Source organism: Rhinoderma darwinii, chromosome 13 (assembly GCF_050947455.1).
Source record: "Rhinoderma darwinii isolate aRhiDar2 chromosome 13, aRhiDar2.hap1, whole genome shotgun sequence".
In the NCBI taxonomy this organism is placed as follows: domain Eukaryota; kingdom Metazoa; phylum Chordata; class Amphibia; order Anura; family Rhinodermatidae; genus Rhinoderma; species Rhinoderma darwinii.
In genome coordinates, this window is record NC_134699.1 from 31,953,055 (window position 1) to 32,189,266 (window position 236,212).

Sequence of the window (236,212 nt, forward strand, 5' to 3'; positions counted from 1 at the left end):
TCCTCATCCCCCCCATCCCTAGCCCTCCTCCTCCTCATCCCCCCCATCCCTTTCCCTCCTCCCCCCCCCATCCCTATCCCTCCTCCTCCCCCCATCCCTATCCCTCCTCCTCATTCTCCCCCTTCCATCCCCTATCCCTCTTCCTCCCCTATCCTCCAAATGGCGCTGGATGTCAATCGGCCGAAGACCTTCCATTTGGACTGTGTGGGAGCGGCGCATGCGCCGTTCCCAAACAAACAGCGTACACCATAGTGAATGGAACGGCTCCCGTTCGCATTCTCTATGGGGATGTATGTGCCGTATTCCATCTCTGTATGTGTCGTTAATCGACACATACAGAGATGAAAAAAAAAGCGGCAGCCCCCATAGAGAAGAAAAAGTTTGAAAAAAAAAGTAAAACACAAACACACAAATAAATAAAATTAATTTTAATAAAACACTAAAAGCAAATTGATATAAAAAATTTTTTTTTCGCGACACCCTTCCTTTAAAGGTGTGATTTTGAGAGTAGGCTGAAAAGCTTTTCATCAGTAAGGCTGGGTTCACACCTCGCAGTCAAAAGTCTGTTTTTCAGCGCATTTTGACCACGACGTGGGGAAACAGGTTAAATGGAAAGAGCACTAAACAGTTGTGTAGAGTGGTTGCTGGGACTGTAGATTGAAGCACATGTTGTCAGTCTTGTGTTCAAAATATGTTGCAAACTCCTCAGCGGAGATGAGATGTGGCAGGGGGAACAAAGTAGGGAGTCAAAATCATGTATCCGTTAAACAGATGCCATTATAGCATATGTCATGAACTCCCATTAACCTTTATATAACATATCCGTTAAACGTGTTCCATAATAGTATATGGGTGGCGAATGCCACTGTTAGGCAACCGTTTACCCATAGGCGATAATGGCATCTGTTTGACAGAGATTTTATGAAAAGCTCATGTCATATACATTTAGCGGATGCCATACAGTGGCATCTGTCACCCATAGGCTCATGTTAATAAAAAATAAAAGTACACTTTTTTTTTTTTTTTTTACTGGACTTTGTGGGATGGAATAGCATAGTCTACTATGCTATTCCATGATGATATTTTTTTTTTGCGGTTATACTGACTACTGCGTCCATCTCAAGAGACGAGGGGCAGTACTAGGCACAGCTGCTCATAAGGATGTGCCTATCCAAACAATGAAGAGGACGCAGCTCTCACAGGAGCGCCGCAACCCCTTAACTTGTGCTCATCAGGTCGGAATGATATCTTAAGGATAGGTCATCCATGTTATAGTCCTTGAGAACCCCTTTAAGTCGGAATAGGAAATATAAGGCGTGTGTGTACAATGAAAAATTCCTATTTTAGTTTATTATTATTATTGTACCTTCTATAACAAACTAGTCCTATATGACATTCATCGACAAATATAAATGTTCAGATGGAGGATGCCAAATAAAAGGCCAAGAGCTAGCAAGTAGGTCTTCAAGAACCAAGTTCCTCCAGTGTCCAGCATGAGGAGTTAGGCACATTGAGTGTTATAGGTCACATAGGATCCCTGTGTTAAACAAGGTAAGGATTGTCCAGGACTGCAACTCCAGCTGCCACGCCACCATCAGCATGTTCAGTGGCTTTTGTCCTAAGAAGGTGACCCACACATTCATTGAGGACTATCTCTTCACCTTGCCTAAAGTAAAAGCCAACAAGCGAAATTTTACATGGACGTCTTTCAATATTTAATAGCAGAACAAGACCAAAAATAATATACTAGACACAATAATAACAGCACACAAGATATTTCTCCAGCAGAGGTATTATTTCTTTTTCAGATTCCTGGACAGATTATGAAAGTGTTGCTTGGTAATAGGCCAGAACACTTGAGATCTCAGCAGTGCAGGGCCCCAAATAAAAACATCGGGGGTCAAACGAGGGCAACTCTAAGAATAATCAAAATTTTATGTTTTTGCACAGTTGTTATGCTTTACCTATTGCACGCATACACACTGAGTCACAATTTGGAGCAAAGAACACCCAACCCAGAGGAAGCCCAATAATAAACAACGTTTTACCAATAAAGAGTACTTGGTAGGGGTTTTGTAGCTTGGGCCTCAATCTGTTATATGTGTCTGTTTTCAGTAGGAGCCACTGTGCAAGGGGGCCCATTAATTTACTTTAAGTAAGACAACATTTAGCCCCACTGGCAGCACACTGTTGACCTTGAATGCTGCAGCAGTGGTTGCTGCCACCTGGGCTGCAAGAAAAAAAAGGGTACAGCTATCAGGGCATGCTGAGAGTTGTAGTTTTGCAGCAACTGGGGACTATTGCTATATAGAGCATGCTACATATTAAAGAATATGGAATGCGTGTAGAAATATTTGTGTGTGAATAACTCCATACAATAAAATTTGTATTCGGGCTCATTTTATAGCGGGGGCTACACGGTGACTTCGGCTGAAACACGGGTCGCGCGGCCAAAGATCACAGGGCCGCCCTGCCTGCATCACAAGTAATGAAAGTCAACGTGGCGGCGTTGTGACCCATGGGTTGCTGCGTCCTCGACTGTTGCAAGAAATCCGAACCTATTGGATTTTTTGCGACTGTCGGGTCGCAATGCAGCTTCATTGACTCATCACCTGCAATGCAGGCAGGGCGACACCGCAAACTTTGGCCACGCGACCCTTGTCACGGCTAAAGTCGCTGTGTAGTCCTAGCCGAAAGGGTGGTTTACCTTTAAACATCTTCTAACATGTCAGAAGTTGACATGAGTATGGGGAGGCCTTTGCCCTGAGACCCCCACCGATTGCTAGAACAAAAGGGGCTGCAGTTTATACAAGCACTTTACGCCTTCACCTTCAGACTTGGAGATCTAGAAATTGGCAGTTCAAATTCTCAAATATTAAGAATTATGTCAAATTCTGCAAAAATTAGCAGCTGAGTGATGTGCTAACAATAGACAATTCAAGCAAACAATAAAAGTGAAAAGAACTCCGCTCCTGCCATTTAGACATCAAAACTGGTAAAAGCAACAATTGCAATCCCAAAGACCTCTTTAAAAAATGCATTGGAAAAACTAAGTTGCTTGCAGCATACAATTGTCATTATGTCACTTACCTCACATAGACACCAAACATACCCAGCTCACTGATACATTCAGACACTTGCACTTTGCCATTGGCTCTCAGTAGACAGTTCGTTACTGGCTGAGGCTTGATCTTATCCATGAGTATGTAAGAAGTGCGCTCCTTGCTGTTTTTAACCCTTTCCAGCACTTCTTTGATTTCATGACCATAGATATTATTTCCTGATGAAAGAAATTAAAATACATGGTCAGAAACTGCTTAAACAAGAATTCCACTTAACAACTAAAAACTGATCGTCAACTACCGCAGAGTCTTACTAGGCTTGTGGGATGGTTTGGGTATTCCCCCTCCCACTCCTCCTGGCTCTCAGGACATAAAGGGACTATTAAATATTACACGCAGCAGCGACCATCATTGCCAGCAGGCCGTAATATGGAGCAAGCAGATAAGGAAATTTGTCCTCTCCGTAGAATATGTTCTGGGCATGGCTTGGCCTCAAGGACCCTGTGACGGACAGTCTGTATCTGGTGGAGGCTCTCTCATCCCTCACATGAAATAATGGGAAGGAGACACCCATTAATCTCAGAATCCCAACCGTAAAGGTCTCCCTGGAATCAACTAAGTTTTTTCCTCCACACAGTATTGAGGATTTGCAGAGCCCTAATTCTGAACAACCAACTGCTTGCTAGAAGAAAGCGGTAGAGTCCACCTTACTATACAAACTGTTTAGTTGTATACGTTATAATAATCCTACTCTGTGCCATTATATACTTTATGCGTGTTGTTAGATTTCATATCACATAAAACTAATGTGCAATCTGTGATATTCACCTCCGCCTTCTCTTTGTGGTTTTAATACATATTGTTCTGGATTCTCCAGTGCAATTTTCACAGTCTGGTCTCCTTCTTCACCCTGAATAAATAAAAAAGACATACAATTATAATAATCTACAGAAGTTTAAATATTGCAGAAGTCATGATTTACTTATCTATTAATAATACAGCACAAACCCCTAACAGTTTAGTAATATTTTTTGAAAATGCTACTAAAAAAAAAAAAAAAAAAGGGAAAAAGGCATGCAATGATAAACTGTAAGGCCCAATGCACACGACCGTAAAAAACCTCTGTTTTTGCGGACCGCAATTTCAGTCCGCAAAAACGGAGCCATTCACTTTCATTGAACACTGACACCTTTCCGTAGCACTACGGAAGGGTGTCCGTGCCGTGGAAATGTCTCGGGAATTATGGAACATGTCCGTTCTTTCGCATTTTGTGGGCCGTGCTCCCATACTTTGTATGGGAGCACGGCCCGAAAATGCGGCTGTCAGTCAGCGGCCGGCCGTGCCCGCAATCGCGGGCCGTGATTGTGGGCACAGTCGTGTGCATGGGGCCTGAGAGGCAGCATTCAGACGGGATAGTAATATGAAGTGTATTACTATAGGCCAAAATTCAGGGTTTAAAATCAATATACATTTCTCCACACTTCTTTCCTGCCATCTTAAGACCTCATGCACACTACAGTGTGTACTATGGCTCATAATACGGAGCACAAACCAGAAACGGTACTGCGGCCTCTTCATTCTAAATGAAGTTCAGTTTCACAGTTCAAGTTTTCCTCTAGAAGAACTGAATTCAGTGTCTATAGGAGAGAAATTGGATGTAGGGCATGCAATGGCACATGCTACAATTTATTTTATGCAGACTCCATGGAGATATGCAAAGCCCCAATGAAATTAAATGACCGAATAATAATCGCGATTCACGAATACCATATATGCTAGAGGTCTAATTTTGGAAGTGCATTTTAAAAAGAGTGGTGGAGAATTGGTGAGTATTGCTATTTCATACATAATGGATTTGGGTTGGGCACAACGTTTGTGTTTTCACCACTTTATATTTTACCATCTGAACATCCACGTACAATATCCAAAGAGTACAGGCCTGCGAAAGTCTCTCTGATTCGGGAAACAGCCTCTGGTTGGTCAGGCAAGAACTTTTCCAGTACTAGAGGGCGGCTCAACTCTTGTTGCACCTTCTTGGTACCGACCAGTTGGGTTGCTATGTCTGGGCATTTCACTGCTCTGGATCTCTCAATCATAAGACGAGCTTCCCAGGCCTAAACAAGTAGAAAAATTCCATTAGACCACATGTGACGGGCATTATTGTGATTCAATAAGATAATACCAGAGAAGTGCTCGCTTTTTTTCTTAATTTTTATAGACTTCCATGGAGAGGTCAGCGCACAAGCACAACCTATTGTCTATCGATGTGCACAGACAATGCGGTGGCCAGGAATCTATGAACAGGGGTCCCCCGTTTTCCCCAAAACTGAAAGTCCCTCAGATGGGACTCGCACCTATTAGGCATTCTTAGAAAGAGAATGCTCCTTTAATGCTTTATTGTTGAAATAAGGACTAGCTACCAAGAAAAAAAAGTTTTAAATATATGTCTTGTCGAGGTTAAGCAGTAATGGGTGAACTGACTAAGGCCCCATGCACACGACCATATTTTTCATCCATCCGTAAACACAGTCTGTAAATACGGATCTGTAGTCATTTATAGTCACCTGTAAATCATCCGCGTTTACAGAAGTGTCCGCAAATACTGTCCACAGTGCATGCGTAATACATTCGTATTAATGGATCCACAAAATAAAAAAAAAAGGGGAATCTTGGGTAATCCCCTGGCATTGTATAGAAACGCTTCCGTAACTACGGACAACTACGGATGCATATCTTCTATGGGGAGTAAGTGCTGTAATTCCGAAAGAAAAAAAAAGCACATGTTCTATCATTTCTACGGCATGTACACCCATCCGTAAAAATACGGAATGGTGTCCGTAGCCCATAGAAATGAATGGGTCCATAATTACGGTACGTAATTACGGATGAAAAATACGGTCGTGTGCATGGGGCCTCAAGATCACTGGGAGAAAATTCTGGAAGTTCCCACTACTTTATACATTGGATAAGACTAAACCAATGGATAAATAGCGTTAATTCATCCCTTCCCTACAAAAAAATAATTGGATTTACATGGCCCGCTGTGCTCCTGTCCATTCTTAAAGATTTGAGCTCCGCACGCTACTCACTACAGATTGATTGCCCCCCATTTCCAACTAAACTACACCAGTGTAGGAACTAGAGCCCCTTCCTTTTACACCTACACCCAGTCTAACCTCTGCGCTCTTTATCTGCATCGGAGAGTTTTACAGTACAATTTTTTCAGGACTCAACTCATTTTATTGATCTGTTATGTTATCCTGTTTTCAATTTTATCCCATAACTGAGATAACTTTATTACTTCTGTTGTGTCTCAGTCTAACAAACATTGAACTCCACAGGCGCGATGTCACAGCTCGCAACTGGACAGCATACAGAGAACCTCCCGTTTCATCACAGCAATGAAATGTAGTATAAGCCATACTATATGCATATTTAAAACTTTATTCCGATTTCTCAAAAATACTCAGAATTTCAGAAAACCCTTTTAACTTTTACCTGCTTTTTCCACAGTAAATGATTAAAAACACTTTCATCCTCAAACACCCCAATTATTAAAAAAGGAACTCGTGGCAAAAATAAAAATGCAACTTTACTTGCATTGTGGGACACTTCACACACCTCCAGAAGGCCTTATTAATACATGTGTCTGATTTGCGTCCACAAAAAACTGAACGTTTTTCATCCATATGAAGGTCTGCATCTGTGTGGATTCCGTCTCATCAGTTTTTGTCCTCTGCAAGCACATCCTGGTTTATTTTTTTCCTGTTTTTTTTCATTAACTGATCCGTTAAAACTGAACAGCCCACAGATGCCGTCCAAGTGCGGTCCGTTTTTTTTTCCACACACCCATATACTTTGGGAGTATGTGCGCACACAAACTCAAAAACGGCTGAAAATACAGAGCTGCTTTCAAGGGAAAACAGCTCCTGATTTTCAGACTTTAAGCCACTCGCGATTTTCGCAGCTTTAATACGGCCGCTTTTGGAGCGGTTTTTCTATAGAGTCTATGAAAAACGGCTCCAAAAACGGCTGAAGAAGTGACATCCAATTCTTTATCGTGGCCATTTTTTCATGCGGCCGTTTTGAAAAACATCCGCAAAAAACAAACAAACGTTTGTCGGAACAGAACGACGTTTTTCCCATTGAAATCAATGGGCAGATGTTTGGAGGCGCTCTGCTTCCTATTTTTCAGCCATTTTTCGGGACGTTTACGGCCCGAAAAACGTCCGAAAACACTACGTGTCAACATTCCCTAATAGGCAAGTCTAGTCTGCAGAAACGGACTAGAATAGGACATGCTGTAAGTTTCTCTTAATGGACACACACTCCTTTAAAAAAAAAAAATAAGATGGACGTGTGAATAACCCTAATTAAAATTGCATGGGTCAGTCTACGGTCTGTTTAAAAATACAGAACGTGGACGAGAAAAATGTTTGTGTGAATAGGGCCATCAGTCTTTTATTTAGTCAGTTGGACCCAAACTTTCAAAATCTGATGGCATGAGTGGCATGCATCAGGACATTCTGTGCATTGCTGGTAGCAGAGCAAATCATGACACGTCATGTGCTGCCCTTATAACTCTTAACCCCTTACCGACATTTGCCGTGACTTCCCGCAAATTGCCGTATCCATACGCCAAATTTTTGGCACCGGCTCAGAAGCTGAACCGGTGCCATCATCGCCGGATCTCAGCAGTATCTTACAGCTGACATCCGGCTATAATGACGGGGACCAAAATGAGCTTAGATCCCCGCCATTAACCCCTTAAGTGCAGCGCTCAAACGCGAGTTGGAACTTCAAGTCCCCTAGTGTATAAAAAGTATAAAAAAAAAAAAAAAAGAGTGAAAAAAAAAAAAGTTTGAAAACAATAAAAGTTTCAAGTAATAAAATAAAACACAAATCGCACTTTTTCTCTCATCAAGTCCTCTATTATTGAAAATTTTTTATAAACTATACGTATTTGGTATCGCCACGACCTGGTGTATCAAAATCTAATATTATTTATTGCACGTAGTGAACAGCGTAAAAAAAAATATGTAAAAAACTATACCAGAGTTTCTGTTTTTTGGTCACTGCCCTACAAATATTGGAATAAAAAGTGATCAAAAAGTCGCACGTATCCAAAAATGGTAGCTATAAAAGCTATAGCTCGTCTCGCAAAAAACAAGCCCTCATACAGCTCCGTCGACAAAAAAATTAAAAAGTTATGGTTCTCACAACTTGGCGACAGAAAAAATACATTCTTTTTACAAAAGTAATTTTATTGTGCAAAAAGTTGTAAAACATAAAAAAGTGCTATATATAAATTAAGTATCGCCGGAATCGTACCGACCCACAGAATAAAGTTAACATGTAATTTATAACGCATTGTGAACGCTGTATAAAAAAAAACTATGCCAGAATTGCGGTTTTTTGTTTACCTGGCCTCCCAAAAAAATAGGATAAAAGGTGATCAAAAAGTCACATGTACCCGAAAATGGTACCAATAATAACTACAGCTCGTCCGCAAAAAAAAGCCCTTATACCACTACGTCTATGAAAAAATAAAATTAGTTATGGCTCCAATAAGTCAAGAAATAAAAAATAAGCAGTTGTGCCGGCCCGAGGGGAACATTTCGTCTGTTTCAAGGGGCGATTTATCAAGGACCTAAAATTAGGGAACCAGGAAGGGGAGGGCCCAAACATCTCCGCTGGAAGCGATGGTGCCCATATTATACCAGGACAACACTTTTCCAGCAAAATTCCCCAAACTGCAAAGGTGCGGAGTGTTGACCAAAAGGGGCATAAGAAAGGACGCCATATATCAGTGCGACACCGGCCTGTGCAGAAAGGATTGCTTCACAGCGTAACACACATCTATGGATTTTATTGTTTTTTTACCCCATTATTATACCACCTGACTATGCCCCTGATTGTACTCCGCCCAGCCTACATGTACCCTCACATTATAAATGGAAACACCAGCAATACTCAAACAAATCTGCTACCAAACAAAATCCGTTCGTCAAAAGACAAATGGCGCTCCCTCCCATCTGAGCCCTACAGTGTGCCCAAACAGCAGTTTCCTTCCACATATATGGCATCATCATACCCGGGAGAACACTTAACAATTTTTGGGGTGTGTCTCCAGTGGCATAAGCTGGGCATGACAGATTTGCCACTAAAATGGCATATCTAGGGAAAAATATAAATATTTAATTTGCACCATCCGCAGCGTATTCAGTTAAGGAAAAGACCTGTGGGGTGAAAATGCTCACTACACCCCTTAATAAATGCCTTGAGGGGTGCAGTTTCCAAATGGGGTCACTTCTCAGGGGTTTCTTTTTATTATTTCACATCTGAGCCTCTGCAATTGTGAACCAATACTTTGTAAATCGCCAAATTAGGCCTCTATTTTGCATGGTACGCTTTCACTCATGAGCCCTGTCCAATGTCCAGGCAAAAGATTAGTGCCCCATGAAGGGTGTTTCATAAACCGGGAAACACTGCATAATAATTAGAGAGCTGTCTTGTTATGGTGGCACAAGCTGGGCTATTGGCATAGCTATGGAAAAAATCAAATTTTCACTCTGCAACATCAAGTGCACACTAATTTCTACAAAACACCTGCAGGGTTAACAGGCTTACTACACCACTAGGTAAATGCATTGAGGGGTGTCGTTTCCAAAATGGGGACACTTCTGGGGGGTTTCCACTGTTTTGGTCCCACAGGTGCCCAGAAACCAATCCAGCAAAATCTGCACTCCAAATGGCGCTCCTTCCCTTCTGAGCCCTGCCGTGTGCCAAAACAGCAGTTTATGACCACTTATGGGGTATTGCCATACTCGGGAGAAATTGCTTTACAAATGTCGGGTTCTTTTTTTCCTTTATTTAGCGCTAAATCTACGTCTTATTGAAGAAAAAGGATTGTTTTTATTTTCACTGCCCAATTCTAATAAATTCTATGAAACATCTATGGGGTCAAACTGCTTACTAAGACCCCTAGATTAATTCCTCATCGGGTGTAGTTTCCTAAATGGAGTCAAATTTTGGGTGTTTTCATTGTTTTGTCCCCTCAGGGGCTTTGCAAATGCGACATGGCCTCCGCAAACCATTCCTGCTAAATGTGATCTCCAAAAGCCAAATAGCGCTCTTTCCCTTCTAAGCCCTGCCATGTGTCCAAACAGCTGTTTATTACCACATATGGGGTATTGTTTTACTCGGGAGAAATTGCTTTACAAATTTTGCGGTGCTTTTTCTAATTCAGTCCTTGTGGAAATGAGAAAAAAATAGCTAAACCTACATTTTCTTTGAAAAAATTTGGATTTTAATCTTCACGGCCTACTTCCAATAATTTCTGTAAAAAACCTGTGGTCAAAATGCTCACTATACCCCTAGATAACTTCCTCAATGGGTGTAGTTTCCAAAATGGGGTCACTTGTGGGGGGAGGGGGAGTTTCCACTGTTTTGTCCCCTCAGGCTTTGTAAATGTGACATGGCCTCCGCAAACCATTCCTCTTAAATGTGAACTCCAAAAGCCAAATAGCGCTCTTTCCCTTCTAAGCCCTGCCGTGTGTCCAAACAGCCGTTTATTACCACATGTGGGATATTGTTTTACTCGGGAGAAGTTGCTTTACAAATGTTGTGGTGCTTTTTCTCATTTAGTCCTTGTGGAAATGAGAAAAAATTAGCTAAACCTACATTTTCTTTGAAAAAATGTGGATTTTAATTTTCACGGCCTACTTCCAATAATTTCTGTAAAAAACCTGTGCGGTCAAAATGCTCACTATACGCCTAGATAGTTTCCTTGAGGTGTGTAGTTTCCCAAATGGGGTCACTTTTGGGGGATTTCCACTGTTTTGGCACCGCAAGAGCCCTTCAAACCTGACATGGTGCCTAAAATATATAGCAATAAAAATAAGGCCCCAAAATCCACTAAGTGCTCCTTTGCTTCTGAGGCCGGTGCTTCAGTCCAGTAGAACGCTACGGCCACATGTGGGATATTTCCTAAAACTGCAGAACCTGGGCAATAAATATTGAGTTGCATTTCTCTGGTAAAACTTTGTGTTATAAAGAAAATTGGATTAAAAATTTATTTCTGCAAAAATATATGAAATTTGTAAATTTAACCTCTACTTTGCTTTAATTCCTGTGAAAAGTCTAAAGGGTTAAGACATTTTCTAAATGCTGTTTTGAATACTATGAGGGGTCAAGTTTTTAAAATGGGGTGACTTTTTGGGGGGTTTCTAATATATATAAGGCCCTCAAAGCCACTTCACAACTGAACTGGTCCCTGTAAAAATAGCCTTTTGAAATTTTCTTGAAAATGTGAGAAATAGCTGCTAATGTTCAAAGCCTTGTAACGTCCTAGAAAAATAGAAGGATGATCAAAAAACTATGCCAATCTAAAGTAGACATATGGGGGATGTTAGTTAGCAACAATTTTGTATGTTATAACTGTCTGTCTTATAAGCAGATACATTTAAGTTGAGAAAAATGCTAATTTTTGCCATTTTTCGCTAAATTTTGGTGTTTTCACAATTAAATACTGAATGTATCGGGCAAATTTTGGCAGTAACATAAAGTCCAATGTGTCAAGAGAAAACAATCTCAGAATCGCTTGGATAGGTAAAAGCATTCCGACGTTCTTACCACATAAAGTGAAACATGTCAGATTTGAAAAATGAGGCTCAGTAAGGAAGGTCAAAAGTAGCTAAAGAGGGAAGGGGTTAAAGGGCCTTGTTCACACCCTGCAGTTTTGGTGCAATTGAGAGGGTATTTTTTGTTTATTTTTTAAGGCAATACCAGGATTAGATCCAAAAAAAGAGGGGAGAAATATCAGTCTTCCCTTATACTATTTTGCGGATCAACTCATGGTTTAAAATAAAACAAATGCATCCAAAAGTGCAGTAAAACTATACGGTGTGTACAAGGCCTAAGAAATATACTCTCCAAAACAAGGGATCTCTTCCAGTGAACCAAATATTTCCAATTCACCACAAAATTAAATTTTTGCCTTTAGGTGCATTTCATGGAGTCCTCATGAAATTGAGAAAAGTGGAATATTTATAGACTGTGTAAGAAAAAAATCCAACTTTTTTTTCAGCTGAATATACAGACCTGCTCACTGTAATCTTGAGGCATGTATCCAGTTCTGAAATAGGCTACTGCAACTTCATATCCATCCCTAAAATAAATTTTCATGTTAGAATGCCTCAAGTATAAATAATCAATACGGGATAGAAAAAAAAAGCAATAAAGCATTAGGACCAAATGTTTTCACTTGACTTTGAACAAAAACTAGATAATAGAAGATAATAGAAACACTTACACACGTAGACATTTATCTTCATCCAAAGATCCCCTCTCATAGACATCTGTGAGACGTCTCCTAATCACTTTGATATTACTAGAAAAGAAAAATGCAACTGAAGTTGAGAGAACAAATCTAAACTATAAATGTGCAGCACTGCACGTCCCTGCCAGAAGAAGAGGAAGCAACATGTGAGCAGTCAATCACAAGTACTAACGTAGGACAGCAGCGGGGGGCGTGGCCTGACCGGCGAGGTGAGCACACGCACCTAGGCTGGGCTCCGGCTGTCCAGACTCCTTATCGGTATCCTGCTTCATCCTACTCATACAAGTTACGTCCTTACCTGTGCACATACCTTCTACTAGCCTGGACCTTTGCCTCGGCTCCGGAGTATGGTCATAATCAGACCTTCACCAGCCTCTCTAGCTCTGGAGCGGTTTGCACTCCAAAAGGACCAACATGGCGCCGACACCTAGTCTGCTAACCCAGAAACTTGAGCGGCCCGGCAGCCGAACCTGAGCTTACTTTGCAGCAAGTCACAGCACAGCCCCTACATGCCATAACGGCCTGTCAGGACATCCTCACTGGGAAAATCGAGCAGGTGAGGGTTGATCTGGGCCTTCTCAGGCCTGGCTTTCAAGCCCTAAGAGACGGCGCGTGGAGGACCAGTTTCCCCCTTTCTGCGAGGGTCGACTACCTGACTACAGCAGCAGCAGCCTGGCAATCTAAGGCAGTCAACCTGGAGAATCAGTTACGCTGCAACCATGTAGGGATTATCGGCTTACCTGAACATGTGGAGGGCCGACCAGAAAAATTAGCTGAAAGATGGCTTCAAGAGGTATTTGGGACCACGGCCATGTCATTTGCCTTCGTGGACGAAAGAGCTCATCGGGTCCCCACTAGACCCCTACCCCCATGGGCCCCTCCACGCCCTTTCCTTATGCGACTTCTCAACTGCCGTGATCGAGACCAGATCCTCTCGCTGATGTGAGAGAAGGGTCCGATTACAGTAGATGGATCTGGGGTATGCTTCTTTCCCAATTTTTCAGTGGAATTGTAAAAGAAACGAGCTACCTTCATGTCTGTTTGAAACTCCTGCTGCAGCATCGTCCCGGATGGATGGGCTCCGTCGCTCCCCACGTCGTAGAGATCTGGTTGCATAATTGTGGATACACCGTCCATCTTCTCAATTTGTTGATACTGTACATAGTCTGCACCCTCTGCTGATACCTACCCAGCGAACTGACGACATACATCCTGCACTGTTCGGGGGATAGTAATATTCTGCTCCGTGGCTGCTAGTTAGTGTAACCCACTATTCTGGCTTGCTCGGGGACACAAGCCTACCATGTTGGGGACTAGTGTAGGTGGGATGGAAAATTTTTGGCTTCGGTTCCATGAGGCCCATTTGTTTGATGTTTTTTTTTAGCCTACTTTACCTTGATGTACTATGACCTTACTCCTGTGGTTGCTCTATATGATGGTCTTCTCCTGCTTTAATCATTTGCCTCTGAGTGATTATGGCTAATGCATTGTTAAAATGACTAATATGGAACGTAAGGGGTATGAATGATCCGTTGAAAAGAAACCTAGTATTCGCCTTCAAAATTACAGTCCAGATGTGGTTTGCCTCTTGGAAACACATCTTATGCCACAGCACTATGTCGCCCTCCGGCGTAGATGGGTGGGTTGGATGCTCCATTCCTCCCACTCAATTTCCTCCCGGGGGGGTTTCTGTATTAATCCGTAGAGGTCTGCGATTGGTGGTGGGTGAGGTGAAGGCGGACCCTGTGGGCCAGTTCATTTTTTTTAGCCTGCACGATTCACGACTGCAACCTTGTTTTTGTTTATATACAACCCGCCACAGGCAGATTTTAGTATATGGAGACAGGCATTTTTGTTTTCTCTAAATCACCCTAACCATTTAATTATCTGTGCTGGGGATTTCAATTTACTCATCGACCCCTTCATAGACTGCCTCTCTCGATCCCCAGCTCCGGATACCCCTCAGGGTCCTACCGCCTTGAGCCGGTGGATTGAGAGGACTGGCTGGGTTGATGCCTGCCGCTCTCTGAATCCCCCCACCAGAAGTTATACTTGCTATTCTCGCACACACAATTCGCTATCGCGTATTTATAATGCCTTTTTGTCACCCCAAGCCATTTTGCGCCTTTTCCGATATTCGGCTGCTGCCTCTGGGTCTCTCTAATCATACCCCCCCAATTGCTGGCTCTACATGTGGCTCCCCCTATCTCACCCCCACCATGGATTATACATCCTTTCTGGCTCTCGCAGTTTCCGGAGCCGGATAGGATTTCTGACCAGCTGTCCACCTTTTTTTACATCTAACCATGGCTCACCAGTCTCCCCCTCTACCTGGGATGTGGCCAAGGCATACCTTAAATCCTCTGTATAATTTGTTAAGAAATCCACTAATGCTGCGGAGGAAGACCTGTGTGAGTCGGTGCATAGTGCTGAGGAGACATACAGCTCAGACCCCACAGACCCTAATCTGTCATCCTGGCGCTCCCTACAGAGATCTTACGCTCAACTTTTGGCTGTTAAAGCAAAACGCAGATGCAGAAAGAGAGGGGATTTGAATTGGGTAATCAATCAGCTAAGTTGCTTGCCTTTCTTACTAGGGACCAGAGGGCACTCCTGCCGTTATCTCCGTACTGGATACTAGAGGGGAGGTCTATCGTTTGGTTTTGTCTATTGCTCAATCTTTCCATGAGTTTTATTCCTCCCTTTACACCTCCAGGTTGCAAACATCTGATTCCGAAATATGTGCCTATCTTGATGGCGTTGTTTTCCCCAGGATAGATGAGGCACGAGTAGCTCTGCTAGAGAAACCTATAACCAACGGGGAAATCATAACGGCACTTATGGCTCCCCCTTCTGGTAAGGCCCCAGGTCCAGACGGCCTCCCACCAGATATCTATAAAAGTATGCTAAAGAATTGACTCCCCATCTCCTAGCCATGTTCCAAACTAGTTATGAGGGTGGGGTTCTCCCGCAGTCTCTCGACGAGGCTTCTATCATAGTTATTCCCAAACAAAGCAAAGACCCCCAAGATTGTGGATCGTATAGACCAATTTCTCTATTGAACTGTGATTGTATATTACTTGCTAAAGGATTGGCACTTTGCCTGAATACTGTAATACTATCTATCATACACCCGTACCAGACTGGTTTCATGCCAGGAAAATCCACATCCATTAACATGCGCCGAGTTCTCATACAAAATTTTGTAAAACATGATGTGATGGGTGACAGAGTGTTAGTGTCCCTTGGCGCGGCCAAAATCTTTGATTCCTTGGAATGGAGGTTCCTATGGACATGTCTGGAGGCCTTTGGATTCGGGCCCCAATTTATTAGATGGGTTCGCTTACTATATGTATCCCCGGAGGCCAGGATTCTCACCAACGGCCACCTTTCGCTTTCCTTCCGCTTGGGAAGGGGAACTAGGCAGGGGTGCCCCCTATCCCCCACTTTATTTGCTATAGCTATAGAGGCGCTCGCCATTCAGCTCCGAGCCTCCTTGGATATTAAACGTCTGACTAGAAATGGGGTTGAATCCTGACTCGCTCTTTATGCTCACGACCGCATCCTGTTTCTTTGTGAGGGTATGTTCACACGGCCTATTTACGGACGTAAATCGGGCGTTTTTGCCCCGAATTACGCCCGAAAATAGCGCCTCAATAGCGCTGACAAACATCTGCCCATTGAAAGCAATGGGCAGACGTTTGTCTGACAACAAGAGGCGTATATTTACGCGCCGCTGTCAAATAACGGCGCGTAAATAGACGCCCGCGTCAAAGAAGTGACCTGTCACTTCTTTGGCCGTAATTAGAGCCGTTATTCATTGACTCCAATGAATAGCAGCGCTAATTACGGCCGTAATTGACGCGGCGTTCAAGCGCCTGCACATGCCGGTACGGCTGAAATTACGGGGATGTTTTCAGGCTGAAACATCCCCGTAATTTCAGCCGTTACGGACCCCCGCCGTGTGAACATACCCTTATTGGGACCGATCCCTATGGGCTGCGACCCGGCTGATTGAGGAGTTTGGCTCCTATTCCGGCCTGCTCATCAATCGGGATAAGTCAGCCCTTTACCCTATTGATGCGGATCTGATGATCCAACTGTCCTGTAGGTACCTCAACCCTCATTTTCAACTTCACTTCACTCTCGCCTATAGCTAGCACATCCCAAATTTATAATTATAGCACTAGATTCCATGATAGTTGCCCTCCTCCAGCCAAATTACGCTGGTTACAGCACATCCCATCCCTGACAGAGGAGGAATGGGGATAGGCGCTGGGCCCTCACCTTTTGGTTTCCCCTGCAACCACAAACAGTCTCTCCCAGCTAAATATCACCCATCAGATATACTTAACACCAATTCATCTACGTAGAGCGGGACGGACGCCTCCCATCGCCATAGATGTGTGGCTGATGATGCCGATTCTTGGAACCTTATCTGGGAGTGGCCTCAGGTGAATAGGCTCTGGGCTGCGATAGTCCGTATTATCAACTCCTTTTCAATAGCTCCCATTATGTTAGACTCTAAATCCTGTTTGCTGGGATGAAGGAGCATGGTTTCCCCATCAGTGGATATTTCTAAGGGAAGCCTTATTCATGGCACGTAAGGCTATTGCCATAAGGTGGATGGCTCCTGCTGCCCCTGAGACATCCCAATGAACAAGCCTTGATTAACAACATGCTGCCCTTTGGCAGTCATTTTACATAACAGGGGATGTCCGACTAAATTTGACAAAATTTGGGCTGCATGGTGTGCCTTGGCTGATACCTTGAATCTGACTTCCTAGTTGAGAGGTTGCCTTAATTACTGTCTAGTTGCAATGTGGATGTTTTTGTGTTGGATCACTGCTCCGAGCCCTCTGTGTTAAGTGTCTCCAAACCTTATTGGTCCTGTACTGCTGACTATTCATTCTGATGTTTTGATATTCTGTTAGTACATGATATGTCCTTTTGCTGACTGTTCTGATTCATGATCCATGCATGCTTGATTATCTATGTACGATACTTCTAATGCAACTGCTGCATTCTAAAAGTCATAAGCTATGTTTGCCTGATTATGAATACGAATATTATTTCTTGTACCTTGTCATGAATATATTTGAAATAAAGTGAATAAAAATAAAATAAAAAAAAAAGACAGTAGTAATGACAAAGTGTTTTGTTTTTTTAAAGACTATATACAACTTTGTAGGTTTTTTATTATTATATGTATGTTTTAGGTGTTTTAAAACATCTTTTAAATTGACATTAAAAATGTTCATTTATTTTTCAGATGCAGCCGACCCACTCTCAGCCGAGCAGTCAGTTCACTACAGGATACATAGAAGCTTCATCTGAAAAACCGTTGCGGCAATTTCAAAAAATGTTTATAAGCACCGAAAACATACATTTAGTAAACTAAAAAAAAAAAAAAAAAAGCCTACAAAAGGTGTCCATAGACTAAGTTAAAGAGGCTCTGTCACCACATTATAAGTGCCGTATCTCCTACATAAGGAGATGGGCACTATAATATAGGTGACAGCAGTGCTTTTTATTTAATAAAACGATCTATTTTCACCACTTTATTAGAGATTTTAGATTTATGCTAATGAGTTGCTTAATGCCCAAGTGGGCGTATTTTTACTTTAGACCAAGTGGGCGTTGTACAGGAGTGTATGACGCTGACCAAATCAGTGACCAATCAGCGTCATGCACTCCTCTCCATTCATTTAGGCAGCGCATAGCGATCTAACACATTAACGATACTGAAGTGTTTAGACAGTGAATAGACATTCCACGGGATGTCTATTCACAATCTGTGCACTTCGTTACTCTGTCTGTGGTAGTTACAGCAGAGCAAAGCGTAATCTCGTTGCAATCGGTCATTTACCGCGTAATCTCGCGAGATTACGCTTCCTCTGCTGTAACTACCACAGACAGAGTAACGAAGTGCAGAGATTGTGAATAGACATCCCGTGGAATGTCTATTCACTGTCTAAACACTTCAGTATTGTTAATGTGTTAGTATAAGACAGCGCATAGCAATCTAAAAGGATCCCTATGCGCTGCCTAAATGAATGGAGAGGACTGCATGACGCTGATTGGTCACTGATTTGGTCAGCGTCATACACTCCTGTACAACGCCCACTTGGTCTAAAGTAAAAATATGCCCACTTGGGCATTAAGCAACTCATTAGCATAAATCTAAAAAAACACTAATAAAGTGGTGAAAATAGATTGTTTTATTAAATAAAAAGCATTACTGTCACCTACATTATAGCGCCGATCTCCTTATGTAGGAGATACGGCACTTATAATGTGGTGACAGAGTCTAAGTGGCAACTGAGGCAGAGTACTGTATATTAGTCCTAGTTTCTGCAGAACATGTAATATATGTCTCAACTACTGCAAACCATGTTTTAGCAGAGGAAGAGGGTACTTTATTCAACTAACATAAAGCTACCTATTCATCTTCAAAAACAGGTTCTGTGGAAGCAGAAGTGTATTATAAAGAATAATTTAAACTCTACTACACATTACAAGGAATATTAGGAGTCACCTCCGAGTTCTGTAATCTGTGTAATAACATAAGATTTTAGCTAATGCGCTTTTGTCAAATCACTAAACTCTCTACAGTAAGGGATTATCCCATTTATTAATAATTATTATAACATGGAGTTGGCTTACAAAACAGACAACTGTCACAAAACTAGTGACATGCCTGACAGAGAAGCCGGCCCATTGTGAGCATTCAAGGGATAGGAAGTCTGCAAATACTTCCCAGCAAAAATTACCCAGGATGCTGCTAATAATGTAACAAGGGGGTCTAAAGTCACAAATTGGCACTAGGGGATATCCATTTTTTATTTCGCTACGGGACACAAAAGGAAACAAGGAAAATGCTCCCTGTCGGTGCTTATCTTTGAAAAAAAACTAAAAGATCTGACAGATTAAAATTTGACCTGTTGATCTGTCAGGTGACTGGTCTGGTTAGACCCCAAAGACACAAGACATGAAATCCCTTAACAAAAGAGACCATGCATGATGGACTGTAAAAGCGACTACTTCATAATAATCGTTGTCCAGTATGGTTTGCCACACACAAAGATTTACCTCGAATAACATGAGCAGTCGGAGACCGATTTGTGATTCAGCAAATTTTTCATGAATAATTGCTTTCTCATGGTATGAAATATCAACTTTCCCAGTATATACTTCACAGGCAAATGTCTGCCGGTCACTTATAGTATTACAGACGGAACCGTTATTGTTAAATTTATAGCCATCTGTCATCAGATTACACTTATTACCTGCTCCACAACTCATTCTCAATGTAACGGTGATCAAAAATGTTCCTCTGTACATTCTCAACCAAAAACATGACAACAGCCCTGAAAAGAAAAATAATCATATATTAACAGTAGAAACTAGAGGAGCCTAAGTTAGTTAACACATTACACACATAATGGAAACAATATATAAAAACGTACAGGGTACAGTGACAATTGCAACTGCATCTCCCACCAGAAGTTTAAAGAGGCTCTGTCACCACATTATAAGTCTACATAATGTGATTGGTGCTGTAGTGCAGATTACAGCAGTGTTTTTTATTTAGAAAAACGATCAATTTTAATGGAGTTATGACCTATTTTAGATTTATGCTAATTACTTTCTTAATGCCCAACTGGCCGTTCTTTAGCTTTTGACAAAGTGGGCGTTGTAAAGAGAAGTGTATGACGCTGACCAATCAGCGTCATACACTTCTCTCCATTCATTTACTCAGCACATAGTGTTCTTGCTAGATCATGATGTGCAGTCACATACTCACATTAACGTTACTGAAGTGTCTTGAGAGCGAATAGACATTGCTTCCAGCCAGAACGCGATGTCTATTCACAATCGCGACACTTTGGTAATGTTTGTGTGGGACTTAATGACAGCAAGCGTGATCTCGCGTTTAGAAAGTGATTCGCATAAATCTAAATCTTTAAAAAGGGGTTGGCCAGTCACAAGAAATTGATTGCCTATACTCAGGATAGGCCTTCAGTATATGATTGTTGGGGATCCAACTCCCTGCACACCTGCCGATCAGATGTTTTGAAGGGGCCGAGGTGCTCATACGAGCCCCGCTTCCCCTTCATTATGGTCACTGCTCGTACTGTGAATTGCCGATACACATTTAGTGGTGGATCACAGCATTATGGCCTTTTCCTATTCACTTGAATGGAAGAAAACTGTAATACTGTGATCGGTCGCTACAACTTTGAGGTAAGAAATCAAGGGGAAGCAGCGCTCGTACGAGCACTGCGGCCCCTTTAAATCAGCTGATCAACAGGGATGTCGGTAGTCAGACGATAAACCTACAAGATATGGATGGCTTATCCTGAGAATAATCAATCTCATATGACTGGACAAGCCCTTTAAATTAAGTGAATTCCTAGCAATTAAAACACGTCCATAAAAATATATAACAAAATGAAACAAAAACATGAACTTCTCATGACTTGTCTGTAAAATCAGATATAAAATAAATGAATTCATGATGCAACTACTGTAAAAGTCAAAACCAAATCTCTGGGCTTCACAGGCAAGACTTACTTTTCTGAGCCATACAGTTCCCAGGCCTTAGCAATCCCTCGAGATATTCCAAGTGATGGGTTGTTTGACAGGATTTTACAAGCTTCCTCTGGTTTGCCAAGTGCCTTCAGGACATGTCTACAGAAATATGGAAGAACTTCACTTAGAAGATGACCATGTCCACTGATCCAAGAAAAGTTAATTTGAGGACTGTATTTTCTGTACTAGACTATAAGTTTTCAATAGTAAAAAGTTTTTGTCTCATAATTTGTTGGTTGCAACAACAGAAGCAGACAATAAGTCAAGGTATAAATATGCATAAAACGCGGCTGCAGTCTGCACAAGAGTCGAGAGCTGCCTCTTCTTATGAACTACCCGTTTATGGCATCTACTGACCAGAATATTGTGCCTGACGTAATGAGCCTTCCAACTAAATATGGGAACAGAGAAGAGATAAGACTGTAAATTCTAAAGGAGAAAAATAGAGGGACATAGGGCGCCACATCGTGCAGTAAATCAAACAGGTTTATACGTAAGCGTTTAAGGACTATAAGCGGCCGCTCACATTGACTGGTTGTACATGTAACGTGGCTCTAGCAGTACCACAGGTGGCGGATACGCGTCAGAAACGAGGCTCACACAAGGAGTGCAAAAATAGAAATTATTTACTAAGGGTAGGGAAACGGGTTGCAAAATAATAAAAAGCAGTGAATAACAATTTCTGTAAAATAATAATGCTCAATAGAGGGGTGGTAATTACTACCGGGTCTCAAAACCAAGGAGAAGTGATTCCTCAAATGCAAACTAAAAAAGTGTTTCTATCTAGCTCCTAACTACCTATACCCGGGTACAGTGTCGCGTAATCCACATCCCCTGCTAAAGCAGGCTTACGTAAACGTTGGAGGGACATCTCGCCAAGTAAATGTCCGTTGCACCAGTGTATTGACGAGGACTCCTTTAACTTGTCAATCAACAAAGTTCTCCTTTAACTTGTCTCAGTATTCGGGTACGATGAAACACATAGCGAATATACACTGTCTCTTTGTATATGGTATGCAGGCCTCTGCAGCAGCACCACTCCTAGTAGCCCCCACACAGCGTCGACCCTGTCAGACTTTGGCTTCACACTTCCGTCTTTACACACTCCTCTGTCACCGTCTCTCCCGCACACAGGACACAACTCCTCTTAGACTTCTCCTATCTGACTTGCCACAGCTATCTTGTAATGTCTCAACACGATCACTGCTTCTCTTCTCTGCCTCACAGATCGCCGCCTCATCTTCCATTAAACCTCCTGCATCATCAACTGTCATGTCCCAGATGGATCTGTGTCCTGAGCCACGCCTCGAGTGGGCGGAGCCTATCTTGTTTCAGAATATCTTTTCCCTAAGCGGTTTCTAGGCTGCAGTACCAGCGTAGCTGCCAGAGGTGGCAGCAAAGACACAATAACACAAGACTACCCCTTACACACATGCTAGCTACAACACTAGTCGGTGCAGTCTGGACAGTAAGTTGTCAGCTGCTGCTATCCCAGGCCTGTGGGTGAAGGATCACCTCCGTTTAAAGGGAATGTGTTGCCAGCAAAACATGTTTTTTTTTTTAGTTAAACAATTAGTGTGTAGGTGATTAAACATTGTTCTAATTTTTTTTATTTTTTTCACGAGTCAGGAAATATTATAAATTGGATTAAATTTATAATATTTCCCAGCACTGGTCACTAGATGGAGCAATTCCCAAAATTGCAGCATTGCATGTGGTAAAGCAACCACATTGCTTTATGCTGCAAAATTGGGAAAAAATCCCTCGCTCTAGTGAGCTCTCAGAATCCCCCCCTCCTTTATCCTGGCTAGTGCCGGGAGAAACGAGGGGTTTGAACGGTCTAAACTCCTACACTGTGTGTCGCCATTTTTTGAGCTAACACACAGTGTAGAAGGTTTACATACACTAGTAAAACACACTGAAACACGAACATACATAGAAATCACTTACCTGCTCCAGTCGCCGCCGCTCCCTCCGGTCCGTTTGCTCCGTCTGCTGCCGCTGCTCCATCTGCACAAGTCCGGAAGCCGCGACCGGAAGTAGTAATCCTACTGCCCGGCCGCGACTTCCGGTACATAGAAAAATGGCGCCGGACGGCGCGCATTTCAAATCGGACTGTGTGGGAGCGGCGTACACCAAAGTGGATGGAACGGGCCCCGTTCGCAGTCCCTATGGGACTGGAGCTGCCGTATTCCATGTCTGTATGTGTCGTTAATCGACACATACAGAAATGGAAAAAAAAATGGCAGCCCCCATAGGGAAGAAAAAGTGTAAAAATAGAAAAAAGTAACACACAAACACACAAATAAATATAAACGTTTTTAATAAAACTGATATAAAAAAAAAAAATGTTGGTGACACTGTTCCTTTAATATCAAGAATACACTCCAACAAGGAAGCAAAGAAAGATGTGGATTTTCAGAAAGGCGCTGCTGATATCTAGAGGGTTTAAGATCAAAGTCTTTTGATCTTAAACCCTTGTTTCTTTTGTAAACACTCAGGATTGGTGTTATGTTTAAAACAATATACAAGTATATGTATTGCACTTTCCCCTGCTGACAGCCAGTTTGACTATGGGTCCCTCTTAGCTGCCTGTCAAAGTTGAAACCTTGTTTTTTTATGTGTGTATATGTGTAATCATTTCCCAATTTGTATAATGGCCTGATGAAGACACCAGACTGGTGTTAAAACGCGTAGCCACATTTATGGATTTTATTTATTTATTTAATAATAAATAACTCAGATCTTAAACCCTCTTGATATCAGCAGCGCTTTTCTGGAAATCCCCATTTTTCTTTTCTTCCTCGGAGTGTATTCTGCACTGCGTAAATTGGAACAGACTGCAGCCAGGATCTGTACAGAACAAATGGCAAATTGCACCTTAATAAAGTTAAATCCGAATAATCTGGCACTTACTGGTGTATCACCGGAGTCTGAGATGAAAGTCCTCCGAAACTTGCAGCAATAGTGTTAATCTCAATCTGTTTCAGAGCTGTGGTCCCATCCGCTCTGCAATCAAACATGTAGTCTGAGCGATTAATGCCTAAAAATACAGTCTGAAAAATAGCAAAAGAAGGTTTGGTTTAATAAGGAAGCGACAGATCAGCAATAGAAAGCTTCATAGACGAATACTCATAGGTTTCTACCTGAGCCAAGCCTTCATTCAGCATGTGCCTATAAATTCTGAAAAGCTGCTCTATGAAGTCATCCACTTTTATGGTACTGTAAAACAAAACAGAACTGTGAATTGTATTCAGGATATTTATTAGTCACCTTAGAAGAAATTGTGAATGAAATAAAGTGTAAATATATTATATGAGAATGCCTCTCCACCTGCTGAAAACAGGGTCTTGCTATCTTAAGATGGCCATACACATAGGAGAACATGAGATAATGGCATCACCCCTAATCCCCTCCATTAATTAAAATTCAATGTACATTGAGGCTTATCGATTAGGAGGGAAGGAAAGTGATCACGGTGCTGTGTCCCAGTGATGATCAAAGTTGACAAACATAGCACCTGATCAGCTTATTTTCGGCAGACCTACGATAACGTAAAAAGCCTGCATTACAAAAGCCCAGGATAGTCAGGAATATCCTAGGCATGCAGGCTCCATAAGGAGAGTATATTGCACATAGAATTCAAGGAATGGCACAACGAATAAAGAAGAGAGAGTATAAAACCAAAGAATTAAGAACTTTGCACACAGTTCCCGTGCAGTGAGTTGCTAGGACAGTAGTGGTTGATGTTCTCCGGGGCAATCAGATGCACCGAAGATGCAATAAACTTCCTTCAATTACACAACTTTAACCCCTTAATGACCGGGCCATTTTGCACGTTAATGACCAAGGATTATTTTTTGTTTTTCCACGGTCGCATTCCAAGAGTCGTAACTCTTTTTTTATTCCGTCGACATAGCCGTATAAGGGCTTGTTTTTTGCGGGACGAGTTGTATTTTGTAATTGTACCATTTTTAGATGCTTATAACATATTGATTAACTTTTATTAACTTTATTTTAGGAGAGAATTGAAAATAAGCAGCTATTCCAGCATTAATTTTCACGTTATAAATTTACGCCGTTTACTATGCAGCGTAAATAACATGTTAACTTTATTCTATGGGTCGGCACGATTACAGGGATACCAAATGTGTAAAGGTTTTATATGTTTTTTCTACGTTTGCACAATAAAAACCCTTTTAGAAAAAAATTACTTGTTTTTGCATCGCCGCGTTCCAAGAGCCGTAATTTTTTTATTTTTCCATCGATGTGGCCGTACGTGGGATTGATTTTTGCGGGACAATGTGTAGTTTTCATTAGTACTATTTTGGGGTACATAGGACTTATAGATTAACTTTTATTTTATTTTTTATGGGGGGAATGGGAGAAAAGAGAGAATTTTGCCGTTGTTTTTTGCGTTTTCTTTGGACGCCGTTCATCCGGCGGTTTAATTAATGTGTTCATTTTATTGGTCAAGTTGTTACGATCGCGGGGATACCATATATGTGTATGTGTGATTTGTTTTGACCGTTTTATTAAATAAAACCACTTTTTGGGGCAAAAAAGTAGTTTTATTTGACTTTGACTGTAATTTTTTTTATTTTTTTTTTCACAAACTTTATTTAACGGTTTTACTTTTTTTTTTTTAGTCCCACGAGGGGACTTCACTATGCGATATGCCGATCGCATATATAATGCTTTGGTATACTTCGTATACCAAAGCATTATTGCCTGTCAGTGTAAAACTGACAGGCAACCTGTTAGGTCATGCCTCCGGCATCGCCTAACAGGCAGATGCTGAAGACAGACCTGGGGGTCTTTGTTAGACCCCCGGCTGTCATGGAAACCCGACGGCGACCCGCGATTTGTTTGCGGGGGCGCCGATCGGGAGACAGAGGGAGTTCCCCCCTCTGTCAAACACATTAAATGCCGCTGTCACTGTTGACAGCGGCATTTAATGGGTTAAACTGCCGGAATCGGCGCGTGCTTCGATTCCGGCAGTTGCAGCAGGAGCCAGGCTGTGTATAACAGCCGTGCTCCTGCCGCTGATCGCGTGGGTAAACTGTCAGTACCCGCGCGATCACAGGACGGATATATCCGTCCTCCTGCGCGAACTAGCAGCTGCTGAGGACGGATATATCCGTCCTTCGGCGTTAAGGGGTTAAAGAGACATGCAAGCAATTTTTGCTTACGTTTCTTCCCTTACGAGAACCTATATGGTTAGACGCCTTCTTACTACTTCCATTAGAAACTTCTCTCTAAAATCTACAATAGACTAAGGTTGAGAGGCGCTCCTGAGAAACCCAGTTTCCTGCTAGCCTTGGAGAAGCAACTTGGTCATTCTTTAGGCGAAAAAGCAAAAAAATTTTCTCAAAAACGATAGATGTGTTAAAACATAGAAAAACTCCCATAGATTTTGAATGAAGAAGCAGCGCGCATGCTCAACTGACACTATTGAAACTACTCTTTTCCGTGGTTGTGTGGCTGAGGGGGAACCGTGTTCCTCCATTCTAGTGACCATAGGGGTCCCAGTGGTCAAACCCCCACTGATGAAAAAAAATTTTTCCCAATACCAGAGCAACATAATGTCAATATTGCTGCCCCTGAAATAATACTTATGTATTATATGTACCCTACGACATGTAAATAATATTTACTGCATTAGCAAGAATAATTGGGCATAGCCTACTGCATTTTTTAGGGACTTAAATGATCACAGCTTTATTTAACCCCCCAATTTTTTCAAATCTAACATGTGTCACTTTATGTGGTAATAACTCTGGAATGCTTTTATGTATCCAAGCGATTGAGATTTTTTTCTCGTGGCACAATGTATTTTATGTTAGTGGTAAAATTTGGTCGATATATTCAGTGTCTATTTGTGAAAAACAGAGAAAATGGGAATGTATTTGCTTGTAAGAGATAGTAATGCCACACAAAATAGTTACTAGTTAACATCCCCCATATATCTACTTTATGTTGGCATCGTTTTTTTTTTAAAGTCCTTTTATTTTTCTAGGACGCTACAAGGCTTCTAACTTTAGCAGCAATTTCTCACATTTTCAATAAAATTTCAAAAGGCTATTTTTTCATTGACCAGTTCAGTACTGAAGTGGCTTTGAGGGCCTTACATATTAGAAAGTCCCCATAAATCCCCCCATTTTAAAAACTAAACCCCTCAAAGTATTCAAAACAGCATTTAGAAAGTTTCTTAACCCTTTAGGCGTTTCACAGGAATTAAAGCAATGTAGTGGTGAAATTAAAAAATTTCATATTTTTTACCAAAATTCATTGGTAATAAATTTTCTCTTTAACACAGATAGTTTTACCAGAGAAACGCAACTCAATATTAATTTCCCAGATTCTGCAGTTTTTAGCAATATCCGACATGTGGCCCTAGTGTGGTAATGGACTGAAACGCAGGCCCCAGAAGAACCTAGAGGATTTTGGGGCCTCTTTTTATTAGAATATATTTTAGGCAACATGTCAGGTTTGAAGCGGTCTTGTGATGCCAAAACCGTGAAAACCCCCCAAAAGTGACCCCAATTTGGAATCTACACCCCCTCAAGAAATTTATCTAGGAGTATAATTAGCATTTTGACACCATAGTTTTTTTTTACTAAACTTATTGGAATTAGTCTGTAAAAATTAAAACCTACATTTTTCTAAAAAAAACTAAGACATTTTAAATTTTTACAAGGTATAAATGAGAAAAAGCAACCAACATTTGTAAAGCATCTTCTCCCGATTACAGCAATGCCTGATATGTGGTAATAAACTGATGTTTGGACCCACGGCAGGGATCACAAGGGAAGGAGCACCATTTGGATTTTGGAGAGCAGATTTTGCTGGAATAGTTTTCAGTGCCATGTCGTGTTTGCAGCGCCGTGGAGGGACCAAAACGGTGGAAACCCCCCAAAGGTGACCCCATTTTGGAAACTACTATTTCTAGGGGTATAGTTAGCATTTTGACCCCACACTTTTTTTGTTGAATTTATTGGTATTAGGCAGTGAAAATGAAAATCTACATTCTTTCCACTAAAATCTTGCATTTTTTTCATTTTCACAAGGAATTATGGAGGAATAAAGGAGAAAAAGCAACCCAACACTTGTAAAGCAATTTCTCCCGAGTACAGCAATACAGAGTACGGCAGGAGTGCTACTTGGCATGCAGATTTTGTTGATTGTTTTTTAGGCGCCATGTCGCATTTGATGAGCCCCTGAGGTACCAGTACAGTAGAATCCCCTGAGAAGTGACTTCATTTTGGAAACTATACCCCTAAGGGCATTCATCTAGGGGTGGAGTGAGCATTTTGATCCCACAGGTGTTTCATTGATTTTATAAGAATTATGCAGTGAAAATGAAAAAAAAAATTTCGCAAAAATATGTCGTTTTGCACCAATTTTTTTTATTTTTACAAGGGGTAATAGGAGAAAAACCACCACACAATTTGTTACCCAATTTCTCCTGAGTATGGCAATACCCCATAAGTGGCCCTAAATTTGGCTTTTAGAGTGCAGATTTTGCTTTACTGATGTACAGGCGCCATGTCGCATTTATAGAGCTTCCTTAGGTACCAGAGTATAGCGTAAAACCCTGAGAAGTGACCCCATTTTGTAAACTACACCCCTCAAGGCATTTATCATTTCCCTGGACATATGACAGATCTTAGGAGTGATAGAGCAAATGCGCATGAGAGGCCTATTTTTGTGATTTTCGCAGCATTGGCCCACAATTGCAGGGCTCTGGGGTCAAATAGTAAAACAAACCCCCAAGTAGTGAACCACATTTTGGAAACTGCACCGCTCAAGGCATTCATTTTTTAAGGGATGTAGTGAGCATTTTAATCCCAAAGTTTTTTGGTTGTTTTTTTTTTATTAGAAATGAACTTTCAGCGGATGGTGCAAAGTGAAAATTGCAATTTTCCACAGGCATATGCTATTTTAGTGCACAATATGTTGTGCCCAGTCCGTGCCACTGAAGACAAATACCTCAGATTGTTAAACGGGTTCTCCCAGGTATGGCGATGAACGTAAACTGCCGTTTGGGCACGCTGCAGGGTTCAGAAGGGAATGAGCAGTATTTGGCTCTTTGAGCGCATATTTTGCCTGGTCGTTGTTCTGTTTGGGGTTTTAATGTGGGGGGCATCTGTAAGCTGCATGTGGGTACATCAGGGCATAATAAGAGTCTATAATAATATGGTAAATAAATAATCCAGATGTGGGGCCAGTGTTGCACTGATAAATAAAAAAGTCGTATCCGCATTTGGAACCCTCTGCACATTTTGCATCGCCATATTCTGAGAGCCAGAACATGGTTATTTTTTTCGCCACCGGAGCTGTGTGAGGGCTTATTTGTTGCGGGTACAATCTGTAGTTTTCATTGGTACCATTTGGGGTACATGCGATTTTTTTGATCAGTTTTTATTACATTTTTTGGCAAGCAAGGTGACCAAAAACCAGCAATTCTGATAGTTTTTATTCTTTTTTCTACGGCATTCACCATGCGCTATAAATGAAAATTTTACTTTAATACGATTACGGTGATACAAAATATATATAGTTTTTTTATGCTTTGCAGTGTCTGCACAATAAAATCCCTTTTGTTTCAAATAATTAATTTTTTTGTCACCATATTCTGAGGGCCATACCTTTTTTGTTTTTCTGTCAAAAAAAGCTGTGGGTGGGCTTGTTTTTTGCGGGATGGGCTGTAGTTTTTAATGGTATAATTTTGGGGTACATGCAACTTTTAGATCCCTTTTTTTATTCTGTTTTGGGAGGGGTAGTGACTAAAAAAAAAAAACAGCGATTCTGGAATTGTTTTTTATTTTATTTTTTCACGGTGTTCACAGTGCGGGTAAAATAGTTTAGAATTTTTATAGTTCGGGTCGTTATGGACGTGGTGATCCCTTTTTACACGTGTACTTTTTTGTAATGTTTTCTGTTTTTTTACTATAATAAAAGACTTATGGGAATAAAGGCTGTTATTGTTTTTTTAATGTGAAACGTATTTTTTTTACAACTTTTTTCTGAACTTTTTTTTAACTTTTTTTTTTTTGTCCCACTAGGCGACTTCAAGGCATGAATCTCTGATCGCTATTCGAATACACTGCACTATCTACAAAGTGCAGTGTATTAAGATCCTTCAGCTATTCACTGACAGTAATCCCATTAGGCTTTGCCTCCTGGCGGGGCCTAAAAGGCTTCTGTACTAGCAGGCCTTTGTTAGGCCTCCAGTTACCATAGCAACCATTGCCACCCCCACGGGTGCCTATGGTTGCCATTAGCAACTATAGTGTGCGATCTAACCACCCAGATGCAGCGATCTCTTTCGATCGCTGCATCTAAGGGGTTAATCGGCCGGATTGGAGCCTAGCTCTGGTCCTGGCCGTTACAGCTGGGTGTCGGCTGTAATATACAGCCGACACCCAGTGGTGATGGCGCTGGCTCAGCTTCTGAGCTAGCTCCATCACATACACAGCTCAAGGAGCTGTGATTGGTCAGTCACTGCAGTGACTGACCAATCACAGCGATCGCCGGCAGGGCACCGCTTTGATTGGTCCCATGCCGTTTTACTGTGCCGATCAACTGTCAAACAGTTGATGGCAGAGTTCAGTCACCTAGTCCTTTGTTAGCCAGGACGCACCGGTTTGTCCCAGTGCCTTAAAGCACTGCAATACAGGGCGTACCGGTACGTCATGGTGCAGCAAGGGGTTAAAATCCCATGACTACAATGAAAACAATTTTTTTTATACCTTGAAAGTGTATTCTCCAGGAATGAGGGGTTCTGGCTGATGCAATCTACTAGCAGATTGAAATCTCCCTGGACAGACTTTGCTTGTTCAAAGAGGGCTGTCGGTACAGGAGAAGGAAGCAAAGTGAATGGTGCAAAATTCACCACCTAGTACACAAGGGAAAAAAAAGGAGGCATGTATAAGTATCATATGTAACAACAACAACTAATAACCTGATGCTGCTGAATCACCACAATTTGTGAGTATGGCCTTTTTTGTGTTTTGAATCATCACAAGTTTTAACATTGACTGCTTATTCTTAGGACCCCCAATAAATAGCAAAACAAAGGGGCAGTAGTGGAGCACCATGAACTCTTTACGGAAACAATGACGTCTGAATGCACGCAGCGGTCTCTGGAACTGCAGCTCAGCCCATTTAAGAGAATAGTGCTAAGCCGAAGTACCAGGCACCACCACACAAGTATAGACGTCACGGTTAGGTAATGCAGTGTCAGCTAATGCAGTAAAGTTGATGCCGTGCTACTGCAATCCCCGCTGCCCCTTCGTTCTGCTGAATGTTGGGGGGCCGGCCTGTGTAACATCAACGGATCAAACATTAATGGCCTATCCTAGGGATTGATTTGGTCATAAAAGTGATGCCCAAATCACACATTTAAATTGCCGATAGACCAACCAGACCAGTATTCCGCAGTATCTTTGACCAACATTACTTACATCAGAGGAATTTGGGCTCTCCTTCGTTCTCATCACAACTCCTTGCAGGAGGGCTGTATCAATAGCAATGGGTGCTATCTCCTCAAGCAGCTTTGCATTGCTATATACATCCCCCCATAAATCAGACATGTTGGAGCTGTGTAAAAAAAAAAAAAAGATATGTAAACATATTTGAAAAAATACTGTTCCAACTGAAGGACAAGTGATCAGTCATAAAGGGATCAATGTACATGGCGAGTCAGGCATTCGATCCTACTATAGAGAAGTTTTTCCTAATCTTGTTCAAGTCTAGTGGTACAATAAATAGAAAATCCAAAATGATGTGCAGGAGAACTGGCAATAAAATAATTGCAGACTATAAACTTATATACAAATATATGTATTATCTTGTGAAACATCGCTTCCCTTAACCAATGTAAAATGTATTGGCTCGAACATTAAAGGGGTATCCACAGTATAGGTAATTGATCATAGGTCTGATCATTTGGGTTCCGACCACTGGGATCCACTCCGATCGCGTGAACGGGGTTCCCAAACCGCCCATTTCTCCCCACTGCTCAACCGGAGTGAGGGAGAAATTGATTGGAGCGTGTAGGATGGGTTCAGTGGGCAATTATACCCACTAGGATATGACATTACTTTCTGATCCATAGTAGTCCAGCTGCTGGGACCCCCACAATTCTCAGAGTGAAGGGGTTACAGAACTAGTTAAAAGCGTTGTCCAGGTGTTAAAAATAAATAAATCTGGTTTCAGAATACATGTTGAAATAATAAAACAGACAATACTTTGTTTATGTCTTTGTTAATATGGCAGCATCAGCAAATGTTCACCGGCACGTGACCGCTACTACCATGTTAACAGAGATAAGTGGGGGACAACAGCAGCATTGGCGCTGGAGCGGCAGGGGATTTAACAGTTGAGTATAGTACAGTATGTTTGATTAATTTAACATGTTTTCTGCAGCCAGAATTTATTTTTATTATTAACACCTGGACCTCAAATTTTTCATACACATCACAGATACTACCGAAGTGAACAGGGCTTTGTTGCATATCCCTGCTCAGGGGGTGACCAAGTGTGCGCTGTGAAGGAGAAAAGTCGAAAGAACAGAGGTTGCAACCCCACCAATTACAACATTATGGCATACCCTAGCAATATACCTTAATTTCTCATGATCGGAAACCTCTTTAATAAAGAAGAGAATGTAATGCTTTGAGCTCAGCCCTTAACCTCCCAAGACTTTATGTAACACCAAACTTCTGAAAACGGATTAAAGATAATAAATCAAAATGTTTTTATAACCTTTCTACACAGAGCGGCTATTCACATCAGTAACAGAGATCTTGTGTCATTCAAACAGGGCCGGCATGGGACTAAAAGCAGCACCCAAACCCCTTATACAATCTCTTCCACCCCACATCGCAGAAAAGTAGTGGCACACAATGCGGCAAACTTTGCTTTCTTTGGTCACTCGCCTCGCCACTCCCTAAAATAGATAAACCTAAACACCTGATCATACAGTCAAAAACAGACATACACTTGTTATTTTAGTCAGGGACAAGTGTACACTACCACTATACAAGCACCAAAATAACCAATAATACCGCCGTACAGTGACCATATAGTGAGAAATCACAGGACTGACCAAGAAGCCGTCAACAAGCTATATATAGAGAAGCAATAGTTTTCACAGAGAAAACCACCACTTAAAACTTAACCTTAAATATGCAAAAAAAAAAGCATAAAAACACCCCCAGTCCCAAGTGAATATAATTTTGGATATTGACAGGGGAAAGTGGAATATCGATATAGGGAACTATCACTGTTCCACCCTATTCTAACCCCTGCCTAACACCCCAGAATAGATGACTTGATAATGATGACCCAGGACTTGAACCTACCTAATGTGCCCTAAATGCTACTGATTTATATTAAACAAGATGGGGGAATACGGTCCTAACCCAAATACATATGAGCACAAAAGACTAGGAAAAAACTGAGTAGCAACTAGGGCTGGGCGATTAATCGAATGAATGCAATTAATTCGCCCTCAAGGCCTCTGACGATTGTGTTTTTTTAACAGTATAGTGGAATCTATTCTTTAGTGGCGCCATCGCGCCGTACTGCAGGAGGAAGCTCCGCCTAGTCACTGCCTGGTCTGCCCCATCCGACAAGCTACGCCGAGTTGTTTCCCTGATTACCCACAGAACTACTGTTCTGTACTGAAAAAAATAACACAGCACGGAACAGCAGTTCCGTGGGAAAGCAGGGACTCCTAGTATATAGCCACACTGCCGTGTAGATACTACCCCCCCTTGTAGATAGCGCCACCACCCCGCTGTAGATAGCACCCACCCTTGCAGATCGCACCACCACCTTACAGATCGCACCACCACCTTACAGATCGCACCACCACCTTACAGATCGCACCACCACCACCTTACAGATCGCACCACCCCCTTACAGATCGCACAACCACCACCACCTTCTTGCAGATCGCACCACCACCTTCTTGCAGATCGCACCACCACCTTCTTGTTGCAGATCGCACCAGCACCCTCCCTTGCGGATCGCACCCCCTCCCTTGCGGATCGCACCCCCCCCCCCTTGCGGATCGCACCAGCACCCTCCCTTGCGGATCGCACCCCCCCATGCGGATTGCACCAGCACCCTCCCTTGCGGATCGCACCCCCCCCCCCTTGCGGATCGAACCAGCACCCCCCCCCCCCTTGCGGATCGAACCAGCACCCCCCCCTTGCGGATCGCACCAGCACACCGCCACCCCTTGCGGATCGCACCAGCACACCGCCCCCCCCCCCCTTGCGGATCGCACCAGCACCGCCCCCCCTTGCGGATCGCACCAGCACCGCCCCCTCTTGCGGATCGCACCAGCACCGCCCCCCCTTGCGGATCGCACCACCCCCTTACAGATCGCACAACCACCACCACCTTCTTGCAGATCGCACCACCACCTTCTTGCAGATCGCACCACCACCTTCTTGTTGCAGATCGCACCAGCACCCTCCATTGCGGATCGCACCCCCTCCCTTGCGGATCGCACCCCCCCCCTTGCGGATCGCACCAGCACCATCCCTTGCGGATCGCACACCCTCCCTTGCGGACCGCACCCCCCCTTGCGGATCGCACCAGCACCCTCCCTTGCGGATCGCACCCCCCCTTGCGGATCGCACCAGCACCCTCCCTTGCGGATCGCACCCCCTCCCTTGCGGATCGCACCAGCACCCTCCCTTGCGGATCGCACCCCCCCCCCCTTGCGGATCGAACCAGCACCCCCCCCTTGCGGATCGCACCAGCACACCGCCACCCCTTGCGGATCGCACCAGCACACCGCCCCCCCCTTGCGGATCGCACCAGCACCGCCCCCCCTTGCGGATCGCACCAGCACCGCCCCCCCTTGCGGATCGCACCAGCACCGACCCCCCTTGCGGATCGCACCAGCACCGACCCCCCTTGCGGATCGCACCAGCACCGCCCCATTTGCGGATCGCATTAGCACCGCCCCACTTGCGGATCGCACCAGCACCACCCCCCTTGCGGATCGCACCACCACCCCCCCATCCTTCTTGTAGATAGTGCCACTGTAGCTCCCACTAGGAGCCGAATCCCCATTCAGAGCGTCGGCAACCTCTGGCCGGGGATTCAGCTCCTAGTGGCAGTGGTGGGGTGCTGCGATCTACAAAGGAGGGTGATGGTGGTGCTGCGATATACAAGGGGGTTGGGGGTGTGATCTACAATATACAAGGGGGGTGGGGGTGCTAAGATCTACAAGGGTGTGTGGCACGGTCACTGTATGTGGGCACAGTGTCACTATGTGGGCTCTGTGTCATCTACAGGGACATTGCAGCACTAGCTACATGTGAACTGTGGTGTTTTCAGAGGATTGGGACAGAAAAAAAAAACCCTGACAAAACTAAATCCATTTGGAGACACTAATGAAAATTGGACATGAAAAACTGACAATTGATCAGTTTTTAATGCCCATTATTTTTCACGGTCATGTGACAGCAGCCTAAATGTCTATGATGCCAGGAGTCCCATTCACACGTGAAGTGGTCGGGCCTGGGAAATCCAGCTGATACATGGACCGTTTTCCACGGTCTAATCATGGTCGTGTGAATCCGACTTTAATGTAATTTATTTAACACCCCATGGTGGGGCCGGTACTCCAGACACTATAATGTAATAATCGCCCCAGTGTGCCCTCTTGGCGCTATCTCCCCGGCCCTGCTGCAATTTAGACTGTTCTCGTCTGCAATATCGGAGACCGGCTGAGGTGGTGACGGGGGAGAGATGGCATGCGCCGCTCCCACACAGACCAAAACGAAGCTCGTTCGCAGAGTGAAATCCAGCGCCATTTTCATGTGGACCGGAAACTGCTGCCGGACAGTAAGATGACGACTTCCGGCCGCGACTTCCGGCCATATGTTCAAGGAAGCGAAGACGAAAGGAATAGGAGCGTAGGCGGCGGCAGGAGAAGGTAATTTACGTTCGTGTTATACTGTCTGCTGAGCACTGTATCTGATCCTCCTACACTACGCAGTCGCTCAGAAAATGGCGGCACACAGTGTAGGAGGTTTGAAGATTCAAACCCCTCCTTCTCCAGGCACTAGCCAGAATAAGGGAAGGCGGGATTGTGTGAGGACACTAGAGAGAGTGTGTCTACCCCAAATTTGCAGCATAAAGCAATAAGGTTGCTTTACCACATTGACCATGCTGCAATTTTGGGAACTGCTCCCTCTAGTGGCCAGCACATGGAAATGTTATAAGTTAGAATCTAATTTATAATATTTCCTGACTTGTGAAAAAATTAAAACAATGTGTAATCACTTAAATAATAATGGTTTAACTAAAAAAATAATAATAATTCTAGCGACACATTCCCTTTAAAGACTCTGGAAGCGTCTTTTTTGCACGTCCACACCCATATGCTAACTAAGGTATATTTTCATCTTTTCTCATACAACTTTCACTCTGCACCATCCGTTGCCCATTAACCCGTTCATGCACCATGACTTAATAGCATGTCGGTGTGGTGGGGGGTGTATGGAGCGGGCTCATGCACTGAACCCATGCTATACGTTGCGGGTGTCAGCTGTATATTACAGCTGACACCTGGGACTAACGGACAGGAACAGCGATGTCGCAGGAGCCTGTAAAAATTACAATATACTGCAATACATTAGTATTTCAGTGCATTGTAATAACGATCGCTGGTTCAAGTCCCCTAGGGGGACTAATAAAATGTGTAAAAAAAACCAAGCAAATAACACCTCTCAAATCAACAAAAATTTTTTTTAAAAAAAAGTGTGGTGTAACAAAACAATTAATTTTTTAACAAATCGTTTTCACTTTGTAAAAGTAGTAAAATATAAAAAAATGAATATATCAATTTGGTATCACCGTAATGGTATTGAGTCGCGGAAAAAAAGTTTAAGTGGTCGTTTTTACTGCACGGTGAAAGCAGTAAAAAAAAAAAAAAAATGGAGGAATCTCAGTTTTTTCCAGTTTCAGTCTGAAATGAATTTTATTTCAGTTTCCCAGTTCATTAAAAGTTTTTTTTAAATGGTGTCAATAGAAAATACAACTCCTCCCGCAAGAAATAAGCCCTCACCCGACTCTATTGACGGAAAAATAAAAATAAAAAGTTATGGCTCTTGGAAGGTCAGTGAAAAACTAAAATAAAAAAAAGCAAAAAATGGATCAGTCCAGAAAGGGTTAATTATTGTCTAATAAAAAACCATTTGAGCACACGTGGGTTATTGTCGAACTTGGGAGAAATTGCTTTACAAATGTTGGTGTGTTTTTTCCTCCTTTATTCTTTGTAAAAATGTAATAAAAAAAATAATAAACATTTTAGTGGAAATAATACGGATATTCATTTTCACAGCCTAATTCGAATAAATTCTGCAAAAGACCTGTGGGGTTAAAATGCTCACTATGTCCCTAGATAGATCCCTTAAGTGGTGTCGTTTCCCAAATGGGATCACTTTTGGGGTGTTTCCACTGTTGTGGTTTCTCAAGGGCTTTGCAAATGCGACATGATACCCGAAAACCATTCCAGCTAAATTTGAGCTCCAAAAGCCAAATAGCGCTCCTTCCCTTCTAAGCTCTGCCATGGGTCCAAACAGCAGTTTATTACCACATATGGGGTATTGCCGTAATCAGGAGAAATAGCTTTGGGGTTTTTTTTCTCCTTTATTCCTTGTAAAAATTAAAAAAGTATGTTTTTGATTTTTCTAAAAACTGCCGGTTCTGGGCAATAAATATTGAGTTGCATTTCTCTAGTAAAACTTTGTGTTACAGAAAAAAAATGTATTACAAATTTATTTCGGCCAAAAAAATGAAATTTGTAAATTTCCCCTCTGCTTTAATTCCTGTGAAACACCTAAAGGGTTAAAACACTTTCTGAATGCTATTTTGAATACTTTGAGGTGTGCCGTTTTTTAAAATGGGGTGATTTATGGGTTCAATCTAATATATAAGGCCCTCAAAGCCACTTCAGATCTGAACTGGTCCCTAAAAAATAGGCTTTTGAAATTTTCTTGAAAATGCAAAAAATTGCTGCTAAAGTTCTAAGCCTTGTAACGTCCTAGAAAAATAAAAGAATGTTCTACAAAATGATGCAAACATGAAGTAGACTAATGGGAGATGTTAACTAGTAACTATTTTGTGTGGTATTACTATCTGTTTTACAAGCAGATGCATTTAAATTTAGAAAAATGATATTTTTTGCAAATTTTCTCCAAATTTTGGTGTTTTTCACAAATAAATACTGAATCGCTTGGATAGGTAAAAGCATTCCAAAGATTTTATCTCAAAGTAAGGGTGGATTCACACGAACGTGTATTGCGTCCGTGCGGGCCGCACACGCCACGAACAGACCAATACAAGTCTATGGGGCAGTACAGACAGTCCGTGCTTTTTGCGCAGCGTTTGTCCGCTGCGCAAAAAGCGCGACATGGTCAATATCTCCGCGTATTTCGCGCATCACGCACCCATTGAAGTCAATGGGTGCGTGAAAACCACGCAGGTCGCACGGAAGCACTTCCGTGCGAACTGCCTGTTTCGCGCACCAGCTGTCAAAAGGATGAATGTAAACAGAAAAGCACCACATGCTTTTCTGTTTACAAACATCCAAATGGCGTGTCATAATGATGGCGGCTGCGCGAAAAGCACGCAGCCGCGCATATGATGCTGCCTCACGGAGCAGGCAAGTGGCTTTTGCGCAGGCAAAACGCTGCGTGTTTTGCGTGCGCCAAAACGCCACGCACGTCTCAATCAGCCCTAAGACGTCAGATTTGAAAAATTCAGCTTCGTACTCAAGCCAAAACAGGCTCAGTCCTGAAGGGGTTAAATCCAAAGCATTTATAAATCGTATCCAAGTTCCAAAGTGCAAACGTGCCTATTCTCATAGCGAAGGGGGGCACTGTGTGGAGTTGTCAGGAAAGCTATCTGGGAGGAGAGCCAGGAATTAGATTCAAGCTCCAAGAGAACAAGACAAAGAGTGAAATATGTGAGGATTAGTATCACGTGTTCGGCCTCACTTGGGTTGATGTTAAATTATTACTTCTCAAGAATTTCTATTAAGATGTACAGAGAAATACATTATATGTCCATTCCACTGAAGAAATCTAAGGGCAAATACTATCTCCTGATTCTTCTGGCTCTCTCTGCAGCCTTTGACACTGTAGACCAGCAACTCCTACTTAACATGCTCCACTCTATTGGCCTTAAAGACACTGTTCTCTCTTGGTTTTTTTCCTATCACTCGTTCAGTGTGTCATTTGCTGGTTCCAGGGGCATAGCTAAAGGCTCATGGGCCCCGATGCAAATGTTCTTCTTGGGACTCCTAGCGTCGTACATAACTATGATGCAAGGAGCCCGGCTCCCTGCAGTGTGTTCGGTCCTAGACTTGCGGCGAAATACATTCCGTCCATTACGGATGTAACATGCTCGTGTGAATCCAGCCTTAGTGTTTCCCAAGTCTGTCTTACAAATGGTTCCTTAGTGTTTTCCCATTCCAGTTGTTACCCGTGCCCTGTTACCTGTTCCTGTATCCCATGCGGTGTTCCTGTTCCTGTGCCTACTAGTGCTGGGAGTCGTGTACTGCACCTGCTGTCGTTTGCCACGTCCTGTGTCGTTTGCCACGTCCTGTGTCATCCGCCACCTTCTGTGTCATCCGCCACGTCTAGCACAACTTGCGGCACCTGCTGCCATTCGCCACGTCTGGCTTAACCTGCTGTACCCACCTCTATCCGTGCCAGAGTTGCGGCCGCTGTCTGTACTATCCAGGTACCCTAGTGTGGGACTTTGTATTACTGGGGTGCTCTGTTGTTTTGCCAGCTGCCTCCCCGCTACGGCCTAGTGGGTCCACATACCCACAAACCGTGACACTCCATCTCAGTGTGTGGCACTACCATAACTCCTAGGCAGCATGCCCGCTGTCTTGGGGTTATTTTTGACTCAGATCTTTCCTCTACTTCACACATCCAATCACTTACAAGCTCCTGTCACTATCGCCTCAAAAACATCTCCAGAATCCACCCTTTTCTTACTGTGGAAACAGCCAATACTCTCATTGTTGCTCTGATTCACTTTCGTCTTGACTACTGTAAAGGCCCTGTTCACACAGAGTTTTTTGATGTGGAAACCGCTCCGCAAAACTCATCAAAAAACGCCCGAAAATGCCTCCCATTGATTTCAAGGGGAGGCAGACAAGTTTTCTTACCGCGAGTGGAAAAGCCGCTTCGCGGTAAAAAGAAGCGCCATGACCTATCTTGAGGCGGTTTCCGCCTCCAAAACCCCATTTCAATCAGTAAGGAAACGGCAAAAAACGTCTCGACGAGTGTTTTGACGGGTTTTTGTCAAACCACTGTGCAAAAAAACGTCTGGAGTAGTTTTTGCAGGAGGAATTTTCCTCCTGCAAAAAACTCCATGTGAACACAGCCTAAGGGTATGTTCACACAGTGTCTTCAGGCATATTTCGAGGCGTTTACGCCTCGAAAAACGCCTGAAAAAACGGCAGCTGAACACCTAGAAACATCTGTCCATTGAAATCAATGGGAAAAACATAATTTAGTTCATACGGGCGTCTTTTTACGCCTCACTTCTTGAGGCGTTTTTTGGAGCCGATTTTCCATTGAACACTATGAAAAACGCCTCAAAAATCTTAGGCTATGTTCACACGGAGTTTGACGCGGAAACCGCACCGCAAAAATCGTCAAAAACGGCCCGAAAATACCTCCCATTGATTTCAATGGGAGGCGGAGGCGTCTTTTTCCCGCGAGCGGTAAAACCGCCTCGCGGCAGAAAGAAGGGATATGCCCTATCTTCGGGCATTTACGCCTCTGACCTCCCATTGACTTCAATCGGAGGAAGTGAAAGCGTATTTTGCTGCGTTTTATGCCCGCGGTGCTCAATGGCGCGGGCGAAAAACGGCGTGCTGGGAGAGGAAAATCTGCCTCAAACTTCCAAACGGAATTTTGAGGTAGAAACTCCGCTTCAAAAAACTCTGTGTGAACATAGTCAAAAGAAGCTTCATTTTCAGCTTCAAAAACGCCTGAAAAATCAGAGGCTGTTTTCTCTGAAAACAGCTCCGTATTTTCAGACATTTTTGGCTTAGCGTGTGAACATACCCTAACTCATTACTAATCGGTCTTTCACTCACTAAACTCTGCCCTCTCCAATCTATCCTTAAAGGGGATGTGTCGCTAGAATATTTTTTTATTTTTTTTTTAGTTCAACAATTATTATTTAAGTGATTACACATTGTTTTAATTTTTTCACAAGTCCGGAAATATTATAAATTAGATTCTAATTTATAACATTTCCACGTGCTGGCCACTAGAGGGAGCAGTTCCCAAAATTTGCAGCATGGTCAATGTGGTAAAGCAACCTCATTGCTTTATGCTGCAAATTTGGGGTAGACACACTCTCTCTAGTGTCCTCACACAATCCCCCCTCCCTTATTCTGGCTAGTGCCAGGAGAAGGAGGGGTTTGAATCTTCAAACCTCCTACACTGTGTGCCGCCATTTTCTGAGCGACTGCACAGTGTAGGAGGATTAGATACAGGGATCAGCAGACAGTATAACACGAACATAATACATACATCACATACACGAACATAAATTACCTGCTCCTGACACCGCTGCCGCCTCCGCTCCTATTCCTTGCGCCTTCGCTTCCTTGAACATATGGCCGGTAGCCACGGCCAGAATTGTTCATCTTACTGTCCGGCAGCGGCTTCCGGTCCACATGAAAATGGCGCCAAATTTTGCTCTGCAAACTAGCTTCATTTTGGTCTGTGTGGGAGCGGCGCATGCGCCATTCCCACACAGACGGCGTACGCTGCAGTGAATGGAACGGCTCCCGTTCGCATCCTCTATGGGGTTGTATGTGCCGTATTCCATCTCTGTATGTGTCGTTAATCTACATATACAGAGATGAAAAAAAATGGCAACTCCCATAGAGAAGTCAAAATAAGAACAAAGTAAAAAGTAGAACACAAGAATATAAATAAATAAAATTTATGTTAATATCATATTAAAAGCAATATGATAAAAAAATATATATATATTTCATGACAACTTCCCGTTAATTCAGCAGCCAGGCTCATCTTTCTGACCAACTGCTACACCAGCGCCTCTACCCTCTGTCGGTAACTGCACTGGTTGCCCACACCCTTCAGAATTAAATTCAAACTTATTACTCTCACCCACAAAGCACACCTTACATCTTCTCCCTCATCTCTGTCTACCACCCTACCCGTGCTCTACGCTCTGACAACAACCTTAGATTAAAATCCTCCATAATCCAAACCTCCCACTTCAGTCTCCAAGATTTTTCTCGTGCTGCACCAGTCCTCTGGAATGCGCTACCACAGACAATCAGGTCAATTCCCAACTACTAGTGTTTTAAACGTGCCCTGAAAACACATCTTTTTAGACAGGCCTATAACTCGCGAGATCACGCCATAAGTGACAGCAAATGTGATCTCGAGTAAGTGACACACATTAACGTTATCGAAGTGTCGGGAGTGTTTAATAGACATCGCGTCCTGGCTGGAAGCGATGTCTATTTACTCTCAAGACACTTCAGTAACGTTAAAGAGGCTCTGTCACCAGATTTTGCAACCCCTATCTGCTATTGCAGCAGATAGGCGCTGCAATGTAGATTACAGTAACGTTTTTATTTTTAAAAAACGAGCATTTTTGGCCAAGTTATGACCATTTTTGTAGTTATGCAAATGAGGCTTGCAAAAGTCCAAGTGGGTGTGTTTAAAAGTAAAAGTCCAAGTGGGCGTGTATTATGTGCGTACATCGGGGCGTTTTTAATACTTTTACTAGCTGGGCTTTCTGATGAGAAGTATCATCCACTTCTCTTCAGAACGCCCAGCTTCTGGCAGTGCAGACACACAGCCGTGTTCTGCAGCAGCATCGGCGTTAGCAGGTAAGTTGATGTAGCTACTTACCTGCAAACGCTGATGCTGCTGCAGAATCAACTGTAGCCTCTGGTGCCGGTGTCCTCGCTCGTCTGACACGATGCAGGACCTGTGAGTGACGTCACAGCGTGATCTCTCGAGAACACGCTGTCTGCACTGCCAGAAGCTGGGCGTTCTGAAGAGAAGTGGATGATACTTCTCATCAGAGCGCCCAGCTAGTAAAAGTATTAAAAACGCCCCGATGTACGCACATAATACACGCCCACTTGGACTTTTACTTTTAAACACACCCACTTGGACTTTTGCAAGCCTCATTTGCATAACTACAAAAATGGTCATAACTTGGCCAAAAATGCTCGTTTTTAAAAAATAAAAAAGTTACTGTAATCTACATTGCAGCGCCTATCTGCTGCAATAGCAGATAGGGGTTGCAAAATCTGGTGACAGAGTCTCTTTAATGTGGGTGTAAGTGACAGCACACGCTGTGCAGATTACATGAATGGAGAGAAGTATATGACGCTGTTTGGTCACTGATTGGTCAGCGTCATACACCTCTCTCCACAACGCCCACTTGGTCAAAAGTAAAAACACGCCCAGTAAGAAAGTCATTAGAATAAAGCTAAAATAGGTCATAACTTGGTGAAAATGTATCGTTTTTCTAAATAAAAAAACACTGCTGTTACCTACATTACAGCGCAGATCAGATTACGTAGGAGATAGAGCACTTATAATCTGGTGACAGAGCCTCTTTAAAGAGGCTCTATCACCAGATTTTGCAACCCCTATCTGCTATTGCAGCAGATCGGCGCTGCAATGTAGATTACAGTAACGTTTTTATTTTTAAAAAACGAGCATTTTTGGCCAAGTTATGGCCATTTTTGTATTTATGCAAATGAGGCTTGCAAAAGTACAAGTGGGCGTGTTGAAAAGTAAAAGTACAACTGGGCGTGTATTATGTGCGTACATCGGGGCGTGTTTACTACTTTTACTAGCTGGGCGTTGTGTATAGAAGTATCATCCACTTCTCTTCACAACGCCCAGCTTCTGGCAGTGCAGACACAGCGTGTTCTCGAGAGATCACGCTGTGACGTCACTCACAGGTCCTGCATCGTGTCAGACGAGCGAGGACACATCGGCACCAGAGGCTACAGATGATTCTGCAGCAGCATCGGCGTTTGCAGGTAAATCGATGTAGCTACTTACCTGCAAACGCTGATGCTGCTGCAGAATCAACTGTAGCCTCTGGTGCCGACACGATGCAGGACCTGTGAGTGACGTCACAGATCTGCACTGCCAGAAGCTGGGCGTTCTGAAGAGAAGTGGATGATACTTCTCATCAGAGCGCCCAGCTAGTAAAAGTAGTAAACACGCCCCGATGTAACACATAATACACGCCCAGTTGTACTTTTACTTTTCAACACGCCCAGTTGTACTTTTGCAAGCCTCATTTGCATAAATACGAAAATGGTCATAACTTGGCCAAAAATGCTCGTTTTTTTAAAAATAAAAACGTTACTGTAATCTACATTGCAGGGCCTATCTGCTGCAATAGCAGATAGGGGTTGCAAAATCTGGTGACAGAGCCTCTTTAAGCATTTTTTATATTTTGTGTCTCCCTTAATTCCTCATAGATTATAAGCTCTTGCAAGCAGGGTCCTCACTCCTCTTGTTTGAATTGTAAATTAGTTTTGTCACTATGTAATGTTTGATATTGTCTGTACAATGCACCCCCTGAATTGTAAAGTGCTGCGGAATATGTTGGCGCTATATAAAGATTATTATTAAGACTTTATTTACTTCGACAATACAATTACACAAACTAAACTTCTATAATAACATCTTTAGTGAGGCTCTCTATCACGTACTGAGGGGATCCCCTACATTCAGATGTTTTAAATAGGGGAACAGCCCAGAAAGCAACTCACTTCAAGGAAAGAGATCACTCGCCGAGCGGCTCCGTGGCTGTTTTATTAAAGGAGGCTGAAAAGTTAATAACCACTGATGAGATACTATCAGCAACTCAGACAGACAGAGAGAGAAGTTTTCACTGCGTTTTTTGCCTGCAGTGCTCAATGGCCGTGGTGGAAAAACGGTGCAAAGAAAGTGCAGGGAGGTCAAAATCTGAAAATTGTTCTGCCTGCAAAAAACTCTGTGTGAACATACCCTTAGGCCCTGTTCACAGAGTTTTTTGCAGGTGGACCTGGCTGCACTCTCTTTGCCGCATTTTTCGGCCGCGGCCAAAAAACGAAGCAAAAACCGCTTTCTCTGCCTCCCATTGATGTCAATGGGAGGTCAGAGATGGAAATGCCCAAATAAAGGGCATGTCGCTTCTTTTTCCCGCAAGAGTTTTATCCGCCCGCGGGAAAAAACGCCTCTACTTCCCATCGGAAAATCAATGGGAGGTGATTTCGGACGTTTTTGGGCACGGTTTCCCTAACAGGAAATATGGTCAGACAGCCCTGGGGTCCTTCACTGGGCTGTCTCTCCATATAAGGTATGATCCTCAATCACGTCACAGGGACTCCCTGTGACGCGATCAAATGGGGATATTCCCTGCTCTAATTTTCCCCTTGAATGCTGCAGTCAGTTTTGATCGTGGCATTCAAGGGGATAACGGCAGAGATCAGAATTTTTTTTTTGCAGTGCACGCGCCATGTTCTCAGTCTTCAAAGCCAGCGGCCTTACTGGCGCGCCGGCCGCCTCACGTCATGCTGGTCACCAAATTCATGTATTACAATACTAAGCTGTGCAAAATACATGAATTCTTAGTATTAAACCGTTTGAGGGTGCACAGCATCAAAATAGTATTGCTATATCGTGCAACCCTACAGGTGTGTCTGTGTGTAATAATATATATTTATTTATTTTTTACATATACACAGACCCAGTAACCAGCACTAACATTACACCCATTATAAACATCTCCTGTAGTTGCAGACATAGAAACAATACATGAAAGATAAACATACTTATATTGCATCTTATAAAAACTACATTTTTAAGAACCTAATGGCACTTTTATGATTGTGATAGGAACAAAGTGTATGGACTGAAAACACAGAGAACAGTCAACAAATAAAGTTCTTACAAGTGTTTTTCTCTACATTATTCTGTTCGGTAGATTTAGAAAAAAAATTGCGGAGAGGCGTTTCTGTTATTGATCATTGAAGGGTTATTCCCATGACACAAAGTGGCATATTCCTTGCATATGCCAACACATTGCAATTGGTGAGGGTCTGACTGCCATGCCCCCCACCGTTTCAGAGACTGAAAGAACCGCATCGCTGCTTTAGCACTGCGGCCTCTTTGCTGTTTTTCCCTGCACAGCTGCACTCCCGGCCACCTGTTGTGCAGTGAATTGAGCCATGCGGCAGGTCCCTGCACAGCTGGTGGTGCCACTGTGTAGGGAAAAGCTGGAAGGGAACCCCCACAGTCAATTTGTGTTAGGGCTTATTCAGACGAACGTGTAATACATCCGTGCAACACACGTGATTTTGACGCGCCTCGCACGGACCTATGTTAGTCTATGGGGCCGTGCAGACTGTCCATGAGTTTCACGCAGCGTGTGTCCGCTGCGTAAAACTCACGACATGTCCTATATATGTGCGTTTTTCGCGCATCACGCACCCATTGAAGTCAATGGGTGCGTGAAAATCACGCGCAGCACACGGAAGCACTTCCGTGGGACGCGCGTGATTCGCGCAACAGCAGTGAAAACTATGAATGAAAACATAAAAGCACCACGTGCTACAAACATACAGAGTGTCATAATGATGGCGGCTGCGCGAAAATCACGCAGCCACGCATCATACGCTGCTGACACACGGAGCGGTTATGTACCTTTTGCGCACGCAAAACAGCGCGTTTTTTGCATGCGCAAAACGCACATCCTCGTGTGAATCCGACCTCAAGGGAATAAATTTACATTTCTCTGATGCAAGTTGGTATCAGCTTGTCATGTTCAGTCAGGAGGCTTTAGGGTATGTTCACACCGGGTATGTTCATACCGGCTATTTTCAGATGTTTTTCGGGCCGTAATCATCCCGAAAAACGGCTGAAAAAAAAAATCGGAAGCATAGCAATTACAAACATCTGCCCATTGATTTCAATGGGAAATACAGTGTTCTGTTCAGACGTGGCGTTATTTTACGCCTCATTTTCAAATAACGGCGCATAAAAAGACGGCCCGTAAAAAGAAGTGCATGTCACATCTTGAGCTTTTTTTGGAGCCGTAACAGCTCCAAAAACGGACGTAAAAAACGCCACAAAAAACACTAGTTGCTTAAAAAACGGCTAAAAATCAGAGTCCGTTTTCCCTTGAAAACAGCTCCGTATTTTCGGACGTTTTTTGTTAGGCGTGTGAACATAACCTTACTGGGGCTGCATAGTACAGAGCTGCAAGGACTCCGCCGCCACATGGTCCTTTGTTAGGCACCTTACCATGGAGATATTCTCCCCTAGACGCCATAAAGCCTCTGTATGCCTCCAAATAAAATCAGAGGCAACCAGGAGTATAGTAGGGGACTCATGCACCTCAATGGAAGCTCTGTACCAACACGGAGCCGTTATATGTCTGGGTGCTTTAGACCTTAAAGGGGTTGTCCAGGATTAGAAAAACATGGCTGCTTTCTTTCAGAAACAGCACCGCACCTGTCAATGGGTTGTGTCTGGTACTGAAACTCAGCTCCATTTAAGTTAATGGGGCTGAGCTGAAATACTACACACAAACTATGGACAGTTGAAAGAAAGCAGCCATGTTTTTCTAATTCTGTTCAATCCCTTCAATCTTATTATTGAATTCAAAGGATAACGGGATTGACTGCCGACTATAACCCCCCCCCCCCCCCCAATAGATGTGGGTGGAGGGTTTGTCATGCCATCTCAATGTGCTTAATAATTTCCTCTTACGGGAAAAAAGGTGCCTTATACCCCTCTCTGCCCATTGATATAAACATGCACGCTCTGCCGAGCAGGTTTATGGTGGGGCTGACAGCCATCTCCACAGCAACTTACGGTTGAGATAAACTCAGGAGTTACAATACCGTCACGCAACAACAACGTTACCCTATAGGGGAGGAATTATGCAAGAATTCCACCATGGTGGGAAACCTTGCAATTGTCACGTGACTTCACCCCACCAGAGGAAAACATTGATAACCCCCAATTTTACCAAAACAAAAAGTTGCCGTAGAGCCCTAGCCTAAAACCGTTGTATGCATATCGTTAATAAGCACACTTAACCAAATTTTTACAAAACCAATAAAAGGCAGCATATGCTGTTTATTAAAAAAAAACAAAAAACTTACTAGAAACTATTTCATAAAATTGAAGTACAAGTCTGTTTATGAGCACTGACCCCACCAAGCTAATACATTATAAAACTAACACTATCCTGATCTGTTATTCTGCATGAAATAATCAATTACATGATTTATTCCGGTGTACAGGTAATTTCTTACCTCACCAGAGCCTTCTACAGCTTCAGAATCTCTAGCTGTGGATCACACAGTCCGACTACATGTGGGGCGGAGCGTCCTGTACACGCATCTTCCTGATTGGTTAGCAGATCGAGGCTTGGCACGCACAGAGTACCTGACATGCAGCTGCTGATTGGCTGCCACAGAAAGATTCTATTCATCGTGACTGTGCAGTAAACCAGTTCCAGGCTGTGAGGGGGCGTGGTCTGAGAGGCAGTGTGTGGAAGTGCAACACGCCGAAGTGAGTCTATGTGTGGTGGTTGTGGTGCTGCCGTGGTATTATCGTGTGAGAAAAAGACGAGACTAATGTTCATTTACATTATTTGTATGCAATATCTTTATTTAACAAGGTCACAGCGACAAAACTACACTAGAAAATTGGTCGTGTTGACCGTAGCAACATTGTTCAGCTTTCATTTTGGAAACTATTCTGGAGAAATTAATGACGCTTCACGATATACCACGCAGTATGCTTTTAGCGGCTCGAGTGTGTACTGTTACAGAAGACGCGACCAGTGGGTGACTGCAGGATCTCCTTGTTCCTGTGGACACCCCAAGTTGTCACTGGATTGTGTTATATAAATCAGGGTTTATTGAAGTGAATGGGACTGAGCTGCAATACTACACACAAACTGTCCACAGGATATGTCATCAGTATGTGATCGGTGGGGGTCCCATACTCGGACCCTACACTGATCAGCTCCTCTGGCTGTTGGCTCCAGTCACATTATAGTAGCTGTACTGCAGCTTTGCTTCTATTCAAGTGAATGGAAGCAGATTTGAAGTTCTGCTAGACGTCCGCTATGCAGTGTACGGAGCCATCTGCTTCCGGCATAAACCGTGCATAACATCCGGTACGCGTAGACAGCCGGAGCAGCTGATCAGTGCGGGTGTCGGACCCCCACCGATGATATGCTGATGACCTATCCTATGGATAGGTCATAAGTATGAAAAAAAAACGCCCCATGCCCGGGCAATCCCTTTGCTTAATTTTTTTGGAGGTTACACTGCTGTGTACCTGCAAAAACCCGCAGACATTAACCGTCATTTAACCCTCTCAGGACTAGACTAATTTCTGTTTTTATACTTTTGGTTTTTCCTTCCCGCCTTCAAAAAGTCCTAACTTTTTTTTATTTTTTCGTCGACACAACCATGTGAGGGCTTAATTATCGGTGATACAAAATTTGTCGTTTTTGTACCCTCCTTCTTTTTTTTTTTTTTTTTTTAAAAAAAAGCTTCATTTTTAATTTTTGTAGTCCAAGAGGGGGTGTTTTTTGCAGGACGAGTTGTAGTTTTTAACTGTACCATTTGTTGTACCATTATAATGTATCGGGAAAGTGGGAAAAAAATTCTCTGTGAGGTGGAATAGGAATAAAACCGTGATTCTTCAATATTTTGAGGGGTTTCGTTTTTACGGCTTTCACCATACGGTAAAAATTTTATTCTACCAGTCAATACGATGTCGGCGATACAAAAATTATATAGATTTTTAAATGTTTTTCTATTTTTACAAGGAAGAAACTAATTGTTAAAAATAAAATTTGTGTTTTGTCGCCACTTTCTGAGAGCAATAACTTTTTTTTTTTTTTTCCCATCGATTGAGCGGTATGAGGGCTTATTTTTTCCATGGCGAGCTTTAGTTTCTATTGGTACCATGGGCAGTAGAAGATCCCAATTCCCTGGAGTCTGACTGGTGCGTAGTATATCCGGTCCATATATCGCGATGGATCAGAAAATGACTAGCACTTATAACTGAATCAAAATATAAGAGGTCCACTCCTCCAGGTCAGGGATATCTTTTTTCCATCCCGCCCATGCCCTATCAAAAGGTTTCCGTCCAAAGGACAGCAATAGCGCATAAGTTTGTGTGATGACTCTCGTAAGGTCAGGAGCACCAAGAAGGTCCTCCAGTCTAGAAAAGCCCAACAGAGGCGCCAGCACAGGCATGACGCAATTGGAGGTAGTTGAAGAAGGCCTTTCTCGAGATTTCAAATCTGTCCCCTAGTTCAGAAAAAAACACAAATCCAGAGACTGCAGGGAATAATTGACCCAGGAACTTGACCCTCGCCCCCGACCACGTTACCACACTCGTTAGAAACCCGAGTTTGGGCAACCAAGGTTTATTCCATAATGGAGTTCTAGGGGAGTATAAGGGAACCATAGTGCCCCCTACCTTAACGCGTGCAGCCCTCCAGGTTCCAGCCACAGTCTGGAACGGGAGAAGTACATGACATGGCGATTTAAACCTATAAAGGAGATTCGTAAGACTCTCATAGGAAGTCATAAGTGCGCCTGCTAGTGCAGTGGCTGCATTACTTAAAGAGGCTCTGTCACCAGATTTTGCAACCCCTATCTGCTATTGCAGCAGATAGGCGCTGCAATGTAGATTACAGTAACGTTTTTATTTTTAAACGCATTTTTGGCCAAGTTATGACCATTTTTGTATTTATGCAAATGAGGCTTGCAAAAGTCCAAGTGGGTGTGTTTAAAGTAAAAGTCCAAGTGGGCGTGTATTATGTGCGTACATCGGGGCGTTTTTACTACTTTTACTAGCTGGGCGCTCTGAAGAGAAGTATCATCCACTTCTCTTCAGAACGCCCAGCTTCTGGCAGTGCAGACACAGCCGTGTTCTCGAGAGATCACGCTGTGTCGTCAGAGGTTCTGCATCGTGTCGGACGAGCGAGGACACATCGGCACCAGAGGCTACAGTTGATTCTGCAGCAGCATCGGCTTTTGCAGGTAAGTCGATGTAGCTACTTACCTGCAAACGCTGATGCTGCTACAGAATCAACTGTAGCCTCTGGTGGCCGACACGATGCAGGACCTGTGAGTGACGACACAGCGTGATCTCTCGAGAACACGGCTGTGTGTCTGCACTGCCAGAAGCTGGGCGTTCTGAAGAGAAGTGGATGATACTTCTCGTCAGAACGCCCAGCTAGTAAAAGTAGTAAAAACGCCCCGATGTACGCACATAATACACGCCCACTTGGACTTTTACTTTTAAACACGCCCACTTGGACTTTTGCAAGCCTCATTTGCATAAATACAAAAATGGTCATAACTTGGCCAAAAATGCTCGTTTTTTAAAAATAAAAACGTTACTGTAATCTACATTGCAGCGCCGATCTGCTGCAATAGCAGATAGGGGTTGCAAAATCTGGTGACAGAGCCTCTTTAAATCTATATCGATACACCAACATGCAAGCGCCAACTGTGATTCCAAGCCGTACAAATAAAGGTTAGGTGCCGCCATACCCCCCATATGTTTAGGGGCCTGCAATAAACTAAGGCCGAACCGAGGAACACCACCCTGCCAGTATAAGGAAAGTAAAACGCTGTCAAGCCGTTTAAAAAACTCTTTAGGTAGTATAATTGGGCAGTCATGAAATAAGTATAGAAACGTAGGTGTATATATCATTTTAAATAGATTAATCATGCCATACAGCGAGAGAGGAAAGGTATTCCAGGTGTTCAGCTGCGTTTCAACAGAGGCTACTAAAGGGGTTATATTGAGTTCACGGTAGCGCAATAAATTAAGGGAGACCCTAATCCCAAGGTATGTAAATTGGGAGGCGATTTGTATTAGTACCGAGATCCTCTGCCGGGAGCGATATCCAGGAAAAAGGGGAAACATAACCGATTTACACCAATTCACCGATAATCCGGAAAAGGCCCAAAATGTATCAACTAGTTATAAAATAGAAGCCAGCGAAGGACCATCATCCACCAAATACACCAGTGTATCGTCCGCATATATGGATATATTTTCAGTAATATGGCTTCAAGAAATACGCCAATCTTCCTCCATACAGGGTATGGCCAGTGCCAGGGGTTCCATTGAAGGGCAAACAGGAGAGAGTGGGCAACCCTGCCAGGCACCACGTCCCAAGCAGAAGGAAAAAAATTTAAAAGTTTGAAAACACCCAAAAAATGTTTGCATCGCCATATTGTGACCCCCTTAACTTTTTAATATTTCTGTGTATAGAGCTGTGTAAGGGAGAGTTCACACTGTTTTCTTACGCAGAAAACACGCCGCAAAACCTGCCAAAAAATGTCAGAAAATGCCTCCCATTGATGTCAATGGGAGGTCGAGGTGTTTTTTTCCCACGAGCGGAAAAACCGGCTCGCAGGAAAAAGAAGGGACGTGCCCTATCTTCGGGCGTTTACACCTCTGACCTCCCATTGACCTCAATGAGAGGCAGAGAAATCGTATTTCGCAGCGTTTTATGCCCGCGGCGCTCAATCTCAATTATGGCCGCGGTGCAAAAATAGGCGTGCAGGCAGAGGAAAATCTGCCTCAAAATTCCAAACTGAACCCAGCCTAAGATGTCTTTTTGTAGGGGAAAAATGTAGTTTTTATTGATATTATTTTGGGGAATGTCTGGCATTTCAATCAATTTTTGTTCCATTTTTTTGGGTGTTGAAGTGGCAAAAAAACTGCGATTCAGCCATTTTGATCTTTTTTTCCTGCTACCACGTCCAACGTATTTGACAAATATTTTTATAGTTCGGGCATTTTCGGGATACCTGATGCGTTTTTGTAATTTATTTTTGTTTGTTTTTATATGTGATCTAAGGAAAAGGGGGGTGGTTTTGAAGGTGTATATATATATATATATATATATATTTTAATTTTTTTATTTTAGTTTATTTTTTTTGAAACGTTAGCTTTTTTTTTTTATTACTTTTTTTTAACTCGCGACACCCCCCCTATTGCTTATGCCATCGACTGCAATATTACAGTATTGAAGTCTATGGGAAAATCAGTGCATTGCTATTATGAGCAGAGTTCAATAGCAATCTTCCTATAGCAGGCCTGGGAGCGTTCAGAAGGCTCCCGGCTGCCATAGGAACACGCCGACTCCTGTGATCCCGCCGTCTGGGAGCTGGTGAGCGGCCCCAAATTGAAAGTAAAATAAACCCTCATATGCCGGTGGTCACATCTGACCACGGCATCTGAGGGGTTAAATGCTTGTGACCAGAGATGTCTCTGATCACAAGCATTACTGCTTGGTCCCTGCTGTGTAGCACAACAGAGACCCGGCGGCTATGGCGTCTGTTCTAGTGAAAGGGGAGTGTTAAAAACGGTGGTGAAATGGCGTGTACGTGTGTACTTACTGTATAGAGCACACCTACCACACAAAACAATGATATTTTTAATAGCCGGACAATAAGAACTTTCATAGATCTCTAAATGATATAACAAAAATGTAGGATACAAGTATCAAATCTCTTGGTACACTGGCTACTTTTCTCCTGGCATTTGTCATGCCCTACTCATCTGGTCAAAAGTGGTAAGTGGGCTCATGTGGCAGCTTCTTCTGGCTATGTAGACTATCTATAACTTACGTCATCTATTAACTATTGGCCAGTACCAGCATATTATTTGCTGCAATTCATAGGTTTATTTCTAATAAGTAAAATATTGCTTGTAATAATACTCTGGTTGCAGCGGTCATCTTGAAATCCAGCAGGAAGAAGTGCATAATTGATTTATACGAAATTGGAGGACAACGCTTAACACTAGATCAACCAATTATATTTATAATATACACTTATAGCAACATGAGCAAAAACAAACCGTATTGACACCCTTCTACCACTAGAGGGCACTTATGTCTTTCATGTGACTTGAACCCTCTGCATCTACTTTTCCAGGCAGGTTAAAGGGGTTGTCCACTTCTTATGTTTTCGATTAATTTATTTATAGAACAGGAAATCATACAGATTTCTGTTATACATGTATTTAAAATTCTGCTCACATACCTTTCTTATATCAGTGCAGTTGTCTCTGTCAAAAAAAAAAAATGGTATAGCCCAAACAAAATTCCATAAAAAAGCACCCATAGAATAACTGAATGGACAGTCATGTGACCCACATTATGTGACCACTGGCATTTCAGGTAACACTCTCCAGCTATAAAACCGGTAAATAGTAGATTATTGAGGAGCAGAAGTTATAAAGGATTTCTACCTATAGAAGCATCTCATCATGTCTGTCGGTGTCCGCGAGGAGCTCTTACATTCTTCTCCCGTGTGTTGTGTGTGGGTTTTTTTTGTTTTGTTTTTACATTTAACCCCTTAGTGACCAGCCCATTTTAGGCCTTAATGACCAAGCTATTTTATTCGTTTTTCTATAGTCGCATTCAAAGAGCTATAACGTTCTTATTTTTTCGTCTACATAGCTGTATGAGGACTTGTTTTTTGCGGGATTAGTTGTGCTTTTTAATGGCACCATTTTTGGGTACATATGATTTTTATATTAACTTTTATTAACCTTTTTGGGGGGGATTATAAAAAAAACCTGAAATTCCGCCATTGTTCTATGCGTTTTTAAATTGACGCCGTTCACTATGCGACGTAAATAACATGTTACCCTTATTCTATGGGTCGGTACGATTACGCCGATACCACATATGTAGACCTTTTTTTATGTTTTACGACTTTTGCACAATAAAAACTCTTTTGAACTAAAATTATTTGTTTTTGCATCGTCGCTTTCCAAAGTCGTAATTTTTTTATTTTTCCATCAATGTAGTGATTTTTTGGGCTTGTTTTCTGCGGGACAAGATGTAGTTTTGAATGGTACTGTTTTGGGGTGCATGGCACTTATTGATTCATTTTTATTATGACTTTTTTGGGGGGCAATGGAAAAAAATTGCAATTTCGCCATGGTTTTTTGCGTTTTTTTTTTACGGTGTTCACTTTGCGGTTTAAATTACATATTAACTTTATTAATGGAGTCATTACGGTCGCGGCGATACCACATATGTGTACTTTTTTTTTACACTTTTACTAAATAAAACCACTTTTTATGGAAAAAAATGGTTTTATTTATTTTTTTACTGTACTTTTTATTAATAATCTTTATTTCACTTTGACTTATTTTATTAGTCCCACTAGGGGACTTTACTGTGCGATATTCTGATCGCTGCTATAATGCTTTGGTATACTTCGTATACCAGAGCATTATTGCCTGTCAGTGTAAATCTGACAGGCAATCTGTTAGGACGTGCCTCCGGCGCGTCCTAACAGGAATATGTCCAGGGCAGACCTGGGGGCTTTTATCAAGCCCCCGGCTGCCATGACACCCCATCGGAGACCTGCGATTTCATTCGCGGGCCGCCAATGGGTGACAGAGGGAGCGCACTCCCTCTGTAAACAAAGTTAAATGCCGCGGTCGCTATTGACGGCGGCATTTAACGGGTTAAACGGCCGCGATCGAAGTAAACTTCGATCGCGGGCGTTGGAGCAGGAGCTCAGCTGTCATCAGACAGCAGAGCCCCGGCTCCTGCCTGCACGGGGAGACCCGTGCAGCACTTAGACTAGGCTGACGTGATAAGGCGTCAGCCTAGCCTAAAGCCCATTAGTGACCGACGTAAAAAGGCGTATTAGTGGTCACTAAGGGGTTAACTTCATAAACAGCATGACAACATCCCATAGAGACAGGCAGTTATTTTAACCCATTCCTGACATCCGCCGTATATATATGACGCTGTCAGGGAGGGTTTCCTGCAAACCGCAGTACAGTTACGTCGGGTGATAGTCCGGGCTCAGAAGCGGAGCCCTCATCATCACCGCCTGGTGTCAGCTGTATATTACAGCTGACACCATCCTGTAACGGCCATGAATGAAGCTAGTCTCTGATCCGGCAGATTAACCCCTCAGAGGCTGCGCTCAATAGAGAGCGCAGCATCTGAGGGTCTTTTAATCGCTGCGGGGGCCAATGGTTGGTATGGCAACCGGAGGCCTAATAATGGCCTCCGTGTCGGTCTTGTACAGAAGCCTATGAGGACCCACATTACTACATTGCACTACTTATGTAGTGCAGTGTATTAGACTAGCGATCAGGGCTTCAGGTCCCCTAGTGGGAACAAAAAAATAAAGTAAAAAAAAGACAAATTGCCTTTTCTTCCCCATAATGAGTCTTTTATTATTGAAAAAAAAAAACAAATAAAAAAAACTATACATAATTGGTATTGCCGTGTCCATAACGACCCAAACTATAAAGCTATAACGTAATTTATCCCGAACGGTGAACGGCATAAAAACAAATTTGGAAAACAATGCCAGAATCGCTCCTCCAAAAAATGTAATAAAAAGTCATGTTTACCCCAAAATGGTACCAATAAAAACAACAACCAATCCCACAAAGAAATAACCCCTGACACAGCTTTGTCCACCCAAAAATAAAAAAGTTAATCTTTTTTAGAATAGGGCGACACAGAAAACAAATGATTTTTTTTTTTTTAAAAAGTGATTTTATTGTGCAAAAGCTGCAATACATGAAAAGTAATATATATATTTGGTATTGCCGTAATCGTATGGACCAAATGATACCATTAAAATCTATGGCTTGTTTTTCAAAGAAACAAGCCCGCCCACAGCTCCATGAAACGAAAAATAAAAAAAAGCACTAGTAATGCGGTAATGAAAAAACATCCCGATGTGCAGGCTGGAGGGGAACATTCCTTTAGTTTCTTGGCCCTAGTATTTAGGAACTGGGAAGGGAAGGGACATAGCACATCCGCTGGAAGCGAGGGTTGCCGGTATTATACCAGCGCAACACTTTCCCAAACTACAAAGGAAGAAAAGTCCCCAAAAGGTGCAGAGTGTTACAAAAGGGGGGATAAGAAAGAATAAAGTTTCAGTGCGACACTGGCCTGTGCATAACAGATTGCTTCACAGTGTACCCCACATCTATGGATAGTTTTATTATTTACCCCATTATTATACCCTCTTATTACTCTGCACAGATTACATATGCCCCCATAAACTGAAATAACAGTAAAGCTCAAACAAAACTACTACTACCAAGCACAGTCCACCAAATGGGGCTACTTCCCTTCTTAGCCCTACAGTGTGGTCAAACAGCAGTTTACGTCCATATACTGTATATGGTGTCGCCATACCCGGGAGAGCCCGCTTAACAACTTATGGGGTAAGATTCTCCAGTGGCACAAGCTGGGCACAACATATTGACCAGTGAAATGGCATATCAGTGGAAAAATTGCACTTTTTACTTTGCATCATCCCTTGCGTATTAATTTCGGGAAAAAACCTGTGTGGTCTAAATGCTCACTACACCCCTTGATAAATGCCTTTAGGGGTGTAGTTTCTAAAATGGGGTCACTTTTTTGGTACATCAGAGGTTTTGCCATGCAAACCATTCCAGCAAAATCTACGCTCCAGAAGTCGAATACCACTCCTTCCCTTCTGAACCCTCCCATATGTCCAAACAGCAGTTTGTAACCACATATGGGGTATTAACATATTCGGGAGACATTGATTTTCAAATGTTTGAGGTCTTTTTCTTCTTTATTCCTTTGCGAAAATAACAAATGTTGATCTAAAACGACATCTTATTAGGAAAAAAAAATATTTTTTCATTTTCACGGCTTAATTCTAATTAATTCAGCAAAAAAACCCTTTGAGGTCAAAATTCTCACTATACCCATAGATTATTCCACATGGGCTTTAATTTCCCAAATTTAGTCACTTTTGGGGTGTTTCCACTGTACTAGTACTACAGGGGCTCAGAAAATGCGACATGGCGCCCAGAAACTATTCCAAAAGCCAAATGGAGCACCTCCCCTTCTGAGCCCTGCGTGTGTCCAAACAGCAGATTATGACCACATATGGGGTATTGCCGTACTTGGGAGAAATTGTTTTACAAATGTTGGGGTGCTTTTTCTCCTTTTAGTTCTTGTGGAAATGAAAAATAAATTTAGTTAAACCTACATTTTATTGGAAAAAAATTTAGATTTTCATTTTCACGGCCTATTTCCAATAATTTTTGTAAAAAACCTATGGGGTCAAAATGCGCACTATACCCCTAGATAAATTCCTTGAGGAGTGTAGTTTCCCAAATGGGGTAATTTGTGGGGGGCTTCCATTGTTTTGGCCCTTTTGGGGTCTTTGCAAAATCGACATGGCCTCCACAAATCATTCCAGCAAAATTTGAGCTCCAAAAGCCAATTGGCGCTTCTTTGCTTCTGAGCCCTGCCGTGTGTCCGAACAACGGTTTGTGACCACCTCTTCAAACCTGACATGGTGCCTAAAATATCCAATAAAAAGAAGACCCCAGCTAGGTGCTTCTTTGCTTCTGAGGCCGGTGCTTCGGTCCATTAGCACACTGTGGGATATTTATAAAAACTGCAGAATCTGGGTAATACATTTTTAGTTGTATTTCTCTGGTAAGGGTATGTTCACACGATGAACAAAATACGTCTGAAAATACGGAGCTGTTTTCAAGGGAAAACAGCTCCTGATTTTCAGACTTTTTTGAGCAACTCGCGGTTTTCGCTGCGTATTTTACGGCCGTTTTTGGAGCTGTTTTCATTGGAGTCTATGAAAGAAACGGCTCCAAAAACTTCCCAAGAAGTGTCCTGCACTTCTTTTGACGAGCCGTCATTTTACGCGCCGTATTTTGACAGCGACGCGTAAAATGACAGCTCGTCTGCACAGAACATCTTAAGACCCATTGCAAGCAATGGCCAGTTATTTGCCGACGTATTGGAGCCCTCTTTTTAGGCGTAATTCGAGTTGTAAAACGCCTCCATTACGTCTGAAAAGAGGTCGTGTGCACATACCCAAAAACCTGTGTTACAGAAAAAATGGATTAAAAATGAATTTCTGAAAAAAAATTATGAAATTTGTACATTTCACCTCCACTTTGCTTTATACTGGTCTGTATGTCTCCTTAATTGTACCTTTCTGCTGTGTTTTTTTTTTTAAATACTAATTACGCTTGCTCTGCTGTAACTACCACAGAAACATTAACGAAGTGCAGAGATTGTGAATAGACATCCCGTGGAATGTCTATTCACTGTCTAAACACTTCAGTATTGTTAATGTGTTCGTATAAGACAGCACATACTGATCTAAAAGGATCCCTATGCGCTGAGTAAATGAATGGAGAGAAGTGTATGACGCTGATTGGTCAGCCTCATACACTCCTCTGTACAACGCCCATTTGGTCAATAGTAAAACACGCCCAGTTGTCCATTGAGAAACTCATTAGCATAAAGCTAAAATCGCTAATAAAGTGGTGAAAATAGATAGTTTTTTTTAAATAAAAAGCACTGCTGTCACCTACATTATAGCTCCGATCTCCTTATGTACGAGATAGGGCACTTATAATGTGGTGACAGAGTCTCTTTAAAGTTGTATCTAAAAATAAATGTTAAATATTTTGGAAGGCAAAAGGTTTTAGTTTTTATCAATTTAGATTGACACTTTATTTTTATTTTGTAGTCCACTAGGAGACTTGAAACTATGATCACCACTATAATACATTGCAATAAGGCCTCATTTACACGAGCGTGTGCCTTTTGCGCACGCAAAAAAACGCAGCGTTTTGCGTGCGCAAAAGGCACTTGACAGCTCTGTGTGTCATCAGTGTATGATGCGCGGCTGCGTGATTTTCGCGCAGCCGCCATCATAGAGATGAGGCTAGTCGACGTCAGTCACTGTCCAGGGTGCTGAAAGAGTTAACTGATCGGCAGTAACTCTTTCAGCACCCTCGACAGTGAATTCCGATCACAATATACATCAACCTGTGAATAAAAAAAAGCCGTTCATTCTTACCAAGAACTTCCTGCTTCCTCCAGTCCGGTCTCCCGGCCGTTGCCTTGGTGACGCGTCCCTCTTGACATCCGGCCCCACCTCCCTGGATGACGCGGCAGTCCATGTGACCGCTACAGCCTGTGATTGGCTGCAGCTGTCACTTGGACTGAATCGTCATCCCGGGAGGTCAGACTGGAGGAAGAAGCCGGGAGTTATCGGTAAGTCAGAAATTATTATTTTTTTTACACGTTCATGTATATTGTGATCGGAAGTCACTGTCCAGGGTGCTGAACCAGTTTAACTCTTTCAGCACCCTGGACAGTGACTGTATCCTGACGTCGCGTACCGGAACATTTTTTGCCGGGTTCGGGCAAAACTAGTTCGGCCGAACCCGGTGAAGTTCGGTTCGGACGGTTCGCTCATCTCTAAGACACTCCGTTTGGATGTTAGTAAACAGAAAAGCACGTGGTCCTTTTCTGTTTACATTCAGAGTTTGACAGCTCTTGCGCGAATCACGCAGTTCGCACGGAAGTGCTTCCTTCTGTGCGACCTGCGTGGTTTTCACGCACCCATTGACTTCAATGGGTGCGTGATGCGCGAAAAACGCACGGTTATAGAACATGTCGTGAGTTTTACGCAACGCACTCGCGCTGCGCAAAATTCACGCATTGTCTGCACTGCCCCATAGAGTAATATAGGTGCGTACGACACGCGTGAAAAGCACGCGCGTCGCACGCGCGTATATTACGCTTGTCTAAATGAGGCCTAAGACTGTATTGCAGTGTATTAGGTTTGTCAGTATTACACTGACAGTCAACCTATTAGCCTCTACTTTTAGGCCTTTATTTAGACATGGCAGGCCTAGGTCTTGTGTTTGCTCCCCAGGGGCCATGGGAGCCCATCTCAACCCCTTGATTATGCCGTGGGGGGCACCAATTAAATAAAAGTGGGAGCCTCCTCCCTCTGTCAAACCATTTAGGTGCTGCAGTTGTTATTGACGGCGGCATCTTAAGGGTGAGACAGCTGGAGTTATCCAAGCCACCATTGCAGTGGGATGTGCCATATGCCTATGTATCATTAATGCATCGTGAATGTATGGCACAGTGCGTTAATAAACCGATGCCTGTGCCGTAAGTTTAAGGAGATGAAAGCGTTAAAGGGGCCAACCATGACAGAATCCATTACGAATATAAACATGAAGAACCTAGTGCACATTCGTCGACTGTAATATGCAGATTACTATTTTTCTTAATTAAAGATTCTTCCACTATTTATGTACAAATATATTTTGTAGGATATTATTATTAAACATTTTATACAACCCATAATCTCTTTTTATTGCAGGTCCTCGTTCATCATGAACTATAATTTGTGCAGTGTAGAGGATTTCCAGAAGATGACCTGGAAAGCAAAAAATGGGTGGCTTATTTATATTCTTAAAAAAGTGAGTGGCATAATAGTGTATAAAAAGTTATAAAGCATTTATAAGTATAACAGTTTGTATGTTTTAAGGAAATATGAATACCAAAGCAAATTGAATAACTTGTTATTTTTTTTTATCTAAAAGGACATCTGTAGCGGTGTTTTGTATTGCATACACCTGTCATTGGCTTCCATATAAAAAAAAGTATACATCACTATATACTTTTTTTTTTTTTCTACATAGATTTGTATTAAAAGCGTAGTCGACTACGCTGTTGAATACAGTTAATTTAACGATAAACCATTATATACCAGTTAAATGTAGGCCAAAGGACACGCTTCTACGCTGGGGGGGATTTTCTTCGCATATACACTGACCGGAGAGGCAAAATGTAATGTGAACCATGGCGTATTTTTATTTTTTTTTGTGTCTAGTTTTGCCAATAAAATGTAGACTTGTTCCGTTAGGATGGGTTTTCACGTCACAGTCAAAATGTGTATTTTGACGTAATACGCCGTTTGCCAAAATCGCTGCAAAAAACTGATTTGACCGCGATGTGTAAACCCATCCTCCTACTTTATGTTCATTGTTACTCATCAGGTCACATATTAGCTAGTCTGTTGTCAGCTCGTAGAGAAAGCTGCTAACTGATGTACTCTGAATATTCATGAAACAACATTTTGTAATCCTCTCAAATTTCATTAGTGGTTTATAAATAAAGTAATTCGTATAGTGCAAAATATATTAATATCATTTGTTCATTCCATGGGCATTCACATTTAAATGAAACCAAAAGAAATAGAGAGTGACCATGATTTTTCAGCTATGATCATCGACACTTCCACTTACAATTCAATCAATTGTTCCAGCCCAGCTTCTTTCACTGCACAATCACGCTGTAACAATGGGCTGGAACGATGAGAAGTGTATGACAGTGATTGGTCACTGATTGGTCAGCGTCATACACTTCTCTCCACAACACCCAGTTGGTAAAAAGTAAAAACACGCCCAGTTGTCTATTAAGAAACTAATTAGCATAAATCTAAAATTGCTCATAACTTGCTCAAAAAATTATCGTTTTTCAAAATAAAAACCACTGTTCTCTACATTACAGTGCCGATCACATTATGTATGAGATATGGCACTTATAATGTGGTGACAGCCTCTTTAAACACAAGATGGATGATTTTCAGAATTCTGGGCGCCGCACGCAAAATAATTGGCAAGAACTTGAAAAGTAAAACGGGTTTTAACTGTATTGAGGTTGTAAATACAGTAAATGTTTCTTTATTTTATCAATTTTGGCTGAATGAGAATTCTATGTCTCCTCACAATGACCAACTGACTATAAAATGGACTAGCTGGACTAAAGAAACATTGATCTTTAAAGTATGATATTAATATTTAAGGAGAACCTGTCAGCAGACGTGTATTTTTACTAAATACTTGTATTCCCCATAAAATAATAATTCAGGAGCATCTTCACTTTTCTGCAGTGTTGTGCTGTTCCTCTGTTATTCCTCCTAGAAATGTATGAAATATTTGACAACTGGGTGTTACCATTCCCCTTGTCAAAGTGGCGTGTCCCTACACAGTCTCACTCTGTCAGCAGTGATCCGACAGTGTCAAGCTTTTAATTTTAAAGACTAGCAAACGATAAAACTATTTAAAGAGGCTCTGTCATCAGATTTTGAAACCCCTATCTCCTATTGCAGCAGATCGGCGCTGCAATGTAGATAAGAGTAACGTTTTGTTTTTTTTTAAAAACGAGCATTTTTGGCCAAGTTATGACCATTTTTATATTTATGCAAATGAGGCTTTCTAAAGTACAACTGGGCGTGTTTAAAGTTAAAGTACAACTGGGCGTGTATTATGTGCGTACATCTGGGCGTTTTTACTTCTTTTACTAGCTGGGCATTGTGAATAGAAGTGTATGATGCTGACAAATCAGCATCATCCACTTCTCCTCGTTACCACCCAGCTTCTGGCAGTGCACAGACACACAGCGTGTTCTCGAGAGATCACGCTGTGACGTCACTCACTTCCTGCCCCAGGTCCTGCATCGTGTCGGACGAGCGAGGACACATCGGCACCAAAGGCTACATTTGATTCTGCAGCAGCATCGGCGTTTGCAGGTAAGTCGATGTAGCTACTTACCTGCAAACGCTGATGCTGCTGCAGAATCAAATGTAGCCTCTGGTGCCGATGTGTCCTCGCTCGTCCGACACGATGCAGGACCTGGGGCAGGAAGTGAGTGACGTCACAGCGTGATCTCTCGAGAACACGCTGTGTGTCTGTGCACTGCCAGAAGCTGGGTGGTAACAAAGAGAAGTGGATGATGCTGATTCGTCAGCATCATACACTTCTATTCACAACGCCCAGCTAGTAAAAGAAGTAAAAACGCCCAAATGTACACACACAATACACGCCCAGTTGTACTTTAACTCCTTAACGCCGAAGGACGGATATATCCGTCCTCTGCAGCTGCTAGTTCGCGCAGGAGGACGGATATATCCGTCCTGTGAAGGCGCGGGTACTGCCAGTGTACCCACGCGATCAGCGGCAGGAGCACGGCTGTTATACACAGCCTGGCTCCTGCTGCAACTGCCGGAATCAAAGCGCGCTCCGATTCCGGCAGTTTAACCCATTAAATGCCGCTGTCAATAGTGACAGCGGCATCTAATGTGTTTGACAAAGGGAGGGAGCTCCCTCTGTCACCCGATCGGCGCCCCCGCAAACAAATCAAGGGTCGCCATCGGGTTTCCATGACAGCCGGGGGTCTAACAAAGACCCCCAGGTCTGTCTTCCGCAACTGCCTGTTAGGCGATGCCGGAGGCATGGCCTAACAGGTTGCCTGTCAGTTTTACACTGACAGGCAATAATGCTTTGGTATACTAAGTATACCAAAGCATTATATATGCGATCGGCACATCGCATAGTGAAGTCCCCTGGTGGGACTTAAAAAAAAAAATGTCAATCAGTTAAATAAAGTTTGTTGAAAAAAAAAAAATAAATATGACTTTTTTTGCCCAAAAAGTGGTTTTATTCAGTAAAAGTGTCAAAACAAATAACACATACACATATATGGTATCCCCGCGATCGTAACAACTTGACCAATAAAATTAACACATTAATTAAACCGCCGGATGAACGGCGTCCAAAAAAAACGTAAAAAACAACGGCAAAATTCTCTCTCTTCTCCCATTCCCCCCATAAAAAATAAAATAAAAGTTAATCTATAAGTCCTATGTACCCCAAAATAGTACTAATGAAAACGACACATTGGCCCGCAAAAATCAAGCACACATACGGCCACATCGACGGAAAAATAAAAAAATGACGGCTCTTGGAACGCGGCGATGCAAAAACAAGTAGTTTTTTTCTAAAAGTGTTTTTATTGTGCAAACATAGGAAAACATATAAAACCTTTACATATTTGGTATCCCCGTAATCGTGCCGACCCATAGTATAAAGTTAACATGTTATTTACGCTGCATAGTAAACGGCGTAGATTTATAACGTGAAAATTAATGCTGGAATAGCTGCTTATTTTCAATTCTCTCCTAAAATAAAGTTAATAAAAGTTAATCAATATATTGTAAGCATCTAAAAATGGTGCAATTACAAAATACAACTCGTCCCGCAAAAAACAAGCCCTTATATGGCTATGTCGACGTAATAAAAAAAAAAGTTACGACTCTTGGAATGCGACCATGAAAAAACAAAAAATAATCCTTGGTCATTAACGTGCAAAATGGCCCGGTCATTAAGGGGTTAACTTTAAACACGCCCAGTTGTACTTTAGAAAGCCTCATTTGCATAAATATAAAAATGGTCATAACTTGGCCATAAATGCTCGTTTTAAAAAAAACAAAAACGTTACTCTTATCTGCATTGCAGCGCCGATCTGCTGCAATAGGAGATAGGGGTTGCAAAATCTGGTGACAGAGCCTCTTTAAATATTTTACTTTTTCTTTTATACTAAAGGGTATTTACATGGCATTTCTAGTTGTTCTTTCAGTTCCTGATCAAGCACCTGCACACTATATAACAAAGCATGGCATGTGCACATTTCAAACTAACATCATAACGTCACTGCAGCAATGTCTGGCATGTGTCCCTCAGTCCTCAGTTGTTCTATAGTTTTGATTCGCTCCCAAAGCTTTTCTAAGAGATAAGATCCTTGTTATAGGTCAGCATTTATAGCCCCATCTAGCAATGGAAAAACAAGAGCTAGATAAGACGCCAGCACTTTGTCCCTTGCCAGATTTTATACAGTGTAATCCCTAGAGATCAGAGTTGCATAGGTTGTCTATTACCAGAATGGAAATACACCATCAAGTGAGATTTAGGGATTGGTAGATAAAGAGGTTGACAGGTGAAGTACAACAGCTGAATGGGTGACATAAACTATTGTCTTTCTAGTTAGGACAAGCCCCATCCCACTATGGACATGATGGTATGAATATGTAGCCTGTGCAGTCAGCATTCATGTATAAATACAGGAAGAAACAGGATTTAACTGGTTAAAGGGAACCTGTCACCAGCGTTTCACCTATTAAACCAGCAATACCTGGTAGTAGTGGGTGAAAAATAATTTCTATATAACCTATAATTGTCTTTTAGTCGTCTCTGTAGCTTTAGTGTTTCCACACCGTATGCTAATGAGCATAAAAGAGTCAAATCTTCATTTGAAAAGAGTCAAATCTTCATTCCTCAAGTCTTTCCGAGTTTACCCCGCCTTTTTACTTTTGATTGACAGCTCCTCGCCTTCCCCCAGCACACAAAATCCTGCGCTTGTGAATTGATGTCCTCTTCTGGGGTGAGCGTACAACGGGACACCGGATTATTACGATAAAAGGCGCAAAGTGTTTGCAGACCGTTATTTACAGTTGGAGGAGGAGTTTAGGAGAGGGGATAACGGCAGTGTGGGATAAGTGAAATGCTGGTGACTGCTTCCCTTTAACCCCTTAGTGACCAGCCTATTTTAGGCCTTAATGACCAAGCTATTTTATTCGTTTTTCTATAGTCGCATTCAAAGAGCTATAACGTTCTTATTTTTTCGTCTACATAGCTGTATGAGGACTTGTTTTTTGCGGGATTAGTTGTGCTTTTTAATGGCACCATTTTTGGGTACATATAATTTTTATATTAACTTTTATTAACCTTTTTGGGGGGGATTATAAAAAAAAACAGAAATTCTGCCATTGTTCTATGCGTTTTTAAATTGACGCCGTTCACTATACAGCGTAAATAACACATTACCTTTATTCTATGGGTCGGTACGATTACGGCGATACCACATATGTAGAGGTTTTTTTATGTTTTACGACTTTTGCACAATAAAAACACTTTTGAACTAAAATTATTTGCTTTTGCATCGTCGCTTTCCAAGAGCCGTAATTTTTTTATTTTTCCATCAATGTAGTGATTTTTTGGGCTTGTTTTCTGCGGGACAAGATGTAGTTTTGAATGGTACTGTTTTGGGGTACATGGGACTTATTGATTCATTTTTATTATGACTTTTTTGGGGGGCAATGGAAAAAAATTGCAATTTCGCCATGGTTTTTTGCGTTTTTTTTTACGGTGTTCACTTTGCGGTTTAAATTACATATTAACTTTATTAATGGAGTCATTACGGTCGCGGCGATACCACATATGTGTACTTTTTTTTTTTTTTACACTTTTACTAAATAAAACCACTTTTTATGGAAAAAAATGGTTTTATTTATTTTTTTACTGTACTTTTTATTAATAATCTTTATTTCACTTTGATGACTGATTTTATTAGTCCCACTAGGGGACTTTACTGTGCGATGTTCCGATCGCTGCTATAATGCTCTGGTATACTTCGTATACCAGAGCATTATTGCCTGTCAGTGTAAATCTGACAGGCAATCTGTTAGGACGTGCCTCCGGCGCGTCCTAACAGGAATATGTCCAGGGCAGACCTGGGGGCTTTTATCAGGCCCCCGGCTGCCATGACACCCCATCGGAGACCCGCGATTTCATTCGCGGGCCGCCGATGGGTGACAGAGGGAGCGCACTCCCTCTGTAAACAAAGTTAAATGCCGCGGTCGCTATTGACGGCGGCATTTAACGGGTTAAACGGCCGCGATCGAAGTAAACTTCGATCGCGGGCGTTGGAGCAGGAGCTCAGCTGTCATCAGACAGCAGAGCCCCGGCTCCTGCCTGCACGGGAGACCCGTGCAGGACTTAGACTAGGCTGACGTGAAAAGGCGTCAGCCTAGCCTAAAGCCCATTAGTGACCGACGTAAAAAGGCGTATTAGTGGTCACTAAGGGGTTAAGGACCAGGCCTTCTTACGACTATAACCTTTTTATTTGTTGGGCTTAAGACTGGTCAATTTTGCCCAAAAATAAAATCTAGATTTTTTTTTTTCTAACCCTATGGGTGATTTTCAATTTGAATCTCGATTTTTCATATTACTGTTACATTTATTATTTTCTTTATAGAAATAACTTTTTAACATGTATTACTATAATAATTGTACGTAACTTTACAACTTTTAACCTCTGCAAGTACTTTTTGATAAGAAATATAATTGGAAAAATGTATATCTAATTGATTATAACTTCTGTTAACATGTTGTCCGGCATGGACAATGACGTCAAGGGCTTTCCCAAAACAGAAGTCCCCGGTCAGAGATCTTGCAATACTCTGGCCGGGGATTCCGCTCCTAGACGGAGCTACAATGGTGCCATCCACAGGGGGGGTCTTTGTGCCACCTACAGGGGAGTGGGGGTGCTATTTACAGGGGGGTGCTATCTACAGGGGGTCGTGGTGCTATCTACACAGGGGTGGTGGTGGTGGTGCTGCTATCTACACGGGCTGTTATTTACATGGCGGTGGGACTTTATACTAGGAGTCCCTGCTTCCCCATGGAAGCCTCTATTCTACACACATCACTCATTGAGCGTTCTGTACGTGAGTACAGAGAAGACAAAAGCGATTAAAAAAAAAAAAAACACTTGTCTTCTTTTCAGGGTCCCTGGCAGCCTCTGACTGCCGGGCACCTGACATTTAGCTGCCCAATTGCTCGGGCAGCAAGCTTAATCCCGCGCCGTATATTTACAGTGGGCGGTCATCAACAGGGTTAAAAAAGTGTGTATGGAAGGGGGACTTCTGGTCTAAATAGGCTTTCACCAAAACACTTAACGGTATTATTGAGTCTACTCTATTCATTCAGTAAAGGGCCTTTTACAGCGGCCAACAATAGGCTAGTGCAGCGTGCGCCGATCAACGAGACCAAATTGATCGGCGCTCGTTTGCTTCTGTCACACGGAGCTATGGATTGGGACGAGCGGTCGTTACTCCGATCGCTCGTCCCTATCCATTATTATCATGTCGGCAGCGCGTCTCCCTGTTTACACTGGGAGATGTGTTGCCGACCACGATAATCTTAGTTTTTTAAAACGATACGACCAGCAGATGATTGAGCAATTGCTCATTCATCTGCTGATCGCTGCCCTGTTTACACAGGGCAAATATCGGCAACAACCGTGTTATGAACGCTCGTCTGCACCATCATCGCCCAGTGTAAAAGGGCCTTAAGTTCCCACAGTTGGTACTATCAGCATGTTCCCAGCATGTCCAACGCTGCTACATTATCATTCAAAGCTATATCGGCGTCATACCCTTCTCATTGTTCCCGCCCAGCTTCTTTCACTGCACACAGCGTGATCTCTCGAGATCACGCTATGACATCACTTCCTCCCACAGGTCCTTCACCGCTGCGTCGGAAGAGAGAAGACCCATCGTCTCCAGGCGTCCGAGAGGGTAGAGTTGAATCTGCAGCAGCATCACAGTGTGCAGGTAAGCATAGTGAACTCCCTAGAGATTCTACCCTCTCGGACGCCTGGAGACTATGTGTCTTCTCTCTTCCAACGCGGCGGTGAAGGACCTGTGGGAGGAAATGACGTCACAGCGTGATCTCGCGAGATCACGCTGTGTGCGGTGAAAGAAGCTGGGCGGGAACGATGAGAAGTGTATGACGCTGATTGGTCCTAGAGCTGTCCAAAGAATATAAATCTAATGCATGTCCACTTAGTGATATTTAATGCTTTTACACTAACATTTAAAAATCTACCTAGAGAAATACATAAGAGGTTAGAAGGGTTCCTTTATTTCCTACCTACAGGGAAAATGTCATTGGAACAAGATGAAGCAATGAAATGCAATGAGCTGCATTGTCTGCAATATCTTTGTGTTAGTATAATAGGGATCTGTCTAGAAAGGGTAATCCACAATGCCATGTTCTAAATGATTTACATAGCATTCCCAATTAGTATCTCTACAAACATGTCGGCAGTTCAGGGCTCCCGCTGTAGTACCATCAAACCCCTGTCTGCACCGAGATCCCAGAGTGACCTTTGTTAAAGGTAATAATCCTCTCCACTTTTACGTTTACACCTGCTTATTTCTGTTATTTATGGTTGGATGCACAGAAAGTATTTTTCTTGGTTGGACATCACACACAGGTTGACACTTGCTATTAAGAATAGATTCTTGCTTTACTCAGCACAGCTGAGAGGTATATACAGCACAGAGGATTATACTTACCTCTGGTATAATGAGCTCATACAACTAGAGTATATGGTACATGGCTAAAATGGACATCAGAATATCATCTTTGTATGTGCTAGTTGAACATCTCGTTTCAATATCCAAGAAACGTCCAAGGTACCGCCATCTTAACTTAAAGCTTTACTGTGGAGCACAAAATCACATAACGGCGGCATTTCGGCACTCTGGCCTTTCATTGAGTTCCCAATCCTGAGGAAGGTCTGCATGCTGAAACGCCGCTGTTATGTGTTACACAATAAAGCATAATATTTTTTTTAGCTGGCGGTGCATTGACCGTTTCTTCCTGTATCGGGCCACATACAAATTTGTGCTGCAGTGTGTGTAGATTTCTGATTGCTACCAGACAATAGATACATTCTTGTTTACAGAGGCAGAAAACCCGTACAGGCCTAATCCTATTGCACATTTATACACTGGGGGAGATGTTTAAAAACTGCAGTCCTCTGAAAAATGAGGTGAAATCTAATTGGTTGCCATAGGCAACTACTCCACTTTTTCTTTGCACCAGTTTTGATATGTCTCTCCCAGAGTATCAATGCAGGTAAGAGTCTTCACGTGGGATAAGACAGATGAGAAATGTATTGTCTCATTTAGATCAAACTGGATTACTTAAACTGCATTTTGGTGAAAATAAGACAAGGCATTTAGGACGTTTCAGCCTCTGAATAAAAAAAATGTGATTAAAAAAAACAACAACTTTGTAATATGCTCATATTTAATTATTTTGCTTCATTCCTGCACCATACCATTCTGCTGGTTGCCAGCCTTCTCTGCTTCCAAGGTGACATGATGACATGATATGCCAATAATTGCCCTGTGACTTAGGGCTCATTCAGACGAGTGTGAATCTCGTCCGTGTACTGTGCGTTGAAAAAAACGCACATCTCGCTGCCCCATTGATTTCAACGGGGCTATTCACACATGCGTGAGTTTTCACACAGCGAGTGTCCATTGCATGAAACTCACTGCATGTAATATATTGGTGTATTTCACGCACTTAGTTGCCCATTGAAGTTAATGGGTGCATGAAAATCACGGACAGCCCACAGATGCACATTAGTGTGCTGTCCATGGTTTACACATCAATTACATTGGTGAAAAAAAAGTGATTGTGAGTGCGTGAAAAACCCACTGATGCATAAGGCAACGCACAAGGACAGATTTACGATCGTAAAATCTGTCACACATGTGAATGTAGCCTTAATGTTACCATGGATGAAACGTCACTGCAGTGGTCGTAGCTTGCATGTCACAGTTACGTGAAGTTGCACAGACATCACTTCATCTGAAATCAGAATAGATCAGGTCGAGTTCAGGAACGGAGCAAAGTCAAAAAGGTGGCTAGTATATTACAACGTTTTTATTAAAATTATTATTATTTTAAGCTTCTGCAGACCCATTTTTAGATCCCAGAATTCCTCTTAAGATTTATTTGCATATAACTGAAAAAAAAAAATCTAATGTTACAAAAGTGTCCCAGACTAAATAGTCAGTCAAAATGCATATTACAATAATTTTTTGTTACTCTGTCTATGCCTGCTAATGCCTATGCCTAAGACGGTCTTTATATCATTATACTGCATATTTTTGGAAATGACCCAGCAGTGGCACAGGAAGACCTCATATTGTTAATATAGCCATGTCATAGCTCATCGACCATTTGGTGCAAACTCTGGTTTAAAGATTTGTGGATAGTCTATTTGTAGCAAGATACAATTGAAGATTAGGTGTGAATATATAAATAGTCAGCCAGTTGGTCCTGTCTGTAGAGACAATGCCATTGTCAGTTTATGAACATTTCAGTTGTTACTGCATATTGGATCAACTAGCTGAAAATAATATTAAATCATTTTACTAGCTTTTCTGCCAACCTGAAATTTTTCATGTAGTCCAAAAAAAACTTTGGGCACCTCATGAGATTTAAGACAGTGAATTCATACGCTAAATATTTTTTTAATGCAGATTCCGCACTGAACCTGCAGCAATTTACAGTACATTACATGTGGATGGGCATTCAAACCCCATCCACATGTAGCAGAATAAATCCAAGTGGAATTGAAGGCATGCTTCAGATTATCTAATACACAGCATGTCAATTCTGTCATGGATTTGTCGCAGATTTCCTCTTTTGCAATGCATAGGGTGAAATTCGCATCAAAATCCGCATGAAACACATGCAGATTTTGTGGCGGATTTGTTGCATGTGGATACTGCGTATCATAAGAATTCAGAGATAAAGGGTTTTTGTGGCCTGTTGTATTTTTTTATGTTATGTCTCATTTTTACTTGTAAAAGGGGTTCTGTATCCTCAAAACGCATTGTATTTTAGATACTTTCATTTTATTTTGTTTCATACAATAAAAAAACCTTTATCAGAGTCATGGAAATTTTGTGCCTGGATGTTGTCATATTTTTACTGTGGATCCTTACCTGGTCTCCAGTCTTTATTTAGCCCTATATATTCCCCCTTGGCGAGGTTGGCATCTGACAGTTGCAGGGATAACGACACTCTACAATAGCGTTGTGCCTTTTCAGGAAAGGAAAGCCTCCATTTCCCTGCTCAGCAGAGAACGCTAATCTAAACTTGACATACTCACCATATGTAGCACCTTTGGTACTCATTCTTCGAGCCACTTCTTATCAGTTTTACAGAAGAGCTTATGTTGGGTGTTCTGTTCTTTGAATTATCCATAAGCTTTTATTTCTGAATTCATTTTTTTATTTTTTTATTATTATTATTGTGGGTGTGGTAAAATTCATGAAAAAGGTTAAAAGGGTGAATATTGCAAGTTGCTTAGCAAACGTGTACTTCATGAAAAACTCTTTCAGAGGTTACTCCGCAAGTAATTCTTGGAATGTTTATCATAGGATAAGACTCACTGCCCAGATAGAACTGGCACATTTTGCAAAAGCAGAAAGTACCCTCGAATCTGTGTTTTTTTTTTCTTTTTCCAGACTTAAGAGAATGTGTGTTGTGCTTTGGGTGTAGGGGTCCGTTTATTCCATTAGTTGAAGCACATACTTTGGCTAGGGCTACATAGTGACTTTTGCAATGCGCGCCAAAGCAGCTCCCTATGATCTTGATGACAAGACAACTTGAAGTGGCAGATTGACAAAGCTTCCAAAACCTTCGTACAAAAGCTTTATCTCCTATGAAATCTGAAGAGAATAACCCACACCTATCTCTAGAATGGGGCTCCCTAAAACCCGTTCTTTCTTTCTCTGTTCCCGCTGCGACTTGTAATTTCCGACCATGTAAGTGCTACGCTGTTTACGTAACTGCCATTCACTTCTATAGGAGTTACGTAAACAGCGTAGCTCAGCTGTTTTCAACTTACATGGTCGGAAATTGCAAGTCGTAGTGGGAACAGAAAGATAGAACAGGGCTTAGGGGGCCCTATTCTAAAGATAGGTGCAGGTTTCCAGAGGTGGGACCCGCATCTATCTGACATTTATGGCATATCCTGTGGATCTGCCATAAATGTCCCTGATGGGAAAACCCCTTTAAGTGTGATTTAGAAACGTCTACCAACTATGACGACCACAGTGATATGTATGGATTTAACTTTACTTGAGAATAATTAAACTTCCATTAAAGAAAAGAAGACATTGAAGAATCAGACATCTATAATAATGACCATTTTATTTCTGGACTAAAATGTGTCATTATTGTGTACTTGAATAGGAAATACAGTCGTGCACAAAATCGTTGTTAACCTTCTGTTAAAGAAAGAAAACCCCACAATGGTCACTGAAATAACTTGAAACTGACAAAAGTAATAATACATTTTAATTTACTGAAAATCAACTAATGTAAATCAAACGTTGCTTTTGAATTGTGGTTCAGCAGGAAAATAAAAAATAAAAACAACTAATGAAACTGGCCCGGGCAAAAATTATGATACCCATAATTTTAATATTTTGTTGCACAACCTTTTGAGAATGGCTAAGAGAAAGCATTGGACTATTCTGAAGTGGCTTCCATGAGCCCTGATCTAAATCCTATTGAACATCTGTGGAAGGAGCGGAAACCTGCGGTCTGGAGAAGGCGCCTTCATACCTGACAGCTAGAGCAGCGTCCTCACGAGGAGCGGCCAAAATACCTGTGGACAGGTGCAGAAGTCTCATTTGAGAGTTACACAAATCGTTTGTTTGCAGTGATTGCCTCAAAAGGTTGTGCAACAAAATATTAAGTTAAAGCGACCAGCAATTATGTCCAGGCAAGTTGCATTCGTTTTTTTTTTTTTGTGGTTTTTTTCTGTTGAACCACAATTCAAAAGCAATGTCTGATTTACATTAGTTGATTTTGGGTATGTGCACACGATAGCAGGCATTTACGTCTGAAAAGACAGACTGTTTTCAGGAGAAAACAGCTGCGTCGTTTGTCGTAAATGCTCCTCCTCGCATTTTGCGAGGCTTCTCTGACAGCCGTGAATTTTGAGCTGCTCTTCATTGAGTTAAATGAAGAACGGCTCAAATTACGTCTGAAAGAAGTGCCCTGCACTTCTTTTGACGAGGCTGTATTTTTACGCGTCGTCATTTGACAGCTTGAAATGACAGGTTGTCTGCACAGTACGTCGGCAAACCCATTCAAATGAATGGGCAGATGTTTGCCGACGTATTATAGCCCGAGGCATAATACCCAGCCTTTTAGTAAATTTAATTGTATTATTACTTTTGTCAGTTTCAAGTTATTTCAGTGACCATTGTGGGGTTTTCTTTCTTTAACAGAAGGTTAACAACGATTTTGTGCACGACTGTATTTCCTATTCAAGTACACAATAATGACACACAAATAAAATTGTCATTATTATAGATGTCTGATTCTTCTATGTCTTCGCTTTGAGAATGAATAGCTGGAGGACAAGACACCGTGTCCTAATAATATCCTTTAACATGTCTGAATCTATTTAAAGATAATCTGAAGAAAAACAGACCTAAACCAACAGGATTAGAGTAACATTTTTCTGCTAGGCATCGGCGGCACAATTAACAGCACCTCTCTATCGGGCTCCCTGCTGGCATCTCACGCATGCTAATCTACAACAACTGAACCTTTTGTACTGATACTGCCACTGGCCTGTGGAATCTGGGCATGTGCTAACGCTTGTCAAAATAACTCCTGGGAGATGGCAGGGGATTTGACTCTTCTTAAACTGCCTCTGAAGAGTCCAGACCATCCCTGTGTAGATTTTGACCAAGAAGTGGGAAGGATTAGCTAACCATTATACTTATGTCTGAAGAATAAAGAGATTGGGGGTCATGTTTGCTTCGTTGGGGCTGCACCTTCCTGTTTACATCTGCAGATAGTCTGTCACTAATATCCAAATAGCAGACTGTGCATGCTGACAGACCTGTAGGGTGTCGAATGGGAATTTATATTCCCCTAGTTGCCTTGCTTTTTACTATACGAATGTTCCCACAAGTAATGGGACAGAGTTTGAAAACTAATTTATTTTAGGGAATAGCTGTTTAAAAAGGTTGAAATTTACTTCAATGTTTGCAACTCCTACCAATTTTTTGTTGGGACGAGTTTGCTTGGAGGACTGTCTGCTCCTAATATATTTAATATTTCATCATTAAATATAATCTGATACATCGAAGGCTCTTTTCAAACTGTGTATTATGGTCCCCGTTTGACATGTATACCGAGAAAAGTTCCCAACATATACGTTAAAACGGAGGCTGTGACAGATGCTAAACAGTGGCATCCATCACCCATTTGCTATAATGTTATCCGTTTAATGGATACGTTAAGAACTCTCATGGCCTATTCAAGACATATCCGTTAAATGGATAGCGTTATAGACTATAGATGACAGATGCCACTCTTGGGCATCTATTTAACCCACCCATCACCCAAAGGCTTTAATGGCAACCGTTAACGGATATGTCATGAAAAGCTATTTTAAGCCCATGACGTATACGTTAAACAGATACTTGTGACAGATGCCATACAGTGGCATCGGTCAACTATAGGCTACCATGATAAAAAAAAAAAATTTACGTTTAACTTCCAACTTGGGGGGGCTCTAATACATATGTTTTAATCTAAATACGTACCTCTGTTGTTTTCCACACATGTTGAGTGTCTGACTGCTGGACTGCAGCCAGGAGCAGCACTGTACACAATATACACATACGTGGTGCACAGTCAATTTAAATCTAAATGGAGGTGATGCTATTCATTTTTAAATAAATTAGTGTAGTTAGTCTTTTGCTCTAAGAAGCACAATAAAATTTATTTATTTGTCCATATATCTAATATTGGCAGTTGGTATAAAAGGAATTGTTCTGCTGGTAGCAGCCTTTTGTAAATATATTGTCATGGATTCCTACCAACCGCTGGGGTCTTTCTTTTCCATATGTTAACTTCCAACTTTGTAACGATGCTTTGCCTATTTTAGTAAGGGTTCTATTACAAGGCCATGTAAACTACCTCCAATCAATGAGGCAGCTCGTTGATCGGCGCTCGTTTGCTCATTTCACAAGGAGCAATGATTGGTTAGGTATGGTTACTATGATTATTCCTCCCCATACATTTCAATTATGTCGGTAGTACATCTCCCTGTTTATTTAGGGAGTTGTGCTGCTGACATCCATAATATTTAATGCTGCATAAATGAGCAGATTAGCCAATGAACGAGCGTTTGCTCGTTCATCGGCTCATCCTTGCCCTGTTTATACAGGGCAATGATCGGAAACTAGCGTTCATTTGCCCGATCGTTGGCCCGTGTAATAGGGCTTTAAGACATTGCTTCTAGAAATAAAGTCCATAAAAAATGGTTTACCAATTATGGTGTGGAAGAATTTTGAAGACTGCACATTGCCCTTTAACCCATCAATCACCTTTGGGATGAACTAGCATACTAACTGAGCAAACCTTTCTAACTGTACATTAGTGTCCAATTTCGCTAAAGCCCTTCCTCCAGCCAAAATCTACTGGAAAGTCCTCTCAAAAGAGTGGAAAGCAGGGAGAGACCAGCTCCACTTTAAAGAGGCTCTGTCACCAGATTTTGCAACCCCTATTTCGTATTGCAGCAGATAGGCGCTGCAATGTAGATAAGAGTAACGTTTTTGTTTTTTTTAAAACGAGCATTTTTGGCCAAGTTATGACCATTTTTATATTTATGCAAATGAGGCTTTCTAAAGTACAACTGGGCGTGTTTAAAGTTAAAGTACAACTGGGTGTGTATTGTGTATGTACATCTGGGCGTTTTTACTTGTTTTACTAGCTGGGCGTTGTGAATAGAAGTGTATGATGCTGACGAATCAGCATCATCCACTTCTCTTCACAACGCCCAGCTTCTGGCAGTGCAGACACAGCGTGTTCTCGAGAGATCACGCTGTGACGTCACTCACTTCCTGCCCCAGGTCCTGCATCGTGTCGGATGAGCTAGGACACATCGGCACCAGAGGCTACATTTGATTCTGCAGCAGCATCGGCGTTTGCAGGTAAGTCGATGTAGCTACTTACCTGCAAACGCTGATGCTGCTGCAGAATCAACTGTAACCTCTGGTGCCGAAGTGTCCTCGCTCGTCCGACACGATGCAGGACCTGGGGCAGGAAGTGAGTGACGTCACAGCGTGATATCTCGAGAACACGCTGTATGTCTGTGCACTGCCAGAAGCTGGGCGTTGTGAAGAGAAGTGGATGATGCCGATTCGTCAGCATCATACACTCCTATTCACAACGCCCAGCTAGTAAAAGAAGTAAAAACGCCCAGATGTACATACACAATACACACCCAGTTGTACTTTAACGTTAAACACGCCCAGTGGTACTTTAGAAAGCCTCATTTGCATAAATATTAAAATAGTCCTAACTTTCTCCAAAAATGCTCGTTTTAAAAAAATAAAAACGTTACTGTAATCTACATTGCAGCGCCGATCTGCTGCAATAGGAGATAGGGGTTGCAAAATCTGGTGACAGAGCCTCTTTAATTCCCGTGCTTTTGAAATGAGATGTTTAAATAAGCACATCTATTTAGATGGCCAGATACTTTTAGACATATTGTGTAATTGTACAAAAATATAATCTAGCAAAAAAGGATGATTTATCAAATTTAGATTAAAATGTATTGTCATTCACACATACAATTCTTTCTAGTGTTTAGAACCAACTTCTAAAGAAAGCTAAGCATGATTGTAAGAGAACTGCTTTTTTTAAATACTACATTTAAAGTATAGCCAACAGGAGAGAACTTTTCCAGTCATGTGGTTAGCAGCCAATAATACAAATTTAGCTCCATTTTATGGCTGGGTTCACATTGTGCGTTTTTGATACACTGCCAAAAATGCATCTTAAAAAATGCATGCGTTTTTTAAACACTCGCTCGTTTTTACAAAGTGTTTCAGCTGTAACTCTATTTAATGATCACAGGCTTTCAGCTGAAAAACATTGTAAAAACGTGTCGGTATCTTAAAAGAATACATGCACATTTTTTTAAGATGCTTTTTTTTTAAATGTATTTATTTTTTACAGTGTCTCAAATGCAGCAAACAGACACACAATGTGAACCCAAGGCTATTGTGGTGCAGAAGCAACTGTGCTGTGTTCTTGTTATCAGCTATCAATGGTTCATTTTTTAATGTTTTAGCCCCTTAATGACCAGCCTATTTTAGACCTTAATGACCAAGCTATTTTTTACGTTTTTGAATCGTCGTACTCCAAGAGCTATAACTCTATTTTTGCGTCGACATAGCTGTATAAGGTCTTGTTTTTTGCGGGACAAGTTGTATTTTTTAATAGTATAATTTTGGGGGATATATTATTTATTGATTAACTTTTATTAACTTTTTTTGGGGGGGGAATAGAAAAAAATCTGAAATTTCGACACTTTTTTGCATCCTAAATCTACGCCGTTTACCGTGTAGTATAAATAACACTAACTTTATTCAGCGGGTTGTTACGATTGCAACGATACCAAATTTGTATAGTTTTTGTATGTTTTACTACTTTTACACAGTAAAAACGCATTTTTTTTCAAAATTATTTGTTTTTGTGTCTCCATATTTGAAGAGCCGTAACGTTTTTATTTTTTCGCCGATACAGTTGTATGAGGGCTTTTTTTTTGCGGGAAGACTTGTAGTTTTTATTGGTACCATTTTGGATGCGACTTTTTGATCACTTTTTAATCACATTTTTTTAATGTCAGGATTCACAGAAAACACCAATTTTTCCGTTGTTTTTTTTATTTAATTTATTACGACCTTCACCGTGCGGGTTAAGTAATGTAATAGATTTATAGTCGGGGTCGTTACGGACGCGGCGATACCAAATATGTGTAACTTTTTAACTGTATTTTGGTTTTTTAATAGTAAAGCAGTTTGTAAGGGGAAAAAGTGGGTTTTTCATTTTTTTTTTTTCACATTTTTTTAATTAACTTTTTATTAAACTTTTTTTTTTTAACTTTTTTTACCAGTCCCACTAGGGGACTTCACTATGCGATCCTCCGATCTCTATTATAATACACGCAATACTTTTGTATTGCAGTGTATTGAGCCTGTCCGTTTAAAACGGACAGGCATCTGCTAGGTCATCAAAACCACAAAAAAGGCCATACTTACTTACTAGGTAGGTGGGTGGGTGAAAACCCGTTCCCAGCAGGACGCAGACAGATAAAAAAAATGCTGCAGAAGGAGTGTGCATTAAATAGTGATAGCCCCTCCCACTAGTCTTGGGGGGAGTGGCGAACTAAGTGCTCAAAGGTGTGCGATAAATAAGTGTCAGTGTAGTGCTAGGGTGTGAATGTGTGGTAAAAAAGAAATATGTATGTATGAAAGTGTCAGAACTGTGTAATAAAAATAAATAATAAATAAATGTGATGAATAGGGGTCAGTGCTGTGAATAGTACATGGGGTGTCAGTACTATGTGTAATACGTGGAGGGATAATGTGCTGGTCGTCAGGCATAGCGTATCTTGCCGAATCACAGCCTATTTGTAACGCAGCTACTGTTAGCTAAAGCGGGCTGCTCTGCATGCCAAACCAAACGGCAGCACATCATGCCCTCCCAGCATATAAGACCTGGCTGCGTCCTGAAAAAAAGTAGTATACATAGTAAAAAAATATCCATGAAACATGGGGTATTAGTTGTTATTTTGGCCAAAATACGCAAAGCTCGCAACCCAACGTCAAGGGTCCCCAGTGCCTTGCGAGTCCCTAACTAGAACTTTTCGTTCCTAATTTAAAAACACAAGCAGAAAAAATGGGACATAGATAACATCAAAACCACAAAAAAGGCCATACTTACTAGGTAGGTAGGTGGGTGGGTGGGTGAAAACCCGTTCCCAGCAGGACGCAGACAGGTCAAAAAATGCTGCAGAAGGAGTGTGCATTAAATAGTGATAGCCCCTCCCACTAATCTTGAGGGGAGTGGCAAACTAAGTGCTCAAAGGTGTGCGATAAATGAGTGTCAGTGTAGTGCTAGGGTGTGAATGTATGGTAAAAAATAAATATGTATGTATGAAAGTGTCAGAACTGTGTAATAAAAATAAATAATAAATAAATGTGATGAATAGGGGTCAGTGCTGTGAATAGTACATGGGGTGTCAGTACTATGTGTAATACGTGGAGGGATAATGTGCTGGTCGTCAGGCATTGCGTATCTTGCCGAAAAACAGCCTATTTGTAACGCCGCTACTGTTAGCTAAAGCGGGCTGCTCTGCATGCCAAATGAAACGCCAGCACATCATGTCCTCCCAGCATATAAGACCTGGCTGCGTCCTGAAAAAAAGTAGTATACATAGTAAAAAATATCCATGAAACATGGGGTATTAGTTGTTATTTTGGCCAAAATACGCAAAGCTCGCAACCCAACGTCAAGGGTCCCCAGTGCCTTGCGAGTCCCTAACTAGAACTTTTCGTTCCTAATTTAAAAACACAAGCAGAAAAAATGGGACATAGATAACATCAAAATCACAAAAAAGGCCATACTTACTAGGTAGGTGGGTGGGTGAAAACCCGTTCCCAGCAGGATCTGCGGCATGATCTAGCAGGCATTCATTACTGGCAGACCTGGGGGCCTTTATTAGGCCCCCGGCTGCCATGGGAGACACAGACACTTGGCGATCTTATCGCCGGGTGTCAGTGGAATGAGAAGGAGCTCCCTCCCTCTCTCCAAAACTACTCAGATGCGGTGCTCGCTATTGAGCACCGCATCTGAGGGGTTAAACGGGTGAGATTGATCCTGATATCAATCTCACCGGGCAGAGAAGGAACGCCCCCAGCCCTCAGCTGCCTCTGGCAGCTGAGAGCAGGGAGATTTGACAGCTCCCTGCTGTTTACTTATTCCGATGCCGCGACGTAAAATGTCTATGGCATCGGAATAAGGCCCGTTAGTGACCGACGTAAAAAGACTATGGGCCGGGCACTAACGGGTTAAAGAAAACACCAGCCAAAACCCAAATATCGAATTTTGACTGCAGTTACTCACAATCCTTTTTTTCCTGGTTGCTGAAATACTATATGGCATGCTCTGCAGCAGGGTCCTGATATTGAAGATTAGCTTTATCTGTAACTTCTATAGCTTCGTGAAGAACTTAAATGGAGGGAATTAGATCGTCATTCATCTCTGTCAGATTCTACTTTAGGAGTCTCTGTCCCAGATTACGTAGTATTTTGCAGACAAAACGTTTTGTTATTCTGCTCCCATGACTAAGTAAAACAACAGAAAGCCCTCACGCAGATGTGAACAGAGCCTTAGTTAGAGAATAATATTCCCCGGTACCACGGTGTTCCCACCACATCGGTGTTGGGGAAAGCTAAATTAGCTTTTCAGTGTGAGCCCCCCTAGATTTCTGTACTCTAGTAAGTATTCTTCTGGTAGAGTGGAAGATTGCAGTTAACAATTACCCGACATGCATGATAAGTTTTAGATATAATATTTACTCATTTTGATAAAACTTGGATTTCAGAGGTGAACATAGACTACTTTGTATTTTTTTTTGTATTTGTGTGTATCAGTAAGCATTTTTATGTTTGTGTATCCTGCAGTGCAGGAATCTTAGGCCCCATGCACACGACCGTGTTTTTGCGTCCGCAATTCCCCCGCAAATCCACGGGAGAATTGCGGACCCATTCATTTCTATGGGCCCATACACACTATCCGTGTTTTCACAGGTCTCCGCATGTCCGCAAATCCGTGCCGCAGAAACTCAGGACATGTCTTATTACGGGCCGCAAATTCGATGCGGACATGCCAATAGAAGTCAATGGGCCCGTGGAAATTGCGGATACACCTCCGTGTGTCATCCGCAGTTTGCGGATTTGCGGAAATGTTGCTAGGCGACGACCGGGAATGAGTTCTGTCGTCATCCTGTTTTACCTAGGCTTTTTTTTTTTCATCCGCATTTTGCGGATTACATACGGATGAACTGCGGATTACATACGGATGAACTGCGGATGACATTTCACGGAACACGGTCCTGGAATTTGCGGACCAGAAAAACACTACGGTCGTGTGCATGAGGCCTTAGAGAGAGGATTTCAGTCTGCTACATGAGACGGTCCTTATGCAGCAAAGGGATGAATGGTGTCACAGTTAGGAATGCTTCCAAGTTACAGTAACAGAGACATTATTCAATAAAGTGAGTTAACAAGGACTTGGACGTTTTCCTTTCTTACAAAAACACCAAGCTGCACTTCATTTATCTCAACAAGCTGACAAGGACACGACACCTGTCAAAGCACGACAGCTACATAAACATGATCTCACACAGCACATAAATGTATTCCCTGCTGAGCGGCAAGCATTCTGAAGTAAAATTCGCAGCTTTCATTCTAGAAGAAACATCTGCAACTTACAATGGGCTTAAGCAAGCCAGCTGTTTTGCAACTACAAATACCAGCATGTCACAATTACTGAGGTGTAGAGAGTTCCATTTTGACATGACCTACTATAGGAAAGGGGATATGACCAGTAGCAAAGCTGCAGACATATTCTTGGTTTGTAAGCACCAATCCAGGGTAGATGTAGCCAGGGTAAGCTACTTAGGGGTAGGTGAAATGGCATCTACAAGACGCTGCCCAGGACTTAAAATTATGAAAATACCAATTTTGAATCATCCAGGGTTTGCTTCTCCTTTACAGGAGACCCGTTAAGGTGACCACCGCTGACAAACTCTGTTTTTGCTAGTTTACCGTTTTTGACCGTTTTAAGCTGGCTATAAATATGAGGACTTTTTATGTTGGCAGACCTCTATGTCATCAGGATCTGAAACAATATCATATCTATTGGGGCAACCAAAGTCTTCTAGTAGGGGCTGTACCTGACATAAGCGACGCCAAAAGCTTCTGGTAGCTGGTTATTTCCAACCCTCCATAGAAATACCTGCCTGACCATTCCGTATGGGCATGTTTATGGAAGAGTTTGGGAGGATACCTTCAAGCAATTTGTCAGCAGCTGCTAGCATGAATCTAAAGCTGGTCATAGACCTAAGATAGATAGTAGGTTTGTGTTAGTGCTGGAGGGATTTGTACTGGAGGCTATTCATACTGTCTTTAGTAAAACTAAGCTTTTGGCATTCTAAATCTGGAGATTTTTGTTGGCAGACCCTGAACTACAGTACTGTTCAAAATTTTAGGCAGTTGTGGAAAAATGCTGCAAAGCAAGAATGCTTTCAAAAATAGAAGTGTTAATAATATTTTTTGTTTTTTTAAACAATTAACAAAATGCAAAGTGAATAGAAGAGAAATCTAAATCAAATCAATATTTGGTGTGACCACCCTTTGTCTTCAAAACAGCATAAATTCTTCTAGGAACACTTGCACACAGTTTTTGAAGGAACTCGGCATGGAGGTTGTTCCAAACATCTTGAAGAACTAAACCACCGCTCTACTGTGGATGTAGGCTTCCTCAAATTAGTCTATCTCTTCATGTTATCCCAGATAGACTCGATGACGTTGAGATCGGGACACTGTGGAGGCCATATCATCACTTCCAGGGCTCCTTGTTCTTCACGCTGAAGATAGTTCTTAATGACATTGGCTGTATGTTTGGGGTCGTTGTCCTGTTGCAGAATAAATTTGAAGCCAATGAGACACCTCCCTGATGGTATTGCATGATAGAGAAATATCTGCCTGTATTTCTCATCATTGAGGACACCATTAATCCTGACCAAGTCCCCAACTTCATTTGCTGAAACGCAGCCCCAAACCTGTTGCCTGCAAACCATCATTATTATACGGCTTTCCAGCTCTTCAGTGAACAAACTTCCTTCTGTTACAGCCAAATATTTCTAAATTTTTACTTGAGTCCATTTTTTTGCACCCCAGTTCCTATGTGTTTATTCATAGTTCAGTCGCCTAGACCTTGTTTCCACGTCAAAGGTATGGCTTTTTGGCCACAATTCTTCCATGAAGACCACTTCTGGCCAGACTTCTCTGAACAGTAGATGTGTGTACCTGGGTCTCACTGGTTTCTGCCAGTTCTGAGCTGATGGCACTGCTGGACATCTTCCGATTGAGAACGGAAGTAAGCCTGATGTGTCGTTGATATGCTGCCCTGAGTTTCCATGGCCGACCACTGCGTCTACGGTCCTTAATGTTGCCCGTTTCTTTGTGCTTCTTCAAAAGAGCTTAAACAGCACATCTTGAAACCTCCGTCTGCTTTGAAATCTTTGCCTGGGAGAGACCTTGCTGATGCAGTGTAACTACCTTGTGTCTTGTTAATGTGCTCAGTCTTGCCATGGTGGACCTGTGACATGAAACAGACTTCCACAACCTCACCTTTGTAGAGTTTGGCTATTCCCCAGCCAGTATTAAGCCTCTCACACAGCTGGTTCTGTTAGGGTTAATGACTGTATTTCAACCTAAATATGAAAATGATGATCATCATCACCTGTTTTGTATAATTGGTTAATCAAACACCTGACTATAATCCTACAAAATCCATGACTTTGTACAAGTGTACCTAGAAGAAGTGATGCTGTTTTGAAAGTAAAGGTTGGTCACACCAAATATTGTTTTGATTTAGATTTATCTTCTGTTCATTCACTTTGTATTTTGTTAATTGATAAAAACAGTTAATAGTTTTTTTTTATTTTTTGAAAGCATTCTTACTTTGCATCATATTTCCACAACTGCCTATAACTTTTGTACTGTATGTACTCAACATCTGAAACAATCTCATACCTATCGGAACATAATTACATAAATCGATCAGGGATCAAATTCAACCAATGTATTATTAAGATGGCTCTATAGAACTTGGAGTATTACTCGGCAATATAGGCACCAGAACTTTCACTATGAATGGGCATTGTTCAGGCAGGGCCGCCATCAAGACAATAACAGTGGTACTGCCACAGAGGGCTCCGCCGCTAGTTTCGTAAGAAGGGACCTGCTGCCTTCCACCGCCCACCCTATCTGCCGCTGTTAGAATCCAGAATCAATGGGGCCCATGTAATTTCACTTAGGTCGAAGGAACAAGCCTAGAGCATCATGGGGCTTGTACCTTTTAACCAGAAATGTAGCGGGCAGGGGGGGCAGTGGCCCCGGGCCCTCTGATATGGTGGGGACCAGCGGTGGCATGTCCCTGTCTTAACTGTATTTGCGGCCTCAGGATGCAGATACAGTTGAAACCAGTGCTGGAGCAAGGTGCCACAAACCGCATAGAGTGGAGGAGCAGAGGGATCTCCTCCACTTGTCGTGGGAACTGGGTTAGGTGAGTTTATTTTATTAGGCATTATATGGCATTATACTGTATGGGGGCAATATACTCTGGGGGGCATTATATGGGGGCAGCTCTGAGGGCATTATACGGTGTGCGGGTAGATATGGGGGCATCCTACTAAGTGGGGGAAGCTATAGGGGCATTATACTGTGTGGGGCAGCTTTCGGGGCATTATTTTGTGTGGGGGCAGCTGTAAATGCATTATACTGTGTGGGGGCTGCTATAGGGGAATCATCCTGTGTGGGGACAGCTATGAGGGCATTATCCTGTGAGGGGACAGTAATATGGGACGCGTGCGTGCGCGCAGCTATGGGGTATTCTGTGTGGGGAGGCACTATAGGAGCATTATACTGTATGATGGGCACTATGGGGACATTACACTGTGTGGGGGCCTCTAAAGTGTTAATTATACTGTATAGGGGCCACTATGGGGGCATTATACTGTGTGGGGAAGCACTATACTGTGAATGGAATAACGTAAACCGCACAGCTCGCTATACTAAGCTGTTTATGTAAAACTTATTCACTTCTATGGAAGCTTACAGAAACAAAGAAAAGATGTGGACATATGGGCACCATTATAGTTGAAAGAAATCTATATGGGGTGCTGCAGGAACATGCAAAAAAATATGCATACTGGGAGAGTGGAAAAGGCACATGTACAAAATTGTGCACACCCAAAATAATAAGAAAGGGATACGAAAAAACAGGAATGAAAAGATCAAACTTTATTATACACTACATACAAAACCATTTAAAAAAGAGCAAACCTGTAAAAATGAAACCGGAAGCAAATCACAGACAGGAATCTCAAATAGGATTCCAAATGGGACAATATGAGCCAATATCAAAAGAATACAATACAATAGCCATATAAATGTATTATTTGCAACTAGTAAACCTGGAAGGTAACAACATGCTGAACCACACAGCAATACAAAGTGCAAGATAATATCTATACCCCAATGAGGGGAAACTATAGCCTCACAAATATGAAAAAAAATAAAATATATATATATATATATATATAGACAAAAAAAGGAAAGTCCAGCAGCACCGATGAATGAGAAAAGATGGGTGCAAATCCCAGGGAGCCGACCAAGCTCTCAATATCCACAGAAATACAAAAATAGGCAGCACACCATAGATGAAGTGAAAAAAAGGGTACTTTATTGGCCCCAAGTGCGACGTTTCAGCTCTATCCACTAGAGCCTTTCTCAAGCAAATGACAAGTGAAACAACCGTGGTATAAATCAGCACACTGATTAACAAATTAATGACGACAATCAAGTACAAATATAAATATAAACAAAAATGTATACACAAAATGTGCAAAATATCTCCATTAGTGATATGTCAGTAAACATGTGTACAAAATATAATAATATAGGCGTGTTACAGAATACACAGACAGCAAAATACATCCATTATGTGTATATTATAGTGTAGGCACATGTGTAAACAATCGTGCAATCAAGATAATAAAAAATCTAAAAAGGATATCACCTGGGGATGTTAGATCATAAAACCGCAATGGCGGCGTCCACGAGGCGCAACTGCGCATGCGTGAACGTATGGCTGAGGGTAAAGGTCACCCACGAGTGTGTCATAATTGGCGCATGCGCACTGCATGTCTGAGTGCACCGACGCCATGTTGGATCCTGGATAAATCAAGAAATTTAGGCATTCCGCCCATCTCTAATTAAATGTGATTTATATGGAATTAGACAGCGATGACAGGCAAGATCGTGTCACAGACCACCACAATACCGGGCTCTATACCAGTAAAGAGAGTACAACACGTTTAAACATTGCATCCGGGGCGGCAGGAGGTCACAGATCCGCAGCAAGCAGATCCATGTCACTCACAAGCATGAAAAACACTTAGCCATGATTAAGGGCACAGCCAGTGCCTGAAACGCGTAGGCTATCTATTGCCGCATATCACCACCTTGTTCTTTCCTCCTGGTGTTTTTCAAGCATTGCTCTTGTATTTAAATAAAATGGAAACCTAGTTTTTCCTATTTACATCTTCATCGCTGGATCTCCTCTGGTTTTTTCTTCTATTGCTGCCGTGTGCCGTCGCGGTCGATCCGGGCGATTACAAACACTGGAGTGTTTTGACTGGTGAGCTGGAGGTTTCCTCCCCATTCCCTTTTCCATCATTATTTTTACAGGAAAAACACCCTCTCATGTAAACATAACGTACACACGACAGAGTGCAGTCCCAAGCCTCCCCACTAGCGTCGTAAGACATGTGTAATTGGCGTAACTGGAGAGCCTCATACCAGTAATGGGTCATAGCAACATAGAACACTTATCTGCCTAACGTCACCACAAATCAATATTAAACATAAAATGCATGGGAAGACAGTGCCATACAGCATAAAACCAGGATTATCAGCCATACATAAAATCAATGCAAATGATCCAATCGATCCACAGAAGTGATATCCCGTAAGATGCATCTTCATCTAGAATAGAAAAAGTAAAATTAGTATATATTCAAGAATAGAAATTCAATTCACAGGTCAAATATACAGAACAGAACGTCAGAGTGTACCATTGCTGAGACCCAATGGGAACAAGATCTACATGAGCCCACCCAGCGCAAAATCTACATTTAGACCCATAGGTTTTAAGGTATTCAATCTTCCTATCCATTGCAGTTCTCTAAGTTTAAGAAGTTTTGTCCTATCCCCACCCCTTCTGGGTAACGGGATACGATCTAAAATGGAGAAACGTAATTGCTGTTCAGTATGCCCTAAATCAGTGAAATGTTTGGATACCGGAAGATCCAACCTCCTCTTCCTAATGGTATACCTATGCTGGTTGAGTCTGGTCTTCAGGTCCAAGGTGGTCTCACCTACATATAAAAGTTTACATGGACACTGAAGTACATAAATAACAAAATCGCTGTTACATGTCAAATAATGTCTAATGTGGAATTGTTTACCCGTACCAGGATGTACGAAAACTGGTCCCTTAGATATAAGGGGACAGTTCACACAACACAAACACGGATAACATCCTAACTTGGGTGTAGCCAGAAACGTCTGTTTCTTGGTGCTAATGGGACCAATGTCCGCTTTCACGAGCCTATTCTTCAGACTCGGAGGTCTCCGATATGAAAAAAGTGGGGGTTTGGCAAATTCCTTCACATGAGGAAGGCAATTACCTAGCATGGACCAATGTCGTTTAATGACATCAGCAATATCATTGCTCCTTTCTGTGTAAGTCGAGACAAAGGGAATGCGTCCTTGGTCAGTTGGTACACCCTTGGATTCTAATAATGTCACCCTGTCCATTTTATCTACTTTAGCCCTGTGTTTATCAAGGAGTCTCGTCGGGTACCCACGTCTCTTAAAGCGATCCATTATCAGGTCCAGTGTTTTGTCGGAACTGTCTGTATCGCTAACCACTCTCTTAACACGCATAAGTTGACTGACAGGTAGGCTTTCCACCATCCTGCGTGGATGACTACTAGAGAAAAGAAGCAAGTTATTGCAGTCGGTAGGTTTTACAAAGAGCTCAGTGCTAAACTGATTACCGCTAGTCCTAACCAGTACATCTAAAAATTGTATTTCTGATTCGGAATGTACCAGCGTGAACTTAACACCCTCATCAATTGTGTTTAGAAAATCATGGAACTCTGTCAACATGGTGAGGTCTCCGGTCCAGATCAAGAAAACGTCATCGATGTATCGCCACCACTTCACAACATGGTCAAAGTGGTGGGACACATAGACGAACACCTCCTCTAAAGTACGCATATAAATATTAGCGTATGTAGGGGCAATGTTCGACCCCATAGCAGTACCACACAGTTGTAAAAAGAAATCATCACCAAACAGGAAATAGTTACATCGCAATATAATGTTAAGCAACTGTATGAGAAATAAACGACACTCAGGGGAGAAATCAGATAGTTGTAAAAACTCTTCTACAGCCTTTAGGCCTCTAGCATGGTCAATAACTGTGTACAAACTTGTAACATCAAACGAGGCAAGGATAATGTTTTTATCACTTGGTATAGAGACTTCCTGTAATTTATTCAAAAAATCGGACGGGTCCCTAATGTAAGAGCTGGCACCTATAGCATAGGGTCTTAGAATTTTGTCAAGAAATATGGCAACATGACAAAAAATAGAGTCCGTGCTGGACACAATGGGGCGGCCCGGGGGATTAATTAAGGTTTTGTGAATTTTAGGAAGAATATATAGGACTGGAGTCCTAGGGTGTTCAATGGTCAAATACTCACTCAAACCCTCATCAATAATCCCACCCAGTTTTGCCTGATCCAGTACTCCCCTGATCTCCCTACTAAATTCAAACTTGGGATCTTGTGAGATCCGTCTGTAGACAGCCGAGTCATTTAGCTGTCTCCGTATCTCTTTTAAATATGCAGTGGTATCCATAATCACAACCGCACCACCCTTATCAGCTGGTTTGATTGTGATACCAGTGTCTCTAGTTAACTCATTGAGTGCCTTAAACTCTGCTGTGGTCAAATTGGGATGTGTATGTCTGTGGCTAGGGTTGGGACCTATTTTGATAGTTTCAATATCATTTTTGACTGCAGTAATAAATGCCTCAATGGCTGGCATACTCAATGAAGGTGTAAAATTGCTCCCTTTAGATAGACCAACCTGTTTGAGATTTAATTCAGAGCTCCTAGTAGGTATATCAAAGAGTTTCTCAGAGAACCACCACTTTAACTTAATGGATCTAAAAAAACGAAATAGATCTTTTTCAATAGAGAACCAATCAGTACATGTAGCAGGACAAAATGACAGACCCTTATTAAGAAGAGAAGATTGAGCATCGGTCAATACCTTGGAGGATATATTAACAATTATCGTTTCCTCAACTCCATTGGACCCCTCCTCATCTGTTGTCTGGGCCTGTTCACTCTCTGGTTTAGACCGCCAACCGTGCCTTCTGCCCCCTCTCCTGGTACACTTCCTGCCGGTAAGGAAGAGTCCGGGGTCTCCCCTAAAAAAGGAAAAGAATTCTCCGTCGCCCCCTTGTTGGGTATCCATGATCTCCTACGTCTCCGATTCTCCTTGGACTCAGGTGCATCTCTGTAGTCATCTCTCTGCCAGTTGTACACCTTCCCCTTTTGGTAATCGTCTGCATCTCTGTTCCATTTTCTTCTCTTTATATCTTCCTGTTCGGACTTCAATCTTTGGACTTGTGCAACCAAATTCTCAGAGAATTTTTCATATTCTTGATTATCCAGAACCGCCTTCAGCGCAACATCAACCTCTTGCATATTATCCTGAACCACTCGTATTTCTTGTTGCAAAAATTCCAAATTTAACAAAATAATGTCCAGTGCAGATCCCAAGTTTGAATTTAGTAGGGAGATCAGGGGAGTACTGGATCAGGCAAAACTGGGTGGGATTATTGATGAGGGTTTGAGTGAGTATTTGACCATTGAACACCCTAGGACTCCAGTCCTATATATTCTTCCTAAAATTCACAAAACCTTAATTAATCCCCCGGGCCGCCCCATTGTGTCCAGCACGGACTCTATTTTTTGTCATGTTGCCATATTTCTTGACAAAATTCTAAGACCCTATGCTATAGGTGCCAGCTCTTACATTAGGGACCCGTCCGATTTTTTGAATAAATTACAGGAAGTCTCTATACCAAGTGATAAAAACATTATCCTTGCCTCGTTTGATGTTACAAGTTTGTACACAGTTATTGACCATGCTAGGGGCCTAAAGGCTGTAGAAGAGTTTTTACAACTATCTGATTTCTCCCCTGAGTGTCGTTTATTTCTCATACAGTTGCTTAACATTATATTGCGATGTAACTATTTCCTGTTTGGTGATTTCTTTTTACAACTGTGTGGTACTGCTATGGGGTCGAACATTGCCCCTACATACGCTAATATTTATATGCGTACTTTAGAGGAGGTGTTCGTCTATGTGTCCCACCACTTTGACCATGTTGTGAAGTGGTGGCGATACATCGATGACGTTTTCTTGATCTGGACCGGAGACCTCACCATGTTGACAGAGTTCCATGATTTTCTAAACACAATTGATGAGGGTGTTAAGTTCACGCTGGTACATTCCGAATCAGAAATACAATTTTTAGATGTACTGGTTAGGACTAGCGGTAATCAGTTTAGCACTGAGCTCTTTGTAAAACCTACCGACTGCAATAACTTGCTTCTTTTCTCTAGTAGTCATCCACGCAGGATGGTGGAAAGCCTACCTGTCAGTCAACTTATGCGTGTTAAGAGAGTGGTTAGCGATACAGACAGTTCCGACAAAACACTGGACCTGATAATGGATCGCTTTAAGAGACGTGGGTACCCGACGAGACTCCTTGATAAACACAGGGCTAAAGTAGATAAAATGGACAGGGTGACATTATTAGAATCCAAGGGTGTACCAACTGACCAAGGACGCATTCCCTTTGTCTCGACTTACACAGAAAGGAGCAATGATATTGCTGATGTCATTAAACGACATTGGTCCATGCTAGGTAATTGCCTTCCTCATGTGAAGGAATTTGCCAAACCCCCACTTTTTTCATATCGGAGACCTCCGAGTCTGAAGAATAGGCTCGTGAAAGCGGACATTGGTCCCATTAGCACCAAGAAACAGACGTTTCTGGCTACACCCAAGTTAGGATGTTATCCGTGTTTGTGTTGTGTGAACTGTCCCCTTATATCTAAGGGACCAGTTTTCGTACATCCTGGTACGGGTAAACAATTCCACATTAGACATTATTTGACATGTAACAGCGATTTTGTTATTTATGTACTTCAGTGTCCATGTAAACTTTTATATGTAGGTGAGACCACCTTGGACCTGAAGACCAGACTCAACCAGCATAGGTATACCATTAGGAAGAGGAGGTTGGATCTTCCGGTATCCAAACATTTCACTGATTTAGGGCATACTGAACAGCAATTACGTTTCTCCATTTTAGATCGTATCCCGTTACCCAGAAGGGGTGGGGATAGGACAAAACTTCTTAAACTTAGAGAACTGCAATGGATAGGAAGATTGAATACCTTAAAACCTATGGGTCTAAATGTAGATTTTGCGCTGGGTGGGCTCATGTAGATCTTGTTCCCATTGGGTCTCAGCAATGGTACACTCTGACGTTCTGTTCTGTATATTTGACCTGTGAATTGAATTTCTATTCTTGAATATATACTCATTTTACTTTTTCTATTCTAGATGAAGATGCATCTTACGGGATATCACTTCTGTGGATCGATTGGATCATTTGCATTGATTTTATGTATGGCTGATAATCCTGGTTTTATGCTGTATGGCACTGTCTTCCCATGCATTTTATGTTTAATATTGATTTGTGGTGACGTTAGGCAGATAAGTGTTCTATGTTGCTATGACCCATTACTGGTATGAGGCTCTCCAGTTACGCCAATTACACATGTCTTACGACGCTAGTGGGGAGGCTTGGGACTGCACTCTGTCGTGTGTACGTTATGTTTACATGAGAGGGTGTTTTTCCTGCTTGTGAGTGACATGGATCTGCTTGCTGCGGATCTGTGACCTCCTGCCGCCCCGGATGCAATGTTTAAACGTGTTGTACTCTCTTTACTGGTATAGAGCCCGGTATTGTGGTGGTCTGTGACACGATCTTGCCTGTCATCGCTGTCTAATTCCATATAAATCACATTTAATTAGAGATGGGCGGAATGCCTAAATTTCTTGATTTATCCAGGATCCAACATGGCGTCGGTGCACTCAGACATGCAGTGCGCATGCGCCAATTATGACACACTCGTGGGTGACCTTTACCCTCAGCCATACGTTCACGCATGCGCAGTTGCGCCTCGTGGACGCCGCCATTGCGGTTTTATGATCTAACATCCCCAGGTGATATCCTTTTTAGATTTTTTATTATCTTGATTGCACGATTGTTTACACATGTGCCTACACTATAATATACACATAATGGATGTATTTTGCTGTCTGTGTATTCTGTAACACGCCTATATTATTATATTTTGTACACATGTTTACTGACATATCACTAATGGAGATATTTTGCACATTTTGTGTATACATTTTTGTTTATATTTATATTTGTACTTGATTGTCGTCATTAATTTGTTAATCAGTGTGCTGATTTATACCACGGTTGTTTCACTTGTCATTTGCTTGAGAAAGGCTCTAGTGGATAGAGCTGAAACGTCGCACTTGGGGCCAATAAAGTACCCTTTTTTTCACTTCATCTATGGTGTGCTGCCTATTTTTGTATTTCTGTATATATATATATATATATTTATTTGCTTGGTGAACCTATCTGCAATAGGCGGGTACAGCACTGACCGCTCATCGTCATAAGTAGTACGGTCCTAGGCACAAAAAGCGGATGCTATTGGATCTAAAGAGAAATCATGATAGAGAAAATTGATACATGACCCAAATAGGCTGTGGAATAAGGACAGATGGCTCCACGTGTATCGCTGCCTCTGGGTGCAGCTTCGTCAGGGGTGAATGAAATAAGCCCATTAGTGTAGAGAATAAATAGACGTTTAGTCAATTAGGCTGTGTTCACATCACCGTCACTTTCCGCTGAGGGGTTCCATCTGAGGTTTTCGTTGGGTTAACCCCTCAGCGTAAAGGCGAACGGAAACCTCCGCTTCCAATTCTCTCACTATTGAACTCAATGGTGATGGACACCTAGCTAATGGTTTCCGTCTGTCTCCGTTGAGATCAGTGTTCCGTCATTTTGACGGAATCCATAGCGCAATCGACTGCTTTCTGTGCCCCCCTCCAATACCAAAGGCCCTGAACTTTTGTTTTCCATGTCCCTGTCCCCTCCTCACAGAGCCCTGGGAATTTCTGACCCACTGCCACTTGCTACTGTCCCCCCTTAAATAACAGTGCCCCTGTCACCTTTTGTACTTCATGTCCTCCCTCACAGAGCCACTGCCACCTGCTACTCTGCCTCCTACCCTAACACAACCCCAGCCACCTTTTGTCTTCCATGTCCCTGCCTCTTCCTCACAGAGCCCGTGGGACCTTCTGATCCCACCCCTTACGGTGCCCCTGGCTCCTGCTTCTGTCCACCTCCATTAACCTAGCCTTTTCCACCTTTTCTCTTCCATGTCCCCTACCCTTCATAGAGCCCTTGGCACATTCTGACCTTACCACCTGCTTCTGTGCCCCTCTCTCCTTCTTTGGGACACCGTGCCCTTGTTTCCTGTCTTCTCTGTGCCCACCCCATCACAGAGCTCTTGCCACTTTCTTCTTCATCACCCTTTCAAAGCCCATTCTGCTTTGTATCCAAGCCCCCGCAGACTCTCTGGCAGTATGGAGCCCAGAAATTGCTGATGGTGCCCTGGTTAAAGCTGTCACTATTTGTGGGTCCGTTTTTTTAAATTTTCATTTTGTAACACAAAGTATACAAAGGATACACAACACAATTGGGAAATGCCAGTGCAAAACAGTCAACAGGCCACAGGTCGGCTATCAGCAGGACCTAAGTGCATGGGATCACATAAAATTACTACATCGCTTGAATCAAATATGAAAGAATCTCCGATATGCACCGTGAACCCGCAGCCATGCATAATACTCCAGAAGCGAACATGAGAACAGTAAGAGGAAAAGGAAAAGAAAAGCAGAGACTGTAGGAAGGAGGGAAAAAAGGGGGGAAAAAAGGGTGAGGGAGCTGACCTGACGCACCAGATCTAGGTGTGAATTCAAGAGGCCATGATGGTCTTATATTCCGCAGTTGATTGAAATCTGATCCATTCACGCCATGTTCTTAGGAAGGAAGCATGGGACCCTTTCCCGTTTAACACTGGTAATAATAATATAAATGGTCAGTATCAGAACTGGCACTATTAATGAACGCTATAAAAAATGATATGTCCACTGGAATGCCAAGAGAAAAAAAAATATTTAAGTCCTTTTAAGGTTGTTGTTTTTGGGCTGTATTCGTTCTGATACGATTATTGGGCAATACTTAGGTTGGCACTGTTAGTAGTTCTTAACATTTTTATGTACCTTTGTGATTGAAATTTCTTTGAAGAGGAATTAGGAAGTACTTGGTTTAGAAAAGCTGAAAACACACATTAAAGGCATAAGAGCTAGGTCATTGGGGCAGAAGAGGAAACATTATAGTACGTTTACTAACACATTTTGTTCTTTAATTGTTCCTTGAGTCAATCAGTTGGCGAAGCACTTCCATAGTGTGGTTTACAGTGTTCCTATTCCTTAACTCACAAATCTGTATGGGGGCATTATACTGTGTGGGGGCATCTATGGGCAGCATTATACTGTGTGGGGGAGCTATGGGGAGCATTATACTGTGTAGGGGCATCTATGGGGAGCATTATACTGTGTGGGGGCATTATACTGTGGAGGCAGCTATGGGGGGGCATTATACTGTGGGGGGGCATCCATGTGGACTGTCGGGCAAGGTGGCTTGGCATAGGCGTGCGCAGGGTTCTGGTGGTGTTTGAGAGGGGGGCCCAAACTGAATTCTTGCACCAGGGCCCATGAGCCTTTAACTACGCCTCTGCTCTGACTCTTCAGTGAGGTGATTCCCTTGCAAGCATATTATACCTGGGGGGGTAGTTCTTAACCAATTTATAGATTGCAAATCTTTTTATCTATTACCTACACCTCTTGATATTCCAGGAAAGAATCCTTAATTCAGAAATAGTTACAATCGATACACCAAAATATAATACATAATACCTATTCTCTGGTGGACAGGGGAGGGGGGATAACCCAACCAACAATCTCTCTGTCACGACGGGGCCGGGGACCCAATGGGCCATACCGACTTGGCGGTAAGGCAGCTGGCCAACAGTTCGCAGGTCAATAGTTCGTATAGGTACCTGTGGCAGCTCGGACAGCAGCAGGGCAGACTCGGCTTGGACTAGGCAGCAGGTAGACTTCCGGCAAGGTGAAGCAGGTCAGACGTGGGATACAGCACGACACGACTTTGGCACAGCACAGTGCTTGACCAGGATAGTATGGAATGCTGGGAACAGGAACAGGAAAACACTAGGAGGCCATCACATAGACAAACTTAGGAAACATAAACAACGCTCAGACATAGACGCAGGGGGCTGGACCCCTCTTATAGTCCAGGGTAATCACAGGTTCAAAGTTCAGAAAAGGTCCAGTGCGCACGCTGCCCCTTTAAGAGCGGGCACGAGCGTGCGCGCGCACCCTATGGGATCCGGCTGAGGTGAGTGGAAGCAAGCGCAGGTGTCACCTGAGGATGAGGCTGTGGCCAGCGCTTGCCGACTCGTGGCTGCGGCTGTCAGGGAGGGATTGGAGCTGACGGCCCGCAGCCACGGACGTTACACTCAACTTAGCGTGTCTATAAGCTGCCACCTTTCATCAACATGTATAATGCTACTACTTAACGTTAAACGATGACACAAATTAATGAGAAGAAGTAGTGAATGGTATGCAATATAACATCAAGCACGGAATGTCAAACCTTAAAATATTACTTTTATTGAAGATTAATTAAAATAGACCGAAATGCAATATTCCACAGAAACACTTAACACGGTAAATATTTATCCAAAATAAGCCAACCAGGTTCTGAGATTATTACCAAACGGGGATGCCAAACACAAAGTAGGACAGGGAATTGGGGGTTGTAGTATCCCAAACAGACCCTAGGATTCCCTCAAAATACTGTCTCCTACCCAGTAATCACTATCTCCGGTCCGGGAAAAAATCCTACAAAAGGGTATACAGAAGTGAGACATCCCATAGTGCCGATGCGTTTCCACAAGCAACGGTTCATCAGGAGGCACATTTCAAATGGGATGTATATAACTGATACTCTGTACATACAGATCAAACCAGTAGCAGCAAAAATATGTATTATTTCCACATTTAACAATGCATTTGCATACAGAGTAGCATAGAAGGCTGACACTTTTCTCCCTCCCATTTTTTTGAAAGGTTTCTCTCAATACAGGTGGGTGGGTGCAATTCTGGCTATTTCTGCTTAGAGAAATGGTTGTGATCATATGTCGCTCTGGTCGCTGCTCAACGTTGAAGTCAATCCAATGTGAAGCTCTCAAATAATAATCACCATTATCAATGATTTTTAATATAGCTGGATCAGTCAATGAATGATGAAATCCCTTGTTCCTTTAATCTTTTTATTTCTATAAAGCTTGTCCTTTTCTTTTTAATTTATGTGACGTATTCTAGAAATATCTTGACCTTTTTGGTTATTGTACAGTAGGAGAGATTTCTCCCTCTATCTTTTGATGCAACATCTTGATAAGAAAAGTGTTTGGTGGGGCTCCTGGTGGACTGCCTTTCAGTGGAACTCTATGGGCTCTATCAAACAAGTACAATTTATAGAATGTATCGTCACTGAAGGTCTCTTACAACCATTTATGTGCAAAGTCAACTGTCTCTCCACCTTCCACCCTTTTAGGGAGACCTTCCACTCCCTGGTTCTTTCTTCTTGATCTGTTTTCTAGACTATTTCTTGTATCTTCCATGCAATTTTTTTTGTTTATGCCTTGGCCGTTTGGTTACTTATTTTCAAAACATGACTGTTTTTCTAGAGCCTAGCTTTATCAAATGGACTTCCACCATGCCACAACACTGTGCTATCGGGCCAATTATCTCATTTAAAGTAGTATAATCTCTATCTTTTTGAGGTCCTTCCTCAGATCGCTCCCAACAAAAGGACTTTGCTCGTCTCCAATCCTCGTTCAGAGGATTCAAAAAACAAACCTCCTTACAGGGATAATTTAACAGTCAACCCAGTCCTTTTAAAATAGGCTGTTATCAAAAGTCAGAGCGTATAAAACGTCTTAGACACTTATGTCATATTCACAGGATATGCCTGATAGGTGTGGGTACCACATCTAGGAACCTTAGGCATTGGGAGTATAGAGGTCCGCTGACTTCCCTTTGCCAATTCCCGGTCACCGCATTCTCTATACACTTCAATAGAGCTGTTGCCATGCTTGTTTGCACCTCTCCATTGAAGTTTATGGGAGTTACAGAAAGAGGTGAGTAACCGGCAGCGGCCGACGTACACAAGCATCTACCTTGCTACAGTAATCCAAGCATCGAAGAGCTAAAATTGAACTCTGGTAGGTATAGAATACAAGTGTAAAATGCACCATGTTCCCCAACAAGGAACACACTACTGATGCCTGTAATTTTGGTTAAGGACACACTGTGCGGACATGCTGCATAAAAGTACACAGCATTTCTTCCGTCCTGGAACTCGCAGGGAATTCCGCCTAAAAACTGCATCAAATTGGGGTGCAGATTTTCAGGGTAAGTATTATCCTTTTTTTTTTATTCATTTTGAACGGTATCGCAGCTTTTCATGTGAAAAAATCGCAACATACTATTTTTTGCGGGGTTTTACCTCCCATTGGATCCAATAGGAAAAACCAGCAAGAAAAAAGCAGCGATTCCGCAGAATGAGTTGCGGAAAATAGACCGTGTTTACGCTGTGTGTGTCCTTACCATTAAAAGACCACGCCTGACACGTCAGAAATGTGTCAGAGGTTTTGATCGTTGGTGCTCTGTGTTAAGACCCCCGACAATTGCTAGAATGAAGGGTCAGAAGTGCTCAGCTGAGTGCTGTAACCCTTTGCATTTTTCAGCTAGAAAGAATGTATGTATCCCATTTATGCCTAAGACCACCCCTCCGCAAGTCTAGGGTCTTCTGTTAAGCATTCTTTTATAATACAATCTAACGTTTCTCATTATAAATTATATTATAAACCTCATAACATAAGTAAAACGTGCTATGCCCTGGAAGACGCCGGCCGAGCGGGTGGCACCCAGAGTCGGGCTGATACTAGGGGTGCCACATGTGATTAATGATGTGCGTATGTCGATTTTAAACCTTATATGCAAAACCATTGCGGTACCACTCTATGGTAGATTATGTCTATTATCTGCAGGATCCTTGTTACGGAAAGGGCTTGAAAGCCTTGTTGATCTTCTCCAGAAGTACCATCTGAAGCTATTCTGCATGATATATGTGATTGCTGGGCGTCTGCCTCGTGGTGATATGACAGATAGATCTCGTAAAGCAGGTGGTTGCCTTAATTTACTGAGCATCATCTGAGCGGATAGATCGACTGTGTTTTCACGATTAGGAAATATACCTGGAGTTACTTATTCTTCATTTCAATGCATCTATCATTTTTTTCCCTTCATAAAAACAGGAAAATTGTACTAGGACATGACTTGCCTCTGAACTGAACTTTACCGTTAGTTCATTAATGACCTTTTGACATTAAAAAAATTCTTCACATTGATTAAACTTTGCTTCATGTGATGGTATAAACTGGTGTGTGAGAGTTTGTACGTACGTGTGTGTGTGCGCGTGTGTGTGTGTGTGTGTATGTATATATATATATATATATATATATATATATATATAGTCCAGATACAAATGAACACAGCACTCCAACATACCTATATATCAGGCCATGTGCTCGTTACCAGGGGATGAATCAATTCCCCAACTTGAGTATAAAGCAACCATAGAACATAGTAACGGCACAAGGATTTCAGAGTAGATGAAACAGGGTGGATTTATTCACCTCAAGTGAGCGACGTTTCGGTTCAACAGAGAACCTTTCTCAAGATAGATAGATATATCTATCTATCTATCTATCTATCTATCTATCTATCTATCTATCTATCTATCTATCTATCTATCTATCTATCTATCTATCTATCTATGTGTGTGTGTGTGTATATATATATATATATATATATATATATATATGAACTGAGCAGCGACAGCTGAGCTAAACCACATGTGCCCATTTACACAGTTGCAGTGAGATTACAAGGAGTCATGATGGGGTTAAACATGTGCTGCTTGGTGTTCTTCAAAGGCACTTAAAGGCAGCATAGAGGAGTACTGTAAGGAATGTAGACATTACACTTCTAATTAAGAACTACTGGGGCCCCCAAGGGCTCTTGTATAAAGTTCCACTTTTTTTTTTATTTTTCCCCAACAACCTTAATCGGTTATCTGCAGTGCCTCTATTGTTTTTTTTCTTTTTCGTTTTTTTTTTCATACAGCAGCATTCATAAACTACTATTACCTATTTTCTTGGAAATCCTACATGTAATAATCATCCCTGTATGCAAAATAAATTCAGGCGGTTTACTTCAAACTGTTTGTCCAGATGTCACCAGGATAAATTTTAAAAATGCAATATGGCATTTTATCCCCTTGATCTTCTCAAGCGTTGATATACTGCATACTTTGTTTCAGATTGTTAAAGCTTTCTTCCTCAGATATTGCTCAGGACGTTGAGTAGAAAGTCAAAACGAACTATGTTAAAGTAGATAAGAAATATTAGGTTTTGAAGCAGAGCTGCAATACCAGACACAACCCACTGACAGGTGTGGTGCTGTTTCTGAAAGAAAGCAGCGATACTTTTTTTTAGTCCTGTACAACCCCTTTAAAGGTTATTAGGGCAATTGGATTTCATAGGTAGAGGTTGTCCCCGCTCTGAACCCCCTTTATGACCCAGAACGGAGAGCTGCTGCTGGGGAAAATCCATATTTACTGAGGAAAAATTGGCTAAACTTTTATGTAAACCCACCTGGTCTTGAATTGTAATATGATGACTATTTGGCCCACGTGCAGTTATTGCACATTCTGTAGGCTCTTGCATTTAGTAGAAATTGCTAATGGTGTTGATTCTCCTGCTTCTGGTTTGAACAGTTTCTCAGTAAAGTTTGTCATAGTTGCAAAGGAAACTTTATGAACAATTGTTTAGCATCCGTGACATCAGTTTAGCATTCCTGACATTTTGATAAACCATAAATAGCTGTTCTTTTAGTTATTATTTTTTTTTTATCAGACATTCAACAAGGTTGTTATGATTTCTAATCATTAGTGCCACTTTCGGTGTTTAAAATGCTGAGTTAGGCCTCATGCACATGACCGTGCCCGTAATTAAGACCCATAATTACGGGCCCGGCTGGCCGCGGGTAGCCGGCCGTTTTTACGGGCCGTGCTCCCATTATAAAGTATAGTAGCACAGCCCGTAAAATAAAAAAATAGGACATGTCCTTTTTTTTCCGGCTGGTTTCTACGGAACGGACACCCTCCCGTAGACATACGGGAAGGTGTCCGTCGGCCATAGAAATGAATGGGCCCATAATTACGGGCGATTTTACGGTCGTGTGTATGGGGCCTTAGGCCCCATGCACACGACCTTATTTTCATCTATCCCGAAATACAGTCCATAAATACGGATCCTTAGACATGTATATATGTTTCCGCTCCAGGAGAAGTCCCTGACCATATATGGACACAGTGACGTCAGGCACTTCTGAAGCGGAATCCCCGACCCTGTGGTCGGTGTCTCCGCTCCAGGAGAAGTCCATGACTGTCAGGGACTTCTCCTGGAACGGTGGCGCTATCTACAGACCGGTAGGGGGGGTTCCATCTATGGGGGTGTTGTGTAAAACTACCTACGGGGGGGGGGGCTGTGTGCCAGGCTGTGTGCCACTACCTACAGGGGGCTGTGTGGCACTACCTACAGAGGGCAGTGTGTGGCATTATCTACAGAGGGAAGTGTGTGGCAAAAAATTACAAATGAAATTCATCCGTTTTTAAAACGGAAAGGGTAAAAAACGGATGCAAAGCGGTTAAAAATCGGCCGTTATGCAACACGGCTCGGAACGTAAACTGTAACGGATGCAAAACGGTCCAAAGTTCACCTACTATTTCTTCTGTCCCAACATTTACTGCCTAGGCCGTTTCTGGTCTATTTCTGTGTAAACAGATATTGATACTTGTTAGTGTAGCACTATGAAAAATAGAAAAGACAGTGTGGAAGATGTATGGAAAAACTGGTGCAAAGGAAAAGTAGAGTATTTAACCCTGGCAACCAATCAGATTCCACCTCCTGTTTTTCAAAAGCCCTTTGGAAAATGAAAGCCACAACCGGATTTGTTGGCATGGGCAACTGCTCCACTTTTCCATTAGTTTTGATATATCTCCCATGTTGTTTTACTCTGAAGAAATTTCAAGAATTATTTTTAGTCTACTAACCCTAAAGCTGTCTGCTTGAAACTGTTGTCTCTGGTTTCATCAATAAAACCTTATATAACGCCTCCATCAATAATACCTCAAAATCACACAGTGGCAATATACAGGATAAATGAATGCGTGTGTATATATGTACAATGTATACTGAGCCATGAAGCAGTAGCTGCTGCAAAGTTTCCCCCCCCCCCCCCCCCCCCCCCACTGACAATTTGTGAGGTAAAAATAACCTCCCTAAGCAGTGATAAGGTTGGGAGTTTGCCTTTTGTGTCCGTCTGAGCCGAGGGGCCAATGGAGTTGTATGTATCTGACACATGGGAATTTCTCACATATCTGCCCTCTACTGTGACCTTCAACCACACAATAAAAAGAGGCTTCAGTGTATTTCTCCCGCAGCCTCTCGGTCCTGTAGCCAAGGTTGGTAGCAGCGTGCTTGTCTGTGTGAGATATACTAACTCCCAAGTCTTATGATCGGCCATCACTCCACTAACCAGCACTGGCCTGCGCTCTAAGGCCTAAACTGCTCACACATGGTATTTTATTCATTTAACTGGTTTTGGTTTTCCGCTATATAGATTACTGATTTCTTTATATATTGTATAATGGAAAGGTATAGAAATACAACTCCTATGACTTGACTTATGAATTTTGTTTTATTCTGTGTGAATTTTTTCCCATTCTAGAGTCTAATTTCCAGTTCTCTTTTATACTGTTAGTCACTTCTCCTGTACCATAACTTACGTCTACTACTTTTGCCTATTATGTATGAATCAATATTGCTATATACAACACAGTGTACCATACCTAGTTTAGTTCTTGATTTTACATGATGTTGTTCGGACACTATTGACAAAAACTGTTCAAGAGTTTTTAGTCATTGTCATTGTCATTTGTCATTTAATCACGTAATCTACCATGGCAAATACATAGGTCACCCCAGGTGAAGCATATTTCTCATACAGCATGAGATATGTTTATTTTATTTTTTTTATTGTATTTAAAAAAAAAATCTGATATCTTATATTATTCCAGTGCTAGTGATATGTATTATGCAAATGTTATGTTTTATTGTATTCTATTATGTTACTGTTCATATTGAAACAAATGCTATTTACACGGGCGTGCATTATGGCTTCCGCTTTTTTCAGGAGCCTTGACTATTATGACAGATCTGATTTGCAAAAGATCCCCGTAATTTATAATGGGTCAGTAAGGCTCACACTTTTATTTTTATGGAAAGAATAATGCATCATGCTACACTACTCTGGCCATCAAAAAGCAGTGGAAACTTGAGATATATATATATATATATATATATATATAGCAAACAAGAAGGCAGCAGCACTCGCTAATGCATAATCGACCAGGTGCCCAGCAAAACGTCCCGATCCTAGGACGTATAATAATATATAGAAGAAGAAGATTTGCAGCACTCCAACATGAAAAAAGTGGTGGTTTATTCAATCCAAAACAACAGCAACGTTTCAATCCTACAATAGGATCTTTATCAAGCTTGATAAAGATCCTATTGTAGGATTGAAACGTTGCTGTTGTTTTGGATTGAATAAACCACCACTTTTTTCATGTTGGAGTGCTGCAAATCTTCTTCTTCTATATATATATATATATATATATATATATATATATATGAGTAAATATAAAGAGAGGAGTTTTGTGACAACATAATAATTATGTAATCAGTTTTTTAATTTGCATAGGACATTTTTTCTTTGCTGCTGCACATTTGGCGCCAACATATTCTACAGCGTTGTACAGTACTCAATCTATTTTCCCTATCTGAAACACTTATAAAAACTAGACATGTTCTTCTTGTTTTAACAAAATCAGTCCGTGTGTTTAGTAATAACATAAAGATAAGCGTGATTCTTTTGACAATTCATCCAGATTGCAATGGGTTTTTTTTGTTTTTTTTATCCAAACGAAGAAATATTGTAGATCACAGTACCTTCAGAATTATCTACATTTTTATTTTGAAATACTTAGATTTCATGGAAGATTGGTACAAGAGGAGCTCACATAACTTGCAATGCCCTATGTCTAAATGTCATATACTATATATACAATATACTAAATATAATCACAGGGGCGGATTTGCATTCAGCCTTACATAAACAGCCACATTAGTAAATCAACAACATTGATCAGATGTAATTTCTGTATGCAAAATTCATTTTAAAAAAAAGGTTATGTTTTCACCAAATTATTGGCAACATTATATTAAAAGCAGTAATTTAACAGTATAGTTATTTGTAAATCATTATTAATATGGACATTTATAAACCGATCTATAGCATCACATATATTTTGTATATACAGTTTTATACGTCATGCATAGGGTAAATCAGGAGGCTGTATGGCGACGCATGGAGTCCGAGAGGCTCCGTAGCACGGAGCTGCAGGTACCCTGCGTGTCACTGTATGGTGCCACCGCCTTACAGGTTTATTCTTCCCTAGAAGCAATGCTATGCGATGAAGTCGCACGGAGCTGTAATACGTACATATGCATAAACAAATATAATAGCAGATGATCATTAAATTGAGTAAAGCACACATTTCCCTTGACCCACCCATAAATATTGAGTTGTCCTCCTCTTATTTCATGTTCTTAAAAATTCTATTCAGTTGTTTTTGGGTTTTGTTTCTGGGACAGTTGGGTGACAAACAATATGGTGACTAATACAGCATCCACAATGGTCATCACTCTGCTTTCCCAGACCCGTTAATACAAATCAACCTAGTCCTGCAATGATATAGGAGCTGTCTGCAACCATGAAGGCTCTTTACATGTTCTCTGAAATCATGTATGACTAAGTAAATTAGGCTGTAACTAAAGCTGAAGACAACTGACTGAAATTGTTTTGGCTGTGCTATACCATAATGTTCATAATTAGGATGGGGGGTTCATCAGCACCTGTTGTGCGCAGGCACAGGGCACATTGTATATTTTTCTTTAACACACAGGGATGAAGGTCAGGGCACATGCTATAGGGGACATAAACAATGAGTTTAACCTTAGGCCACTACTTGGTTTGCCTGGTCAGTGTAGGATTATGTTACACTGCCAGGACCATGTAAAAAAGCTGAGGTCATGGATGTGCCTCAAGTGGCTTACGGTTTGTTTTTGAAATTTTTTTTTGGGTTGTAGCGTAAAACACTGTTGCTATTAACCTCTGTGCCAACAGCTGCTGATTTTAGATACTCCATGAACTTACATATGGTAGCCCAGTACTGTGCAGGACTAAAAATGGCCATAAATATTTGTTAAATGTTAGCCAGAAGTTGTTTAGCTGGCAATTCCTCCCGCTGAATCTCACATGGACATAAATGTTTGTCTTGGCCAAGCATTTATGGTGCTTAAAATTAGGAGAGAGCAGTGTTTGGGCATTTCTGCCACCATTTATTTTGGGTGAAACCAGAAGGCAGTCATATACACTACATGGCTAAAGTATGTGGACACCATCTCTAATAGTGGGATTGGTCATGCAAAATCCATAGACTGGGTCCTTTTATAAAGGCTTTTAATGTGAGATGCTACGGTTCCATAAAGTCATGACATAGTAAGTCTTTCCTGATAGTGCTGCCTAAAAACAACTGTAGGAGATTGTATTCTGAAGTGGAAACATCTAGGGGAAACCATAACTTATCAGAAAACTTTAGGACATAGAAGCTCGAAGAAAGGGACCACCAAATTTTGCACCGCAGAGTGCATAAAAAAAATCCTCTGTTATCACTTGCAACATCAAGAACTGCCCCTGGAAGCAAAGTAAGCACAGAAAAAGTATAGGGATTCCATGAATGAGCAGCCGCACAATCCTGAGATTGCCATGAACCAATGACAAGTGCCAGATAGAGTGGTGAAAATACAATTTTTGGACTCTTGTGCAGTAGAAACACAGTCTTTGGGGTGAGGGATCACTCTTTACAATCATGTAGTCTGATGGATAAATTTGGGTTTGGCCAAATGTATATTGCCAACTGTAAAGTTTATTGGAAAATGAATAGTGATTTGGAGCTGCTTTTCATGGTTTCGACAACTTCGTTCCAGTAGAAGAAAATGTTAATACTTGTGGCTGAATGGATCCAAAACCACACAGCCTGTTCCAAAATCGAATGGAAAACTGGAATGTCATCACACGAGGGCTATCCTCACTGAGGGCCACAAGGCTGTAACTCAATCTCCAACACAGCTTTCCTTTAGAAGTACCATTATTTAAATGGTACTGTGTCTTGCATATGCGCTAAGACTAAATTTAAACGAAGATCGCCTCCAAATGAGAGGAACTTCTAGTTTACTAATCTATATATTATCTTCTGGTCGTATACCATTTGGTGCATTTGTACTAATAAAGAGTCTTTCATTTATTCTCATTCACCTTGGTTGAACTTGATGGACATGTCTTTTTTTTAACCGTACTAACTATGTAACCTTGTGGAAAGCAGACTATAAGTAAAGATACAGAGACATAAACATGCTGAGAATTGCGATTATGGTGTTTTTTTTTCTAGCAGGACTTTTTCACATTTTTTTTTTCTTTCACTAGGGGTGAGGAGCATCCCAGATATTCCTGTTTCTGCTGCCTTTCTTGTCTCCGTCTTTGTCCATCATGTCATCGCTCCTGGATATGTCAGAGTTCGGGGAGGCCGCAGACTATTTGCGAAAAAGTGATGATGAACTAATGAAGCTACACACAATCCCATTTGATGGTAATTGCGTATGATACGTATAGGTCTTCTGAGTAAACTGCTTAGATAATGTCATCATTGTTGCCTGTGCCCATTGTTCTAGTTTATGAAATTAGGATTTGAGTAGTATAGCAATAGAGCGTGCTGAAACTACATTTGCACTGGTTCTCTAGACATAGAACAGTGCTGCAGAGGTACAATGACGACATAATATTTAAATAATGATAATTAATATCTCAATGTACAAATTGAATGTTTTATATGCACAGACCCTAAAAAAGGGACAAGTATCTCATAAAGTCCGTTTCTATTTGGGGACAGAAACCAAATGGGTCATTCTTTTAATTTTTAAATAATATGAACTTAGACTTTTTTATTTTTATGCTACAGGCAAGAAAAAGGCATGGATTCCAGATGAAAAGGAAGCCTACATTGAAATTGAAATCAAGGATTCCACTGGTGGCAAAGTCACAGTGGAAACGAAAGACCAAAGGGTAGATAAATGCTTCATCTAATTTTTATATTTTTACTTCAAGAACTACCGGTAGCTGAAAAACATGACTTATTCAGATTTAACCTAAATTTTTAGTATGAAACACTCTTCTAACCTTCATATCATATAGTAGAAAGGCTTTCAGGCCTTGTTTACATGTCGCCTTAAAGTCCAACATTTAATTCTGCGGCAGAAATCCATGGTTTGCTCTCATATTTCTGACGTGGATGCAAGTTTTCTAAATCAGACAATCCCTTTAAGTAGATTCTTCACCTTTTCAGTACAGCACAATCACACTGTCATTTGTAATTCTGCTATCACTACTTCAGAATGTTCTATTAATCCATAAGAATATGTTTGGTAATTCTATACATGTGTATTGCATTGTATACATTATTTTAAGTGTTAAGAAGTTACTATTAAAATCACTTTTTCACACTGACTGGATTGTAAATCTCTTTTACACTTGTCTTCTTTTAGTCTCTAGTCGTGAAGGAAGATGACATTCAGCAGATGAACCCTCCAAAATTTGACATGATTGAAGACATGGCAATGTTAACCCACCTCAATGAGGCCTCAGTCCTTTCTAATCTGAGACGACGTTATGCCAACTGGATGATCTATGTAAGAAATCTTGAACTCTATTTTTTCTAATATGAAGCTATATACAAGTGCACGCCATTTGCAAACAAGTGAGGTAATCGATGCGGTAAATGACCTAAGAGTTATGAGCGCAAACTAATCCGTGAATACCTTTTTGTCAGCAGTAGATTTATTATAATCTACATCTAACACTTGTTATAAAACACTATAAGCAATACATAGCTAATAAAAAAAACTCTGGGAAATATGACAGGACAACAGGGGCTGGTAAAATCTTTTTTGACAGCACATAACCGTAAAATAGTAATAGACGTAACATATCCTAAAAAAATACTAAATCCAGGTAACGTGAAACAGTAATTTAACTTACCGTATTGGTTTTCCAGAGTCTTTATTTGACAATGTATAAAATAGAACGCTTGTTTCAACCTGTTTTCTGACAGATGATACCCTAACATGGTAGATATTTCATTTAATTAACCATGGAAAGAACTATTGAGGTTCTTGGAAGTGATCTATGGGCACTTTGTAGTTTATGAGCACAGCTGTTGCATAGTTCAAGTCAAGAATTTTTTTCTTCTTTCTCTTCTCAGACCTACTCCGGGCTCTTCTGTGTTACTGTGAATCCATACAAATGGCTTCCTGTCTACACACCCACTGTCGTAGCCGCTTACAAAGGCAAGAGACGATCAGAGGCTCCACCACATATCTACTCCATTGCTGATAATGCATACAACGACATGGTGCGAAGTAAGTAAACCATTTTACCCTCTGGACATCAATAGAAAAAAATTACATTAATTGTATATAGTGGGGGTAGCCATTTTCAGAAAGCAGGATGTTAATTCCATAAAGGGAAGCTCTAGATTTAAGCTGCTTTAAAGTTTATTATGGGAAATTATATTATCATCAATCTAATAACACATTTCTATTATCCAAATTACTTTCTTTGCCATACAGAGCAATGTGGGTAATAGTGCAAAGCAGACACTGTGAAATAAATTTCCCTGCTGCTGCCCTCCCAGTATCAGAAGCATACAGTCACTGTGTCCTCAATGAATAGAGCATTACAATTGCCTCCCTACTCAGGGGCATGGAAGATCTTACCCCACAAAGGGGCTGTTACAGCAATGTTTACAGAACCACAGCATCAGAAAGTCGTATAAAAACCTCATTACATTATAATACATAAACAAGAGCAATATAAATAGTAGAAAAGAAAGCACACCTTATGCAAGAAGTCAAGTAATAGTATTTAAATAGTTGAACTTTCCTGATCATTATATATTTACTTGTTGGTAGATCGTGAGAACCAATCGATGCTGATCACGTAAGTACTTTATATCTTATTTTAAAATCATTATTTTTGAAAATTTGTACAACAAAAACAGTATCAACAAAAATACATGCACAATCAATTGGTAGCACAAAGCATAAAGCAGGATGAAGTATAAAGTACATCTAAAATCCCATAATGCAGTCACTTCACATTTCTGGCGTACAATAGCATGTAAAATCCATGACACCGTAGGATCCAAACAACAAATAAAAATGAAAATGAAAAGAAAAGAAAACTAAAAGGTACTCATACCAGTTAGTGCCCTTTCAAAAGGCAACTCTTGAATTGTCGAAAAAGAACACATTTTGAGTTAGAGAAATCAAAATCTGTACATTTGCAGAATAAGAGGGTGCTAGTTCACGTTAGATGGGTCGACTCCCAAGTGCACCACGGGTCCCATAGTTGTATGAATTTGTCATGCGTTCTAGATTCCCAGCTGGACAATTCTTCCAGCCCAAACATTTGCCTGACTCTATTGAGCCACAATGAGATGTCAGGGGGTGTCTTGTCTAGCCACTTTATCGGTATAACAAGTTTGGCTGTCATAATGAGCAGTGAAGACATATCAAATCTAGTGAGACTACAGTCAGAAGATGGTAAATTGACCAATATTGGAGAGGGACTGAGTGCGATGGACGTATTACAAATAGTGTTAACCAGCGATTCAATGGATGACCAAGTACTTTATATTTTAAACATTATGTTGAAACATTATAAATATTAATTTCATGCACACTGGACACTGAGCATTTTGCATTCTTTAAATTTGACTAGACATCAACAGTGTTCAGTAGGGCTTTAGAAAATACAGTGCCCCCTATCGTATGTGCTTGGAATTTGCACAAGACTGACATTACTTGGGAACAAAAGAAAATTCAATAGACAACAAAGAAATAAATCCCTATAGATATAACTTCTTCATTGTAGCTTCATTCATTACAAGAACTGACAATATGGAATAACAGATTCCCTTATGATAAAATGCGTTTTTTTGTCAAAATGGATACATGACATCACAACTCCGTAATCATGCCGCTTGCGCTCATTTTGCAATTCAAGATATATCCCCCTCCCCCCGGTCATCTAGTGACTCTTATGTATGTTATGTACGTTGACAATAGTACAGAACTTGTACATTTCTATTCTAAAGGCTTAAGCGCCCAGACAGTCCGTCATGTCCCAGAATAGATCTGATCACTTTTAAAATGGAAACTTGTGGAGATATCGTTGTACGTCAAATATCACTGCATTATGAATATGGAGACTTCTGGTTTATTCTGCAAATATCCAAAGTGAAGCCACTTCACAAGACTTTGTAATACCCTTCACATACTTTTGATATCCCAGATTATGGTAACATTTTGACTCATTCGTAGACTATAAACCCAGATAAATATGTGAATAGATTCACACATATATTACAGGCATACATAGGCTAAATTAAGAAGCGTAAGAGCGCGGACATCTCTGGACTACACCATTGCCTAATTAGGTAAACCAGAGATCTGGTATTAAAATGCCTGTCTGTTCTCCTTCTGCAGCAATCCTGCTATCATTGTCCATTGCTTTGTTATCTAAAACTATAATGCCAGGAGGGCTATTCATAGCAATGAATCACTCCAGAACAATTGGTTACTGCAGATACGGAGCATTACTTTATCTTCATTGTTAGTTCCAGTAACACTACACTCACACACGGTGTTGTTTCAGCTATTTCACACACACTGCTTTCTCTAGATAAAGATATAGAAAATAAATTTGGTGATGTTTTCATGTGTAAAGACATAACTATATATCTCTGTATCCTGTATTAGCATGTTATATTTATTCATCCAATTTATTTCCTCCTTCCCCTAAGAGCAGCCCCCGAGCTGGATATGGCAGCCCCCATACGCAGATCAGACTCTAATCTTTCATTGTTCTATATTATTGATATCGAGCTCTTGAAGGATACAAGGAGATCAAATTATCTCCGAGACTAAATGGCAGACAACATGGAAGTGCATAGTCAATATGATCATGTCCTTCCTATGGTGATTCGGTGCATGCCAGGGTTAGGCAACCTTGGTGAGGCAGAGGTCTACTGTAATAATACAGAAGGTACTTAAGATCTCCTGTAATATACAGTAAATGTCTGGAAAGAAGCGACCCTGTTTAGGCCATATATTGTACTTTACAAACATACATTTTTTTTTACAAACATTCATATTCCAATCACATTGTAAGTCTGCAAACGTCCGGACGCTCCATCACATATTCAGTCAAAAATGGCAAAAAAAAATAGCAATTTTTTGGGGGTAAAATGAAGGACCCCATAACAGAAACCCCACAGGCGTTATTTTCATTTTTCTGTTCCCATGATGGTACAGAAGAACAGAAATAAGAACGCAGATGTGAACTCAGCCTTACTGATGCTTTAATCCAAAACTTGTGGACTGAAGCACCCTCATTGTTAGACTTAGGCATCCGTGATCTGCTCAGGACCTATCAAAGCTCTACAGTAGATCTAGATCTACTGGTTGCCTACCTGGGATGCATGTTATCTCAGTAGGTGAAATTATTATTCTGTAGATATGTCATTTTAGCCCACTTTTATGATCGTGACATTTTTATCCATGTCCGAATGAAGAACAAATCTTATGTGACTTGAAGGTCCACAATATATTAACCTGTCTTCTCAAACTCAAAACTGGGCAAATTCCTTTATACTATTAATTTGGAACTTGTTTCCAACTTTTTTTCTCCATAATAATCTTTGAATTTTACAAGACCAGTAACCAAATGGTGGTTAAACATAAGCAACTAGTAGGTGATTGATAGAAGCATATTTTTATTTATTTTTTGCTTCATAACAATGCCAGATTAAAGGAATTTTACTGTAATTAAATAATGGACATACCAGTTTATAGTCATATTAAACGGCCTCATTACTTGTATGTGTTTCCTATAAAATATGCATAAGTCTATGAAACAAATATAAAAATAATGTACTATTCTATTGTTTTCTGTTTTTATTTTGTGTATTGTATAGTTATAGTTTGTGCTCCCCCGGTTACACTGTATTATCTGAAGTCAGTGTTTTTGTTATGTTTTGCAATTGCATTATTGTGATGTTGTACTCCTTTTTTTTAAAAATATATATATATATATATATATATATATATATATATATATATATGTTTGATCTTGCACAGACAAGGAAAACTAAAGCAGAGAGTTTTTAAACAAAGAGCTCCTCTTACTGGTCAGAAGGATATATTGTCCACTATTATTTTGTGGATCGAGCCAAGTGTAATGTTATATCTGCTTACCGTTACTCACTCCATTCACCGTCTCAAATCTTTCTGTTACCCTAAGCGGAGAATCCGGTGCAGGCAAAACTGTTAACACGAAACGTGTAATTCAGTACTTTGCTGTTGTGGCAGCCCTTGGGGAAGGGATCGGGAAGAAGAGCGTAAGATTGTGTTACTTGGCAGCGCTTCCCTTGCCAATATTCTCCTTTTTTTTTTACATGCTTTTGCTTTTTCTTTTGACATCTTTTCTATCCATTTACCATTTGTTGTATCAATAATACATTTTGATATGTGAGAAGCAGTCTTTTCCAGCAACACAATAAGCCTTATAGTTTTATAGACCTGATTTAGGACATGTCTAGCTCATAGAGGAGATCCTCTAATCTTAAACCTCCACTATTTGCAACTGCTCAAGTACTGGAGTGACGTGTGTACATAGATGAGCACTGGCATGCATTGAATAAATGAAAGCCCATTGATTTCCGTGTTTGCCAAGTAATGCTTCATGTTTCCTGCTCCGGCACTGAAGCGAAAATAAAAATGTACAGTTTGGTCCCCATTACAATAGCAGCTGTCAGGGCATGCCGAGAGTTGTAGTTTCCGAACAGCTGGAGAGCAACAGGTTAAAGATTTTTTTTTTATGGAGACAACCCAAAAAAAACAAAAACACTGGAGACACCCTTAATCCAAGAATTGATTATTCTCCCTAGCTTCAATATATCTAGTGTTGATGAGGCTCAGGGTTTTTGGACTACCAGTGACATGCCTAATTTTAAAGGGGTATTCCGGGATGTGAATTTGTTTTATTGGGGCTATAAATGAAATAAACCAAATAAGCAATACTTACCGATCCTGGTCCCCAACGATCGAGTGCTGACGCTCCAGTGGCACTGCCGGTGGTTGTTTACATGCGCGTAGCATAGGACCGCTGCTGTCAATCAGAGGGCTCAGCGGCCATATGTTTTATTTCTGCCATTATGCCAGAAATACTATTCATTTCCAATAAGCCCCACTGAGCCCTGTGATTGGCTGCAGTGGTTACATGCTTTGTGCATGTAAACAACCTCCGGGAGTGCCGCCGGAGCGACGGCGATATGCCACAGGGGGAAAGGATAGGTAAGTATAGCTTTTTAAATTATTTAATTCATTTCCAGCCCCTAATAAAAAAAAAATAATTACATCCCGGACCGGATAACCCCTTTAAGGATATCCCTGGCAGTTCTGGTGTCTGTAGGTAGTATTTTAAGTGATTTTTATGGTAGCTAGTTCTAGAGGTCCTATCCAGTATATGATGCAGGAGCAGTAGAATTTTTACTGCACGTTTTTATGTGTAATTGTTTATACCCATGTTTTATAGGATACAGGTGGAGTAGGTTGAGAAGTGGAAGATAGAGATTGCGTGGAAACAATCTTTTAACTGACAAAACAGCAGTTCATAGAGCACCCCAGTTAGGCTACATTCACACAAACGTAGCCCACCTCGGACGTGAAAAACTGCCGTTTTCCATGTCCAAGGTGGACCTGTTCGGGACGCGTTGTCACGGATCCCCACAGACTAGAGTTTATGGATGGATGAGCGACACGCAGTAAAATAGGAAACGACGGTTGTGTGAACGGCCACATTGAAATACATGGGTCTGTGTGATGGCCGTTGTTTTAACGGGCGTCACACGGACGAGATTCACGTTAGTGTGAATGAGCCCTGACTGAATAGGAACACAATATAAAGCCAGGCAATTCATCTTTCTCTTTAATCCTTGTCTTCTTTATTCTCATAGCTACTAAAATAAAACATTTTTTTCTGTAATTGCTTTTCTTATTTTTTAATTGCTACTTTTTGCCAATCCCAATCTCTTCCGTTTTTGTGATCACTTACTTTTTCCCCTCTGTCTTTTGGGATTAATAGTTTTCATTCATATTTTATCTAATTTTCATTTTAACGTTGAATTCTAGTCTTTTGATATACATTTTTCTGGCAAATTAAACTTTTTGACTGTCTTATACTTCATTTTTTTTTTGGCTTGTTCGTTAACTCATGATTTTCTTCGCTTTTTCGCAATCTTTTTAATGTTTTTGCTTTCTTTTTTACTCCTTGTTTTTAGCAATTGGTCGATCATTGATTTTACCATTTCCCATTTGTGGCAGCAAAAAAAAATAGCTTTACTGTAACGTTGTGGCTCTTTATTATTTTATTAAACGACCGCTTTATGCAGTTTGGTGTTATCTTTAATAATCAGTTAACCATTTCTATTATGTTACCTTTACATTCATTATATTTGATCTCATTGTTTTCAGCAAGCTCCTGCCACCAAAACCGGGGTAAGTGTACAATGCATTTATACATACTTCGCCTAACACTATTTCTATTCATCCATGATTTACTTTGAGACTTTAATGGCAGATTATAGGTAGAATATATGTTATACTTCTTGTTTTCAGCTTTTACTGGAACTTTGTTTTAGGAAGAAAGGGAGAGGTGCTGTTTTTGGATGTAAGCAGACATGTTTTTCTAAACTCGTACAAACCCATTGAAGACATAATAAATAAAATTAGAAAATGAAAGCTCTCAGGTCCTAGAATTCATTTAAAGGGGTTATCCAGGATTAGAAAAAAGGATCTGCGTTTTTTTTCCTTACAGAAACAGCACCACTCTTGTCCATATACTATGTCTGGTCCATTAGATAGGTGGAAAGATGGACTGACCCGTGGGTGGATACATAAGTGTATGATCAATGTTTCTTTCTTCTTTAGGGCACTCTTGAAGACCAAATCATAGAAGCTAACCCCGCAATGGAGTCATTCGGTAACGCCAAGACCCTAAGAAACGACAATTCCTCCCGTTTTGTAAGTGATGCATTTTTTAAACCTACTTTGAACACAATTTGTTGAGCAAGATAAAAAGAAAGTCAAATAATGGCAATATTTAGCTGAACTGCCTATTGGTTGTGTCAACTACTACTCAAATATATAGTGGATTCAGATACAGGTCCAGCGCACTCATGGCATCTTGTTGTTTTTTTTCCAATAAAATTATATATAATTCCAGTTCCTGAATAGTGTTGTAAGGCCCCATGCACATGACCGCATTTGCTCTGATTGTAAAGTATGGGAGCACGGTCCATAAAAAAAAAAAAAAAATAGGACTTGTCCTATTTTTTACGGAAGGTTTCTACGGCTTGGACACCTTCCCGTCGGCCATAGAAATGAATGGGTCCGTAATTACGGACGAAATCTACAGTTGTGTGCACCGGGGCCTAAGTGTTACTGTATCTGTGTATACTGGCATACTTATAATCTGGTGACACAGCCTCTTTAAGTGCCCTATCTCCTACATAATCTGATCGGCGCTGTAATGTAGATAACAGCAGTGGTTTTTATTTTGAAAAACTATAATTTTTGTAGCAAGTTATGAGCAATTTTAGATGTATGCTAATGAGTTTCTTAATGACCAACTGGGCGTGTTTTTACTTTTGACCAAGTGGGCGTTGTACAGAGGAGTGTATGACGCTGACCAATCAGCGTCATACACTTCTCATTGTTCCAGTGTGATTGTGCAGTGAAAGAAGTCGGGCAGGAACAATGAGAAGTGTATGACGCTGATTGGTCAGCGTCATACACTTCTCTTTACAACGCCCAGTTGGTAAAAAAATTAAAAACACGCCCAGTTGGTCATTAAGAAAAGAATTAGCATAAATCTAAAATTGCTCATAACTTGCTCAAAATTGCTAGTTTTTTTAAAATAACAACCACTATTGTGATCTACATTACAGCGCCAATCAAATTATGTAGGAGATAGGGCACTTATAATCTGGTGACAGCCTCTTTAATACAATACCCAATCCAGTTATTGTGATTGGAATGACAGCATGAGAGAGGAATAAAATATGCAGAGTGTTTAATAGTATTAAGTGTGTGTGTGTGTGTGTGTGCGCTTTGAGTTCATATTGCTTTGTTTACCTAGGGGAAGTTTATTCGAATCCATTTTGGAACTACGGGAAAGCTGGCTTCTGCTGCCATTGATATTTGTAAGTATATTTGTACAGTAGAAATATATTGGATAAATTACTAAATGCAGATAAAGATATGTCTTCTATTACACATAGTTGCATATAAAAAATAAATGACAATGGCATGAATAAATCTGGACAACCGACCACATCCCCAAATTCCTGATTATAAAGCGATATTAAATAAACTAGATGGCAATTGGGATGTCAACAGCAGTGCAATTACCCTCTTGTTTTCTAGGTTTGTTACAGTGTTATGTCACATATTATATTGCTATGTGGAATATGTAAATAGAAGACATTCATTTTTTTTACTTTTTTGTAAGATCTCCTGGAGAAATCAAGAGTTATTTTCCAGCAGCCTGGAGAGAGAAGTTACCATATTTATTATCAGATTCTGTCTGGGAAAAAGCCAGAGCTTCAAGGTAAAATAAAAACCTATCCCATGTATGACTGTGTACACGGATGTTACCACAATGCCATAACACATCTCTGCGATGGCCAATGTCTATAGTGCAACTATTAAGAAGATCTCTCTCGATAACCTAAAACCATCTAATCTATGTGTTTGTTCTAATCTAATTCCATGTTATGTGCATCTTTTTTTTACAGACATGCTACTACTCTCCACCAATCCCTACGATTACCACTTTTGCTCACAAGGTGTAACAACTGTGGACAACCTGGATGATGGAGAAGAGCTTATGGCCACTGATGTATGTAAATGTATTATTCCTTCATGTGTATTAAGAATAGAACAGTAAATATGCTTGTGCATTGAGAGGAAGAAATTTCATAAGATCCATTTGAACTTGTGGACCGCATCTACTGGTTCATTCAACATGCTCCATATTTATCAAACACACACACACACACACACACACACACACACACACACACACACGCGCGCGCGCGCGTACATTGCCATTGTGGCACGTTGCTGCACCAATAAAACAAGGTTTGGACTTTTTTTTTTCGTCTATGTGGTTGCCTAAATTTTTTTTTTCATGTTGATGTATTGGATAGTGTGGGCAACTTTCTTGGCAAATTATTGTACCCGAAAATTTGTGTATTTGTGCTGGAAATGGTCATGGCTGAATAATTGACCAAAATGAACATTATTTAAACTAAGGGTGGATTTACACTTCCAGATTTCCTGGCCGCTAGCAATTGACAATATAGCACGTCGGTTGGCGCAAGTTTAGCTGAACTTACATGGAGCAATGGTCAGAATGTATGGGGATGAACGATCATTAATACGATTATTTGTCCCCTTACATTTTGCATCTTTTTATCAGCACATTCCGTTTACACGGGGAGACATCCTGCCAACGAGCGACCGTTTTTTTTCGCAGCATAAAAGATGCAATCAGCCAATGATTGAGTGTTTGCCCCATCGTCGGCTTATTCTGTCACTGGCCTGTGTATAAGGGCCTTTACAGTAGCATTTTGTGACTATGGCTTGTATTAATTGTATTTTATTTTGCTATGCTATACACCGTTCTTACAGGTTGTGTCAGCGACTCTGGATGTGATGGTGTCATCTTAATCTTGGGACAACTGTTGTGATGCAGCTTTAAAGGAGTTGTCTCATTACAGACAATCCCTTAAATAGGAGAGCCGCTCCTTCAACAAACTGCTGATTTTGCAGCGGGGCGATGTGGCTATTTGCTCTATTTTCCCTGCAAAATCTGCTTCAACATAGTAGTGAAACATAGTATTACATTTATCACATTCAGATAGTTGAATGTCTTGAGTCTGCCAGATCAGGAGGCGCTGCTGCAGGTTAGCGCCTCTATGCTCCGGCTCATAGGGAGGTCACGAGTAGGTGACCCCCTCTGACGTTCATATGCCTAATGGGACATCCACCTTAGCTTGTATAATGATGCCCAAAAGAGGCAGTCATTTTGTTGGGGGTGTATGCATATCCGTTCAGCTTACTGTGAACAGACGACATCACAAGTATATAAAGATTTCTAAAGCTATAAATGATCTCCCTCCATTGGTTATTCAAGACCAGCGTAAAGTTTTTAGATCCTTTTTGTTTTTTTTAAATGTGCACAGCGTATTGTATGTTTTCTTTGTGTTTTCTCATGCAGCACGCCATGGATATTCTAGGCTTCAGTCAGGACGAGAAGACAGGCAGCTATAAAATAGTTGGTGCTGTCATGCATTTCGGGAACATGAAGTTCAAACAGAAGCAGAGGGAGGAGCAAGCAGAGACAGATGGCACTGAAAGTAGGTACACTGTCTGCTTTAAAGCCTAATGCACACAACAGAATGCCGCTGTCTGGTAGTTTTACTTAATGCAGTCTGTAGTATCAGGGTAACCTAAAATCATTCTCTACATTAAAGCTTGGTGTTAAAGTAAGCTATTGCTTATTCCTGAAGTCTTTGGTCTGCTTATGTTACATCCTCTGATTTGTACAGGTGCCGACAAAGCTGCCTACCTTATGGGAATCAGTTCAGCTGATCTCATTAAAGGTTTGCTTCACCCCAGAGTAAAAGTTGGCAATGAATATGTGACCAAAGGTCAGAACGTGGAACAAGTAAGTACTACTAAATAGCTATAGAAGTGTGTACAGGAAATGAGTTAGTTGCTTTTGTCATCATATTCATGTTATCACATGGGGAATTCTATGAAGGCATTTTTGCTGGGTGATAGGCATCATAGAGGGTATGTTTATAGAGAACGGGTCACTAGATTTTAGAGCACAGTTATACTTCTGGGTTTTGGCGTCCTAGCCCCTCTCAAAACTGTCCACTTTAGCGTTTTGTCTATGCGCTGTATGTAAATTACCAGAGAAGAGTCCTGAAGAGTCCAGGTGTACTGTTTTCACTGGAGCATGTGCAGGATGCCGTTGGACTCATCTCAAGTAATTTACGTACAGTGCACGCTGTATTAGAACTTAATTTTGGACAAAATGCCTAAAGTGGACAGTTTTGAGAGGGGCGCGATTAGGACGCTAAACCCCAGCAGCATAACGACATGCTGGTGGTATAGTGCCCTAAAATCTAATGGCCGGTTCCTTTTAAATATAAGCTAATGTCCTTGTAGTTCAGGGTAACTTATTGTTGCAAGACAAACCTTGAAAAGTACGAATTTAAAGCAATAGGATTCCTCTTTGCAGATTGTCTTGCTAAAGTTACATTGAACGACTTTAGCCAGAAAACTGGTGTAAATGCATTAATAAATCTTCCCAATTGTGTTTTGACCCGACAGGCAATATTACTACAGAATGGCAGTTCCCCCAATATTGTGACACTATTTTAATGTGTTTTTGTTTTGTTTTTATTCCAGGTGGTGTTTGCAGTCGGAGCCCTTGCAAAAGCTACTTATGACCGCATGTTCAAGTGGCTTGTTAGTCGAATTAACAGGACATTGGATACCAAACTAGCCAGACAGTTCTTCATAGGAGTGCTGGATATTGCAGGCTTTGAAATATTTGAGGTAATCTAGTGATTTTTATGCTTTATTAATAAAAAGATAAGGAAAACGGTTTGGACGTACTGAAAAATTATCAGAATAATTGGACAACATACATAGCTCCCTCTAGTTTATCCCTCTCTCTTTAATACTAGAGTATACAAGTATAGAAATTAATATGGTCAGTTGTGTGTGTGTGTGTGTGTGTGTGTATATATATGTATATATATATATATATATATATTTATTATATTTTAGCAACTTGCAATCAGACTTGATTAACATTTTTCTAGCATTTTTAGCCTACGGCTCCTATGCTGACATAGTTTAGCAAGAAGTAGGGGAATGATGGAAGGGGGTATAACTGCTGGATCAGACTGCAAACTTTGTTTGTAGGCTGTAACTATGGAGATACATAAGTCTGCACAGGAGCTGTAGACAATAAATGGCAGGAGAGTTATAGTCTATTTTCAAAATTAATTTTAATGCATTGGAGCAAAAAAAAACAAATTGTTACAAATGTGGACTTACCCTTCTTAGTAAGAAGTTTAAGTAGTCTCTTTATATTTGTAAACCAATACATGTTCTAGTATCATTTCAGCATTTTTGTTGCTACTGTTACAGGCTAAATTTAAATTACATTGTTCTGCTAAAGAGTTATGTGAAACTGTCTTACACAAATTGTACTTCTATGTATCTGTATTGGTCTTGAGTTACAGTTCTGTTTCTTCCCCTCCAGTATAACAGCTTTGAGCAACTCTGCATCAACTTTACCAATGAGAAACTGCAACAGTTTTTCAACCACCACATGTTTGTCCTGGAGCAGGAAGAGTACAAGAAGGAAGGAATTGAATGGGTGTTCATTGATTTTGGACTTGACTTACAGGCTTGCATTGACCTTATTGAAAAGGTATTTCTATATATGATGCAGTATTACTAATGAACAAGATTTTCTTAAAAGATGTTGTGATATTTAGAAAGCTTGTACTGAAGTGTATAAAATTGGTTTTATAGCATACAAAACTACGAATAATTAAATATTTATCCACTGCACCATCCAGTGACCCAGGTTTAGTAGAAATTGTTTATTTGGCCACACAGTAAAAAGCCACTTTCAACTGGATGAAGGCCAACCACCACACATTGTCCATACGTTGAATATGGCTTCACTGTTGAGTGACTAGATTATAGTATTCTAGATCAGAAGGGCGCTCCATAGCTTGCCAGGTAATCATTTTGGCAGCCCATGATTATAAAACGAGCCAATGAGATGTATGTCTAAAAGCTGTGCCAATCACTCATTGCAGCTGAGAAATGCTATAAGTTATACAAGCTGGTGCTGCAAGTCTAAATCTATATTAATGTGTGATGTTGTTTTCAGCCTCTAGGCATCCTTTCCATCCTGGAAGAAGAATGCATGTTTCCCAAAGCATCAGACATGTCCTTCAAAGCAAAGCTTTATGACAACCATTTGGGGAAATCTCCCAACTTCCAGAAGCCAAAAGTAGATAAGAAGCGCAGATATGAGCCTCATTTTGAGCTGGTCCATTATGCCGGAGTGGTGAGCATGTGCTCTTTATTTGCAGTCATATTTGCAGTCAGCTTTTAGGAATGGGTCATAGAACAAATTAATATACGAATACAAAGATCCACCTATCTTTGATTCAATAGGAATATGTATACCTAATTGATATCAATTCAGCCTAAGACCCATATATATATATATATATATATATATATATATACACACACACACACAAATACCTGCCACTTTTTTGCAATATTACATGAAAATTAATTGTTTGGGTAGATTTATAATTGTCGTTTGGAAACTGACAAGTTGTTGCTGCTTGGATAGGTACCCTACAACATTATGGGATGGCTGGAGAAAAACAAGGATCCTCTGAACGAAACTGTAGTGGGGGTGTTTCAGAAGTCCTCTAACAAACTGCTGGCCAGTCTGTATGAAAAATATGTCAGCTCCTATTCAGGTAACAGTCTCAATACCTAGGAGGTGTGGGGGTTTAGATATTTGAGTAACTTTTTCTGCTAAATTCGCATAGATAGTTCTCTTCTTTGAGAGCACTGAGCAATTGCATTTCTAACCTTAAAAGGGTTGTACCAAAATTAAATATTATAACCTATCCAGGGGATCATTTTTTGATCGTGAAAAAGGCGGTTCCTCCTCACTGCTCGACTGCATTGATGACAACATTGAATGGAGTGGCAGTCTATGGGAATGACGGAAACTGGCAAGTACAGCACTCGGCTGTTCCCGTCATTCTTATACACATTGAATGGACTCGTGGAGACCTTCTCAACCACTACTCTATTCAAGCTCCTTCTCACGTGTGAACATACTCTTAGCTTAACCAGATAATTATTTTTTTTGTTATGGAAAAAATGGGATTGAAATGTAAAATTGAAGTAACTTCGATGTGAGACTTATCTACTATGATGCCATAAGCAAGGATGATCTTGTTTGTGTTTAGGGTTCGGCTTACTTATTGCTGTGGCTCTTCCTATATAATGAGGAATTAGACAATTTATTCACATGTATTGATTCCACAGATGAACATCAAAAGACGGGAGTTAAGGAAAAACGCAAGAAAGCAGCTTCATTCCAGACAGTGTCCCAACTTCACAAGGTGATTTTTGTTTTTATGAGGATTTTTAAAAATCTCCCAGCATATGCGCTAAACTCATATGCAGTCGCTTATAACAACCAGCCGGCTTTGTCTCTTTCTAATGCAATTTATACAGTAAAAGCCGCAGGTCACTTTGTCTTTGAAAATTTCCCGGAACCCCGACTGCCTCTGCACCAACCACCAAAAGCGAGATGTGTGGGTTACAGAGCTGGAACCCGCAGCTATCGGACATTTATGATATAACCTATGGATATGCCTGAGATGGAAGTTCACCTAATGATTTTTTTCTGCTTTTGAAGTCAGGATGGTTGTTTTCCTATTTGCATGAGGACAATTGGCTTATATGGATTAGTTTTTGCCTTCCTTTGGATTATAGGCTTAACTAGATGGAAGGATGTATTTTTTATTACATCTATGTAAAAATAAAAAACGCTTTTAGACATGTGATGAGCCATAGTGCTGCTAACACACAAAGAAAAGTGTCATAAGATATCATTGTGAGAGTGAGGCAGTTAAGACTTGCAGTGATGTTTAGTTAAATCCATATCTTGAACATCACTTTAAGTCTGTACTGCTTCCCACTCCAGCGCGCACAAATGGAGAAAGCAATGGAACAAACTGGAAACTAAGGTAAAAGGTGTCTGGAATGAATGCACCAAGAAGCTTTAAAGGGAATGTTCTCTTTTGGTCCAAAATTCTGTGTTGCTTACTTTCCTAATATATAGTTTTAGTGATCAGCACTCCATTTTTCTGATCTTTGGTTCCAAATCCCATGCATTAGGCCCCCTGCACACAATTGTGCCCGTAATCACTGTCTGTGATTACGGGCACGGCTGGTCCCGGACAGCCACCCGCATTTCCAGGCTGTGCTCCCATATAAACTCTGGGAGCACGGTCCGTAAAAGGCAAAAAATAGGACATGGCCTTTCTAAAACTGAATGGGTCCGTAATTCTGGATGAATTGTACAGTCGTGTGCATAGGGCCTTAGGCTGGGTTCACACAGAGTTTTTTTGCAGGAGGAAAATTCTGCCTCAAAATTCTGTTTGGAATTTTGAAGCAGATTTTGATCTGCCTGCACGCGGTTTGCCGCGTTTTTCGCTTGTGCCCATTGAGTGCCATGGGCAAAAACGCTGCGAAATACGCTGTCTCTGTCTCCCATTGATGTCAATGGGAGGTCAGAGGCGTAAACGGCCGAAGATAGGGCATGACGCTTCTTTTTACCACTAGTAGTTTTTACCGCTCGCGGTAAAAAAAAATGCATCCGCCTCCCATTGAAATAAATGGGAGGCATTTTTGGCGTGGTTTCCACGTAAATAAACACGAATAGGGCCTTACACATATATTTAAAAACATAACATACTGCCTACCTACAGCCACCACTAGATGGTGCTTACTGCATACAGTGTTAGAGTTCAATGTATTTTTGAGCTACTGCACTCCCTCTAGTGGTGGCTGCAAGAAGCCAGAATGGTATTTTGCCTATGCAGGGCATTTGAAGCTCGGTGTCAGACAAACAAAGCCCAAATTTTTTGCATTGTAGTGGTAAGCATTTCCAGATTAGGATAGGACTAAAATATTGTTGTAAATCTAAAATGTGAAAATGGTGAGATATAATTAATACAAAATGCATTGAACGTTTGTTACTTCTCATGCAGGAAAATCTGAATAAACTGATGACTAATCTCCGATCAACACAGCCTCACTTTGTTAGATGTATTATCCCCAATGAGACTAAAACTCCAGGTAAGAGAAAACTGCTAAAGGAATCTGCATTAGTTGACAATGTTGGAGTCATATATGAAAGTGATGGATTAATGAAATGCTACAAGTAAAATTTGGGATCTATTTGTCATTAAAAATGGTTCCCCATGATTAACTAAAAAAAAAAGGGTATTTTCTTTTCTGTTTAGAAACAGTGCCACTTTTGCCCATGGGCTGTCTAGTTTTGCAGTTTATCCCCATTCACTTGAGTGGGGATGAGCTGCAATACCAGACACAGCCTATGGGCGCTGTTTCTGGAAAAGAAGCAGACCAATCTAATCCTGACATCATAGCATCTGTTTAAAAAGCCAAAAAAAAACATATGTTATCCAGTTCAGCCTATTATTCTACCATGTTTATTTTTTTTCATCTTTGGTAAAAGTTAATTTTTGACTCCAATATGGAGTTAATATAGAATAAATCCCTGGATCAACCACCCTTCTACGGTAATCATAACTTGTCATATTATTAAACTCAAGAAAGACATCCAGGCCCCTTTTGAACTCTACCAGAGGAAGTTGTTATGGTGAATTCACTGGTAGAGAGTTTCATAGCCTCACTGCTCTTACAGTAAAGAATCCTCTTCTATGTTTGTGTAGAAACCTTCTTCCATCTATACATAGAAGATGCTCCCTGTTATACTTAGTCCTGCGTATAAATAGATCATGAGATAGATGTCTGTGTTCAGCATTTATACATAGTTATTAAGTCACCCCTCAGTTGTTTTTTTTCTAAATAAATAACCCTAATTTTGATAATCTTTCTGGGTACTGTAGCCCACCCATTCTATTTATTACTTTAGTTGCCTGATTTTTAATTCACTACAGCTCTACTATGTCTTTCTTGAGCACCGGTGGCCAAAACCGTACACAATATTCAATGTTCGGTCTTATTAGAGATTTATAAAGCGGTAGAACTATGTTCTTATGTGAAACTATACCCCTTTTAAAGCACCCGATGATCTTAGAAGTATTTGTAGTATGAAAAAGACAAACTATAGGTGCATTTTATTTTGGAAGAAAAAAAAATAAAAATAAAATACATACAAAACCGGTGGTTGGATCTAAAAAAAAAAAAAAGTAAAAGCCTTTCCTTTTTACCTCTTAGACCTTATTCACACAGTGAAAATTTTGCATGCACTTTAAGCCAAAATCCATGCACACGACCGTACAAAATGTCTGTAATTGCGGACCGTAATACTGTCGCAATTACGGACCCATTCTGTTCTATTGGCCGCGGACAACTTTCCGTATCGCTACGGATGGGTGCCAGTGTCGTAAGAGTTTTCCGAAAATGACATCTAATGGGTAAATTAAGGACTATAGGTTTAGAAAGTATAGTTTGGAATTGGCTCAAGGACCGTATCCAGAGAGTTGTTGTCAATGATTCCTACTCTGAATGGTCCCCAGTTATAAGTGGTGTACCCCAGGGTTCAGTGCTGGGACCACTATTATTCAACTTATTTATTAATGATATAGAGGATGGGATTAATAGCACTATTTCTATTTTTGCAGATGACACCAAGCTATGCAATATAGTTCAGACTATGGAAGATGTTTGTGAATTGCAGGCAGATTTAAACAAACTAAGTGTTTGGGCGTCCACTTGGCAAATGAAGTTTAATGTAGATAAATGTAAAGTTATGCATTTGGGTACGAAAAACCTGCAAGCATCATATGTCCTAGGGGGAGCTACACTGGGGGAGTCAATTGTTGAGAAGGATCTGGGTGTACTTGTAAATCATAAACTAAATTTCAGCATGCAGTGTCAATCAGCTGCTTCAAAGGCCAGCAAAATATTGTCGTGTATCAAAAGAGGCATGGACTCGCGGGACAGGGAGGTAATATTACCACTTTACAAAGCATTAGTGAGGCCTCATCTAGAATATGCAGTCCAGTTCTGGGCTCCAGTTCATAGAAAGGATGCCCTGGAGTTGGAAAAAATACAAAGAAGAGCAACGAAGCTAATAAGGGGCATGGAGAATCTAAGTTATGAGGAAAGATTAAAAGAACTAAACCTATTTAGCCTTGAGAAAAGACGACTAAGGGGGGACATGATTAACTTATATAAATATATGAATGGCGCATACAAAAAATATGGTGAAATCCTGTTCCATGTAAAACCCCCTCAAAAAACAAGGGGGCACTCCCTCCGTCTGGAGAAAAAAAGGTTCAACCTACAGAGGCGACAAGCCTTCTTTACTGTGAGAACTGTGAATCTATGGAATAGCCTACCGCAGGAGCCGTCACAGCAGGGACAGTAGATGGCTAAAAAAGGCTTAGATAATTTCCTAGAACAAAAAAATATTAACTGCTATGTGTAGAAATTTTTTACTTCCCCTTTCCTATCCCACTTCCCCTTTCCCATCCCTTGGTTGAACTTGATGGACATGTGTCTTTTTTCAACCGTACAAACTATGTAACTATGTAACTATGATGGAACATGTCTATTCTTTTGCATTTTACGGGCCGTGTTCCCATACTTTGGGAGCATGGCCCGAAAACGCGGTCGGCCGAGCCTGCAATCGCTGACCGTGATTACAAGAACGGCCGTGTGCATGGGGCCTTAGGCCTTCCTTTATATATTTTTTCTGTTTAGGTTCCGTTCCTGGTTTTCGTTTAAAAAATACATGCAAAATCTGCACGCTCTGTTTAGGATCCATCCTGATTTTGAGTTTTAAAAATGCATGCAGCAGCTGCACAAAAACAGCATTGTGTGAACAAGACTGAAAAGACAGAGCAATTGCAAACAACAATAATGACATGCATGTAGGAAGTTGTCTGTGTACCTTAAACTATTTTATTCTACAGGTGTTATGGATCCATTTATGGTCCTTCATCAACTGAGATGCAACGGTGTCCTGGAAGGAATTAGAATTTGTCGTAAAGGATACCCAAACAGACTTCTATATGCTGAATTTAAGCAGAGGTGAGAAGGCTCTTCATGCCTAATGTCAGCAACACATAGATTCCACATGTTGATGAGCCATAAAGGTTTGTATTTGGGGGAAAAAATACTTTAGCCAGATCACAGAATCTGAGATAGTCAAATAATAATGACATCTGTGCCCATTTAAGAGTAAGGTCCCATGCACACAACCACAGATTTCGTCCATAATTACAGACCCATTCATGTTTATGGCCGACTGGCACCTTCCCGTATATTTACGGAAAGGTGTTCGTGCCGTAGGAAGGCTACGCAAAAGATAGGACATGTTCTATTTTTTGCTTTTATGCTTTTTAATGGGAGCACTGTGCGCGGCAGTCAGCGCCCATAATCACGGACTGTGATTACGGGCACAGTAGTGCACATAAGGCCTAAAACATTACCAGGCACCTGGGACAGACTTCTAGCTGATGTGGAAAAATTAACAGTAAGGCCCTGTTCACACAGAATTTTTTTATCGAAGCAAAACACCCCTCCCGTTTTCAATGAGAGGCAGAGGCGTTTCCTTCCTTTCTTCGGGCGTTTCCGTCTCTGACCTCCCCTTGAAATCAATGGAAGGCAGAGAAAACGATTTTTCACTGCATTTTTTGCCCCAGATGAATTATTGAGGCAGATTTTTTTTTTTGCCTGCAAAAAACAGATTTGAGATCGAGTCAGTTTATGATATCACAACAAAATGTGTTTCATTTATTTTTTTTATCCACAGGTATCGGATCCTCAATCCTAATTCAATACCAGAGGACAAATTTGTTGACAGCAGAAAAGCAACCGAAAAACTACTGGGTTCTCTGGACCTTGATCACACACAGTACAAGTTTGGGCATGCTAAGGTACCAGCCATCCCCACACTATTCAGCAATTCTGAACAATACCTCTCTGAAAGATAAATCCTCTCTTTATATTAATCTACTTAATAAAATGGCAATAGATAGATAAATTACATACAAATGACAGGTTTATTTTTTGTTGCCACTTTCTGCCAAAACATTATGGTGACCATGTGTTGTTTTTTTAAGCAGTTTAGATCAGTGCAGCATAACCTTAAAGGGGTTTTCCCATCAGAGACATTTATGACGTATCCACGGTATATGTCATAAATGTCAGATAAATGCGGGTCCCACCTCTCGGACCCGCATCTCTCTCTAGAATGTGGCCCCCTAAACTCCGTTCTACCGCTCTGTGTTGCGGCTGAAGCATGTGATTTCCGCCATGAATTACGGAAATAGCGTCACTTGCTGAGCTATGCTGTTTCCGTAACTCCCATAGTGGTGAACAGCAGTACAGAAACAGCGTAGCATGCGAGCTACACTGTTTCTGTAACTACCATTCAGTTCTATGGGACTTACAGAAACAGTGTAGCTCAGCAAGCTACGCTATTTCCGTAATTCATGGTCGGAAATCACATGCTTCAGCCACAACACAGAGCAATAGAATGGGGTTTAGGGGGCTGCGTTCTAGAGGTGGGACCCGCATCTGACATTTATGACATATCCTGTGGATAAGTCATCAATGTCTCTGATGGGAAAACCCCTTTAAGCTTCATATTAATGCACCAATTGTGATATAGCATTAATCGTTGTCATGCTTCTGGTTTGTCTTAATTGTAATTTACTAGTTCTTAGAGGGTGTATTGACATGTGACAGTTTTGTTTTTTTCTAAAATAGTCACGAAAAATGACCCAAAACGACCTTAGCTGCCCTTTAAACCGTGTCCCTATAGTTATACTCTCGTGCCTGAACTAGCATCGGGCGTGGAGAGATGCTCCTGCATGCTGGCTGGTAAAGTTGCCGTAATAACAGTACTACACCCGGAAAGTATTTTGCACGTGTCCATATATATATATATATATATATATATTTGGACCCCTGCACGATACTCCTGTCATCATACGGTATTCACTGCAACTGTACCACCCAGCATGCTGGAGCGTCTCTCCACACCCACTGTTCGGGCGGGTGAATATAACAGGAGGGACAACAAGTTAATTGAAACTGGTTAATCAATGTAACAACTTGTGAATAAGTTTGTACCGACACCTGATCTCTGTTGTATTGTTTGTGATATATGGTAATACAAATTATGCATTAATGTGTTATGTTCTATTAATTTCATAGTCTTCCCTTTAAAATTATGTATCCAATAAATTGACTGAGGAGGTCAACAGTTATTGCCCTCAACAAAGGACGATGTAAAAAAAACAAAACATTTTTATATTCTAGGTCTTCTTTAAGGCTGGGTTACTTGGTCAACTAGAAGAGATGCGAGATGAACGTTTGGCTAAGATTATCACCATGCTGCAGGCTAGAAGCCGGGGTAGGATCATGAGGATAGAGTACCAGAAAATTATTGCAAGAAGGTACGTGTCAAGTTTTAAACCAAAAATTCTATCTTCTTACCAAGCAAAGTTTCTCAGATAATTAGTCATGTGATAAAATAAATTATATTGTAAATTGTAGCCAAGATTGGACGCGTGTCTGATTATTTTAACTACCGTTACTGCAGGGATGCATTGCTGGTAATCCAGTGGAATATAAGAGCCTTCAATGGAGTCAAGCACTGGTCATGGATGAAGCTCTTCTTTAAGATTAAACCTCTGCTGAAATCAGCACAAACGGAGAAAGAGATGGCCAACATGAAGGAAGAATTTGTGAAGTTGAAGGAAGCTTTAGAGAAGTCCGAAACCAAGAGGAAAGAGTTGGAAGAAAAACAGGTTACTATGAGCCAGGAGAAGAATGACCTGGGTCTGCAGCTCCAAGCAGTAAGTTATTGACACATCAAACAATATTTAACTTGTGGTCCTTAACCATAGGAGGAAAAACATTTTCACTTTCTTCAGTTGGCAATTAAATTGTGTGGTTTTAAGATAATATATTGTTTTATTACAGGAGCAAGACAATCTTGCAGATGCAGAAGAACGCTGTGACCTCCTCATCAAAACCAAGATTCAGTTGGAGGCAAAAGTGAAAGAGTTTGTCGAGAGAATGGAAGATGAGGAGGAGATGAATTCTGATCTGACTTCCAAGAAGAGGAAACTTGAAGACGAGTGTGCAGAACTTAAAAAGGACATTGATGACCTGGAAATTACATTGGCCAAAGTAGAGAAAGAAAAACATGCAACAGAAAACAAGGCAAGATTAGGCTGGACCTTAAAAATGCATGTGTAGTTTAAGTATTGTGCTTACTGGTTTCCTTTTACACATTATCAGGTGAAGAACCTTGTTGAAGAGCTGGCTGCTTTGGATGAAATTATTGCTAAGCTTACCAAAGAGAAGAAGGCTCTTCAGGAAGCTCATCAGCAAGCGCTGGATGACTTACAGGGAGAAGAAGACAAAGTCAACACACTCTCCAAGGCCAAAGCGAAGTTGGAGCAACAAGTGGATGATGTAAGTAGTTTCAAGTAATAGAATAAGTGACATGTCATTGCCCAGAAGTCTCACTTGCATTAATAAAACACCCACATAAATTTTGCCTGTATGCAGCTGGAAGGTTCTTTGGAACAAGAGAAAAAACTGCGTATGGATCTAGAGCGTTCAAAGCGAAAGCTGGAGGGAGATCTGAAACTTACCCAGGAGTCTGTTATGGATCTAGAGAACGACAAACAACAGTTGGAAGAGAAACTGAAAAAGTGAGCAATACATTAGATTAGGTGTCCGGTGGCTATAACGAACGGTATAACCAGTGTAGCATTAATATTTAGAGGACAACCTTCTAATGGTAGAGAAGACACTGTGGACTGTAAGTGCTAATTCTCCAGGCATTGCTCCTAGCATATACGCCTACTGCATCCAAATTATACAATGGGCCCAAGGAGCGGTCTTGTTGATCGGCGCTCGTTTTCATGGCCCATATTGGCCAGTGTAAAAGGACCTTAAGGTTTTGTTGGTGGTAAATCTGTAAAGTTAAATTACTGGGTTTGTTCTTTGTGTTCCATAGGAAAGATTTTGAGATAAGTCAGCTAAACTCAAGGATTGAAGATGAGCAAATGATGTCTGCTCAGTTACAGAAGAAAATCAAAGAACTTCAGGTAATTTTGCACTTTTCTGAATTAACCTAATGTTAAAAGTTTGTGAACCTTGTATTTGGCAAGTGATTATTACAAATCAGATAATGTGGATAAAATCAGAGGCAAAAATCTTTATGTAGCATATGCAAATTTTTCCTAGGATTTGTGGCCTTATCCGCGGTACTAATTTTTCACCATATCTGAACATACCCGTCTAGAGTAGCTTAAGTTTTCTTAGCAAATACGGTTTTCATGAAACAGTTTTATTCAATATAGTTAAAGTAGCTCAAAAACTAACATTTTAATCTAAAAGTTATACATTCGGGAACTGCATGAACTGCAAATCTCAAATATAGATATGTGTAGCTACACCAACCACAATACTACACTTTGGGATTTATAAAGCATTCAGAATTCAACGTGCAGTGTGCCATGATTGAGAAGGGGAGTCCCCTTTAAATCGCATCAGCGGAGGCTGGGGAACCCTCTGCAGACAGCCCTGGGGACCTAGAAAGGACCCCCAGGGCTGTCTTTTCTATAAGCCTGCTATTAGGGCCCACCATGTGTTGTCCTAACAGCAGCCTGTGTGAGTGAGAGGAGTATAACAATACATTGTAAGTATAAAATAAAGCTGTAAAGAAAGTTCTCAAGTAACAAAAAACTAAATAAAAGGTCCAAAAAGTCATTATTTTGCATAATATATTTTATTGCCCTTACATTACATAAAAACCTACACATATTAGGTATATACACAACCATAATAACCTAATAAAAAAAAAAAGATATTTATCCCACATCAATGAAAAAAAAAAGTGCCTGCTAAAAGGCAAAAATAAAAAAAATAAAGCGGCCACGCACGTGGGGTTATTCTCGTTTTGTATAAATGGTCGTTGTGGAAAATGCATTCACGGAAATTGCTTCTTTTAATACATAGGCACGTATTGAAGAACTTGAAGAGGAATTAGAAGCGGAGAGAGCTACCCGAGCAAAGGTGGAGAAACAGCGCTCTGAGGTAGCCAAAGAGCTAGAGGAATTGAGTGAGCGTCTGGAAGAAGCAGGTGGGGCTACATCTGTTCAGATTGAGATGAACAAGAAGCGGGAAGCTGAATTTTTGAAGTTACGCAGAGATCTGGAGGAAGCCACACTTCACCATGAAGCCACTGCTGCTGGCCTGCGGAAGAAGCATGCAGACACAGTGGCTGAACTTGGGGAGCAGATTGACAGCCTGCAGCGTGTTAAGCAAAAACTGGAGAAAGAGAAAAGTGAGATGAAGATGGAACTGGATGACTTGTCTTCCAACATTGAACAACTCTTAAAAAACAAGGTTAGAGATCTTATTTGATGTAACCATTCACTGTTAGCAATAAGAAAAAGTTCTGAAACATGTTGGTCTACGCCATATTGTGAATACTACGTTTTATATTATAGGGGAATGCAGAGAAGTTGTGCCGGACGTATGAGGACCAACTAAGTGAAGCAAAATGCAAAGTAGATGAATTACAGCGACAATTAGCCGATATGTCCTTACATCGAGCAAGGCTACAGACAGAGAACGGTAAGATGACTGGTAATAGTAATCCAGTGTATTATAATGAATTAGTGCATTATTATAATCCGTAGATAACCACACTCAAAACGGTCTTATCTGGAAAAATGTTTACAAAATACCTGTGTTTAGATAATGACTAATTCCATATTAATGGACTAATATAAATAATTTCATTCAGTGGGACATAATTGGAAATTATACAGAATCTATAAATGTCTATATAAAACATCCATGCTCTGAAGCTACGCCCTTTAAACCCAGGAATATATTTTTGGGTTTTTTATTAATAAACTACTTTCTTTTTTTTACTGGATTTAATCTAAAAGAAAAAAAAAAAGGTAACATATTTAAATTATTTATTTTCTTTGCGGCAACCTGTCACCAGCATTTCACCCATTACCCCTCGCTGGCCATTGAAGTCAAAAGTTCATTGCCGTTATCCCCTCTCAAACTCCAACCGTAAATAACGGTCTGCAAATATTTTTGCGCTTTTTATGGTAATAATCAGTCAGTCAGTCTCATTAGTTTCTCTTCTTATGCCAGCCCACCGCCTAAAGTGGCCCCCCCCCGATTGCAGAAACCTAGCCTCTGATAGCACGCATGCACCTGTCATGTATGGTCCGATGCTTCACCGGGCCTCAAATCTAGTTACTGCGCATACGCACCAGAACATAGATGTGCAAGCGCAGGATTTCGTGTGTGCTGGGGGGAGGCGAGGAGCTGTCAATCAAAAGTAAGGAGATGCGGTTAACGCGGAAAGTCTTGAGGAATAAAGATATGACGTGCTCATTAGCATACAGCACAGGAACACTAAAAAACGGAAAAGGTACAGGGCCTATTTAGAAGATAATTATAGGTCACAATGATTTTTCACCCACTTCTACCAGGTACTGCTGGTTTAATAGGTGAAATGCTGGTGACAGGTTCCCTTTAATACAATTTTAATAGGTTTTAAAGCGGTAGTACAAGATTTGAAAAAGGGGTCTGCAGTTTCGGGGGGGGGGGGGGGGGTGTAAAAATCTGTTTTTGTAATCTTGGATAACCCCTTTCAGGTTTAAACAATATAAGACCTCAGCAGTAATTTCACACTTGTTTAAATCTGAGGAAATACATCAACTGATCATAGCGCTCAGTCCGGAATTGAAAAATGGTGTACATCAAGTTTATAGCTATCCCCATGTCTCAAAGCTGTTCTATTCTATGTGGCTTGTTAGGAGAATTATCCCGTCTTTTGGAGGAAAAAGAGTCTCTTGTAAACCAACTGAGCAGAGGAAAGGCTTCCTTCACTCAGAGCATTGAAGAGCTGAAAAGGCAACTGGAAGAGGAGACAAAGGTGAGGGATTGTGTGGCCGTTATTGGACCATATGAATGATAACACTTTTATTTTGATTTATTTTGCAGGGCTGCATGTAGGATATCCTAGTAAAATTGCTAGAATAAAGCCCACTTTCTTTTTTTTTTTCCTTAGTCCAAAAATGCGTTAGCGCATGCACTGCAAGCATCCCGTCATGACTGCGATCTCATGCGAGAACAATATGAAGAGGAACAGGAAGCCAAAGCAGAATTGCAAAGGTCTCTATCAAAAGCGAATGCAGAGGTAGCCCAGTGGAGGAATAAGTATGAAACCGACGCCATTCAGAGGACAGAAGAGTTGGAAGATGCCAAGTATGTTTTAATTCCTTCGCACAGTATCAAGAACTTCAGTCTATATAGAAGTTCATGTACATAAATATTTTGACTGCTCTTCTTTAGGAAGAAGCTAGCAGCACGGCTCCAAGATGCTGAGGAAGCAATAGAAGCTGCTAATGCGAAGTGTTCTTCACTGGAAAAGACCAAGCATCGGCTCCAGACTGAAATTGAAGACCTGGTTATTGACTTGGAGCGAGCAAACTCTGCTGCTGCAGCATTAGACAAGAAGCAAAGAAACTTTGACAGGATCCTGACAGAATGGAAGCAGAAATATGAGGAGACCCAGGCCGAGCTGGAGGCATCACAAAAGGAATCTCGCAGCCTGAGCACCGAGCTCTTCAAGCTGAAGAATGCATATGAAGAGTCTCTAGACAATCTAGAGACAATGAAACGGGAAAACAAAAATCTGCAAGGCAAGTGAACAAATAGGAGTATCAAAGCGGTTGTCTCATCAGAGAGATGCGAGACCCACAGTAAATAGTTGAATTTGGCAGGAAAAGTTGCTGTTGGTTGCTCATTTCTATTAAAGCGCCCACTACAGGGCAAATGCAGTATTACATGCAGCCATTCAAACCAACTCTCCGCTCTGGCTCAGAGGGAGGTCCCGACTGAACCCCTCTTTGGCTTCCATGTGCCCTAATGGAGCATGGGACAACCTCTTTAAACAAGTTTTTGAATGGATCTTCCCGTTTTGTTCCATGTAAACTTTTTACTATTCACGGTTACATAGTTTCAGCAAAGCTTCATGTAATAATTATTCCTCTCTTTACTCCAGAGGAGATTGCCGATCTCACTGATCAAATTAGTTCCAGTAGCAAAACAATTCATGAACTTGAAAAGGTGAGGAAGACCCTAGAAAGTGAGAAGACCGATATCCAGGCAGCTCTAGAAGAGGCTGAGGTGAGTAAATACAGATGAGTAGATTCCTACCTCATTTACCTTCGTAATAATGTGTATTGATTACGCTTTAATTGCGGTCCTTATAATATTCTACAGGGAGCATTGGAACATGAAGAGAGTAAGACTTTGCGCATTCAACTTGAGTTGTCTCAAATTAAAGCTGATGTGGACAGGAAACTTGCAGAAAAGGATGAAGAGATAGAAAATCTCAGGTGAGGCTCATCTAATTTCATACTGCGTTTAGGCTATTTAGGTAAAACAAAAATATTCCGATAATATTTGCAGGCAAAATCTTCCTGCTATGAAACAGACGCAATTACAGACGCACTTACAAATAGACAGGTCCATGTTGTATAGTGCCCACTAGATTGTTTATGGAGATGTTGTAACTTGTAAACTGCATCTGTAAAGAATAAGGCTATGTTCACACGCTTAACAAAAAACGGCTGAAAATACAGAGCGGTTTTCAAGGGAAAACATCCCCTGATTTTCAGCCGTTTTTGGAGCTCTTTTTCTATTGAGTCAATGATAAACGGCTCAAGAAGTGACATGCACTTCTTTTTACTCGCTGTTATTTGAAAATGAGGCGTAAAATAACGCCCCGTCGGAACTGAATGCCGTATTTCCCATTGAAATCAATGGGCAGATGTTTGTAGGCGTTCTGCTTCCGATTTTCTTAGCCCTTTTTCGGGACGTTTACGGCTTGAAAAACAGCTGAAAATAGCCCGTGTAAACACAGAGTACATTCTCATGTTTAAATCTCTTTAAGGGCAAGTACCCCTGTCTGCATGGTAAAGGACTTGTTGCAGATTAGAAATAAAAGGTTTACTCCAAAAACTGTGTCTGATATTACAGCTCAGCATCATTCATGTGAATGGAATGGAGCTGCAATACCAGACATAGTCCATGGGCAAGAGGGGTGCTGCTTCTGGTTAAAAAAAAAAAAAAAAAGAGGACCTTTTGTTCTAACCTTAGACAATCAGTTCATTGACTTTTCTTTTACTATATATTATGGAATCACTTAAGAGTTTAGAAAACATTCATATCTATTTTAATAATTGTTTACTTGCCTTATGTAGACGTAATCACCAGCGTGCTATGGAATCCATGCAGGCCAGTCTGGATGCAGAGGCAAAAGCCAGGAATGAGGCCATTCGACTGAAAAAGAAAATGGAAGGGGATCTGAATGAAATGGAAATCCAACTCAATCATGCCAATCGACAGGCTGCAGAGTCCCTGAAAATGGTCCGACATTTGCAGTCTCAAATAAAGGTCAGTCTTTTATTAAAATCTTGCTTGCTTTCCAGAAATATAAAGTGTATTGATTATAGTATTACATGCTGCTAAACTTTGTTCCTAGATTGTTAAATTACACATCAGAAGTCTAAAAAACTATTTAATGTATAAATATTTAAATATTATGATCGATCTAATATTTGTATCGGTCTCCTAGGATCTGCAGATTGAGCTGGATGACACCCTAAGGCACAATGATGACTTGAAAGAACAAGCTGCAGCCCTTGAGAGACGTAATAATCTGCTGCTGGCTGAGGTAGAGGAATTGCGGGCAGCACTGGAGCAGGCAGAGAGGGGAAGGAAATTGGCAGAACAAGAACTACTGGAGACTACCGAAAGGGTCAACCTTCTGCACTCACAGGTGTGCTAAATAATGACTAAACAGACACGATTTGATGAAGAGCAAGTAAAGCTGCTTCAGACATACCTAAAAACTATGGTTGAGAGCGTAAGGCTATGTTCACACGCAGAAACAAAAACGGCTGTAAAATACGGAGTGGTTTTCAAGGGGAAAACCGCCTCTGTTTTTCAGCCGTTTTTAAAGCCTCTTTTTGGAGCGATTTTTCTATGGACAACGAAAAACGGCTCAACAAGTGACATGCACTTCTTACGGCGGCGTTTTTTTTCAAACGACCGCGTAAAAAAGCAACGCCCTGTGTGAACGAAATGCCGCTTTTCCCATTGAAATCAATGAGCAGATTTTTGGAGGCGTTCAGCGTTTGTTTTTTTCAGGTTTTTTTCGAAGCATTTAAGCCCTGAAAAATGGCTGAAAATAAGCCACGTGAACATGCCCTAATGCTTCTCATTTGTGATTTAGGCAAGGGCTACGTGCCGACCTCGATCGCGCGACAAATGTTTGACATTTTTCTGTAACTTGCTGATGCATGACTATTTTATTGTGCAATTTGGTTGTGAGCTGCATAAGATGAAACATCCAAAAGAAAAATAAAAATTGCTGACATGCTGAAAATGAGTCGGTCAGTCTTACCTTAAAGAGGCTCTGTCACCAGATTTTGCAACCCCTATCTGCTATTGCAGCAGATAGGCGCTGCAATGTAGATTACAGTAACGTTTTTATTTTAAAAAAACGAGCATTTTTGGCCAAGTTATGACCATTTTTGTAGTTATGCAAATGAGGCTTGCAAAAGTCCAAGTGGGTGTGTTTAAAAGTACAAGTCCAAGTGGGTGTGTATTATGTGCGTACATCGGGGCGTTTTTAATACTTTCACTAGCTGGGCGCTCTGATGAGAAGTAACATCCTCTTCTCTTCAGAACGCCCAGCTTGTGACAGTGCAGATCTGTGACGTCACTCACAGGTCCTGCATCGTGACGGCCACATCGGCACCAGAGGCTACAGCTGATTCTGCAGCAGCATCAGCGTTTGCAGGTAAGTCGATCTTACCTGCAAACGCTGATGCTGCTGCAGAATCAGCTGTAGCCTCTGGTGCCGATGTGGCCGTCACGATGCAGGACCTGTGAGTGACGTCACAGATCTGCACTGTCACAAGCTGGGCGTTCTGAAGAGAAGAGGATGTTACTTCTCTTCACAGCGCCCAGCTAGTAAAAGTATTAAAAACGCCCCGATGTACGCACCTAATACACGCCCACTTGGACTTTTTCTTTTAAACACGCCCACTTGGACTTTTGCAAGCCTCATTTGCATAATTACAAAAATGGTCATAACTTGGCCAAAAATGCTCGTTTTTTAAAAATAAAAACGTTACTGTAATCTACATTGCAGCGCCTATCTGCTGCAATAGCAGATAGGGGTTGCAAAATCTGGTGACAGAGCCTCTTTAAAGCCTATGCAGGCAAAGTCACGTGCAATCCGAGACTAAAAATCCAGCTTGCTGTAACGCGACCACATTCAAAATAATTACTTGCGATATTGCAATGCAGCATGTTGGATTAGAGAATGTATTCAGACAATAGAAGTCAACAATGGCTGGAAAAATATATGCGTAATACACATCTGTATTTATTTAAGCAATATGGGAGAAAAAAACAAACCACAATACTCCTAATACGGAGACACATGTATAGACTTAGCTGCAGACAAAATTATCCAACTATGGGTCAATATATTTTTCAATATGTGCAGTACGGTGTGAAAGTTTTAGGCATTGTGGAAAACTGTTGCAAAGTAAGGCCGGATTTACATGAGCATGTGCGTTTTGCGCGCGCAAAAGGTACATAACAGCTCAGTGTGTCAGCAGCGTATGATGCGTGGCTGTGTGATTTTCACGCAGCCGCCATCATTATGACACTATGTTTGTAAACAGAAAAGCACGTGGTGCTTTTCTGTTTTCATTCATAGTTTTTACTGCTGTTGCGCGAATCACGCGCGTCCCACGGAAGTGCTTCCGTGTGCTGCGCGTGATTTTCACGCACCCATTGACTTCAATGGGTGCGTGATGCGCGAGAAACACACAAATATAGGACATGTCGTGAGTTTTACGCAGCGAACATACGCTGCGTAAAAATCACTGACAGTCTGAACGGCCCCATTGACTAACATAGGTCCGTGCGAGGCACGTGAATATCACGCGCGTTGCACGGACGTATATCACGTTCGTCTGAATAAGCCCTAAGAATGTTTTCAAAAATAGAAGTGTTACGTTTTTTTATTATCAATTAACAAAATACAAAGTGAATGAACAGAAGGGAAATCTAAATCAAATCAATATTTAGTGTGACCACCCTTTGCCTTCAAACAGAGGGATTATGTTTGTCCAGCTGAAAAGAATTATGAATTAATTCTAAAGAAGCATATTGGATTAATAGTATGATTGACTACATAGTATCCGTAATATAGGCTACCATTGGTTCTGTGTCTCAAACACATTAAGTAGACCTAACAGGGATGGAAATTCAGTTTGTTAAAACATAACCAAAAACTATAAAAAGTAACGATATCTGTCAACTATATTTACCCATTAGAATACCGGCCTTATTAATCAGAAGAAGAAGTTGGATGCGGATATCTCGCAGATGACCACAGAGGTAGAGGAAGCAGTCCAGGAATGTCGGAATGCTGAGGAGAAAGCCAAGAAAGCCATCACTGATGTAAGAATCAGTTTTCTATTATGCAAACATTATGAAATATATTTTGTCTGAGAAATTACCCTTCAGTGATGTCTGAGATTATCATGTGTAGGTCTCTACCTATGAAATATGGTCCTGCAAGAGGTTTAAAGAGGGGCTGTATGTAAAAAAGAATATTCTAACAGGTTCTATAATGTCACTTATAACAAATATAAACGACTAAAATTAAACCACATGGCTTACACCTTCTGTAAAAAGGGCAATACATGACAAAAAAAAGGGCACTTGAAAAATACAAATCTGAGGGTACAGCTGTAGCCTTTATAAACTATAAAGAGCTTAATAAAATCTGTAAAAAGATAATAAAATCAGCAGAAATACCAAATGAAAGGCAGGTGGCCAAGGATAGTGGTAATGGGGAGTTGGTCACAGGGGATCAAGAGAAGGCAGAGTTACTAAATGGGTTCTTTAGCTCTGTATATACAACAGAAGAAAGAGCAGCTGATGTAGCCGGTCCCAGTGCTGTTAATATACTGAATTGGATGAATGTAGATATTGTCCAAACTAAGTTAAATAAAATAAATGTGCACAAGGCTCCGGGACCAGATGGGTTACACCCTAGAGTTCTTAACCCCTTAGTGACCAGCCCATTTTAGGCCCTAATGACCAAGCTATTTTATTCGTTTTTCTATAGTCGCATTCAAAGAGCTATAACGTTTTTATTTTTTCGTCTACATAGCTGTATGAGGACTTGTTTTTTGCAGGATTAGTTGTGCTTTTTAATAGCACCATTTTTGGGTACATATAATTTTTATATTAACTTTTATTAACCTTTTTGGGGGGGGGGGATTATAAAAAAAAACTGAAATTCCGCCATTGTTCTATGCGTTTTTAAATTGACGCCGTTCACTATGCGACGTAAATAACATGTTACCTTTATTCTATGGGTCGGTACGATTACGGCGATACCACATATGTAGAGGTTTTTTTATGTTTTACGACTTTTGCACAATAAAAACACTTTTGAACTAAAATTATTTGCTTTTGCATCGTCGCTTTCCAAGAGCCGTAATTTTTTTACTTTTCCATCAATGTAGTGATTTTTTGGGCTTGTTTTCTGCGGGACAAGACGTAGTTTTGAATGGTACTGTTTTGGGGTACATGGGACTTATTGATTCATTTTTATTATGACTTTTTTGGGGGGCAATGGAAAAAAATTGCAATTTCGCCATGGTTTTTTCGTGTTTTTTTTACGGTGTTCACTTTGCGGTTTAAATTACATATTAACTTTTAATGGAGTCATTACGGTCGCGGCGATACCACATATGTGTGCTTTTTTTTTTTTTACACTTTTACTAAATAAAACCACTTTTTATGGGAAAAAATGGATTTATTTTTTTACTGTACTTTTTATTAATCTTTATATCACTTTGATGACTTATTTTATTAGTCCCACTAGGGGACTTTACTGTGCGATATTCCGATCGCTGCTATAATGCTCTGGTATACTTCGTATACCAGAGCATTATTGCCTGTCAGTGTATATCTGACAGGCAATCTGTTAGGACGTGCCTCCGGCGAGTCCTAACAGGAATATGTCCAGGGCAGACCTGGGGGCTTTTATCAAGCCCCCGGCTGCCATGACACCCCATCGGAGACCCGCGATTTCATTCGCGGGCCGCCGATAGGTGACAGAGGGAGCTCACTCCCTCTGTAAACAAAGTTAAATGCCGCGGTCGCTATTGACGGCGGCATTTAACGGGTTAAACGGCCGCGATCAAAGTAAACTTCGATCGCGGGCGTTGGAGCAGGAGCTCAGCTGTCATCAGACAGCAGAGCCCCGGCTCCTGCCTGCACGGGAGACCCATTCAGGACTTAGACTAGGCTGACGTGAAAAGGCGTCAGCCTAGCCTAAAGCCCATTAGTGACCGACGTAAAAAGGCGTATTAGTGGTCACTAAGGGGTTAAAGAGCTTAGTTCAGTTATTTCTGTCCCCCTCTTCATAATATTTAGAAATTCTCTAGTGACTGGTATAGTGCCAAGGGACTGGCGCAAGGCAAATGTGGTGCCTATTTTCAAAAAGGGCCCTAGGTCTTCCCCGGGTAATTATAGACCAGTAAGCTTAACATCCATTGTGGGGAAAATGTTTGAGGGTCTATTGAGGGACTATATACATGATTGTGACAAAAAATAGTATTATAAGTGACAGCCAGCACTGTTTTACTAAGGACAGAAGTTGTCAAACCAACCTGATTTGTTTTTATGAAGAGATGAGCAGAAGCCTAGACAGACGGGCCGCTGTGGATATAGTGTTTTTGGACTTTGCAAAGGCATTTGACACTGTCCCTCAGACGTCTAATGGGTAAATTAAGGACTATAGGTTTAGTATAGTTTGTAATTGGATTGAGATTGGATTGGATTGAATTTGCTCAAGGACCATATCCAGAGTTGTGGTCAATGATGCCTACTCTAAATGGTCCCCGGTTATAAGTGGTGACCCCAGGTTTCCGTGCTGAGGACACTATTGTTCAACTTACTTATTAATGATATAGAGTATGGGATTAATAGCACCATTTCTATTTTTGCAGATGAGTCTAAGCTATGTAGTAATGTTCAGTCTATGGAAGATGTTTGTGAATTGCAAGCAGATTTAAACAAACTAAGTGTTTGGGCGTCCACTTGGCAAATTAAGTTTAATGTAGATAAATGTAAAGTTATGCATCTGGGTACCAAGAACCTGCAGGCATCATATGTCCTAGGGGGAGCTACACTGGGGGAGCCACTAGTTGAGAAGGATCTGGGTGTACTTGTAGATCATAAACCAAATAACAGCATGCAGTGTCAATCAGCTGCTTCAAAGGCCAGCAGGATATTGTGTGTATTAAAAGAGGCATGGATTCGCTGGACAGGGATGTAATCTTACCACTTTACAAAGCATTAGTGAGGCCTCATCTAGAATATGCAGTTCAGTTCTGGGCTCCAGTTCATAGAAAGGATGCACTGGAGTTAGAAAAAATACAAAGAAGAGCAACGAAGCTAATAAGGGGCATGGAGAATTTAGGTTATGAGGAAAGATTAAAAGAATTAAACCTATTTAGCCTTGAAAAGAGACGACTAAGGGGGACATGATTAACTTATATAAATATATTAATGGCATATACAAAAAATATGGTAATCCTTTTCCATGTAAAACCCCCTCAAAAAACAAGGGGGCGCTCCCTCCGTCTGGAGAAAAAAAGGTTCAACCTGCAGAGGCGACAAGGCTTCTTTACTGTGAATCTATGGAATAGTCACCGCAGGAGCTGGTCACAGCAAGGACAGTAGATAGCTTTATAAAAGGCTTAGATAATTTCATAGAACAAAAAAAATATTAGCTCCTATGTGTAGAAATGTTTCCCTTCCTTTGGTTGAACTTGATGGACATGTCTTTTTTTCAACCGTACTAACTATGTAACTTACACAGGCAGCAATGATGGCAGAGGAGCTGAAGAAAGAGCAAGACACTAGTGCTCACCTTGAGAGGATGAAGAAGAATATGGAGCAAACCATCAAAGATCTGCAGATGCGTCTTGATGAAGCTGAACAAATCGCTTTGAAGGGAGGGAAGAAACAGATCCAAAAACTTGAAGCAAAGGTGTGTGACTTTTAAAGAACCTTGTGACCATTACTTAAGGCAGCTGCGTTGGGGTATGTTCACATGTTAGTCTGCAGAAAGCATCTGCCAGACATCCGCATGTTTACCCCATTAAATGTCTTGTCTTGATTTTCTCGATTTAGTTGAAATGGCCTATCTGTAGGGCATGGTGCATAGTTGAACAGCCACACCTCCTAAAAACCCTTGCAGATCTTTGCAGCAGCATGTAATTTGGACTTTGACAATACCGGATTGTGGCATCTTTGGTGTGAAAAATCACAGAAAAACAGCAGCAGGTGCACCCAACCTTAAAGGCTTTGTCCACCTTTGAAATCATTTTAATTTCTCCAATATATCTAAATTGAAAAAGAAACAACTTTGAAAAAAATCTAGATTAAAAAAAACAAAAACCTTTTATGTATCTACACTGCCTATAGGGTCAGTTCACATGTTGCGTAAATACTGTGGTATTTCCGCAACATAATTCTTTGTGGAAAATCCGCAGCAAATAGAGTAGCAGCAAAGTGGATGAGATAAAACAAATCTCATCCACACTAAATACAGAGAAACCGCTACTGAGAATACGGAGCCCCTCAAAAATGTACCTGTTTTTATGCAGCGTATCTGCCCTGTGTGAACTCCGTCATACAGATCCAATGGTCTCCAAAGTAAAAAGATTACAAACAAATCAGGTGTAGTTTGATCCTGCACTTACTCCTTCCCATCTGTCCCTTACTTCTTGCTAACTAAACATTTTTTAGGTTTGAAAGAATTAGAGGAGCAGATTACACTGGGTTTGTTTGTGGTTTGTAACCATGGAATTACATAGGTCTGTATGGAAGCTGTAGACAGTAAAAAAAAAACAACACTGGCTATTTTCAACACCATTTGCAAAGTTGCTTATTTTTTATTTTAGATGCATTGGAGTAATAAAAAAATACTGGTTGCAAAACGGGGACATTCACCACCATCACTTCTATACCAAACGCAGACCGAATACTGTACAGTACAAACAAAACTACAAGAATAACATTTGCCTAGTACCCTATGGATCATTGCAATTATTTCATTTGCACACGAATTCCCTATTACGGAGGTGTATTTGCTGCACAAAAGACAAAGCTGAAATATTGATCCTTAATGTGAATCCAATAATTGCTCTGTAATAGGAAATGTGCCTATTGACCAAATGAACCGATTCACTCATCCACACAATTAACACCACACACAGCATGTATATGTGCTATATACACTCTACAAGAATCTTGAAAAAAGACATGGGGATCCTACTTAGGGATTGTGCACATCTGCTCTATAGATATTTATGCTGCCCTGTCTGAGGGCAGCATGAAGAAGTGACAGACATGCTGATTTTATCATGCTGTCACTTAATAATGTTGAGTAGTTTAGGAGAATTTAGAACTTCAAGTTTATATTATATATTTTCACCCCCTCCCATCCTCCCGCTTGACCCTTTCCGCTCTACTGTGCATAGGGAGAAAAGTGTCAATCAGCGGCTGGAGGAGTGTGAATATGCTAGGACTTTATGTGAAGTAGTTTAGGAGATTTAAAACTTGTAAGTGACAGTACGCCAACATCTTCATGCCTGTCCCTTCTTTAGGCTGCCCTCAGATCCGCTGTAAGGCTGGGGTTTTTTGCAGGCAGAAAATTTGCCTCAAAATTCAGTTTGGAATTTTGAGGCAGATTTTCCTCTGCCTGCACACTAATTTTCGTGGCGTTTTTCGCCGCGGCCCTTGAGCTGCGAAATACGCTTTCTCTGCCTCCCATTGATGTCAACAGGAGGTCAGAGGCATAAACGCCCGAAGATAGGGTATGTCCCTTCTTTTTCCCGCGAGCCGGTTTTTCCGCTCGCGGGAAAAAACGCCTCCATCTGCTATTGAAATCAGTGGGAGGCGTTTTCGGCCTTTTTTTGGCGAGTTTTTGGGCGCGGCTTCCGCATAAAAAAACCTCAGTGTAAACTCCCCCTAAGAGGGGTTTTCCTACCAAGGATTTTTAGGACATCTCTGTTCTCAGGATTAATTTGACCAATCTAATATAGGACATCCAGTCAAAAACCTATATAAGCTTTCGGTGGTAAAAGTGATTTTAGTTTCTCACTACAAAGTAAACATTCACAGCTAGTTTGTACAATTGGTCTCGTCTCAATTATTTTGGTCACAACAGGTGAGAGAGTTGGAAGGAGAACTGGAGATCGAGCAAAAGAAGAATGCCGAAACACAGAAAGGAATAAGGAAATATGAGAGGAGGATTAAGGAACTCACCTACCAGGTAATTATTCCACATCTCATTATTGTACAATATGTTGTCCTAGATTATAAAAATTGTTAAAACACTCATAGGTACATATGTGGAACAGTATAAGAATCCATAGACTGGCAGAGCGCATGAAAAATCAGTCATCGCCCTCGCTGTAAATGCCCACATACACATCTCCACAGTAACATTGGGGGCAATTTATTTAGACTGGCGTTTCATATAATCTCAAACACGCTGGAAAAAGATGCACCTAATTTTTTAAGATTAAGAGGTTCACGCCTCTTAAATCAGACACATCTGTACCACAAAAGCCATGTTTACACCAGTTACGAGCTGGCGATGATGCGCTCTATCATTTACAGTAATTTTTTACATCTGCTAAGCTCCGCCAATTTTTAAAAAATTGCCCTAAGCAGCGCAAATGGCACAAAAGTAATTTTTTTTGGTGCAAATTTAGTTATTTTCATATTTCTTAGGTGTAGAACTAATAAATTCCCCCCATTGTGTTTTGTTTCTTACAGACAGAAGAGGATCGGAAAAACCTGGCCCGAATGCAGGACCTGATCGATAAATTGCAAATGAAAGTCAAGAGCTATAAGCGCCAATCTGAGGAAGCGGTAAGTTACTATGTGCATAGATAATCACAAAGCCCCCTATAGAATGAACATATATTTTTGTAATATTGTGCAATAAGTCATTAATTCCCATCATTCTGAATTTGCTACAGGAGACCCAGGCAAACTCCAACTTACAGAAGTACAGAAAGGTCCAACATGAACTAGATGATGCAGAAGAACGTGCAGATGTAGCAGAGGCACAAGTGAACAAGATCCGCGTCCGAACAAGAGAAGCTGCTACTTCCAAGGTAATTATTACGATCGCACATTCTGCCTTTGTGCACAGTTGTAGTTTATGTAAGTTTTCACGCACCTTTGTTGCCTCTGTAGCGCTTGTGCACCTTGCTCCTATCTTCTCGTGGCAGCGGAGACTCTATACCAACTTTAAATTCCATGTCTCTTTTAGCAAGGCTCATTTTTCACGAATAGCAAAGCCTCAAGTCCAGGATTCTATTCAGGTGCAGTGCCAAGTTTTCAGTGTAACTGCACTGATCAATAGAAGTGGATGAATGATGAGCACAAAGCAAGTCCTTTTAGGAAAGACTGACACACTGCTATGCCTAGGGCAGGGCCCAAAGCGGGTGGTGTATGACACAGGGGATTCTCTGATGTTCTTTCAAATGTGTCATGCACTACCCCCTCGGACCCTGCACAAGGTATAAGCCAATTGTAGCTAAGGGTTTTGTTTTTGTAGATTTACTATTAAATACTCCAATATTTCTTTAAATATGCTGACTAAGGCTTAGTTCACACAGAGTATTTAGCAGGCAGAAAAAAAATCTGCTTCAAAATTCCTTCAGGAATATTTTAGGCAGATTTTGACCTGCATTTTTGCCTGCAGCCATTGGGGACTACAGGTGAAAAACGCTTTTTCTGCCTCTCATTGAATTCAAAGGGAGGTCGGAGGCAAAACCGTGGCAAGAAAGAACATGCCGTTTTTTGTTTCCCAAGCAAGCTGCCCGGTGGAAAAAAAAACAAAACACCTGACTCCCATTAAAATCAATGCGAGTCCATTTTTTTTTATGCAGATTCAGACGAGCTTCCGCATCAAAATCAGCGCCAAAAAACTCAGTGTGAACTGGGCCTAAAAGGAAAATTAACATTATCTGAGAAATGCAAGTGTATGTGCTCTATGTAAAGTAAAACTTTTTTTTCCTTACGGCAGCATGAAGAATGAACAGGTCAGACGCTACAAGTGCATCCTGGACAGCTGCAACAGCTGCGCCTGATCCTCCCTAGTTTCTGATCGCATCCCACCCCTTGTCAACAAATAAAATCTGAGGCACAAATATTGAGTCGGTTATTACATGAAAGATGCTCACAGAAGAGATTATGCATAGAATTCCTCAGCGAACCAATATGGCTGCTGCTTAGTTTTTTTCCAGGCTCCTAAATGGGAAATCTGCTTAAGGGTGCCCATACACACAGTGGCCGTGCTGCAGTAGTGCTCCATCCGGTTTTACCATGCTTTTTTTTTTTTTTTTAGCTGCATGGATTGAACAGTTGAAGCCTATTTAAACCCCGGCAATTCACTGTAAAACCCCAGGGATGAGTAACTACTCCGCAGTATAGGAGAGGGTTGTATCACTGCATAACTAGGCAGCTTTACCATTAAGGAGTCAGAGAGATTTCAGCAATATTTCTTGTAAGAACTGTAGTGGGGGCCATACTGATTGTTCACCCACCATTTCCAGAAACAGGAAATGGCATTTTAAATAAGAGAACATCTCAAGGAGGATTTACTGGTGATTTTAGGGGAGAGGAAAGGATCTTTAATGTATTGCCACGCACAGCCTAAGTAGCAACTTTAACCATTACATCGAGATAGGTTTCGAGCCAGAGTGGAAAAATTGAGTGTTTGCATCTGTAGGACGGAAATCAGATTTGAATAATTCTATAAAATAAACAAAAATAATGACATAGCCGGTTAAACATTTAAATTAGAAGCATCTCTTTATTTACATCAGTTCTAAGTCACAAGTAATCTCTCTCTCTCTCGCTATATATATATATTTATTTATATATAAAACAAATATACCTGGGGTCTGGAAATAAAAACGTAAACATTAGGAGAGGATGAAATGTGAATGTGCAGACCCTTAGCAGATTGACAATGTTTATAAAACATTAATATAAGTCATCAGAAGGGCCTCACACACACTACTCAATAGAAAACTGCTGGGCTCACCAAGTATTACACAGTAACTGACAGCCAATGATTGCTATTGTGGGAAGTTAAAATGACATCATTTGCCATTGTACAGTAACTGGGACAATATCTGTTTGTTAAGGATTAATAAACTTTAAAGGGATTTTCCAGGAATTCTATTGATGACTTATCCTGAGGAAGCATAGACCATCAATATAAGATCGTGGGGGTCCGACTCCCAGCAATTCTGGTGATCAGCTGACTCAAGGGATCGCTCCATTAGTCGCTGCGGCCTCTTCACTGTTTACCAGGCATAGTGCCATAAACATCCGTAGCACCTCTGGGATTGCAGCTCAGTCCCATTCACTTAAATAGGACAGCTACTGCAATTCCAGGTACAGCCACTACGGAAGTCTACGGCGCTATTCCGGTAAACTTAGAAAAGGCTGCAGCCCTTTCAGTCAGCTGATCGGTGGGGGTGCTGGGAGTTGGACCCCCACCGATCTTATATTGATGACCTATTCTAAGGTTAGGCCATCAATATAAAAAGTCCTGGAAACCTCTTTAAATATTTCTAAGAATAGTTAGGGAATTACTAACTGTACAGTAACATTGTTCCTGGGGATGGTAATACATACTGCGCTATGTGGGGGGGTCACTAATTAGCCAGGCAGAAAGAGAGAGGAATTTAATTTTTTTGAAACACTAAAGGTTAAAAATATATAAACTCATTTACACAGTCATATTTAAAGGTCGAGGTCTCCTCTTGTATTACGAGGAAGTAGACTTATCATATCTTCCTTCCCTCAACAGGGAAGGAAGGGGGGGGGGGGCGTGCAGAGATATGAAACAATGATCATATGGCTATGTGAACCAGCCCTTAGGTAACCGTAAAATGGCAAAACTTCATGCTGCTTAGTGGACCTCAGCAATACATTACAAAAAAAAAAAAAAGTGTATATTCAGATCAATGTTTACACACATCTTGTAGCAGGAAAATGTAGACGTCCCCTGCTCCACTGTGTACCGTGATAGGTCAAGCGATAAAAAGCCACTCTGTGTAGGAACACACTAGGTGGATAAGCTGCGTGAAACTACATAGCGTATCCACCCAGGTAGCCGCAAGGAATTCCCCCCCCCCCCCCCCGAAAAAAAAACCGCTCCAAATGATGGTGCCATTTTTCGTACAGTATGTCTGCTGCGGCAATAAAAAAAAATACGTTTATACCAACCCGGCCGTAGTTATGACAACGTGTCTCTTCTGAGCGCAGCCCCACTGTAGTCCATGTGACTGCTGCAGCCTTTGATTGGCTGCAGCAGTCACATGTGATGAAACGTCAACCCAGGAGGCCGGGTTGTGCTCAGAAGAGAGAATCGCATCGCTAAGACTACAGCAGGAGGGTAAGTATGAACGTTATTAATTTAAAAGAAATTTCCCCCATTTGCGATTTTTGTGCTGGAATCGCAGCGTTTGTCACAAAAGTCGCAACACATAGCTCTTTGTTTCGGGTTTTACCTGCAACAGAAGAGCAGCGATGCCGCAGCATAAATGGATATACTGTGGCTTCAAAAAACCGCACCGCAGGTCACAGCGGCTGATATTATCCGCAGTGAATTCTGTTGCAGAAAACCCGCAGTGTTTCCGCCTAGTGTGTTCCCACCCTCTGTTAAAATCAAGGTCTTCAGTACACTGACAAGTTATAGGATGTGTAACATGAGCTTTCTCCAAAAAAGTAAATGCAGTTAAAAATTAGTCACAATACAATCATGTTTAAGTAAAAAAATAATAATAATTTGACATCACCGTTCCTGAGTGCTTAGACAGCAGTAAAGTATTTGTAGCTTCTTTGTGAAGCATCACCTTAAAATCCTGGTTAACAATGACAAATGAAAGTGGTGGGATAGAAAATTAATGAAAGAAGGGGTGCCCAGTAATGTTCATTCACTAAAGTGGAGACCTGGAAAGCACAATTTCATAGTCTGATCACATATAAAACAGACATTTTTACAGTAAATTGTGTCATGGTCCCCACATAATAATCATCATATGGAAATTGCAACAAGGATAGGACAACCACCACTGTCAGCTAGACATTTACTCCAATTATAAATGTCATTTTAACCTCATAAATAAGGTTATAAAGACAAGGACTATTAATTTCTGCTGTTTTCTGAAAATTATTGCTGGGCCCCCACAGCTTGCTTCTTAATAGACCAGTGGGAATGGGAAGATGAGTCGTCAGAGGGGAAAGAAAAAAAAAAAAAAGTCCGTGATGGCTACAGTGTTAAACGTTTGTCCTTTTCACAACATCTCATAAAAACAGAATCAAATCGATGAGATTCATCATTATGTATGAACGCACAAGCAGGAAAAGAAATGGGGAGATTAAAACATTTAGTCCAAAAGAAATAAAGCCAAACCGAGGTTAATAAATTGAGGATATCCCTGAATGTATTGCACAGACTTAATATATCCTGGAGAGTGGCGTCAACGGTTACTGCCGGGCACATTGTCTCCTTGGTGTAATCAACGACCCAGGATAACCGCACGTAGAAAGTCCCTGGATACCTGAAATACCATCTGCAGTATCTGTCCATACAGTAAGGTCCCAGGTCAGGTTAGTCTTCCAGAAATTCTTTGTCCACATCCATATATGCCTCATCTATGTAGCTCACTATGGCACATGGAGCTGTCCTGTCTGGGTTTAATAATACAGAAACCGTCTCTTTCCAGTAGCTGAAATTGATACAAGAACTCTAAAAGAGAAAAGTACAAGTCAGATATAGCATTGTTACAATATAATACTATCCCTATCAGCCACCCCCAACCATAAAAAAAGGAAAAGGCTGAGCTCACATTTTCTAAACAAGTGCTGTCTTTATCCTTGTTGAGGTAATGCTGCTGCCAGAATCGCAGGAGACTGTGAAAGTTGTTGAGTATGAACCCAGGGTATTTCTCCATACACTCCATGTCTCTGATGGTCTGCAGGTAGCACGGTAATCTGCCTTTCCTTCGGGCCAGCATTAAGATAACCAGGCTTGTGTTCAAACAGCTGACATTCTCCTGTTTAATGAAAGCAGATCTCAGATTAAATAAAATCCTATTATACAAAGGGAAGGAGTGTGTGAGTATGAGCTCAGGATTGAAACAGAAGTGGAAAGGGAGCGGAATAAATGTTGAAACCGGAATTAGAAAACTAATATCTATTCATCAGCCAAGATCTAACATGTCTTCTCTACATATCGTAAGGCTACATGCACACGTTGCGGAATTCGATACAGGTTAAACCGCTGATAAACGCAGGTAATTTTTAGGGGTGTTTTTTACACTTGCGAAAGAAGGAAACTGATTTTATGCTGCGTATTTTGGTGCGTTTTTAAACTTGTCAGATACAATTGTGAGACGGAGACGTAAGATATATTGAAATGCTGTCTATTTAAAAAACCGCTCCGCAGATAGATTTACGCGCATAAGAATTCTGCAATGTGTAGATGAGATTACTTAAAATCTCATTTACTTTGCTGGTGCTGAATTACGCTGCAGGAAAACGTGCAACGTGTGCACGTGGACTATGGGTACGGACACATGTAACGTAAAAGTCCTGCACATTTCATGCAAAATTTGCATGCTAGATATGCGGATTTTGCTGCCATTTTCACCAGAAATTTCAGATCAGCAAGCCAAAATGTGGAGCGTTTGGCAGAGAACATGGAGAGTTGGTATATACTAATCTGTATAGAAAATGAACGGCTTAAAGCCACCATGAGACTTACCTGTGTGAGCGTCTGCACATGAATTATGTTAATGAGTCGGAAGAGGAAAGACATTCGAACGGACCCCTGAATCATGTACGACAACAACCGACATTCAGACAGAGCTTCAGCCACTGTAAAATACATGTAGAAATAATCATGACTCCTTTTTCATAACACATGTTTATTGCCCCAAAATAAATATTTGGCTATTATATGTATATTGTCAATCACATCCTGGTGGAGTGGAGAAAACAGATACTGTTCCTCACCTTTGATATCATCTGACTGGTTTTCAAACCGGTCCAGAGACAACGCAATGCATCTTACTAGCATGTTTGAGTCCACTAAAGAGCTGTTAATCTGGTTCAGGAAAACCTGGAACTAAAAGCAGAAAAGAAATTCAGTTGCTGAAAAAGATAAAACCCAAAAAAAAAAGCACCTTTATAGGCATATTTTCTTCAAACTCTGGGTTATAAGGTTCCTGTTATTTCTCTGGGAAATTAATAAAATTGACTACTGGGTGTTGCTATTACTCTTGTAAATGGGGTATATGTCCCTATACTCTGACACTGTCCAATCCGTGCCGACAGTGTGGGACTGAGTAAGGACACCAACCAATGATAAAGGGAATGTTAAAGAGGCTCTGTCACCAGATTATTTTTGAGCAAGTTATGAGCAATTTTAGATTTAGTTTCTTAAAGACCAACTGGGCGTGTTTTTACTTTTGACCAAGTGGGTGTTGTAAAGAAGTGTATGAGGCTGACCAATCAGTGACCAATCAGTGTCCTACACTTCTCATTGTTCCAGCCCAGCATGATCCACAGCACAGTGTGATTGTGCAGTGAAAGAAGCTGGGCTGTAACAATGAGAAGTGTATGTCACCGATTGGTCAGCGTCATACACTTCTCTTTACAACACCCACTTGGTCAAAAGTAAAAACACGCCCAGTTGGTCTTTAAGAAACTAAATCTAAAATTGCTCATAACTTGCTAAAAAATGATCGTTTTTTAAAATAAAAACAACTGCCGTTATCTACATTACAGCGCCGATCAGACTATGTAGGAGATAGGGCATTTATAATCTGATGACAGAGCCTCTTTAACACTCAGTTGTCAATCCTTTCCATCATTTCCAGGAAGAACAACAGGGGAACGGCACAATGCAGTGTTCTGCATTATGGGGAATGCAATTATTTACTTAGACATATCAGGAAAGCTGACAAGTCCTCTATAAAAAGGGGCTATAGTAGATTACAAAAAACATGGCTGCTTTCTGCCAAAAACAGCACTACATCTATCCACAGGTCTTTGAAGGGAATGGAGCTGAGCTGTAAAACCATACAATAGAGCCGAGCTACAATAATAGACACAACCCATAGATAATTGGGGCACTGGTTTTGGAAGAACGCAGACAGGTTTTTCTAATCCTGTACAACCCCTTTAATGATCTTCATCACATGATTAATTCAACTGACAGATGGTGCTGAAGTCCCAAACTTTACCCAAAATGCCATATCCTTTACCAAGGAATAAGGGAAAACATACAAATATTTGACCTACCTTTTCATCTGTATTAATATATTTGTTAAATCTCTTGAAAGCATCTATGTTAAACTTCATTAGCTCCCCAAGAAGGTCAAAGTAGCTCTGAAGGACATCTCTAGATTTGCATTCACTGTCCACAATGCAGTACAGGATGTGCTAAGAAAAAAAGAAACACTGTTAGGCTGGGTTCACACAACCTATTTTCAGGCGTAAACGAGGCGTATTATGCCTCGTTTTACGCCTGAAAATAGTGCTACAATATGTCGGCAAACATCTGCCCATTCATTTGAATGGGTTTGCCGACGTATTGTGCAGACGACCTGTAATTTACGCGTCGTCGTTTGACAGCTGTCAAACGACGACGCGTAAATGGACTGCCTCGGCAAAGAAGTGCAGGACACTTCTTTGCCACGTAATTTGAGCTGTTCTTCATTGAACTCAATGAAGCACAGCTCAAGATTTACGAGTGTCTCAGACAGCTCGCAAAATGCGAGGAGGAGCATTTACGTGTGAAACGAGGCAGCTGTTAACAGTCTGTCTTTTCACACGTAAATGCCTCTCATCGTGTGAACATACCCTTACACAGTTATCTAACCATTCACCAGTAAACAAAGAGAATCGAAAAGAAAACAAAACAGGTTTTATATAACAACCGGGGAACTTGGGAAAAAAAAACCCACATTGAATCCTGCGCTAGACGAGTGACAACTGTATGAAACTCAGGCAAAAGATTAAATGAGCCCAGTAGTTTTTTTAGGATCTGTTTTTTCATGAAACTCACCTCTAACAGTCCTCTCTTTAGAAGAAACATCTGATCGGCATAGGATGTCACACCGCGAAGGAAGCTTTCAACCGCTCGGGCTTGCCAGAATCTACACGTCACAATAATGACATAGATCATGCATAAATGAATTGCACTTGCCAAAATGAAAAACTCATATTCGGGCTCGCCCACACGTAGTGGAATTGCTGCGTATTTTCTGTCCAGAATTGCGGATGGAAAATACGCAGCAGAATACAGTAGCAGTAAAGAGGGTGAGAGCTAACAAATCTTATCCACACGCTGCGTAAATACTCAGACCAGAAATTGACCTGCGGTGCGTAATTTTCATACAGCAGCATGTCCATGCCTGCTATGGAAAGTGGACTCAACTGCTGCGTTTTTCTGAGCAGAGGTCCCCATCTCCCAACATTGAGAAAAACACCACAAAATACGCACCATTTTCTGCAGTAATAAAATAACGCAGGAAATAGTGCGTTTTTGCTGCAGCGGGAAAGTCTGCTACTTTCAACGGAATTGCTGCAGAAATTTTTTGCGGCAATTCCGTTACGTGTGGACAAGCCCTTAGGGAATTGTATTACATGGATTCCTTGATGCATTTTCAGGTGTATGAGCCTTATGTAGCTAGAGCAGAAAAGCCATATGAAAATGAAATACACTAAACTTTCCTGGACACTGGCTGTAGCCTTTTGACAAACTATAGATACAGTAAATAGTTGATTTCCCCGCTCGTGGTTGCGCTTCTTTTCTCTTGGCTACAGATACAACAGTATAATAAAACAGGGGGGGGGGGAGGCTTTTACTGCTATTGACCATGGATTGAGCCTGGTATCGCAGCAGACCCTAGTCTGCCTCGAGCTGAGCTGCAATACAAGGCAGGACCCATGGACAAGACTAACACTTTTTATGGAAGAAAGTAGTTATGTTTTTCTACACAGATCTATTTTATGATCAGATCCAGCAATCAGGCAAGTTTAACCCCTTAATACCGAAGGTATTTTAAACCTTAATGACCAAGCAATTTGTTACGTTTTTCCATCGGCTCAAAGAGCTATAACTTTATTTTTCCGTCGACATAGCTGTATAAGGACTTTTTTTGCTGGACAAGTTGTATTTTTTTTTAATTAATAGCACCATTTTGCGGTACATATAATTAATTAACTTTTGGTGGAGTAATAGGAAAAAAAACCTGAAATTGTCACTTTTTGTCTCTGAAATTAACGCCGTTTAACGTGTGGTATAAATAACACAATAACTTTATTCAGCAGGGCGTTACGATTGCGGCGATACCAAATGTATCTATTTTTTTTGTGTTTTACTACTTTTACACAGTAAAAACACTTTTCGAAATGGTTTACGCGTAGTCATATTTTAAGAGCCATAACTTTATTATTTTTCTGCTGACCGCTGTATGAGGGCTTTTTTCGCGGGACGACTTGTAGTTTTTATTGGTACCATTTCGGAGTACATACGAGTTTTTGATCACTTATTATCAAATTTTTTTTGAAGGCAGGATGAACAGAAAACAGCAATTCTGGCATTTTTTATGACGTTCACCATGCAGGTTAAATAATGTAATCGTTTTACGGATGCGGTGAAACCAAATGTGAGTAATTGGTCACTTTTTTTCCTAATAAAGTATTTTGTAAGGGGAAAGAGTGGGTTTTAAATTTTTTTTTTTACTTGGAACTTATATTCATTATTAACTTTTTTTTTTTAGTCCCACTAGGGGAATTTTCTATGCAAGCTTTTGATTGCTTTTATAACACTCCTGTCAGTATCATGCCTGTCAGTGTAAAACTGACAGGCATCTGTTTGGCCTAACAGGCAATTGCTAAAGGCAGACCTGGGGGCCTTTGTTAGGCCCCCAGGTGCCATTAAAACCATCGGCACCCCGCAATTGAATTGCGGGTGTGCCGGTGGGGTGAGTGAGCCCCCTCCCTCTAAAACCACTGATGTGGCAGTCGCTATTGATCGCCACATGAGGGGTTAAATATGATCAGAGACCAGCGGTCTCCAATCGATGCCCTGAAGCCAGAGTGCCGCCGTGAAAAGATGGCACTTCAGAATAATTACCCTGAATGACCGCTGTAAAAACACTATACAGCGGTCCTTAAAGAGGCTCTGTCACCAGATTTTGCAACCCCTTTCTCCTATTGCAGCAGATCGGCGCTGCAATGTAGATAAGAGTAAAGTTTTGTTTTTTTTAAAAACGAGCATTTTTGGCCAAGTTATGACCATTTTTATATTTATGCAAATGAGGCTTTCTAAAGTACAACTGGGCGTGTTTAAAGTAAAAGTACAACTGGGCGTGTATTGTGTATGTATATCTGGGCGTTTTTACTTCTTTTACTAGCTGGGCGTTGTGAATAGAAGTGTATGATGCTGACGAATCAGCATCATCCACTTCTCTTCGTTAACACCCAGCTTCTGGCAGTGCACAGACACACAGCGTGTTCTCGAGAGATCACGCTGTGACGTCACTTCCTGCCCCAGGTCCTGCATCGTGTCGGACGAGCGAGGACACATCGGCACCAGAGGCTACAGTTGATTCTGCAGCAGCATCAGCGTTTGCAGGTAAGAAGCTACATCGACTTACCTGCAAACGCCGATGCTGCTGCAGAATCAACTGTATCCTCTGGTGCCGATGTGTCCTCGCTCGTCCGACACGATGCAGGACCTGGGGCAGGAAGTGAGTGACGTCACAGCGTGATCTCTCGAGAACACGCTGTGTGTCTGTGCACTGCCAGAAGCTGGGCGTTGTGAAGAGAAGTGGATGATGCTGATTCGTCAGCATCATACACTTCTATACACAACGCCCAGCTAGTAAAAGAAGTAAAAACGCCCAGATGTACGCACATAATACACGCCCAGTTGTACTTTTACTTTAAACACGCCCAGTTGTACTTTAGAAAGCCTCATTTGCATAAATATAAAAATGGTCATAACTTGGCCAAAAATGCTCGTTTTTTTTTTAAACGTTACTGTAATCTACATTGCAGCGCCGATCTGCTGCAATAGGAGATAGGGGTTGCAAAATCTGGTGACAGAGCCTCTTTAAGGTCATGTGTTTTTTTAACCCATCTTCGTTTCACAAAATCAATCAGTTCTGCATTGACAGATGTGGTCAGATTATTATATACTAAACGCACCTGAATGAAGACTCAGCTGGCTCCTTCTTCATGACCTGTAGCAGTCTGGTTAATAGGCCCTTCCTCCCATCACACACTAAGCTCCTGAAACGAAAAGCAAATTATTGTTAACGCTGAATATTCTTACATAAATGGGAAATATTAAGAGGCAATGTTATGTGAGGAGAATCTGCTACTTCAAAAAGGGGTTAAAAACCTAGTATAATCTTTTCTATCAGTCGCGACTGCTACGTGCAAAATATCCAAAATGCCTTGAAGACTATTGAACATCGCAAACTATTTGGTTTAACTCTGTTTCGGCCCAAGAACAACATTTTTGAAACCTGCAAGTTACGGATCTTACAAGTGTTATGGGCTCAGTCACTCCTACCTGTCTGTATTCATCACAGCCTCCACCTCTGGAATATTTGCTTTTAAGGATATGGCACTCAGTTCATTCAATTCTTGGCTGTTCAGAAGCAAATATTTATTCCTGTAATTGGGAAAACACGAGATTAGAAAAGATTTTAAATAAACATGGTATGTAGCAGATTCTAACATAATGCCAATAGTGAAGCAATATGGCACTGCTTGATTTACACACATACCTATAGATACTTTCACACAGTAATCTAGATCATATTCCAATAGTTTACTTGAACCTACTGTATGAACGCCTTAAAGAAAAATTGTTAGACCAGCTTGCAGCTGGCATGATTTAAATGCCCTTAAGTGGCTATTGGAGTGAACCATAGACATTTGACCATTCTGTTCCAGCCAACCGTTCCTGCAAATGGTCCTTTCATTGACATATGTGTTTGGCTGAATGCGCTTGTTATGCCTGGCAACTCTAGGGCCACTTATGTTGGTGGAAAAAGAAGAAGATACACATGAGCATTACTCCTAGGCCTTTGAGCAAGCATGGCCAGGGTCTGCTGGCACCCATACAAATAAGGTTGTCCTCAAACCCGCAGTAAGCAATGTATATAAAGGTGCATGGGAAATTTAACATAATGTAGTTATTTTACTTACTCATGATGGTCACTAAAACTCTGGAGCAATCTCAAAAACTGAATCTTAAGCGATATATCCTAAAAGATAAAAAATACATCAGCAATCACACTAGTGGGATACAAAAAAACTGTTTGATTATAGTCCCACAACAAATACAATAGTGCTACTAAGGTATATTAAAAGACATTAACCCCTTAGTGACTAACAATACGCCTTTTCACGTTCGTCACTAAGGGGCCTTAGGCTAGGCCGACGCCTTTTCACGTGAGCCTAGTCTAAGTCCTGCACGGGTCTCCCATGCAGGCTGGAGCCGGGGCTCTGTTGTCTGATGACAGTGGAGCTCCTGCTCCAATGCCCGCGATCGAAGTTTACTTCGATCGCGGCCGTTTAACCCATTAAATGCCGTCGTCAATAGCGTCCGCGACATTTAACTTGGTTTACAGAGGGAGTGAGCTCCCTTTGTCACCCATCAGCGGCCTGCAAATGCAATCGCGGGTCTCCGATGGGTTGTCATGGCAGCCGGGGGCTTGATAAAAGCCCCCAGGTCCGCCCTGGACATATGCCTGTTAGGATATTAGTACAACTAATCCCGCAAAAAACAAGTCCCCATACAGCTATGTAGACGAAAAAATAAAAAAAAGTTATAGCTCTTTGAATGCGACTATAGAAAAACAAATAAAATAGCTTGGTCATTAGGGCCTAAAATGGGCTGGTCACTAAGGGGTCAAGGAGCCAGGTAATTTTAGATCGGCTCAGGGCCATGAACGATAAGCAAAAGGAAAAAAAAGAAAAAAATCTTAATTTAAACTTATATAAAATTCATTACTCCACTTAAGAGGAGCTTCTATGTAATGTGGACATGTATATAAAACTAATATAAAGTGTGACAAGGAAGGATTTCAAATGATTCCAGTGTTACGTGTAGACCACACCAGTGTTGTTAACCTGCCTTTTTCCTTGTGAATGTTTCATATTATACTGAATGCCGTTTTCAGTGTAATAGGAAATGCTTGGATAAGGTAAACCACCAGTTCCCAGAAAATATTACTACTTACAGGACTACAGTCACAGTTCTGGTTGTGGCCATGGAGAACGTGGGTGGATGCAGAATGTTTTCTCCATATCAGCTTGTCAAACAGATTATTAAGTCCTGGGATCAGTTTAAACTCTGCTATCATCTTATGGACCTTGTAGACAGAAGAAAAAAAAAATATAGTATAGAAAACAACCCCAAAATTATTAATTTTCAGGCAACTGAACTGGGCAGTGAAGATTATGGTGCAGTTCAAAAATAATTTTAAGTCTTCAAACTCCACCATCTTTGTCTAGAAGCTTGATGAAGATGTGCAGGTTGCAAGGCCCTATGTGCCAGTTTAGTAGGTGCTCTTAAAAGGGGTTCTCCGGGATTAAACTTTATGACCAATCATTAGGCCGTCAATGTTTGATCGGTGGAGGTCCGACCTCAGGGACTCCCACCGATCAGCACAATGGAAGAGCCTGCAAGTGCCACTGTCCCTTCATTGTTTACACAGGCACAGTGGCTTGTCTATACAGCGCTGCAACCCCTTTATTCTAAGGATCATGTGCTGTCCTGGACAATCCCTTTGGTGGGAAGGGTCCTCCGACAATAAGCTGATCACAGAGAGTCATGCTACGGAGACCCCCAGTGATCATCCATAAACTATGGGGAAGACGACATAGTAGCAGGTGTAACATTTTCAAATGAAGCAGAAATTAAACATCACACTATTCCTATTGATACAAATGGGTTGCCATGTCACACACCGGCTCGTTTTAGCCACTCTTCTCCCTGGCTAATAGATGAGGAATCCTTAACACAGAGTCCCCCCCCCCCCTCATTATTAAACTCAGGATTTTCCTAATAGGTTACTTGAAAATAGTTTTCTAAACCAGACAACCCCTTTAAGGGCATCCAAAACCTGCCTGTAGCCTGCCTAGTGACAAATGCTATTGGCGCTATATAAAACACAAATGAAAATGTTGATCTGAACGGATCAGAAATGCACAAACCTGATTCCTCTGTCGTCCCATCAGCAAGACACAGAGCACGTACAGAACCTCCACTTTGTACATTATTTCATGCATAATCTTCATGGACTGTGGCAACTGTGTTCTGGAGGAAGGATTAGCCAGGCCACTTTCATCAGAAGATTCTAAAAAAAAACAAACAGGTAACATAACTAAGAATTACCTGACAGCCAAGATATATTAGCATCTAATATCTAATCTATATGAAGTGTCACCTGTGCCACTCTGTTCTGTTTCTTCATGAGCCACACGCATCAAGGCATCTAGCACTAAGGCATTGTCCAGCCACGTGTACCACTCCTCCAGCTCCTGCAAGAAGGTAGTCGTACCTGTAGATTCAGACACTTTACGGATAGCAAGCTTGCATAGTCTTTCAATAAACCCTGGGATGTTCAGAAGCGTGGCTGCAAATAAAGCACAAAATTAGAGAAAAAATTAAATTAAAAAAAACAAAAATAAATGATATATACATGTCATTAATCTGTAATTAACAATCCTAACACTTGTCTCACCCTGGTTTATTTCGGCTCTAGATGGACTCTGGGTCTTCTTCTGTTGAGCGTCTTTAGCGAGCAGGGTGTACTTATCATCATTGCCGGTATCCAGCTCCGATATGGTGACAGAGAGGATCCGACAGAAGTTTGCCAGCTGCTGCTGATCAAAGCTCGACACCAGACTTCCAAGATTGGGTATATCTTCCAGCTGGATCATCTCCTGAGAAACAAATGTGTAGCTGAAACTTACGGCTGTGGTCTCGCTTTATGTTACTGAACCACATCCAGGACTTGACAGTACCTTTTTAACTCCCAATATGTCTTCTATAAGAGTTGCTGTTTGCAGGAAGGTCTTCTTGTTGGTCATGAGTGTGAACAGGAAAAGAACAAAGTCATTCCGTTCTGCCAAACGCTTGGTGACACCTTCTGTCTATGGAAGCCACAATTAAAGTGAGAGTTAGTCTAGTGCTGCATGAGTAATGTGAAATATATGTATAAAATGGAAAAACACAACATTGGACTTTATTAATGAATTTTATATATTTGTTCGGGAAACAAACTGACCTAACAATTAAAAGTAAAATCCTATGCCCATACTGTTCTAACATAGGAATAGCTACCACCATGGTTACATTCGATATCCCATTCAGCCCATTGGCATGAGTAGCGCTGTGGTACGTGTCTGGTACTCTAGATCAGCCCCATGTGTGGAATGGACTAGGGTGGCGTGGTTTCTGGAGGGTGGTTAAAAAAAACAAAAAACTTCAAGAAAAATCCATTTTAATAGAATGTTTAGACTATAACTAGTGACCACCAGCTTTGAGGTAAGAGTTGTCTGGGGGGGGGGGGTGGTGTGTGTGTGTGTGTGTGTGTGTGTGTGTGTGTGTGCGCTATTATTTCACAATTTGAGTGGAGTTATTTATGATTTAGACTTTTCTAAAGATCTGGATACTTTTTTTTAACTAGCTGAGCTGCCTATCTGAAGAGAAAGTGCTACCCTGTCAGAACAGTCATGAAAATGAGCCTTACAGATTCCTCATCAAAAATATCCAACGTTGCAGGCAGATCTATGTGTAACAGGTAAATCGACTTTAATACTTTTTAATTACAACAAACTCGGCACCTATAACTAGATGTGTCCCAGATCTAATGGGTAATGAGGTTAAAGGAACAAAAAAAAGTTGCAAGTAATTCTAATGATGTGTCAAGCTATTAGTGAAGTGCTTTCTAGCTCAGAGATGGACAAAATACCATACACTTTAAAAGGTGGAAATAGATTTTAGGCTAAGGGTCCCTTTACACCGGTCATTTTGGGCCTAACCAAGAGCGCCGATCAATAAGACAGCTTGTTAATCTGCGCTCGTTTACGCCTTTCACAAGGAACTATGATCAGTAATGTATGGGGACGGGCGATTGTTACTGCGATCGCTCGTCCCCATGGACTACCCTCATGTTGGCAGCACAACTCCCTGTTTACACAGATTTCAGCGCGCCCGGCCGTCCATTTAATGTATTGCAGATGACTCAGTTAGATCGTTGTAGACGCTGGGATTTTTATTTAGAACCCTCATTTATCAACCAGTAGCAAATATCTAAGATCATTCACATGCCAAGCCGTGAACCAGCGAGTATCAGTAATAGCAGTATGTTCGGTGTTCACTGCCCTGCAGCAAAATAAAGTGCGGTGCACCGTACACTACGTACTGATCAGATCTGTGCAATCCAGAATTCATCCTTCAGGCAGTGAGAATTTCACCAATTTGCTCTTGCTCTTGTTATAACAGCGGACGAGACAAGAACTTACTCTATTTACTTGCTATAAAACAAGGTACTGCTGCAAAAGATTTAGGCGACATTAGACAGATACTTCCACATCTACCTGTCATGGATTTATTGAAGAAATTAGAGCTCAATCATTTTATTATATGATTAAGTATAAAAACTAAACGCCAATATCTGCACAGTGTTCATCAAAACATCAGGTAAAGGTTCTTACACATATGCAGGTGTTGTACAGGATGCTCAAGCAGTCCTTTATCAAGTCGTCACTAACTGGAAGATAAAATGTACAAAAACGGTTTTATTCATATTCATGCTATACAGAAAGAAGTGACTGAGAACATCTATCTCTACCTTATAATGAGTGCTGAACGTAGCCACCCAAGCCTAAGGCCACATGCACACAACCGTAAAAATAGTCTGTATTAGCAGACCGTAATTATGGACCCATTCACTTCCATCGTCCACGGACACCTGATGTCCGTGCGGTAGAAGCTTTCCACAAAAGATAGGACATATCCCATCTGGTGCTTTTTACGGACCGTGCTCCCATTCTTTATATAATGGGAGCACGGCCCGTAGACGCGGACTGTCCGCGGCCGGCCGTGCCCGTAATTACTAGCATGATCATGTGCATGGGGCCTTCGGAAGTACGTAAATTACTGATAACTTCGCAGTAATAATGTTAGGGCATATATATGAAAAACAGATTTAATGTACTAATGTTTAAAGAGGATCGGTCATGTTTTTTTTTGGTAAGCGACATGCCTCCCCTTATTCCTGGCGTCCTCTCGATTCTAGCGCTGTAAATTTTTATTTTTTTTGTCTCTACCGTTATGTCCCCTGCTGTGCTTGGCACCTAATATTCTAATTTTGAGTAAAGGTACAGAGAGGAGGAGACCTAATATCCTCAGTAGGCATTGCCTCATACATCACTATGACGCTGTCCAATCAGAGTGGACAGCCTCACAGTAAGGCAGAAGGTCCGCTCTGATTGGACAGCGTCACAGTGAAGGAAACGCCTACTGAGGAGAGATTAGGTCTCCTCCTCTCTGTACCTTTACTCAAAATTAGCATATTGAGTATCAAAAGGAGCAGGCACCGTAACAGGACAAAGGGAGAGTAAAAAAAATAAAAAAAATTACAGCGCTAGAATCGAGAGAACGCCAGGAATAAGGGGAGGTACGTGGTTTAAAAAAAACAAACACATGACAGGCCCTCATTTAAAGGAACACTCCAGCCAGAAGTGATACAGTTAGTGCAGAACATGATGGGTGAGTGCACGACACAGGAATTCGCTCTTTGGTGAACATTGAATCTGTGTCATGCAAACGCCACGTCAGACCTAGCGTTTTATCCTCTACTACATAGAACTGCTACTCTGAAGGGGCCGTTTGGTTTGGATAACCTGTACTAATGTGAAGGTCCCCTTGTTGCAACTAACACGGGCCTTGATGGTGGGAGCTTAGTCATCAGCTGATGTGAGCAGTGGAACGGCAGTGAAAAAGTTAATTTAGCCCTATATTACTGGATGTTGCTCTTGGCTTCAGCTAATAGATGGATCTCAAAGAAAGACCCCCCTCTATTAGTTACACATCCCTCAAGAGGGTGAATGAGGAAGGCTCATCTTACGTAAACAATCCTTTTAAAACGGCCATCTTCTATTCAGACTGTCCATTTCAAGACCGACTGTAGAACCAGTTACATGAGCAGATAGTCAGTCAGACGCCAGCGAGTGATAGTTTGCGATAATCGCTTCATGTAGTAAACCTTAAATTAGTGAAGCGACTGAATTGCTAGTGAGAAAAAGCTTGTGGACTGTGCAAATAATCATTTATGTGAACAAAAAAAAATAATAGTCGGTCGTTCCGACGTTGTGGTATGCAAAAATGATTCATTTGATTGATAGCCGACATGTAACATTGTTAGATGTTTGTTTTTTATGATTGAGATAAAATTGTGGGTAAACACTCGTCTGGAATCGCAATTTGCTCGCTTACAGCGGTTGTATCGAAGATCGCTAATACGAATATCTGCCCGTGTAAATGGATCAGGGATCCACCACAGACTAAAAAACAATTGTACAATAAAACAGGGCAGCGCTGTTACAGTTTATCTGGACCAGTCATCCACAGCTCTTTTGTACGCCATGACACGCTTGTGTACAAGGAGTCACTTACTTTTGTGTTTCTTCTTTTGAGGAAAGAGGCTCGGTCGCATGAGTATCTCCACGAGAAGCTACAGGGAGACAGAGGATTATTTAATATAGGTTTGTAAATCCCAAGAGGACTAGTATACATTGCGGACTAATTTATCCACACTACCCATCTACGAGGCTGCCTGGCCAGGATGTCCTCTCCCTACTTATTTTCATCCACCTAGGCTTGGAGTCACAGATTTGCTGTTGGCATTATGTCCATATTTGTCATATTTTGCCTCTTCTGCAGGACGTGACAAATGAGGGCTCCATAACCACTGGTAAACAGAAGCAGCAAAGATCCTTTTATTTATATAAAGCCATACTACCTGTTACGTCTCCATTGACCATCGTTGCTTCCAGGAATCCAATGTAGACATTACATACAGGAACATTCATCTAAACAACTTTGGACAACTACTTGGTGTACATTGCCTACAGCGGATGATGGGCGGTGGTTCCTTGCGGTTAAAGGGAGTCTGTCACAAAATTTTACGCTACCCAACTGGCTATTCAGTAACCCATGAGGAACATACCAGTGATGATGATATTGCTGTACAAAATTATTTTAGTCTGCCGTGTGAGCATCTGCCGAACCAGAAAGTGTCCAACATCTAGCACTCCAGTCCCCCCCCCCCCCTGCAGTTGATTGACGGCTCTGGTTGCATGACAGTGAAGACAAGCAGAACTGTCAGTCAGCAGCATAGGGGAGGGAAGGGGCTGGAGAGCAAGAAGCTGGACACTTTCTGGTTCAGAGGATGCTCACACGGCAGAGTAAAACCTTTTTTTTTTTTTTTTTATATTGGTGCAAGTAGTAACATTTTAACAGTGGTATATTCCTATTCTGGAGCCCAATAGCTACCTAGCAGTGTCAGTCGTTTGGTAGTGTAAAATCCTTAAAGACCCCCTTTGAGAACCTAAGTAATCAGATGGGGCAAGCAGCGAGACCACAATGCAGATGCTCATATTAACTGCAGAGCTGCTGCAGGGAAAAGAAGGCATTAGAGGGCCACTATTAAAACCGATAGGTGTCATATAGCCATTAAAATCCATAGGTTGCTTTAAAGGGAACCGGTCACCAGCATTTCACAAAATAAACCAGCAATACCTGGTGGTAGTGGGTGAAAAATAATTTCTATATAACCCATAATTGTTTTCTTAGTCGGCTCTGTAGCTTTAGTGTTCAGTTTTTTTTAGTGTTCCCAAACCGTATGCAAATGAGCAGAAAAGAGTCAAATCTTCATTCCTCAAGTCTTTCCGAGTTTACCCCGCCTCCTTACTTTTGATTGACAGCTCCTCGCCTTCCTCCAGCACACACAATCCCACGCTTGTGTATTGAGGTCCTCTTCTGGGGTGTGTGCATAAAGGGACACCGGATTATTACGATAAAAGGCGCAAAATGTTTGCAGACCGTTATTTACAGTCGGAGGAGGAGTTTAGGAGAGGGGATAACGGCAATGAACTTTTGATAGCAGTGGCCAGTGAGGGGTAAGTAAAGTTCAAAAGGTGAAATGCTGGTGACAGGTTCCCTTTAAGAGAGACAAAGGAATCGTCATCTATTAATTTAACTTGCTTATAGAGCATATGATATGTAAATATTTGAAAGTGTTGTTTTTTTGTTAATAAAAATGTGCATTTTGTAAATACATTTTATTAAAAATTCTTTACTTTTTAAGCTACAGCCGCTTTTTATTCTCTATACAGAGAAGCTGTAACTAGCGCTATTCACTGAATCCGCCCGTCCCGTGAACCTGACCGGTTCAGTGACAGCTGGTCCTAAATGTCTCTGACACGCAGGATACACCTATTATCCATCACATCTAAGTTCATAACTTAGATGTTATAGATTACAGGTGGATCCGGTCTGTCAAGAGACACGCAGCAACGGCTGTCACTGAACTAGTCAGTCCGGCGGGACTGACGGGAACAGGATCCAGCAAAAGATACAGCTGAACTGTAGAGAATACAGAGCAGCCATAATTTTAAAAAGTAAAACGAATTTTTAATAAAATGTATTTACAAAGTTTAACAACACACACTAAAGCACATTTTTATTTAAAAAAAAAAAAAAACAACTTTCAAACATTTACATGGCCTTTAACCCCTTAAGGACGCAGCCTAGTTTGGGCCTTAAGGCTCAGAGCCCATTTTTCAAATCTGACATATTTCACTTTATGTGGTAATAACGTCGGAATGCTTAAACCTATCTAAGCGATTCTGAGATTGTTTTCTCGTGACACATTGGGCTTCATGTTCGTGGTAAAATTTGGTCGATATATTCAGTCTTTATTTGTGAAAAATTGCAAAATTTAGAGAAAATTTACAAAAAATAGCATTTTTCAGAATTTAAATGCATCTGCTTGAAAAACAGACGGTTATACCACCCAAAATAGTTACTAGTTCACACTTCCCATATGTCTACTTTAGATTGGCATCGTTTTTTGAACATTATTTTATTTTTCTTGGACGTTACAAGGCTTAGAACATAAACAGCAATTTCTCATATTCTTAAGAAAATTTCAAAAGCCTTTTTTTGAAGGTGCCAGTTCAGTTCTGAAGTGGATTTGAGGGGCCTATGTATTAGAAACCCCCATAAAACACCGCATTTTAAAAACTAGACCCCTCAAAGTATTCAAAACAGCATATAGAAAGTTTTTTAACCCTTCAGGCATTTCACAGGAATTAAAGCAAAGTGGAAATGAAATTTGCAAATTTCATTTTTTCTGCTGAATTTCAATTTTATTCAATTTTTTTTTAGTAACAGAGAAGGTTTTACCAGAGAAATACTACTAAATATGTATTGTCCAGATTCTGCAGTTTTTAGAAATGTCCCACATGTGCCTCTAGTGCGCTCGTGGACTAAAACACAAGCCCCAGAAGCAAAGAAGCACCTAGTGCATTTTGAGGCCTCTTTTTTATTAGAATATATTTTAGGCAGCATGCCAGGTTTGAAGAGGTGTTGAGGTATCAAAACAATGGAAACCCACCAGAAGTGACCCCATTTTGGAAATTACACCCCTCAAGGATTTCATTTATGGTTTTTGTTATCATTTTGACCGCACAGTTTTTTCACAGCACCTATTTGAATTGGGCTGTGAAATGAAAAAAATGATATTTTTTCCAATAAGATGTCATTTTTGATCACATTTTCTTATTTTCACAGGGAACAACATACCCCATTTTGTTGCCCAATTTGTCCTTAGTGCGGCAATACCCCATTTGTGGTGATAAACTGCCGTTTGGGCCCATGGGAGGGCTCAGAAGGAAAGGAGCGCTATATGTTTGTTGGAGTCCAGATTTTGCTGGATTGGTTTTCGGGTGCCATGTCGCATTTGCAGAGCCCCAGAGGTATCAAAGCAATGGAAACCCACCAGAAGTGACCCCATTTTGGAAACTACACCCCTCAAGGAATTCATTTATGGTTTTTGTTATCATTTTGACCGCACAGTTTTTTCACAGCACCTATTTGAATTGGGCTGTGAAATGAAAAAAATTATATTTTTTCCAATAAGATGTCATTTTTGATCAAAATTTCTTATTTTCACAAGGAACAACATACCCCATTTTGTTGCCCAATTTGTCCTTAGTGCGGCAATACCCCATTTGTGGTGATAAACTGCCGTTTGGGCCCATGGGAGGGCTCAGAAGAAAAGGACCACCATTTGGCCTACTGGAGCTTTTCTGGTGCTAAGTCATGTATGCAGAAGCCCCTGAGGTACCAGTACAGTTGAAACCCCCGAGAAGTGACCCCATTTTAAAAACTACACCCCTTAAGACATTCATCTAGAGGTGTAGTGAGCATTTTGACCCCACAGGTACTGTGTAAAAGATAATGCGCAGCAGATGGTGCAGTGTGAGATTTGCAATTTAATATATATATATGCCATTTCAGTGTCCAATATATTGTGCCCAGCATGCGCCACCGGAGATATACACCCCTTAAATTGTAATGTGGGTTCTCCTGGGTACGGCAATACCCTACATGTGGCTGTTATCAGCTGCCTGGGCATACGGCAGGGCTCAGAAGGGAAAGATGAGGGGGGTAAGCTGTGCGGAGTGCATCAGGGTAAATTAAAAATCAAGGGATGTATGATACATTTTAAAACAATCTTTTATACAGAGCCCTGGTTTTTCGGGACACGTGTCACATTGGTATATTGTGTTCTTCCTTATCCCCCTCTTATAGCAGACTCTGCACCTCTTTTGACTCTTTCCCTTTCTACCGGTTTGGGGAACTTCTCCTGGAAAGTGTTGCCCTGGTACGATGCGTGTGGCCTCGCTTCCAGAAGTACTGGGTACCCCCCCTTCCTGGTCCCTAAAGATTAGATCTTGAAATTCCAGGAAAGTTCCCCTCTGTCCTGCACATCGACGTAGCACGTACGCATTGTACAAAGCCATCTGTATGATGTGCCCGGCCAGCTTCTTATACCACACCGCATGGCGCTGTAGGGCTTCAGGACTTGATTTGACAAGTCCATCCCTCCCATGTACCTATTGTAGTCCAGGATGCAGTCTGGTTTGGGGGTGGCCTTTCCTTCATATATCCTAAATCTGTAGGTATACCCTGATGCACTCTCACAGCTTATACATCTTCACGCCATACCTTGCCCTCTTACCCGGCAGGTACTGGCGGAATTGAATCCTCCCTTTAAAATGTACCAGGGACTCATCAATAGAAAAACACTTCTCGGGGGTGTATGCTTGGGAAAACCGGGCACTGAAACGGTCTAATAGGGGTCTCCGTTTATACAAATGGTCAAAACTGGGGTAATCTCGGGGTGGGCACGGCTCATTATCAGTATAATGTAAGAAGCCAAGTATTGCCTCATTTATTTATTTTTTTAGGTTCCAGTTCATTTCTGAAGTTGCTTTGAGGGGCCCATATATTAGAAACCCCTATCAAACACCCCATTTTAGAAACTAGACCCCTCAAAGTATTTACAACAGCATTTAGAAAGTTTATGAACCCTTTAGGTGTTTCACAGAAATTTAGAGCAAAGTAGAGGTGAAATTTACTCTTTTTATACCATTTTTTTTATAACACAAAAGGATTTATCAGAGAAACGCAACTTAATACGTATTGCCCAGATTCTGCAGTTTTGAGAAATATCCCACATGAGGCCCTAGTGCGGTAATGGACTGAAGCACCGGCCTCCGAAGCAAAGGAGCACCTAGCGGATTTTGAGCCCTCTTTTTTATTAGGCACCATGTCCGGTTTGAAGAGGTCTTGTGGTGCCAAAACATTGGAAACCCCCCAAAAGTGACCGCAATTTGGAAACTAGACCCCTTGAGGAATCCACTGTAGTTTTCTTGGGGTGCATCCGGCTTTTTGATCAGTTTTTATTCCATTTTTAGGTGGCGTGGTGACTAAAAAACAGCAATTCTACTATTGTTTTTGTATACTTTTTTTTTTACAGTGTTCACCGTGCGCTATAAATGATATATTCACTTTATTCTGCGGGGCGATACGATCACGTCGATACCAGATGTTTATAGTTTTTTTTTATGTCTTATGGCGTTTGCACAATAAAATACGTTTTGTAAACAATCATTTACTTTTTGTGTTGCCTTATTCTAAGAGCCAGAACGTTTTTATTTTTCAATCAATAAAGCCATGCGAGGACTTATTTTTTGCGTAACGAACTGTAGTTTCGATCAGTACCATTTTTCGGTACATACGACTTTTTGATCTCTTTTTATTCCATTTTTTGGGAGGTGAAGTGACCAAACAATTGTGATTGTGGTACGGTTTATTAATATTTTTTTTACGGCGTTCACCGTGCGGGATAAATAACAAAATAATTTTGTAGTTCAGGCCGTTACGGACGCGGCGATACCAATTATGTATAGTTTATTTGTTTGTTTATATATTTTTATTAATAATAAATGACTGATAAGGTAAAAAGGGGGACTTTTACTTTTATTACTTTTAAAACTTTTATTTTCTTATTTTTACACATCTTTTTTTAACTTTTTTTTTACTTTATTACTTTGTTCCACTAGGGGACTTGAGGGCAGGAGGCCCTGATCGCTATTCTAATACACTGCACTACATGCGTAGTGCAGTGTATTAGAACTGTCAGCTACTCACTGACAGCAAGCATAGTGGGTCCTGACGTTGTCAGGACCCACTAGGCTTCCGTCTATGGCATAGCCGGACGCCATTGTTTGGTGTCCGGTTGCCATAGTCACCATCGCCGGCCGCTATCGTGTAGCAGGCCGGCGATGGCGGATTAACCCCTAAGAAGCCGCGATCGCTATTGAACGCGGCTTCTGAGGGGTTAATCGGCGGGGGAGCTCCGCGATCGGTCCCGGCACATTGAGCAGTGATAGTCTGCTGTCGGAAACAGCAGCTATCACAGCTCATGAACGCGCCCCGCGCGAACGGCGCCGTGTTTACTCCATGACCTACTATTAGGTCACTGAGCGCGAACGCTACAGTTAGCATGACCTAATAGTAGGTCATGGAGCGTTAAGGGGTTAAATGCTCTTTTATATTTTGTATTATTTGACCTTCACACACTTCTCTATCACTCTATTATTGCTTCTGACAATGACGGAGTGGGAACATTATTATAAAGTGGGAACAATTTGTTCTCAGATAAACAAATGCAGTCAAATAGACAAGTAAAAATAACGTCTTAACTGGATAGAAGACAATGACTCAAAACTATATTCACTACAATTTAATGTAGCAGAAAATCTACATAAGCTTACCAGCTCTGGTCTAAATCCACAAAGTAAGATCATTTCTACATAATTACCGGCCAGTCCATCTAGTTTGCAGATATTTATTTTTAACCCACCACTTTTCTCTTCTATAGCCACAAGCTAAAGCTAAATACTGTGGATAAAAGCACAATATAACATCTACACAGAGCACTTTACTAAGCAAATATCCAATACTAACCAACAATGCAATGAAGGGCGATTACATGACAATTCAAAAAAGCCAACTTACGTCAACTCCACCAAACAAGTCAAAGGTGTATGTGTTCGGAAAGGGAAACTCAGGACCAGACTTCTTGTCATCTGTCACAATTGCCATCGCTTCCATAGAAAGAAGAGGAGAAATTTCCTGCATTTTGGAAAAACACATCACTCAAGTTCAGCAGAGAAATTGTATCATGCAACTAATGATTAAAGTGACTAACTAATGAAGGGCATCATACTATAATGGTAGGTGCGATGAGCTATTCCAATAAACGGTAGAAAAAAAATAGTTATGGGTCAGCTGTGTTCAAGATCCTGATACTCCTGTCACCACCCTCTCCAATGATAGGGGGTTACTATTGTGCACAGCATTTATACATGAGTGGCCGCCAATCAATGGTGGGGGTGGAGGGGGAGCGCTGGGAACATTAATACAGCTACATTCTTACTTCTCTGCTATTATATAGCACCATTTTTTTTTTTCTTCACTTTTTGCAGATTTACAATAGTTAGCCGTACCGATCCTAAACGTACGCTGCCCTTAAAGAGGCTCTGTCACCAGATTATAAGTGCCCTATCTCCTACATAATCTGATCGGCGCTGTAATGTAGATAACAGAAGTGGTTTTTATTTAGAAAAACTATCATTTTTGAGCAAGTTATGAGCAATTTTAGATTTATGCTAATTAGTTTCTTAATGACCAACTGGGCGTGTTTTTTGCTTTTGACCAAGTGGGCGTTGTACAGAGGAGTGTATGAGGCTGACCAATCAGTGACCAGTCAGTGTCATACACTTCTCATTGTTCCATCAGCACAGTGTGATTGTGCAGTGAAAGAAGCTGGGCTGGAACAATGAGAAGTGTATGACACTGACTGGTCACCGATTGGTCAGCCTCATACACTCCTCTGTACAACGCCCACTTAGTCAAAAGCAAAAAACACGACCAGTTGGTCATTAAGAAACTAATTAGCATAAATCTAAAATTGCTCATAAAAGATAGTTTTTCAAAATAAAAACCACTGCTGTTATCTACATTACAGCGCCGATCACATTATGTAGGAGATAGGGCACTTATAATGTGGTGACAGAGCCTCTTTAAATAAGAGGTTTGCCTTTGCATAATTATACCTTTATGGCCAGTGATAAACAAGAGCGTGCGCCCCCCCCCCCCCCCCCCGTTTCAGTAGGTGGCACAGTAGCAGCGGGAACACCCTTTTTGTGCAATGTACAGGTATCCCATACATTGCATAGCGAATGAGAGGTGTAGGGACCGGAGTACCGCTGTAATGTTTACATGCAGTGGTGCGCAGGTCAGTGTGTGCTGTAGGAGGGGGAGTGAGATTTTTTTATTTATATTTTTAAAAACAAGTAATTAGACCTCTCAATATTCATAATAAAAAAAAACAACCTACATGTTATAAAGTAAATGCTAAATCTGGATTCAGCAAAGTATATAAATATACAAAACCATTAGTAAAGGACAGAAGGTTGATGTTTTGCAACATACAGTAAACCAGACATTAGTCACACTGCCATTTATTAGAGGTGATACATTGTTAATTCCAGCATCACCCCGTATTCAATGGAGGAAAGTCTGTACCTTCAGTATGGCCTGGCACTGGGAGAAGTCACTGTTGGGGTGGCTACCTTCATACAACTTGCGTAGGAATTGAGGAATACTGTTCCACTTGGCCGGTTTGTCTCTTTCTTTCAGCAGCTCCTCAGTAATCTACAAAGAAAGCAGCATCCATGAGAACGAGAGCTTCCCTCCATGACCATGCTTAAGAGATAGATGCCCATATAGGACCAATTACAGTTGATGATGGTGGGCACCACTCTGGTATATTAATAATCAATTAAGGCGCTAGCATGGCACCCTTGAATGACTGCAATAAAACAACAAGAGAGACATGTATAACTACTATTACAAAGTTTACCATCTTTAGGGGTGTCGTGGGATTATAATGTTTCCTCTGGGGAGACTAATGTTGAGTGTATATTAAAAGTTTTAACCAGTCTTATTTGACTATTGTGTTGTATTTTTAGTATATTGTAATAAATCTACATTTTTACATTTAAAAGAGTACCTGTATTTTCGGAAAACTTCACACATGTCAAAGTGACATGTTACCAGTTTTGATCGGTGGGATCCCGGGCACTGAGACCCCTCCGATCGCTAAAACGAAGCAGGGGTCTCAGTGCTCACTATGCCATGTCAAACTTTTTATGAAAGTAAAGGTACCCTTTCAATTCTTTTTAAACGTTCTTTTCGACGGTTGTCGTGCCAGTTTATTTCTGGAATCGCTCTGTGTCTCGATCGTGTTTTATAATTATAGCACTTCAATTCTTAAAGAAGCACTCCACTTTATTTTTTTTATTTCAGCCTCCATTTGTACATTGGTTTTGCAGTGGGGTGCTGTGTGCAAAAATATTTACCGATCCCCACATCTTGTCTTTTTCAGGGTCCTCCTCTCTGACTTGTCTTGAATCGCTGATTTTCAGAAAAACAGAAGTAAGGCTCTCAATGCATTCCTATGGAGCCCGTTTCTGGCTCCCATAGGAATGCATTGAGAGTCGGAGTTACGGTTTACTCAAAAGCAGTGTGACTCCAGACAAGTCAAAGGGAAGGTCACGTGGGCGACGCTGGACCCGAAAAAGACAAGATGCGGGGATCGGTAAGTATTTTTGCACACAGCACCTATGTACAAATGGAGGCTGCAATAAAAAAAATAAAGTGGAGTGCTCCTCTAAGTGTGAATATAAAAACGTTCACACTCAAAAACGAAGGCTGGATTCACACATTAAGTTTTTGATGCTGTTTTTGTTGCAGTTTTTTTTTTTTTGGCCAAACACAGAAAACACAGCGTTTTTTGGAGGCGGAAAATCTGCCTCAAAATTCCGTTTGGAAGTTTGAGGCAGATTTTCCTCTGCCTGCACGCCGATTTTCGTGGCGTTTCTCGCCCGCGACCATTGAGCGCCGCGGTCATAAAACGCAGCAAAATACGTTTTCTCTGCCCCCCATTGATGTCAATGGGAGGTCAGAGGCGTAAACGCCCGAAGATAGAGCATGTCCCTTCTTCTCCCGCAATACGGTTTTACAGCTCGCGGGAGAAAACCGCCTCCGCCTCCCATTGAAATCAATGGGAGGCACTTTCGGCCGGTTTTTGGGGACTTTTGCGGCGCAGTTTCCGCGTAAAAAAACTCTGTGTGAACCCAGCCTTATGATGTTTTAAGTAGCATAGGTAAATATTGCGTATTTTTTTTAATGTATTTAATTTCCAGCCATGCAAAAAAAAATAACAAATTCACAACCCCTTAGAGCAGGGGTCAGGAACCTTTTTGGCTAAGAGAGCCGTAAACGCCACATATTTTGAAATATAATTCCGCGAGAGCCGTACAATATGTTTAAAGGGCCATTGACAGATCAATCGCTCCAATGTTCACTTAGTACAGCAAGGAATGCTCCTCCCTGCTGTATAAAGCCACAACTGAACTGAAACAATGGTAATTAGCAGTAAAAAAATTAAATAAATAACTTACATTGTGAGCTTGCGATGCATGACATCAGTCCAGCAGTCTGGCTTCTTCTTTTTCCTGCGCATGACTGGAAGCTGGCATTCTTCCCACCTGATGTTGAGAGAATGCCAGCTTTGAGGCATTCGCAGAAGAAAGAAGCTGGAATGTTGGACATGTCACACAACGCATTGTCAGTTATGTCAATTATCTATTTTATTATTTTACAGCGAATTATTGTTTAGGTCCAGCGGTGGCTTAGTGCAGCAGAGAGGAACACTCCTTTGTGTACTAAGTGACCGCTGGAGCAATTGTATCTGTCAGTGGCCCTTTTAAAAGTGTTGGTCTTACAGAAAATGAACAAAAAAGAGAGGCTCAGACCCATAGGGAACTAAAGCATTTACTACTTAAAGTGGTACATACAAGCAGGCACACCCAGCGTAATAAATAATTGAACTTTATTAAATAGTCTCACTGTACATAAAGTGCACACATTGACTTGTATTTAATTTTAAAGAACAACAAATCTCCGAACTCTTTTTTTTATAACATAATAACGTTTTAATGCTGTTGCTAACCAACGACGAATAGAATACTTCCTACCGTTAACGTCCAAGGGAGACACAAGGGAGGAGGCAGATGCCGCTTCACTAGGGGACGCAGGTGCGTGCTTGCAGACGGCGCGGCTATGCAGGGAGTTATGGGAAATGTAGTCCATGCTCCCTGCCGCTCACCACTGCCGCCAATGCTTATCAGGCCATCAAAGAACTACCAATATCAGCGTGCACCGCGGCCTGATGGAGCGCGGTGCACGGGCTGATGGAGCGCGGTGCATGCATCCTTCCCATAGACAGGTAGGAGCCCTGTCTGCGAGCCAGATACGGCCATCAAAAGAGCCATATCTGGCTCGCGAGCCATAGGTTCCCGACCCCTGCCTTAGAGGAAGTGTCACCCAAAAAAAATATTTTTATATCAGTTTGATGTTAGTGTTTTTTTAAAAACTTATATTTATTTGTGTGTTTGTGTTTTACTTTTTTTATTTTTTTACTTTTTCTTCCCTATGGGGGCTGCCATTTTTTTTTCCATTTCTGTATGTGTCGATTAACGACACATACAGACATGGAATACGGCAGCTACAGTCCCATAGTGAATGCGAACGGGGCCCGTTCCATCCACTATGGTGTACGCCGTCTGTGTCCGGCGCCATTTTCCTGTGGACCGGAAGTCGCGGCCGGACAGTAAGATTACTACTTCCGGTCTCGTCTTCCGGACTTGTGCACTTGGAGCAGCGGCAGCAGACGGAGCGGACGGACCGGAGGGAGCGGCGGCGGCAGGAGCAGGTAAGTTATTTCTATGTATGTTCGTGTTTCAGTGTGTGTTTACTACTGTATGTAAACCTACTACACTGTGTGTTAGCTCAAAAAATGGCGACACACAGTGTAGGAGGTTTGACCGTTCAATCCCCTCGTTTCTCCCGGCACTAGCCAGGATAAAGGAGGGGGGGATTCTGAGAGCTCACTGGAGCGAGTGAGTTTTTTCCAATTTTGCAGCATAAAGCAATGTGGTTGCTTTACCACATGCAATGCTGCAATTTTGGGAATTGCTCCATCTAGTGACCAGCACTGGGAAATATTATAAATTAAAATCTAATTTATAATATTTCCTGACTCGTGAAAAAAATAAAAAAAATTAGAACAATGTTTAATCACCTACACACTAATTGTTTAACTAAAAAAATAAATACATTTTTTGCTAGCAACACATTCCCTTTAAGGAAACAGCCGATATTCACTTAATGGACCAAGCCATTTTTTTTCAGATCGGACGTGTGACTTTATTTTACACAAAGTGAAAAAGAGGGGTTAAAGTCCCTAAGTAAGTACTCTTCTTCTTTTCTTTTACTTTAACAATTGTTCAGTTTTTTGTAACTATGATAATGGACAGCAAGATTGGAGGTTTTCTTCAGTGCACAGTTTGCCATATGTATGCACGACTGGAGCCGGAGTTCCAGGGTGAATACCTCTGTGGCAGATGTGAGCATGTTGGTCACCTAGAAGCTCGCATTAGAGATATGGAGGAGAAAAATGCAACACTGAGGGCGATAGACAATCTTGAGCGGAGCATGCTGCTGACTGAGCACGCAGTTAGTGGTTTAGTCCTGGAGGGTGAAGACATGGGTCAGCAGGATGAGGCAAGTAGCTGGGCTAATGTAGTTAAGGGCAGTAGAAAGGGGTCCAAGAATATGAAGGCCAATCCGGGTTCTGACATTCCAAGCAAAATTGCCAAGTTTGGTGATGATGCGAGGGTGTCCGTCTTAGGCCTCATTCACACGACAGGGTTTCCCGGCCAGGTGCCGGCCGTTCGTAAATCGGCCGGCACCCGGCTGCATTAGGAATAATAGACCCCTAATGGGGCTATTCACACGACCGATTTTTTGACAGCCAGGAAAACCGGCCGTCAAAAAATAGGACACACTCTATTTTCGGCCGGGTACCCGGCCCCCATAGAAGTCTGTGGGGCCGGGTAATACACGGCCATCACCGGAATGTGTCCCGAGTGATGGCCGGGTTTTCCGGCGCTTGATCTCCTCCTCACAGCGCAGAGTGCATGTGAGGAGGAGGAGTTGATGCCATTCGGACGAATGGCTACGCTGTACACTGTGTGGCAGGGACGGGGTGTACAGCAGGTGGAACAGCGCTGCGCTGGCTCCCTTCCCCTGCTTGTTTTAAAAGCGCCCTGGCCCGGCGACACCTTCCATGGCGCCGCTAGCAGCTGCTTCTACTACTGTAGCGACGCCACTATAGCAGAGCAGGTAGGTATCTCCCCGCTCCGCTATGCGCTAGCTCCATTTTAGCTCCCTGAAGGAGCGGAATCCCTGTGTGTTCGGGGATTCCGCTCCTGGACAGAGCGCTTGATGTCTCTGTCCATATCTGGGCAGTGACATCAGGGGAAACTCCTGAAGCGGAATCCCCGAACACATGGGGATTCCCCTTCAGGAGTTGCCGCTGATGTCACTGTCCAGATCTGCCCGGCCCGGAACGGATGCAAAAATAATGCAAACCGGCAAAATGGCCGATTTTACCGGCCGATACTCGGGCGGGACCCGGTCGTGTGAATCCCGCCTTAGAAATGGCAGCCCTAGTGGATACTGATCCCCCTAATAGCCGGGAGAACAGCCCAGCTAGTAGTCGGCGTGATTGTAATGCAGGTAAGGCAAGACAATTGATAGTTGTAGGGGATTCTATAATCAGGAAGACTGATAGAATAATTTGTTGCCAAGACCGCCTCAACCGAATGGTTTGCGGTCTCCCTGGTGTCAGGGTTCGGCATGGGGTGGAACGGGTGGATAAATTACTGGGAGGGGCTGGTGATGATCCAGCTGTCGCGGTCCACGTGGGAACCAGCGACAGAATACATGGTACGTGGAGGAGCCTTAAGAATAATTTTAAAGAACTAGGCTACAAGCTGAAGGGAAGGACCTCAGGTTGTATTCTCAGGAATACTGCCTGTGCCATGTGCATCACAGGAAAGACAGCGGGAGCTCAGGGAGTTAAATGTATGGCTTAAAGAGGCTCTGTCACCAGATTCTCAAATCCCTATCTCCTATTGCATGTGATTGGCGCTACAATGTAGATAACAGTAACGTTTTGGTTTTTTTAAAAAACGTTCATTTTTGGCCAAGTTATGAGCTATTTTATATATATGCAAATGAGCTTTGAAATGGACAATTGGGCGTTTTTTTTTTCGTTATGTTCAACTGGGCGTGTATTGTGTTTTTAACTGGGCGTGTTTACGTGTATGACGCTGACCAATCAGTGACCAGTCAGCGTCATACACTATTCTCCATTCATTTACACAGCAGCGATCTGCAGCCACATACATAGAGATTAACGTTAACCTGATAATGAATACACATGAAATCCAGCCTGGACGTCATGTGTATTCAGAATTCTGACACTTCTGACTCTTTTCTTTGAGATTTCCAGAAAGGGAAACGAAATCTCGTTTACCTCCGTAATCTCGCGAGATTACGCGTGGCTTGCTGGAATCTCACAGAAAATATTCTAACAGGTTCTATATGTCACTTATAACAAATATAAACAACTAAAATTAAACCCCACATGGCTTACACCTTCTGTAAAAAGGGCAAAACATGACCAAAAAAAAAGAGCATTTGAAAAATACAAATCTGAGGGTACAGCTGTAGCCTTTATAAATTACAAAGAGCTTAATAAAATCTGAAAAAAGTAATAAAATCAGCAAAAATATAAAATCAAAAAGGCAGGTGGCCAATGATAGTAAAACAAATCCCCAAAAATTCTTCAAGTACAGTATATAAATGAGTTGTTTATAGGGGCAGGGGCTCAACAGAAGGCAGTTGATATACTGAATTGGCTGAATGAAGATATTGTCCAAGCTAAGTTAAATAAAATAAAGGTATACAAGGCCCCGGGACCAGATGGGTTACACCCTAGAGTTCGCACAGAGTTTTTTTACAGGAGGAAAATTCCTCCTGCAAAAACTGCTCCAGACGTTTTTTGCACAGTGGTTTGACAAAAACTCATGAAAACACTCGTCAAGGCGTTTTTTTTACCCTTTCTGACTGATTGTAATGGGGTTTTGGAGGTGGAAACCGGCTCAAGATGGGTCATGTCGCTTCTTTTTACTGCAATGTGTTTTCTTTACTCGCGGTAAAAAAACTCGTCTAACTCCCATTGAAATCAATGGGAGGCATTTTCGGGCGTTTGATGAGTTTTGCGGAGCGGTTTCCACACCAAAATACTCGTCAAAAAAACTCTGTGTGAACAGGGCCAAAGAGCTTAGTTCAGTTATTTCTGTCCCCCTCTTCATAATATTTAGAGATTCTCTAGTGACTGGTACAGTGCCAACAGACTGGCACAGGGCAAATGAGGTGCCTATTTTCAAAAAGTGCTCTAGATCTTCCCCACGTAATTATAGACCAGTAAGCTTAACATCCATCGTGGGGAAAAGGTTTGAGGGACTATATACAGGATTATGTGACCAAAAATAGTATTATAACTGACAGCCAGCACGGTTTTACTAAGGACAGAAGTTGTCAAACTAACCAGATTTGTTTTTATGAAGAGGTGGGCAGAAGCCTAGAAAGAGGGGCCCATATAGTGTTTTTGGACTTTGCAAAGGCATTTGACACTGTCCCTCATAGAAGTCTAATGGGTAAATTAAGGACTATAGGTTTAGAAAGTATAGTTTGTAATTGGATTGAGAATTGGCTCAAGGACCATATCCAGAGAGCTGTGGTCAATGATTCCTACTCTGAATGCTCCCCGGTGACCCCAGGGTTCAGTGCTGGGACCACTATTATTCAACTTATTTATTAAATGATATAGAGGATGGGATTAATAGCACTATTTCTATTTTTTCAGATGACACCAAGCTATGTAATATAGTTCAGACTATGGAAGATGTTCATGAATTGCAAGCGGATTTAAACAAACTGAGTGGGCGTCCACTTAGCAAATGAAGTTTAATGTAGATAAATGTAAAGTTATGAATCTGGGTAACAACAACCTGCATGCATCATATGTCCTAGGGGGAGCTACACTGGGGGAGTCACTTGTTGAGAAGGATCTGGGTGTACTTGTAGATCATAAACTAAATAACAGCATGCAGTGTCAATCAGCTGCTTCAAAGGCCAGCAGGATATTGTCGTGTATTAAAAGAGGCATGGACTCGCGGGACAGGGATGTAATATTACCACTTCGCAAAGCATTAGTGAGGCCTCATCTAGAATATGCAGTCCAGTTCTGGGCTCCAGTTCATAGAAAGGATGCCCTGGAGTTGGAAAAAAATACAAATAATTGCAACGAAGCTAATAAGGGGCATGGAGAATCTAAGTTATGATGAAAGATTAAAAGAATTAAACCTATTTAGCCTTGATAAAATACAAATAAGGTGGGACATTATTAACTTATATAAATATATGAATGGCACATACAAAAAATATGGTGAAATCCTGTTCCATGTAAAACCCCCTCAAAAAACAAGGGGGCACTCCCTCCGTCTGGAGGAAAAAAGGTTCATCCAGTAGAGGCGACAGGCCTTCTTTAGGGGGGATTCACACGAGTGTGTATTCGGTCCGTGCGGGCCGCGTGGTTTTCACGCGGCACGCATGGACCAATACAAGTCTATGGGGCAGTACAGACAGTCCGTGCTTTTTGCGGAGCGTTTGTCTGCTGCGCAAAAAGCACGACAGGTTCAATAACTCTGCGTATTTCGCGCATCACGCACCCATTGAAGTCAATGGGTGCGTGAAAACCACGCAGGTTGCACGGAAGCACTTCCGTGCGAACCGACTGAAACAGCGCACCAGCTGTCAAAAGGATGAATGTACACAGAAAAGCACCACGTGCTTTTCTGTTTCCGAACATCCAAACGGAGTGTCTTTGCGATGAGCGAAGCCGGACAAGCGAACTGAACTTCACCGGGCAAAAAAAATTATCGGTACGCGACGTCAGGAGATAGTCACTGTCCATGGTGCTGAAAGAGTTAAACTGTTTCAGCACCATGGACAGTGACTTCCGATCCCAATATACATGAACCTGTAGAAAAAAAAAAACGAAGTTCTGACTTACCGCTAACTCCCGACTTCTTCCTCCAGTCTGACCTCCCGGGATGACAATTCAGTCCAAGTGACAGCTCCAGCCAATCACAGGCCAAGCACAGGCTGCAGCGGTCACATGGACTGGCGCGTCATCCAGGGAGGTGGGGCCCGATGTCGAGAGGCGCGTCACCAAGGACGCGTCACCAAGGCAACGGCCGGGAAGTTCTCGGTAAGTACGAACGTTTTTTTTTTCAACAGGTTTTTCGATATTGTGTTCGGCATTCACTGTCGAGGGTGCTGAAAGAGTTACTGCCGATCAGTTAGCTCTTTCAGCACCTTGGACAGTGACGGGCGTCGACTAGCCTCATCTCTATGATGGCGGCTGCGCAAAAATCACGCAGCCGCGCATTAAACACGGATGACACACGCAGCTGTCAAATGGTTTTTGCGCACGCAAAACGCTGCGTTGTTTGCGCGCGCAAAAACGCAACGTCCGTCTGTATCTGCCCTTACTGTGAGAACTGTGAATCTATGGAATAGTCACCGCAGGAGCTGGTCGCAGCAGGGACAGTAGATGGCTTTAAAAAAGGCTTAGATAATTTCCAAGAACGAAAAAAATATTAGCTCCTATGTGTAGAAATTTTTCCCTTCGCTTTTCCAGTCCCTTGGTTGAACTTGATGGACATGTGTCTTTTTTCACCCGTACTAACTATGTGGTAACTTTAGAATTCTTTTATTTTTTCAAGCGATTCGGAGATTCTCTTACAAATGTTATTTATTTTTGCAGAAAATCTGTTTTGATAATTTTTTTTTTATATAACACTGAAGGTTTTACCAGAGAAATGCAAATTAATATTTATTGCCAAGACTCTGCAGTTTTTAGAAATATCCCACATGTGGCCCTAGAGCGGTAATAGACTGAAGCACCGGCCTCGGAAGCAAAAGGAGTACCTAGTGGATTTTGGGGCCTCCATTTTTATTAGAAAATATTTTAGGCACCATGTCCGGTTTGAAGAGGTCTTGTAGAGTCAAAACAGTGGAACCACGCCAGGGCTTACAAAGGAAGGAGCACCATTTGATATTGGAGCTTAAATTTTGCTAGAATGGTTTGTGGAGGACATGTCACATTTGCAATGCCACTGCGGGACCAAATCAATTGAGACCCCCCCCCAAACGTGACACAATTTGGGTAACTACACCCCTTGATTATTTTATAGAGGGGTATACTTACCATTTTGACCCTATGGGTTTTTTTCTGAATTTAGTGAAATTATGTTGTGGATATTGATTTTCACATTTTTTCCACTAAAATGTTCACATTTTTCATTTCTACAGGGGTTAAAGGAGAAAAAGCCGCAGATTTGTAAATCAATTTCTCCAGAGTACGGCAATACCCCACATGTGGTCAGAAACTGCTGTTTGGATACACGGCAGGGCTCAGAAAGCCAGGAGCGCTAATTGGCATGCAGATTTTGCTGTAATGGTTTTTGGGAGCCATGTCGCATTTGCAGAACCCCTGCGGGACCTAATCAGTGGAAATCCCCCCCCCCCCCAAATTGACCTCATCTGGGAAACTAGATCCTCAATGAATTTATCGAGGGGCATAGTGAGCATTTTGACTTCACAGGCAATTTGCTGAATTTAGTGGAATTATGCCGTGAAAATGAAAATTCAATTTTTCACAAGGAATAAAGGGAGGAAAATCACCCCAAACATTAGAAAAGCAATTTCTCTCGATTACGGCAATACCCCACATGTGGTCATAAACGGCTGTTTGGGACACACGGCAGGGCTCAGAAAGGCAGGAGCGCTATTTGGCATGCAGAGTTTGCTGGATTGGTTCTTGGGAGCCATGTTGCATTTGCAAAATTCTGAGGTACCAGAGTATAGTGGAAGCCCCCCAAGAAGTGACTCCATTTTAGAAACGACACCCCTCAAAGGCATTTATCATTTGCCTGGACATATGACAGGGCTAAGTGAAGAGCACAATGCGTATTTGAGCTCTATTTTGGTGATTTTCACAGCATTGGCCCACAATTGCAAAGCTCTGAAGTCAAATAGTAAAACAAACCAAGTAATGACCCCTATTTTGGAAACCACACACCTTGAGGCATTTTAAGAGGTGGTGAGCATTTTGACCCCACAGATGTTTTTTCTTTAGAAGTTTATGCGCAGCGGATGGTGCAGTGAAAACTACAATTTTGCACTGATAAGTTTTTTTAGTGCACAAGGCGTTGTGCCCAGTTTGTGACACTGAAGACTAGGGATGTCACGGTACCAGAATTTGGACTTAGATAGCTATACTTCGTGTAGTATTGTGATTTAGATACCAAAACGATATTTTTGCCAACAATAATAAAAAATAAAAAGAAGTTTTTCCGTTTTCAGATGTGAGGCACGAGGTGTGATGAATTTTGAATCTCCATGTGCCCCACCTTAATAGTAATTAACCCCATCATGTTCCTCAGTCATAATGGACAACATTGGATTAATGTGTGAGGTACATGATGGGGTTAATTACTATTAGGGGGGATTCACACGAACGTGTATTGGGTCCGTGCGGGCCGCGTGGTTTTCACCCGCCACGCACAGAGCAATACAAGTCTATGGGGCAGTACAGACAGTCCGTGCTTTTTGCGCAGCGTTTGTCCGCTGCGCAAAAAGCGCGACATGCTCAATATCTCCGCATATTTCGCGCATCACGCACCCATTGAAGTCAATGGGTGCGTGAAAACCACGCAGGTCGCACGGAAGCACTTCCGTGCGAACCGACTGTTTCGCGCACCAGCTGTCAAAAGGATGAATGTAAACAGAAAAGCACCACGTGCTTTTCTGTTTCCAAACGGAGTGTCTTTGAGATGAGCGAACCCGGACAACCGAACCGAACTCCACCGGGTTCGGCCGAACTCGGCAAAAACATTTCCGGTACGCGACGTCAGGAGATAGTCACTGTCCAGGGTGCTGAAAGAGTTAAACTGTTTCAGCACCCTGGACAGTGACTTCCGATCCCAATATACATGAACGTGTAAAAAAAAAAAAAAAGAAGTTCTGACTTACCGATAACTCCCGGCTTCTTCCTCCAGTCTGACCTCCCGGGATGACAATTCAGTCCAAGTGACAGCTCCAGCCAATCACAGGCCAAGTACAGGCTGCAGCAGTCACATGGACTGCCGCGTCATCCAGGGAGGTGGGGCCCGATGTCGAGAGGCGCGTCACCAAGGCAACGGCCGGGAGGTATGTTCTCGGTAAGTACTAACTTTCTCTCTTTTTTTTTTTTTAACAGGTTTCTCGATATTGTGATCGGAATTCACTGTCGAGGGTGCTGAAAGAGTTACTGCCGATCAGTTAACTCTTTCAGCACCCTGGACAGTGACTGACGTCGACTAGACTCATCTCTATGATGGCGGCTGCGCGAAAATCACGCAGCCGCGCATCATACTCGGATGACACACGCAGCTGTTAAGTGGTTTTTGCGCGCGCAAAACGCCGCATTTTTTGCGGGCGCGCAAAAACGCAACGTTCGTCTGAATCAGCCCTTAACGTGGGACACATGGAGGTTCAAAATTCATACCTCGTGCCTCAGATTCCATATTAAATCACCCCATAATCCGCTCATGACCATCACGGGTAATTCTGCCTTTCCTCCGGGTCTGCGTAGAATGGAATTCCGGTGGTGGCTCAATAAGGGGTTTTACAGGATTAAGGACTTTTTTGTAGGGGGGGACATCAGAACTCTGGATTACTTTAAGGACTCACACTCGATGCCCCCATCGGAGCATTTTAGATATATCCAGATACACCACTTCTTGTTGAACTGGAAATCCAGGAGGGGGGACATCAGCACATTGACCACTTTTGAACGGCTGTGTTGGCTTTCTGGCTTACGACATAAAATTTCCACGATATATTCCGATCTGGTTACTCCGGAAGGTAAACTCCCTTACATGACACGATGGGAACATGATCTAGGTACGGGAGTGGAATTGGAGCAGTGGAGGGAGATGGCATGTACGACCTCAAAACTATCTATCAATACATCCTTGGTGGAAGCGGGTTATAAAGTATTAATGAGATGGTATATGGTCCCTACTCGTATAGCTCGCTTTAACCCATTGGTGGATAAGCACTGCTTTAGACAATGTGGTGCGGAGGGTACACTAATGCATATTCTATGGGAGTGTCCAGTGGTTGCCACATTTTGGAACCAGGTATACCAGCTTATTAACACAGTGATCCAAGTCAAACCCCCCAGGGATGTGATTACGGCTCTGCTATGCGGTCCTATTCCCGAGGTTCGGGCCCCCGCATGTAAATTTCTCCGATATGTGTTTCTGGCAGCTAAAATAACTATTGCTAGGGCCTGGCGAACACCCACGTTGTCTATGGATATGTTGATCGCTAAGATCTCATGGATAATGGTTAATGACCGCCTAACACATCAGCTGGCGGGTACATTAGACAAATTTGATGCCATTTGGGACCCATGGAGGAACCACACATTTTCGTGAATACATAGAGATGGTTAGAAGACCCTTCTACCCTACACCTTTCCTTCCCCCCCTCCTTATCCTTCTTTTGTTTATTGTGTGTGTTTTGTTTTTCTCTCTTATATTTTTTCCTTAGAGGCCATGTTAAGGTACTCTATAAAGCAATGTGATGTCAAGATTGGTTACCTATGTTAGTAATGAAGGCATTTATATACTATATATTTGGCAGAAGTGTTGACATCATGAATGATATATAATGTGAGATTTATTGGAGACCATGTTGGTCTAATACTTTGTTTAATTGTATTATTGATATGCAAAAGTTGAGACTCTGCGAGTCTGTGTTATTATTATATTACAAAAAACTGTTTAATAAAAAACTATTGAAAACATACCTCGTGCCTCACATTAATAAGTGAAAGAAAGCAGTTTTTATTTAATTTTATAGAAGCGTAAACATGAATGACGGTGTGTTAATACGGTCGCGACGATACCGAATGTGTATATTTTATGTATCGAGACTTATTTTAATGTTTATTGTAATGTTTTATTTGACATGGTTTATTTTTTTTACTTTTTTATTTTTAAACTTTAATGTACTGGCATATATCTATATTGCAGTACATTAGCCCGTGTACTGATAGTACACAGGCGTTGTTAGGACATACGTAAGTATGCCATAACAACAGGAAATATGGTAGGACAGCCTTCAATGGAGTGGTGTGACCCTCGATCGGGTCACAGGAATTCAATGTGACGCGATCCAAAGGGCATCTCCCCTTCTCATTTTCCCCTGAATGCTGCTGTGGTGGTTAGCTTTGATCGCAGCATTCAGGGAAATAGCGGCGGCGATGAGAGGTTTTTCTGATCTCCGCCATTACAGCGGGACTGTGGCTGTGTAATACCGCCATTGCCCCACTCCTGACAAGTGCAGTCAGCATGAGGCGATTCGGCCGGCGCTGCAATAATGAGCAGCGGGGCAGGCACCGAAGACAGACCGTGTGGGGTGTTTTGCAGTGCTCCCGCCATGTTCTGTCTCCAGTGCTGCCGCTCATTAGTGCAGCGCTGGTCGCATCACCTCATGCTGACCACGCGTGCTCTTCACAGGAGGGGGCAATAGCTGTATTACACAGCCGCAGCCCCACTCTCATACATTCACGTGTTACTATACTAAGCTATGCGGCGGCACAGCTTAGTATCTAAATACATGAAAAGGTATTGAACTGTTTGAGGATGCACGGTATCAAAGTTTCAATGCCTCGTGCATCCCTACTGAAGACAAATACCCCATAAACTGTTTAATCTGGTTCTCCCGGGTAGGACAGTGCCATATATGGGGACATAAACTGCTGTTTGGGCACACTGTAGGGTTCAGAAGGGAGGGAGCGCAATTTGGAGTGCAGATTTTGCTTGGTAGTTCTGTTTGGGGTAGGTATTACAGTTTATAATGTGGGGGCATATGTAAGCTGTGCGGAGTACATCAGGGCATAATAAGAGGGTATAATAATGCGTTAAACAAATAATAATGCATAGCTATGTGGCCAGTGTCGCACTGATAAAGGGTGCCCAATCTTATCCGCTTTTGGAACACTGCACATTTTGTGACGCCATAGTGCAAGAACTTTATTTTTTCTCCAAGGCTATGTTAGGGCTTATTTGTTGTGGGACAATCTGTCGTTTTCATTGGTGCCGTTTTGGGGTGCACACGATTTTTCGATCACTTCTTACTCCATTTTATTGGAAAGAAAGGTGACCAAAAACCAGCAATTCCAACAATATTTTTTTACTCTTATTTTTTTACAGTGTTCATCGTGGGCTATAAGTATCCTTTTTACGTTATGCTGCGGGTCGATGCGATTACGGATATACCAAAATGTATATTGTTTCTTTAAGTTTTATGCACAATAAAGTCACTTTTTTTTAATGTGTCAACATATTCTGAGAGCTATAACTTATTTTTCCAGTCATAAAAGGGCTTGTTTATTGCAGAACAGGTTTTAGTTTTTAGTGGTAAGTGACTTTTTATTCTATATTTTGGGTGACCAAAAATCAGCGATTATGGCATTGTTTTTTTATTTCTTTTTTTTGCGACGTTCACTGTTCGGGAAAAACAACATTATAGTTTGGGTCCTTACGGACGTGGCAATACCAAATATGTGTACTTTTTTTGTTTACTATAATAAAAGACCTATAGGAAAAAAAGGCATTTTTTTTTTTTTTATTAAAATTGAAACTTTTATACAACATTTTTATTAACATTTTTTCACGTCCCACTAGGGGACCTTGAAGGCCTGCACCTCCGACCTTTACTCTAAATGCATTAGAGCTGTCAGTTATTCACTGACAGCAAGCCTATTAGGTCCCGCCTCTGGGCAGGGCCTAATGGGCTTCCGTACGTAGAAGTTCGGGAGGCTATCGTTAGGCCTCCGGTTGCCAAAGCAATGATCGGCACCCACGCGATTATATCGCGGCGATGTCTATATCTACAAGTCACTAAGATGCCGCAATTGCGGCATCTAAGGGGTTAATAGTAGGGATTGGAGCTAGCTCAGTTCCCTGCCATTACAGCAGGGTGTCAGCTGTTACATTCAGATGACACCTGCGGCTGATGTCGCAGGCTCAGCTTCTTTCATCTTTTTCCGGCCGGAAGCCTTTCAGGCCCCATCTAATGCATCGCGGGGTTCCGATCTGCTCGTGAACCCTAGATGCAGCGCTCGCTTTTGAGCGCTGCATCTGAGTGGTTAATCGGCCGGAATGAAGGCTTGCTTCAGTCCTGGCCATGCAGCAAGGTGTCAGCTGTAATATACAGCTGACACCTAATGGTGATGGTGCGTGCTCCATCTGAGCCCGCACCAGCAACACAGCGTACCTATATGTTGTGTTGCGTGGAGTACATAACGACAACAACGTACTAGTACGTTGGATGACGTTAAGGGGTTAAAACCACCTGCCTAATATTGAATAGGTGCCACTTATCACCTAAAATAGCTCTGACCCGTCGAGGCATGGACTCCACAAAAATTCTGAAGGCGTCCTGTGGTATCTGTCACCAAGACATTAGCAGAAGATCCTTTAAGTCCTGTAAGTTTCAAGGTTGGTCCTCCATGGATTGGACTTCTTTTTCCACCACATCCCATAGATGCTCGATCAGATTGAGACCTGGGGAATTTCAAGGCCAAGTCAACACCTTGAACTCTTTGTTATGTTCCTCAAACCTTTCCAGAATAGGAGGCCACTGCCATTAGGAAATACCAGCGCCACAAAGAGGTGTCCTTGGTCTGCAGCAACGTTTAGGTTGGTTGTATGGGTCAAAGTAACATCCACATGAATTCCAGGACACAAGATTTACCAGCAAAACATTGTTCAGAGCATCTCACTGCCACCGCCGGCTTGTCTTCTACCCAGAGTGCATCCTGGCGCCATCACCTCCCCTGGTAAGCCACGCACATGACCCGGCCATCCACATGATGTAAAAACAAACAAAAAAACAACAACATGATTTATTAAACCAGACCACCTTCTTCTATTGTTCGGTGGTTCAGTTCTGATGCTCATGTGCCCATTGTAGACCCTTTCAGCAGCGGGCAGGAGTCAGCATGGGCACTCTGACCGATTTGCGGCTACCAAGTTGCAATGTACTATGTGTTCCGACACTTTTCCATCATAGCTAGCAGTATCTTTTTCAGCAATATGTGCACAGTAGCTCTTCGATGGGAACAAATCAAGACAGTCTAGCCTTCGTTCGCTCTTCACGTGCATCAGTGAGCCTTCGGGCGTCCATGACAATGTCGGGTGGTTCAGCCTGCTCAGAGACTATTCCATCATGGGCAGTTTGGACGTTGATGAAGAAGAGGATTGATACATAAATGAGCGTCAATAAACAAGACAGCTTGTTGATCGGCGCTAGTTTTGCTCTTTTCACAAGGAGCTATGTATGCGGACGAGCGCTCCTTACTACGATCACTCGTCCCCATATATTTCTAACATGTCAGCAGCGCATCCGTATTTACAGGGGTGCCAGAGATGGCCGGGTCCACCCAGAACGGCATTGCAGAGTGCAGGTTGCGCACCCAGGCAATGGATATACAACAATCCAAGAACATTGTAATAGACACTGAAAGGTCTTTAAAGGGGTTGCCTAAAGTAGAAAACCCCGGACCACATACCCTATTAAGGAATGTAAACGTCAGAGGGAGCCAGAACGGAGAGTCACTGAGTAAGCGGCGGCCATAAAACATTTAAAAGGATTATCCCAAGATCAACACACAGGATAGGTGATAAATGTCTGACCACTGGGGTCCTCACCGGTCACTAGAATGGGGGTCCTGACCACCGTAAGGAGAACTTTAAAATGGAGCGCAGTACGAGCAATCAGAGGGGCACAACATTCAAAGTCTACGGGACTGACAGAGAATAGACATTGAATGCAGGGCGCATGCTCGATCACCGCTACATTTATGCTCCTCCTCTAGGCAGGCGATGTAGAGAGGAAGAACAGGGGGCTCAGGATTCTAGTGATCAGCGGGGGTGCCAGCGATCCAACACCAATTGTCTATTCTATGGATAGGTGATAACAGTTGATCTTGGGGTAAGACTGCAGGAGAGATGTCTACCTGGCCAGGGAATCATCAGCTCCCATATAAGAGGGCGCTTGTGATAAGACACTGTTCACATTACTGTCATCATCGGTACAGCAACCAGGCTAACCCTACAGCCTCTGCTTCATCAGTCCTATAGTGATAGGCCAGGTGACTGTACACAGGTATGAGCACCCAGCTGACATTATACATGACCACGGCACATGACGTACAGATAAGCAGGGACAGGTGTACAATGACACATTACTGCTACCTACATCATCGGGCGAAACACCACCCTGGCACAGCTGCGTACAGGTAAGTACCCAGCAAGCCTCTTACCTGAGATCCCCGGGTGAGGCCGCACCCGGTCAGTTGACCCCGCCGGACCCGATGTAATATATTCTCCACCCGGCAGTTACCCGGGCCAAGCCGAGGAAACGCAGCCCCCGCAGCGGCCATGGATTCATCCACTACCGAACAACGGGAAGTGTGGATATTAAACCGGATACAGCGCCCCCCACCGTCCAGCACGACGGAATCTAGCGCAAAGCATGTTGGGAAATACATTCCTGGATGTGACTAGACGCGCAGACACGCCATACCGGAAGTGACTCGCAGTGTGTTTTGGGTACTGTAGTCCAGTTTATGAAAGTTCAGCGATATATAATATAAACATACACATATTATATTCACAGATACTGATTTATTTCTAATTTTTTTTAACATTTGCCATGCTAGTTCCAATCTAGACACAGCATGGAGCTATCGTAGGGATCAATGATCAGTAAGATCATGCCATACCGGATATTGCCACTGGAAACGTCAGTCTGCAGCACAATTTTTATAATAAGCGCTTACACGTAGCGTCGCCACCTTTTCCACCCCAAGACGCCGGACAGGTTCAGGGTGAATTTACACGCACCGTTTTTGTAGCATTTATTGGCCGCAATGTCCTGATGTTCCTAGGGCTGGGCCCAATCCAAATAAGAAGCAGCCGGTTTTATCATGCCAAAAATACCGCCACTTGCTATTTCCGATAAAAATATTTGAAAACTTTTACCAGTCTCCCAGCGTAAATACTAACTGTTTTACCAGCCAGGTGGCAACCAAACTTAAAAGCTATGTAAAAGATTAAATAGATTTTTTTTTTTAATAATAAAAAGTTAAATCGGTGTGTTTTGTGCAACTTTAGAATTAGTTTTTATTAAAAATAATTTTTACTTTTTGAGATCTAACGCTTTGTATCCTGTACACAGAGCAGCTGTATCTTATGCTGAATCCCGTATCTGGGTTCAGTGGGTCCTGCGTGCCTCACACATGCAGGATACACCGATTAACCACATCTAAGGCCTCCCACAAACGAGCGTGTTTAGTCCGTGATTTACAGTCCGTACATTGGCCGCATTTCCCAGACCAACCACACTGCAGGGAGCCGGGCTCCTAGTATCATAGTTATCTATGATACTAGGTGTCACTGCCTCGCTGCAGAAAACGCGTGCTGTAATCATGGTTTTCAGTACGGGACAGTTTTCCCGCAGCGAGGCAGGGACCCCTAAAGGTCCTATTAGGGTATGTGCACACGATAACTGCATTTACATCTGAAATTCAGGCGCTGTTTTGCTCGTACTCACGTTTTGCGGGGTGTCCATTACGGACGTAATTTGGAGCTGTTCTTCATTGGAATCAATGAAAACCGGCTCCAATTACATCCCAAGAAGTGTCCTGCACTTCTTTGACGAGGCTGTTATTTTACGCGCCGTCTTTTGACAGCGACGCGTAACATTACAGGCCGACGTATTGGAGCCGTGTTTTCAGGCGTAATTCGAGGTGTAAAACGCCTCCATTACGCCTGAAAATAGGTCGTGTGAACCCAGCCTTACACGGCACGGTTGACTAAACGAGCCCCGATCAACGAGACAGCTCGTTGGTCGGCATTCGTTTTCTCCTTTCACAGGGACCTATTATCAGTAATGTATGGGGACAGGCGCTCGTTACTCCAATCGCTCATCCCCATACATTTCTCTCCTGTTGGCAGCGCATCTCTGTTTACCCAGGGAGACGTGCTGGCGACAACGATAATATTTTATGCTGCCTAAACAATCCAATCAACCAATAAACAAGCCTTTGCTCGTTCATCGTCTGATCGTTGCCCATCATTGAGAACGAGCGTTTAATGAACGCTCGTTTGTCCGATAATTGGCCTCTGTAAAAGGGCCCTTAGTTCATAACTTAGATGTGATGGATTACAGGTAGATCCTGCGTGTGCGGACACTGAACCCATCAGTCCTGCGGACCTGACGAATTCAGGTCTTAGCGCACGATAGAGGTTTTTTTCAGTGACTTTACGTTTTTCTTACATAACCGATGGCTATAATCTGGCTTACCAAAGCCGTTACATTTATTTGGCTGTGTGAAAATACACGATAGGGAAGCTGTATCTCAAAAAGTTAAAATAATTTTAAATAAAAACTAATTATAAAGTTGCACAAAACACACTGATTTATTTTCAATAAAAAGGTCAATCGCTTTCAAAGGTTTACGTAGCCTTTAAACTGGCAGATATGTGCCCATAACGAGGGTCGATTTCCAATAAATAAAGGGCGATAGGCGCTCGCTTAAAGAGGCTCTGTCACCAGATTTTGCAACCCCTATCTCCTATTGCAGCAGATCGGCGCTGCAATGGAGATAAGAGTAACGTTTTGTTTTTTTTTAAAACGAGCATTTTTGACCAAGTTATGACCATTTTTATATTTATGTAAATGAGGCTTTCTAAAGTACAACTGGGCGTGTATTGTGTTTGTTACATCGGGGCGTTTTTACTTCTTTTACTAGCTGGGTGTTGTGTATAGAAGTATCATGCACTTCTCTACACAACGCCCAGCTTCTGGCAGTGTAGACACACAGCGTGTTCTCGAGATTTCACGCTGTGACGTCACTCACTTCCTGCCCCAGGTCCTGCATCGTGTCGGACCAGCGAGGACACATCGGCACCAGAGGCTACAGTTGATTCTGCAGCAGCATCGGCGTTTGCAGGTAAGTAGCTACATCGACTTACTTGCAAACGCTGATGCTGCTGCAGAATCAACTGTAGCCTCTGGTGCCGACGTGTCCTCGCTGGTGCGACACGATGCAGGACCTGGGGCAGGAAGTGACGTCACAGCGTGATCTCTCGAGAACACGCTGTGTGTCTGCACTGACAGAAGCTGGGCGTTGTGTAGAGAAGTGGATGATACTTCTATACACAACGCCCAGCTAGTAAAAGAAGTAAAAACGCCCAGATGTAACGAACACAATACACGCCCAGTTGTACTTTTACTTTAAACACGCCCAGTTGTACTTTAGAAAGCCTCATTTACATAAATATAAAAATGGTCATAACTTGGCCAAAAATGCTCGTTTTAAAAAAAAACAAAAAAACGTTACTCTTATCTCCATTGCAGCGCCGATCTGCTGCAATAGGAGATAGGGGTTGCAAAATCTGGTGACAGAGCCTCTTTAAAGTCGCTTTATACAGGCCAGAGTAAACTATGGGTTTCGGTCCCCATACAGTTTACATAATTTTTGCTGCTCATCCCCTTTTTACCAAGGGAGATGTGATGCCGACGATGATTTTCTGGGCAGCAGAAAAGATTAAATTAGCCGTAAATCAAGCGATTGCTCGTTCGTCAGCTGTTTACACAGGGCATGATCGGGAACAAGCTCTCGTACGAACGCTCATTCGCCCAAGCATTGGTCAACTTGGGGAAACGTATACATGTAGAGCATGTTTGAGGTGCAAATAACTGTTGTAATAGGTGAGATAAATAGGTCACCTTGCCATATTTTTTTTACTTTGACATTTTTCTTCTTTTGAAAAAAAAAAAATAGGATTGGTATTTTGGGGAAAATTGGTGCAGATTGTTACACGAACCCAACTGAGTCGCACCCATTGTGCATCTCAAAGCATTTCCATGGACTGTTATTTCACACCCCATGAAGTGAGAGAAGTAAGGCCCAGACTAAAGAAAAACTCCTGCTGTGTGTGTGTTGTCTGGGAAATCACTCTCTACACAATTAAAAGTAGTCCCAGTGCGTTACATATCACAGGAGTAACTTCAGTGCTGTGTCGGAGCCAGTAGAAAAGGCTGGAACATTTTTCTTTCCAATGGATAAAATCATGAGGATGAATCTTGCTGTGCCATTTTAGTTGTCTAAGGGCTTGTCCACACACAACGGAATTGCTGCAGAAAATTTCTGCAGCAATTCTGTTGAAAGTCAAAGGCTTTCCGCTGCAGCAAAAATGCACCATTTCCTGCGGTTTTTACGGCAGAGAATGGTGCGGAAATGGAGACATCTCTGAAAAATGCAGCAATTCTGCACACTTTCCGTAGCAGGAATGGACATGCTGTGGTCCAAAAAAATACGCACTGCAGGTCAATTTCAGCTTGTAAATTTTAAGCAGCATGTGGATGAGATTTGTTAAATCTCTTCCACTATGCTGCTATTGTATTCTGCTGCTTTTTTTGCGGCCGAAATTCCAGCCGGAAAAAAACACAGCAATTCCGAAGCGTGTGGACGTGCCCTTAGGATTTCTAAAAAGTAATAAAAGTCACTATCATTTACATTTTTTAATCACAATCAAACATTGGTAAATTAATAACTTCATCATATACTATATTAACATGTTCAGCCTCTGTACCTATTTTATTCCTCTGTCTAACCCCATTGCTAAGTAGAAGAACCCCAGTAAACAAATAATTTGGTGCACATTGTCATGAAAGATCCTTATACCGAGCTCAGTTTACGTGAAGACGCATTTCTTCCTGTCCTCCTATGCTCGCGTGGGCCTCCCGAAGTACTCTCTGCTTGTACAGGCAGTACTTCGTCCATTTCCGGCTGCACTAGTCTCTTAGTTGATGTCATCGGCAGAGGCATCTTGTTCTGCCGTGGATTACAATAGTCAGCCTTACATTAGGGGCGGGGCAGTGCAGTGCGTGCTCCTGATGAGGCCACATTGAACTATGGGAAGGGCGATAGCATCAGTACGGGAAGTACTGGCACACAACGCAAGAGAGTTTTCTTGCCCCATCAGCCAGGTTCCTGACTGTGTTAAAACACTAGCAAGTGTATTGCAGAATAACCAGAGAACATTCAGGATTTTCCATACTTAGCATCACAACTACAAGACATGTTGCACCAATAAATCACAGAAAAGGGATTTAAAGAAAATCCAAATACATTTATAATTTTAATGAACCCAATAAATATTCACATTGTTTGAAATGTGGCCATTATAAAAAAAAAATATATATATATTTCCAAACATTATCTTGAAATGTGTCATTACTTAAAAGAGGCTGTCACCAGTTTATAACATTCCTATCAACTACCTAATCTAGTAGGCTCTCCAATGTAGATAACTACTGTTTTAAAAAAAACAAAAAAAAAACGATTATTGAGCAAGATATGAACATTTTTCAATTTATGCAAATGTTTCCTAAATGCCCAACTGGGCGTTTTTTTTTATATTCACCAAGTGGGCGTTGTATAGAAAAGTGTATGACGCTGACCAATCAGCGTCGTACACTTCTCTTCATTCTAGACCAGCTAGATGTCTGTCCAGTCTTCCGTCGCTCCGGCGTAGGATCTGCGGGAGGAAGTCACGTCACAGCGTGATCTCGCGAGATCACGTTGTGCTGTGAAGAAAGCTGGACATGAATGAAGAGAAGTGTACGACGCTGATTGGTCAGCGTCATACACTTTTCTATACAACGCCCACTTAGGCCTCATGCACACGACCGTATTTTTTCCCACCCGTAAATACTGGCGTAAATACGGGTCCCGTGTCACACGTATTCGACCCGTTTTGCACCAGTATTTACGAACCCGTGCCCGTAAATATGGGTCCGGTGTCACCCGTATTTACGGGCACGTTTTTGGCGGCAAAATAGCACTGCACTAATCGGCAGCCCCTTCTCTCTATCAGTGCAGGATAGAGAGAAGGGACAGCCCTTTCTGTAATAAAAGTTAAAGAAATTCATACTTACCCGGCCGTTGTCTTGGTGACGCGTCCCTCTCTTCACATCCAGCCCGACATCCCTGGATGACGCGGCAGTCCATGTGACCGCTGCAGCCTGTGATTGACCTGTGATTGGCTGCAGCGGTCACATGGCCTGAAACGTCATCCAGGACGTCGGGCCGGATGTCGAGAGGGACGCGTCACCAAGGCAACGGGCGGGAGACCGGACTGGAGGAAGCAGGAAGTTCTTGGTAAGTATGAACGTCTTTTATTTTTATTTTTTACAGGTTTATACTGATCGGTAGTCACTGTCCAGGGTGCTGAAAGAGTTACTGCCGATCAGTTAACTCTTTCAGCTCCCTGGACAGTGACTATTTACTGACGTTGCTTAGCAACGCTGCCGTAATGACGGGTGCACACATGTAGCCACCCGTCATTACGAGAGCTCCATAGACTTCTATGCACTGTCCGTGCCGTTATTACGGCCTGAAATAGGACATGTTCTATCTTTTTCAACGGCACGGGCACCTTCCCGTGAGAAAACGGGAAGGCACCCGTCGCCAATAGAAGTCTATGAGCCCGTTATTACGGGTCGTAATTACGACCCGTAATAACGGGAGTTTTTACGGTCGTGTGCATGAGGCCTTAGTGAATAGAAAAAAAAACGCCCGGTTGGGCATTTAGAAAACATTAGCATAAGTCGAAAGATGTTCAGAACTTGCCCAATAATAAACGTTTAAAAAACAAAACTAAAAAAACCAAAACAGTAGTTATCTACATCAAAGCACCTATTAGAATAGGTAGGAGATAGGCAAGTTATAAACTGGTGACAGAGCTTCTTGAAAGAGGATTATCACAGTTATGAAAATGTCAGCCGTTTGCATACAGAACACAGGAAGGACCCCAAGTTCCAAAACTCCTGATAGAGACTGGTACCCACGGCAGGAGCAAGAACGCCCAAGTCAAGGCACGACACACTTCCTTAATGAATACCGCTGTCTTGCTGTGCCTGATCCCCTTATTTAAGAGGAGCCGCCACCATTCTCTGAACTTTTTGACTGCTCCAGTTCTGACTTTTAGCTAATGTAACAGAAAAACACCAGGATGTGTGTAACTGTTATTTAATAAAAGTGCCATCTTTGTTTTATGAAAGTTTATCCTCAAACCTGCTTTTTCTTAACTGAAACCATGTACACAATTATTAGGCAAGCGAGTATTTTGACCATATCATAATTTTCATGCATATTTTCCAACTCCAAGCTGTATAAACTTGACTGCTTATTGGATGAAGCATATCAGGTGATGTGTATTTGTGTAATGAGGGGGGGGGGGGGGGTGGTCTAAGAAGTTCAAGACCCAATATCAAGGTGTGCAGAATTTGGGCCAAAAAAGAGATTTAACGGACTCTGAAAAGTAAAAAATTGTTAAGTCTTTCAGAGGGATGCAGCACTCTTGAAATTGCTAAGATATTTGGGCCGTGATCACAGAACCATCAAACGTTTTGTTGCAAATAGACAACAGGGTCGCAAGAAACGTGTTGAGAAAAAAAAAACCGCAAATTAACTGCCAAAGATTTGAGAAGAATCAAACGTGAAGTGACCAGGAACCCATTATCCTCCAGTGCTGTCATATTCCAGAACTGCAACCTCCCTGGAGTGACCAGAAGTACAAGGTGTTCAGTGATCAGAGACATGGCCAAGGTAATGGAAGCCTGAAACCCGACCACCACTGATCAAGACACACAAGTAGAAACGTCAAGACTGGGCCAAGAAATGTCTGAGACAGATTTTTCAAAGGTTTTATGGACTTTTGAGATGAGAGGGACTCTTGACGGACCAGATGGATGGGCCCGTGGCTGGATCAGTATAGGGGAATTCGACTCAGACTCCAGCAAGGTGGAGGTGGGGTACAGCTATGGGCTGGTAGTATTAAAGGTGAGCTAGTCAGACCTTTTCATGTTGAAGATGGACTAAAAAATCAACTCTGAAACCTACTGCTAGTTCTTAGAAGATACTTTCATCAAGCAGTGGTACAGGAAAAAGTCTGCATCTTTCAAGAAAACCATGATTTTTATGCAGGACTATGCTCCATCGCATGCGTCGAAGTAATTCGCTGTATGACTAGCCCGTAAAGGCTTTAAAGGTGAAAGAATAATGACATGGCCCCTTCCTCACCTGACCTAAACACTATTGAGAACTTGTAGGCCCTTCTTAAATGGCAGACTTACGGTAAAGGAAAATATGACACCTCTCTGAACATAGTCTGGGAGGCTGTGGTTGCTGCTGCACAAAAAGTTGATAGTCAACAGATTAAGGCCAGATTCACACGAGCGTGTTCGGTCTATGATATACGGACCGAACACACTGCAGGGAGCCGGGCTCCTAGTGTCATAGTTATCTAAGATGATAGGAGTCCCTGCCTCGCTGCAGAAAACGGTCACATACTGAAAACATGATTACAGTACGGGACCGTTTTCCCGCAGCGAGGCAGGGACTCCTAGCATCGTACATAACTATGATGCTAGTAGCCCAGCTCCCTGAACTGTGGACGGTCTGGGAAATACGACTGACACACTGTCCGCATACCAAACACGGCCATCTAAACAAGGCCTTAGGTCCCATGCACACAAACGTAAAAACGCCTGTAATCACGGCCCGTAATTACGGGCCCATAGACTTCTATTGGCCACGGGTACCTCCCCGTATGTTTACGGGAAGGTGCCCGGGCCGTTGTAAAATATAGAACATGTCCTGTTTTAGGCCGTAATTACGGCACGGGCAGGCCCATAGAAGTCTATGGGGCTCCCGTAATTACAGGTGACTACGTGTGTGCACCCGTAATTACGGGAGCGCTGCTAGGCGACGTCCGTGGATAGTCACTGTCCAGGGTACTGAAAGAGTTAACTGATCAGCAGTAACTCTTTCAGCACCCTGGACAATGACTTCCGATCACAATATAAAGCAACGTGTAAAAAAATAAATAAAAAAAAATAGAAGTTCATACTTACCGAGAACTCCCTGCTTCTTTCTCCAGTCCGGCCTCCCGGGATAACGTTTCGGCCCATGTGACCGCTGCAGCCAATCACAGGCTGCAGCTGTCACATGGACTGCCGCGTCATCCAGGGAGGTTGGGCTGGATGTCAAGAGGAGGACGCGTCACCAACGCAACGGCCGGGTAAGTATGAATTTCTTTTACTTTTACTGCAGAAAGGGCTGTCCCTTCTCTCTATCCTGCACTGATAGAGAGAAGGGGCTGCCGATAAGTGCAGTGCAATTTTGCAGCGAAAACGTGCCTGTAAATATGGGTGGAATACTGGTGACACCGGACCTATATTTACGGGCACAGGTCCGTAAATACTGGTGCAATACGGGTCGAATACGTGTGACCAAGGACCCGTATTTACGGGAGGGAAAAAATACGTTCATGTGCTTGAGGCCTTACACTGAAAGGTGAGGAGAAGGGGAGGTGGAGGAGTAGAGAGGTCCAGCCCAGGAGAATGAAGTACCCAGTACACCCTCCATAAAGATCTTGAAGGGCTATGTACACTTTTAAAAACATTTTTTTATTAAATCAGTGTTTATAATCAACTTTTAAATTGACTTATTAAAATGGTTTGGTTTTTACGATACAGCTTCTATGTATACAGGATCCAGCTAATATCGATCACATCTAAGTTCATAACTTAGATGTGATCGATATTAGCTAGATCCTGTGTGTCAGAGACACCCGGTAACCGCTCTCAGCCGAGGCATCAAGTTAGCTGAGCTGACGGATTCAGTTGAAAGAACGATACAGCTTCTATGCATACATGGTACATAGAAGCTTTATTGTAAAAAGTAAAAAAAAACTTTAAATAAAAGTCAATTTTATAGTTGATTATGAACACAACACATTGATTTAGTAAACTAAAAATCAATGACACATATGCTGCATTTACTAGATGGCCATTAGCATGCAAACAATATATTCAGGATTTACATAGATGTTAATAATGTAAAAAGCTAAAAAGGATCCGAAGCAGGGATTTATGCATTTTGGCAATTCTAGTGTTTACTGTGAAAAACAACGACAACAGTATTCCCATTTCTGACTATCACAAATACTCTAAGGGCTATTTTTGACACAGAAACTGCGCCAAAAAAACCATCTGAAATAGTTTCCCATTGGTTTCAATGGGAGACGGAGGCGTTTTTTTCCCGTGAGTGGAAAACACAAGCGGGGAAAAAAAAGTGACATGCTCTTTCTTCCCACAGTTCTATCTCTGACCTCCCATTAAAAACAGTGAGAGGCAGAGAAAGCGTTTTTCACTGCATTTTTTGCCCACGGCGCTCAATGGTCAGGTACGAAAAATGCTGCAAAGAAAGTGCAGGCAGGGCAAATTCTGCCTGCAAAAAAACTCCATGTGAACATACCCTAAGCAATCCTATTTGTGGTCTCTTGAATAGTGAATAAGAATCAGCTATGCATTTGTGATAGACTCTTATTGGATTTTTTCCATCCGTATTTAAAACATCAGACTTTTCCAAGGAATGCCAGGTTACTAGAATTATAATCATATTTTTGCTGAAAAATATTGTGCATACGGCTTTGTTCAGTGTTTACATCAATATTCATATTTAAATACAAAGAAATACAAGAGCACATGAAGCAAACGTGGCTGTTGATGGAAGATTAAAATAAAGAAAAAAGGACAAAAGCAAAAAAAATAAAAATCCCCCCAAAAAACACCACAAACATACCTCATATAGTTTATAGGATTATTCTAGAAAAACTTGTCCAAAAATTGAAAGTTTAGAGCTAAAGGGTTGGCTGGGACAATGTAGAAGAGAGGTGCGCTTGCTATTAGTTCTATTCTGTGCTCTAGTAGGAAATGGATCCTGTTGCTTTTGATCTTTAGCTTTTTCTTTTCTGGATTTCTCAGTCTTTGGATTGACAGAGAAGAATTCTCTGACCAGGTCTTCCACCTCCCACTTCTCTGTATTGTCCTGTTTACAGCAATGCAGTGCTGCTGGATCAATTGGGTGGGCTTCTGTATTAAACACATACCCACCAGCACCCAACACACATTTCCCATAAGGAGTGTCTACTAGGTCAAACTCAGAACCGTCGTTGTGGATGAAGTTGTCCGGATCAAACAGCAGGTAGAGATATTTTATTGTCTCTGCTAGAAAGAAAGATTCCATTCGATTGTCTAATTTATGATCTCGAACATCTTTGATCTACGAGGAAAAAGATATGATAATAATTCACGAATGAAGGTCTTTTTATGATTTGGATGTAAAAATGTTTGCAATGATGGAAATGACAAGTATTTTGTCCATATGACTAATGATTAAATATTTCAATCATAGTATTTAACAGTATAGATCAAGAAAAATGGGACAGATTTCCATCAGATGGAACTGATCATTTAAATACCATAGACATCACAATCATTAATAATATTAGTTTATGGAAGAATCCTCTATTAAGGGCCCTTGACAATAAGCTGATCAAAAAGTGTCCCTCTGCTGGGACCCACAGCGATCAGCGGTAATCTGTGGGGAAACCTGGCAGTAAGGTCCTATGCACACGACCGTGCCTGTAATTACGACCCGCGCACAGCCAGACGTTTTTACGAGCCGTGCTCCCATTATAAAGTATAGGGGCACGGTCCGTAAAATAAAAAGATATGACATGTCCTATTTTTTTCGGAAGGCTAATACGGCACAGACACCCTCCCGTAGACATAGGGGAAGGTGTCAGTCGGCTATAGAAATGAATGGGCCCATAATTACAGGCGATTTTACGGTCGTGTGCATGGAGCCTAAGTGTTCAGTTTCTCTGCAGCGCTACCACAGGGAAAACTAAGTATTACACAGTGCTCATTATAAACAATCGGTTGTCTGTAATGCAAGACAGGTCATCCAGAACAAGAGACACTTAAGAGATGAGGTTCCTGAACAGATGACCTCCCTCTATTAAGTATTGCAAAGGTGTGCACCCCACAGCACGGACCGCGAATGGTCCTTTTTGCTACTTATTAACAAAATACTATATCAAATTATTAAGAAAAACTAATATCATGCAAATACCTGCACTAGAATAGTTTATTTTTTTTTTTAGTGTAAATGGAGTTACGCTTTAATTTACTACTTGCATTTTTAATTTAAAAAAAATTTGAATGCATACAATATACTGTATTTGTCATAATAAAGGACGTACAGTTGCAAATCCACAATCGACTTTACTTATTTTTTCTATGGATTCTATAGCATCTCTCCCCAGTTCCAGAAGTGTTGGGTCCTTGGTGGCTCTATACAAATACATTGCACTCTCAATCAGCTCTGGAAGACAATACAAGCAATAGGTCATTTAGATGGATTACTGCAAGCATTAAATGCTATGTAAACCTTTGAAACCTTTTTTATGTATGTGTTTTATGATTTTATTTTTTTTCTAAGACCGACGGCTCTGCTGGCAGCGGCTTCTGTATATCTTTGACACAAAATCTAACCCTAATACCGATCAGTTGATTAATTTAGATGGATTCGGCTTACAGTGGCGTTATGCAGCTTCTATGTATAGTGGATACATAGAAGCTGCAGCACTAAAACAAAATATATTTTAGAGTAAATGTATATTAGAAAAAGGTTTAAAAAAATCAAATCACATACATTACAAAAAAAAATAAAAAAAGGCTTCAAAGGTTTATATAGCCATTGGCTAGTTCACACAGTACTTTGGCGCTGTTTTTGATGCGGAAACTGCGTCTGAAACAGCGGCAAATAGACCTGAAATCGCACGTCTATTTGACTTGCAGGAAAAAGCGACATGCCCTTTCTTCGGGCGTTTAGGTCTCGACCTCCCATTGGAGGCAGAGATCGTATTTTTCGCTGCGCTTTTTGCCCGTGGCACTCAATGGCCGAGGGCGGAAAACGCCGCAAAAAACTCTGCAAATGTTTTGCCGAAACGCAGCAAAAAACTGTGTGAACAGGGCCTATTTAAGTTAAAAGTATCTTTTAGAAACCTCCTTTTTCTAAGGTAGCTTAAATCTATGCTAACTGAATGGTTAAAAGGACAACAGTTTTCAAAAACCTACCGGGCCGCAGTGGGTACCCCTCTCTTTTGTCAATAGTGAATCCCTGTGGAATATTGTAGAACTCTGGTAATCCACCAAACTGTTTCCAGACAGTGTAATAGTTGAGAAATGTTCTCATGGCATTTTCAATATCTCCTATCAAGCTCTACAGGAGGAGGATCAAGCCATTAGAAAAAAAACACATTTACTTCTTGAGAATGGCAAATCCAGCTACGAGGTGAAGAGCAGAGTCAATTAAGACTATTAGACAACGAGATTCATGGAAAAAGTACAAGCACCATCACCATAATTCTATAGAAAACTACAGCAGTCATCCAACCAAAGTCATTGTCCAGATTCACCAACATAAAAAAGCTCCCCGTCCAGATGTATGAAAATATAAAAGGTATCAAAGTGCCCATACATGCAGTGACTTGAGGCCAATTTAGATTAAAGCTGCATAACTAATAGCTCTACATCATGACAATCAATTATCAGAACAAATAAATCTGAGCGACAAATGTTCATTCAAATCGCAGGATAAAATATGTAAGGGATGTTTATAAATATCGCAGGGTGCTGTCACCATTCTATGTTTGCTATATATATAATATATAATTTGCTGGCCAATCAAGCGCAGTGATACTGTGGTTAATAAACCAGGTATTGGTATTTTTGGCAGTGTGGGCAGGTGCCAAGTCCTGCTGGAAAATGAATTCAGCATCTCCATAAAGCTAGTCAGCAGAGGGAAGCATGAAGTGCTCGAAAATTTCCTGCTAGATGGCTGCGCTGACTCTGAACTTGATATAACACAGAAACATGCATGCTCAGCCAAGCCAAGTGTGCATGTTTATGGTGGAGTTGGAAGGAATAGCTGTCGGGTGACATTTACCCCATCTTAAAGGGGTTGTACAGTTTCAGCAAATCAATGTTATTTATTGTATAAATTAAAAAAGTTATCCAATTTTCCAATATATTTTTTGTAATAATTCCTTAAGGTTTCCAAAATCTCGGGCCATGTAATAGGACATATAATGGAGTCAGTCGAGATTTCCCTAATTTTGAGGGCAAGAAGAATGCTGAACTATACTTCCCGGATATCTGCAGTTGGGAAAAATGAGCATTGGACATGTTGTTGTTCATCCCACGGGAGACAAGAGGTGTCTGGCAGCAGATTTCCTTTTCTCTATTATAAGTCTGAGGGAATAGCGGTCAGGTGAACACTCAGCTGTGCCAACGTATCTGTATGGTAGACTTAAAGGGGTTGTCTGGATTTTAGCAAATTAATTATATTTTTTGTATAATAAAAAGTTATAAAATTTTCCAATATACTTTCTGTATTCATTTCCACTGGTTTTCAAGATCTCTGCTTGTTGTTATTCAGTAGGAACATTCATTCTTTACTTCCAGTGGATACAACTCTGTCATTGGTCGTGTGATGGACACACAGGTGCATGGCTCGTTACAGTTACAGTATGAGTATCAGAGCTGTGTCTTGTAACGATCCCAGCACCTGTGTCCATTACATGACCAGGACAGTATTTTATCCACTGGAAGTAAAGAATAAATGTCCCTCCTGTATAACAACAAGCAGAGATCTTGAAAACCATAGGGAATGAACACAGAAAGTATACTGGAAAATTCTATAACTTTTAATTATACAAAAATATAACATTAATTTGCTTAAACTGGACATCCCATTTAAGACTGAAGTCTTAATTACGAGAGTTAAAGCTACATAAACATATTTAAAGGCATCTATATTACCTGTAATCCAGGCCAGAAGGCTTCCAGGGACTGAAATATAGGCATAGAGACAGTGCCTTTATACATCTGCACCCAGACATACCAGTCATCATACTTCGTATAGTTCTGAATAGCTTTGTTGTATTCTAAGGAAAGAAAAGTTTTCATTGTGAGATCAGGGACCGTGAAATAACAAATTGTGGTTTTATCAATATAGATGCCAGCAGAAATTTATCTTTGGCCTCCTAAAGCTGGCCATACACAAAGAAATTGTCCAAAAAACACAGATTTCAGTGGGATCGCAGGCAATCTTATGTGTATGGGGGCATGTTGGATTTCACGCAGGAGACAAGCTGCTGCAGAGGCCTACCCCCCTCTCCCCCATTCCCATTGAAATAAAAACTCGTCCGAGTGTACTTTTCTACTTTGGAGTCTGTACTGTGTAACCTTATTGATGTAGACTTGTAACTTGTACTGTGTAATCCATGTTGTTATTGTTCTATACTTTTAACTTGCAGCCAACTTATCGTGTACCCTTATTGTTTATATGGAACTTATCGTGTACCCTTATTGTTTATATGGAACTTATTGTGTATCCTTATTGTTTATATGGAACTTATTGTGTACATGGAATTTATCGTGTACCCTAAGGCCTCATGCACACGACCGTGTTTTTGCGTCCGCAATTCCCCCGCAAATCCACGGGAGAATTGCGGACCCATTCTTTTCTATGGGGCCGTGCACACGACCGTAGTTTTTGCGGTCCGTGCACGGCCCGGGAACCCGGACCGCAGAAAGTACGGACATGTCCTATTATGGTCCGGAGTTGCGGTCCGGGCTCATTGAAAACAATGGCCCGGCCATGTGCATGTGCGGGCGGCTTGCGGCTGACAGTCCGCTGACAGTCCGCAGCCGGCCGACACGAAAATCACGGGCGTGCACACGGCTACGGTCGGGCTACGGTCGTGTGCATGAGGCCTTATTGTTGAATATTTGTTATTTTGATTATACATTTTTTAAAACAAATAGAGTTAAAAATAAATAAAAAGATAAGGAAGACTCCCTACCCAGAAACATGGACATCATCTCCTCGTCCTGCAGAAGAATGGCTCCTTTAACAAGATATTCAAAATAAGAGTCAACACCAGCTCCAATCCCGGCATCTTGGGCCACCCATTTAGAAGTCATTACATCTATGTGGTTTCCTACCTGCAAGGAAAACACATAAAACAAAAAAAAAAACACTTGATGACAAAGATTTGACCCAATTCTCCCTTTTTAGCATTGAATTACAACGGATATCTTAGTTTTCACTTACTAATATGATCTGCAGAAGCAACAGTAATATGTGACCACTAGAACCCAATCAATATAGTAAAACTTTCCCAAGAGAACATCTCGAGAAGACCACCTCTGATCTGGACAGGACTCTTCTGTAATATATCATGTCCCTCTTGTTTGAGAGGACCACCCTCTAGAAGAAGAGTTTTTCACTGCAATTTCAGGTTCGTTGTTTCAAAGAGCACTGTGCTAAGCAAAACTTACCAGAATTGCATGTGCCAAATGTATTATGTGTTTTAGATCATTTCTGCAACTTTGACAGTTTTGAAAAGTCGTAAAATGCGTCAAATTTATTAAGACCGTGGGCAATTTTTGTGGCACAAAACATTAATATAAAGTAAGCCAGCCACGTAGTTGCATAAGAAAGAGGAAACCGTCTAACAGGTTTAGCGTGTTGCATCAACTTTATCATGCTGTGCGCCATTTTAATTAATTTTGTGCAATTTGCGGCATTTTTTATATCTCATAAAAAGTTTAATTTTATGACCCTCTTGATACATCTTCCTCTAACTATATTTTTTTTTATAAACAGGCTGAAGCAATTAGCAAAGAAAGTTGTTAAGATATTAGAAGTATTTCTATTTAGAAAAACAAAGCCAGTCACTGCTTTTCCTCACCAATCCAATCTCAGAACGACTTTCCCACAATCCTCTGAGGGCTCGTCTTGCCACCTTTTCAAATTCTGGATCTCCTGTTAAGCGGCTCAGTGTTGCAAACTCAATAATGTAGGTTCCAATACCGGCTGTGCATGTCACTGGAGTCTCTGTAGGGTTAACCCCTTTTAGGAGGTTCACTGTTCCAAAAGGCATTCCAGTCTGTGTATCAAAAGCTGCAAAAAAAAAATATATGCAAAGAATGAATGAAGCAAGGACTCACCATTGGAGGAGTGGCTGCGCATGCTCTACCCTATTATCTGAATCACCCCTGCTTGTAAAGAGAGCAACTTGGCTAAAGTTAATATATTAGGGAAATGCTGTAACTGTAATAAGGTGACCCTTCAGTTTAATGTGGTTGTCTAAATCAGACAACCCCTTTTTCAGTTGGAGCAGGCCCAGCAACCTCATGTAATACATGGGCGAGCCAAATTTGCCAGAGCGAGAGCTGCTCTCTGTTAGATCTCCGCTGTGACTTGTAAAGAGGATCCCTAAAATGATGTCAAGAGGAGACAATCCCTTTAACTGAAGTTGTTAAATATTCCCACTATTTACCTGGAAGAAGTTTCCTTGCTGCATCTTCTGCCATGCGAAGTAAAGAGCCAGTACATGGCCAACCAGGTTCCAGCTCAAGACCAGCTCTCTTTGACAAGAGGTGAGCAGACAGAAGCCCACCTACCACTGAAAAGGAAGTGATCTAAATTAGGCTATGAAAAATCAATACACAAAATCACATTACATTGCGTGAAAATTGTTTCCTTACAGGGATGATTATCATCCCTGTAAAAAAAAATGAGGCATGACAAGGAACACAATGTACTGAATCCTGTGGTTGTCTAATGCCAAGAGCTCTGGATGCTGGTCACAGTTTTAGCTAACAGAGATCCAGGTTCCTAATGATAATGCTCTAAGGCTGCGTTCACACCTGCATCGCTGCTTTCCATTGTTCTGCTCTGTCAGGAGGGAAACCAGGGAAAATCAGAAGCAACCGTTACCAGAAGCACCATGGACACCACCGGCGGGCGGCGGAACCCATTGACTTTAATGGGTTCCGTAGGCTTTCCCTCGGGGTGTCTGTGGTTTTACCGGAAACAATAGCGCAGCATGCTACGACGAAGACGAACAGAGCCTCCAACGGAGGTGTAAATGAGGCCTTAGAGGGGTTGTTTGACAGCAGACCTTTGAATTAGCAGGACTATATGTCTATCAAAAACAAACAAGCCGCTTGTCACATTTCTGGTTACAATTATGTAAAAATAAAAATTTATAGAAAACCAAAAATAAATAGACATTAAAATAAAAATGATTTTAAAAAAAGTGAACCTCGGATGTTGGTCTCAAACACTGAAGCGTTGACATCGATATCAAAATGCACAGTGTCCTGTAGTACTGTTACTACTCTCTGAAACTCGGAGATATTCCCAAGAATCTGTAAATACAAAACCAGATAAGATTTATTCATATGCTGTACCTTATCAATAACATTTTAATAATTCTAGCAACAGAGTCAGATTGACAAATCCTGTGATCTCTTTATTGTTTAGTGGCATCATTCCAATTAATGGGGTTCTCTGGGACTAGATAAATGAGGTTCAGTTATCAGAGCTCAGTGCCTGCTCAAAATATTTATTATATTGGCACACGAGCCCTATACTTGAGGGTCGCAGCGAATATTGCTGTAATGGTTGTGCAACATGACGATTGACGAGTTCCTAGCTTTTCGGAAGTAAGCTCTGTTTGCGGTCAGTGAATGAGATGCAGGATTGAAAACAGTCCTAACCTAAGACTTTTCGCAGCTGAGTTTGCTACAATTTTATACAGTCTAGGTCATCTTCACTGAGCTAAGAAAGACTTCAGACTCATACATTTTACCTACACTTATACATTGTAGCAAACTATCAGGGAAGGAGTCCGAATCAGGAGGCTAAAAAACCTATACAGACCTAGCCCTGCTCTAAACCGAGAGGTGCATACAATTGTATCCAGTCTAGACAATACTCTATGAGCTAAATAGTTTGCTACAATGTATGTAAAACGTATCAGTCTGTAGTCAAGGCTATTCAGCTAATATATAACACACACACACACGCACTATGTTTTAAAAGCTATGTACACCTTTGAAATAGTTTTTTTTTTGTTTGTTTTTTTATATAAAAAAATGTCTGTCAGTGTGTTTGGTGCAACGTTCTAAATATTTTTTATTAAAAATTGTACTTTTTGAGATACAGCTGCATTGTATCTTGTATACAGAGCATCTATATGTAGTGCTGAAACATGCATTTGTCAGGTCAGCGGCACTGACGGGTTCAGTGTCTCTGATCACGCAGTATCGAGCTGTTATCGATCACATCTAAGTGCAGGACCCGCTCTGACTAAACCCATCAGTGACGCTGAACTGACGGATTCAGGTGTCAGCGCAAGATACAGCTGCTCTGTATACAGGATACAAAGCAGCTGTATCTCAAAAAGTAAAAGTAATTTCTAATAAAATGTATGTAGAAAGTTGCAGCAGACACGAATATATATATTTTTTTTATAAAAAAAGATTTCAAAAGGTGTTCATAACCTTGAAGTCAGTAAATGCTATAATATAGGTATGGGACCTTCACAGGCAAATACCTACCAACAATGTGTCCAGTGCATCAATTAAAGTCAAAGAAAAACTGAAATAAAAGAGAATACAGTGAATGCTCAGAGTAACCTATATTTTGCACCAAGGCCTATAGCTTTATTCAACACTCACGTGACTGAGGATATGATAGGCGGTAAGAAGGACTTGTTGATATTACCAGAAATAACACATGGACATAGGTGTATTCATCTTATGGTTATACTTTTACTTGTGATTATTATTAAAATACAACGCAGGTGTAAGTAACAATTACTTAAATCACCTCCGGCATGACCTAGCAGGCATTTACTACGGGCAGACCTGGGGGCATTTATTAGGCCCCCGGCTGCCATCGGAGACACAGACACTCGGCGATCTTATCGCCGGATGTCGGTGGGATGAGAGGGAGCTCCCTCCCTCTCTCCAAAACCACTCAGATGCGGTGCACGCTATTGAGCACCGCATCTGAGGGGTTAAACAGGTGAGATCGATACTAATATCGATGTCACATGTTCGAGCAGGGACATTTATCGGCTCCCTGCTGTTTACTTTATTCTGATGCAGCGCCGTGAAACGGCTATTGCATCAGAATAAAGCCCACTAATGACCGCCGTGAAAAGTCTTATCGGCGGTCATTAAGGGGTTAACATTTACAACCAAATAAATTTGACACTGAAAAACCATAAAAATAATAACTTATTAGATGTCTACTTCACCTTCCCCATGTGTCCTGTCCATCACACGTCAGGGGTCTCAGTTCATCATATGGAAATGCGTTGTCCAGGTAGTTATTGTATGCATGATAAAACATGGATTTCACCCTATCCCTGGAAATAAATGTCTACTGTTAATGGACACGGAATAGTGTGTGTGTGTGCGCATCTATATACACAGACCAAGCATCCATAACAAAATCTGTTAAAACCACCGGGAGGTCAAGCGAATAACATTGATTATCTCATGGCAAAGGGCAACTGTGGACAGGGTCATGGGCGCCGAGACGCATTGAAGGCTAGCCCGTATGGTCCGATACTGGAGAAGAGTAACTGTGGTACAAATTGCTAAAAACGCTGCTACTGGCTATGATAGAAAGGCGTCAGAACACTCACTGCATCAAAGCTTGCGGTGTTTGGAGCTTCTTTGATGCAGAACGGTTAGAGTGCCAATGCCCCTGTCCACTGACGAAAAGGCCTATAATGGGCACATGATCCTCAGAACTGAAACATGGAGTAACGGAAGGAGGTGGTCTGGTCTGATGAATAACATTTTCTTTTACATCATGCGGAGGGCCAGATCACGTGCGTCACTTACCTAGGGAAGAGATTTCACCAGGATGCACTACGGGTAGAAGGTAAGCTGGTGGAGGCAGTGTGATGCTCTGGGCAATGTTCTGCTGGGAAACCTTGGGTCCTGAAATTCATGTGGATGCTACTTTGACAAGTACCACCAACCTAAACATTGTTGCCGGCCAAGTGCACCCCTTCATGGCAACGATATTCCCTAACGGCAGTGGCCTCTCAGCAGGATAATGCCCCCTACCACACTGCAAAACTGTACAGGAAAGGTTTGGGGAACATGACAAAAGTGTGGACTTGGCCTTTAAATTCCCTAGATCACAATCTAATGGAGCATCTGTGGGATGTGCTGGAAAAGCAAGTCCGATCGATTGAGGCCTAACCTCACATATATGCTGCTAACATCTTATTACAGATGTGGAGTCCATGACTCGACGGGTCAAAGCTGTTCTGGTGGCAAGAGGGGCACCTACATATTATTAGGCAGTTGGTTTTAATACTATGGCTGATCTATATATATATATATATATATATAGCCAGAGGCTAACATATAGAACTAATCTACATAAAAAGATGAGTATATTTGTTGATACATTTTAGTACTTACATTGTACAGATCAGTTATAGCCTGTATTATAGCCCACAGATGTATGCAACATCTTGCAGGCTTCCGAGCCAATGCCTAAGGCCCTGTTCCCACTGAGTTTTTTTTACACTTTTTTTGACGCGGAAAACGCATGTGAAAACGACTCCCATTGATTTCAATGGGAGGCGGAGGCGTTTTTTTCCCCGCGAGCGGTAAAAAGAAGCGACGTGCCCTATCTTCGGGCGTTTACGTCTCTGACCTCAATGGCAGAGAAAGCGTTTTTCGTGGCGTTATTTTCCCAAGGTACTCAATAGCCGTGGGCGAAAAACACAGCAACCGGTGTGCAGGCAGATCAAAATCTCCCTCAAAATTCCATACTGAATTTTGAGGCAGAATTTTCTGACTGCAAAAAAACCTCTGTGTGAACAGGGCCTAATATGCGTGAAGTGTAGTCATTATCTATTGTAAAGTAATGTGTCATGCAGGAAAGACGAAGGTCCTTTTTACACAGGGCAATTATCGGGAATCATTCAGTGATCAGCAGATGAACGAGCAAATGCTCAGGCCGTGTAATAGGACCTCAAGGCGGGGTTCCCACATAGAACGAACGCTGCAAAATTTCCGAAACAGAGTTCTGTGCAGAAATTCCACTGCATTTACTGCAGCAGCAAAGTGGATGAGAGATAGAAAAAGTGATACTTGTAACTCAGGATCAGTACAAAATAAGTAACGCAGTGTATTTATAAAGTTTCTCAACTACGTTACAAATATCTGGAGAAAGAGAGCGGACCATGAGTGAATAAAACACCACGGTACGGTCTGCTACGATTTCTTTTTATATATATATATATATATATATATATATATATATAAAAAGCATGCAAGTGCTCTGCAGCCTGTGGATCTACAACCTACAACTCCCAGTGTCTGTCAGGGCATGCTAGGCATTGTAGTCTTCCAAGAGCAAGAGAGCCACAGGTTACAGGTAACTGCTGTCATCCAATATTTTGGTCAGGCTGTGGCAGCAGACAGGTCTCTTACCTATATCTAGCCATGTCTTGCTGTGTGATCTGGCTATGCGTGGCATCATGACCCGACAGCACGGCAGTCAGCACCCCCACATACACAAGAAACACGACCCCAACCATCAAATGCCAATCCACTGCTTCTGCCTGCTCCAAGCATTCTGACGTGGACCCCGCCCACTTCCTGATTCAGACAGACAGAAGCAGCGCCGCGATTGGTCCATATCGCTTTATTGTAGAGCATTAGTTAAGAGAATGACATGTCACACGTTCAGCCGCCATCTTTCTTACTGGTGAGTCGTCATCAACAAGGGGAGGGGCTTATTCTGCGCAGGGAATAGAACGGGTAGATGCTGCGATAGATCTTTGTCGGTTTATGGAAATTTGATTCCCATGGCCACGTGATTAGTCAGTCTGGGCTGCGCTGCTGTAGCACTAGGAATCAGTATCTACCTCCTCGTCCCATACCCATGACGTAATCAGAAGTCGTCTAGCCCACCACCTGGATGTAATGCTTGACATAACAAAATTTGATCTGATCTGTAGGTAAACCGGTTTATTTCTGTGTGCAGTATAAACGTTTCCTAGAACTACTATTATAATTGCACTTCTTGCCTGAAACAATGTGACATAAATGTGACAAATGTCTGTCAGCTGATATTACCAGAGGAAGTTTTATCCAACTACCATCAAGAGTGGTAGCGTCTCTGGTTCAACTGAACTGAACTTAGATCGCCATAGGGTTCAATTGTGATTTGGGTTCGGTTCACTTGAACATTGGGGAGTCGGGGTCATTTCGCTGCGTTACGACTTTCTGAATGAGGCTAGGCCTGTTCACATCGGCATCAATGTGTCCGTTGCTCTGTCAGAGGAGCAGAACAATGAAAATACAGGAAGCGCCAGTTCTGTTTAATGACAGACACCATCAACACCCGACAGAACACATTGACATTAATGGGTTCCGTCGGGTTTTCGTCACAGTGTCAGCGTTTGTACCGTAAACATCCTCGACTGCGCTATCGATTCCGTAAAAAAAAATGGAAACCTTATGGAACGGAGACAAACGTAAGCCATTAGGAACGGAAGCATTACCATTGAAATAAATGGTAATGCAAATGGAAGCTGTGGTTTCCATTTGCCTTTCCGTTGATGGGTTCCTCCGACGGAAAGCTCCAATGGAACCCATCAAAGCGAATGCAGATGTGAACAGGCCCTTTTCTGGTATTTTCAACCGGATCTGTAACGGTGGCCCATAACAGAGTCTCTAAGGCTTCGTTCACATCTGCGTCAGGGCTCCGTTCCGATGGAGCTTTCCATCAGGATGGAGCCCTGACTCATAGCGTAGTTAACTACGGCATTCATCTGATCAAAACTACAGAACCCTCGCAAAACAGAGACAAACAAACCATTGGCACTGGATCCGTCACCATTGAAACCTTTGGTTTCCGTTTGTGTCTGTCAGAGCTCCGTTCCAACGGAAAGCTCCGACGGAACAGAGCCCTGACGCAGATGTGAACAAGCTGCATTCACACAGCAGTATTTAGGACCTGTTCACATCTGCGTTGCCCTTCCATTGAGTTCCATCGGGTTAACCTCTCAACGGAAAGGCAAACTGAAACCTGCGCTATTGATTCCGTCAAAACAACGTAACCCTGTCACAACAGTGACAAACGGAAACCTTTAGCAAAGTTTCCGTCACCATTGAGATCAACGGTGAGGGAAACGGAAGCTGAGGTTTCAGTTTGCCTTTCCATTGAGGGGTTAACCCGACGGAACCCCCTCAACAGAAGGGCAACGCTGATGTGAACACAGCCTTAGCTGGTTTTAGCTTCCAAATAATGCCGTGTGAAAGAGTCCTAAGTATGGATTTTAGCGGTCAGACCCAAACCGATCTACCAGTTATCACCTATCCAGTGGATAGGTGATAATTGGTTATAACCAGAATACCCCTTTAAGTATGTCTACATACAAGGGTTATATCTAATCTTTGCGGTATATGTGGCGACAATGTGCTTGACCTCATTCACAAAAAGAGAACACAGCAGACCTTAAAATCTATATGCTGTATAGTGTAAATGGGTTTATATAATATACAGCACATCTGGCTGCTACCTACTGTAATGACACATAGCTGATAGCATTCAGAAGAGAAGTCTAAAGGGGGCCCAGAGTGACTCTCCATTGTCACATTGGGCCCCGTTTCAACAAGCATCCTCGAAACCCGGAAGTGTTCATTGTGTTTGTGTGTAAAGCGCTGGGTAAATATAGGATTGGATATTAGGCAAACAGGTGCTAGGTCAGAAGGCAGATACAGGGGAAAACAAAAATGAGGGTGGTCTATGGCTCGCTCACCTAAAATGGTTGTGTGATGGACGCAACAAACTATGTACACATGAAGAGTGATGAATGGGGTGCAGCCGTCACCAATAATCTCCCGCAGGATCGAGAAGACTTTCCAGGCATTTTGGACACCAAAGTAAAAAATGTGGATGTAAAGTCAAGACCCACATTAGAATCCAAGAGTAGAACGTTATCTCTGAAGGTATTCTGCTTTGCATTATACATGTGAGATCTGAATAAAGTATTTGAGACAAAGGAACTGGTTGTGCTCTTGAATTGTGATGAGTTGTGCCCAAATATCATTGTTTTTTCTACTTTGTATAGAAAACAGAACTCTAGATAGTCACCGCTTACGTTTTTGCTATTATTTAGCTTTATTAGTACAAAGAACACAAAACAACTATACAATGCTACAGATAAAAACATCACTTATGTCCCCTTCTCATCTAAAATAGGATGGTCTCTTGTGGATTCCTAACCTCCTTCAAATTTGCTATCAGTTCCTTATTAGTTTAGTTTTCATTGGTTTTGTTCATGTCTCGAGGTTTGTGAGATTTGGAATCTGGAATGAATTATTCTCTAACAATCTGCTATTTCCCCATTAAAAAGACCTTACATTTATGTGTGTTGAGCAATGTCATTCAGCGGACCCATCTACTTACCAGTAAAGTTGGATGAAGACTTTTTACATGAGAAAATTCATATCAAACTGCATTTACTGTTTAATCTGATCTACATCTAAAATGTGGCGTCATTTTTAATCTCCTACTTTACGTGGTTTCTAAAATGGCTTGAATGCGTCAAATTTATTTTAAACTCAAAATGCAGTATCATGTTGTGGTCATTTGTACAATAATAATAATAAAAAAAATTATATTCTTGAACGGTCTCTGTTTGGTGAAACCATTCTTCTCTATGTGCCCCAAAAATTTATTTGTCCATTATAGTACGAGATTGCTGTACAAATTCAGGAACACACACAATAGTAATTTCTGGCATTAAATGGTCAACTGAATTTATGTAGTAATTGTTCTTTTGATATGTTATAGAAACATATCAGATGTTATGATCAGAGGGGGATCAACCATGGCTGAAATGAAGGTGCAGAAGCGACGTTCTATGTCAGCTACTCTTCAGACTAAGCATGTTCACACGATGTGTTTTCAGACATAAATTGTGCCGTTTACGCCTGAAAAACCGGCACCATTACGCCTCCAAACATCTGCCCACTGCTTGCAATGGGATTTACAGTGTTCTGTTCCCACAAGGCGTAATTTTACGCGTCGTTTTCAAAATACAGTGCGTAAAAAAGGAGGTGCAGGTAATTTTTTGGAGCCGTCTTTTATTGAAAAACAGCTCCAAAAACGTCCATAAAATACGCCGCGAAAAACGCGAGTTGCTACAAAAACGTCTGAAAATCAGGAGCTGTTTTTGCTTTAAAACCGCTCCGTATTTTCAGACGTATTTTGCTAAGCCGTGTGAACATACCCTAACAAGGAGCACCGATCACAGCCAAAGGTGCAGGGCGCTCAGCTCAGAGCTTCTGCTCCTTCGTTTCTGCGACAGTTGAAGTCTCAGCACCCAGAACCCCCACCGATCAAAACTTCTAATATGTCTTTATGACATTTTAAAAGAACATTTACTCTTTAAGGTGGAAATAGGTATTGGTCTCTGTAGTTCGTAAATCACCATTTCATCCACTCCACGTAGTGTCCTGCTTCATGTATCACTCCACAGTAAGTTGAACGCTATCACTCTGACTATGTTGATCATGTTTCCGTGCTGAAACCAAAAATACATATTAAAATTTTACTTCATATTTTTTACCAATCAAATCAGTATACAGATTATTAGGTGGGTGGGGGGGGGGGGGGGGGAGCAGTGATAAATTTAATCCCCTCTAAAACAGTGTTAAAATTAAAAACATTTAAGAAAAGTATTATGAGTGGCCATGAAAAATGTCAAGAAGTTTACCGATGTAATACATTTCCAACTGCTGACGGAGGCGAATCTTCTTTATGTCATCGTAGAAATTAGGCTGTGATGCAGGTTCCACTGTTGGTGGCACAGTAAAAATTCTCATGATCTTTCTTTTATTCCTGTAAGAAAAACATCTTAGAGTGTTACTCACAGGCCCCAGCAGCCTTATCCATACCAATACATACAACGCAGCTCTTTTTATTTTCTTCTGGAGAATCATAGTTCAGAAACGATACATTTTACAGTAGGGAATACAAACTTATTTCAACTGGCTCATAGATGCTCGGCAAGGCACAGGCAAAGCAGTCAACACATCTTGACCTGAATTAAGATTTATAGGATGCTTTATCCACCTTATTACAAGCTTGAGGTAGGAATATTAGTAGGGCTTCCCTGGAAGTGGGAAAAATTCATTTTTTTTTTTTTTCATAATTATTTGTCATCTATCCACAGCATTGGTGAGAGTCCAACCACTGGACACCTACCAATCACTAAAATGGGCTTACCTTGCCGTTCCTGTGAGCCTCATAGGAAAGGAGTCGTACTGCGCATGCTCGACCACCGCTCCATTAATTTCTATGTGGCTGCCGAGCGGTATCTTCGGCAGCCCCATAGAAATGATTATGGGAAAACCCCTTTAAGCTTTTAGATTTTTTTTCCTATCAGAGAGCTTGTCGGAAAAAGGGGCATAACACAAGATAATTCCAACTCTATATGAACTATTTTTTTGCAGCATGGGAAGTGCCGAGCCTTTACATTGCCCCACATGTATTTTTCTTGGACCATAGTAAAGTAAACTAATAATGACTGAACAATTTGGAAGTATGAACAATACCTGTTCCGACCAATGGGGCAAATTTGCAACTCTATTTAATACAAAATAATCATTGGCATCTATTGTAAATTAATTTGGATTATTACCAATAATCATTACGTCAATGGCCAGACGAGATGCCTTGAGACAAGTCACAAAATAACATCGGTGATGGTCACTATGCTGAAACGGTTGTGGTAATTTCCCTCTTCTGCGTTGGGATCTGGTAATATTTTTGTAAATAACGATAGAGGGGATCTCACCATCATGTGCGTGTGCCTTATCCTGACCATACATATAAGATAAATGGGGGATTCCGATCTAGAGTGTATGGGTGCCTCCTGACATCTGCTGTTGAATGATCTTTTGCTGCGTAGGGAGATAAGGAGCTGCCTGAAGTGTCTAGTAGCGGCTCGTCTCCCTGTTCCTACTAAATAAACATGCACGCTAAGCCCCCTTTAAAGGATTGCCATAAACCTAAAAAAAACTATTTTGACGGCATCTTTATGAATAAAAGAACAATGTTGTTTCTGAAAACTGGTAAAAGAAACTCACTTTCTAGCATACATGAAAAGGCCAAAGCTCACGAGGATCACTATCAAATAGACATTGGTGGCTTCATTCCAGGCCTCATGTACAGAGTAGTCAATGGCTTCATCGTCTGCCATTACTCCAAATCCTTGTGCCATATCATGTGCAAGCTTACTTGGAGTAACTGCAATAAAAGAATTACTGAAGACAAAGAATGACTTACACACAATAGTTTGGCTGCTAAATGATGGTGAAAATTACAATACCTAAATCAAAATGCTGCTGGAGTATGCAGCCAAACCTCGGGGGTGTAAGACAATGCACTATTGCTGCATTGGATTGCTCAAATTGTGCGACTCAATGAAAGTCTGTGAGATGCATCATTGCCCAGAACCATGCCAGTGCCAAAGTTGCCACGTGAGGTGCAAAGGGTGAATATGAAGGAAATTTCCTAATATAGAAAAGGTCTACAGGATGACTAAAGGGATTTTTACCAGAATAATCGTTCTATTGGTAAAATACGCTGTATAATTATTGAAGCAACTGTCTGGTGGGACAGTAACCATAGATTTGTCGGGGCTATGTAGCTTTATTCAGCCCTGACAACGTTTCCTAAATAGGACTGTGCTTTTAGTTATGGCGACGGACATCGCTATGTCTTTTAGGCCCTGTTCACACGGAGTTTTTTGACACGTTTTTTGACGCGGAAAACGCGTCGGAAAACGCGCCAAAAACGACCCAAAATGACTCCCATTGATTTCAATGGGAGACGGAGGCGTTTTTTTACCGCGAGTAAAAAAAACGCCTCGCGGCAAAAAGAAGGGACATGACCCTTCTTGATGCGGTTTCCGCGTTCAAAACCGCATTGAAAGCAATGGGGACACGTCAAAAAACACCTCGAACTAGTGAGGTGTTTTCTGACGAGTATATTGCCGAGAGTTTTGGAGGAGTTTCTTGCAGTCTCCTGCTGCTAGTCCAGCCCAGAAAGGGGCTGTCATTTCCTGTCTGCTCGTGGAGGCTGAAAAACATCGTGGACAGAACTCAGGGATACAGAAAACCGAAGTCCTGCATCCAAATACAAGTAAGTGCACTTGCTCCTATGTTCCATACATGCTATACATGTATGGAGCTGTGCATTTTTTTTTTTAGAATTTTTTTTTAAATTTTTTTTTCTGATTTTTTTTTTTAGATTTTTTTTTCAATTTTTTTATTTTTAATTTTTTAATTTTGTTATGCAGTTGTTCATGTATGTCATCTCTTTTTTATTTTTTTTTAACATTTCAGGAACAGAAATGACGACAGCAGAGGTGTACCACCGAATGGACATTGATGTTGGGAAATTGATTCAAGAAGTAAGTATACTTTTTTTTTTTTAATGTGGGCCTGTTCACATCAGCGTGGTTTCCGCTGAGGGGTTCCGTCGGTGCTTTCAGTCAGGGGAACCCCTCAACGGAAAGGCAAGTGTGAAGTGGTGACAGATCCGTTGCTAATTGTTTCTGTTTGTCCCCGTTGTGCAAAGGGTTCTGTCGTTTCGACGGAACCAATACCGCAGTGTAGGGAATCCCATTAGCAACGGATCCATCAGCATTGAAGTCAATGATGATGCAAACAGAAAACAATGTTTTTTTTAATGTGGGCCTGTTCACATCAGCGTGGTTTCTGCTCAGGGGTTCCGTCGGTGCTTTCAGTCAGGGGAACCCCTCAACGGAAAGGCAAGTGTGAAGTAAGTTCCGTTTGCATCACCATTCATTTCAATGGTGACAGATCCGTTGACAGAAGGCTGTCAGGCTGGGTTCACACGACCATGTTACGTCTGTAATGTACGGAACGTATTTCAGCCGGAAGACCCGGACCGAAGACAGTGCAGGGAGCCGGGCTCCTAGCATCATAGTGATGTACGACGCTAGGAGTCCCTGCCTCGCTGCAGGACAACTGTCCTGTACTGTAATCATGATTACAGTACGGGACAGTAGTTCCACGCAGAGGCAGGGACTCCTAGTGTCGTACATCACTATGATGCTAGGAGCCCGGCTCCCTGCACTGTCTTCGGTCCGGGTCTTCCGGCCGAAATACGTTCCGTACATTATGGACGTAACATGGTTGTGTGAACCCAGCCTCATGCGTGTGAAAACCTCGGCAAAAACAGCCTGAAAAACCGCCTGGAAAACCGCCTCAAAAACCACGTCAAAAACCACATCAAACATGAAAACCTCCAGGGTCAGTTTTTACAGGAGGAATTTTCCTCCTGCAAAAAACTCAGTGTGAACAGGGCCTTAGACTCCCGCCTCCTTCCCTCTAGACGAGGGGAGCACAACCTGCGGCCCGCAATGCAATTCTGTGCAGCCCCCTGGTGGCTGCTTACAGGTATTTTCCATTACAGAGAGATTAGTGGAGTACTGTGCGGAGGAAGGTGACAGTAAGCGATAATGGTGTGGCTGCCAGTTATTGGGCCACTGTATTGCGGGCACAGTGGTGGTGTGGCTAGTATCCTATGGAGAAGCGGTGTGTGTGGCTGGCACGGAGAGGTGTCAGTGCATACGTTGTAATTATTGGGAGTTGCGAAACGCTTGGCTGATTTCAGAATGCCCATAGGCTACAATGGAGAAATATATATGCGCCATCTCCCCTCTGTAATGATGAAAGAGGGAGCAGGTGACCCCTATTATACCTAAAGGTGGGAGTCTCAGACGTGAGAGGCTACATTAAGTAAAAACCGCTCATAAATCTGGTCTGCGCACGTTGCGTTATTGCATCTGTGCTTTGCGAGTGGCATGTGTTTGTCTCGCACTCGCAAAGCACATTTTTTTTTAAAGGAATTGATGCGCAAATCCCACACAGCAGACGGATGTGCATCCGCTTGCAGTCCATGGTTTTCACGCACCCATTGACTTCAATGGGCGGCTAGGTGCATGAAAACGCCCCAATTAAGGACACGCGGAGAGTTTCATGCAGCGGACTCTCGCTGCCGGAAAACTCCTGCATGTCTGGGCGGCCCCATTGAAATTAATGGGTCCATGTGCGGTGTAAGATTTCTGTGCACAGCACACAGACGAGTTTTACGCTCGTCTGAACGAGCCCTAACCCGCACTTATCAGACATTTATGACATATATTGTCATTATGCCATAAATGTCTCACATGGGAGTGGTTTAATCTGACAAATTATTTTATGAGAGATTAACTTTACTGCCCCCTAAACCAAGTCTGACGCTTAGAATAGTGCAACTTGTGAGGAGATATTCACAGATATTTACATCCGGGCTGGACTAATCACACATTCTCAGCTCTTCTTAACGGACCACTAAAACGTTATAATTGTGCCTGGAATGGTCTGGCTGGCTCCCAAGGTCGATAGTATTTTGCGAATTTGTGAGCGAGCCTTCTACCGGAGCTTACAATGCAGATGTGAACTTAGGATCTGTTCACATCTGCGCTAAGTTTTCCACTTTTTCTATTCAGTTATAGAAACAGAACGAAAAAAAAAAAATAGTGTTGCATGCTGCACTATTTCTTCTCCCTTTTTTTCACCAGGACTGAGACGGAGGCCCCTAACAGAGCTTCCGACACAGATGTGAACAGAGCCTTAGCTAATTGAACACACTACAGTCAGAAACAACCCAGCCTGATAACAGAGAACAATAGATTAGGTTCAGTGTTCCTTTAAGGATGTTATGCGTGTACTGTGATTTGCCAAAATAGAGACAGCAGGGAGACTGCCATTGAGCTAAGTGGTCTCTCGTTTTTGTCTAAACTGAAAAAAAATATAGGACTGTCGGTCTTATGGCAAAAGTCGGAGGGGGGGGGGGGGGCTGGGCTGGATACAGTAGTGGAAGTGTTGTTCACCCCATATCACAGACCTGCAGGAATGGCGTCCTCCCACACACTATTCGTTACAATGCTCAGCATCCCTTTTCATCCTAAGGAGTATAAATATCGCAGCATTTCTGCTATGCCCCAATACAGACTGCAGCCTAACCGCTCATCTTACCTGCACCTCTCATAACACTCAAGTTATCATCTGCCAGAGAACCCGATCACGTGACGCCACCAAACTGCCCTCTTCCGGATAGCAAGTAAGAGCCGCTCTGCTATTGGTTAGAGCTGCGGGACATGTGATTGGATGTACAAGTGCTCACGTAACAAGACCAAAGCAGCTGAGTGAGGATAGCAGATCAGCCACTACTCAGGACTGATGCATTTTACGCTGTTTGTGAGGGCATGTTCACACGGCCTATTTTCAACCGTTTTTCGGGCCGAAAAACGGCTGAAAATACGGGGGCTGAACGCCTCCAAATATTGCCCATTGATTTCAATGGGAAAAACGGCATTTCGTTCCCACAGGGGTGTTTTTGAGGGTATGTTCACACAGCTTATTTACGGACGTAATTCGGGCGTTTTACACCTCGATTTACGTCCGAAAATGCGCCTCGATAGCGTTGGCAAACATTTGCCCATTCATTAGAATGGGTCTTACGATGTTCTGTGCACACAGTCATTTTTTTTACGCCCCGCTGTCAAAAGGCGGGGCGTAAAAAAGACCCCTGCGTCAAAGATGTGCCTGTCAATTCTTCAGACGTAAATGGAGCTGTTTTCCACTGACTCCATGGAAAAACAACTCCATTTACGTCCGTAAAGGACGCAGCGAAATAGCGCCTCAACATGCCATTACGGCTGAAATTACTGTGCTGTTTTCTCCTGAAAACAGCCCCGTAATTTCAGCCGTTACGGACGCTGCCGTGTGAACATACCCTTATCGTTTGTAAAAACGACGCGTAAAAAAACGCCCCGTAAAACAGAAGTGCATGTCACTTCTTGAGCTGTTTTTGGAGCCGTTTTTCAAGTTAGGCTGGGTTCACACACACTATTTATGGACGTAATTTGGGCGTTTTAGCCCCGAATTACGTCCGAAAATGCGGCTCAATTGCGTCGGCAAACATCTGGCCATTCATTTGAATGGGTCTTACGATGTACTGTGCCGACGGTAATTTTTTTTACGCGCCGCTGTCAAAAGACGGCGCGTAAAAAAGATGGCCGCGTCAAAGAAGTGCCTGTCACTTCTTGAGACGTAATTTGAGCCGTTTTCCCTTGACTCCATGGAAAAACAGCTCCAAGTACGTCCGTAATGGACGCAGCGAAAAGCGCCTGCACTTGCCATTACGTCTGAAATTCCGGAGCTGTTTTCTCCTGAAAACAGCTCCGTAATTTCAGCCGTAACGGAGGCTGCCGTGTGAACATACCCTTATGTTCACACAACTTATCTAAAAACATCTGAAAATATTTGTTTTTCAGCTGTTTTTTAAGCAACTTGCGTTTTTTAGGGCCGTTTTTGGAGCTGTTTTTCTATTGTCAATGAAAAACGGGTCCAAAAATGGCTCAAGAAGTGACATGCACTTCTTTTTTGCGGGCGTTTTAACGACCGTGTAAAAAGATGCCCCGTCGGAACAGAATGCAGTTTTTCCCATTGAAATCAATGGGCAGATGTTTGAAGGCGTTCTCCTTCCAATTTTTCGGCAGGGGATGCTTAGTAAAGAAGTACTAAGCATCTCCTGAGCAGTGCACGGAGCAGAAAATGCATGGGTGTATGTGATGTGCGTAAATGCAGACGTTTAGTAGAAATTAATACAAATATCGTAGTTAACCAACAAAATAGACTGGCCCACATTTACGAAGACTGGAGCATCTTACGCCCAGGTCTGCCACGCAGTCAGTAAACGCCCGGCTGAGTATCCACCTTAACCCCTTAAGGACACGGCCAATTTGAGTTTTTCCATTTTTGATCTCCCCCCCCCCCCCCCCCCCGCATTCCATAAGCCAGTTCGCATTCCAAAAGCCATAACTTTTTTATTTCTTTGTCAACATATCCATATGAGGTCTTGTTTTTTGCGGGATAAGTTGTAGTTTTTCATGGCACCATTTATTGTACCGCATAATTTACTGGGAAGCTGGAAAAACAATATTTGTGGGGTGAAATGGGCAAAAAACAGTGGTTACACCGTGTTATGGGGGGTTTTGTTTTTACGCCGTCCATCAGGCGATAAAAACTACATGTGCACCTTATTCTACAGGTTGATACGATTACGGTGATAGCAAATTTATATGTTTTATTTTATGTTTTACCACTTTTAAAAAAATAAATCTATTTGCTGAAAAAATAAAAATGTTTTGTATCGCCATGTTCTAAGAGCCATAACGTTTTTATTTTTCCATCAATTTAGTGCTGTGAGGGCTTACATTGTGTGGAGCGAGCTGTAGATTTCACCGGTACCATTTCAGGGTACATGCGACTTTTTGATCACTTTTTATTCTATTTTTTTAGAGAGATAATGTGCAGCACCATGGCTTTACTGTCTTCAATGTACTGTGGCTTGAATTCAGTGCTTGGGGATCATGACATACTGTCTGCGGCCACTAGACCCAAAAAGAACAATTTTGCTTTCTTCAGTCCACAAAATGTTGCGCCATTTCTCTTTGGGCCAGTCAGTGTGTTCCCTGGTCATTTTTAACCTATTCAAAACAGGTATTTTTTTTCAACAACGGGACTTTGCGTGGAGTTCATTCTGGGTTCTCGGCTTCACTTGATCGTCCTCTGATAGTAGCAGTGCTGATTGGTAACTTCAGATCTTCTTTGATCTCTCTGGCGTGATCATTGGCTGAGCCTTTTGCCATTTTTGCTATTCTTCAATCCATTCGCACAGTAGTTTCCCGCTTCTTTCCACATCTTTCAGGTTTTGGTTGCCACTTCAAGTCATTTGAGACCGTTTTAGATGAGCGGCCTATAATTTGCTGCACTTCTCTATATGTTTTTCCCTCTCCAATCAACTTTTTATTCAAAGTATGTTTTCCATCTGGAACGACCCATTTCCCCCAATATTTCAGAAGGAAATGCACTATAACCAACATGTGCAACATTTGCCACCCTCCTACCTTAAATAAGGGCCAAAATTGACATCTGTTAGTCCACAAACATAAACAACAGTTTATGACCACATATATGGTATTTACGTACTCCGGAGAAGTTGTTTTACAAATATTGGGGGCTTTTTCCTCTTTTTGTAAATAGTTTTTTTTTGTTTTTTTTTTTTTATCTAAAACATCTTATTGGAAAAAAAAAATCATTTTCACGTCCAAATTCTAATAAAACCTATGAAAGACCCATGGGGTCAAAATACTCACTATACCCCTAGATGAATTCCTTTGCAGGGTGTGGCTTCCAAAATGGTCTTTTTTTGGTACTACATCATTTCCCAAAAGAAAATATTTTAGTGCCACTAACTTACCCCCAATATCACAGCACAAACGCTCCTCTACTTTCAGGTGAGACTTAAAAAAATAAATAAATTCATGACACCTTCCCTTTATCATATTGCTTTTAATATATTAACATAAATTTTATTTATTTATATTCTCGTGTTGTACTTTTTACTGTGTTCTTATTTTTACTTCTCTATGGGGGCTACCATTTTTTTTCATCTCTGTATGTGTCGATTAACGACACATACAGAGATGGAATACGGCACATACAACCCCATAGAGAATGCGAACCGGAGCCATTCCATTCCCTGCAGCGTACGCCGTCTGTGTGGGAACGATGCATGCGCCACTCCCACACAGACAAAAACGAAGCTTGTTCAAAGAGCGAAATGCGGCGCCATTTTCACATGCACCGGAAGCCGCTGCCGGACAGTAAGATGACGACATCCGGCCACGGCTTCCGGCCATATGTTCAAGGAAGAGAAGGCGCAAGGAATAGGCGCGAAGGCGGCAGGAGCAGGTAATTTATGTTCGTGTGATACGGTCTGCTGAGCACTGTATCTAATCCTACACTGTGCAGTCGCTCAGAAAATGGCAGAACACAGTGTGGGAGGTTTGAAGATTCAAACCCCTCCTTCTCCTGGCACTAGCCAGAATAAGGGAGGGAGGATTGTATGAGGACACTAGAGTGTGTCTACCCCAAATTTGCAGCATAAAGCAATAAGGTTGCTTTACCACATTGACCATGCTGCAATTTTGGGAACTGCTCCCTCTAGTGGCCAGCACATGGAAATGTTATAAATTAAAATCCAATTTATAATATTACCTGACTTGTGAAAAAATTAAAACAATGTGTAATCACTTAAATAATAATTGCTTAACTGAAAAAAAAAAAAAAAATAAATAAAAAAAAAATTCTAGCGACACATTCCCTTCAATCTTTCAACGTTTTTGGACAAAATATCAACTAATACCTCATATTTATTATGCATACTTTTTTTTTTCAGGAGGCAGCCAGTTTTCGTAATGCTGGGGGACAATAGCGTGCCATTGTGCCAGCCCAGTACACCAGCCCGCTTGATCTAATAGTTTGGGCGTGACCAATAGGCTGTGATCTGGCAAGATACGCTAAGCTGTGCACCCAACATTTTTCGCAGGTTTGGTTGTGTGCAGTGATCACACTGAGCAGCCACTCCCCTCAAGATTCGTGGGAGTGGATATCACTAGCATATTGTACCTGAGCACCCTCCCCCCTACATAGGATTTGTGGTTTGTCTGATTCCTGTTGGGAACAATGGCCTGTTTTTGTTATTTTTGATTATTAGTATGTGCCATTTTTTGGTGAATATCATCAGCAAACCACGCTGCAGATAAGAAACATAGAAAGCTCATGGTACATCAACTAAACTATTAGATTGACTGATACTACATGGCAACAGAGAACCACAGTCACAATGCAGCATCAAGTTATTTTATATTGGTAATAAAATGGCAAGATGCAATCATTTTAAAAACCCTTAAAGGAACAGTGTCATCACAAATTATTTTTTTATATGTTAAAGATGTTAGTGCTTTATTAAAAACGTTTATATTCATTTGTGTGTTTGTGTTTTACTTTTTCTTATTTTTACACTTTTTCTTCCCTATGGGGGCTGCCATTTTTTGTTCCATTTCTGTGTGTGTCGATTAACGACACATACAGACATGGAATACGGCAGCCACAGTCCCATAGGGACTGCGAACGGCTCCCGTCCCATTGACTGCAGTGTACGGTGTCTGTGTGGGAACTGCGCATGCGCCGCTCCCACACAGTCCTATTCGAAATTGGCGCCGTCCGGCGCCATTTTCCTGTGGACCGGAAGTCGCGGCCGGACAGTAATATTACTAGTAGAAACAAGGGGAGGAATCCTCCAGCTCACCTGACACAGTATGGGTGTCGCTGTCTGCGCCCGGATCCTTTTCGTGTCGGTACACGTAGCAGAAGCAGAAAATAGGAGAAAGGTTGGATCCAGCGCTTGGGTAGAGGTAAAACGGAAAAAATTTCCAAGTTTAATGAAATGCTGATTAAAAGTCCATTATAGTATGGTCCTGGTGTGTGGGTAATGAGAGGTTGATCCTGTAAAAGCCTACGCGTTTCGGACGGTAGCGTCGTCCTTAGTCTTGGCTGTAGTGTAGTTTGAAACTGGCGCCCTAGCCTATTTATGCTATGTCCGGTATAGAGCAGCTGGGTCCTGATTGCGTTCCACTGCTTGACACGTCATCTGGAACGCAAACCGGAAGTGGGAATATGTTCGTTCATAACATGGTAAGTAATGCTCATGTATAATACTAGGTGTGTGGTAGAGTAAGTAATTAGTGATATTGGAGATCGATGTCTTAACTGTACCATACTACACTAGAAGTGAGAGCTTTGAAATGTAAAGCATAATTGATGGTCACGTGTGCGTTTCAGGTCTCATACTCATGTGGAACGCAAGATGCCGGACGAATCACGGGAAGCCATCTGATCGGGCAAAAATCATCCCATTCCAGCTGACATGATGGGTAAGAAATTGATTTGTTAATGTTTAGTGTAACTAATAAGTTTAATGGTGCTTTCTATAAGACATTATTTATAGAGTGGCTGGAACTTTAAGTTTTAATTTACCATATATGAGATGGTATATTGTAGTATAGGGGACATAGGGGAAAGCCAGTTAAAGGTATTAGGCTTGTTTTATAGTTCAGATTGTCGCTGATTCATATCGTAGGATCATGAGTGCATGTATAAGGAAAAAGAAAGTGAAGTGAAGGCTAAAATCGGAAATATGGGGAAGTAGTGTATGTCAATAAACATATGTTGTACAAGCACTACGGAAGGTGAAAGTTAAAATTGCGGATGGATGGGGACTCTTAGTCTGGAAAATTGTCACGTATATTTTTGAAGATATGGTGATACAGTTGTTAATATTGTATGCTTTGGGATGATGGTGCGCTACACAGGCTATCTTGGTTTCTTAATACTGGAACATGAGTTCCTTCTTTAGATTAAGGCCATCCGGAAATCTTGTCTTTAATCTATATATCCAGGCTTCTCTGAGGTGTGTTTTATTAATTATATCTCCTCCTCTTTTTGGCAAATGAATTTTTTCAATGGCATAGCAGCAAAAACTCTTGGTTGTCCTATTGTGTTTGTGTATGAAATGTTTTGATGCATTTGACACGTTGACAATATTCGGATTCCTAATGTAACTGAGATGTTCCAGTATTCTAGTTTTGAGTTTTCTGTTAGTGCAGCCTACGTATTTTAATTTGCAATCTGTGCACTCAATTATGTAAATAACAGATTCTGTGTTACAGTTGATGTAGTTTTGAATGATAAATGTGTCTGTATGAGTGGAATTGCAGAAATTTTTGGTGGGGTGTGCATAAGTACAAACTTTGCAAGGGTGTTGGCCACACTTGAAAAAACCTTTAGTTTCTAACCATGTTGTTTTTGTTTTATCTTTAGAACTGAAATAAGATGGAGAAAGTACGCTGCCTAAGGATGGGGCTTTGCGAGCTATCACCCTAATTCCTCCTGCTAGGATGGTGCGCAGATTATCGTCTTCCATAAGAATTGGTAAGTATTGGTTAACTAAGTTTTTAATTTGGGAGAATTGGTTACTCTGTTGGAGGATTAATGTAGGCTGACTTTTAGTGGTTTGCTTAGTGGTAGTTTTATTGTGATATTGGAGTAGCTGTGTTCTAGGTTTTTTTGACATGATGTCACTCGCTCGTTTGAGTGACCATTGGGGATATCCTCTTTTTGAGAGTCTGGATTTAATTTGTTCTTCTTCTAGTTTGAACTGATCATGTGAACTGCAATTTCGTTTCGCGCGGTGCATCTCTCCCACTGGTATGGCCCGAATGGTTTGCTTAGAATGGTTACTCTTGGCATGGAGTATATTGTTGGATGCTGTGGGTTTACGGTATGTTTTGGTGGATATAGTCTGGCCTGCTATGCCGCTTAGCTTTAGGTCCAGAAAAACAATTTCGGTGGTATCATAGCTATATGTGAATTTAAGATTACATTGATTGTGATTTAGACTTTCAACAAAGTCCGGGATGATATTAGTGTCCCCTTTCCATATAAGTAAGATATCATCAATGTATCTACCGTACCATTCGATGTAGATGCCATATTCATTATTGCTGGAAAAAATGTGGGACTCTTCCCACCACGACATGACCAGATTCGCCACTGAGGGGGAGAATTTAGCCCCCATGGATACCCCTCTTAATTGTAAGTAATATTTTTCGTCAAATTGGAAGTAATTATTTGTCATTAGGAATACTAGGACTTCCAGGATGTATGTTTGAAATTTTTTATCATAACTGCTATGTATGGATAGATATTCTTCCAAAGCAGTGTAGGCTATTTGATGGGGAATTGAGGTATATAGTGAGACCACATCACAAGTGAGCCACGTGAATTTTTCTTGCCACCGTACATTATGCAGTGAATTGAGAACATTTTTAGTGTCGCTGAGAAAACCTGGTGTACTTTTTACTAACGGTTGTAACAGTGTATCAAGCCATTCCGATAATCTCTCTAGTATTGATCCGATACCAGAGACTATGGGTCTCATAGGTGGAGGAAAAATTTCTTTATGTATCTTAGGCAATGCATGGATTATCGGAGTGATGGGTTGTTCGATATAAATGAAATCCAACTGTTTCTGAGTAATAAATCCTTGTATTAGGCCATCATTGAGTAATTTTTTCATTTTAGTTTTGATTGTTTCTACAGGATTATTTTTTAGATGCTCTATACCGGACATAGCATAAATAGGCTAGGGCGCCAGTTTCAAACTACACTACAGCCAAGACTAAGGACGACGCTACCGTCCGAAACGCGTAGGCTTTTACAGGATCAACCTCTCATTACCCACACACCAGGACCATACTATAATGGACTTTTAATCAGCATTTCATTAAACTTGGAAATTTTTTCCGTTTTACCTCTACCCAAGCGCTGGATCCAACCTTTCTCCTATTTTCTGCAGTAATATTACTACTTCCGGTCGCGGCTTCCGGATTTGTGCACTTGCACCAGCGGCAGCAAACGGAGCGGACGGGCCGGAGGGAGCCGCGGCGGCAGGAGCAGGTAAGAGATTTCAATGTGTGTTTGTGTGTGTTTACTACTGTATGTAAACCTACTACACTGTGGGTTAGCTCAAAAAATGGCGACACAGTGTAGGAGGTTACACCGTTCAAACCCCTCGTTTATCCCGGCACTAGCCAGGATAAAGGAGGGGGGGATGCTGAGAGCTCACTAGAGCGAGGGCTTTTAACCCAATGTTGCAATGCTGCAATTTTGGGAACAGCTCCATCTAGTGACCAAAAATGGGTAGTATTATAAATTAGAAATAATTTATATTTCCTGGCTCGTGCAAAAAATAAAATAAAAATTTGAACAATGTTTAATCACCCACACACTAAATGTTAAATTTTTTTAAAAAAAACATGTTTTTCTGGCAACACATACCCTTTAAACCTGGGTTATAACTGTAGGAGTGTACCCCTCCCCTTTACAGGGATATTCCACTTTCAGCAAATATTTGCTATTTTTTTTGTACAATTAAAAGTTATAAAATAGTTTACTATATTTTCTGTATTAATTCCTCATGTTTTCAAGATCTCTGCTGAATGTTATTCAGTAGGAACATTGATTGTTCACTTTCAGTAGATAACATCCTGTCCTGGTGACGTAATGGATCCACATGTGCTGAGAATACAAAGCTTTAATACACATATAATAAAGGTGCCGTCACACATGGCATATTTGCCTATTTCCGCAATAACTTAAGCTAAGCAGTTTCTGGGAACTTACTTGCAGAACCTGGGCAGCGCCACCGCAGCAGAGTCCTTCGTATTCTTTAACCCCTTTTGTGACCAGCCTATTTTAGGCACTAATGACCAAGCAATTGTTTTGTTTTTCTATAGTTGCATTCAAAGAGTTAACTTTTTTTATTTTTCCGTCATCATAGCAGTATGAGGACTTGTTTTTATGCGGGATTAGCTGTACTTTTTAATGGCATCGTTTTAGGGTACATATTTTTTGATTAACTTATTTTTTGGGGGGGAAAATTCACTGTGCGGTGTAAATAACAAGTTACCTATATTCTATTGGTCGGTACGACCAGCATTTCACCTATTAAACCAGTAATAGCTTACTTTTGATTGACAGCGCCTCGCCCTTCCCCCAGCACACAAAATCCTGCGCTTGTGTGTTGATGTCCTTTACTGATGTGTGTGCGCACAAAGGGACACCGGATTATTACAATTAGGGCAGATAGACGGACGTTGCGTTTTTGCGCGCGCAAACAACGCTGCGTTTTGCGCACGCAAAAAACATTTGACAGCTGCGTGTCATCAGTGTCTGATGCGCGGCTGCGTGATTTTCGCGCAGCCGCCATCATAGAGATGAGGCTAGTCGACGGCCGTCACTGTCCAAGGTGCTGAAAGAGCTAACTCTTTCAGCACCCTCGACAGTGAATGCCGAACACATCCTATCGAAAAACCTGTTGAAAAAAAAAGAAAAAGTTTGTACTTACCGAGAACTTCCCGGCCGTTGCCTTGGTGACGCGCCTCTCGACATCGGGCCCCACCTCCCTGGATGACGCGCCAGTCCATGTGAACGCTGCAGCCTGTGCTTGGCTGGAGCTGTCACTTGGACTGAATTGTCATCCCGGGAGGTCAGACTGGAGGAAGAAGCCGGGAGTTAGCGGTAAGTCAGAACTTCATTTTTTTTTCTACAGGTTCATGTATATTGGGATCGGAAGTCACTGTCCATGGTGCTGAAACAGTTTAACTCTTTCAGCACCATGGACAGTGACTATCTCCTGACGTCGCGTACCGATAATTTTTTTGCCGAGTTCGGCCGAACCCGGTGAAGTTCGGTTCGCTTGTCCGGCTTCGCTCATCGCAAAGACACTCCGTTTGGATGGTCGGAAACAGAAAAGCACGTGGTGCTTTTCTGTTTACATTCATCCTTTTGACAGCTGGTGCGCTGTTTCAGTCGGTTCGCACGGAAGTGCTTCCGTGCAACCTGCGTGGTTTTCACGCACCCATTGACTTCAATGGGTGCGTGATACGCGAAATACGCAGTTATTGAACCTGTCGCGCTTTTTGCGCAGCAGACAAACGCTGCGCAAAAAGCACAGACTGTCTGTACTGCCCCATAGACTTGTATTGGTCCACGCGGCCCGCACGGACCGAATACACGCTCGTGTGAATCCCCCCTAAAAGGCACAAAATGTTTGCAGACTGTTATTTACAGTCGGAGGAGGGAGTTAGGAGAGGGGATAATGGCAATGAACTTTTGATAGCAGCGGCTAGTGAGGGGTAAGTAAAGTTCAATGGGTGACATGCTGATGACAGGTTCCCTTTAAGCTTCTTCTAGATCCACCCACTCACCGCTGAATGACGTATGCCTATGCAAAATCCTAGGGAAATGTCTGTGAATCAGCAGAGAGTGAGCACAGCTAGCAGCAGCTCATAAATACACCAAAATTATCTCTGCCCGTGCTGCCTGGTATCTAAGTGTTCAGAAACCGCTTCACTTAAAGGAACAGTGTCACCACATTTTTTTTTTTAATATGTTAAAGAGGTTAGTGCTTTATTAAAAACGTTTGGATTAATTTGTGAGTTTGTGTTACTTTTTTTTATTTTTACACTTTTTCTTCCCTATGGGGGCTGCCATTTTTTTTTCCATTTCTGTATGTGTCGATTAACGACACATACAGACATGGCATACGGCAGCTCCAGTCCCATAGGGACTGCGAACGGGGCCCGTTCCATCCACTATCGTGTACGCCGCTGTGTTGGAACGGCGCATGCGCCGCTCCCACACAGTTCAATTTGAAATGCGCGCCGTCCGGCGCTATTTTCCTGTGGACCGGAAGTCGCGGCCGGACAGTAATATTACTACTTCCGGTCGCGGCTTCCGGACTTGTGCACATGGAGCAGCGGCAGCGGATGGACCGGAGGCGACTGGAGCAGGTAAGGGATTTCTATGTATGTTTGTGTTTCAGTGTGTGTTTACTACTGTATGTAAACCTACTACACTGTGTGTTAGCTCAAAAAATGGCGACAAACAGTGTAGGAGGTTAGACCGTTCAAACCCCTCGTTTCTCCCGGCACTAGCCAGGATAAAGGAAGGGGGGATTCTGAGAGCTCACTAGAGCGAGGGATTTTTACCCAATTTTGCAGCATAAAGCAATGTGGTTGCTTTACCACATGCAATGCTGCAATTTTGGGAATGGCTCCATCTAGTGACCAGCAATCGAAAATATTATAAATTAGAATCCAATTGAATCCAATTTATAATATTTTCTGACTCGTGAAAAAAAATAAAAAAATTAGAACAATGTTTAATCACCTATACACTAATTGTTTAACTAAAAAAAAACAAAACATGTTTTGCTGGCAACACATTCCCTTTAAAGAGGCTCTGTCACCACATTATAAGTGCCCTATCTCCTACATAATGTGATTGGTGCTGTAATGTAGATAACCGCAGTGGTTTTTATTTAGAAAATTTTGACCAAGTTATGACCCATTTTAGATTTATGCTAATGACTTTAATAGACAACTGGGCGTTTTTTAGCTTTTGACCAACTGGGTGTTGTATAGAGAAAAGTGTATGACGCTGACCAATCAGCATCATACACTTCTCTCCATTCATGTACTCCGCACATAGTGATCTTGAGAGATCATGACGTGCTGTCACTTACACTAACTTTACTGAAGTGTCTTGAGAGTGAATAGACATCAATACCAGCCAGGACGCGATGTCTATTCACAATCCCGACACTTCGGTAACGTTTGTGTGGGACTTACTCACACAGCACATCGAGATCACGCTGTGCGCAGCGAAAGAAGCTGGGCTGGAACAATGAGAAGTGTATGACGCCGATTGGTCACTGATTGGTCAGCGTCACACACTCCTCTGTACAAAGCCCAGTTGGTAAAAAGTTAATACCCAGTTGTCTATTAAGAAACG

The 236,212-nt window shown here is 41.7% G+C and overlaps 5 protein-coding genes across 8 annotated transcripts; 1 reads left to right on the top strand and 4 right to left on the bottom strand.

The window, feature by feature from the left end:
• Window positions 1-413: 413 nt before the first annotated feature.
• Window positions 414-48,477, bottom strand: GSS (glutathione synthetase). Of its 2 annotated transcripts, none has more exons than XM_075846730.1 (13): window positions 48,389-48,477; window positions 31,467-31,602; window positions 30,753-30,898; window positions 24,144-24,219; window positions 23,914-24,053; window positions 20,980-21,096; window positions 19,692-19,772; window positions 12,376-12,453; window positions 12,165-12,231; window positions 4,982-5,176; window positions 3,891-3,972; window positions 3,091-3,280; window positions 414-1,666 (listed from the first exon to the last, which is right to left on the bottom strand). In XM_075846730.1, exons 2-13 carry the CDS (start codon window positions 31,593-31,595, stop codon window positions 1,543-1,545), a joined length of 1,425 nt encoding a protein of 474 aa, XP_075702845.1. In that variant the 5' UTR covers window positions 31,596-31,602; window positions 48,389-48,477; the 3' UTR covers window positions 414-1,542. The 2 variants fall into 2 exon arrangements, with proteins under 2 accessions (XP_075702845.1, XP_075702846.1); XM_075846731.1 differs by lacking the exon at window positions 414-1,666 and adding an exon at window positions 1,697-1,916.
• Window positions 48,478-48,582: 105 nt separating this feature from the next.
• Window positions 48,583-148,253, top strand: MYH7B (myosin heavy chain 7B). 2 transcript variants are annotated; one of them, XM_075846308.1, is made up of 44 exons: window positions 48,583-48,647; window positions 61,319-61,418; window positions 107,294-107,456; window positions 107,826-107,929; window positions 108,409-108,552; window positions 109,125-109,281; window positions 109,834-109,861; window positions 113,228-113,324; window positions 115,459-115,482; window positions 115,915-116,007; window positions 117,125-117,188; window positions 117,497-117,595; window positions 117,783-117,886; window positions 119,270-119,408; window positions 119,601-119,719; window positions 120,472-120,621; window positions 121,337-121,507; window positions 121,979-122,158; window positions 122,456-122,588; window positions 123,169-123,245; window positions 124,902-124,989; window positions 127,818-127,935; window positions 128,660-128,783; window positions 130,174-130,310; window positions 130,457-130,712; window positions 130,840-131,082; window positions 131,161-131,337; window positions 131,434-131,579; window positions 131,888-131,978; window positions 132,892-133,281; window positions 133,386-133,512; window positions 134,721-134,839; window positions 134,975-135,171; window positions 135,259-135,608; window positions 135,971-136,095; window positions 136,192-136,307; window positions 137,175-137,367; window positions 137,549-137,752; window positions 140,332-140,457; window positions 143,900-144,070; window positions 146,255-146,359; window positions 146,869-146,964; window positions 147,075-147,212; window positions 148,130-148,253. In XM_075846308.1, exons 3-44 carry the CDS (start codon window positions 107,357-107,359, stop codon window positions 148,139-148,141), a joined length of 5,832 nt encoding a protein of 1,943 aa, XP_075702423.1. In that variant the 5' UTR covers window positions 48,583-48,647; window positions 61,319-61,418; window positions 107,294-107,356; the 3' UTR covers window positions 148,142-148,253. The 2 variants fall into 2 exon arrangements, with proteins under 2 accessions (XP_075702423.1, XP_075702424.1); XM_075846309.1 differs by lacking the exons at window positions 48,583-48,647; window positions 61,319-61,418; window positions 107,294-107,456; ... (2 more) ...; window positions 109,125-109,281; window positions 113,228-113,324.
• Window positions 148,254-151,547: 3,294 nt separating this feature from the next.
• Window positions 151,548-192,507, bottom strand: TRPC4AP (transient receptor potential cation channel subfamily C member 4 associated protein). Of its 2 annotated transcripts, none has more exons than XM_075846662.1 (19): window positions 192,294-192,507; window positions 174,392-174,520; window positions 172,820-172,936; window positions 165,842-165,899; window positions 163,879-163,934; window positions 162,184-162,312; window positions 161,901-162,102; window positions 161,604-161,792; window positions 161,371-161,513; window positions 160,395-160,526; window positions 159,358-159,416; window positions 158,717-158,818; window positions 158,347-158,430; window positions 155,195-155,285; window positions 154,429-154,569; window positions 153,139-153,250; window positions 152,888-153,000; window positions 151,971-152,177; window positions 151,548-151,870 (listed from the first exon to the last, which is right to left on the bottom strand). In XM_075846662.1, exons 1-19 carry the CDS (start codon window positions 192,411-192,413, stop codon window positions 151,733-151,735), a joined length of 2,322 nt encoding a protein of 773 aa, XP_075702777.1. In that variant the 5' UTR covers window positions 192,414-192,507; the 3' UTR covers window positions 151,548-151,732. The 2 variants fall into 2 exon arrangements, with proteins under 2 accessions (XP_075702777.1, XP_075702778.1); XM_075846663.1 differs by lacking the exon at window positions 192,294-192,507 and adding an exon at window positions 176,332-176,438.
• Window positions 192,508-200,483: 7,976 nt separating this feature from the next.
• On the bottom strand, window positions 200,484-214,469 carry EDEM2 (ER degradation enhancing alpha-mannosidase like protein 2). The gene is made up of 11 exons (XM_075845211.1): window positions 214,286-214,469; window positions 212,080-212,190; window positions 211,376-211,415; window positions 210,076-210,181; window positions 209,308-209,433; window positions 208,717-208,928; window positions 207,826-207,967; window positions 206,780-206,904; window positions 205,034-205,178; window positions 204,157-204,278; window positions 200,484-203,171 (listed from the first exon to the last, which is right to left on the bottom strand). The coding sequence occupies exons 1-11, from the start codon at window positions 214,390-214,392 to the stop codon at window positions 202,710-202,712; spliced, it is 1,698 nt and encodes a 565-aa protein (XP_075701326.1). The 5' UTR covers window positions 214,393-214,469; the 3' UTR covers window positions 200,484-202,709.
• A 2,490-nt stretch (window positions 214,470-216,959) lies between these two features.
• On the bottom strand, window positions 216,960-224,024 carry SMIM19 (small integral membrane protein 19). Its single transcript, XM_075845088.1, has 4 exons — window positions 223,922-224,024; window positions 219,959-220,118; window positions 218,584-218,708; window positions 216,960-218,391 (listed from the first exon to the last, which is right to left on the bottom strand). The coding sequence occupies exons 1-4, from the start codon at window positions 223,932-223,934 to the stop codon at window positions 218,336-218,338; spliced, it is 354 nt and encodes a 117-aa protein (XP_075701203.1). The 5' UTR covers window positions 223,935-224,024; the 3' UTR covers window positions 216,960-218,335.
• Window positions 224,025-236,212: the final 12,188 nt, after the last annotated feature.

Bases quoted from the DNA above. Each gene is read 5' to 3' on its own strand.
- GSS (XM_075846730.1), bottom strand. From the start codon at position 31,595: ATGTCTGATTTATGGGGGGATGTATATAGCAATGCAAAGCTGCTTGAG. The intron at 30,899-31,466 runs GTAAGTAATGTT...CTTGTGTACTAG, and splicing joins AGAGCCCAAATTCCTCTGAT to GTGGTGAATTTTGCACCATT. The intron at 1,667-3,090 runs GTAAGTGACATA...CTTTTACTTTAG, and splicing joins ATGTTTGGTGTCTATGTGAG to GCAAGGTGAAGAGATAGTCC.
- SMIM19 (XM_075845088.1), bottom strand. The intron at 218,709-219,958 runs GTGAGTTTCTTT...TTTTTCTTACAG, and splicing joins CTTTTCATGTATGCTAGAAA to GAATAAAAGAAAGATCATGA. The intron at 218,392-218,583 runs GTAAACTTCTTG...TTTTGGTTTCAG, and splicing joins GTTGGAAATGTATTACATCG to CACGGAAACATGATCAACAT.
- EDEM2 (XM_075845211.1), bottom strand. From the start codon at position 214,392: ATGGTTGGGGTCGTGTTTCTTGTGTATGTGGGGGTGCTGACTGCCGTG. The intron at 209,434-210,075 runs GTTCACTTTTTT...CTTCCTTTTCAG, and splicing joins GTTTGAGACCAACATCCGAG to TGGTAGGTGGGCTTCTGTCT. The intron at 208,929-209,307 runs GTAAATAGTGGG...TTTTTTTTGCAG, and splicing joins AGCAAGGAAACTTCTTCCAG to CTTTTGATACACAGACTGGA.
- TRPC4AP (XM_075846662.1), bottom strand. From the start codon at position 192,413: ATGGCCGCTGCGGGGGCTGCGTTTCCTCGGCTTGGCCCGGGTAACTGC. The intron at 158,819-159,357 runs GTAAGTAAAATA...TCCCAATTACAG, and splicing joins AGTTTTAGTGACCATCATGA to GAATAAATATTTGCTTCTGA. The intron at 152,178-152,887 runs GTAAGTCTCATG...TTCATTAAACAG, and splicing joins ATGTGCAGACGCTCACACAG to GAGAATGTCAGCTGTTTGAA.
- MYH7B (XM_075846308.1), top strand. From the start codon at position 107,357: ATGTCATCGCTCCTGGATATGTCAGAGTTCGGGGAGGCCGCAGACTAT. The intron at 117,189-117,496 runs GTAAGTATATTT...CTTTTTTGTAAG, and splicing joins TTCTGCTGCCATTGATATTT to ATCTCCTGGAGAAATCAAGA. The intron at 131,338-131,433 runs GTAAGTAGTTTC...GCCTGTATGCAG, and splicing joins TGGAGCAACAAGTGGATGAT to CTGGAAGGTTCTTTGGAACA.